Below are 288,358 nucleotides of genomic sequence, written 5' to 3'. Positions count from 1 at the left end.
ACCCTCATCACAACTCTAAGAATAATCACCGTTATATGGGGCAGCAGACTGAATAAGTATACCACCTCTTAAATTTGGTTACAACGTAAGTCCACACTCAGTTGTAATATTAATTGTTTTCCAACAATACTCTTTCAATACCCTTCAACAGAATGATTCTATCGTGGAAATATAGTGAATGTAACAGCTTGGACTTAAATTGTAATCGAATTGAAGACGTGGACACTTATTGGGCTCATAACACTACGATAAAGACTCCCCTTTTCGATATTGTGAAATTCTTTCGTTTTTTTAAAACTTGGAAAAAATAATTTTGACAAGATAATTTAGAAATTGTTATAAAGAATCTTTCATAAAAAATGTATTCAATTGCACCCATAAATAATTGTAATAATTACCGATTACACAAGGATATTACAGAAAAATGACAATTTGCTATATTCTCTATATTTTATTTGTCCTGAACTATGACTGAAAGAAGCTGTGCCTGTTAGTTTGGCAAATGCTGTGGTCTATTGGCAAAATGTATTTCTACGTCTGAAAACTGTGATTTTCCGAGAAGCGACATAGTGAGTTTACTTTACATCACAGTGGCTGCGTTATGCTTAGTCCTTAGTCTGTGGTTGACGCTTCATGGGAAATTACGGTCGCATAAATCGACAACATCTCGCGTGAAAGCAATTCATCCATAACAAATTCAGACTGAGACCATGGTATCCTACAGTACTTTATACGTTTTACCAACTGGTATTTGCACACTTAAGGGACGGTGGTCGTTCCGAAGCGCATTTGCGACATTTGTGTTGATTAACATTGAATTTCCCGCAATCCAGTGCGCTCTTCTAATGGTAATCACGAGTAGCAGTTTAATCTGGGCGCGACATGCATTGATTACCGCCGATGACTCTTTCGATACCTCTCACTCACCAAAGCAATTACATAGTTAAAGCTTAGTAACATCTCAGTTTGTACTCGTTGGTCTGCGGAGCAGTCAATGTCGCCACCTGCAAATATGTATCAGGTGGAAAGATACCTTTTTGTTTTTATAGAAAGTAGAAACCCGGGTGAAGGCACACTTTACTGTTACTTTTTACAGGCAGGTATATTCGCAAACTAATGGGTTATAACAGATATATATTGTTTGATTCTGGCTATCGACCCCTTTTATAGAACGCATTGAAAAATACAGCCTTAGACTGTTTCAGTTGACTTTGGGACGAAGGATGTCAGTACACTGAGATTTATACTGTTTTGTGTGTGTGAGTGTTTACGTTTGTTGATAACATTTCCTATTTATAACATTTGCAGAGAGACAACTACTGGTATACACATCAATTTGTTTTTGGATTCCATAAAATAGCGGCAATTTCGTTCGAGCAACTAAAACAAAACTGACTTTCAATACTGTAAAAAACTTTATATTAGCTGGAATTAATTTTCGCTGAAAAGACATTTTGGGTGTTTCGTATGGAATTTATTTTCACTGATTTTTGACGAGTTGAATGTAAAATATAGGAAAAAAGGGATATTATTTTCACTGAATCATTCCTTTAGCGAAAATAACGACAATTAATTCTAAGCGAAAATATAGTATTCTGTGGATATCATCTAATTGTTTTAATGAAACTCAATAATGCCCTGTTGCACATGAGTGTTGATTATCTCCAAATACAGTAATATATCTATACAACACCGTTGATGGCAGCATACAAATAAGAAAATCGGCAATTACGCAGACCCGGGCACACAGTGAAGAAATAGCGTCAAGAATTACTGTATTTTACATATCAAGTCCAGAACAACCGGCCACTCATATGGAGAAGAGAATTATCGTTGCTGACGCATAAAATGTGTACGACTATTGCTTCTAGTACCTTTCGCGGTACTCTTACATTAATATTAATAATAATGTTTATTCATAGGCAATAATATCAGTGGCGGATCCAGGGGGGTTCTTGCCCCCCCCCCCCCGTTGACAAAATTATTCAATTTGTTTTTGTATAAATATAAAAAAAATCATGAACTTAGTCTGGCGCATTTTTAAGTTTGGAGACCACCCCCTGATAAAAAAAAATCCTGTATCCGCCCTTGGATATTGTCGGATAACGCCAGTGGACGTTTCAGATTATGTATGCCTTGAATTATGGTCTAAAATCGCGGAATACAACAGCCGCTTCGATTTATTAAATGTCACTTGGGGGAAATTACGCATTGTGAACAGGATTCTAAGCTCAGATTTCACTGTATCGGGATTCCACGTGCGTTCCACATTCACATCGTTCGTTCTACACTGACAGCAATGACATGATTTAAACCTCAGATTTCACTGTATCGAGATTCCACGTGCGTTCCACATTCACATCGTTCGTTCTACACTGACAGAATTGACATGATTTAAACCTCAGATTTCACTGTATCGGGATTCCACGTGCGTTCCACATACACATCGTTCGTTCTACACTGACAGCAAAGACACGATTGTAACCTCAGATTTCACTGTTTCGGGATTCCACGTGCGTTCCACATTCACAACATTTGTCCGATACTGACAGCAATGGCATGATTTAATCCCAGATTTTACTGTATCAGGATTTCACGTTCACTGCATTCGTCCAACATTGACAGCAATGGCATGATTTAAACCTCGGATTTTACTGTATCGGGATTCCAAATGCGTCTCACATTCACAGCATTTGTCCAACAATTGCAGCAATGGCATGATTTAACCCTCAGATTTCACTATACCGGGATTCCACGAGCGTACCACAGTCACAGCATTGGTCCAACACTGACAGCAATAGATTCCGCGTGCGTCTCACATTTACAGCATGCATCAAAACAGTGATTTACCTCGAATTGTTGTGTTAATATCAGAGTTGATAGTGTTACATTCACTATCGCTACTATACTGCTTATATCGTGTTAAATCACAATATCTCATCACAATGTTAATCGATTTAAAATCAGAGCAGAAATCAACTAGAGATTACAGGTTCAAACTTCTCTGGAAACTTAAGGCATCACCCCCCGCCACACACAAACACACACACACACACACACACACACACACACACACACACACACACACACACACACACACACACACACACACACACACACACACACACACACACACACACACACACACACACACACACACACACACACACACACACACACACACACACACACACACACACACACACACACACACACACACACACACACACACACACACACACACACACACACACACACACACACACACACACACACACACACACACACACACACACACACACACACACACACACACACACACACACACACACACACACACACACACACACACACACACACACACACACACACACACACACACACACACACACACACACACACACACACACACACACACACACACACACACACACACACACACACACACACACACACACACACACACACACACACACACACACACACACACACACACACACACACACACACACACACACACACACACACACACACACACACACACACACACACACACACACACACACACACACACACACACACACACACACACACACACACACACACACACACACACACACACACACACACACACACACACACACACACACACACACACACACACACACACACACACACACACACACACACACACACACACACACACACACACACACACACACACACACACACACACACACACACACACACACACACACACACACACACACACACACACACACACACACACACACACACACACACACACACACACACACACACACACACACACACACACACACACACACACACACACACACACACACACACACACACACACACACACACACACACACACACACACACACACACACACACACACACACACACACACACACACACACACACACACACACACACACACACACACACACACACACACACACACACACACACACACACACACACACACACACACACACACACACACACACACACACACACACACACACACACACACACACACACACACACACACACACACACACACACACACACACACACACACACACACACACACACACACACACACACACACACACACACACACACACACACACACACACACACACACACACACACACACACACACACACACACACACACACACACACACACACACACACACACACACACACACACACACACACACACACACACACACACACACACACACACACACACACACACACACACACACACACACACACACACACACACACACACACACACACACACACACACACACACACACACACACACACACACACACACACACACACACACACACACACACACACACACACACACACACACACACACACACACACACACACACACACACACACACACACACACACACACACACACACACACACACACACACACACACACACACACACACACACACACACACACACACACTTAAACATTACATGAAAATCTATATTATTATATATGTTAAATTTTCCCTTGGAATGAAAGACGTGCAAACATATAACAAGAAATGGTGAAAAGTATTAATTACGTCATTGATGATCCGCGGCACAGTGACAATATCTTGTTCACCCTCTACCTTCAATCATTGTTGACTCCTGGTCAAAGGATATCATTACCATGATTTCACCCAGACCATATATCATTGGATATTCGAGAGATGGACAATACAGACATACCCTCATAGCATATCATTTCTAGTCTTGCATGGACAATATATATTGCCGAGACCAAACAGAGGATCATTAATGTATTGTGCGGTGTGTCACAATTTGATACACGCCTGAACACGTAAGGTGGCGTCATTTTTGCCACGTATACTTTGTAGCCAGAAAAGCTGTTATCGAAATTTTACCTATGTGATTATTTATGGTGAAACTGGAATAAAAAATAATTGACAAAAACGAAGATAAAAATTATTGGTTCACCACTCACCGTTTCCTCTTTCTCTCCATTATAGAATACGTAATATATATATCTAACATTTTCTCGACCTCGACATGATCGATAATTATGAGGCGCCAAATTATCTTTAAATTGAGAGCGAGTTCGTATATTCGTATATGTTCAGTTTACTTCATAGCGTGAAATATCTGCTGCCGAATATTGTGTCAATCGAAATAAAATAAGAATCTAGTTTTGTTTTCTTTCATTGTTTATTGAGTCTACGTATTTAAATAGTCAGTTATCATATTTTGATTTTATTATTTATATGCTGGGAGATTTCATGTGCTAAATTAAAGTCCGAAGTCACAAAATACAATTAAGTAAATGTCACATGAAGGAAGTTACGCAGTTTGAACACGATTTAAAACTAATGTTTCACGTGTGGAATATATCTCAATATATCACAGTGATTTACATAATTGATGACATTTTAATATATTCAAAATCACTGGAGAAGCATGTACAGATTGTACAGGATGTCATATGACCGAGTTTCAACCAATCACAGCAGGCGTAACTGCAGTCAGATGTGATAAATCTCAATATATCACAGTGATTTGCATCAATAGGCAGTGTTATATAGAATGTTGGTGGTCTATCCATGTACCTCCACTGCTGGTATTTGTATTCATTTAAGATATCTCATAATAATGTACGTCGATTTACAATCAGTACATTCGTGTTCTCTCTCTCTCACTCGAGTGCAACAACATTTTTTCTTTATACTTTCGGCGCAACAAAAGTATTCCGTTCATCTTCATAAATATTTGTAAATTTCACAATTAAAACTGAAATGAGAGGTTTTTTTTGGCCGATTAAATGACATTGGAATGTTTTCAAATGACGTCGTTGCGCACTGTGCTCATTGATTGACTGGCTTAATTCGACTGCCGTTGAAATTTTTAAATATTTATAAACATGAAGAAAATACATTTGTTTGCACAAAGAGTATTTTAACAAGACTGGTATTAGAGGTCAATGGACAAATGTACATCAAGACATATACAATGAATGTACCTTCATATTATATTACAACAGACATGCACTATATTATCGTTTCCAATTAAGTTATATTTTATAAAAAGTGTACAAGTATTTATAATAAATTATCGTAAGTAGTCACTATATATCGATCGCCCCCACAGAGTTTAAACCCATTGACGACTGATTACCTAAAGCGCGATTGCATCAGTGATTGTTTCCATGGATACCGAAAACAATCATCGTTAAAGTTGCACTCTGGGATCAATACGTTTTATGTGCAATAAGGGACTGTCTGAATTTTTGATAAATGTGCACCAAATGTCAAATTACATTTGCTAATTTTGCTTTCTAACATGACTGAGATTGTTATTTGTTAAATTTGATTTGGCATACTGATTTTGAAGAATCTGTAAAGTGAAAAGCCACGACACAGATATACTTTTGTTGACGACTAAAATTGATCCGTGTATTACGCGTGGTTTTATGTTGACAAACTGTTGTCAACAAGTTACTACATGCTGTACTTTTTGCAACAAGTTGTCCCGTGTATCAGGAAATGTTTCATTTGTACAAACTGTTTTGACGTGTTGATTGAAATAGAGACATTGATTCACGGAACGATCTCTATGTGCAATTGAGTGCAAAAAATGCTGATCGAAATGCTCGAATTTTGTGTAAATACATACCAGATTTGTTCACTTGGACTCGATTCCAGTTTCTTGCCACTACGCTACTGAGCCGCTTGTGTAAAATATCAAACACAATTGGGAGTAGTATAATAAACAAGAACAGCAACTATAAACACGAAGGACGGGGAATAAAAATCGAGTCTTGGGGCCCGCACCGTAAAAACAACAAACTATGACAATTGTAATCATCCAAATCTTTCATTTAAATTATTTCATGCGAGTTTGGTTAATTTTCGATATAATTTGCTTTAAAGAAGCATGAACAAAGTTTTTGTCACTCTTTTCATATTTTCAAAACCATAAAACACAGAGCCAAAGTAAGATTTGTAGAGTCTAATTAACACACATGGAGTAAAGATGTTATATAAAATATACAATCATCAAACATCCAGCTTAAAAATAAAATAGTGATTGAATAAAAATTCCCTTATCAGCTATTTGCATACGCAGGTTAAAAATGTCTGCCATGCAACCATATGTTAACTTCCCTGAAAGTAAAGAAGCTATCTTATCTCACTGTTACATGGATTACAAAATGTGACAAATAAACTGTCAAAAGGCAGCTCATGGCGATTTAAAACAATTTGTGTTTGTGAATATCACAACCAACTGTGCCGAGTGACTGAAATAATTATACCATTTAAGGTAGCAGAATAGTTTTTTGGGCACTTTTCACATTTTTTTTGAAAATCACACGAATAGCTCCCTAAGGCATGCTACATACATTGGTGTTTTTATTTTATTGAAAAAAATATCTTGTACAAGTAAACTGATTTTTTTCTTGTGTGCAAACAAATGGCCAAGTTTTTGTTTATCCAGTGTACACCAAACTAGTCCATCTCATTAATATGCATGGTTTACAAACATAACTGAACTGAGGGTAAATAGTTTTTAAGTTGGGCCACTTTCTTTATTTGCTATTTACAAACAACTGGTAAGATATCTGTTTGTAGTTTACACACAGCTGATAAGATGTGTGCACTGCTGCCTTTCTAGACAGGAAGTACAGCAAAGACAAAACAATCGCTTTTGAAACAACACATTTTGAATAAACAAAAAAGTACATGAATGTACCACTTCAATGTAATTATATGTTAACAGAATAAAAACTTACAATAAATTTGTGTAATATTTTTTCTTGGCTTTGTCATTGAAGGGTGTCTGACCACGGGGTTACTTTCTTAGTCCAGAAGTAATGCAGTTACATTGGGAGGAGTTTTCACCAAGTAGGCATACTTGCATGCTTAGGTTTTTCAAAATTCGTAAATTATGTTACATGTAATAAATCTGTTTGATAAATACTTGGTTTTTTTTATCTAATGTGCTCATGCGAACAAAATGCACGGCAACGAAATAGTAGCGTCCCCCCCCCCCGGGCCGACGTCTTGACATCGGATAGTGGGCCAGTGTTTCACGCAAGGCAAGGGTTGACGTTTTCGTACGATTTCGGTAACAAATAAAAGTATCATCTAAAATCTAGGTAGTTTTTATAGATGATAACAGTGAGCCCGGTTACAATTAAATTTTGAAGAGATTCATCTACAAGTATAAGACCCGAGGTTACTGCGACGGTAAAACTCTGTTTTGCGGGATTTGATTTTAAATAGCACAGGAAATGCTACATGCCGGCATACATCACTGGGTCACATTTTACAATTATTCTATTCACACCAATTAAAAAACAGGGCAGCTTCCTTCATTAATGTGCAAAATATACAAAGAAGGAGAGGGTTATCAGTAATTCTTTAGTTTATTAGTTTAGTTGTCATTCACTAATTATGGACGAGTTAGTAAGCACGCAAAAATTTCCAAGAAAAAGAAAGCGAGGAAGAAAGAAAAAAAAACGTCAAAAGAATGATCACTCCTGTCAAAAAAGATGTTGAAAGAGACGATGCTGGGTTCGTACAGAACGGATTTCCCCGTCGAAACCAGTGTCAGCCATGAAGTGAGCAAAGGAAGTTTTACCGTGACACTGAGAGTCCGATGAATCAGACTTCGATATAGTGGGTGATACTCCTGTTCAAAACGTTCGAGAGATATCTGTATCTCGCAGGAAAATATTGTTACCTTCCGACGTAGAAGAAGAAAGTAAGAGTGAGTGTCACGGCAGATCGTTTGAAGACGGCGAGATGTCGTTGACATGTCACTGTTGAATGGCGCCCTAGAAAAAGAGATTTGTCAATTTTGCAATTTAGGCAATATCTCAATAGTGGAGCGCAGGCGTCACGGTCTAGGCAGTCAGTTTGAATTTCTTTGCACGCAAGGCGATTGTATTCGATCGAAACTGAGCCAGCCTAGCTTCCAGTCGTCCCGAAAAAGGGAGCAGTTTTCGAAATAAATAGAAAAGTTGCCATTGGAATGCGAGCGATTGGAAAGGGACGGCGCGCTCTGGTGAAACTGTCAAGCTATTAGGGGTTACCTCAACCAGTAACGGGTACACCCTTTCGCCAGTATGTACGAGCTGCCTCTCGTGGCATGCTTGAACTAATAAGTTTACAAACACAACGGCCCAACAATAAATACACTGTATTTGCAAACACTTCAACTGCCAAGTGTAGTGTCTGTATTGTTTGTTACTCGCAAACAGAACCGCCCACTTTGCATAATCCAAGCTTTAATGAATGACGTCACCGTTCGTTATCAGCACAGACTGTCACAAAACTCCATAGCGTGAAAGAAAACGGCCAAAAAACAAAGTTTTTCACAGATATAAATGTCGGTTCATGATTTTTCTCGATAACAACTTTCAAAGCATTTCATTTACAATTAGCCCATGTAAATTTTACTGTTAAAACGGGAGTTAACGTTGATTGAAATGTGAAATCATAAAAGTGCCGATTTCTCGGTGTTCGGTTTTTGGCAATTACCGTTGACCTAATTTTAAATGGCGTTTCAGTGAATAGCGCTGCGATGTCGCCGTTTAGCTTTTCTTACTCTTGGATATGTTGGCTTCATATCCGTATTTACATATTTGCAAAATTCTATTGCGTTTTTTCACAAACCTCGCGCAAACCACCGGTATACACCAAAAAACGTGCTTGAAATTTGTGATTTTCGGAAAGAAAAAAAAAACTTAATGCAAAAATAGAAATACGGATTTAAACTTCATGACCTTTGCTTCAAAACAGTATAAAGTTTTTGATCGCATGAATGACTGTAGAGATGACAATTAAAGTTTTATTCACGTTAGTTAAATTATCAGCCCCGCTGATTTTCAGAATCACGTGACGCTAAAACAAACACAATGTTCACAATAATAGTAATAGTAATAATAAGAAAATACAAGTCAAGAGCTTTCCAAACATATATAGATTGTATGGTTTCTTGCAAAATGTATTCCGATTATAGGTGTTTACATTTTTCATGCAAAAAACTATCCTGCTACCTTAATCATTGTAATATTAAGTGTTAGCAAGAACTGTTTAGTTGAAGTACGGGTTTGTATATTGCCGCCCGATTTTACTAATATTTTACATGACTAAATTAAACAATATTTGCAGTTAATAATTCACGAACAATTTGTAAGCGAGGGTCAGGGTGTTATGTTTTTCAAACCTTAGATCTGGAACATTGGACTTCCAGTTAATATGCCCGCAGTAGGGCGTTATGTTGGTGACTAGTAGCCGTCGGGGTTGTGTGATTAATTCATTAATTACATGGACCGCTGAGTTTGTAATATAGAATAAAATATAAACCAATATATTATGAATGTAGTGCAAACCAAACAGCAAATTGTACAATATTTATTCAACACTTCGTTGTGAAATAAAACATAGCTATTATTTAATGTTTTCCACGGACTCTGTATTCATTGATGTATGGGTAGAATAAACGTGGATGGTAAAGAATAGTATATTTGATTGAACATATTAAAACATCGGATACCTTGAGTTGTGGAAACGACGGAAATGTGGCTCTTTTGGCCGTCTATCTGTCCGTCCCGTATAAATCGATGACGGGTAGACTGGCCAAGTCGGGTAATTTCAAGTTTTATTGTTGTGTGTGTGTTGTTTTTATATTTTTTTCTCTCTCTCTTACTTTTAAATCTTGGTCCGGAGCAAACTTCGCGTGAACGCCAGTAGTTTTACAGATTTGTTTTAAATGCATTATTATTATATATCATACAAAACAATAATATTTCCAAGGCTGAGCCAGCCTAGTCCTGTGTACGTATTCCGCCATTTGTGCGACATTCTTTAAAATCATGCAAGTACCAAGCCGAAATTACATTCGTTTACCAAATGAGTAAACACGTGGTGATATGTCATGTAATGTAGTGTATATTAAAAGGTTAAAAATAACATGTAAATAGCTGGAATTGTCTCGAATAGTTTTAACTATCGTCATACAACTTGCCATCAATATTCTTGGCATGTTTACATGATTGTTTTCTTATGTTTATTCAGGCATGGTTGACGGTTAAACACCAGTTTTTTTTAATAGATACACACGTAAACTGCACATATAATTTCCCCACAGAAACAATACTTGTGACATATTTAGTCGACTAGACTACGAATTCCTTCGCCAAACTTCTGGCAGGTAAAGTTTTATCACGGGTTCATGTACAACATACATATGTTTTATGATTCAATTAAAACTGGACGGTCATTTTAATGCATAAAAATCCAATATTTCTGCCATTCCTAAACCGTATCTAAGTTACGATATGATATATGGGAACATAATGGGGGTGTCAACGCATGTCATTTTTAGTGTTAAAAAAGAGGAGGAAACACACACTTAAACTGGATACATTGTGTGTTATCACTCCTATGAGTGTTAGTTCAGATAAATAATAAAAAAAAAAAACAAGAATATCTTGTATCTACCATCTTACCACCAACAATAATTGTAACTCTATGTAGTCTACTATCATACTAACCACACCAACTTCAGTTAATACATTCAAACAGTTAACGTTGCCTGAAATTGGTTTCTTTCACATAGACCATTCTTTCTTTGAAATGTTTGGTGTTTAGCTAATAAGGAACCATCACCTTCTTCTTGATGTCATTAGCTTCGAAGTTAAATTAATTCGGGACTCCACCAAGTATTATGAACATGGCGTCGAAGAAGGGGGACTCCAGTGAACTGCGGAAGACACTTACACGTGCCGTACCGTTCTCTACGGTTCTCCTTTCTCAAAAGTTTACAAACCATGCGACCAGCCAATCGCTGAAGTCGTTGGCACGATCACGCGATTACCAAGGATGTATATCACGGTTAAAGCCATGCAAAGTTGACACTACTAAATACAATAAGTAACCAATATATTCATAAAATTCCTGAAATATATGTTTATAATCTTTACCCTAAACATGCAAGTTGTTGATTCTAAACAATAGTGAACTGTATTAATATGTTTACATCACAATTTATAAATCCGATGATTCATAAATGATTGCTTAGTACAAATATTTAAACCACCACAGCTTAGAATGATTGTTGTCGTAATTGAAATTGTAACTTTGAAATGTAATAAAATGAATATAAATATAGAAAACTGCAACGATGATAAAAGTTCTGTCTCATAGATATCTTCATAGTTCCCACCAAAGTGATTCTGTAATCATTAACTGTGAAACACATTGATATCCATGGCAGTGCCATTTTTCACGAGGATTGTACGAGACGAGTTATACTATTAAATGGGTACAATTACCAAAACAGGAGCATATCATCAAAATGAAGTTGGTCCTCCTTGGATCACATCCATACTTCACAACATATTCGCCGTTTCTCTCATTAGCAATATTCTATCATATTCCATTCCTGCCCCGAGAAATTATGTTGACTGTTTTTCGAGCTACTTCTTCAATACAGTTTTCACATCCTCGTCACTGGAATAATGTTGGCCTCTCAAACCCTCTTCCATAGGGCTAAAGGAATGATAGTCTGAAGACGCTAAATGAGTATGGAAGATATAGTGATGGTATCTACCCAAATGATGCAATTGTCTTCTCTGTCCTGATGATTGGGTGTGGTTGAGCATTGTCATGCAGAAAGAGGATATTGTCGATAGACAAGTTGGGGCTTACTCGTCGAATTCATGTTCTTAGCTTCGTCGGGGTAGGAATCAATGTAGGCCTTGGCGTTCATTTTTTCTCCTGTTTGCAATAAATCGACCAGAATGACACATTGAGCATTCCAAATAAAAGTCGCAATGCTTTTTTGGGTAATATTTGCTCATTTTCAGTGGTTGAGAAGACACTCACAGTTCCCACATCTTCCAGGCGACGGACCCATCTGCAAACATTACTATAATCTATTGTATTGTCCTCAAGGACATTTTGTAATGATCGGTGAATGTTACAGGAGGTTCTCCCTCAACAACAATAAACTGCTGTTTTCACTGTTTTCAGTTATTCTTATAAAAAAACTTCACATGAAATAAATAAAATAAAATTACTTTTTGACTCACCCTCGTAGTTTTACAAAACCACACAATGACGAAACATATTATACCAATTATAAATTGGATTGATAGTTGGCGTTGCATGAGAAACAAACAATTGCATTATTGAAGCATTGTAATAAGTACATAAAATACATTCACTATATTGTAATTGTTGTTGCTCGTGGACACCTTATTATGAAACGTAATAACTTAAGGTAGGCTTTCTTAAAATCACTATTCATTGCATACAACAAAGGGTTTATACATGAATTTAAAAATATAAATCCCCCCGCCACATCGATCATATCATAGTTCATCGTTCGGGTTGAAGGAATAGCAGTAACCGCTATAATGACATACGGCATCCACATAGAAAAATACACTAAAACCAAGACACCAGTATTGATCAAACGTCGAATTTCAACTGCTGGTTTGAATGATTGTACCTGGGTGGCTGTTGTCATAACTTGGTTATTGATTTTTCTTTGTTGTTTACGAGCTTCGAATAAAATACGAACACTGGTAAATAGCATTGTCGACACAGTGATGATGACCATAATAGGACCAGCAATATTAACATAGGTAGATATATTAAAATGACGAGGATCTTCGATTACATTATAGAAGAGATCTACGATATTTGGTATAATCATCATTATAATTATTGGTATCACCCAGGAAAGTATGATTGCTGCTTTCACACGTATGGCAGTCACTCTCAAATGGTAATGCAATGGCGATGTGATATAGATGTATCGATCCAGACTTACCAGTGACATCGAAACAAACGAGCACGTATATACGGCTGACTGCGTTGAAGATAGAATCAACCAAAACAACGGACCATACATGAAACGAAATGGATATGATCCATAGTATGTTGCATTGAGGAATCCCGTAGCGAAGTCGTTGATTGAAAGGTTTAGTATGAAATAATTAGCCAAGCGTTCTCTCAAGTTGTATGAAGTAATGAAAGCTATCATTACTACCAGGTTAGTGAGCATAGCAAGGGTAGATATACAGATAAACACTATGTCTCTCACTCCCGAAGCACGACGCAAGTCTTGTGCGGAGTACGGCGTGATATTCCACTCAACAAAACTGACATTCATCTTAATCAGGAAAATGTCCAATTCGTTCAAGACAGACCGCTGTTTCACATTTACACCTTCTGTTCCAGGTATACTGCTTATATAGCCAATGTTTAAGTGCACTGACGCCGAGTATGTGATTGTAAGATATACGACTGATTAGTTTCTAAACAAATTACATGATAATGTCGAACGTGACGATATTATATGAGAAAAGATTAATTATTCAACCAGCAAAGTAGGCATCAGTAGGGCTGGCAAACCCACGAGAACACTGAGCCGTACACTCCAATGAATTCTACAGGCGGTATGTCACAATGATGTTTCTAAACTTCAGGGAATCGAGGGGCAGCAATGTGTGTCTCATGACAATTGATCGATAATTGAATTGAATTGAATTTACAGTCAATTATTTTATTCGAGAAGCTATGGCGTCGAACTGGTTGTAAGGATATGATGCAAACAGACATACTTTAATAAAATTCATAAATATACTCGAATGCACTGATTGACTTATCAGTACACCAACGTATTACAAACAGACATACATTTAATGAAATTCATAAATATACTCGAATGCACTGATGGACTTATCAGTACACCAACGTATTACAAACAGACATACTTTAATGAAATTCATAAATATACTCGAATGCACTGATGGATTTATCAGTACACCAACGTATTACAAACAGACATACATTTAATGAAATTCATAAATATACTCGAATGCACTGATGGACTTATCAGTACACCAACGTATTACAAACAGACATACTTTAATGAAATTCATAAATATACTCGAATGCACTGATGGACTTATCAGTACACCAACGTATTACAAACAGACATACTTTAATGAAATTCATAAATATACTCGAATGCACTGATGGACTTATCAGTACACCAACGTATTACAAAGCGACATACATTTAATGAAATTCATAAATATACTCGAATGCACTGATTGACTTATCAGTACACCAACGTATTACAAACAGACATACTTTAATGAAATTCATAAATATACTCGAATGCACTGATGGACTTATCAGTACACCAACGTATTACAAACAGACATACTTTAATGAAATTCATAAATATACTCGAATGCACTGATGGACTTATCAGTACACCAACGTATTACAAAGCGACATACATTTAATGAAATTCATAAATATACTCGAATGCACTGATTGACTTATCAGTACACCAACGTATTACAAACAGACATACATTTAATGAAATTCATAAATATACTCGAATGCACTGATGGAATTATCAGTACACCAACGTATTACAAACAGACATATGTTTAATGAAATTCATAAATATACTAGAATGCACTGATGGATTTATCAGTACACCAACGTATTACAAACATACATACATTTAATGAAATTCATAAATATACTCGAATGCACTGATGGACTTATCAGTACACCAACGTATTACAAAGCGACATACATTTAATGAAATTCATAAATATACTCGAATGCACTGATTGACTTATCAGTACACCAACGTATTACAAACAGACATACATTTAATGAAATTCATAAATATACTCGAATGCACTGATGGACTTATCAGTACACCAACGTATTACAAACAGACATATATTTAATGAAATTCATAAATATACTAGAATGCACTGATGGATTTATCAGTACACCAACGTATTACAAAGCGACATACATTTAATGAAATTCATAAATATACTCGAATGCACTGATTGACTTATCAGTACACCAACGTATTACAAACAGACATACATTTAATGAAATTCATAAATATACTCGAATGCACTGATGGACTTATCAGTACACCAACGTATTACAAACAGACATATATTTAATGAAATTCATAAATATACTAGAATGCACTGATGGATTTATCAGTACACCAACGTATTACAAACAGACATACATTTAATGAAATTCATAAATATACTCGAATGCACTGATGGACTTATCAGTACACCAACGTATTACAAAGCGACATACATTTAATGAAATTCATAAATATACTCGAATGCACTGATTGACTTATCAGTACACCAACGTATTACAAACAGACATACATTTAATGAAATTCATAAATATACTCGAATGCACTGATGGACTTATCAGTACACCAACGTATTACAAACAGACATACTTTAATGAAATTCATAAATATACTCGAATGCACTGATGGACTTATCAGTACACCAACGTATTACAAACAGACATACTTTAATGAAATTCATAAATATACTCGAATGCACTGATGGACTTATCAGTACACCAACGTATTACAAAGCGACATACATTTAATGAAATTCATAAATATACTCGAATGCACTGATTGACTTATCAGTACACCAACGTATTACAAACAGACATACATTTAATGAAATTCATAAATATACTCGAATGCACTGATGGACTTATCAGTACACCAACGTATTACAAACAGACATATGTTTAATGAAATTCATAAATATACTAGAATGCACTGATGGATTTATCAGTACACCAACGTATTACAAACATACATACATTTAATGAAATTCATAAATATACTCGAATGCACTGATGGACTTATCAGTACACCAACGTATTACAAAGCGACATACATTTAATGAAATTCATAAATATACTCGAATGCACTGATTGACTTATCAGTACACCAACGTATTACAAACAGACATACATTTAATGAAATTCATAAATATACTCGAATGCACTGATGGACTTATCAGTACACCAACGTATTACAAACAGACATATATTTAATGAAATTCATAAATATACTAGAATGCACTGATGGATTTATCAGTACACCAACGTATTACAAAGCGACATATATTTAATGAAATTCATAAATATACTAGAATGCACTGATGGATTTATCAGTACACCAACGTATTACAAAGCGACATACATTTAATTAAATTCATAAATATACTCGAATGCACTGATTGACTTATCAGTACACCAACGTATTACAAACAGACATACATTTAATGAAATTCATAAATATACTCGAATGCACTGATGGACTTATCAGTACACCAACGTATTACAAACAGACATATATTTAATGAAATTCATAAATATACTAGAATGCACTGATGGATTTATCAGTACACCAACGTATTACAAACAGACATACATTTAATGAAATTCATAAATATACTCGAATGCACTGATGGACTTATCAGTACACCAACGTATTACAAACAGACATACTTTAATGAAATTCATAAATATACTCGAATGCACTGATGGACTTATCAGTACACCAACGTATTACAAACATACATACTTTAATGAAATTCATAAATATACTCGAATGCACTGATGGACTTATCAGTACACCAACGTATTACAAAGCGACATACATTTAATGAAATTCATAAATATACTCGAATGCACTGATTGACTTATCAGTACACCAACGTATTACAAACAGACATACATTTAATGAAATTCATAAATATACTCGAATGCACTGATGGACTTATCAGTACACCAACGTATTACAAACAGACATATGTTTAATGAAATTCATAAATATACTAGAATGCACTGATGGATTTATCAGTACACCAACGTATTACAAACATACATACATTTAATGAAATTCATAAATATACTCGAATGCACTGATGGACTTATCAGTACACCAACGTATTACAAAGCGACATACATTTAATGAAATTCATAAATATACTCGAATGCACTGATTGACTTATCAGTACACCAACGTATTACAAACAGACATACATTTAATGAAATTCATAAATATACTCGAATGCACTGATGGACTTATCAGTACACCAACGTATTACAAACAGACATATATTTAATGAAATTCATAAATATACTAGAATGCACTGATGGATTTATCAGTACACCAACGTATTACAAAGCGACATACATTTAATGAAATTCATAAATATACTCGAATGCACTGATTGACTTATCAGTACACCAACGTATTACAAACAGACATACATTTAATGAAATTCATAAATATACTCGAATGCACTGATGGACTTATCAGTACACCAACGTATTACAAACAGACATATATTTAATGAAATTCATAAATATACTAGAATGCACTGATGGATTTATCAGTACACCAACGTATTACAAACAGACATACATTTAATGAAATTCATAAATATACTCGAATGCACTGATGGACTTATCAGTACACCAACGTATTACAAAGCGACATACATTTAATTAAATTCATAAATATACTCGAATGCACTGATTGACTTATCAGTACACCAACGTATTACAAACAGACATACATTTAATGAAATTCATAAATATACTCGAATGCACTGATGGACTTATCAGTACACCAACGTATTACAAACAGACATATATTTAATGAAATTCATAAATATACTAGAATGCACTGATGGATTTATCAGTACACCAACGTATTACAAACAGACATACATTTAATGAAATTCATAAATATACTCGAATGCACTGATTGACTTATCAGTACACCAACGTATTACAAACATTTAATGAAATTCATAAATTAGCCATGCATGCCATTATAAAATGATTTATCCAAACCACAGAGCCATACTTACCAACCTTTTTGTGTTAATCTTGTCTAATATGTTCACGCTCCACCCTTCGACCAGCGACTACACTACGGCGTCTATCTCTGGGATATATACGGCTATTTATTGTATCTGTAGGTATGCTCGTTTATCACGGATATATTATCTCTATTTTCTACAATGAAACCAACTATATATTCATCTATTTTTGCATCAATGTCACTGTTGGGCATATTGCTGGTCATTCAAAAACCCAGAAATATAATGTAGAGTTCCCGTCATAATCGCTGTTAATGATATCAGATATTTGTACTTTTACTACGAATAGTCAGTGTAGCAGCTATTACTATGGTCACATCAATATAGATCAACGGGGAAACCTTTATATTGTGGGAGCATCTATTTTATTTTCTATTCGTGTATTAACCTTCTTCTGTATGCAATGAGCAGTGATTTCAAGAAAGTCTCATACTGTTAGGAAATACTATCACATGACGATCTTCTAGTATATTGTAAGATTTCAATAATGTTAACGAATCAACACGTGTCGTGTTCTTAGTTCTAAAGAAGGCATTTGCTACCGTTGTTATTTTACTGTACAGGCTCAGTGAAATAGGCGTTATAATAGGACATAAGCATATTTTAATAATTACCCTCGGTATCTTATTAGTCACCAAATGTCAGTTTGCATTAAATATAAGTGGCCTGAAGCCGATAGTGTATCTCACTGATCTCTACTCGTTTCATTGTTATTTATTTTTCAAATTAATGCAATCTTAATGTCATTAGAAAATTATTTTTTTTTGGGATGATTACTGCTGAACAATTAAAATCAGCGTACCCAGTGACTCAAGCAGAATCCACAGTCGTCATAATAATCAAATCATTATTTTATTTCAAGGCTATTGTAATTGTGATAATTCTGTAATTATTTCTAACTTTTATATACAATATTGTATTGTTGTTTTGTTTATTTAAAACATATTTAAACACATCAATTTGAATAGTGAATCTCATTCTCAATTGGCGTTTTTACAATATATTTTGAATACATAAATTTGATATGAACAGTGTCATAATATATTCTGATATACCGACTAAAACGTTGCTTCGGTCAACGAGGTCCTAACAAGCTACTCCTGAGAACATTATTAATGCCTCTTATGACATGGTGTCACAAGTGGTATATGATTCTTAAAGACGTTTCATGGCGTTTTCATGTAGTCTTCCGATAAACTTGATTTCTCAAGTATCGGATGTCGCGCTACTGATTAGGAACTTATATGCAAATAACTTATGTCATATATACAAATATATCTACCAGCTTTGCAATAACTTTTCACAACTTTGCAATCACCTTGAACAACTTTGCAAGGTACGTTAACAGCTTAAATGCCACTACGTACCGACGGAATCAACAACTTGTTATTGAAAATTAGAAGGGATTTGAAAACTTCTCATTGATTAAAAAAGTTACTAACATTTTACGATTATTTACTATAAATGATTGACATCACAGTGAGAAACAATGCAGGAACGTTGCCTTATTTCTTTTCCATGTGCGTGATGAAAAAAAAAATACCAGCTCGTTTAACCGGGGAGTCTCCCATGATAGTACTAACCACACCCAATTGTGCTTTACTTTAAACATTTGTCGTACATCTAACCACTCAGCTGCCTATATTCTTTGGAATTATCCCGAATTGGCGGCTATTTCATGTTTTTGGATATTTTAAAATCGCTTGCACAAGTACCTTTTAGAATTGACCTATGACCTCTACATACTTGGAGTAACACTATGGAAATTTAACAGCAATATACGAGATATTTGTTCACAATTTCAAACTTTAACTATGGAACTTATTAATATGATATGACAGGTAACAACCCGGAATGAAACTACCAACTTTGCAATCGCTTTTCACAACTTTGTAAGCAGTTTGTTGTCGATTTTTCGATTGACTGTTGTGATAATCTGCTTATATATGAGGCATTCTCGCAACATTTACTTAATGTTTTCGAAATTTAACTGCGTGGTTGTCATGATAATGACATAGGTTAAACATACAAGCAACTCCGCCAACATTTGCTTTGTTTTTTCCAACTTTGCACGCTGTTTTCTAACATTTAACAGTCAGCTCATGTGAACATCTATAGGCTGTTTTCAACTGGCTTTTAATAAATTTGTCGACTTTACAACGGCGCCTTTCTATATGCATATGACTTAGATCATATATACAAATATATCTACCAACTTTGCAATAACTTTGAGCAACTTTGCAGAGTACGTTAACATCTTAAATGCCACTACGTTCCGACTAAATCAATAACTTGTTTTTGAAAATTAGAAGGGATTTGGAAACTTCCTATTGATTAAAGAAGTTACTAAAATTCCACGATTTTTTACTATAAATGATTGACATCACAATGAGAAATAATACAGAAACGTTGCCATATTTCTTTTCCATGTGCGTGATGAAACAGACAAAAATAAATTTAACAGCTCGTTTACCCAGGAAGTCTCCCATGCATGTACTAACACGCCCGATTGAGCTTTACTTTGAACTTTTGTCGTACATCTAACCACACAGCTGCCTATATTCTTTGAAATTAGCCTGAATTGGCGGATATTTCGTGTTGTTTGATAATTTAAAATCGCTTGCACAAGTACCTTTTAGAATTGACCTATGACCTCTACATACTTGAAGTAACACTATTGAAATTCAACAGCAATATACGAGACATTTGTTCACATTTTCAAACTCTTAACTATGGGACTTATTAATATAATATAATATAATATAATATAATATGACAGATAACAATCTCGAATGAAACTACCAACTTTGCATTCGCTTTTCACAACTTTGTAAGTAGTCTGCTGTCGATTTTTCGGTTGACTGTTGTGAAAATCTGCTTATATATGAGGCATTCTCGCAACATTTACTTAATGTTTTCGAAATTTAACTGCGGGGTTGACATGAAAATGACATAGGTTAAGCACACAAGCAACTCCGCCAACATTTCCCTCGTTTTTTACAACGTTGCACGGTGTTTTCTAACATTTAGCAGTCAGCTTTTGCGAACATATATAGGCCTTTTTCAATTGGCTTTTATTAAATGTGTCGACTTTACAACGGCACCTTTCTATATGCAAATAACTTAGGTCATATACAAAAACATTGTATAGGCTGTTTTGAACTGGCTTTTATTAAATTTGTCGACTTTACAACTGCACCTTTCCATATGCAAATAGCTCAGGTCATATATACAAATATATCTACCAACTTTGCAATAACTTTACAATCATTTTGATCAACTGTGCAAGGTACGTTAATAGCTTAAATCGCACTACATGCCGTCAGAACAATAATTAGAATGAGTGGTTGGTCAAAAGTTTGCTGAGTCAGGTGTATCTATTGGCTAAGCTTGTTGTGCATAGATGCAAATGAGTATAAGAACCATTAATGCTGTAGGGTGTATTGGGAGGAGGTGGACGATTTCATGTTCGTTAGGACTAGTTGTAATTGCTATCTCGTTTTTTACAGGGTACAGCCTGATATTTGTTGCTCTATTGGTTGTGGAAGGCGTGTTTATTGGTTGTTGAGTCATTTTTAGACACCCTGCAGCTTGATGTGGCGGTGTCTTCTGAAAACATGGTAGCAAAATGATTTCTGTTTATTTATTACTGTTGTAGATCCTGAGAACTAGCCACTGATTATGATGTCGGGAATAAATGGTATTCTGAACAAGCTTTATTAATAATTGCTGGCAATATTCCAATATGAATTGGGAGCAAACTTTGACACCAAATCTAGTCGTTGTATTGTTATGCTTCTAAAATAATTTTCTCAAATGTCTTGGAACAGTTTCAAATATAAGGATAGGGATTATATGATATTAAGCTGAAATGGTGTCCAAAAAATGAATTTGTCTATATTGTAAAGTTATTTTAAAGAATTCGTTGAAAATATTATAAAATAAAATAAATTAAATAGAAATATTATGTGTATTTTTGTATGTGGAAACTTGGCTTGCACACTCAAAAATATAAAGATGTGAGGTTTGCAGTTTTTTTAATGTTTTTATTTGTGAAAAAAATGGTATTTTACAGACTGCAATCGATAAAACACTCACAGTGCAAGACTAGACTAGCAAGACTAGTTCACCAACATGTCTCTTCCCTTGCTTTATATATACAATCTTGGTCCGACTCGAAATTTGCGTGAACGTCTGTAGGTTAACAGATTTGTTTTAAATGCATTATTATCACATACGATACAAAACAATAATATTTGCAAGGCTAAGCAAGACTAATCTATGGCTACGTACATGTTCCGCCATTTGTGCCACATTCTTTAAAATCATGCAAATACCAAGCCGAAATACCATTCGTCTTACCAAATAAGTAAACACGTGGTGATATATCATGTAATGTAATATAATGTAGCGTATATTAAAACATTGAAAATAACGTGTAAATAATTGTCTTGAATAGATAGAAAACCTGACATCAATACACTTGGCATGTTTACATGATTGTTTTCTTATGTTCATCATGGACAGTTGACGTTTAAACACCAGTATTTTTAAGAAGCTCGTAAACCAGACAGCGATGGATTGCTGTACTGCACTCCATCTTACTTGCGAGCTGATGCGTGAAATTCCGGCAGCAAGTCGGCGAGCTCAACGACAGGAAGGTCTTCAAAATTGGTGGTATTTTTTTCAGTTCTTGCATGTTTAACTGGGATTCGTCGACATCGATAAAACGGGCCATCGTGTTTTCCTTTGGTGAGCTACGTTTAGGTACGCGTTTATTTACGCATTGGACGTCGGTACCGGGTGTATAAGTTGGTAAAACAGGACAAACTCAAACAAACTTTAGAATGAATGGACATGATATACTGTCAGAATTGGACAGAGCTGTTTGATGTGTAGAGTGCTTTCTTATTCACAAATTTGAATCATGCTTCCACAGTAGACCTAAATATATAGTAAGTCATCTGGGATCATGAAAAGTGTCTCTATGACACATATGTGATTGCGCTAATAATATTGTGCCTGTGAGAGATTACTGCGTATGTTTAATCAATAAAATTAGTTTTCTCTGAAGCATTAAGTAGTCTTCCTACAAACACTCGACTCTGGAAAAATGTCTTGGCCACTTTATATTGGATACCTAAACTGCATAAAACACCATATAAAGCCAGATTTACAGCATGGTTCATCTAAGTGCTCAACTAAAGAACCTCACAATATATCAACATCTGTTCTTTCTACCATTTAATTACTGTCGATTTGTTGTTATTGATTTCCTGTGTCATTAGTGCCAATATGTAGCGACTATCGCCAAAATGAGAACGCTGAAACCATATGGTATACGCTATATTTTGACGTTGCAAGTGAAAAAATATGGTTCCAGGGTTGGGTCAAAGTCTCCAGCGGGCATTATCTAATACAATCTAGTGTTCAGGTCGTACAGTAAAAACATATGTTTGCGTATTCGATGAGTTTTCGATTACGTGATAACATTTTATTGTAGAATCAAAAAGACGTTCGAACGTTCCATGAATGATAAATAACCATATGATAGTTCCTTCCAAACGCATTTTGCTAACCCGTTAACGTATTATGACGTCAATATGATATCAGAAACTCTCAAATTATATATAAATGTAGTATTTCTGAGACAACCAATAAGGTTATCATCATTTTAAGATTTTTGAATCAGCCATATTGTTTTGCCAGACATTATATTACTGAGTATTTGCAATAAAGCACCTACAAGAATTTTGGAAACGCAGTTTACCGATTTTTCCTCAACATAATATAAGAATATTGCAGTGAAACCTGCACATAACATGACTATCTGTTGCTGGGGAACCGAACAGCCTGTACATTATGCATTACGCTGGCAAACAAATGTATCACTTGTTAGACTCCCTATGTTATGTATACTCCAAACATCATGTAAATAGATTAATATTGCAAAACAATGTATAGAATCCCGTGAATAAATGAATAACCGCCGAAAGTTGAACACACGAGGTCTGGCTTCAGTTGTTTTATTATTTTCTTCCAGTGAGGTTGATTATGAGCAGTGTTGTGGACAGTGTGTGCGCGTGTGTGTGTATGTGTGTGTGTTTGTGGGGGGTGCGTGTGGATGAAAGTAGTTGAATAAAGTAACTTCCTATTGCGATATGATATACATAATGCTGAAATTATGAGTTCACAATGTCAGAGAAATAAAATTATTACACAAAACAATTCACCAGAGTTTACTAGACTATTTGGTGAATACAATAACAGATTTCATGTAACTATATTAATTCACTTAAAAAAGACGATACTGTCATAGTTAAAACTAGCTGACAGCATAAATAGGGTACAGCTATAAGGTACAGCTACAGGATATGCTAATTCAGCGCGGGTTGACATGACCACGAATAGCTACTGTCACAGTGCGGGGTATAGATCTTGCTCAGTAGCTGCCAATCACATACAAGTCGACACACTTGTAGTTGCGATAATCAAATAATAATTATGGCTTCAGATGCCTCAAGCATGAAGAAAGAGATCAAGTTGATAATGGTTTACATCACAATCAAAATAGTGGGTACAATCAGAATATTGTGCATATTTGGGGTTGGATTTCAAATTCCTGATCCATACTGATCAAGCACTAAACCATAATAATTGTATAACATGTGTTTACTGTACACAACCTGTCAGATTTAATTGTTTTCCTTAACCTCAGTAATGCGATGTCACGGTTACGCGGGATTTAGAAGTTCAAACTCGAATTGTAGTAATTATTATTCACATTTAACATACTGGCATTCATAGTGGGATATTCAGGCAGTTAGTCAATCTGATCAAAAGGGTTTCATATGCCGACGTGGCCATTATTAATGCAAATATGTACATTACTGTTTTAAACAACAATTACATTTCTAAATATTTCTAAAAAAATCATCCAATTTCTTTTTTTATTCTCGGTGGTGGAATGCCAATGGTCGTGTGAGTTTCAGGCAATGACACTACCTCGTAGTGTAAGGTAGTTCTGTTTAGTGCACAAACGAGTTACCAAGTTGACTGCGATGTTGACACCGTATTCATATTTCTCTAAGTATATAAATCATTATTATATTCAATTTATTCTCATTTTATACAATATATCGTTAATTAACTCATCAAAAATTGGACTTCTTTTCAAGGTTTCAATTTTCTTTTTGAGGCTAATTTAAAGTTACTTTGGCTATTCAAATATCCCCCATAGACCAAAATATAAATTTCCTTTTTTTACAAAAACGAAATAATGTTATGTCACTAAGGAAGAGCTCACTGTTTAAATGTTATTCACCATTGTTCATTAATTTGTCGAAAATAATCGAAGTATATTTGAAGCAGTAAATTTGGTATAATGTTTAGGAAGTCAAATATGTAAAATACGACTAGCAATGTTCCCACTCAAATCACGGCAACACAAAAACTATGTAATGATCTTCTCGCTACACCAAAATACAACATTGCATTATAGTAGTGTATCAATGACAGGGATAGATATGTTTTGGTCTTCTATAATAATACGTTTTTTCAATGGATTTAATCATTTTTTATCATACAGTGCAATTTCTTTCAATATGTTACGGTACGACAAAAGTCATGAACACTATGCAGATGCAACTAATCTTCAACCTTGATACGTGAGAAAACATTACTTATTTATCGGCATAATCTAAACAAATTTCAAACGAAATATTTTAAGGTAGGCTTTCTTGAAATCACGATTCATTGCATACAGAACTGGGTTAATACACGAATTAAAAAAAATAAATGATCCAACCAATTCAAGCGTTAACCCTGCAATTTGTTTGGATGTAAACATTGAAGTAGCCTCTACAACGACATATGGCATCCACATTACTAGAAATACTAAAACCAATACGACTCTGTTAACGAAACGACGAATTTCAACTGCTGGTTTGAATGATTGTACCTTGATGGCTGTCGCCATAACTTGATTGTTGATTTTACTTTGTTGTTACGAACTTCGATTAAAATACGAACACTGGTAAATATCAGTATCAACATGATGACTATGGCTGTAATTGGTCCAGTGAAAGTGACATAAGTAGATTGCACATAAGAATGATCTTCGATTACGTCATAGAAAAAATAGATTATATTTGATATAATTATCACTATAATCATCCAGGAAAGTATGATTGCCGCTTTCACTCTCAAATGGTAATGCAATGGCGATGTGATGTATCGATCCAGACTCACCAGTGCCATCGACACAAACGAGGACACATATAGCGTTGGTTGCATCCCAGATATAATCACACTATCAAAAAATGGTCTACTGCTTAAGGAGAATTTATTGCATTTGCATTTGTAAAATCAATGATCAATAAATTGAGTATAAATTATTCGCAATCCGGTCCCTCAGATTGTACGCAGTAATGAAGGCTTTCACTACCATAAGGTTGGTGAACATAACTACTACAGAAACTTCAAAACGTCTCGTTCAGGTGGATTTGAGTTGTAGTCCCAATAAAAGTAACTGGTATTCACATTTAACACACATTCATAGTTGGATGTTCAGGCAGTTGGTCATTCCGATCAAAACAGGTTGTACTTCATCTGTCTGATAGGCTGATGTAGCCAATATAAGCTTGTCAATAAGTTGTCATATTTAGTGCACAAAAGAGTTACCAAGTTGACTGAGTTTTGACATCTCATTCATACACATTTAATATTACTCGCCACAGACTTGAGATGATTAGCTGATTGTGTTTCAGCGTAGAATGGCATGGAATATATAAATTATTGGCATGTTTGACTCCTGTGAGCGAAGCAGACAATGGCAGTCTTTACAGTTAGTGTGTCTGTATAATGTATATGTATGTGTGTGTGCGTCCGCCTGATCCAATTATATCTCAGGAACCATATGTTGGTGTTTGACGAAACTTAATGAATAGGTTATTTTGGCTAACGCGCAGATTTGATTAGGTTTAAATTCGTGCTTATTAATTACCTAATTTGCATGATAATTACCTAATTTTTAGCTTTTCTTTGGCTTTTCTACTGATATATAAAGAACTACTTATTGGATTGAGTACATATATGCTCGGGAACAAAGCGCAGACCTGATTAGTTTTGAGTAAAAATACATACATATTAATTATCGAATTTACATAATGATTAGTCAATTTTCAATTTTTGTTTTATTATCGAAAATTATCAAATCCCATAGCAAAGTCAATCATCTAAAGGTTTAGTTTGAAGCAGTCAATCACACGATTCCACAAGTTGCACTAAGTAATGAAATCGACGAATATTACAAAAACGTTAGTGAACATAGCAACAGCAGAGACACAGACAAACAGTCTTCTCTTCATTTATAATACTTATCGTTCTGAGGGATTTGCGACTTACAATAAAATTAACTAGCATTCACATTTACCAAAATTGAATTCATGGTCGACGAGATGTATATCAAATTCGCTAATCTAAATTGTATGAAGTAATGAAAGCTATCATTCTCATAAAGTTAGTAAACATAACGTCTACAGGAAAACATAGCAAAAGTATTATCTTGACTTTTCTCGTTCAGGTGGAAGCACATGTCAGTGTATCTCAATTCCCACTTTGTAAAATTGACACAGTTGGTTAATTGATAAAATGTTGATTAAACTTTCATAATATACATTATATTATACCAGTATATTGATGGTTTTAATCCATTGATTTAATTGGTTCAAACACAACATTTGCATATGCAATCCATGGTATACTGGCTGATAATGCACGGCTAAACCAAGTGGCCCTGGGACATGAATTGACTACAGGTTTAATACGGAAATACATAAAACCGGTATTATTTGATTTTTAGGGAAATATAGTGGTTGAATTTTGGAAGAATATTGAAAAAAATACTGAATTAAAAACATCTGAAAAGTTATATCACCATAATATTGTTTTTTGTTAATGGCGGGATCAAAGTTGTGAGCGTCGGTCGTTGGGTGATTGTCGTTCGTCACACAAACCTAAACCACCGTCCCTAAACAACGTGAGGTGCCTAAACGAACGCCAGAACGATTGCGAACCTCCAAAAAAAAAACATGATCTTTAAGTACTAGATAAGATTGAGGGATTGAAGGACAACAAAATGCAAAAGACTACGAGTCGCAGGCAACAATGTATGCCACCAATAAGAACCGGTGTCCCGTAGCGGCGTTCGAATTCTAGCTGAAAAAATTGCAGTGGAATTGCACCCCCGGGGGGGGGGGCTACTTCCACATTAAGTGGGTAAGGGTGTGAAGTCCACCTCTCGAAAACCATACTCACTTCTAAACACAAGTGTTTTCAGCAAAAAAAAACAGCCAGCTCACAACTTTTGCAACCAGTGAGCGCATCCGGGCAATGCATTTTATTCAGCCTTTTCCAGTAATTGGCTTTGAATATAAGGATCTGTGAAAAAGTAAATAAATGCTACACATTTCTAAACCAAACCATTGATAAATGGCTACCCACTTCTAAACAAAATGACACCCCAGTCGGGCGGCACATACCCGTATTGCACTTCTATGGAAGTAGCCCCCCCCCCCCCCCGGGAATTGCACCCGGGTAATTGCCATCTGTTTCAAAAAACACGGGACAACGCAGGATTCGACGACGATGGCGTCGCGACGGCGTGCAAAGTCTTTTTTTTTTGGCCGGAGTTGAGACAAGGCATATCATGTACGTGTCACAAAAACGATGCGAGAATCCGATCTTACACCATCAAACTTACCCGAGAACAACAAAACTTGTCAGTCGTACTATCACAAAATTGTGGTTATACTAAAGGAATCCAGATCAGATGTTGGGACTGAGGCCGCCGGGCCGGTCGCCGTACATGATACACCGCGTCCCGCCGCGTCTCAAACTTGGTCGAACCAAGTACCGCTTGAACGTCAAATAACCACAGTTACAAGTAGTATGATGAGTCACAAAACTGTTTTATTTCACAACTGTACAATGGGCAAATTACAATCCAAATTGTACAAAAAACGGAATAAAAACGTGAAAAATCTGTCAATGATCAAAACTGTATACGACCCCGTATTTCAAATCGCGTTGACGCAGTCAGTAAAAGGTCAGAAAGGTCATCATTTGTTATGCTCATTTGTGTGTTTACGCTGCTCTATTCACCGTGGATACGTTTCTTTTTCATGCGGAATAAAAATTAGTTTGTATTCAAATTGAACTGTGTTGCGCATGTAATTTTTGTATGCATTCAGCGTACAACTTCATACTATTCTTATAAATATTCACATTCAAGGGCCATAATTATGATCTTTTAGTAGATGAAAGTAAACTTTTGTTTGCTAGTTTTATTGAATTGTCAATATACTGGTATAATATAATAGCAATAACCCCCCGCCGAGGTTGGGTATACCACTTGATATTGCACAATTCACTCCATAAGGCGGGAGGTTATTGCTTAATTATACAATATGTACAATATATGTACAATATTAAATTTCTATAAATTTCTGAAAATGTCAATGAAACTTAATTTCCTTTTATCATAAAAAATCACAATTGTCGCGTCCAGCACAATACCAGCAATAAAAGCCAATATCACTTTCATTTATTGAAATGTATAATAATATTGTAAGCATGTAATATGGGCAACCAAATATTAATAAATGTAAATGGCAAATATTGCTTCCTCAAAATTATTGCTGATGTCATCGCAGGCTTTTAAGTGTCAAACCTATCAAAAAGCATAAATACAATGTGAGCGACTGTGATACATTGAAGTAATTAGATGAAAGAAAGAAATTGGCAAACATTTCCAAATTTAGAAATCCTTTGCAATCTGAGCAGTCGCTGGGTTAGTGTGGCTTGTTAGCTGGTGTATATATCTGGTAGCTTCACTTATGTGTGCAATTATTAATAGAAAGCATTTATTATGAAACGTCGGAATCACGTATATTCGGTCTTGACCCCATCTCTGTCTAGTGTGGTAATTTGAACATTGTACATGCTTTCTATCATACTAAACTGGTTACCAATTTTAACAAGTGTCTGCACTTTTTACACTGTTGCTGGTGTGAGCGTTGGGAAGCCTAAATAGGTCTCGATTGTATACAACGCCACCAGTGGCTATTCCTGGCTTCATGCGCCAAGCGTACCTTTAGCATGTATGTGCCAGTTTAATAGCAAGGGTAAACATATATGAACAATCCGAATGTAGAACCACACTGCGTCTTCCTTTTAGTTATCCTACACAATTTATATTGTGGTAAAACATGGTTTTGTTCAATATTTACTGCTCAATAGTTATGAGTTTGTGAAGGCAATTTGAATCCGATGTATTACTCTTGGCATTGAAAATGACAGTTAATGAGCAACCTCGCTCCAGTTTCTGTGATTTTCTTCACGTATCTAAACTGTATAAATATAAACTGCAAACATATTGGGAATGTGTATGTTGGTCTGGCAAAATTCAGCTTTTTATTTGCAAACTGTATCGACATAGTGAGTTTACTTTACACCACAGTTGCTGCAGTGATGCTTCAGGGCTTACCAACTGTCATATGCACACTTAAGGGCTGGCGGTTGTCGCCCCGCTCATGTGGGACATTTGTGATGATAAACATTAAATTTCCCACAATGCAATGCACTCTTCTATTGGTAATCACGAGTACGAGAGGTTGACCTGGGCGCGACATGAACCGATCACCGCCAATGTGTAAACAATTGCATAGTTAAAGCTTAGTAACGGTGATAATTACTGGGCCATTTTCTGAGATGAATTGTTCGAGTTCCGTATTTCACGCGTTACTTAGTGTGCATTCAGAATTTCGCAGACAACGTTTTATTTAGTGTCAATTGCCAAAACTGAAGGTCTGTTTTTTAAGATTGCTAAAATAAAAACATGTCGGCGAATAGAAAGAAGATACATCTCCTGATCTTGGTTGAAGGTTGGTGGTCTATCCATGCACCTCCACTGCTGGTATCAATTTTAGATATCTCATCATAATTTACATCGATTTACAACGTTCCCGTTCTCTCTCGTGTGCAATAATTATTTTTTCCTTATACTCTCGGAGCAACAAAAGTTCATTAATATTTATAAATGTCACGATTCAAACTGAAACGAGAGGTTTTGATTGGCCGATTGAATAACATTGGAACGTTTTCAAATGACGTCGTTGCGCAATGTGTCATTAATTGGTTGGTTTGATTCAACTACCGTTGAAATTTATAAATATTTATAAACAATGCTTGTTTGCACCAAGAGTATTTTAACTAGACAAGTCGATGGGCAAGTGTAAATCAAGACATATACAATGAACGTATTTTAATATTATATTACAACAGACAAGCACTATATTATCGTTTCCAATTAAGTTATATGTTATAAAAAGTGTATAAATATTGATAATAAATTATCGCTTGTGTTCCTGCGTACAATAGCAAACACCATTAAGAACAGTATAATTTACAAGAACGGCAACTATAAACACGAGGGACAAAGACTAAAAACTGTGTCTAAGGGCCCGCACCGTAAAAAGGACTAACTACGATAATTGTAATCACCAAAATCTTCCATTTAAATTATTTGTTGTTAGTTTGGATAATTTTTAAAACAATTTGCTTTAACGTTTTTGTCACGCTTTTCATATTTTCAAAATCATGTAACAGAGAGTCAAAGTAAGATTTTTAGAGCCTAATGAACACACATTGAGTAAAGATGTTATATATAAAATATATTACAGATAGACCTTTTCTCCTTTTCACCTATTTGCATAGGTTAAAAGGTATGCCATATAACCATATGTTAGCTCCTTTGAAAGCAAAGACTCTATTTTATTTCACTGTTACATGGATTACAAAATGTGAAAAATAAATTGTCAAAAGTGATTTACAACAGTGTCGTTTGTGTTCATTATTGTATTCAACGTTGTCACCAAGATATATACTCTTGCCTTGTGTGCACAATGTATACAGCAAAATGCCCAGTACCCGCGGTCATGTTTACAGCGTTATTGTATTTAGTCGTAACTAAGTTGTAAATATCACAACCAAGTGTGCCGAGTGACTGAAATAATTATATTAGTTAAGCATTGTGAGCGTTAGCAAGAACTTCTTAGTCGAAGTACGGGTTTATATAGTGCCGCCTATTTGTACTAATATTTTACATGACTAAATTAAACAGTATTCGTAGTTAATAATTCCCGACCAATTTGTGATTTCGGAACTGGAACACTGGACTGCCAGTTAATATGGCCGCAAGCAGGCGTCCTGATGGTGACTCGTAGCCGTCGGGGTTTTGTGATTAATTTACATGGACCGCTGAGTTTTTAATATAGAGTGAAATATAAACCAATATATTATGAATGACACGTCGATAATATTCAAATTGTAGAATATTCATTCAGCACTTCGTTGTAGAATAAAACATAATTATTATTCACTGATTTCTACGGACTCTGTTTTCATTGATGTCTGGGTAGAATAAACGCGGATAATAGAGAATAGTATATTTGGTTGAACAGAGTAAAACACCGGACACCTTGAGTTGTGAGTTTAGCAAGTAAGAAATAAATGAGGCTCTTCTGGTCGTCTATCTGTTCGTCCCGTATAATTGGCTGACGGGTAGACTGGCTAATTTGTGTGCGTGTGTGTGTTTTTAATTCTTTTCCTCCCTCTTACCACTACATCTTGGTCCGACGCGAAATTCGCTTGAACGTCTGTAGTTTTACAGATTTGTTTTAAATGCATTATTATCATATACGATACAAAACAATAATATTTTCAATGCTGGGCCAGCCTAGTTCTCGGGCTGTGTACGTGTTCCGCATTTTGTGCGGTATTCTTTAAAATCATGCAAGTACCAAGCCGAAATTACATTCGTCTTACCAAATGAGTAAACACGAGGTGATATGTCATGTAATGTAGCGTTTATTAAAGGATTGAAAATAACATGTAAATTGCTGGAATTGTCTTGAATAGTTTTAACTATCGTCATACAACTTGACATCAATACACTTGGCATGTTTACATGATTGTTTTATTATGTTTATTCAGGGACAGTTGACGGTTAAACACCAGTATTCTTAATAGATACACGCGTAAACTGCACATATAATTTCCCCACAGAAATAATACCTGTGACACATTCAGTAGGCGAGACTGCGTATTCCTTCGCCCAACCCCCGGCAGGTAAAATTTTTATATACAACATACATATATTTCATGTTTTTATTCAAACACGCCGAATAATGGTCATTTCAATGCATACAAATCCAACATTTCTGCCATTTCTAACATTTCACGTATCTACCATCGTACCACCAACAATAACTGTAACTCTATGTAGTCTACTATCACACTAACCACACCAACTTCAGTTAATACATTCAAACAGTTAACGTTGCGTGAAATCGATTCCTTTCACATAGACCATCCTTCCTTTGGAATGTTGGTATTTAGCAAATAAGGCCACACCGACTTAATTTTATGAATGACATCCACGCGCGCATTAGTTTTCGCCTGTTCTCAAAAAAAAAAAAAAAATCTCCGACGACGAGTCTCTACAAATCGGTTTTCTGTCCGGAACTTGCCGACTCATATTGTCGCAAAACTTTTTTTGGACTATCTAAAAACGTGTCAATTTTGTCGTAAATGATCTTCTGCACATGCGTATTGCGTTGCCGGGAATACGTGAGTATAAAAGTTCAGAGGAAAAACTGTGGGATTGTTGTAGACTGGTACGCAATTGACGTCGGCCAGGGAGATGTGAAGTTTACACAGCTCTACGAGAGATTGGTTAAAGCTAACCCCTACTGTGTAGAGAGGAGCAGGCAAGGACATTTCTGTGTCATTGCAATGTTTTGTTAGTTATTGTCATAAAGTAGTGATATGTACATTCCGCCTTGACTTGTACTGAAAATGATGTTCATGTTGTACCTTGAATGCAGTGTTTTTGACTGAAGGTACTTCATCGTGACTACATGTACTAGAGCTTGTCTGAAATGGTTATACCTGTGACAGTAATACAGTACGAGATGTGTATATCAACATGTGCCTCCTACAAATAAAGACTTCTTGTTGTTTTTTGATACATTGTGTTCTGTGGTTCAATTCGTAATAGCAGCTTCGTAGTCCTGTGGTTTTAGCAGGATTTTTTTTTACAGCATTTTTTTCGCCCTCTCGCATTAGTTTTGGGGTCTCCAGAGGATGTCATCCATAAAATTAAATCAGTGTGGCCTAAGGTATCATTTTGGAAGAGTACAAACGAGGATTGTGTCATTTTCGATATTTAATTTCTGTTACGAACACTGACTTTGTATTAGGGGAACTTGACTCACTTAGCTAATAAGGCATACACGTAGAGATACCAGATACTACACAAATACACATTCGTTCATTACATATAGTCGAGCTTTATTCTCCAAATAGTCATCTGAGGTAACCCCTCGCTTTACAGTTCTCTCGTACTTCTCACTCTCAGGATACAAACTCTCAATATTGAAAGTCAAGTCTCTAAGGCGTGGCGGAGTAAATATGTGATCATCCAATCGCTGTAGACGTTGGTACGATCACGTGATTACCAGAGATGTGTCCCACGGTTAAAGCCTTGCAAAGTCGCCACTACTAAATACAATAAGTAAACAATCTATATATCAAATTCCGGAAATATATGTTTGTAATCCCTATCCTAAACAGCAAGTTGTTGAATCTAAACAGTAGTGCACTGTGATAATATAACCCGATAATTCATATAAATGTTTAGTACAAATAATTAAACCACCACAGCTTAGAATGATTGTTGTCGTAATTGAAAGATATTTAGAACAAATATGTGTTTCATACTATTGTGAAATTTTAATGTAATAAAGTTAATATAATTATAGAACACTGCAAATATGACAAAAGTTCTGTCTCGTAGATATCTTTATAGTTCCAACCAAAGTGCTTCTGTAATCAATAACTTTGAAACACAGTAGCCATCTTTTATGAAGATTGTACGAGGGTGAGTCAACAAGTTATGTCACTAGATAGTATAATTACCAAAACAGGAACATGTATCATAGATCAAAATGAAGTTGATCTGGGGGATCACATCCATACCTCACAACATAGTCTCTGTTTCCTCTGATTAGCAATGTTCTACCATATCCCATCCGTGCCCCGTAAAATTATGTTGACTGTTTTTTGAGCCACTTCTTTTCGTAACTGAAATAATGTTGCCCTCTCAAACCCTCTTTCATAGGGCCACATGAATGGTAGTCTGAAGGTGCTAAATCTGGTGTGATATGGTAAAGTTGTCCAGCCAAATTTGGCGATTGGCTTCATTGGCCTGATGATTGGGTGTGGTTGAGCATTGTCATGCAGAAGAAGGATATTGTAGATTCGCAAGTTGGGTCATACTCGTCGAGTTCATGTTCTTAGCCTCGTCGGGGTATCAAAGTAGGCCTAAGAGTTATTGTTTTTCCTTTTAACAACAAATCTACCAGAATTACACCTTGAGGATCCAAAAAAGAGTCGCCATCCTTTTTTAGCTGCCTTTTGCTTCTTGAACATTTTCAGCGGTTGAGACGACAGTCACAGTACCCACTTTGTCATCTTCAAGACGACTGAGCCACCTAGTTGGCGTTGCATGCGGAACGAACAATTGCATTACTGAAGCATTATAATAAGTACATAAAATACATCACTATATTGCAATTGTTGTTGCTCATGGACTCCTTATTATGAAATAAAATATCTTAAGGTAGGCTTTCTTAAAATCACTATTCATTGCATACAATAAAGGGTTTATACATGAATTTAAAAATATAAATCCCCCCGCCACATCGATCATATCATAGTTCATCGTTCGTGAAATAGCTGCAGCCGCTATAATAACATACGGCAACCACATAGCCAAATACACTAAAACCAAGACACCAGTATTGATCAAACGTCGAATTTCAACTGCTGGTTTGAATGATTGTACCTGGGTGGCTGTTGTCATAACTTGGTTATTGATTTTTCTTTGTTGTTTACGAGCTTCGAATAAAATACGAACACTGGTAAATAGCATTGTCGACACAGTGATGATGACCATAATAGGACCAGCAATATTAACATAGGTAGATATATTAAAATGACGAGGATCTTCGATTACATTATAGAAGAGATCTACGATATTTGGTATAATCATCATTATAATTATTGGTATCACCCAGGAAAGTATGATTGCTGCCTTCACACGTATGGCAGTCACTCTCAAATGGTAATGCAATGGCGATGTGATATAGATGTATCGATCCAGACTTACCAGTGACATCGAAACAAACGAGCACGTATATACGGCTGACTGCGTTGAAGATAGAATCAACCAAAACAACGGACCATACATGAAACGGAATGGATATGATCCATAGTATGTTGCATTGAGGAATCCCGTAGCGAAGTCGTTGATTGAAAGGTTGAGTATGAAATAATTAGCCAGGCGTTCCCTCAAGTTGTACGAAGTAATGAATGCTATCATTACTACCAGGTTAGTGAGCATAACAAGGGTAGATATACAGATGAACACTATGTCTCTCACTCCTAAAACACGACGTAAGTCTTGTACGGAATACGCCGTGATGTTCCAATCAACAAAACTGACATTCATCTTAATCGGGAAAATGTCCAATTCGTTCAAGACAGGCCGCTGTTTCACATGTGCACATTCTGTTCCAGGTATGCTGCTTATATAGCCAATATAAATGCACTGACGCCAAGCATATGGCTGTAAGATACACGACTAATCATTTTTTAAACAAACTACATGATAACGTCTTACGTGATGATATTATATGAGAAAAGATTAATTATTCAACCGGCAAAGGAAGCATCAGTAGGGCTGGCAAACCCACGAGAACACTGAGCCGTACACTCACAATGATGTTTCTATACTTCAGGGAATTGAGGAGCAGCAGTGTGTGTCTCATTGCAATTGGTCAATAACTATATAATTTTAATAATTGAATCTATAGTCACTCACTTTTATTTGAAAAGCTATGGCGTCGAACGGGATGTAAGGGTATGATGCAATTTATCATTGTCATCTGTTAATATTGTTTGTTAGTTTGTTTGTTTGGAAATTGAATTAACCTGTGTATTATAAATATACTCGAATGCACTCATGGACTTAATACTCTAACGTATTACAAACATATAATGAAATAAATTAGTCATACGTCCAATATGAAAAGATTGATCCAAACCTCAGAACTATACTGACCTACCGTTTTTGTGTAAACTTGTCTAATACGTCCACGCCCCACCCTTTGAACAGAGACTTCACTACGGCGTCAATCACTGCGATACACCTGCAAATATATCGTTTTTTTATTGTATCTGCAATGTAGTCGACCCTGTAGGATATATTATGTGTATTTTCTACAATGTAACTAACTATGTATTCATCTATTTTTGCGTCCATGTCACTGTTGTGCATATTTAAAAGCCTAGAGATATGATGTGGAATTCTCGTCACAATTGCTCTCTGATATGATATCAGATATTTTGTATCAGCTACTGCTATGGTCACATCAATATTGATCAACAGGGAAACTTTTATATTGTTGGAGCATTTATTTTATTTTCTATTCGCGTATCAACCTTCTTCAGTATCCAATGAACAGTGATTTCAAGAAAGTCGCATACTTTAAGGAATTGACTTGACGATTTTCTAGTATATTGTAAAATTTTACTAATGTTAACAAATCAACAGGTGTCATGTTCTTAGATCTTTTGCTGTCGTTGTTATTTTACTGTACAGGCTCAGTGAAATAGGGGTTACGGATAGTACATTTGCATAGTTTAGTGATTATCTTATTAGTCACCAAATGTCAGTTAGCATCAAAGGCAATAAAAGTGGCCAGAAGCAGATAGTGTACCACAATGATATATACTATTTCCATTGTTATTTATTATTCACATTATTACAATTTTAATGTCATTAGGAAGATTGTTTTTTTTCTGTGGATGATACTGCTGGACAATTAAAATCATTATTCCCAGTATCAACAATCATCATAATAATCAAACCATTATTGTATTTCAAGGCAACTGTAATTATGGCAATTCTGTAATTATTTCTAACTTTTATATACAATTTTGCATTGTGTATTTAAAACATATTTAAAACACATCAATTTAAATGGTAAATCTTATTCCCAATTGGCGTCTTTACAATATATTTTAAATACATTAATTTGATATGAACAGTGTCATAACATATTCTGATATACTAAAACGTCACATGGGTCAACGAGGTCCTAACAAGCTATTCCGGACGCAAGACGTATAAATCGGTCTCTTGTGACATGGTATCGGAAGTAGGATATGATTCTCAAACGAACATAGCAGTTCCCCGTGCACACCAACCACCTCTTTTGGATCATCAAAAATGGCATCTCGTTTTCATGTACCGTTTCCCGATAAACTTTACCTCGCCAATAGTCGTGCTACTGATTGGGAAGTTTTTAAACAGGTATTGTTAAACTGATATCTTCAGGCATCAAAGAAACCGATAGGATCCGTACTGACTGTTTACTGCAATATTTCTCTAAGTCGGCATTTAAGGCTTTCAACTCGCTCAGTTTTAACAGAATGATAAATAACACTGATCACTAAAATGCGTGTCCAGAAATCAGGTGACAAATGTCTATACTACAGTATTGAAAATTGCTTCAAACTACATGATTCCACATTAGAGATCGCCTGGTAGTTGGTGTCTTGGATCAAGCTACTCGAAAAAAAGCTGCTGCATGAATAGTTGTCCCTCCAAAAAAACCCTTGAAATCTTTCGCTTATATGAAGTCACAACAGCTCGTTGGATAAATATACCTCAGATGTTATAACAGCCAACAAAATTGGAAAACCAGCTAAGAAAAAGTTCACAAACGTTATTCCAGTGCACATTCTCAGACCATTCAATACAAGAGCAAAAACGCAACTCTAGTGATGATGTGAGGCTATTAGGAGGATAACTTAAAGTATGACTGAAGAGGTCGATGCGACGGCGTACTGTATGACTCCATACTTTGAGGTATCCTCATAATAGCTTTATTATTACCCATATTTTCCTTCCAATGATACATCATGGGAATGCCTGAATCTAAGAAGTTTAGAACAGAATCAGCGAATTCCTTTGTGTGAAGTCCGGTCAAATCCTGGTGGCAGCCATGTTAGTTTTTATTATTGGAGGAAGCTTACGCGCATAATAATTGCTGTTGAAATTCGCACTCCATAATAGGGTAGGATGAAAATACCCCGTAAAATACTGCAAAATAACGGCACGCTGTAACCTATGGCGTTACGGTGGCAGATGTATAATAATATTTATTATTATTCTCCTAAAATCCTACATGAACGCCAACAGTGCCAAGCTTGTAATGGAGACTGTAGAAAGTGTGGAGTTTGTGGACACTTGGCAGTGCTGTGTATATTACCACAGGGTAGTAAAATGTGCAAGCAGTAATTCAGGAAGACGCCACGGATGCATTTCTTGGTTTAATCGACCATGATAGACAGTTAGGTGACTGGAAGGTTAATCTCAATATTGATGGAATAGACTTGTGGGACGAATCGACTTGTGGTATGAATCGACTTTGGGACGAATAAACTTGTTGGACGAATCGACTTGTAGGCGAATCGACTTGGGACGAATAAACGTGTGGGACGAAATGACGTGGGGCGAATAAACTTTTAAGACGAATCGACTTGGAACGAATGTCATTTGGTACATCTCAATTTTACTTCTGTTTGAGTCTGAGGAAAACCACCTGACATGTCTATTTGACCAAATGCACAAACATCCGACATTTTGCCCAAATACGTGAACACACGGACTAGAAAAACAAGCTAAAACAAATTTGGCTCCAAAAAGACTGCACGAGTCACGTGTCCGTATTTTTCTGCGTCTTCATGTCGTAAATCTCTATATAAAGGGACTCTAGATAGTAGAAATGCAGGAAAAGTACAACACATGATGGCGTCCAGTTCTGATAAGCTCATTGAAAATTAATATTTCTTCTCCCCCACTTAACTCAAAGCATCATTTATTTAAGAATGCTGCAACGCACTGAAATGTGTTTATCCGGCAATTATTTGTACTAATACCTCGGAGAATTATCCAACTGATATATTGCTGTTGGTGGCGTCCTTTTGGCGACTAGAATCAGAAATGTTCAGAATGCACTAATTATATAATGTAATGATAAGATTAGAATAATAAAATACTGTGACAATACTACCTTCGCGATGAGTGGCTTTTGCGGTATGTGGATTTTGTAGCAGGTAACTTTCGCAGGGAGTAGGACTTTGTCGCAGTAACTGGTCCTTTCATCGTTGTTAAGAATTAAAGTTTTATGTGTCTTTAACAACTGGTGCTTTTCTGGGAATACCATCCTTGGGAGCTGTTAATTTTCCAATAACGATTTGTGCAGTTGCTCTGGCAAGAATTCCTAAATAAGACTCCTGCTCTGATTATGCCACTAGACCAAGAATCTATGACCATTTATAGGATGGGCTTTTCACCATACGTTCTTTTTATACTGTTTAGTGAAAGTAATGGTTTTGCAGGAGGACAATTGGATATTATTTATTGAAATTATTAATCCCCAGAACAATTTTATTATATAGATAAGAAATTATAGTATAAAACAAATGTATAACTCATTCTCAACAATGGAATAAATTATTAATTTGAGAATTCATTATACAACCTAGACAATAGAAATCAATATTCTTTTCAATATTTACATAATGATGCATCTGTGTAACTTCATGCGGAAATCCTAATAAATGAGATTTAAAGTTCACAACTTGCGATTTAGCAATATCACAAATTGTCAACTGTCCATATTGGCTGCATGATTTTGTAAAATAAATATTGTATTCACTGACATTTATTTTGTATTTTATGTATCGCATGGGCGTCCACAGTATTTTTTCTTACCGATTTAACAACATTGTTTACTGGTCAGTTCCCAGTACTGTATTTTCCAGCATAAATATCGGAATTGTTCGGAAGCTAATATTATAATGCTAATTAATTTTCTTAATTAATGCTGTGGGATGACGCTACGTTTAGGGCCTACCTGTGATTCTGAGTCCCATTTTGACTATGCCCCGGACCGTTTCCTTGCTCACTCATCCGTGTTTGAGTGGTATATACACAATACGACCAGGAAAACGTCAGAAGAGTAAAAATGAATGATGACGTATGATGACACTACTTTAGGGCCATGCTGGGATTTTTGACTATGTCATGGACTGTATACTTCTTATCCGTGTCTGACTGATATACAACATACGCCCAGGATTCCGAGTCACGTGTTGACTATGTACGGACCGTATATTTTCATGTCAGTGTCTGACCAGAAACACGTCAAAATAGTAAAAGTCAGTTGCCTGTGTCAAGAAACCCGGTGAACCACAACAATCTGTCACCCATTGGTCCACAGCAGCAATCTCATAACAATTGAGAACGGCAAGTGCGGACAGATTACATCAAAATAAACATCAAATACAGCTATCCCGGTCAGTAATCGAAAATTCAATTTTCATGAGTGATGTAAATGATATTTCCATCTATTTGCTTCTATTTCCGCTCAAGTACAGTACAGTACAGTGACCCGAGCATTGCTAAACCTAAGACGCGCTGATAGCGAAGTTAATTTTGAGTAGAGAACTATCTATACAGGAGACGTTCCAGTAATGAACTGTTACAATTGATCGATTGGCATATCAAAGTCCTTGAATAGAACATTTTGTGTAGAATTGTGTAGAAGAGATTCGGGTGGATAAAGATAACGGAGGCGAGATAACAGTGGCTTGAGCAAGTAACGAGGTTTATTACACTAACATAAAACAGCATCTCTCAAGTACAAGGACAATTTCTCAATTTATAGGGGAATGGTGCATTCTTGAATTTAGGCGGGAAGAGGATATATTACATGTTTGTAATAGGTCAATAAGGAAGGGATTTGATTGGCTAAAATATATGCGTTGTGATAGGCTGAATCTTTCGTATGCACAATCCAAAAGTTGTATTAAGCTCGAGTGCTTATAATGATTCCCGATACATTTCCTATATTCACACAACGAACTCGAAACAAAAGAAACCGTTCGATCCAAATGATCTTCGCCCTTCAAAATAAGGTCGTAGTAAAATAAACTATTGTCGCGCAATCTTCGATGAATTTTTGGGTTATTAATTTAGCTCATTGATTCATTGATTCATTTTTCACGCAAATCACACTATCAATGGTCCCGATAGAAGGCAGAACGCTAATGACTCCCGACATTGGATGAGGTGTTTATTTTAACAAGTGTGTTATTTTCTGTATATGTGAGTTGTACATTGGTTGGGGTCAGTCCTTTATAAAGTGTGATATTTCCGTATATATGGTGATTATTTGGGGCTAGCCTTTTTAAAAAGGATTACATGTCCCGGATAGATGGCCGACATTGCATGATGTCTTTCTTTTAAACGTGAAATATTATAAATAATTCTAATCCAAATTCGCTAGTGCTTACAAACTTTTTGATAAAAAGGGAAAAGACAACTGGGTAACAGACATAAAACAAATTTTAGAAAATTGGAATATCGGAAATAAACCATAAAAACAATTTGCATATGAAAAATATCCCACCACAATCAAATATCCAAATCATAGAGCTGCTATGACGAAACTCAGAGTAAGTGCTAATACCCTTCAAATCGAAAGGGGTAGATATAATAAGCTTATTCCTGAAGAAAGACAGAAACAGAAAATTGAAAACATTGAAAAACATTTTCTTCTCAATTGTAATCTATACAAGGGGAAACGAGAAATCATGATTACAAATAGTAAATACAATAAAATCAACTTTAGGACGAATGATGAACACCTAACAGATATATTGAAAAGTAAAAATGACAAAACAATCATTGAGCTAGGAAAATTCATCGACACTTGTTTCAAATTATGACAACAACAAATTCTAAAATGCAAGATTCTGTCACTGAACGCTATAAGAAATCAGTATGACACAATGCAAACTACACGGCCAACAATAATGATGAGAATGGCTCTGTCCCATTTCCTTTTAAAACAGGCTATCCTTAATGGCATTGGCCACACTCAAATATTCACTAATGTCTACCTTTACTAATCGACAGTTCCAGTAATTCTCTGCAGTATCTCACCTCAATACCTTTTGTTGAAACCTCCGAATTCACCTACCACTATTTATCGCTACCTACTCGGCCATCTTAGCCCCACCTGTCTATTTTAAAAGAGGGCACACGTCGCAAAATCGAATATGCAAATGAAAATAAAGATAAATAATATGAATTCGTGACAAGATTCCCCTTCAAGGGAAAACTTGTAAAGTTTCTGCACAGCACATGAATTCAATCAGTCCGAACTACAGTGTCCATACATAGTCCTTAAACTGCTCTACTTAGAAAATCTGCTCCATGGTTATCTGAGCCCTTAATGCATTCAGCGGTCAATCGGTAATTCTTCAGAAACATACTCCATTGCATTACTTTGTCATTGATGAATTTAGCTTTGTCAACATACAATAACGGCTGATGGTCTGTCTGGAGAATAAACCAAGTTCCATACAAATACATCATATACTTCTTTACAGACCACACGATTGCCAAGCATTCCTTTTCGATAGTCGAATATGCTATTTCTCTTTGTGATAACTTCTTGCTAGCATAACTCACAGGGAAAACTGTCCATCATGACCTTGTAAGAACACTGCTGCAATCTCAACATCAGATACATCAGTATGTAACACATAAGTTTTGTGTGAATCATGCAACCTAATTATATGTTTACTGGTTATTACCTTAATAAGGGCTCGGTAAGCCTTCTCCCCCACACAACTTTGATGGGTTGGCCATTCTTTGTTAAGTCAGTTAATGGTACTGCAATAGCTGCATAGTTAGGTATATACTCCCTGTAAAACCCAGTTAGTCCAAGAATCTACCTGACTTCCACCTTCTTATCAGTGCTTGTACCATCGCTGGGATTTCTGCATCTCTACCTCAACATTGCTTTCAACGTATCATTAAATTTTCAACCAGCTCATTGCACATTGGATGATAAGGGGTGGTTGACAGTTGTCTAATACTCAACAACTGAGTAACTTCGCACATACACTCTGACACAAACTGAGTTCCCATGTCGTGTAAATGTACATATCAACCAGTGCTTCAGCTACATCCTCCGACTGATATGTTTCAGAGGTATTGCCTCTGGATACCTGGTAGCATAGTTTACTAATATCAAGATGTACTTATGACCTTTCTCACTAGGGGGATAAATAGGACCAACTAAATAAACAGCAATCTATCAGTGGTATCTTTTGAAGGGAAACTTTTGTAAATATACAAAATCTTTTTATGTCACCATGTATACCTGGTCAATAGAAATTGCACAGGACTCTATCACTAGTTCTTTACACCAATATGCCCTCCCATTATCGAATTGTGCGCAACCATCATGACTTGTTACCGCAATATCATAGGTACAACCATCTGCTTAACAGACCTACCCCGATTCACAAGAGGGTGTGTAAACTGACTATACCACCTCTATCTAGAAACACCTTTGGAATTAGGTACCTTCAAGGACAAATACTTATTGAGCGATGGAACGTCATGCTGCGATTTTACTAGCTGCTTCGTATTTAAATATAATGACTTATTCCCACGAGGAAATATTTTGTTACCTTTCTTGGCCATAGCACGACGAACCACTGCACAAATCTCTTGCCATTGTGGGTCTGGATCATCTGGTACACTGGCTCCTTACCAATGACTAGATCATAAATAGCATCAGGCAAACACTGTGCCTCCACCTCACCAGTGAAACACAGGGTGTCAAAATAATTCTTAGCTATAGGTACAGTACGTGCAGTATTATCTATCATGAGCATAAAACAAAACTTTCCAGTGCATTGGTCGCCACTAACAAAGTCTCTTTTTACTACCACGCCGCTACAGCCAGTGTCCCTCAATGTGGTAACCACTTTCTCTCCAATCCTTCCTTTTGAAACGGAACGACAATCCCCCAGCTTCTTCTCAGAAGCGGCGGCACGAAAATTTGCATGTGGCGAGATCTGTTCACTTACCTTACTAGGGTGGTGTGGGATATGCTCCACCTATTTCCTGCATTTTGATAGGCAAATTTTGCTGACACAAAAGGTTTCAGCTTTATTTTTTCAAGGCAGCGACTGTCCCTCTGGGCCCCGTGTCGCCGCCACTGCTTCTCAAGAAAGCCACGCTATTGCGCGCAATCACTGCTGGAAATAGTTAAGGCATAGCACAGTCTAACAATTAAATAACTTCACATTTATTGCATTCTCTGTTTGTAGACAGACACTATCAATAATGTGGACGCTATCGAAATAAAACATAGCAACGGAACAAACACGGGGTAATTATCCAGCAATGTAATATTAAGTTTAAATAATAATACTCAACGCTTTACACAGTTTAAGCACACCACACGATTTTTTGTATTCACTGGATATTTGTGATTGCCTTACTGTTTATATATCTTAATTGTCGATTGTATTCTGTATTAATTTGAAATTGAAACTACTATTAGTAAAACCAAACGTGAATATTCTGCGTTAATCATAAAATAACTAATGCAACGACTATAACACCAATAGTGTTATGCATCGATGACCATTATTTTTTCAAAGCTTTACTCATTAGAAGAACAAGTCGGCAAGTTTTAAATTATTACATGTAGCCGACAATTTTTGATCAATTATAAAATATTCACGTACATTCTCGATCATCCAGATGCTTTACCCTTAGGTAGGGAACTGATTGCTATTACGATTGAGAATAGTGTTAGCTACTTATGTACCGGTTGCTTTATTTATATTTAAATACAAAATCATTTCCCCATCAACAAATCATTTTCTATTTTCACTATATATTCACATCGACTACTCAGGAGCCAGGACCACACGCCTGTTTCAAAACGTAACTGCTTAAAATAACTCCACCCTGTCAACGGCACACAACAACTTTCAGACTAGATGCTTATTATTAAGTGTATAGAAGTTGTCGATAGTGAAGCACTGCATCCACATTACTGATGTCTTGAAAGACGGCACTCATCACAAGTTGATTGGTAAGTTTACTAGTGAATAGACAGTGATAATGTACCCATAAAAGAAAAAGAATAGTGCCAGACGGCACTTGAGAACAATGATCTTCGATTAAGTCATCCAAAAGATGAATGATATTTGGTATAATTATCACTCTCCTAGGAAAGTATTATTGCGGCCTTCACTTGTATAGCGGTCACCCTCAAATGGTAATGCAATGGCGAAGTGATACAGATGTATCGATGCCGACTCACCAGTGACATCGATACAAACGAAAACACATATATTATCGAGCAGAAAATCGATCAATAAGGTATATCACATTAACAAATGTCATAGCAAAGTCAATGATCTAAAAGTTTAGTGTGAAGCAATCAACCACACGATTCAACAAGTTGCACAAAGTAATGAAATCGGCGAACATTACAAAAAGGTTAAGGAAGATATCAACAGCAGAGAAACAGACAAACGTTTTTCTCTTCATTTCTCAAAAATTCAAAAAAAGTGACTAGCATTCATACTAAACAAAGTTGAATTCATGGTTGTTTTAGGTGGAGGCACATGTCAATGTAACTCAATTCTCACTTGGTAAAATAAACATACTAGTAGTTGATTAATTGATAAATGTTGATTAAACTTTCATATTATACATCAATACAATATGTACAATCTATATACAATATTAAATTTCAGTAAATTTCTGCAAGTGTCAACCAATTAGTATATCATATCGTGAGGCACATGTCAATGTAACTCAATTCAATCAACATAGTTGATTAATTGATAAATGTTGATTAAACTTTCATAATATACATTATGAAATATGTACAATATACATACATTATTAAGTTTCTATACATTTCTGAAAGGGTTAGGCACGTGTCAAATGTACAATATATATACTATTCTCAATATTAATTTTTTATACAATTCTGTCGTCAAACACATATCATTGTAACTCAATTCCCCTTCATAAAAACACAATTGTCGCGTCCACTACTATACTAGCATTAAAAGCCAATATCACTTTCAGTTATTAAAATGTATAATAATATTGTAAGCATGTAATATGGGCAACATATGACATAAAGCAGATAATATTTGGTAATCGTAGTACTAAGTAACTATTAAAATAGCTAGACGTTTCTCGCAATGGCTCTTTATCGATAGCATAGAAAAAAATGTTTAAACGTACAGGTAGAACATAGGAACGTAAGAACGCGCAGGAACTATAAAATAGAATCACTAAATGATTCCACAATAGAACATGTATGAACACGCGCCTCACCCAATCGACGAACTGTAGAACCAATATAAAGTTTCCCGCATTTATTACATGGAATGCAATAAACAACATTCATCGTAATACAACTGAAAGCATCATTGACCACAGCATCTCCATTGAGACCAAATATACGATTAGAGTCTGTTATAAAAGAACAAGTATTACACCTTGGTCTATAACACGGAACAGAATCATATTTCTCTGGGTTTCCCCTTTCCCCCGTATGTACCAATAACCCCCTTAAATTAGTGTCACGGCGCCAGGCGGTATAAGGTATTTGTGGAAACGTGGAACTAGTCTCTTCGCTGGCCTGTAAAATGTGAAAATGTTTGTATATTATATAATGTATATTTTTTAACCTTTTTAGCCACGGGAAACCGTAGAACCAATACAATCAGATCTAGACATTGACATAACCTTGGCCAATGCTTTCCCAGTGACATTACGAGGATAACCCCGTTTATTGAAGTAATCACACAAATTACCCGCCTGGTTACGGCAATCTGTATCAGCTCTGCAAATACGACGTACACGAAGTAACTGTGAATAAGGTATGGAGTAATTCATTCTAGTAGGATGTGATAATTCATGCTGTAAATAACAATGTGAATCAGTATATTAAGTAGAAACCCGATCACTGCAACCTTAGCAGAAATGTTGAGAAATGGTAGTGTTATTTCTGATATTTTATGTGTGTATTGTATTGCGGGATTAAAGTTGTTTACAAACTCGATGAACTGTAATAATTCATCCCGACTACTTGACATGGCACCATAGCCATCATCAATGTATCTCACATAAAAGTATGGCTAAGTGCCTTGAAAAGACGAAATAATTAATTCCTCCTGATATGATATGACATGAATAAACATGCATAGCTCGGACCAAAACAATTGCCCATAGCCACACCTCGTTTCTGTATATAATGTTTACCATTAAAAGAAAAACAATTCCCGTTCAAAACTAATTCCGCTAGGCGCACCAACACTAACGTAGGAGGGTCCTTAACTGCCCTTTAATTTTTAAAACGTTGTATAGCCAACAGTCCATCAGTGTGCGGGATAGATGTATATAGTGATTTTACATCCATATAAAATAAAAATCTGGGTTTATCTGGTGTGAAACGAAATAACTGAATAATGAATAGCAAATGTTGCTTCCCCAAAAATATTGCTATAGACATCACAGGCTGTTGAGTGTCCAACCTATCCAAAAGCATAAATACAATGTGAGCGACTGTGATATATTGAAGTAATTAGATAACAGAAAGAAATTGGCGAACATTTACAAAGACTGCTGGTTCTGAATATTTGCCAATCAATTGTATAATTTATAATTATATTTAAATTGTTAGGTCAATTATAAAAAGATCACTGTCAATGCATTCTCAGCTGGTTAGCTTGCTACAACATTTCCACAATACTAAATTCATTCGAAAATCACGTTTAGCCACAAAAGGAATATAATTGCTTCTAGAGTGATCGATAAAATCTTATCTTCGCGGGTTCAAATTGAGCCGATCACTAGCTAAAGTTTTTGCCCAGTTTAATAGCTAGGGTAAACAGATATCCACAATCCGAACGTATGTCAGCATCCTCTATTCTATTACTTTATAAGTGGTTGCTGATGCTTTAGTCATGATATATAGTAGAGTTGATGTACCCAAAAAAGTTTTAACTGATTTAGGGACACGGTTTGTATCTGACATTGTGAAGGAAGTGAGTAGAGTGTTGTCTATTAAACATTTAGTAATTACTCCATATCACCCGGTTTAGTTATGCTGGTTAATACTACTTTGAAGAGTATGTTGAAACGCATGTGTCAAGCACGACCCAAGGATTGAGATAGGTCGTGACCCAGTACGGTTTTGCTATGGAGAAGCTCCTGATGAGAGTTTAGGTGCTTTCACCCTTTGATCTTATTTATGGTAGAACCGTGAGGGGCCAATGATGATTTTAAGGGAGTTGTGGACAAAAGAGGCCACTACACCAGAGGTTAAAACTACATACCAGTATGTACTAGATTTGCGAAATTGCCTTGAAGAGACATTTAAATTGGCTCTAGCTGAGTTAGCTAAGGTAAAGATTAGATACAAAAAGTATTATGATATGAAGGCCAAGGATAGGAAGTTCCAACTTGGTGACAAAGTGTTAGTGTTACTTCCCACTGACAACAATAAGTCGTAGATGCAACGGCAGGGGCCATATGTAATTAAGGAGAGAATGGGTATGATGGATTACAGAATGGATGTGAAAGGCAAAGTGAAAATGTATCATGCTTACTTGTTGAAAGCATTATATGAAAGGGACAAAATGAATGACACGTAAGTGGTTACAGGTGTGATGAACTGTGTGTGCACTGCAGTTGTTCAATATAACACTGCTGACAGTGACACAGTACTGTGTGATAATGGTGAAATGGAGTGCCAATTCAGTGCAAGGAAACAATTGATGATTGTCTAATTGGCCATGAGTTGAATGTGGACCAGCATAGAGAGATTGATGGAGTTATGAGAGAATTTACTGATATTCTCACTGATTGTCCTGGAAAGTCTAAAATTAGTGAGCATGATATAAAATTGGTAACAGCTGAACCAGTTAGATCAAAACCATACCCTGTACGGTTCGCTATTTATTTAGTATTTTGTTGATAGGTCTTGAAGGAAGAGTTAAGAATTTAATTGATTACATTTTAATTTATTCAAAATCATTGGAGGAGCATGTACAGATTGTACAGGAGGTTTTGGCTCGTTTAAGGCAGGATTAACCGCAAGACCTTCAAAGTGTTACTTTAGTTTTACTAATTTAGGGTTTATTGGTTAACAGGTAGGTGACTGTATTTTGCAAGTATTGCCAGATAAAATAGAAGTTGTACAGCATGTATTCAGACCCGAAACAGTAAAACAAGTAAGGCCATTTTAGGCATGGTTATATATTATCACAAAGCAATGCGACGCATCTGGAGTAAGAAAGAAGTAGGAGTTGGAAGGAAAATTTCCAGTGGCATTTGCCAGTCGTAAATTGAAGTTGTAAATCTAGCCAGAGAGAAGTCTTATTCTGTAATTGAAAAAAAAAGTGTTTGGCTGTGATTTGGGCATTGCATAAATTTCACCAATATTTATATGGTAAAGAATCTATTTTGGAAACTGATCACCAGCCATTAATTTATTTAAACAAGGTACGAGAAGTAAACAGTAGGTTAATGCGGTGGGCTCTATAATTGCCAACATTTAGCTTCCACATTATAGCAATTATAGGTAAAGAAAATATAGCTGCAGACTATTTAAGCAGGGTTGAAAATGATTAAAATTACTGTTACAATATTTTTTTTTACAATTTGGAGAGATATAAATTTATTGGCAGTTGATGCTGATTATTGTACTGAAAATGTGCAATGTTCAGTCTTAATGAGGGGGCAATGCCAGCATCCTCTCTTCTATGTTTTTGTCAAATTACTTCCAACCCTTCAAATAGAAGTGTGGATGGAATCATGGGAGGAAACCTTGTGCCTTGCCGTGTAATAACTGTTGTAAAGATGATTGACAGGTCATACTTGTTTACAACTCTGGAAAGACATTTTGAATCTTCCAGGTGTGCTTGTGATTTCCATAGTATTTTTTTTTCTATGGACACTGTAGTTTGAAATATGCACAAAAATGTGCTTTTTTAATCAAAAGCGATTTTAAAAAATAGCTTCTAAACCATGCTTCTGTTTCCTGTCAAAATTGGTTTGTGGGTACATCTGTTTACTATGAAGAAAGTGCCGTCTTGAAAACTTTCTACCAGTTGTCAATTTTGCAGGGGAGCAGCTCAAATTTCACTACTTCAAGTTTATGCATAAATTAACACACAGGCTAGATGTCTGTACGATCGTTGTAACACTGTTCAACCAAAAACAACGCCCTGGCGGCGAAGATAAACACATTGTCAATCGCTTGTGAAAATTTCAAAACAAAATGTCAAAGCGTCTAGGAGCTATTTTTGTTTAAGTTCTGGGATGTGCACTAAAAAGAAGCTGAGATAATTGCTAATTTGCATAACAATTCACTCAGTAAGAAGTTTGCTAATGCTCATAATTAAAATGGCTGTAACAGTTCCAAATTTAAATGTATTATCGTTCTGTTTAAAGTTAAATATAGTGCATAATATGGAGATACCGTCATTTCTTTTTTCACCATGTTTCTTTTTTATTATTTATGTACAGCCTTGCTAAATCTTGCTAAGCATTCAAAAGAGAGAATGTTTGCACCTGTTATCTATATTTTAAAATCATTTTTTGAGTATGCTCCACTATTCACAATTCTACAAAATTGTAGTCTATAGCCAAGACTGTTTGGATAATAAAAAGCAAAACAAAATGTCACTCCCAAGTGCCCACGAACCTGCATCTCTACCTTAAAGCCAGGAGCTTCAACTTGATATGTTGGTGTATGTCTATTTCATTTCCAGTACTATTGTCTTGTCTACCCCATACTAGCAGTGAAAGAACCCCCTGTCCAGTGTGAGTTATGTGGGTGCCCCTCTTAATAGCAATAAGCAGGCATTACACTGTGACAACGTAGAACCACACTGCGTCTTCCTTTCAGTTATTCTACACAAATTTATATTGTGGCAAAACATGGTTTTGTTCAATATTTACCGCACAATAATTATTAGTGTGTGAGGGCAATTTGAATCCGATGAATTAATCTTGGTATTGAAAATGACAGTTAATGAGTTATTAATGCCTAAGCTGATGCCACATTCAAGGTTAGACTTTTAGTAAGACTGAGAATAGCAAGCAGAATGATATAATCTCTCCGTGAGTCGAAATAGCTTGCAAAACAATATGTCACCCGAACTAACTAATAAATGCATAATTGATCGTGGTGCGCCAGGTAAATTAAAACAGGACTATGACCATGAATGAAGGTTATAAACTCAGTTTTGATTATTATGACCACGGTGTACAAGTATCTACAACACAGCTACCAATTCATCAAAGCGTGTGTACCAGTATCATTTCCAGCATTTGCAGTGGTGCTTGTAATACTGGGTTTATTTTACCTTGCTTATGGTAATTATAGAAGTTCATTGCATCAGTGCATTGATTGCCAATTCTTTGTTTATTTACATGAAATTCGAACACGCGCTGTGCGACGACCACCGCGCTTTAATTAGATCGTAACACAACGATAAAGACTTTCCTTTTTCGATATTGTGAAATTCTTTCGTTTTTGGCGAGAAAAAAACTAATTTTGACAAGATAATTAAGAAATTTATATAAAAAGTGATTCTTCACAAAATGTATTCCCATGCACCCATAAATAATTGTCATAATTACTGATTACACAAGAACATTACAGAACAAAAAATAATTTGCTATATTCTCTATATTTTATTTGTCTTGAATTATGACTGAAAGAAGCTGAATGAAATTACAAACTATGCTGTGTTCAGTTCATCACATGATTGAGTAAAACAATTATTCTGTTAACATGCAAAGTCTTTAACAACTTCGCTCCGATCTTCTCCATATATCTATACTGTATATGAATATAAATTGCAAACATATGGGAAACGTGCCTGTTGGCTTAGCAAATTCAGCGGTTTATTGGCAAAATGTATGTCCATGTCTGAAAACTGTGACCTTCCGAGTAGCGACATACAGTGAGTTTACTTTACACCACAGTGGCTGCGTTATCCTTAGTCCTTATTCGGTGGTTGACGCTTCATGGAAAATTACGGCCGCATATTAAATACGACCACGTTCTCACGTGAAAATAATTTATCCATAACAAACGAAATTCAGACTGAGTATCCTACAGTAACTTATACGTTTTACCAACTGGTATTTGCACACTTAAGGGGCGGTGGTCGTTGCGCCACGCATTTGCACCATTTGTGTTGATTAACATTGGATTTCCCATAATCCAGTGCGCTTTTCTAATGGAAATCACGAGTAGCAGTTTAATCTGGGCGCGACATGCATTGATTACCGCCGATGACTCCTTCGCTACCTCTCACCTCACTCACCAAAGCAATTACATAGTTAAAGCTTAGTAACATCTCAGTTTGTACTCGTTGGTCTGCGGAGCAGTCAATGTCGCCACCTGTAAATATGTATCAAGTGGAAAGATACCCATTTGTTTTTTATTAAAAGAAGAAACCCGGGTGAGGGCGCACTTTAATGTGCCGAGCACTTTTGACAGGCAGGTATATCCCCAAACTAATGGGTTATAAAGGATATATTTTTTGATCCTCAAGTTTTAAGAAAATGTTCTAATTATGGCTATTGATCCCTTTTATAGAACGCATTGAAAAATGTAGGTTTTGACTGTTTCAGTTGTCTTTGGGACGACGGATGTCAGTACACTGAGATTTATACTGTTTTGTGCGTGTGAGTGTTTACGTTTGTTGATAACATTTCCCATCTATAACATTTGCAGAGAGACATACTACTGGTATACACATCAATTTGTTTTTGGATTCCATAAAATAGCGGCAATTTCGTTCAGGCCACTAAAAACAAAACTGAATTTCAATATATCATCTAGCTCTCTTAATGAACCTCAAGAATTTCCTGTTGCACATGAGTATTGATTATCAACAAATACGGTAATATATCTATACAATACTGTTGAGGGCGGCATACAAATAAGAAAACCGACAATCACACAGTGCAGAAATAGCATCAAGAATTGGTTTTACAATGAACGTACCAAGGTAATAATTACCGGGCCATTCCTAAGATAAATTGTACGAGCCCAGTATTTCACAAATTACTTGGGGTAGTGATTTGTCTGTTCAACGTGTGAGCATTCCAAATTTCGCAGACAGCGTTTTTTTTTCGCATAATCGCGAAAACTGAAGGTCTGGTTTTTAAAATTGCCAGAACACAAAACACGTTTCTTTTTTCGATCAAGAATTCGTTGTGTGCTCAGTGTATGTGTCTTTGCAATATTGTCCTAGAGTAGAATGAAGATTAATCTCCTGATCTCTGGGCTAGTGCATCCTGTACCAACCATGCCATAGTGTGCACCAACTGAGTAGAGACTGTATGTGAGGTAAGAAGGGAATGTTTTATGAAAATAGAGCGAGGGTAAAAATCATCGGAGGGGTAATGTGTCACTTTTACTTTGCAAAAACTCGTAGTATGCCCACTCTTTACATATCATGTCCAGAACAACCGGTCACTCATATGGCGAGGAGAAGTATCGTGGCTGACGCATAACATGTGTACGACTATTGCTTCTTGTACCTTTCGCGGTACTCTTACATTAATATTAATAATAATGTTTATTCATAGGCAATGATATCAGTGGTGGATCTAGGGGGTTCTTGGGGTCCGGGACCCCCCCCCCTCCCCGTTGAAAAAATTAGTCAATTTGTTTTTGTATAATATAAAAAAATCATTAACTTAGTCTGGCGATTTTTAAGTTTGGAAGCCCCCACCCGCACCCCCGATAAAAAAAATCCTGTATCCGCCCCTGGATATTGTCGAATAACGCCAGTGTACGTTTCAGATTATGTATCCTTTGAATTATAGTCTTAATTTGCGGAATACAACAGCCGCATCGATTTAGTAAATGTCACTTGGGGAAATTACGCATTTTGAACACGATTCAAACCTCAGATTTCACTGTACTGGGATTTCAAGTGCGTCTCACATCCACACCATTCGTCCGACACAGACAGCAATGACATGATTTAAACCTCAGATTTCACTGTATGTGATGGGCATGTCAAGTGCGTTCTACATTCGCGGTATTGGTCCAACACTGACAGCAATCACACGATTCAAACCTCAGATTTCACTATATCGGGATTCCATGTGCGTTCCACATTACCAGCATTCGTCCGACACTGACAGCAATGGCATGATTAAAACCCAGATTTCTCGTGGATTTCACTATATCAGGATTCCAAGTGCGTCTCACATTCACATCATTCGTCCGAAACTGGCAGCAAAGACATGATTTAAACCTCAGATTTCACTGTATCGGAATTCCGCGTGCGTTCCACATTACCAGCATTCGTCCGACGCTGCCAGCAATGGCATGATTTAAACCTCGGATTTCTCGTGGATTTCACTGTATCAGGATTCCAAGTGCGTCTCACATTCACATCATTCGTCCGAAACTGGCAGCAAAGACATGATTTAAACCTCAGATTTCACTGTATCGGAATTCCGCGTGCGTTCCACATTACCAGCATTCGTCCAACACTGACAGCAATGGCATGATTTAAACCTCGGATTTCACTGTATCAGGATTCCACGTGTGTCTCACATTCACAGCATTTATCATATCAGTGATTTACCTCGAATTGTTGTGTTAATATCAGAGTTGATAGTGTTACATTCACTACCGCTACTATACTGCTGACAGTGATATTGTGTTAATTCACAATATCTCATCACAATGTAACTTAATCGATTTAAAATCAGAGCAACAATCTCTGGAAATTTAAGGCATAAATAAATAAATAAATAAAATAATAATATAAATAAATAAATAAAATAATAATATAGATGGGTTTTCTTTCGTTTTTTATTTAAGTCTATGTATTTAATTAGTCAGCTATCATATATTTGATTTTATTATTTATATGCTGGGAGATTCCATGTGCTAAATTATAGTCTGAAGTCTGAAAATACAACTGCGAGATCGATTAAGTAAATGTCACATGGAGGAAGTTACGCAGTTTGAATACGATTTAAAACTAATGTTTCAATGCGTAGAATATATTTCAATATATCACAGTGATTTACATCAATAGGCAGTGTTATATGAAAGGTTGGTGGTCTATCCATGCACCTCCACTGCTGGTATTTGTGTTAATTTGAGATATCTCATCATAATTTACATCGATTTACGATCAGAACATTCGTGTTCTCTCTCGAGTGCAAAAAAAATTATTATCGTCGCGCACTGTGCTCGTCGATTGGCTGGTTTGATTCAACTACCGTGAAAATTGATAAATATTTATAAACATAAAGGTAATGATTTTATCCACCAAGAGTATTTTAAGAAGACAAATGTCAGAGGTCAATGGACAAATGGACATCAGGACATATACAATGAATGTACATTCATATTATATTACAACAGACATGCACTATATTATCGTTTCCAATTAAGTTATATGTTATAAAAAGTGTATAAATATTGACAATAAATTTTCGTAAGTAGTCACTATATATAGATCGATTCCACAAAGTGTAAACCCATTGACGTCTGATTACCTAATGCGCGATTGCATCAGTGATGGTTTCCATGGATACCGACAAAAAATCATCGTTAAAGTTGCACTCTGGGATCAATGCGTTTTATGTGCGATAAGTGACTGTCTGAATTTGCGATAAATGTGCACCAAATGTCAATTTTTCAATGAGTCGAGTCTAGGGGAACGCACCGTAAAAACGACAAACTACGATAATTGTAATCACTAAAATCTTTCATTTAAATTATTTCTTGCGAGTTTGGTTAATTTTCGATATATCAGGCTTTAAAGGAGAATTAGCAAAGTTTTTGTCACTCCTTTATTTTTTTGAACCACGCAAAACAGAGCCAAAATAAGATTTGTAGAATCTACTGAAAACACATGGTGTTGATTTCTGTTCATTATTGTTTTGAATATGTCCGATGAAGATAAGCGTACTCTTGCCTGGTGTATGTTTAGGAAACATTGTATACAGGTATTACAGCGTTATTGTATTTAGTCGTGACTAAGTAGTAAATATCACAACCAACTGTGTGCCGAATGACTGAAGTAATTATACCATTTAAGCATTGTAATGTTAAGCGTTAGCAAGAACTTCTTAGTCGAAGTACGGGTTTGTATATTGCCGCCCGATTTTACTAATATTTTACATTACTAAATTAAACAGTATTCGCAGTTAATAATTACCGAACAATTTCTGAGCGAGGATGTTATGTTCCTTGAACGATCTCAGATCTGGAACACCGGACTGCCAGTTAATATGACCGCAAGAGGGCGTTATGCTAGTGATTCGTAGCCGGTCGGGGTTCTGTGATTAATTACATGGACCGCTGAGTTTTTAATATAGAATGAAATATAAACCAATATATTATGAATGACACGTCGATAACATTAAAGGTAGTGCAAACCAAACAGCAAATTGTACAATGTTTATTCAACACTTCGTTGTAGAATAAAACATAATTATTATTTAATGTTTTATATTGATGTCGGGGTAGAATATCCGCGGGTAATAGAGAAAAGTATCTTTGGTTGAACAGAGTAAAACATCGGAGGCCTTGAATAGTTGAAAGAAGGAAATGTGACTCTTCTGGTCGTCTATCTTTCCGTCTCGTATAATTCCATGACGGGTAGACTGGCCAAGTCGTGGTAATTTCATGTTTTTTGTTTTGTTTTGTGTGTGTGTTGTTTTTATATTTGTTTTTCTCTCTCTTACTTTTAAATCTTGGTCAGACGCGAAATTCGCGTGAACGTCTGTAGTTTTACAGATTTGTTTTAAATGCATTATTATCATATACGATACAAAACAATAATATTTTCAAGGCTAAGCAAGACTAGTCTATGGGCTACGTACGTGTTCCGCCATTAGTTCCATATTCTTTAAAATCATGCAAGTACCAAGCCGAAATTACATTCGTCATACCAAACGAGTAAACACGTGGTGATATGTCATGTAATGTAGCGTATATTAAAGGATTGAAAATAACATGTAAATAGCTGGAATTGTCTTGAATAGATTTAACAATCGCCATACAACTGGACATCAATACACTTGGCATGTTTACATGATTGTTTTCTTATGTTTATTCTGGGATAGTTGACGGTTAAACACCAGTATTTTTAATAGATGCACAAGTAAACCGTATTTCCCCCACAGAAACAATACACATTCAGTCGGCGAGACTACGTATTCCTTCGCCCAGCCCCTCAGGCTGGCAGGTAAGATTTTATCACGGGTCCGATCATTAGTTCATAGAAACACCACCACTACTAGTACGAGACTCTTTTCTACCTCCAAGCACAGTCCCTCTATGAACTGTGCTCCAAGCTACGACATATGTACCGGTGATTATAGGTTCATGAATAAATATTCTAATCTTACAATAAATTTTGAGTTAGATATATATATTTGTTTTTAATATTTACTCTATGCATATTTGTTTTTTTACAAATCTGCCCCATAGTCACCCATACTATTGCAAAGTGTACAGGACACAATGAAAACACAGCACAGCAATTATGCAGCCTCTTCATCCCCGGTTTCTGCATGCACCGTTACTCTATATACTTTGGTTGTTTGTTGTTTATTTGTTTTCCTTCCTTTTTATATATTTTTTTAAATCAGTGTTTGAGTATACAAGTATATAAATTTACAGAAGAGTGAACGCGAATCTTTGCGCCACCAACGTTTAAGAAAGGACATTAAAAGCTCTGCGGGGAGATTGGAGATCGATTTCCTATTTCTGTACAAATCGGATTTGCATGTAATCCGCGCACATACTCTGCTCAAAAAGCTATAATTGCTACCAGGTCGCAGCTAGGGCACACAAAACGTAGCAAACTAAGCTCTGTAATAGATTGTCTCTGCGCATTTGAAATATTAATTGGTGACTCGACCCTGAGACCCGACTCACTCTCCCCCAGGGGCGATGGTGACAGCCTAAGACAATCAGCCGTGTCACATTTTTCGTTGAAGCTTACCTCGAAAATGGAGGAAATTGAAATAGAGGATGGATCAGTTTTAATTTATATAAATACTCGCTTTATAAATTCTTGTATGTTCTATCAGGGCCGAGACGTTTTTTGTGTTGCTGTATGTTGTTGCTATGCCGACCGATTCCATGGCGACCGTTTCCGTGCTGTCGCTAAGTTCCGCTGAGTTATGGTTTGGATTTTTCAAGGAGATCGCTTCGCTATGCGAGAAACCTAACCGAGCGGAGAAAAACATGAGACTATACTTTCATTACTAGCAAACGCGTGACATTAATGCTGTCATTAAGCCGCGTCGATAATTAAACTGGAAAATTTGCACGCAATAAATCAGAATAAAATTGAAGTTGAAAAATTGCCAGGGAAAATTGTGTCATTTTTATTATGGAAGTTTCCCCTCACTGACAACAAAAATGTAGAAACCGACTGTCAGTTAAAATTTTACGAACCGTTGCTCGCACTTCTAAGTTCCTATTTCACTGGCAGAATGAGCAAAAAAATGAAAAAAGAAAGCCTGCCGGAAATTCCAAATAAGGCTTTTCTGATATCATCATTTCAGCCATACCAATCACAAACACCCTCGGTTTCAGTTTATCCGTGTTGTGATTTACGTAATTCCTCCATGGTGGCATGTATTTATTTTGAATTCCGTGGCTACTGTGGCGATAATAACAGAGCAAAAACGTCCGTGCAATCCGGTCGGGGACTACGCATCGTCACAGAAACTAGACTCCGACTAGGTAGCAGCTCTCTCGGAGTGGAGTTGTATACAGATTGGCTTATTATGTTAATGAGGTGAGAGTATAGCGCGTAGCTAGGAAATCGACGCGGTGACGAGTGATAGTAGGAGCAGCTGGTGCGTGCGATGATTATCAAGAACCGAGCTCGCCGGTTGGAACGGGAAACATCGTATCGTCGGTAGAGCTGGTTAACCACTCCAACCCTTAGGTCGTCGGATTTTTCGCGACTCCAGGATTTTTAAATCACTGCCCATCAGTTGAAAGGGGATGGAATGAGAATTAGTGTAACATAGCCGCGATGCCGCTGAAACGCAAGAAGTCCAGTTCATCGGAATCTGCTAGAGATGCGGCCAAACAGATCCCGCTCCCAATTCAGACTTTCCTATGGCGACAAACAAGGTAACAAGCCCATCTTTCTAAAAATGGTCAAAACTGTGAATCGTTTTTTTTTCACGAGTAACAATCGTAGTACATATCTCGATGCTGTACTAGTTTATTTTTAGTGCATTTGACACAGCGACTGATTATCCGCCGTGATTGTACTGATATATGAGATGTCTAACGTGGCGAAATCACGATGAACTCCACACAGCCATAGTATACGATTCGTGCTAATCTTAGGAAACCCGCAGTACCGAGTCATTTGTTTTTTTCTTCTCTGATTCTGCATTTTTGTTTTCATTATTTTTCCGCAGTCCATTCATACGTCCTCAACTCGGGAAGCTATACGAAGCAAGCTGCGTGGTAAGTGACAAAACACGTGTTGGCAATAAAAACAACTTTGCGCTTGATATCGATGCTTTTCATCAGAGAACATGCTCATTTTTACACCGTGAGCGGCGATGCACCGGGAGATGCACACCCACTAAGGCGTGTGAAATATTCCCCCGCGGACCTAAGACCAGCGATAGCTCCCTTCTGTATCACACCCAGCCCTAAACGACACGTTTGGTAATAACACAAACGGTTTGGCTCTGACAAAAAAGTCAACGAATCAACTAAATGATACTCAGTTTGTAGATATAGTATTTATTGCATATTAACACCACAGTTTTCGGAGTGCAAATAATTACATAGTTGACCTATGCCATATTTAATTATTTTGCACTCCAGATCAAAATGTAAAGCATACATTCTTCTAATAGTGTAAATGACTTCTTTTACTACATCCAGTAATTTGTTTGCATTGTCCTAGCACTGCAGCACTAATTTTAATAAATATTTTGAATGACTGTATGTGAAATATCTGCCAATTAAACAATTTAATTATGTGTGTCAATATTCACAAGCAGGTGTGGTATTATTACTACAGCATTGCCCTGAAGAAATTAAATATAGAATTCATATACAAGCTCAATCCGATGATATCTAGCTGTTGACTTCTTTTTTTAAATCAAAAATAGTCATTTATATTTTGTGAGAGTTGCAGACCGTGTTATATTAACGAGGATACAGGGTGCTTGCTTTAAAAGATGCATACATATTAATGCTACTCAAAAAGACAGCTTTTGGGTTGTTTTTATTCTTGAAAACCTGTTGTTGATTATTTAAATTTGTTATGTAATGAGACATATAATTAAGATTTTATTATATCAAAGTTTTATAATTTAAGTGTCACATATTGCATACATTCATTATTAAAATAACAATAATTAACTTATGAAATTTATGAAATAAATGAAATTCAATTTTGATGGTCTTTGTGAAACTGATTACTGGTAAATGAAGGAAATAAATTGATTTTTTTAATATTTGTTTTCTTGAAACCTGCAATAGGAAAAACAAGAACTCCATCTATGTCATAACACTATATATATGCACATAATAATCTGTATATAAATCTGAGCGTTTTGACTCTTTCTTCATGTTTTAATAGAAAAATCTGTAAAATGGATAATTCATGGAATGGCTGCCTGTAATTGGCCGATTCATCACAATTGACGAGGCCTTGAGTTGCTAGGGTTAATTCGTTATCCTGGTTTCTGAAAACATATTGAGTGATTGATACATTGAATTTATTCCAATTATTTGAACCAAGTATATGATTTAGCTGGAGCAAGGCCGCTTCTTGATGAGGCTTGTACTGCAAAATGGTTTTGACATTCTCAAACTGTGAGAAATAAGGGAGGGAAGATTAAATGGTTATCAAGCTAAAAACATGCAAATAAATGCCAACCTCAACAATATATCAATTTTACAATTAAATTAAAACAAAGCTTAATATGAGTATATACTATATTTATTAAAGGGAAAACACGCATTACTGTTAGTTAAATATGCACAGCTTGGACAGCCCTGGGGCGTGTGTTTTCTGTTTACTCTAGCCCATAGGTCATTTAGTTAATGTTGTCTGATTTGCCATATCCTAAACAGTGCAGACATTTAGAGCATTTAATTAAAGTGCTAGTAAATAGGTTTTTGTAGAATAAGTATCATGCGTAAATGTCTGCCTGGTTTATTTGGCATGCTTTATTTGTAATGATGATGATGATGATGATGATGATGATGATGATGATGATGATGATGAGGAAGTCAGTATTTTTTGTTGGTGTGAGAATGAGCAGAAAGTCTCCTCAAGATCCCCACTCCTGTAAATTATCATTTCCTGGCTGCATCTAAACGGAATACTCTAAATACTGATGCAAATCAGTGGTTTCAAGTGGGCACTTGCTTTAAATAATAATAATAGTAAATCATTGAACAAAGCAATGACAACAACATCTATTTTGCCGCTATCCCTTTACTCCAAGCAAGATTGAACGAATCTCTACAACAAATTTCTTTAAACATAATAACATATTCAAAACATATCCTGCTGAGGTTTAACACCCAAGGGGTAAGTAAGAGAGAGTTTCTGTGTACATTTGTATATGCAAGAAGGATATGTAGGTACACACTTCTCATTTTGCATTACCTGCAAATGATCATTCATCTTGCTCTTCATTCGGGGTTGCCTGGCAACAAAGAATTTGATCTTCTTGCTTGCTCTCTCTCTCTCGCCAAGTTTTTAAAACCAGGTCTCCTTTTCATTATATATGGAAAGTGTTTGAGGAATGTTGAAATGAAAAACAATCTGTGTCATATCAAACCTATTAGTATTTCGGCTCCATCTATTTTCATTTCAAGGATTCATGATGAATTTAAATTTAATCTAAATTTAAATTAATTCTAATTATATTAATAGCTAAATGTACATGTACATTTACATGTATTTTTAATATCGGTAATCATGATTTATCAGTAACAATCATGACAAGAAAGCATACTTAACTGTTTATTAATTACAAGAAAGCATACTTAACTGTTTATTAATTACAAGAAAGCATACTTAACTGTTTATTAATTACAAGAAAGCATACTTAACTGTTCATAATTACTTCTTAAACCAACCTGAATATAAAAGAAAAAAAAAGATGTTGTTGTGTTTTATTGTAATGAAAATAAAATGTTTATTTTACTCACTGCATGATGTTGAAATCTAGATTCTAGTGATGTAATGTAAATTCTTGTCAATTAAATAATAATATATTAAATTAAATAATTGATTAAAACAGCATCAGGGTTTTCTTAATTGATCAGGTATTTAATAGACAGTGTTCATAATTTAATGATATTTTGGTATGATATAATCAGCATAAGTGTACACGTCCTGGCAGTATAGTTATGTTTTAAATGGAGAATATATAAAATATTATTACATCTCTTTTAACTGATTTTGCATTTTGTGCTATCTCATGCAGTATAAAAAAAATACCAAATAAGGCTTAAAAGAAATGTATCCGATCATTTTTTTTAAAACTCAACATGCACAGGTGGCATTTTAGCTTTATTTTTATTTTGAAATTGTCATAAAATTTATGATTTTTTCATGAAAACTGAATTTTTCTTTCATTTTTCTGCAATTCTGAAAAAAAGCTGCAACATGGCTGTTTTCAACTGAAGTACATGGTGAATAAAACATGAAACGTGAAAATTTGTTTAGTGTCATTTTATGTGTGAACATATTGGTACATTCACTGAGTACTTCTCACACAATGATTCCAGAATAATTGAAAGAATTCAATATTCATATGCATTATTATTTTTCAAATAACATAAATTGTTGTGCACAACATTCAAATTGTGGTTTTAGATCAAAAATATTATTTTTTATATGTTTTACAAATTCTTTCAAATTGGTTTACAGCGGAAGCTCTGATTCTAATTAACTGTGAAAGATGCAACAGTCTTTGACATGTGTTCATTAAACATGCTGTGACTTGCACTGAGTATAAGTGACATTTAGGCTTGGACACTGTGTTATGTATTCCAGATCATTCTAGTATAACTTATTAATAAGCCTTTATAAGTCAGCTAGTAGGCATACTTTGTATTATATCCATCCCCAGCTTTGGCTTAGTTCTTCTCCATGGGGGGAGTTTACAGAACTGAGTGGGGCAAGATAAACTTAATATATTCCGTAATATGCAATTTGCATAGCATTAATCAACTACGTTCATCACAACAGCCCCATGTTTTTGACCCAGAGGCTATGTTTATTTCCTGTTTCTTTGTGGAACAGTCTGTTTTTCCCACTTTCCAATTTAATTGTCTCAGTTGTAGCCGGAGGAGACACGTGTGCGACTGAGTCTCTCTAATGAGGGCAGTGCGAGATCTCACAGTTGTTATGGCAACCCCAAAAAGAATTTGTATTTCACTTTCCTGATTATGATGAAAAATCTCCACAATTGTGAATTGAAATTGTTGCCAAGCAACCTACTCCATTTGTTGTTTATGCCCAACAACAATGAAATGATAGTTAAAACTGTGGTTTTTTTTTAACTGTTAACATCACCCCCACCCCCCACCAAGATTATATATACTGTACATACACACTCAATACTCGCTGTTTGAATCAAAAGATACTTTTCATGCCTTATAGAATGATATCCTGCATTGTGTGAGTTTAACCCTTTTGAAAGCAAAATTTTTGTTTCCCTAAAAAGATACTTTTATTGTGGAAAAAAGCAGACTATAAATGAAACTATTTTGGATGATGCTCGAAGTTGACTTTGGTGCTGTAAGTGTTGAAGCGTTTTTTTTGGTAACCTTTATTTTGACTATTATCTCTTTTTTTTCATCCATTTATCTCCTAAGATCTAAAATGGAGATTATAATCCTCTTCAATTAATTCAGTGGAATCTATAGAGTCATTATATATAGTGTTCCATTCACCCCTGGAGCTTGGCTATGCTACTTCAGGGAAAATGTTTGCTTTACATCTCCAGTGATCACATATTTGAGTTTCTGAGTGAAGCGATTTTTGTTACATATACAACTGAATGTCTTCACCTTTGAGTGGTTTGATTCCTACAATAACATTCAACACATCTATCATGTGCTTCTCATTGAGTTGAATTCTGTCCTCTCATAGATCATTTTGATGGTTGAACTTGACATTGTCCTTCATTCATGTTGTCTTTTTACTGAGTGACACTATTGAATGCTATGTCTATTCTGCCTAAATGTTTGTGCATTATTTTGCTAATTTTAACCTTTTAATCCCTTCCTTAATTCAGAATAAAATGGACATCATTTTTCATTGGTAACATGTCTTGTTCAATTATTTTGAACATAGGGCAAAACCCTGAAATTATGTGCAGGTTTTTTGGAGAAAACTGACAAAAGTTGACTTCTAAGGCTTAGAACCAGATTAAAATTTTCTACTACTGAGCATGTTACTCAGCACATCTACCTGAATACATGTACAACCTACAAACCAATTTTTTTTTTTTCATAAACTTTTTATGGAGATTATTAACAAATCTGCACTATAAAACCCAGAAATATTATTATTGAAAAATGTTTTAAAGCAAGCCTATAGGCAAATAATTCAGTTATTTTCAAATGTTGAGAACTATTTTGAGTCCCCTCTTTTCTGCACATCATTCCTATTTATTATGTACTATTGATGAATTTGTTATGAATTATCCCGATGTATGCAAATAACAACACGTTTTATATTGATGGAATTCACCCCAACCCACTAAATATCACTTTTCTAAATGTCAAATCATATATGTCAAGGTCATGGTCATTCAAACACATTATCAGACATGAAACAAGTTTTTATGTCTCTTACTTGGGTTAAAGTTAAATCAGGACTCTGTTGACAGATAGAAACATGCTATCATGGTCTATGTTTTCGATAGTATAATATAACTCTATTTTTTATGAAAGTTGTAGCCAATTAATATTATAATTTTGAGACTAACAAGAAAACACTGACTATTTTTTTGACAGACTTAAAAGTTGCTCGTAATCAGAATGATAATTGTACAAAACGTGATTTATTAAAATGGTAATTTGTACTTCAATTCACTTTCCTGGCAATAAGTATTCTGTATCTAAAATGGATATTATTTAATCCTTTACTCTGACCTAGAGCTTTCATCTCTGTGTTGGTGTCACTATTTTCAGACACTTTTTGCTAAAATCCATTAAAAATTCCTTTTACATGTGACTGGAGGTGAATTATTCCTTAATTCCTCAACTTTTGTTTGACCCTCGCTCAGATCTTCTACTGATAGAGGTCGTTGGCTCTCTCAGTGATGTTTATTTCGATACAGCGAGTAAATCTATCGGTATTCTATGAATTTTTTACCACCCACCCTTTCTAGCAAAAGTCTTTCAAAATTATTTGATACTGTAACTGAAAAAATAAGATCTCGTTATAAAGTACTAATTTTAGTGTTTAACGGAAGTGAAAGCGAGGAAGGTTATAGAAGTCATCCTCGTTTATTAGGTTGGAATGTTACGATGTCTGTAGAGACAAGGTTAGTTTATCTGTAGTCATAAATATTTAACATTACATGGTCTAAATATGGCATTTTCTTGTCACAAACTCACAGCATATTGCAGTGGCATGTTCTGATTTTTTTTTTTTTAACTTTTTTCTCATTATTCGACTCAAAACTATTTTGGCTTCAGCTAATTTTGAGTAAATAAATGCACATGATTACGGTAGTTCTAAAATTTTGTTCTGAAACACTATGATCTTAATTAATTGGCTTTAACCTTTTCACCACCAGTTTCCTCTTTTCATCACAAATTCACAAAATAGCCCTGGTTATAGTCTGTATTTTCCTTCAGAATATTGGGACAAAAATAACTGAAAATTTACTCGAATTCTGTTAGTTGGCTCTAAAATTACAGTTAAAGATTCCTGCTACCTGTTTTTGCTGTTAAATCATCAAGACCTTGTGTACAGCGATTTCAATAAACATGCAAGCTGCTCAGTCAAAATCAATATATTATTATAAACGAGTCTATGAATTTTAATTTTAATTTTGTGGACAAAATTGTGTATTATACTCGCACCTGGTTACAATGATATTGACAGTGTTAATATTTACTTGACTTTTATAGTGACATAGTGTGAATGTGATTTCCAATAATGTCAATAATACAGTCAAGCATATGTAAATATGAATGAGTTTTTGTTGTTGATTGCATTGTATTTGTGTTCACCACTGCCATGCATTTTGCTATGATAGGTAGTATTGCTGTGTGAAAGTCAAATTAAAAAAAAAAAAAAATATTATTAAAGCAAAAAATATAGCTCTATAAAATGAATTGAAAACTGTTTTTGTAAACAAACCATGTCCCAAGCATCATTACTTCTGTCTGTGCATTACTAAATCTCCTTTATTGCTTTGTAAATGTCATTGTCACTGTCATCTTTTGTCACCTTTGACACAATATGGTTTGGTGTGATTACAAAATTTTACTAAAAATACTAGTAGAACTGTTCAAAGCAGTCAACATTTTTAACCCTAAGTCCATTACTTTGCTGTGAGTTTTGAGTTATTTGTTGTGAATCCCAAAGAAGTCTATTGCATGAACAAAGCCCTTGAGAAATTAATTCAACACCAGAATTGCTGGTGCTATTATAGTTTATGTTTACTCATTTGTATTTTTTGAATTCAGCATCTTCATTGAATAATTAATCACATGACATAATGCTTTAATTGACGTCATTTAAAACAGAACTATTCTCAAGCGCAAACATTCAGGAATTTTCACCACCTGGCAACCATCATGGTGAAAACAAAAGCCAAAAACTCTCAGACAAAAAGCACCTGAGAAAAAATGGTGGCATAAAAGCTTTTGGTGACGCATATTCTATTTCTGACAATCTTTGGACTTTTTTAAAAATAAAACAATTGAAAAAAAAAAACAGTGATATTTGGTGTGATGATACAAAAAGAAAAAAAAAATGTAGAATTGATAAAATTATAGATTATGAATACCTTGACTAACATTCTGTCTGTCTGAGTGATGCTATCTAATCTAAGCTAAACACACCCATGACGTGAAAGAATTCTCTCCAGAGTAGCAGAAACTTGGAAATCGGTTAGCACAAGTAATAAATTGTTATTGCAGTGTTTATATCTTTGTATTGTACTTAGTTTAACGATTCCACGAGACCACCTACAGGTGCTATTTCTCATATGCTGAATCACCGTCCCTCAACACTGGTGACAACTCACTCTACTACTCAAATATATTGGATGTTAGGAAACAGACTGCCATGACTTATTGCTAAAAAAACCTAAACCAAAAATATAAATAAAAGAGAAAACTGCAAAAAATATATATATATACCGTATTTGCAGTAGTTTTTATTTTTAGACATTTTATTTTAAGGTTTGGTTGAATTTGAACTGAAAGACAAGCAATTTCAGGCCTGTCGTCTGCTGGACATTCATTGCTAAAATAAGCAGTCTGAATTTACAGATTTATGTTGTCTGCTGAAGCTAGGAAGTCTGAATTTGCAAACTATGTTGTCTGCTGGACTTAGCATAGACATTTCATGCTAGAGCTAAGGAGTCTGAATTTGCAGACTTATTTTGTCTGCTAGACATTTCATACTGGAGCTAAGGGGTCTGATTTTGCAAACTGTGTTGTCTGCTGGACATTTCTTGCTGGAGCTAAGGAGTCTGAATTTGAAGACTTATGTTGTCTGCTAGACATTTCATGCTGGAACTAAGGAGTTTGAATTTGCAGACTTATTTTTTCTGATAGACATTTCCTTATTTCTTCCAAGCTTGTAATCCCATGCTAATACAGTAAAAAAGACAGAATCGGTTTGAAACACAGCCTCACTTACCATACATCTGTCTGTGAAATTAATACCAATCTTGTTTTGTATTTAGAGTTATTATATTGTATGCAGACGTAGTCTGGTTTCTTGTTAAAATGGCTAACCACTAGATCTAAGTACTGTCTATTTATACCTGTAGAATGACACATTATCTCATAGCCATTCACTGTCTATCTCATGTTATTTTGAGACTAAGTAATTTGTCTAGTTTGCTGGGAAAAATTGGCTGCAGAAGCATTGAGTAATATACCTGGCAACATTTTACTGCTGTAATCTTAACCTTTTCATCCCTACCCCCTCTTTTCATCACAAATTCGCAAAATTGTCTGCACTTTCTATCAGAAGATTGGGACAAAAATAGCAAAATTTTTTGAGTAAAAACTGAAAATTTACTCAAATTTTGTCTGTTGGCTCTAAAATTAGGGTTCATTTCGGAAATATTGAAAAATATAAGAAAAAAATTTGGGTGAGAAAGTCTGGTGATGAAAAGGTTAAATACGGAATTTTTGCTATTGTTGTTGTAACATTTTTAAGCTCTTTACAGATGAGATTATTACCATATAAAAATGGAAGTCGTTATCTAGTAAAAAAATCATGAATTTTAATTTCATAATTTTTCAAAAATTCCAAAAAGACTTAGTCAATAGAAGTTGTGTCAATTTTAATCCAAAATTATCAAAATAAATATAGAAAAATACATAAAATTTTACACCAATATTTGGCTGAGAAAAATAATGATGCTGTAATTATGGTGTGGGTAGGGGCGGTAGTGGAGGGTTGAGATTAATGTCAATTTATAAAATCATTTTCGAAGCTTATTTCTCTCTTACTTTATTTCCTCTCCCTCTACCTATATATATATATATATTGTTGCTAAGCAACAGTGATATCACATTCATGCGAAAATTCAGAAATCTGTGTTTGTTTGAGCAGAGGTTAGTAGCGCTCCATTGCCCGATAACCCAGTGAAGTGAAGTTACATGGTGGATAGGCAAACATCAAGCCATTTTGTAGGAACATATCCTTGTGAACTGAATCTTTTGATGTATATGCGCGCTGAAAATGTCCGCTTCCCAGTATATAATATTGCTGAAAAATACAGCTTTTTACTTGGTTTGTGTTTGCCTCAATCAAATCATTTTGTTGTTTTTTATAAAATTCGTGTATAGTCATTGAAAAAAAAAGAAATGTGTACTCTTCATCATTGTGTTTTTATTTCTCTTATTGTTAAACTGATGATGATTATGATTGATAACTGCTGAGCATATTTCATAATCAATCCATCATCTTTTGTAGATTGTTATCCATTCACTTTCTATTTACATTGTTTTTTTCCCCTGACCAACCGTTCATGGCTGTATTTGCATGTCACTGAACTCTCAACTCAAGGAGTTATGGAAAATATTCTATTACATAAATTTTAATAAATTCATGTATCCAATACAAGTGATGAATCTTGAGCTATCTACCATATTTACTATATTAGAAGCACACATGCACAAGCAATTGTCATTTACACATGCACTACTAATAAACCAAATACTGTATTTTACATGACAGATTGTTGAATATAAAGTCATCACCATACAAACTGTTTTTTTTACATGCAGCTGCTCTTGTTATGATATCCCAATTAGCCACAATTCTTTATTTAAAATCGAGTGTTATTAAATGAATAAAGTATAGGAAAATTACCAGTACTTAGCATGGTCTTTTTGTTCAGCCAACTAGTTTCATGCTATTATTCCATTCTTTCATCCTCCTTACCTAAAGTGCTTTACCTAAAGTGCTATTTTAAAACAATTAACAAAGTGCGAAAGCAGTATGGCATAATTATGCTTTTTTTTATTCTCAGCTGATTTATTTCATTAAAAAAATGATGGAATTGTCTGATAATAATAAGAAGCTTATTTCGTATTAATTTATTCTTTGATAAATAGGATTTTAGTTAGCGCATTTCAGATAAATTGGTTAAGATCATTATGTGTATTTGCTAAGATGAAATACAAAACAAATAAAAAAATAATATAAAAACAAAAAAAAATATATGTCACTGTGCCACATCCTTTGACCAGAAATAAATCTTTTTTACCTTGCCCGTACCATCAAAGATGGAAGGGAAAGGTATATTAAGGGAAAAGTTTTGTCCGGCGTTGTCGTTGTTGTTGTTGTTGTTGTTGTCGTTGTCCTCGTCGTCATCGTTAATAATTGTTATTGTGTGCATAATAACTTTACTAATTCTATTCCAAACTTCATCAAACTTGGTCACCTTATTCATCAGTATAAAGTCTTCCCTGAGTTTGAACAACAGATGTCCTGTATGAAAATATCATGCAAAAATTGAGAAAATCTGATAAAATATTTTGACTGTTTCTACTTGACTGATCACTGGTGATACACATAAAAGGTCACTGATCTCAGTGGAAATATGCATTGTTGTATGTGTTCAATGAAGCAAATGATTTATCTTGTAATAATATCCTTGGTAATGTATCTCAGAATCCCATACTGGGTTTCAAAACCAACTCATACACATTTGCAAACCTACCAATAAAATCTTTACAGAAAACAAGATGTCAGAAAATCAATATAAGCACTCCTATGAACTGGGTGCCAAACTTTGAAAATACATAAAAAGCAAAACATTTCATCCACAGTTTTTATAATACTGGTTTAAAAACGCACTTCAAAGATTGCAGTGTTTGAAGCTGTAGATTCTCAGGAGGCAACAGTACTGTTGACTTCACCCTCCACTGGACACCAACTAACTATTTAAGTTGATTTGCATACAAAGCAGAGCTTGCAACATGATAGCTATTCATAAAGGGTGTTTTTTTTTTACTTTTCATATAATACAGTAGTCACACAATGAGGCAGTTCATATTTGTCTCAGTAAATCATTAATTTTTGTCAGACACCTGTACAAAATACTTGGACAAAAGCCAGCTAAGATTTTCTGTTATCTTGCATGTTTTATGAATCTATTCACATCTAAATGCAGCACTTTTTTTTGCAATGAGGCATTTGTTTTTATACTAAAATATCTGAATTACTTTGAATAAAGCTGGAAATTATGTCCCTTAAAATAATTAAACAAATAAGGCACCAATGTTTTTGTAAGATATTTACATCTTTAAATGACATTTGGTAGACTGATTCCCCACTGTTGGTTCAACCCCAAAACTTGTTTGTATTCAAAATTAATTATGACAATGCATATTTATATTGAAACAAACTATGATAAAGGGAATTATATTATATAACAAAGGGCAAGGTCACCAGAGTTCAACTATGTTTTTTACCTTGCCCGTACCATCAAAGATGGAAGGGAAAGGTATATTAAGGGACAAATTTTGTCCGGCGTTGTCGTCGTCGTCGTCGTTGTCGTCGTCGTTAATAATTGTTATTGTGTGCATAATAACTTTACTAATTCTATTCCAAACTTTATCAAACTTGGTCACCTTATTCATCAGTATAAAGTCTTCCCTGAGTTTGAACAACAGATGTCCTGTATGAAAATATCATGCAAAAATTGAGAAAATCTGATAAAATATTTTGACTGTTTCTACTTGACTGATCACTGGTGATACACATCAAAGGTCACTGATCTCAGTGAAAATATGCATTGTTGTATGTGTTCAATGAAGCAAATGATTTATCTTGTAATAATATCCTTGGTATTAATGTATCTCAGAATTCCATACTGGGTTTCAAAACCAACTCATGGAGAGATTGCACAGTCTGATACACATTTGCAAACCTACCAATAAAATCTTTACAGAAAACAAGATGTCAGAAAATCAATATAAGCACTGCTATGAACTGGGTGCCAAACTTTGATCAAGATCTGAAGCTGATAGAAAATCTGTTTAGTCAAAAGTTATCAAATCAAAAACAATACATAAAAAATACATTAAAAGCAAAACATTTCATCCACATTTTAAAAAGAAAATTATTCTAAATTATATGTATTCTGTATTTGACAAACAGTTCATTCGACAAATGAAAACTCACAGGAATTTGTTTCAGCTATTAGAACAGAATGATAGTTTTTATAATACTAGTTTAAAAACGCACTTCAGAGATTGCAGTGTTTGAAGATGTAGTTTCTCAGGAGGCAACAGTACTGTTGACTTCTCCCTCCACTGGACACCAACTATTTAAGTTGATTTGCATACAAAGCAGAGCTTGCAACAAGATAGCTATTCATAAAGGGTGTTTTTTTACTTTCATATAATACAGTAGTCACACAATGAGGCAGTTCATATTTGTCTCAGTGAATCATTCATTTTTGACAGACACCTGTACAAAATACTTGAACTAAAGCCAGCTAAATTTTTCTGTTATCTTGCATGTTTTATGAATCTATTCACATCTAAATGCAGCACTTTTTTTTGCAATGAGACATTTGTTTTTATTCTAAAATATCTCAATTACTTTCATCAAAGCTGGAAATTATGTTCCTTAAAATAATTAAACAAATAAGGCACCAATGTTTTTGTAAGATATTTACATCTTTTAAGGACATTCGGTAGACTGATTCCCCACTGTTGGTTCAACCCCAAAACTCGTTTGTATTCAAAATTAATTATGACAATGCATATTTATATTGAAACAAACTATGATAAAGGGAATTATATCATATAACAAAGGGCAAGGTCACCAGAGTTCAACTATGTTTTATTTTATGGTTCGCATTTGAAAAAAAAATAGTTGAGGGAGAAGAGTATAATGGTTGTAAAATGTGAAATAATGTTGAAAATGAGAATAACAAACTTAATAAATAATAATAATATTAATATGAATTATTTATTATATTGGGGTTCTGCAGTTGAAAACTGATCAAAAACACACAACAAAGCAATTGTTGCATTAAAAAAACATGTAAGTACTGATAATAAAGAAATGTAACTGAATAGATGGGGGGGGGGATATATGAACGAGTATCTGCATATGTAATGTTTTCTGTTTCTAAATTATAAATTGATTGATTTGTGTGCATATAGCATATAAAATGTATCATGCTATTTAGACTAGTTAGACGTATGTAATAATGTCACAGAGGAAATTAACATTTTGTTCCAATGATATGTACTGAGTGTCCCCGCTGCGTCAAGAAAAAAAATTAGAATACCATTGGAAGGGAGACGACCACATGCTGACTGTTAGCTTCGCTCAATATATTCTTGTATTTTAATTGACTGCTTGAAAATGTGTCCCTTGTTCTGATTTCACTATATTGAAAAAAAAAAAATGGTTGGAGTATTTAGAAATTCAATTTACGATATAAATTGTCTGCAAATTTAGTAAAGATGGTTTCCTGGTATTAAAATTTTATATCTAGCAAATTTTTGCTCTCGTATGCCTTTGTGTATGCACAAAATTATAGGTTTAAATGAGTTCTGTAAGCTAGGATTTTCTAATTAAAATTGGAAACCTGTTTTAATATTTTGTAACAATTTGATTCTCTGGATTCCTTATGATTTATGGAGATTTATTGCCCAATTACTGCTTTCAATTTCACCTGATTCTTTGAATTTAAACTGGAAATCTGAAGAAGAAAAACATTTTATGTACTGTGCAGTACCTGAGATATGAAAGGGAATGGGTTGTGCAGTAACTGGGCTACAGAAAGGAATGGGTTGAGTGGTAACTTGGATATGAAAGGGGATGGGTTGTGCAGTAATTAGAATACAGAAGGGAATGCGTTTGCAGTACCTGAGATATGAAAGGGAATATATTGTACTGTACCTTGAATATGAAAGGGAATGGGTTGTGCAGTAACAATGATACAGAAGGGAATGGGTTGTGTAGTAACTGGGATATGACAGGGAATGGGTTGTGCTGTTCCTGGGATGTGGAATAGAATGGGTTGTGCAGTAACTAGGATATGAAAGGGAATGGGTTGTGCAGTTTCTGGGATGTGGAAGAGAATGGGTTGTGCAGTACCTGAGATATGAAAGAGAATGGCTTGTGCAGTACCTGGGATATGAAAGAGAATGGGTTGCACAGTAACTGAGATATGAAAGAGAATGGGTTGTGCAGTACCTGGGATATGAAAGGGAATGAAGTGTACAGTACCCAGAATATGAAAAGAAATGGGTTGTGCAGTACCTGAGATATGAAAGAGAATGGGTTGTGCAGTAACTGGGATATGAAAGAGAATGGGTTGTGCAGTACCTGGGATATGAAAGGGAATGCATTATGCAGTACCTAGAATGTGAAAGAGAATGGGTTGTGCAGTACCTGGGATATGAAAGAGAATGGGCTGTGCAGTACCTGGGATATGAAAGAGAATGGGTTGTGCAGTAACTGGGATATGAAAGAGAATGGGTTGTGTAGTAACTGGAATAGGAAAGGGAATGGGTTGTGCTGTTCCTGGGATGTGGAATAGAATTGGTTGTGCAGTAACTAGGATATGAAAGAGAATGGGTTGTGCAGTTTCTGGGATGTGGAAGAGAATGGGTTGTGCAGTACCTGAGATATGAAAGAGAATGGCTTGTGCAGGACCTGGGATATGAAAGAGAATGGGTTGCACAGTAACTGGGATATGAAAGAGAATGGGTTGTGCAGTACCTGGGATATGAAAGAGAATGGGTTGTGCAATACCTGGGATATGAAAGGAAATGGCTTGTGCAGTACCTGAGATATGGAAGAGAATGGGTTGTGCAGTACCTGAGATATGAAAGAGAATGGCTTGTGCAGTACCTGGGATATGAAAGAGAATGGGTTGCACGGTAACTGGGATATGAAAGAGAATGGGTTGTGCAGTACCTGGGATATGAAAGGGAATGGATTGTACAGTACCTAGAATATGAAAAGAAATGGGTTGTGCAGTAACTGGGATATGAAAGAGAATGGGTTGTGCAGTAACTGGGATATGAAAGGGAATGGGTTGTGCAGTAACTAGAATATGAAAGAGAATGGGTTGTGTAGTACCTGGGATGTGAAAGGGATTGGGTTGTGCAGTAACTGGGATATGAAAGAGAATGGGTTGTGCAGTACCTGGGATATGAAAGAGAATGGGTTGTGCAATACCTGGGATATGAAAGGAAATGGCTTGGGCAGTACCTGAGATATGGAAGAGAATGGGTTGTGCAGTACCTAAGATATGAAAGAGAATGGCTTGTGCAGTACCTGGGATATGAAAGAGAATGGGTTGCACGGTAACTGGGATATGAAAGAGAATGGGTTGTGCAGTACCTGGGATATGAAAGGGAATGGATTGTACAGTACCTAGAATATGAAAAGAAATGGGTTGTGCAGTAACTGGGATATGAAAGCGAATGGGTTGTGCAGTAACTGGGATATGAAAGAGAATGGGTTGTGTAGTACCTGGGGATGTGAAAGGGATTGGGTTGTGCAGTAACTGGGATATGAAAGAAAATGGGTTGTGCGGTACCTAGGATATGAAAGGGAATGCATTGTACAGTACCTAGAATATGAAAGGAAATGGGTTGTGTAGTAACTGGGATATGAAAGGGAATGGGTTGTGCTGTTCCTGGGATGTGGAATAGAATGGGTTGTGCAGTAACTAGGATATGAAAGGGAATGGGTTGTGCAGTAACTGAGATATGAAAGAGAATGGGCTGTGCAGTACCTGGGGTATGAAAGTGAATGGATTGTGCAGTAACTGGGATATGAAAAAGAATGGGTTGTGTAGTAACTGGGATATGAAAGGGAATGGGTTGTGCTGTTCCTGGGATGTGGAATAGAATGGGTTGTGCAGTAACTAGGATATGAAAGGGAATGGGTTGTGCAGTTTCTGGGATGTGGAAGAGAATGGGTTGTGCAGTACCTGAGATATGAAAGAGAATGGCTTGTGCAGTACCTGGGATATGAAAGAGAATGGGTTGCACAGTAACTGGGATATGAAAGAGGATGGGTTGCGCAGTAACTGGGATATGAAAGAGAATGGGTTGTGCAGTACCTGGGTTATGAAAGGAAATGGGTCATGCAGTACCTAGGATATGAAAGGGAATGGGTTGTGCAGTAACTGGGATATGAAAGGGAATGGGTTGTGCAGTTTCTGGGATGTGAAAGGGAATGGGTTGTGCAGTACCTGGGATATGAAAGAGAATGGGTTGTGCAGTAACTGGGATATGAAAGAGAATGGGTTGTGCAGTACCTGGGTTATGAAAGGAAATGGGTCGTGCAGTACCTAGGATATGAAAGGGAATGGGTTATGCAGTAACTGGGATATGAAAGGGAATGGGTTGTGCAGTTTCTGGGATGTGAAAGGGAATGGGTTGTGCAGTACCTGGGATATGAAAGAGAATGGGTTGTGCAATACCTGGGATATGAAAGGGAATGCGTTGTGCAGTAACTGGGATATGAAAGGGAATGGGTTGTGCAGTTTCTGGGATGTGAAAGGGAATGGGTTGTGCAGTACCTGGGATGTGAAAGGGAATGGGTTGTGCAGTACCTGGAATGTGGAAGAGAATGGGTTGTGTAGTACCTGGGATATCAAAGTGAATGGGTTGTGCAGTACCTGGGATATGAAAGGGAATAGGGTGTAAAGTATTTGGGATATAAAAGGGAATGGGTTGTTTGGTAACTGGGATATGAAAGGGAATGGGTTAATTGTGCAGTAACTGGGATATGAAAGGGAATGGGTTGTGCAGTAACTGGGATACAGAAGGGGTGGGTTGTGCAGTAACTGGGATGTGGAAGAGAAAAGATTTTGCAGTACCAGAGATATGGAAGGGGATGGCTCAGGCAGTACCTGAAATATTAAAGCCTAAAAAGAATGCCTTGGGCAGTATCTGGGACACAGAAGAGATTGGCTCTGACAGTACCTGGGATACGGAAGGGATCCCCGTGGGCAGAACCTGTCATACAATTAAGGTAGAGATGCAGTTTACCTGACAGGTATTTTAATTAGTTAATTAGGAAACCAAGATGACCTCCCTTGTCCACAAAACTATATATTTTCTGAAAGCTTATTGTATGAATTTAAAAATTTTGTTAGTATTTTTTTCATGGACACTGTAGTTTGAAATATGCACAAAAGTGTGCTTTTTTGGTCAAAAATGATTTAAAAAAAATTAGCTTCTAAACCATGCTTCTATTTTCTGTCAAAATTGGTTCATGGGTACATCTGTTTACTATGAAGAAAGTGCTGTCTTGAAAACTGTCTACCAGTTGTCAATTTTGCAGGGCAGCAGCTCAAATTGTATGCATAAATTAACACCCAGGCTAGTTGTCTGTACGATTGTTGTAACACTGTTCAACCAAAAACAATGCCTCGACGGCGTTTTGAAGATAAACACATTGTCAATCATTTGTGAAAATTTCAAAACAAAAGGTCAAAGCGGCTAGGAGCTATTTTTTTCAAAGTTCTGGGATGTGCACTAAAAAGAAGCTGAGATAATTGCTAATTTGCATAACAATTCACTCAGTAAGAAGTTTGCTAATGCTCATAATTAAAATGACTGTAACAGTTCCAAATTTAAATGTATTATCGTTTTGTTAAAAGTTAAATATAGTGCATAATATGGAGATCCCGTCATTTCTTTTTTTCATTATGTTTCTTTTTTATTATTTATGTACAGTCTTGCTAAATCTTGGTAAGCATTCAAAAGAGAGAATGTTTGCACCAGTTATCTATATTTTAAAATCGTCTTTTGAGTATGTTCCACTATTCACAATTCTACAAAATTTTAACAGTCTATAGCCAGGACTGTTTGTTTGGATAATAAAAAGCAAAAAAAAAAAATTCACTCCCAAGTGCACATGAACCTGCATCTCTATCTTAAAGCGTGGTAGTCGTCGCGCTCTTCAAATGAAAATCACAAGTATGAGGTTTGACCTGGGCACAACTTGCACTGATTACCGCCAGTAACTCTTTGATACCTTCAAATAACATGAAAATTACCTAATTAAAGCTTGGAAATGTCTCAGTTCATACTCGTTGATCTGCGCAACAGTCAAAGTCGCCATGTTTGTTTATATGAGACCGCGCTTTAAGTAACCTAGTCCACACAAAAATATGTTGTCATATTAAAATGAAAATTATGTGTGCAAAATGTAAGTGCTTTTCAACTCTAAGTATATAGTGCATCACTTGATCATATTGATAAATAACAACATCGCAATCATTGAGTTTGAAGGTTGTCTTCTTTCCAACAAGGCATGCTTGCAATCATTGAGTTTGAAGGTTGTCTTCTTTCCAACAAGGCATGCGTGCAATCATTGAGTTTGAAGGTTGTCTTCTTTCCAACAAGGCATGCTTGCAATACATGAAGTTTGAAGGTTATTTTCTTTCCAATAAGGAATCCTTGCAATACATGGAGTTTGAAGGTTGTCTTCTTTCCAACAAGGAATCCTTGCAATCATTGAGTGACGTGAAAAAAAAAAAAAAAAAAAAAAAGTGATGAGGATACAGATTTTAAAATTGCATTTCTTCTCATTTTAAATGGTGATGAGTTGAAAGGTTCTGTGGAATAGAAAGTCAATTACAGACATTTTCTCATACATAAGACCTTAACAGTTCCAGTCAGTTCTTTTGATGAGGTTTTCAGACTCTCCAATTCACTTTATTGGAAAATTGAAGATGGATCGAGGCCAACAGTAGTAATGGTCATCAGCACAGGGCTTGTCGCTAGAACATAAAATGCTGTAACGGTCTGTTTGCCACTAAATAGCATATGTTGCACTAGAATTTAATCACATTTAAATGGAAATTCAACTGAAATAGAATATTATGTAAACAAGAAGAAGCACAATTTGGATCTTAATCTGGTCAAGTATTAATTGCCATTTTTTTCGTCAACATTTAAATTTATTTTTTGTGAAGAAATGTCCAGATGTTATTAGTTTATTCTTAAATGTCAATTGATTTGGGGGAGTTGAATTTCAAAATGCATTAATTTAACATATTAAATTAAAAAGCAAAAAAGTTATTATAATAAAACCATGGTTACTGTTAGGTGGTCTGTTTTTTAATTCATTTATCACAAATTTGTATGTCCTTATCTTTCATTTTCTTCATTAATTTTGAATCAAGTGGACATAATTTCCCATTGTCTGTATATCATGTATTGAATAAAACTACTAAGTTTGGCTTCACATGCATCTTTGGTACACATTGTGTGTATAGATTTCATTTAGTTTAGAATGTTTTTTAATGTCCCTGTACTTATACAGTGTAGTATACTCTTGGTACAATTAAAATTTAAATGCCTCAAAAAGGAAAATGCTTTTTGTATGCCATGTTTTAGCATTAACTTTACAAATTTTTAAGTTTTGAAGGTTTATTTGAGATTAAAACATTTTTAAAACATTGATAATTTACACATTGGTGACAGCAGTGGGATAATCATATTTCAATTAGCAGCCATGTGAGTACCCTCATTTAAGGTATTTGTTGTCCTGTATCATTCTAGGGCTCAAAGTATATCACAAGAAGGTTGCTACCCACAATGCACCACCCTGTTAAATCATGAGCTCTGTAATTGGCGCCATTAAATTTGTAGGAGCTATTTGCGACTTTAGAAGAAGTGTAAAATGATCTGACTAAGCATCCATGAAATCGGCTGTCAGAGTAAATGTATAAAATCAATTGAGAATTTTTGTGATTATTTCATTCTGCTGTCAATGAAAGTTGACCAAATGAATACTATTAATAGTACTTGTTTGTTCTTACAGTATTGATACCTACATGTTTTTTGTCTAGTTTATTGTAAATACATACATCCCTTTTATACTAAATGCTAAAGTCAGATTTTAACGTCTACCTCAAAATATACCTGCAGGCTAATGGAAAATATGTCTGTTTGGTTGAGAAAACACAGACAAATTAGAAAAATTATGCACCAAATTTTTGGCGGAAAAAATATTTCAGTTATGATTTTTGCATCAAGAATAAATTAAATAAGGCCCTTCACTAGAATTGAATTGTTGTCTCTTTTGGGAAGTTGATAATAAGTAATTCTACAACCAGACAACCGGCAAGTGAAATTTTTAGCTTCAAATATTCATCTAGAATTGCTTGAATAGATATAGTCAGGTGGGAAAGTGACAGTTCTGAAGATTCTAAGAGAACAATGATGTACATTTTATTAAAGAACCCTTGAGGGCTTGATACTGAATTTCAAATGCCATGCATGGAGCATTTCGAAAAGCTACAAGCTGTTATAAATGTAAAGGCGCTAACGGAAACTACTTTCCAGTAAGGGAAGTATCAGAAAAAGAAATTTTGGGTGGTGTGATGAATTTGCAATATTACTTCTTCAGTGAAAAAGGTTGGACTGTGCCTGAATTTTGATGTATGTAGTCTGTTTCACAGGTGATTGACTTTCATTGTTGGGTGTTTGTGGCAGATTGATAGAATCCTCAATAGTATTCGACGACGACGATGGTACGTATTATCAGTCTATCCTCATCTTACATGCATCAGACGCTGTGTGTGAATCGTGTAGCGTAGTTAGCTTGAGGTAGAAGCTTTCTTGTTATTTCTTGTCAGGTCGTGAGTTATCCGTGGCATTGAAGAAACAAGCCTCCTTTTGGATTTTAATTGCTTTGCTTTACTGGACAGGAATGTCAATGTACGTAAACACAAATGAACGGAAACAGAATTTTGAATCGAAACATTTTTTTCCAGTTTGTCTACTCCTTTGGGAGTACAACTCATCACTCTTTGCAAAATAAATTGCGGTTATGATTAAATAAAAGTATAAAATGTATTCTAATCAATAATAGGATACAGGGAATAAAAGATTGTGCTATAATCTGTCTCCGTGGTGATATTGAAATATTGTCATTGGCATCTGTTTGGAGCCATTCTCCAGATATCGTCATCTGCTTACATGAATCAATTCAATTAATGTGTTTGCTTGAAAATAAAATTAAAAAAAAGTGCAATATTTGTGTGTGATTCTGAAATGTATCTGTTGCTGATACAACACACTGAATACGCCTTTGTTATCGGTATACATAATCTCTTGAAATGATTTCTGAAAAGGAGTGAGAAATTGACACTTGTCCATCAGGTTTGTCCTTGATCAGATCAAGTGCATATTTTATTGACACAACACCATTAACAAATCCAATATTTCTATTTGATAGAGAAACTCAATGAAGTTTGTTACAAATTTCAACACTCAAAAATCAATCACAAAGAGCAATTCCTGTATCTGTATTTTCAATCTACAATGATACTAGCACTTGGGTTGAAAACAGAAAAAAAAAAAGTTTTAATTTTGCTCCTAAAAAAATATAATGCACAAAATAAAATACAAGCAAATAATTGTCATTTTAAGCAGGCAAGGATAGTATAGTTCACACTGTTTTATATATTGAACAAGGAAAAGATTTTAAACCTGATAGTGCGTAAGCTATAGGCAAGTATGCTATCAAGTCACAAAATCTTCTCTAAATGCAATATATCACTGTTGGATATCATCATTGTAATATACATGTACTTTACTAACACAATACATATATATTGATACGTGTGCTGTGTTTTATCCTTGCTGAGAAGCAACCATCAAAAACGATTTGAGCTCAGAGACCTGTAGACTTTAAATACTTTTATTTCAGTGAATTTTTTTAATACTTCATAATTAATTCATTCTCACATCTAAAATTATGCGCATATGTATGTATGCAGCTGAATTATGGAGACGACTATGAGCAAATAGTCTTTAATCTATTGATAACACAAAGCTATTATGTCATGTAATGACCAAATATGGGTAAAAAATGTATGAATAATAATAAAATACCTAGGGTTAGAATGAATGAGCAATCAGAGGACTCCCAGCTACAGGTACATGAATTATTTAAGTTCAATATTTTGATGATGTAATGTTTAAAGTGCTGCCTCTCCTACTGGAGAACCACTAGACTATTTATAATTCGATTCTTGTATATTTGAATAGAGTGTGTCACACATTATCAAATAATTTACACTTAATAATGGAATTTCTGTCAGTGATTAATTTGTTTTCGCAATGAAATCAGATTTTGGGGTCAAATTCCATTAGGTGTTTCAGTTGACAATTTATAACTTTCACTTGTCAGAATAGTTTATTTCCATTTTTATAGGATACTTTACCTGCCATTTTAAAAGATGTTGGGATCACTGCCCTTGAATCATAATTCAGTTTCAAACTCCAAACCCAAATAGAAATTGAATCAAAAAAAAAAAAATGTTATCGTCTTAAAACCTTATATATATTTCTCAAATGATACTAATGGACTGTTCCAACTTAACAAGTCTATAATTGGTGATATCTTACCTGTCTTAAGCAGAGGAACAACATAAATGTAGATTAACATATTCGTGGTGGGGTTAATGCAAGGTCTATCCCTCTCTTTGGAGGTATTCATAGTTTAACGTGTGTGTCATTATATTTCGGTTTATTATCCTGAGGTGATGACGGATGAGCGCTGAAAAATTGGAAATTACTTCTTTTTTTTTTAAGTTAAGACTATAATATACTGAGTTACCGAATTACATCCAAGAGGAGTAAACCTATCACATTTATGCAAATATTTTGTACATAAAAATTACATGTAGATTCCAAAGACAGTTGTAACTTCCTATGTAATTATATACATGTACATGTATGGCTTTAAATCAGAAAAAATGTTTTTACATGACAACAAATCATATTTCAAGATGGCGGCTTTTTTTATCTTATAAATAGTCTGAGATCTTGATTACAATTTTATATAATATGATTCAAGATGGTGGATTTCCATGGCAACAGAAAAAAATAAACCAAACTTTCTACCACTAGGATTGTGCTTTCATTTGCTAAAATTATTGACAATAAATTTACTTTCACCATCATTGACAATTTTTAATACTATTGTTCCCTGGGATTCCACATTCTGCCAATCACATTATGGGTACATGAAAATAAATTCATAAGGACCCTTGCCCCACCTACAAATCTACAAAAGTTTTCATTGGATTGATAAGACCACCAATTACCCATGATTCTCTGCTTACATGTATTTCTCTCAATCATGGCTGATTTACACGTAAAGCAGATCCAATCAAAGTACCGGTAATCAAAACACTTTAAAATGATTGTTTGCAGATATATATTTTTGTATTTTTAAAATTTTCATGCATATTTTCAGGCACAGAAAAATGTCACAATGGGTCAAATGCCACACTGAATTTTTTATGGTTAAATTTCACTCTCATTAATGCAGTAAATCATCAAATTGAATTTTTAGCACAATTACTGCAATCACAGCTTGATATCCTCAGTTTTCCCAAAATGGCAGACAATTTCTGTGCTGAATCATTTAGATGGTCTTTATCTCTGCGTGTGTCAAAGATGGTGAGAGACCAATGTGAGACAAACCTAAACAAGACACTTTTCTGCATTCAGATAATTATTTATGTTGGCTTTTGCCAGTGGGCACAATATCTTTAATACCACCAGCAACCTGATCGTTTGTGATCTTTTCAATTGCTGTTATCTTCACTTCAAGTATCTCCTACTAAGCCCTCTGTTGCCTAGCAACCATACTTATCACCTAGCAACCACATGATGTCTACAGTAATCTAAGATAATTATTTAGGGAGTCAACCAAAAGTGGTAGTGTCTATTAACCCCAGATTTTTGATGCATTATATTTGACGCTATGCTTTGACGTCTATTGGACAAAAATAATACTCAACGTACAGTAGATACAAAACCACATTTGTAAATTTGTTTATTGTCCACATATTATGAATTATAATATTCATTTTGAACACATCAATTTTAGTTTAATAATTTTTTTTAAATATTAGATATTTTTGTCCTTCTGAAATAATATAATAGTATGCACTACAAATGTTCTGTGATAATGAACACAGCACGGCACGGCATCTAATACTTTCCAAGAAAGCTGTTATTTGTCTTTTATAGTAATATTTTTATTATTTATGATAATATCCATAATCTCTTAGGCATAAGCCTTCTCATCTGTGAGTTGAGAGTAATAATGTAACCAATTTAATTTTCGCAAATTATGAAAATCAGTGTGTGTGACTTCTCTGTCTAAACCACAGTGATATGTTTCATGTTCCATTTTCTCCAGCTTGCGAAATTTGCTTTGTAAATTTCAAATGATTTCAGAATTAATTTGGTAATATATTTATAATAATAGAAGAGAATATAATAATAGAAAAATTCATCTTATCACTAATGAGGAAGTACCCTATTTGTTCCATTGTAATATCTTTCAGTTAATACCGTGGTTACTTTTGTAAGCTTCCTGCTCTTACCCATGTGCTTTCACTCAAGAGCGTATTCTGAAATCAGAGTATTTAACATTGAACATTTAGTATTTAACATTAGAAGTTCAGTCTTATTATCATTACCACACAAGCCCACATCAAACTAAACTTTGCCCCTTCCGTTTTTCTCCTGTTATGATGCACAGGGCATTAGTACTTGATATAGACCTGAACAAGTCTCGCTAGGGCAATAGTCTCAATAGGGCAATAGTCTCGATAAGGCAATAGTCTCGATAAGGCAATAATCTCAATAGGGCAATAGCCTTCATAGGGCAATAGTCTTGCTAGGGCAATAGTCTCGCTAGGGCAATAGTCTCAATAGGGCAATAGTCTCGATAAGGCAATAATCTTGATAGGGCAATAGCCTTCATAGGGCAATAGTCTCGCTAGGGCAATATTCTCACATCTAGTCAAGTTTCACACAGTACAAAATGTGCATAATGTGGTTAAATGAATTCAATAATATACTTGGAACAGTATGTTTGTAAAGTAAATTGTTGTATATTGGTAGATTATGAACATCCGACACTTGTTATTGTCACTCAAGTCACAACGAAGCGTCATCTGTGCTATTAATACACTTTATACTTGACTGTCATCTGCATGTGTCAGTTAAAAAAACATTATTACTGAACGATATTTAGCCATTGAAGTGCACTTTCTATTTGTTACATTATTAAGAGTGTGTGATAATAACAATTTGCAGCAATGAACATTCCTGTGGGGTTCTACGACTTGTCAGTAACTTTCTGAAATGTTGTCTTCACCAATACCATAAAATCCTGAAATTGCAAAAAAATTGCAGCAGTGAACATTTCTCTGTTGTACTACGACACAAAATGTCATTGACATTCATGGATTATGTCTTCACAAATTCCATTAAAGCGCTGAAATTTCTACCCGTAAAAATAACTTCGGGAGTCCTACGACACAAAATGTCATTGACATTCATGGATTATGTCTTCACAAAGGCCATTAAAGCGCTGAAATTTCTACCCGTAAAAATAACTTAGGGAGTCCTACGACACAAAATGTCATTGACATTCGTGGATTATGTCTTCACAAAGGCCATTAAATCGCTGAAATTTCTACCTGTAAAAATAACTTCGGGAGTCCTACGACACAAAATGTCATTGACATTCGTGGATTATGTCTTCACAAATTCCATTAAAGCGCTGAAATTTCTACCCGTAAAAATAACTTCGGGAGTCCTACGACACAAAATGTCATTGACATTCGTGGATTATGTCTTCACAAAGGCCATTAAATTGCTGAAATTTCTACCCGTAAAAATAACTTTGGGAGTCCTACGACACAAAATGTCATTGACATTCGTGGAAGGCCATTAAATCGCTGAAATTTGTACCTGTAAAAATAACTTCGGGAGTCCTACGACACAAAATGTCATTGACATTCGTGGATTATGTCTTCACAAAGGCCATTAAATCGCTGAAATTTCTACCCGTAAAAATATCTTCGGGAGTCCTACGACACAAAATGTCATTGATATTTGTGGATTACGTCTTCACAAATTCCATTAAAGCGCTGAAATTTCTACCCGTAAAAATAACTTCGGGAGTCCTACGACACAAAATGTCATTGACATTCGTGGATTATGTTTTCACAAATTCCATTAAAGCGCTGAAATTTCTACCCGTAAAAATAACTTTGAGAGTTCTACGACACAAAATGTCATTGACATTCGTGGATTATGTCTTCACAAATTCCATTAAAGCGCTGAAATTTCTACCCGTAAAAATAACTTCGGGAGTCCTACGACACAAAATGTCATTGACATTCGTGGATTATGTCTTCACAAAGGCCATTAAATCGCTGAAATTTCTACCCGTAAAAATAACTTTGGGAGTCCTACGACACAAAATGTCATTGACATTCGTGGAAGGCCATTAAATCGCTGAAATTTGTACCTGTAAAAATAACTTCGGGAGTCCTACGACACAAAATGTCATTGACATTCGTGGATTATGTCTTCACAAAGGCCATTAAATCGCTGAAATTTCTACCCGTAAAAATATCTTCGGGAGTCCTACGACACAAAATGTCATTGATATTTGTGGATTATGTCTTCACAAATTCCATTAAAGCGCTGAAATTTCTACCCATAAAAATAACTTTGGGAGTCCTACGACACAAAATGTCATTGATATTCGTGGATTATGTTTTCACAAATTCCATTAAAGCGCTGAAATTTCTACCCGTAAAAATAACTTTGGGAGTTCTACGACACAAAATGTCATTGACATTCGTGGATTATGTCTTCACAAAGGCCAATAAATCGCTGAAATTTGTACCCATAAAAATAACTTCGGGAGTCCTACGACACAAAATATCATTGACATTCGTGGATCATGTCTTTGCAAATGCCTTTAAATCGCTGAAATTTCTACCCGTGAAAATATCTTTGAGAGTCCTACGACACAAAATGTCATTGACATTCGTGGATTTTATCTTCACAAAGGCCATTAAATCGCTGAAATTTCTACCCGTAAAAATAACTTCAGGAGTCCTATGACACAAAATGTCATTGACATTCGTGGATTATGTCTTCACAAAGCCCATTAAATCGCTGAAATTTCTACCCGTAAAAATAACTTTGGGAGTCCTACGACACAAAATGTCATTGACATTCGTGGATTATCTTCACAAAGGCCATTAAATCGCAGAAATTTCTACCCGTAAAAATAACTTCGGGAGTCCACGACACAAAATGTCACTGACATTCATGGATTATGTCTTCACAAAGGCCATTAAATTCTGAAATCTGGAAAAATTTCATTGGTCATCATTATAGTAAAACATTTTATTATGATCACCACCTCTCCACTTTTTCCTATAATTTTGATACCTATATTACTGTAACCAGACAGACATAGCGATAAATTCACATACAGTGTACGGTATGACCTTGATATCCATCAACTTGCTTTTAGTACAAGTATATGTTGTAATTCGATTACATATCAGGCAAAAAAAAATCTGCTTGTGGAGTCACTTTGGACAGACTACTAGTCCATGTTTCCCTCGTGTAATTATTTCCTGTCAGGTTTTCATTATTAACTAGAGAATCTAAATCTGATTATTTTTGTGTTGTTATTCAGGAAAAATTCTATATTAAAAAATTGAACTTGAAGTTGGAGAGTTGATTGCGAAAGATTCTTAAAAAACGATTTCACATCGTGATTAGAGAATAATGGATTGTGGCAGTAGAAAGCACTCGGGGAAAAAATATAATTAAATAAATAATAATAATATTATAATAGTAAAAGCACTGAAATATCTTAATAATATTATGCATTTTTCTTTTATTTCTACATATTCAGCCACTGAGTCTTAAATTCAATTTGTTATGATATGTATTTATGTTAAAATAATGTACCCCATAGAACAAATCGATTAGTGTATATTCCCATATTATATTGTATACTGAAACTTACAACAACATGGTATTAGTACTTGAAGAAGTATGTCCAAATATGATACTACTGTTTTATGGAAATCATGGCTGAATAATATTGTTTTTCTAAATTTGTTATATTTTTATTGTTCACAAATGAATCAATATTTGTTTTAATGCTTGACAAAGAAGGACATGTAATGACTGGCAGATGTTGGCAGTTTGATCTAAAATTATTATAGAGACTAATAAAAAAAAAATTTTTATAAAATGTTTTGGCAGGTACATTTACAGCAATATTGTCTGAGTTTTACTTATCCTAAGCCTGTCATTCATTACATATCATTCTTCAGTGTGGGAAATACAGGAACTTAGTCTAATTAGACAGTAGATTACCTGTGTATCAGGAAGTAGAAAATGTACACTGTGGCTGCAGTTGTACATGTGTGTATTTTTAAAGCTTCTTGATATATGTGGTATATTTATAGTATTTAAAAGCATTTATTAAGGCCAAAGTAATTAAATTTTATGTTTTACAATCACACAATTCGAAAAACAGTAAAAAAAAAAACTGGTCATGCATTACAAGTTAACAGCGCAGATAGATTTTTGAATAATAACACTGTTTGGGTGAAATCACTCTTATTTTATCGTTTAACTGTCATATGAGAAGGTAAGATTTATGGAACCAAAATGTCTTTCCTTTCTGAATGTTTATTACATTTTATCTAAATTCTAAACAGCTCGACGTCGTTGAGGTGCATGTGATTAGTAGTTGCAGACTACATGAAGTAAAGGTTATAATATGTTTGCTCACCCGTGATGACCAGAATCGTTTCCAGCCTAATTCCTCAATGGCATAGCTATCCCGTTCACAGTTGGGGTACAACCAGCTAGGAAATGAAAACCACATATTTACAGAAGCAAGAATAATAGTTTTGTGTATCATATTTTAGAGTTTTATAACAGTTAAAGTCTGTTAAAATCAGGTTGTGTAAATAGAAAGTTGTAATACAAGCTTTAAAACTATACTTTTCAATGGGATTCTAATAAACATGTATTTTTCCACTCAAAATTAATCAAAAATTACCAAATTCAGACTTCTAAGTCTGATTTTGGTAGTTTTTCAATAACAGATGCTGCACCTTTAAATTACTGATCACATCAATTGATGGCTGTTCTACCTAACCTCTATAGAGTTCTACGTTTGAAAAGGATACCCCTCGAGAAAGGACAAACAAATCCATATATAGTTCTGTTTTAACTTCTAAGATCGAAACATATATGTAAATTTTTAAAAAGGAAATAATTTAGATTGATCAGTGTGCAATTGATATATTACTTCCACCAAAACATTTGCTCTTGGCTCACATGCACCTGTCCAGTAGATGCAAATACAGTATCATTATTTTCGAATGAGAAACAGATAGTAGTGCAAGGCATTCATAGTTTCTCTATGTTCTAATGAGCTAGTTATCCTTGACTGGATGCATACCAGTTGCCTTATATTAGCTATTTTAACAGGATGCCATGCCATGTTCTTTGCAATTGGATCCTCATTTTGATGGTGTGTTACAAAATAGACTGAAGTTAAACTATTTCTGCTATGTGGTCAACTGCTGTGATGAGGATTGACATGAAATTAACCTATGATGAGTAACACATATATTTTTTTTATAGGAGTGAAAAGTTTTTTTTATATCTGTGTTGTGGTTGGCCTTGGTGATGGGATGGAGCTGGGTGGAGTGGGATGAGAGTTACTCGAATCAGATAATTTTGTTTCTCATTTATTACCAGAATGTACAACCATACTTATAAAACGTTAAACATGAACGGATGTATGCATAGACTTTATGGCATTTTAATAGAGTTGAACCGAGGGTCAATGTTTTTGTGTGGTATGATGCCAAAGTGATGTATTTGTTTTCATTCCGTAACAACCGACTTCGAACATATACAATTCTTCCTGATTGTGAACGAATTTCTAGCAAGTCATATTAGAAACTTTTTATTTTTTTTTTATATAACATATCCCAGCATTTTCAGAATATTGGGTAAATATGTTTGTACTTTTCCTTTCATTTTTATGCTTACCAACCATGGGACTCAAGACAGAGATGATCAGTGGTCTTCCTCTGAAGATCACAAGGTCAAAATTTAGAACACCACCCTGTGGTAAACTATATTTTTAATTTCATTTTTTAAAAAAAAAATTACAATGTAAAAAAAATAATGGCGTGACATTCACCTAAATATCAATAATTCACAGGCAAGAATTCTCATTTGTCATATTCCTACAAATGACATAATATAGCATTTCGTTGTGTAATAAATTATGCATGTAGATGTTTGATTGAGAACAAAATATTATAGTCACAAAAGATAAAGTGCGGTTGGTGAAATATTTTTATGTTCAGTTAAATTACATTTTTTTTGTCTATCAAAGAACTACAACAAAATAACTTATCAGTTGATTTTTTGTCCATCTTTCTGACATATTCAACATAATTACAAGGCAGAATTTGATAGGTGCAAAAAACCTATCAAAAAGAAAGCTGTTCCATGATTGGTCTGACTGTTAGATGTTAGGGTTGGGGAGCCAATCAGATACAACCTTGTAGGTAGCTTTGCATTCATTTCTCTGTTCATCGTTCTATTATTATTGTAACGATGCATTTGTAGAAATATTGGTTATTTCCTTCTTTTAACTCTTTTGCTGAAATTAATTCTAGAGTAGATTACAAATTACCCAGAAGATGCCTGAGCATAAATAAGCTCTTCTTTTTACTGTAAACCTCTGTCTCTCCTTTGGTCTCATAAAATATTAGCTGGCATTTTTGTAAGAAGGGCACATGTTTACACAATTAACAAGAGGATGATTGCAAACATGTGAAAGTGAAGAAAATAAACAGCCGCATGTGATGTAGTTCAGTCAAGAGAAGGCCTAATTGACATTGAGAGAATGTCAGAGAATATTCGCTCCAAATTATTATTATCATGCATATGCCAGAAAAGGAATGTCAGTCTTTTCAGTGATAATAAAGTATTCTATTTTATTTTATTTCTAGAATACTGTATATTAAATACAATTTGACGAGAGACGGGAAAGGTCAAGGAGATTTTTAAGGCAGTGAATATATCAGAATTATTTTTGTGTATCAGTAGGTAAAATTATGCAGGAATTAACATCCACACTTCTCTATTGCAAAATAAATATACCAGCTTAAATGAAATATGACACCATGTAAGAACAAATATAACATAATGTGACAATTCTTTTAGTGATCACTGAAGTTGTCTAATGTTCTCCCAGCAGTTATATACTTTATAATTATGTATCTCTTGGTTTGTAATGTATATTACACAACTTTAAGTACTGTAAAATACTTTATTTAAGCTGGAATTAATTTTCGCTGAAAAGATATTTTGGGTGTTTTGTATGGAATTTATTTTCACTGATTTTTGACAAGTTGAATGTAAAATATAGGAAAAAAGGTATATTCGCTGGATTTTATTATTACTGAATCATTCCTTCAGCGAAAATAGCGAAAATAAAGTATTTTACAGTAGTTTGCTACCATTAAAACATGAACAAAAATTATCTCAGTAAATCATTAAAAAATTGTTGTGTGATGATTCACATACATGCACATCATTCATATTTAACATTTTTACGGAAAAAGAAGGATGTGTTTCCAAGAAAGCATATGCATAATAATTTAAAAAGTGACAATTTTGGAAAATTTCCCATGGGATTCCATGTAAACTTATATATCCATGGATAACTTATATTAATATTCAAAATTCTCCAATTTTTCTTTTTTGACAGTCCTATGTAGCTCTGATAACACTACATATAATTTTTTAGCATAGGTCACCAAATAAAATGTTGAGATATGATGGGATGTTTCTGCCATAGTAACCAATTTTAAAATACTCAAAACATGCATTCGAGCTCAATTTTCAAGGTCATTTTGTGGAAAACTTCAGTGACCATACATTTTTATTTTATTTTTGAACATTACAGTACATTTCTTGCTAGATTTCAAGGATTTCTGAGTATTTTTTTTTTTAATGGTAGCAAACTACCTTGATGGGCAGATCTCATGCTGTGGCTATTCTATATCTGGTAACACTAAAGATATTCCTCTATCAATAGAGTCATGCTACACGTACTTGCTGCACAACACTTCTCTATACTGAACAAAATTCTCTTCAAATATTTTAAAACTGTCAATGATTTATTGTCTAATTAACCACGTCCTAATTGTCATTCAGCTAAATGACTTGTACTGAAAAATTGCATTGTCAAAATTAATATTTTGCTAAATTAGCTTTTGTTGCTGTTACTGTTAATTAGCGTTAATTAGTTTCAACCAATTAATTTATTTTGATACAGTTTTGACCATTATTAGGTACAGTTTCGCAACCCCAATGTGAATGTGCTCCATTACAAGTGGTGAGGTAGGGGCCAAATATATTATTTTCAGGATATATTTAATCAGCAAATGTCCTGTATCTGCAACGTATTCATATACTTAGTTACCATGTTGTTACTGACCTGGCAAAAAATAGAAAAATTAACGAATGATACTTTATTCCACCAGTAATAATATAAAACAGAACAATGAAAATAAAACATATAACTGAGGAAAAACAATAAATAAGTAATAAAGCATACAATTAATTAACAATAAATTACCTAGTGGGAATATAATTATATATAAGTGAATTATAATGAATACTAGATTTTCCTGATGGGGTTCACAGAAAATATTTTTTTTCCAAAGTGGTCTGTGATCCTGCCATATTGAATAATTTCCACACACAAGAACAAAAATGAACGCATGTTATTATAATATTATATTATTTAGACCTGTATGTTACCCTTCATTATATTTACAACATTTACAAAAAAATTATTTTGATTGTTTTCACGGTACATGGTCATAAACTGACTTGTTGGTATTTCATGTCATTTTTAGAATTTCATTTTGCAGAAAAATGTTGCTAAATCTATGCCATGTTATTTCAGAAGGGAGGTGATTTGGCATACTGTCAAAAAATATGTGTCCAAGTTTTGCTCACAGTGTATGGTTACATTTTCATCGAAGTTCAATTTCAAATGAGATAAGGCACAGGGAAAATATGCACATCAGTTATACAGCTGTTAAAACTGAAAATAAATACTCTCTGTACATACCCACATTGATGTCAGAAAAATATTGCCCAGGAACCTTATTACTTGTGTTTGAAAAAATAGAAAAATATAAGATAAAGCAAAAAAGGTGCTGCTAACAACTTTGGTTTCTGCCAAAATGCTGTGAAAATGTAAGAAAAACAGCAAAAAATTCAGGAACGTCTAATCTCAAGACTGAAATAAATCATATTTTTCTTCTTCGATAATAAAGAAACTGTATACATAGTCGAAAAAAAAAAATATAAAAAGTTATACATGTGGATGAATTATTATCAAAATCTATATTAGTTGTGTTAAGTGTTCCTATTGTCAGAATTGTTTGTGTGGTATGCGAGTCTCACAGCAACCAAAATGTCCATTTGGATATACAATCTAAATCTACTGGTAGTCTGAAACCTACAATGTTACATGGTGTATACGTGTTATATTTCCTATAAACTGGATTTCTCACTTTGCCCTTTAACCTAGTTCATATTAGTGCACCAGTACATAAATAAATGTGTTCATTAAACTTCAATCGACAGGATGAACTATTAAAGAATTCCCAACAAACATATGTTGCATATGGCCCAAAGAATTATTCATGTTTCTGTTTCACACGCCAGTCGCAGCTTTTTTTTCAGAAATTCATAAAAGAATGAAATAAAAAATTCAGCTTTCATAAAAAATCATAAATTTACTAGCAATTTCAGATAAAAATTAAAATTAAAAACCATAATATGTACAATTAGTCTGTGAAACCACACAATTTTGTAACAGGCCTAGGTGACATTTGGATCATTGACAGCGAGTCACTATGACTTTCATGAAATTTTTTTCTCATTTATACACACTAGAAATATCAGTTATGATAATTAATAATGGTGAAGATAAAATATTTTACGAAAATGAAAAATAATTATTCTATCTATGTTATGTCCAATATTATTTGATCAACATACTTGTACTATAAAAAAAAAAGATTAAAAATAATTAATAAACAAAATTTATGACTGTGGGTATTTTTTTATTATTTCATAAATCATGGCAGAAAGACTGATTTAAATTAAAGTTAGAATTTATTTGGAGGAAGAAGGGCTGCTAAATGTAATGCCATACCAGGGTATCAAGGAATGGAATGCAGTGTGAAAACATAGATAGGGGCAAATTGTAAAGCAGCCTATCTCATTAAGCAACCATTGTACAGTAAAGTGGTTTGTATTTCCTGTAATGTGTGAGTTCTAGGAGTTGATTTATATCCTGTCATCAGGAAACCGCCTAAAAATATACCTGTTATGCACAGATTGGTTATCAGTAAAATCGAACATGTTTAAAAAAAAAATGTTTACAAAAACAAAGAACAAGTTTTCCTCCCTATATACGGTTGAACTTGAAGCAATTGTCAGATTTTATTTTGTCACTACAAAGCAGAACTGTTCAATATCAGGATTCTTACATTTGAAAAAATCTAATTGTTGATTAAGTTATCAAATGTTTTTAATAGCAGCCTGTAAGCATTGTAAAATTATGTCTATTTTTTGTTCTGTATTGAATGTTCAAAAAGAAGTTCCAAATGCAACTTTTTTAATTATTATCAATATAAAAAAAAAATTTGACATTTCTATTAAATATGTTACAGTTGTCTACCTGTGTCTGTTCGATGTGGCTTCCATGCGTCATACAGTATACAGCGAGTGTAAAACACGTTTGTTTTTACTCGTAATTTGAACACATATCGTAACACTCATACAGGTATATTAAAGTATAATAATATCACCTTGTATCAATTGTAAATAGGTTTCCATATTAAACCAAGATAGTAGTCATTTTTGTTACATGTTACATTCTTTACTCAAATTAAGATTGGCAGCCGTTTTCTGACCATATGGCATATATGTTATGGGTGACAAAAAGTCTGAAAAGCAATGCCTGTTTGTAATTTCCGACTTTTAAATATATACCGGGGGTATATACAAAATTACCATTACCATTTACAATACCATTTTTATCTGAGAATGTCAAAAGCATGTATTATCACTGTCACCTACATGTCTTCGCATAAATTATTATACAGTTGTATTACAATATTTTTCTAATTTTATACTGAATAAATGTCACAAGCTATTTTTACATGATTGTCGTAACCATTCTACAGGCAGATTTTATTCCCGCAAAAAATGTTTTGTAAGATTTTATAAATTACAATATAGAGTTGCTGTGCAGATGATATTTTTATCAAGACTATTTTGTGGAAGACAAAAAAGTTGACATTGACAGTGAAAGGGTTAAGTAGCCAAAAAAACGAAAGCAATACAATATGCATTGCATTATGGATAAAATGTGCAAATCGAATGTTTGTCTCTAAAATCAAATGATTTGATTTTGAACTTGAATTTTTTTTATACATGTAGTTCAATGTCAAAATACTGATCTTTCAGAAAGGAACATAGTGTTTAGATATCTTAGCTTCATTAAAATTTTCCATTATCAAACATCCATCAAATTGTAATTCATGAATATCACATTGTAGGTGTAAAAATACAAAAAAAAAACTACTTTTGAGTTATCCGAGAAGGACGGAAAATTGACCATGATTGTATAAAAATATGTTATATTCATATTTGATTTATCTCATCTAGTATATATTTTATATTTTATTTCTGAGTAAATTGAACTGAAATTGACAAAAACAAAAACAAGGTGTGCATGTAGATTATATATTCATTTCTTCTTGGGAAAAATTTATGTCAGTCACAGCAATAATAAGTGTAGAATTTCTCTATAAGAAGCCTTGTAGCGAAGACAACCTATTAAAAACCCGTATCTCTATTAAAGCTAGGTGGCCTTCATATGAAGTGAATAGCAAGGTCACTCAGAAGCAGATGAAATTTTTTGATTAATGTACCTGCTTTCTCTTGGTCTAGAAAACTCTACGTGTCAATGTTCTATCCATGAATCAAACAAAGACCCTCACTCTAAACATGAAAAGAACTCCTTTAATGATGCGGCAATTTATCTGGCTCTCGTACAATCAAATTACATTTTTCGTTGAGTTTCTTTTTTTTTAATTCTGAATTTTGAATACATTATTTTATAAGTCTCCTGTGATCGAAATTTATTGATTATTGATTGGGAAAGGATGTTTCTTTTATAATGCGTTACTTGCAATTTGTTATCTTGTCATATGGATGAGAAGTAAAAAAAACTATCTTCATCGTTTATTACTTTACCATCATGTGAGATTTCTCTTTACCACAAGTATGTCAAAGACAAATGCCAATCTGCGCTGGGCAAAATTATTATTTGTATTATTCTTAATCGATTAATTTAAAACTCAATACACAGAATGGCGTCATGATTCTTGTATTATCTGTAGTTGATGAAATATTTTCCCTGTAGTTTCTCAATCCCATTCCTGCTATAATGTGCATATTTATTGTAGAACATACTATTGTAAACACATGATCACCATCAAATCAAGGGACGCTAATTCTGCTTTTATTTGTATAATGCAGATTTTATTGTTTTCGTATTCATAGCAATTAAAGTCAGTAATAAAGAATGTAATCTTCAATGTATTACAAAAAATAAATACACATTAATTGCATTATGGGGTTGGGGGTGGGGTTGTGAATAATATATTAAAATCACCACTATCAGGATTAGAAGTATACACATGTAATGTCTATTTGCAAGTAAATTCCTTCCAACAAGAAGTTTTATTTAACTAATTTGATTTATAACAACAATAATGAACCCCCCCCCAAAAAAACACCTTAATATTGGATTTAGGGAAGGTTTTATATATGATATGTTTGTTTTTGTCTAACACATTATCGTGCCATAGACCTTCAAATCCAATATGGCACTGTTGAGGATTTATTATTATTTAAATCATGTACTTAATAATAATAGAAATATTTGTATAGGATGTGTATTTGCTATTTTATGGAGGTATGTCTGTGATCAAAATAAGTTGTATTGTAATGGTCCAGTAGATAATAAATGCAATTTTTGGTTTATGTGTTTCTATTACAGATGCTATTCTAATAAAAGGTACTATAATGGTTGCTCAAAATAATAAATAAAAGTTGTTTTTATCAAGGACTGCCTGTAGGTACATGTATAAGCAGAACCAATCAGAAATGGAACTATATGTATATGAGTTGAAAACATTAATTCATGAAGCAGACCCACTCTTTCGTCTGACTAAAACTCAACACAGTTTTCTGCTTCACCCAAGGGATAAGCATAATTATTGTTGGTCTAAAAATCAATTGAGAATTTTTTTTTGAAGAATATTTTTGTTGGGGAAAATCCCAGCAAAAACTAATTTTCAATTGGTAGAACATTTCTGTTTACAGTAGATTTCAGTTTCGCCATGGAAAACAGTTGCCGACTGTATGATTATTAATATTAACTTTGCACGTTACAAATTTTGAACTTTTTTGGGGTTCATATTTATGATAAAAAGCAGAAGATTTAACATGTTATTAAATGTTGAATGTTTCATGCTGGTGTCCTAGCAACATCCAAAGGGTCACTGTGCAGAAATTAAATTTTACCCGTTATTTCTTGTGTCATTATGGTTCACCGAAACATCTCTATCATAATGTTTTCCTCATTATCTTATAACCATTGATGCATACGATCTGTTTTAAGTCGCCTAATTTAACCTCACATGTGCAGAGAGTCACGTAACATGAATGTGCAACTCGTACACAACGTTAATTCAGTATGCTTAAGGTTAATCTACTAACGTATCTATGTAGTGAAAAACATCAGGAAAAGCTGAAATGTGCTGACGTCAGTCTCCATTGAGAGAACACTGTCGTGAATACCAATTATTATCCAGTGACGGAAAATCCACCGGAACAAAAAAAAAAGGCTGAGTCTTTGTTGAAGAAAATTGCAATTCCCCTTTTTAAAGTCTACCCTGTAATTGTATACCACTGTATGAGGACCATAATACCAAAATAATCATGATATTTTTTTTGTTATTATTCTATTGATTTGGATTCTCTAATCCAGTTTGCTGCTCACTCTGTGTAGGTATTTGAATGGAATTAACTGAATGTTATACCATTGAGACTGTAATAAATGCATCATCATAGAATACTTTTACCACTCATTTATTGCACACCCAAGAGATGTTATTCTAGGTACGCAAATACATTTTCAGTTTACATCTCAGTGTGTGATAATCACAGAACTTCTAAAAAAAAAATCAACTTATTAAAATTATTGTCATCCTTCATGATTTTTATGATTTTAAAATTAGGACTTTGATTATTGAGCTAATTTGGTAATATTTTTAAAATTATATTTCACTTACTCGGTAATAATAATTTACTTTATTAACCCAGGAGGTTCTGATACATGCAGCAGGATTAGTACCGGTATTTTCTTTTTGCAGCTGGATTAACAGCTTACAAGGTTTTGAAAATATTACCCACAATACATCAGTGAGCAGATACTGTTAAATAATTAATTTTCATATGGTGTTAGTAATTTTCAAATTTTGAATGAATTCAGAATGTTTTAAACACTATAATTTGTTAGTGAAACAATTATTAGCCAAAATAGTGTAAATCAAGAATTCTTTCCAATATGATTATTTAGGAGTATTCCCTAGTGTGTTTTGTTATTTATCATGCGAAGTACAGAATTCAAATAGGATTTTAGGATGGACCCAACTAACTAGTAAAAAAACTGGAAATTTTAACTCAGTACAAATTTTTGACATCATGCTGAGTGAAATATTTTATTGAATGAATAACAAATAAAAATGGTGGAGTTCCTGAATTTGTTTCCATGGAAACAATCACATGATTTTGCTATTAGCATCAGGCCTTACTTTTGGCATCCATTTTCGTTTAGAATATGAGCTAAAATGCATATTGAGTTTCATAAGTCAAAAACTAGTTTGGGAGCTCAAAGATTCAAGACATTCAGTCCAAAAATGTAAAGACCACAACTAACCTGTATTTCTTAAGGAGATTACAATTTTCACTGGTATAAAATGTTGTGTTTTATGCTGACATGTAAAATCCATGAAAATATTGACCTTTGACCTTTGAAATTAAATCCCTCTACAGTAGAACAATTTTAGCCAAGTAAATAATTAATGTATTTAAAGTAGCGGATTATGCCTTGTCGTGTCAGTAAAAGAAGTGTTAAGTTATTACACATGCAAAGTACAGGATGCAAATACAATCCATAAAGTGTGTTCACTGAGTTCTCACCCTGAATTTAAATCATGTTTTACTGACAAAAACAAAAATTCATTTGCATAAGAGTAAATTTAACAAGATTTTGTATTGAAATAACCTACAAAACGCATATGGATGTAATATTTTGATATTAAATACCAGAAAATGACTATATTTAAATTTAATTTATTCTTGTTTTGAAAATCTGCATCTTTGGCTTGAAAAACTAATTTAAATTGAATTGATTCTAGAACTCAAATAATGGCAAAAAAAAAAACGCTAAACTTCAACGTTCTCGTGTTACTTCCTCTCCTGCAATCTGAAATTATATTGGTTTTTTACCAAACACGCTTTGTATTTTTAAAACGAGGTAATATTAATTCATTGTCGTCAAACTGTATCGATATCATTTCAGCTAGAAGTTACAGCAGATTTTTATCCTTACACTGCATTGTTAACATAGTCATCAATTCTCAACACCCCTTGGCAAAATTTCATGTATATGTATACGAGTGTGTGTTGTATTATTTATACACCACCACGGGCCATGTCTGCTCTGTGAATAAATTACTGTTTGTAACCTTATAGAATCACAAATGCCTAATGGAAAATGGAGATCGAATTATTTTCCGTATTTCCATTCAGTTGTATTGAAAGGGAGAGAGAAATGGTTGATGTTGAGCCTTTTTTGAATATTATAAAACTGCATTCATATATTATCTCTGGGGGAAATATTCACTTTATTTTCAATTTTTTTTAAATTAATTCTCAACCATTTTTTTTACTCAAACATTTCAGTAATATTTGGTTTTCAAATTATACCTATTCAATTCAGAAAGACGAGACAGCTTTGCACAGAAATCATGAGATGATTGAAAAAAGAGAATACAGCTGGCAATTACTGTTATGTCTGCATGGGAAGTGATTCGTGTGAAATTCAACGATGCAGCCTCGGTAGATTATTGCAATTCTACTATTCACCTAGATCATTTAGCAACAGAACTAGCCAGGGACGAACGAGTCTGTCAAAACTGACAAAATAATGAAAAGCCAGTGCTGATTGAAATTGAAGTTCTGTAATGGCTGTGTGACTCGCAAATGAAATGGCTTCTGTAATGCCTGGTCATGAGTGAAACCCCTCTTACCGAGTAATGTACTGCGGGCTAAAAAGCATATTTTTCTTAATGATGATGGATGCTAGGTAATGCGTTGTGCTAATACCCCTCGTAGTACAGTGTTGGCACTGAAGTAAAACTGATTTATTACAGAGATGGAAAGTTTAGATGGCATATCGTATCCATTTGTATGTGACTAGTCCCCATGTGTCAGCTATAAACCAAGTCTCGCTAGATTTAATAGGCAGCACTGTAACTTGAAGTGCAAGACTTCCTTTGCTCTGATTTACATGATTGGTTTCCAATGCTTAGTGTAATAATAGTCAGTCATTGATAATTTCAAATATTCAGATTTATGTTTCTTGCAATATTGATGATACATCATTCTCAGTTCAAATCGCATCAATGAAATGTCAAAAAATATAATTTTAATTGTTTTTTGGTAAAGTAGAATTCTCGCTATAAACCTGTATTGACTGTTAACAAAATCAAACACAGCGGCACATGATCTTGAGCATTTCAATTTATAAATTAAACATAAATTCACGTGTTGTGATGCGTTTCCATGGGAAATCAATTGTAATGTCACATATAAAACTGCAAAATCTATTGGTTTAAATTTGAAATTGATGTGACTTGTTACGGTAACACCGATTGATGGATCAAGCTCCTTGGTGCATCCAATCAAATCATTGAATTCAACTAAGCTTTTCCTAACACAATCATGAACAGGTTCGTAAGGATGGCCATAGAAGGTCAGCTTCAGCAAAACTGTGAATCAAATGATGATATTTTTGACTATCGTAAAATTAAAACTATGTTTTTGACATCCAATCATAACAGTATTCATTCAATGAGACTGTGAAAAAACTCTAATGCACATGCTTCCTGGAATTAACTATACATACATGTACAGGTAATTAAAAACTGTTTGAAGCCCAAACATTATTTTTATTTTACAATAAATCATGCCAATGTTTTTTTCAAGTTGCAATATTGAATAAAATTATATAAAATTGTACAAAAAGTACTCAATGTATTGTCTTTATAAAATAAAAAAAAAAAGTGTGGATTTTTCGCTCTTTGGGGAAAACTTAAAAGTCATTACTCTATTGGGGAAAAATGGAAGGGACAAATTGAATCTCTTGGGTAAACTGACAAAAGTGCATTCTGAAAAGTGTGAATTTGTTCTCTTGGGTAATAAACTGACAAATGAAATTTCACACTTTAAAAAAAGGAAAGTGTACTATGCAAAGTCTGAATCTGTATTCCACAGATGAAAAGTGAGTGAAAATATTGTTGAGCATAAATTTTTAAAATGTAAAAAATTGCATTTGTATTTGAAGACCATTGAAGGTAATTTTTGAAAAATTTGTTGACTGGTGTAACAACGAATAAATCAGAGACAAAACAGTTAGTCAAGAAGCACATTACCATTTTATTGGTCTATGGTAATGATAAGGTAATTGGTAAATCTTATTTAACCTGAAAACATGACATTCTTACTCCAGGAGTCATTAAATTCTGTGCAAGATAAGGGCTCCATTTGAGAAGCCAGTGATGTTTATAAGAGAGAAGGTCTCCCCAGAGTGCAGTAATATTGACAGTTTGTGAAATATTTTGAATAGTTTGAAGCAAGCAATTTAGCAAGCAGTAAAGCGCAAGTGATTTGTTTATTAATTACTTTTGAATCTTGTTTTCTGAAAATAACCATGGGAAGAAGGATAGAAGTTGCAAGATTAACCTGTCAAAGTAAACTTTTATCACCAGTAACAAAATAAATCCATGTGATTTGATATTCCTGTCAAACGTAGTTTGAAATGAGGGCGATATGTTAAGGGCTATCTTGTACATGCCTGAACCGACTTCTGCTTTTCAATTTTGTTGACCTTTGACTGACTGGCAGCCTCTTTAGTCTGTTTCTCAGGCATGCCCTAGAAGATTTTATTCAAACTTGTATGAACATCACATATTGCTGGGTTACATGTCAGGTTTGTCTTAAAATGGCCTTCCGGTGGCCATGCTGTTTTTATCGCCATTTGGTCTTAATTAATTCTCAGACAGGTTTGGTTCAAAGTACGCAAATGTAGGTTCAAAGATATAGTCTTTTACATATGTGTGATTGTTTGTTGTTTCATTACTTCATGAAATTAATGTAGTATGGAAAAATGCATATAAATCTGGCCACTCTAGCTTTACAACACTAACTTCATTGATATAATTAAATAGGTTGTGTCCATTCACACATAATTCTTCAAGATATCTGGTGTTTAGCTCATATCATTTTGAATGAGTACCAACAGGGACTATGCCATTTTCTGTGACTTGTTTTCAAATAATTTGATCAAGACTTCTTGTCATAGGTCATGTCCACTTGGTTTGAAGTTGGTAACATTTTGGAAGGTAAACAAAATTGTTCAATATATTGAATATGTTTTTAAATAAGTGTTATCAGTTTTTTTAATAATATTCAGCAACCACTTATCACTATACGAAAGATTTTAATGATATTGTTGTAAATTTAATTAAATAAAAAGCTACATGATGCATTTGTTCATGCATGATTTAATTAGTATACTTTTAACCAAGCTTATTGCTGTATCTATGGTAATATTGGACTTAGTTTGCCCTTTGACCTATTGTGTTATTGGAGGAATTAGGTTTAACACTTGATTTTGTAAATCAGATGAGTGGCATTATACTGCAAATTTGTTCACATATGTTCATTGTAATGTTCAATAAATTATTGTATAATAAGTCGGTTAAAAAAAAACAGTATAATATGGCTTGAAGTTCAAGTAGCTCAACAAAAATGTGCACATTTGCTGGGCATTGTGTAGTTACTGGGGTTCGGGGAAATCACAAAAGTTATATTAATTGTCAAGATTTGTCCACATTCAGTACATTGTTCACAATGGATGCATTCACTAAGGTAAATGTATGCGAAAAGTTTTGAACCTTTCCACCATTTTTGTTACATCAGCAAGTCTCCTCATAGCGTTGTTAGCTTGCCTAAAATAACGTTAAAAAACCCCTATAGTAGTTCAGTAGAAAAACTCGCACATGGACGGTTTTTTTTAGTGAACGCACACAAGCATTCAATATACAAGTGAATCCCTAATAGGATAGTTTTACTTTCCCGAGTTTGTTTTACTTGTCAAAAATAAATTGAGAAAATGCCGCAATTTGATGTTTTCATGTACATGTATACATGCTTTCAATATTATTATTGACTGAAACGAATATCTGAGACATTACATGTACGTTTACCATACATGTACATCATATGCAAAAAAATTAAATTAAAATACAGTTTTCCCCCTTGATGAAGACTGCTGCGATATTTTAATGAGCATACCCAGAACATTTTCTCCCCTGATTAAAAACAAAAATCACCATAGCTGATAGAAATCAACTGATTATGACAAATTGCTAATCACCAGCAAATGAATGTGTTTCACTCTACTTGATATTTTGTAGCAATTTGTAGCTATTTTAAGACACATTTGCTAATGGCTTGGAGAGTATCACACTTACACCTGAAATTTACCTGTTGAGGGACTGAATCAATTTAAACAAATGTAAAAAAACTTCATGAATATAATCTCATTTATTATTCAGTATTTATTACTAAATTTTGAAATTTACATTTCCTTTGCTGCATTTATTTGACCCCGTCATAAGGGTCATACAGTGTTCATATATTTGTTCAAATATTTTTTTTTTCAAATTTGCAGATACTTTTTTATACAAACTTACTGAATAATTGATATTGCTTTATAGATTTTGAGTTTTGATAATATCATTTCTGAAAACAAGAAAATTTTGAGGAGATTTTGTGCATGGTACAGAAGTTGATCCATGCTAATGCACATAATTTAATATTCATTGGATTCCAAACACTTCCCTGCGAAAATAATTAAACGCAAACACTACACTGATTTTTAAATAAATCATTACAGTTCTGAAACACATTTGGGACAATATTTCATCCCTATCACGGTTGTCTATTTATTATTAACAAGATTCATTTGTCATTTAAGTCATTCTATTATTCATAAATGATTGGTATGCTGTAATTCTTCGTCTTCTTGGAAACAGTCATAGGCTTTTGATATTACAAATATAATCATGGGAGAATGAATTCAGTATGTAATCAGTTTTATTAGCTCCGCTGGCGACTTTGTCGAGCAGAGTTTATCATATGAGTGATTGTCCATTGTCGTTGTTCATGTCAAATTTTTTTGTTAAATAATGCAAGTCTGATTGATTTGATATTATACATGTACATATAGGTACTACATATGGATTTCAGATTTGTTCATTTAGTGATATCTTCAATTCTCTAATTTTGATGAATATTTTTGTAATTTTTGGTAAAAAGTGATATTTTCGACTTCTTGTTAAAAACTGCAAGTCAGATTGATTTGATATTATACATATACATGTAGGTACTACATGTGTACCTCTCTCAGATTTGTTTTGTGAGATATCAGTCGAAATATAGAATCAGCGCAACTTGCACAACCAGTAGTACCATATTTACTTCAAAAGAAGTGCATGTAAATAAAGAATTTCATTTACTGTATACTGTAGAATACTTTATTTTCGTTTGCAATTTATTTTCGCTATTTTCGCTGAAGGGAAGATTCCGTGAAAATAAAATCCAGCGAATATACTTTTTTTCCTATATTTCACATTAAACTCATCAAAAATCAGTGAAAATAAATTTCATACAAAACGCCCAAAAAGCCTTTTCAGCGAAAATTAATTCCAGCGAAAATAAAGTATTCCACAGTACTAGACCGATTAATTTTAGCTGATAACATGATTTTATGGCATTCGTGACGACAAAATTTTACACTTTGTCTCGTGTTGTAGGACAGCCAAGAAATTTACTCTGCTATAAAATGCTGCGATTTTTGCTGGCTTGCGAAATTAACGAAAATTTGTCTCAGGCAAATTTAATTTGGTTTACAGTATAACTCATTTTGACCATAAACACACCTCTGCGATTTATGTAATTGATTGCGCTGCTAATAGAGTGAATTCGGTAATCAATTACCCATAGTTTCCAAATGATTTAATACACTCTTGTGGCCCATATACAAATCATCACCCACTCTGAGACATCCACACTACATATGTTTTCTCTGGTTATATGTTCCTGTGATCTATTTATAATCTGAAAGGAAAATATAAGGAAATAACCCTGAAACTTGACATGTTATGTATCCTGCCCGCTGTCAGGTTGTCTGCACAAAAGACTCTGCTACTTTGCTGTCCTTTGTACTGACTGACAGTGAAAGTTAAGGTTCCTTTTTTTAGCTCCGCTGTCGACTTTGTCGAGCGGAGCTTATCATATGAGTGATTGTCCGTCGTCGTCCGTCGTCCGTGTCAATGTTTTACTTTTTCGACTTCTTCTTGAAAACTACAAGCCTGAATGCTTTGATACTTGGTATATGTACCTTGGGTAGACCTCTCTTAGGTTTGTTCATTTCATGTTGATATCTTCAATTCTCTAATTTTGGTGAATATTTTTGTCATTTTTGGTAAAAAGTGATATTTTCGACTTCTTGTTAAAAACCGCAAGTGCAATTACTTTGATATTACATATATAGGTACTACATGTGGACCTCTCTCAGATTTGTTCATTTTGTAATGATATCTTTAATTCTCTAATTTTGGTGAATATTTTTGTCATTTTTGGTAAAAAGTGATATTTTCGACTTCTTGTTAAAAACCGCAAGTCCAATTGCTTTGATACTACATATATAGGTACTACATGTGGACCTCTCTCAGATTTGTTCATTTCGTGATGATATCTTCAATTCTCTAATTTTGGTGAATATTTTTGTCATTTTTGGTAAAAAGTGATATTTTCGACTTCTTGTTAAAAACCGCAAGTCCGATTGCTTTGATATTACATATATAGGTACTACACGTGGACCTTTCTCAGATTTGTTCATTTTGTGATGATATCTTCAATTCTCTAATTTTGGTGAATTTTTTTGTAATTTTTGGTAAAAAGTGATATTTTCGACTTCTTGTTAAAAACCGCAAGTCCAATTGCTTTGATATTACATATATAGATACTACATGTAGACCTTTCTCAGATTTGTTCATTTTGTGATGATATCTTCGGTTCTCTAATTTTGGTGAATATTTTTGCCATTTTTGGTAAAAAGTGATATTTTCGACTTCTTGTTGAAAACTGTAAGTCCGATTGCTTTGATATTACATATATAGGTACTACATGTGGAACTCTCTCAGATTTGTTCATTTTGTGATGATATCTTCAATTCTCTAATTAATTTATTTTGGTGAATATTTTTGTAATTTTTGGTAAAAAGTGATATTTTCGACTTCTTGTTAAAAACTGTAAGTCCGATTGCTTTGATACTATTCATATTGTTCATTTTCTAATGATGTCTTCAGTTCTTTAATTGAAATGTGCATTGCTAACAGCGGAGCTATCTCAGCCGATAGGCTGCTTGTTTATTAGCTCCGCTGTCGACTTTGTCGAGCGGAGCTTATCATATGAGTGATTGTCCGTCGTCGTTGTCCGTCGTCTGTGTCAATGTTTTACTTTTTCGACTTCTTCTTGAAAACTACAAGCCTGAATGCTTTGATACTTTGTGTATATGTACCTTGGGTAGACCTCTCTCAGATTTGTTCATTTCATGATGATATCTTCAATTCTCTAATTTTGGTGAATATTTTTGTCAATTTTGGTAAAAAGTGATATTTTTGACTTCTTGTTAAAAACCGCAAGTCCAATTGCTTTGATATTACATATATAGGTACTACATGTGGACCTCTCTCAGATTTGTTTATTTTGTAATGATATCTTTAATTCTCTAATTTTGGTGAATATTTTTGTCATTTTTGGTAAAAAGTGATATTTTCGACTTCTTGTTAAAAACCGCAAGTCCAATTGCTTTGATATTACATATATACGTACTACATGTGGACCACTTACAGGTTTGTTCATCTCATGATGATATCTTCAATTCTCTATTTTTGCTTAATTAATATTTTTGTCATTTTTGGTAAAATTGATATTTTCGACTTCTTGTTGAAAACCGCAAATCCGATTGCTTTGATACTATACATATTGTTCATTTTCTAATGATATCTTCTGTTCTTTTATTGAAATGTGCATTGCTAACAGCGGAGCTATCTCAGCCGACTGGCTGCTTGTATAACACCCCTATTGTTAAATGTTTCAGTCTACACAACATAATATACCACTCTCCTATATTGTTAAATGGTTTCATTCTACACAACACATTAAACCACCTTTATTGTTAAATGGTTTCAGTCTACACAACACAATATACCACTCTCCTATTGTCAAATGATTTCAGTCTATACAACCCAATATACTACTCTCCTATTGTTAAATGGTTTCAGTCTACACAACACAAAATACCACTCTCCTATTGTTAAATGATTTCAGTCTACACAACATAATATACTAGTCTCCTATTGCTAAATGATTTCAGTCTACACAACACAATATATTACTCTCATATTGTTAAATGGTTTCAGTCTACACAACACAATATACCACTCTCCTATTGTTAAATGATTTCAGTCTACACAACACAATATACCACTCTCCTATTGTTAAATGGTTTCAGTCTACACAACACAAAATACCACTCTCCTATTGTTAAATGATTTCAGTCTACACAACATAATATACTAGTCTCCTATTGCTAAATGATTTCAGTCTACACAACACAATATATTACTCTCATATTGTTAAATGGTTTCAGTCTACACAACACAATATACCACTCTCCTATTGTTAAATGATTTCAGTCTACACAACACAATATACCACTCTCCTATTGTTAAATGGTTTCAGTCTACACAACACAAAATACCACTCTCCTATTGTTAAATGATTTCAGTCTACACAACATAATATACTAGTCTCCTATTGCTAAATGATTTCAGTCTACACAACACAATATATTACTCTCATATTGTTAAATGGTTTCAGTCTACACAACACAATATACCACTCTCCTATTGTTAAATGATTTCAGTCTACACAACACAATATACTACTCTCCTATTGCTAAATGGTTTCAGTCTACACAACACAATATACCACTCTCCTATTGTTAAATGATTTTAGTCTACACAACACAATATACTACTCTCCTATTGTTAAATGATTTTAGTCTACACAACACAATATACTACTCTCCTATTGTTAAATGATTTCAGTCTACACAACACAATATACTACTCTCCTATTGTCAAGTGGTTTCAGTCTACACAACATAATATACCACTCTTCTATTGTCAAATGGTTTCAGTCTACACAACATAATATACTACTCTCCTATTGTTAAATGGTTTCAGTCTACACAACACAATATACCACTCTCCTATTGTCAAATGGTTTCAGTCTGTACAACATAATATACCACTTTTCTATTGTCAAATGGTTTCAGTCTACACAACACAATATACTACTCTTCTATTGTTATATGGTTTCAGTCTACACAACATAATATACTACTCTCCTATTGCTAAATGGTTCCAGTCTACACAACACAATATGCTACACTCCTACATGTATTGTCAACTGGTTTCAGTCTGCACAACATAATATACCACTCTCCTATTGTAAAATGATTTCAGTCTACACAACACAATATACTACTCTCCTATTGTTAAATGATTTCAGTTTACACAACACAATATACCACTCACCTATTGTTAAATGATTTCAGTCTACACAACACAATATACCACTCTCCTATTGTTAAATGGTTTTAGTCTACACAACACAATATACTACTCTCCTATTGTCAAATGATTTCAGTCTATGCAACACAATATACCACTTTCCTATTGTCAAATGATTTCAGTCTATACAACACAATATAACACCCCTATTGTTAACTGGTTTCAGTTTATACAACACAATATACCACTCTCCTATTGTCATATGGTTCCAGTCTATACAACACAATATACCACCCCTATTGTCAAATGGTTCTAGCCTACCCCACCCCCAATTTTTCAGAATTTGTTACCATGACTCACTGTCTCAAGGACCTCTTCACTGTTACTGTAACAATATATCACTATTTTCATGAAATTAATTAAAAATTGTACCTTTTTGTCGTATCAACCACTTTAGCATACTATTCTGTAATCCACCCTTCCAACAAATTGTATCAACCAGTAGGGGCCCCCTCCCCGATGTCAAATGGTGTGATCCACCTGAGGGGTTGGCGACAAGTTAGATACACATGTTTCATTGATTGTGACAGCAGTTCTTAGATCAATAGTCAATCATAATAGAAAGCTAAATGTAAGGATGAACATTTCCCATTACTCAAGATTATCTTACAAATAGTTATCTAATTTGAATACCGTATCCAAGGCAACCTCACAATGGATACTGTCTGGATTGAGGGTGCTTGCTAGCTCCACAGCTCCTTTACCTGGCAGAAGCTATCGTCTATTAACCAGTCACCTTTTAATAACACAAGTACTTTCAAGTGAAGTTGTTATCATTGAAATTGGGATTATATTCCTATTCCTTGGATTAGAGTAACATACATGTAGCATGTGTAGCCACAGAAAATTGCAGCAAATTGGTTTTGGGTTTTTAATTTAAAGAAAAAAGAAGAAAATGATCATAGATTTTGTAACTTGACTTTTGATACTGTCAGCGGTTTTCCTGTCAAGAAAAATTAAAGTATGAGTGACTTTGACAAGTGAATACTGGAATTGAAAAATGTAGATGTAGACATGAGACAAACTGCTATATTTTGAAACAGCCATGATGATTGGCCCTAAGGAAGAATGACTGTTGTTTTCAGCCAATAGGGCAATGGGTTTCTGAAACTATTTGTGAATAATGTTTATGCTCCTAGATTTTAAGGCATGTTGATATAAAATATAGACATTTTTTCTTTGTAAAATAGAAACAAAATTATGTAAATCACCCGGGATTAAAAAATTACACAGATGCTCGTTTTTGCCAAATAATCATAAAAATTTAAATCACTATTGGCAAGTAATTTGGACACAATTTACTGAATCAGTAGATATGATGACGATACAAAACTATAAAGCTGTTTAATATATAGCTCTTGATAAAAGCTTCTCTGTGTGTCATTTCCACCTACTGTTAAGATGATTGTATGGATAGTTTGCATTTAGAGTAATTGAGATTTCCGACATGTTCATATCACACATTGCTTTCAGACTAATTTCATGGATTGTTATTAATACCGATAATGATTGCATCAGTTTTATTCTGTATTATGTTTCCATTGGAATCGTGTGCAAAAATACAGGTACAATTAGTTTTCAGCAGATTTTTAACTTACTGACTTGCCTGATTTGCTAAAAAAAAAGGGATCAACAATACTAATGATTGCCTACTTTTTCAATATTTGTGTCGCATTCAATAAATATCACATGCTAACTATGCTTGTAGTGCATTTTTAATTGTGCTATATTTTGCTTTGTTAGATTAAAAATGGCCAACTCACAGCCATTTTGTTTTCATCTGTGTATACTTGATTTCAGTGAAATATGCGAAACAGACATAGGGATAGTTTGGAGAACAATAAGACAAGATTTTCTGAAAACCTAATATTTATCGCACAAAAGCATAATGAGGTTGTACATTTTTTTTTTTTTTTTTTTAAAATCACAAAAAACAGTAAATTGATGTAAATCATTCCTGACATTCCTTGAGATGTTTAAATTATTCATCAATATGGAATGAGTTTAAAACATAACCCTGGGAAAATACAAAACAGAACTGAAAGATGAATTTCATTTCTTATCGTCAAGTTTATTTATTACTTGTTCCTATTTTCTGTTCAATGAATAGATGGTTCGCTACAATAAGTATTGCTATCAAAACTTGCGTTTGATTGTGAAAAACATGTAACTGTAAAAATGATGTAAACTTTGAAATTCCATGGAAACCATTTTGTCAATACTCATTTCAGGGTATGACTCAACGAAATATGAAAAAGAATTACTGTCATTCAAATTTCTTCAGTTTTTCATTTGGTAACAAATTCAATCGAAAAAGTGTCTTAACTATTTTATACAGTAAATTGAACCCCCAGACACATTGGAGCCATTCTGAATCATTCCCACTCTTCTTATATGTCATTTAAGAGCGATGGTCAGACTGAAAAGACTTCTCATTTCTTCATGGAAGAGCTGGCAAAGTAACAGGAGATGTTTGGATAGGTTTGACAGGGAGTATTAAATTTATGTCTGTTAAACTGTCTGAGTAAACATGTTTGAGGTATAGCTTCTCAGTGCTGTGTACATGCACAGGGTTTGAACTTCATAGAGGCATGGAAGACAATTGCTTCTACACCCAAATTACATTGCCTTTCTGCCCTTTGAAAAAAAAAGAATTTCTCAATAATATTCCTCAGTAATACTATGCTAAGACAATTTTATAAAATTGTTTCCTAAGAATAGGTGCTCTCTCAATTCCAAATACTTACATTTAAAAATGAATATGGCCAAATGAACTTTGACATGACATAGGAGTCAGTTTAAGATAGTGTGGTTGTATGAATAATCAAAATTTCTTTTTTATGTTTCTGTTATGGTAGTGATTGATGAAGATGAATTAGATAAAAGTGGAAAATATTTTAATAATAAAGTGAACTAATTTCTTTGGGGGAGTGAGGGGGTATCAATTTAATTTTAAGATTGTGTCCTCTTACCTTGCTTTAATCCAAAGATGTCATTGTTTTTAGATCAAGCCGACCTCCTATCTAAAAATACAAAAGCTTCATTATCCGTTATATGGATTGCGTCATCCCAGAATCCTTCTTCACAGACTTAATAAAGATGCCCTTATTTTTGAGCAAGCCAAGCTGCCTGCTAAAATTAAAGTAGATGGATTCTATTATCAGTATATTCTGTCAAGGTCTCTAAAGTGAAGCTTGACTTGGTATACATATAATATTTTCATATTAGAGTAAAAATGATTTTTTATTAACCTGTTAATAACCAGACTTTCTTGTTCGAATTCTTTTCCTTATATTCTTCAATATTTTTTGAAATGAACCCAAATTTTAGAGCCAGAAGAAAAAATTTGAGTTAATTTTCTGTTTTTACTCAAAAAATATGGCTTTTTTGTCCCAATCTTCTGAAGGAAAGTGCAGACTATAATGAATTTGTGATGAAAAGAGGGAACTGATTGATAGGTAATTAATAAAAAAAAACGATCATATAAAAAAAATGAAATTTCTCTGCAGTGAAAATTAAGTGGCTTACATAATATATTTCTCTTCAAATATGGCCAGTTGTAGTATAGACCGCATCACTCAATAAAACATTCTTACCTGATGAAGGTGTCGGAAAGCTAACTTAGGTCACAGGGGTATTCAGGCATTTTTCTATACCAATGCACACTAAATGGTACATGTAGTATTTAAAGTGTGGAAATGAGATGAAAGGAATGATACCAATATATAACTTGGTTTCAGGAAGTATATCGGTGTAGTACTGGATCCGTTCTGTGCATAATAGAACCTATTCAAGTATAACATGTGTGATAAGCTTAAAACCCTTTCAGCGGTAATTGTCAACTTTTGGCACCATCTACAAAATAATTTTCCATAGTCTTCTCCTCCCCACATGAAATGTTAATAAAAATGTACAAACCTTTTGATCAAAAACTAAAAGCAATATCTGAAACTGACTGTATAGTCCAAAATGATGATGAAATTTAGTGACAATTTAACAAAATGTAAAAATATTTGCATGGAATTTTGGCAGAAAATATATCTGGCACTCAAAAGGTTAATTTGAACAATGCAGGGGGGGGGGACTTTAAAAATAAATGGATCTTTATTCATTTATCTGTATATTTTCTAATTGTGGTTCGAAGCCTATAACTGTATCCGTCCTACAAAGAAGTGAGTTATTCAACTCATATGCAATCCCATCGACAAATAGTTTCATGCTGGCTGTTGTAACTTCCTTCCTTCTAAGCTAAGTATACATAAAATGTAATTGCCTTAACCCTTGATTTAATGCTTTGTCAATCAATAGTTCTGGTTGGTTGGATTATATTTAGAAATCTCATTTCTGGTCACACTTTGCCTCCAAAGGTGGAGTCATGCATATATACCTTTAGAGGGGGGTATGTCATATCTTTTTCACCACCTACCACAAGGGTTATCAAAATAAACAAGTAGTCCCTAGTCTGTAACCACATTGTAATTTAAGGATAATTTTCAATCAAAATTGGAAATGTTTGTAGAAATTTTGCCTGGCAAATGAGATTTTATACCTGTCTAAAATGACTGGTGGTTGTTCAAAAGCCTGCCTTCCACAACATTTTGATAGTGGAAAAAAGTACACAATGTTTATTTAACCATATCAAGGATTCTAATGATGGGGATATGTAAGATAAGAGCATACAACTTCCAGAACTACCGGTCTGTACGTTGATATATCTAATTTTCAGGAATGGTGCTAAACTATTTTTTGATCATAATAAACATATTTTATTATCGGTTTATCATTTAATCAGTGTGAAAATTCACTTCTGTCAGATAGAATCATTTTTTTTCATTCACATTTCACCAATATAATCATATAATACTACATGATTACCTTATAGTTTTATGTGCAGATTGTGTTGAAGGTATTTTGAATCAGGTGGAGACACCAATACACTGCATCCTTTCCTCAAACTGAAAAAATCATGTTTTTTAATCTGACATTTTTTTAATTTGTTTCTAATACTGATAAATTAGGCAAAAAGACTTGCTTCTCATCAGCACGTACATACATTAGTTTGAAATATGCACATATTTTTTTGTTTTTGCAAAACAAAATGCATCTCACCATACTAATTATTTGAAACATCTTGGGACCAGCCTCACAGCTATGACACCATACATACATTCAACACCATATATTACTCATAACCAAGAGCATGATACTCAAAATTTTCAAAGATTTTCTTTGTGTTCATATCTGTTGGTCATAATTTGTATGTAGAAGTATACTGTATGTACATGTAGCCCTGTGCATTTACAAGCAAGATACTGTGTGTTCATGAATATACAAGGTTATATTGATTGACTGTACAATCATAGTACTTTCCTGAAATAGATTGACCTTCAGTGACCTAGGCTGTTTATCCGAATACTTTACTCGATTGTAATATTTTTAAAAAAATGCCTGTATGCTGGTGAGTTTTAAGGTCTGGAAATGTCACTTTTTCTAAAGTAAAGTGAAGTGAACAAAAATTATGATTTTTGTACATTGGGAAGTTTTTTAGAGATTGCTCGGAGAAACAGCGCCCTCTATAGGCACACCTTGCTTCAATACCTGGAAAAGTGAAATGTGTCGTCGTGGGATTTGAATTGTGATTTATGTTGCAATTAAGAAAAGAACACCATCTGCTACTGTACTTGTCAGCACCGATTCTTCAAATATAAATTAGAATCGGGTACGGTTTCCATATTGCATGGTACTATGTATAAGTGTACATGTATCTCAAAATAGAAGCCCTGAACAGCATGTTATGCAAATGAGGCCGTTTTACATAAATGATTCTTGTAAAGCAAATACCTCAATTGTTTTCCTTTTCATGATAACACTTTAATAGAAACATACTGGTACTTTTAAATGTTTTAAAAACTCTGTTATAAAGCCTGTATTTAAGTTGTAGACTGCAAATATAATGTACGTGATATATTGCAAACCCACTTATAGACCATTAAATAACAAAAACACAGCCTTTGACAACTGTGTCAGTGTTACATCATACTTTTATGTAAGCCATTAATTTCAGTGACAGGTTGAAGCTTTTAAAAACGAATTATTTATAAATACTTCCGCCATGTCAGACATGTTTGTCCTCATCAATATATACCACTAAGCAATTAAGCATTAACTTTTCATACTCAGCCATATTTCACAAACCATTTGCAGCAGAACAACCGTCAAATTTTGGCTCTCCTTGGTTTTAAATTTCATAAAGGTCACTGCGACTCCCTGCGATGTCGTTTGTTTACGCTTTTTTCCAACTGGGATACCCATAAGGTGTTTTAATTATTAACTGGAGGATATGCATGTACACATTTAATAACATTAAAATATGCTCGGCTATGAATTAATAAGTTCTTGCCAACCACTGTGCACGCATACAAAACCAAGCAATAAATCCTACCCCCCCCCCACAATGTTAAGATTGCTAATAATTGCTAGCTTAAAGGAAATTGGAATTTTGTTTTTTGATTTTGTCTGATTAGTTTTGAATTTTAATTTTTTAATAATTATTCATTACCTACTTTTTAGGAACAAGAAAACATTAAAATATAAAAATTTAATGTTAACCATTAAATGTTAAACATCATTTCTTTTTTTATGTGCGTTCAATCATTTCAGTTTATTGTTGATTGAACATATTTTCAAATATATGGTTTTGCTAAAAAAAATAAGAAATTTCTAATAATAATAATTGGGGGGGGGGGGGGCTTATCGCCTTATGCTTGTATTCTGATCATGACATGTTTGAGTTTTATGACCAGTGTATAAAAATTGGAAAGATACCTACCAGTAATATTCTTTTAAAGTTTTTTTCACATTATATTGGGAAAATATATGACTGGCAAAAAATGTCATAACTGAATTTAATTCTAAAGCTTATAGTCTGCTGCGTATACTCACAGCTGGTATTGCCGTCCAGTACCAATTGTGTAACACTTCAGTATTGTATTGTTGCGATTTGGATAGATTTATCAGTGTCATGGACGACATAACATTCAGTATGATTGCATAGTGGATAAATTTATAAAAGTGTTCAGTTTCTATCTGCTACCAAACAAAATTAGTCGTCATTGCAATAGTTTTTTAACAAAATTTATGCGAATTACATGATTGTATATAATAGTTACAAGAAATGAACTCAATTATAATTTTGCGACCTGGCTGCCGTTATTCGTAATGGACACCAAAATTTTTGTTGACATGAATATCCGATATCTCACACATATATTTTCTTCAGTAGTAGTGCATGTACATACTATACTCATACAAATTATGTTACATATGTAATGTTTAGATACAACTGCTGATCTGGAATGGATAGATTAATATAAAAACAGCATGTGAACATTTCTCAATAGCTGATAGTATCATTGTAAATGTCATCAAGTATGGCGTTGGCTAAACCACATTTAAATACTGAAAGAGTTGATTGATATATCTTGGATGGGACATAATCTGTGAATGAATGTATGAAATCTCGCACATTCTTCAGTTGATAGTGTGCATCTGCGTCCTTGCAATAAACACAAATTTGCAATCCTCTTTGAGTGCCAATTTAATATCGCTGTAAAATCTCTTTCTTGAACATTTGTATTGTTGTGTCGAATAATGTTACAGAAACATTAGTTTTAGGGTTGCAATATATATCACTAATAATATATTTTATTGCTAATTTAATGATACATGTATGCATTATCAATCATATTTGCATTGATAGTGATTATAATTAAAACAGGAGGATCGTCATCTGAGTACGTGCAGGAAATGAGTTCCAAGCGATGAGAACACTAAAACGCAAAGGCTCATGGGTAGATGCTTGTTTGTAAACAATGACACACTATGCCCATCTGACGCATGCGCAGGTGACACCTCTCTCGCTTTAACTTGTAATCCATTCAGAAATATTCCTGCAGTCTCAAAATAATCCTGTGTTTATTACCTTGAGTTTTATTCAGAAAAGCGTTGGATTTTGAATTATTAAAGGCCATAGTCATCATGCAGTACATGTTCTAATTTTATGTAAACAAACATTGTATTTTACTACCCGTGTCTCAGATTGAACAGGACGTGGTGCGATGACCTGCCCTATAATTTTGATGTATAATTAAAAACATCTATATCTAAGTAAGATAAATTTCAATATTACAATATTTTGAGATCGATCTACACGTATATGATGCATAGTCTGATCACGGCCATTGTTGTCAATGGCCATTGGTTTGATAATTGATGCAAACATTCCCCTCAATAAATCTGTATGTGAAAGGTCATGTGCTTAATAAAATAGATAAATCTGATTGGATGTGCCTGTTAAATATGTACCTAATCAGTGATGGCATAGCTCTTGGCAATGCACATAAAACAAAATTCTCAAATGTCAAATTGCAAAAGAAGGTGCACTTTGTTGCCTGAACAGAATCTGCCAATGTATACACTGTAATGGCAATGTGATGGCCAAATAAATGAACATTGGCTGGCAAAGATGAAACACACTGTTCTAATAATGATGTATAGTAGCTAGTGGTTCTTGTACTGAGTTAATGTTTATCGTTTCCTGTTCAATTATTGTTGACATTTTAGTTTTTGTATAATAGTCTAATCCAATCTTTCAGAAGTAATGTTGCAGAAAGCACAATATATAGCCATTTAATCAAGTGTAATAGCTGCCAATTGTTAGATGAATCATATTTATATTAATATTTAAAACATGATATTTTGAACTTTTTTTTCACAATACTGCCAATAATACTTACTTTTGTGAGCTATGACAAGCTATTGTAAATGATTGTCTAATTTATACATGTGTGAGGTACACACTTAATATTATATATTATAGATTACATTATTTTATTCATAGTATAAATTACGATGACTATCAATAATTATTTGATGTAATATTTTAATACCACACAAAAGCATTCAAGTTATATACATGTAATTATCTTTTTAAAAATGTAAATTACACTGTTTTGGGACACACAGATGTGTGGGTGCAACCTTTTACCTTTAAATGTCAAGCTTCATATTACTTTTATGCCATTTCTAGACTGTCAACTTATGGCACTCATACTTTGTATATTTGGTACTCCATTTGCACCTACGGCCATTTCGTAGGTGATGCGGCTGTCTATGTAATTTCATCTTGTAAGTTTAAGAACCTGAGCACTTGTAACACCATAATGTTTTTATTTTTCTATAATTTTGGTGATAATTTCAAACCTAATGAACATATTCTATCGGCAGTGATTTTGATCAATTTTGGAAATAATATGACATAAATTAAGTCGGTTTCATTTTGTGAAAGATGACTTTGGCGCTCAATGCGAAAAAAAAAGGTATTTCTGATGATTATCATACTCATTAGCATATGAAGCATTTTGAAATTGTTATAATAGGATCTTATATGTTTAAGGTTTCGTTGTGAGAAGATAAAACTGAATTAAGACATTTAGGCCCATGCATAAAGACTAATTTTAATAATAATAGCAAATAGTGATTAGACAGGCATTGATACAGATTTAGACGAAATTTCCATTACTGGGATTTTCCTGATGCAACTCAATGTAGATAAACATATTTTAACACTTGCACCATCTAGAGCTCCATTACACATTTGACTTTCATTTTTTCATTCTACTTATATTCAATTACTTCCCTTTTTCCTCAACAGTCATTTGAAAGAGTTCTTGTCGACAACAAACTCCATGGACTGTCTCCAAGTCTCAGCGATGCCATTGCTAGCATACCTCGCCATAAACTTCTCACCGCATCTTTGCCTCATCTTATGCACTGCTGTGCTGCCCTGCTTTCCAACAGAGTCAAACTGGGACACGTCGATAAACTTGGTGTTGGAGAAACAAAGATGCTCTATACGCTTCACTGGGTTTTATTAGAGGGACCACATGCATGCTTCCAAGATGAGAGAGGAGAATTAGACTTTGGTTGGTACGAACCCCCACTCGCTTCTATACAACTGTTTGTGTATTTATTTGCGCCGCTTGCTTTCAGTGTCAGAGAATCTGATTTAACATTCAGGTTGGAGAGTGGTATACGTCTATGGAAAGCTTTGTGGGAATATAAGTGTCCAGACAATGTGTTCTTCTCCTCACATGTGAAGCCAAAACATCGCATGTTACATGTCGTCCGGCCTATCAGTAACAACATTGGAAAAAAGAGCGAAACTACTGAACTGCAACAGAATCAACAGCAAGGTGATCAGCAACAAGAATCACAACATCATACAAATGATCAGCACAAGCAGGGCAGTGGGACTGTGAAACCTGCACCATCAGTGCACTCAATGCATTCTGGGAAATCTGCATCAAGTAGTAGAAGTAGCAGCCAAGTCCAGCAAGAGCTGAGTAGTGAAGTGAGTAGCGAGCCTGTTGCACCATTAGTCACATTGTCTGATGTATGTGAGCATTACAGTAGCGAGGTCTCATCAGATCCCCCATCAGTAACAGTGGAATTTATATGTGAAGTTTGTAATACAACTGTCAGCAGTCAAACAAGTGAAATAAAGTCATGTCAGTGTGGTCTTCTAAAAAGAAGTTCAATGGAGGAAGGCATTTCACCATCTGGGCAAGCTCTCCAGCCTCCAGATTCCCGGACTGATTTTAGTGAATCAAGAAGTCCATCACCTTCTGTTCCAACTACAGAACCATCACCCAAAATGATTTCCAAGAAAAGTGATGTATACTTAGCATCATACTTTGATGTGGCTGTTTTGAGATGTCTCTTTAATCAACACTGGTGTGAGGATGGCATCCACTGGGCACTTTGTTATATACAGAATAGGCTGAAGCAAATTGTACAAGAGGCTTTAAAACTAGAGCGCTTCCGTCAACGGAGTAATTCTTCACCAATTCCAAGAATAGAGGTATCTTTTTTCAAGGCTCCTGCCTCTAAGCAGATGTCAGCACCCGCTTCCACTTTCTCCAACTCTGGGTACGAAAGGGAGAAACAAACACAAAGTTGTGATGAGCAAGGTGGATCAAGCTCACCCAAGAAGATAAAAGTTGATCATCCTGATACACCAGGAACTCTGCAACGAAAAAGTAGTTTAGAGAGAAAAGGTAGTTTGGAAAGAAGAGGAAGCTTAGAAAGAAGAGGTAGTGGGAAAAGGCGTCAACCGGTGAGAAGACAGTCAAGTTTGTCTAAAGTAACTGCAGTCACCTTACCTCAGTCTATTAATGAGGAGTCTGAAGAAAGCAGTACTTCTCTTAGTGCTAGTACTGAAGAGCTTCTGAAGGAAAAACCTGAACAATGTACCAGAAGATCTAGTTCTCCTCTGTCAACTCTTGGGAGATTCATTGAAGGGGCCGGTAGTTTTACTCCTCCCAAAGTTGAACCGTTCAAGTTTACAATAGATGTAGTGAGGCTGAAGAATTTGCCGTCCTTGATGGAGGTGGATGATAGATTCCTAATTCCAAAAGACTCTTCTTTGCCAGAAGGTCGTCATTTTGAAAAGGTGGTAGACCAAACCTCTGAAGCTTCCAATATTGGTCTCACTGCCAGTGCAGCGACTTTAAACATTGTATCAGAACTTCGTCCGCCCATACCAACATCTCACAATGGTTTGTCGGTAAACACAGATCTTCCTGAAATTGAATTGACTGTGCCAGGAGTTGAATGTAGTAGAACTCCTTCTAATGAACCAGTCTCCAGAAAACGTGAATCTTCCAGCGATGAGAGTAATGGAGATGATGGACTAGAAGATGGTATGGTCACTCTAGCAGTACCCCCTCCTCCACAACCTATATCACGCAGCGCATCAGACACTATGGTGAATTACACTACCATTATAGAAGAAGACATCCCAGAGGCCCCAGGTGCTACACACTACATCTCACAGAATGGACAGATAAATCATGCAGTACTTTTGAAAGCCCTGCACTCGGTCATATCCAGAGAACCAAGCGGTAGAATCTGTGATGTGGCTCTGGGAATCATAGATCACCTGTTGGACATGAGTGTTGTTGAGAAGAAAGAACTGAAAAAGGAGAAGAAAGAGGAAAAGAAAGACAATGAGGATAATAATAGTGAACAAAAGGAAGATGAACCTCAAGTGGACAAAGCTGCTAAAGCGAAACAACGATTGGATGAGATGAAAAGTGAACCAATGACAATGCACAATCTAGTTTTAGATACTCTGATCAGAATTTTTAAAGTACTTGGGTGTCAGCATGGATGTGGAGAAGGTCTGAGAGGAATACAAGGTAAGTCTACTGTCTCTGTTAATAGCAGTTCACAAGTTGTCATTATACATCTAATCTAGATAATGATCAAAAAAGTAAAATGGGTAGTATTTTTTTTTAATTCAATCAACATCGTTTCATTTTCATGATTGAATATTCAATTAATATATCATCACATACTAATTTTGATTAAATTGACTTATATTAGCATCCAGGTCAAAAAGCAGTGTGACCCCGCAGTAATGCTACAAACTCATTAGAATATAACTATGTTTCATGCCCGTCTGTGGACTGAAAGCCACATTTGGTTGAGTGTCATCATGTGACCCAGTTTTAAATAATGGCCATACATGTATATAAAAACATTGCAAAATGCATTGCAAGATTTCAATATTAAGACAACAATTACAAATTACAGTCACAGTTGCATGATTATGTGAATGAAATTTTCTTCTTTACATTTTTTTAATAAAATTTTAACAACTGATTTACATTTTTCTTCCATCTTATCTTCATTTCATCTTCATTTAGGGCATCAGCGAGATGATTCTGGTAATAGACGAAAATATTGTTGCAAAAGTTCATCTTTGAGGAGGGATCACACTTTAGTAGTTGTTGCATTTGATGTATTTCAATATAAATTAAACTAAAAACAACAATTAATCCTTTGATTTGAAAAGATATGGACTATATGGATGTGATTGGACATCAAAAATGAACTTTGAATTATGAATAAATGTGTATTAGTATGTTTGTAACCTTTTGAACACCAAGGAATTAAATTAAAGTGCTGTCACTTTTCACAAATTAAATAAAATCTTTTCAAAAATTTTGATTACAAACTGTAAGCAATAGACCATTTTCCGTTCACTGCGAGAATCCTGCGTTATGCGTGAAATCGAATGTAAAACAAGGACAAACAAAGGTCATAGCGTCGTAGTGGCATCAAACATGGTGTGGGATTCGACAAACGCAAAAATATTTGGGGGGACATTTTCATACTTAATAATGGGCTGTACACATTTGATGATAGGCAATTTCGATGAAGTGAGGGTATTCAAATGCAATATTCCTCTGTCGAAGATCGGCCGGTCGATGTGAGCTTTGAAATAAAGAAATTCAAGTTCAAAATCAAATCATTTGATTTTTGCGGCAGACGTTCTATGCGCATCTTTCATGCAACTCGCGAGATCTCGCAGTTGAACGGAAAATCATGTATTGCAAATTATGTCCATTTGATTAAAAATTAACAAAAAATACATAAAATATTAGGCGTTCAAAAGGTTAATGTAGTGAAACCATCTTGCTTGTTCACCCCACATTTATGCCAGTTGAATTTGAAACATACACTGTACTGTGCAGCAAGTCTAGGAATAGCAAGATTTAGAACTTACAGGTTACTAGACTGTTATAAATGCTCTTAGACATAGTGGAAATGAAAATGTGATGATGCATGGCTGATTTTGTACATGCTTTTTTTTTTGTTTTATTAGTAACAGCTAGTGCATGCTTCAATAATGTTTCTAGAGTGAAACAATTGTAGGTTAAACTGTGGATTTGATTGATAGACCAGTTCAGGAGACTGACTGTGATAATAATAAGTGATTAGGGAATATCAGGAGAGTGGGTTTTGTGTAGTAGCCATATGTTTTAAGTATAAGGAAGTTATAAGATCTAGGAATTTAGGTGGTGATTCGACATGTAGACTAAAACTGCAGCATCTCAAGGGGGATTTTGCAGAATTTATTTGTTTCCGTTTACTGCACAAGATAAGTATGCTAGATAGTTCAAGGTCATATGCATGTTTATTATTTTGAATGTTGTATCTATTACATGGTATTCAATTTGAGCTTATTTACACATTTCTTAGACTTTGAAATTTAATGGTTACAGAGTAGGATAGTCAGTTGATCACTTGAGATGCCCTGTTTTTGGTGCTGATCTCATTTATGGTATAGTCTTCAATAATAACAATTATTCCTGGTTAATCTTTGTATTCTGAATGTTGAACTCATTGAACTCATCAATTTGTTTTTCTCCTGAAGAAAGGAATAAATTGTTGAAAAAAAATTGAATAAGAACAAATGGCACCTGGGCAGGATTAACTATCCTGTCGTGCAATTACTTAGGTGATTATGAAGGTACAGGAGGTCAAGAATTATATATTGAATGGTGTTAACCGGTTGAAATCTTTCTCCTTTGCCCAATGGGATTTTGATCATCAGTTTTAGATAATGATAAAAGCAATTATTTTTATCATGTTATTAGAAATCAATCTACTAATGGATGTGTTTGCACTTCACAGGGGATAGAATGCGACAGCAAGGCAATAATTGTCTGAACAAGATGTTCAAGATAGATTCGTCTCAGTTTCGCAAGTACTTACGCTATATGATAGCCACTCATCCACTGCAGAACATCATGGACTTCTTACATGCTCTGCTTGGCTTCTGTGAGGATCCATCACCGCAGCCGTATGGACAAGGTAAGGAAGAAGGGACACAAATTGAAGTTAAAATGTCAAAACATTTTTAGATAAATACACTTTTCAGGAGGATAACCATTACACACATTATTTTTTTTTATTGCAAAGCTTCTTTAAACAAGATTGTGCATGATTGGCAACTAACAATTGACCAATCAGGGAGCAGCTTTTTTGTTGACATGTTTTTTCAACCTATGATATTCTTCCTTATATATATATATATATATATATATATATATATATATATATATATATATATATATATATATATATATATATATATATATATATATATATACATGTTATGTTTCTGGTCAGCATGCATACCACTCACTCATTTTTATTTTACCACTACTGATACACAGTGTCCTCTGTTGACGAATTGATGAAACCTGTAAAAATTGTGTCCTGTCAAAAATCACCTCACCTCCCAATGTTTTTGAAAATAATTTTACTAGAAACACTTTTTTTCTCATATTTGTTTGCAAAGCCTAAACAAACTCTGTCTGTCATTTTTTTATTTCTTGATAAAACAACTTGTTATATCAAATTGAATTCATTGGTGTATCAACAAAATATGTGTGTACCACAGGTGTTGTATTACACACTGTATTTTCATAATGAATATATACATATATAAATAGCTACCTATTCTAGTTATTAAGTGGATATCTGTAGGCCATATTACCATCTGGACAAGTATTTCAATCTCAGTATCATGTTGTTTTTGCAAACACAAAACAGCTGGTGAAACACACATATATTGGCACTGCAGTTGCACATGCTAATTATTACAGTCTCGTTTTTTGTTGGTTTTTTTTTTTTTGATGAGGAAGAAATATAATATAATGAAGTGCTGGAAATAAAATTCCCTGAGTTCATGTTTGTATAAACCATAGTAGCATGTCTTTTTTTTTTATAAATAGACATTGTTGCTATTATTGGAATTCAATCATGAGAAATGTTTTCATAAAATGATATCCGTTAAAAAAAAAATGTTGTTGTTGAAGATTTATAAAAAATACAGAGAAGCTGTTTGATTTAACATACTCATGCCAATCATGGTTTTCTCTTGCAACATTGTGAAAATAACATTATAATAATAACAATTAAATAAATAAACAATAGTATATCTTTAAATCATTAAATTTCTCAAACTTTCATGAAATCATCACAATATGTAGGTGAATATAAAGTACCTGTCGTATAGTGTATAACGTTTGAAGTAGAAATAACTGCAAATTCTAATGATGTCCAAATTCATTGACATCAAAGAAATTTAAAAGCCAAAGAAAATAGAAAAAATAATTGACAAATACATTTAAAATCTACAAAACAATCCACAAGAATAAACGAAACTGCACAAGTTCTCTGGTGATGAATTGAAATGTTTTGAACCAGCCACGGAGGATGAAATAATTAAAATTATAAAAAAATCGTCGTCGGTTTCGTGCGATTTGGACTGTTTACCCACTAATATATTAAAAGATGAAAAGATCCTTTCTATCCTGCTTTCACCTATAACAGATATCATAAATGAATCACTTCGCACTGGAAGTGTTCCTGAGAAAATGAAATGTGCGCTGATTAAACCTCTGCTCAAGAAAGCATCGTTGGATTCAAACATGCTGAAAAATTATCGACCGATTTCTAATTTGTCTTTTATATCTAAAGTCCTTGAACGTGTCGTTGCATCCAGAGTGAAACAACATTTAGAGAATTATTCGTTGTATGAAGAGTTTCAATCAGCGTATCGGACCGCACATAGCACTGAAACGGCTCTTTTGCGGGTCGCTAACGATGTACTATGCAGTATTGATAATTCTAAGAATTCAGTTGCTCTCGTACTTTTGGATCTTTCAGCCGCTTTTGATACTGTGAATCACAGGATTCTCATCGATAGGTTGAGATCAAATTTTGGTTTAAATGGTCTCATCATCAAATGGTTTGAGTCGTATTTGAGTAACCGCATTCAAAAAGTGAAAATTGGAAATGTATTTTCTGATATGACGTCTATATTAGAAACCGGTGTTCCACAGGGCTCCGTCTTAGGGCCATTATTGTTCTCAATGTACATGCGTCCATTGGGCGAGTTATTGCGACGTCACGGCGTAAAATATCATTTTTACGCCGATGACACACAGATTTATTTATCGGTTTCTGAAGATGATCAAATTCGCGCCCGGGTGATACTTCAGACATGTATTCAAGACGTTAGCGATTGGATGTCTTGTAATTTCCTACTTTTGAATGTGTCGAAAACTGAATTTGTGTGCATGTCGTCTCGGAGATTCTCACAAGACTCGTGTCCTTTGTCTAGTATCGCAATTGGTGAAGAATTGGTTAGTGCTTCGTCAAGTGCTAGAAACTTAGGTGTCTTGTTTGATTCGCAGCTATCTATGGAAACACACATTTCTACTATTTGTAGATCTGGATATTCCCATCTAAGAAATATTAATCGTATTCGTAAATCATTATCCCAATCTGATACTGAAAAGTTGGTACATGCATTCATATCTTCTCGCTTAGACAGCTGTAATTCATTATTGTCTGGTCTCCCTGTAACTAAGATAAAACCTCTTATTCGTGTACAAAATGCAGCAGCCCGCCTTGTCACTCGTGCTCGAAAATATGACCACATTACAGACATTTTTATTAAACTTCATTGGTTACCAGTTGTACAAAGAATCAATTTCAAATTACTTTTACTAGTGTACAAATCTTTGTATGGTTTTGCCCCAAATTATCTATGTGAATTAATCGAATTTTATGTACCTAGTCGTAGTTTAAGATCTGAATCAAAGTTTCTTATTAAAACTCGTCAGGTGTGTAGTAAAAAGTCCAAGGTGTTATACAAAGACCGTGCTTTTGAAAATTTAGGTCCTAAACTTTTTAATGAATTACCTCTGTCTGTTCGTTCTAGTCCTTCAGTAGACATTTTTAAATCCAGACTGAAAACGCACTTATTTAAATGTGCTTTTAATATTTGACTGATTGTTTATTGTATCAGCGCCTTTGATCTTCATATGTTGGAATTGTTGCGCTTAATTAAATAAAGTTATTATTATTATTATTATTATTAAACTACCCGACACAACATAGTAAAATCAGTAAGAGAAAGATATATGGTCCTAAGGCAAACATAAAGTGATGACAGGTGTTTCAAAAAGAGTGAGCACATCCTGTTACCTACATCGTACATTCCTTTTATTAAATCAACAGCTTAATTACATTTTATTGTTACAGTAGTCATCATTGATATCATATTATTGTGGTTATACAGATGAGTGAGTTGGAATGTCGCCATAGTAACATGTAACATAGTAACATTTAATACTTCACTTGTTTCAAGTTAAATTTAAATTATTATAGTCATATTTTAAATTGCAACTATTCCCCAAGACACACAGCTCTAATGATGCATATTAATACAATGGATAATCAGGACATTTGAGTTATATATTTACAGGTGCATAAGAGACATCATTAATCATACCAAAAACAATACAATTTTAAATTAGCATTCTGTGCAAAGCCATCACTGCGTTCATTCAAAATGGAATATAATAAATAATTCACTTTGAATGCATTCCAGCTTATGTCACATTTGAACACTTTCCTTTGTTTTTATCGGATGCAAAAACAGTATATAGCATGTGACGGGAATGGAATTCACCCTAACACATTTTGTTGCCATTTTGGTTATATTTATCAAATAATCATTACAAGCAGGAAACAGATTTTGAATATTAATGTTATTACAAGAATACCAAGTATGCATTCATGACATAAATTTAGATACATGTACATGTAAAAGGATTTGTGACCTTTAGGGGTCATGCAGTCTTGAGTACCAGGATGTGTGACCTTTAGGGGTCATGCAGTCTTAAGTACCAGGATGTGTGAATTTTAGGGGGTCACTTATAAGTACCAGGATGTGTGACCTTTAGGGGTCAGTCATAAGTAACAGGATGTGTTATATTATAGTGGTCAGTCTCAAAGCCAATTTCACCTACCATTACTTTTTCTAGTTGAATGTACTGCTACTCAGAATGTGAAAAAAAACTACATTTCTATCCTTAAAAATTATATTTGCATTTCAATGTATTTGTTTTCAGTATTAATCTCCTAGCTTTTGCTAGCTTATGTTAACTTGTATTAGAGTATTTACTAGTTATTTATATGTATTTATTTATTTTTCTGCTTTCTCCTCATTTTTGCATGGTGCATTGTCTGTAAGTGTAATATTTTTTATTTTTTTTGTTTATATTATTTTATTTTTTATGTCTTGAATTTGAATATTAACTTTGGCTGAAATAGGAAACAATTTGTATGATAATTATAACAACTTGCACTATGGTATTCATTATACATGTTCTGGATAAACAGTGTCCATTTGATATCTATATATCTATATATATATATATATCAATATATCAACAATTCTTCATTTGATTTATTATTTCATGCATAATAAATAAACTAATTTGCATTATTACATATTCCCACTGTATCAATTTTTAGTTTCCATGTTAGCCCTTTGAATTCTGTTGTCAGATTTTGTCACATTTCACAAAATAGACCTTCATTATTACCAGTAGACCTACTATATATATGTAGTGGGAAACTTTGAATGGGTTTTTGATTCCCCCTGTCCGATAACATGCCTGGACCAATTTTGTACTAAGTTAATACAAATACATGTGGTGTACTTATGCATGATGATTTAATTATTTTTTCATTGACCTTTGACCAAATGGCAGCAATATTTGTCTCTTAACACCATAAATTAACATTTGAATGTGTTCCTGTCAACCATTTTTCAGGCATATCTGGGCCGACTTTATTCAAACAGACATCACTCATAGTGGGTTATACTGATACACATAATTTTGACTGATTGGCGGCCATTTTCATAAAAAATTATAAAATGTCATTTAAAATTTCTAGAATTTCAAATTTAATTGGTATGAAAAACATAGTTTTGTTTTGTGATTTAATTCAGTAAGTCCAACTGGCGGCCATGTTGGTTTTGATTTTGTATGTACTTAATCATTTCTCGGTCATACATGTACTTTAACAAATTTTGATTTTGTGTTCAATTCTAAATTTCTACCAAATACAAACAGGGACTATAGCATTGATGAAATAATAGATCAATATCTGTAGCCAATGAATATAGCTCGTTACTATGGTGATACCAACAATTGCATTTCTCATTTCTTGTGATTTTCAAAAAGACAATTTGCATAAAAATATAATGTTATAATCATACTTATATAGTATTTTGTATCAATTTGTTATTGCCTTATTTGGCAGCTGTGACTGGTGGACCGAATGAAGGTATTGCGCGAGGTGGATTTGCAACCAATTTTGGCAGCGGTGTCGGCGGCTCGGGAGTGAAAGGTATTGAAGGTACCGTAGTGGGATGCATCTTCAAAGGATTGGTATCAAGATTTATGGAGAGCAAAGATGAAATTTACAGTCCAGAAAATTTGGTAAGATAAAAATTACCGGTAGTGTTTATTAGCAGTATGAAAGCATTTATAGATAATGTTCCCAGTCAGTGAAAAGTTATCTCCTGATATTGCTTTTTTGTACAGTTGTTAATACCCAGGGTGGCCTCCCGGGTTACTCGCTATTGATTTGTATTGGTCGTACTTTACCAACAATTGATATTCGTGTATTATAGAAATAAATCAGACATTCATACTTTTCTTATTGAAAGTTACATGCAAGACTGCTGAATACTCTTTCACCAAACCAAGCTTTCAAATTATTCAGGGAGTGTGAAAATATTGTAATAAAGGACTTTAGCATTAAACAAAGAAGATTACAAACTTTGATAATACACTGGATTTTTGGAAGACAAAAGTGGCGTTCATGTCTCAACACTTTCAAAACTTGTGTGTGTAATCGTTATTTTTTTGCAATGCTACATCATCGTGAAAAAATTATTATTAACAATTATTATTGTCATCATATGCGTATCGTTTTCCATGTTAGGGTTAGATACAGATCGACGAATGAATGATTTTGGCACAAGCCTAGTGGGTCCCAATGTGGGTCTCGACTAACGTGAACGCAACTGCTGTAATTACTCTCCAAACATGAAGGATTACAAATTTCGACATGTGCCTAGATCCCTTAGATGGTCTAAGGGTCAAAGGTCAAAATGTTAAAATGTTACTTCTAACCCAATAGAAAGCTTTATTCAACCTTAATTTGAGGCCAAAATTCTTTTTCAACGAAAGGTTTTGCAATGCATGTAATATATTCTACAGATTTATGAAAATGAAAAAAAAAAAATAGTAAAACACATTTAAATTGTGCATGAACGTTATGAACACCATAATTTTTTCTATTTTTATGAATTTTTCTGTAATTCTGTAACCAAACGAACATTATTTTCCATTGCCGACAGGTCGTCTAGGTGATTTATTTTTTTTAAAATGTGGGAAATTTATGCATGTTTATTTTCGGAAAGTTGACAAAAGTTAACTTTTACATTGCAAGGGTTAAAATAGTACAGATTATTCACATAGACTCTCACAATGTATACACCAGATGTAAAAATAGTACAGATTATTCACATATTATAGACTCTCACAATGTATACACCAGATGTAAAAACAAGTAGTTTAAATTAAATGCATCAATTTATTTGGTTGAATATTTACAGAGTTTACATGGAGAGATTAGGCAATTACTACAGTACGTGAAGGAAGCGCATGGCGGCGTGTTTAGAAGAGTGGCTCTTAGCGGAATGTTAGACTCTGCAGACAAAGGTGAAAAGGAGGCCAAAGAAAAGGAAATGAAACAGAAAGCAAAGAAGCCCAGTATAATGTGAGTTTGTTTACCCAAACATCTTTTTTCTCAGGGTGATTCTATTTGCCTTGAAGGAGCAAAAGATTGTTTTAGTTAGTGTCTGCTATGTCTGATCTGTGTAGTACATAGTGAACATTTGTTTCATTTTGAAATGAACATTTCATTAGGTATTCAATTGTTAGTTTTTTCTAATGCTTTGAGATTGAAGCATTGGTTGTTGTGATAATTGATTATTTCATTGCCATTATCTACCTATTAAAGTACTAACCTGCCACTGGCAGAGCCATTTCCACCAATCAAGTAAAAGGAATCAAATTTCTATTCTCTATGCATGGAACACATGGAACTGCCTGGAACTTTATTATGTTGTTTGATTAGTAGTGAAGGTTGCATTGAATGTATTTCACTTTTGCCATCAGAATCAACACTGATACTATAAAAATAACAATATCAATGGAGGATTAATAGCAAATTTTTTATTGTAGACATGTTAGAAGTTGATTGGAACATGAAAAAACGCACTTTTTCTACATGGTTCTTAGTTCACTCACGCTTTGCGCTTGTGATTTCAAAATGTTTCAAAGTGTTTCATGTGCTAACCTGCACATGGTGCAGGTACATGTTTTTTCATATCTACCTCATGAGGGCGCTATACTGCATTATTATATTATTTTAATTTGTTCATGATCCTTTAGTTTCTAACAAAATATTTACAATACTGAAGAAATTAACTATGATTCTTATGTACGTCTCTCTATGCAGTCGTAGAAATTCAGCAAGTAGTGAAAGCGGAGATGAAGAAAAAGTGCGAAAACCAAATCGCTTTCGCCGGTCACAGTCAATGATTAATGAGGAGACTACAAGTCCCAGCTCAAGGTCCAGAAGAAGTATATTTCGCCGAAAGTTTCGAAAACCTACCGCTAGCACCAGTTCTGAGGATTCATTTGACCCTGGCGGAAAGTTACGTTCTGTAAAATCTGATCTGGGATGCGTAAGTGAAGAAGAGAAATCCGACTCTGGTGGGAAAAGGAAATTCAGCGTCTTCCAAATCGGTAATTATTAATGATTATTATTAATTGAGATAAAAAATAAGTAATGTTTCCGTCAACTTTTTTTTTAAATAGATTAGAAAACTATGTCTCTAACTACGGCTGATCAATTACCTATGCAAATTGTGTTCTAAGAGCAGCAACCAATCAAATCTATTGTTTCAAACTGCACTCACTAGTATGCTCTAAATGATTAACAAATCTCATCAGTGGTGATCTAAAAAATGATCTACATTTGATTGTTATCTGGTGATCTTAAAAAAATTATCTACATTTGATTTTAATTAGTGGTGATCTTAAAAATTATTTACATTTGATTGTACCCAGTGGTGATCTTAAAAAAATATCAACATTTTATTGTAATCTGCGGATCTTAAAAAATGGTCTACTATTGATTGCGATCAGTGGTGATTCAAAAAATTATCTACATTTGATTGTAATCAGGGGTGATCATATATAAAAAAAATTATTAATCAGATTGGTAAATACCAAAAAATAAGCGCGAGTTTAGTGTTTTTGGTTTACATTAACTTCTAAAATGTTATATGACCTTTTTGTAAATTTGGATGTTGTTGATTAATATTCATATGTCATTATCATCTATTGAAAATGACATGAATTATATACCGGTATAAACTTAAAGGGGAATTTTCCAAGCCAAGGGATTGCACAAAAGAATCATGGGACACTATTGTTTATGTTGTTTATGTTAATCTATCTTTTGTTATCCATTGTAATTTTAATCCAGAAAGTAAATTTGTTGTGAGATTAGTGCCCCTTTATGTATATTAATTTCAACCTTAGATACCATTGTTACCAACCAATCTCTATAAAATGTAGTGAATGTGACCTTACATAACTATACAGAATGTAAAACTCTATAATCAGTCAAGAATTCCTGGCTTAAAATTAACACAAAGCATGTGGGTGTCAGTAGGGCAACCTTATTTACTTTTTCTCTCTCTCTCTCTCTTTCTCTCTTTCTTAAAATTCAATATTAACAAAATCACATTACATTTTTATGAAGATGTGCCACAATTAAAAGCTGTCTGTATGGTTCAAAATAAACAGAAAAATTTTAAAAAATGGGAATAAAATTATTTGCAGGGTAATTTTTTGACTACTTCTTGAAAACTACAAGTCTGCTTTGAGACTTTTTGACAGCTCAAACTAAATTTTATGGTAGTCTGGCTACTGTAATTCAAACCTGTTTTCTCCTTCATCTATTCATGTAATTTAAACACACTACTTTATTAGCTGTCTTTATAAGTAGTTGAATGTTTTTGCTTATTCCTTGTAAATTTGCATATAAATTGCTGATTATTGTCAGATGAATAATTTAATATTTATTACTTCCCCTGTTTTATTTGTCATGCTTTTCATACATACTATAAAATACAATATCACACATGGCCTACTTCTATGGCAAATCTGAAATCATCTTTAATGAAATAAAATTGTCCTCATTTTCTTCAATATTCAATTTTGATCAATATCTGTCACTAATAAGTCCATTCAGAACAAAATTAACAATTTGAAAAAAAGTACTAACATTTTGGCGGGAAAAACTACTGTGTACAATAGGTAAAGACATGGAAATTGCATCTGCATAAATCCCCACAACAAATTGAGAACTTTTTAAGCAACCAAAATGTATAATTTATATTATGTAAATACATGAAATTATATTGAATCAGTGTTGATATGCTGATTTTTTCAGTTTCAAAAGCTGTTGTTTCTACTGGAATAGATTTTGTTCAGGTATGATTGCATTCTGAAAACACAGTTGGAATGATAATTTAAAATATTATACTGTAAAGTTTTTTTTTAATTTACCTGCAATTTTTGCCTGAAATACTTTTTGGGTGTTTTGTAAGGAATTCATTTTCACCGAGTTGAATGTAAAAATATGAAAAAAAGATTTTATTTTCACATCACTTAACTTCAGTGAAAAAAGCTGAAATAAATTGCAAAGGAAATAAATATAATATTATATGTCTGTTCTCAGATTAGTTTCTGCTGTGAACAGTATTGAAGGCCATTCCATTTCATAGATAAATATGGAGCAAATACATACCCACATATGGCGCCTGACAAGCTCATTGAATCCAATTTTTATTGATAGTATTTTTTGTCCAAAAATGCATCTGGCTTCTTTCATTACAATAATGATGACATCAGAACCTCTCATTTATAAACATTTATTTGTCTTTCATGGCTTGACGCTAATTGTTCAAGTAAAATGCACCATGGGATTCCTCGTGGAGTATGAATCTAAATATAAATAACATTTTACAATTTTCCCTCTTTTGTAATATTATCGGGGTATAATCACCCTCACACATAAAAACATTGTTTCAATTCTATGTTACCTTAAATAGAACCATAGGTCACCATGGTAATGGTTGCAATAGTCTTGTTGTTTACTATAGTGATATTTGCTATAATCTTCCTCTTTAAGTTACTATGTAGATAGATGATGTACATTAGTTAATACCATATGATATGGTTCTATAATCTTTTAGTTTAATATGGTGGTGATTGCTAGCATTCCATTGTTCCATTCCATTCTGTTTGTTACCAGTGTATCAGTTTTAGCCTTTTGAATGCATTGTCAAATATTATCATCTTTCACAAAATAATTGTTTTCCATATATTTTTAAAATTTTTGATTAAGACCTGTAGCTAATTAAAAATTATGTCCATCTGATTTAAAATTAATAAAAGTTACATCATAATTTGATTTTGCACGCTTATTATTTGGCATATTTTCTCTGAAGTAAATTAAAAACTTTTTTTATATCTGTTAGCGATTTGCTTTGTTTAAGAATAGAAAATTGAGAAAAAAAATCGTGCAACAGTAAGGTCTTAGTCAGAACATTTTATTTGTTAAGTCATATCTGTTGATCCATACCCCTGAAGACTTTTATCATTGTAGACTGCCTACACCTCTAGACTGTCTATCCCCATAGACTGATATCCCTAGAATGCCCTGAAGACTGTCTACTACTGTAGTAGCATGTGCATGACATTATTGATGGCTAGAGCTCGAATGCATTTTCTGCGTTTCTTGTAAGCTCACGCAGTTACCACATGGAGACACAAAACTTTACGAGCAGATGATGAGTCCATGCGAGAAGGCAGCGAGTTGAGTGATGACCAACACGCCTCATCAGAAAGAAGAGGTTCCAGCAGGAAGGTGGGATTTCTAAACATTCAGCAACAGTACAAAAAAATAAAAATGTGTCATTTTGGAAGAAATTTGGTTTGATTTGAACGATGAACGAATTTTAAAAATTCCTGAGCTGAATGTGTTTCTTAATTTTATATGATTAGAAGTAGGTATCTGGTAAGTACATCTACTTTTTGTGTATATAGTGACTAATTGTCGCACTGCATTTTTCACATCCAGATCACTGTAACTCACAACCAGATCATTGTAACTCACACCCAAATCACTGTAACTCACAACCAAATCACTGAAACTCACACTCAGATTACTAATGCATGCTCAAATCATTGTTCTCAGCTCTCACTGTAACTAACACTCAGTTCTCTCAGTGACTCACACTTAACTCATCAGTCACTCATTGTAACTTACTCAGATTATTCACTCACTCACACTCACTCTAACACCTTAGTTCACTTACTGAGTTGCACTCAAATCACTCACTGTAACTCATCAGATTACTCACTGTAACTCACAACATGATCACTTTAACTCACGTCCCGAACACTGTTACTTACTTACGTTCAGAGCATTAATGCATGGTCAAATCATTGTTCTCAGCTCACTCACTGTAACAACTCAGTTCACTCAATGTAACTCACTCACACTCACTGTAACTCATCAGATCACACACTGTAACTCACAATCAAATCCCTCAAATTGACTCATGCTTCGATCACTCACTTTAACTTACACTATGAGATCACAACTTATACTCTACATTGCGCAACTCACTGTAAATAACTCTAGCTCAGATAATTCACTGACTCGCACTCAGTTCTCTCTACATTGGGCAACTCACTATAAGATCACTGTAAACTCACTATAAGATCACTGTAACTCACCATAATTTACACTCACTGTAACATCCAGTCAGATCACTCACACTCAAATCACAAACACAACACTCTAACATACGTCCCTGCAGTGCAATCTACAATGTTTAATTTTGAAACCTACATTAATCCAACTCATTGTTCCACGCCAGGTGTTAATTCGACCCGGTGAGTCAACGCTGAGTGCTGGCTTCAGTCAACACAGAAAAAGTAAAAGAATGGATGAACATCCTCTTTTTCTGAAGTTCAGAAAATGGGGCCGAAAAGATATCAGTTATGAAGAGAAAAATGGTATGTATAAAACTAATATTTAAGTTGCCTTGAAAACAAACTTTATTTTCTTGAGGTTTTCTTCCAGGCCTTGTGTCACCAGATGCTAAATAAATTTAATCCTTTTGACAAATAAAAACTTCACAGTATGTTGTGTGATGTTCTTTGTATGAAATTAATGTCGTTTTGCCCTTGTTGATAAATTTATTATTTATTTTAAAGGGCAATGCTCATCATGGAATACACAATTGTATGTAAACAAACAATCTACATACTGTATTTTAAAGGTGTTGTACAGGACGAATATCAAACATGAAACAATGACCACTGTTTTTCAACTAATTTGAAAATAAACCAATATTTATTACAATATTCATAATATGTTGTATACCAGTAAAGTAAATTATGTATTATCACTATTAAACAAATGTCTTCAGATTCTAGCCGCAGAAGTTCTATCGATGATCTTCAAGATTATGCAGAGCCGATTCGTTTTCGTGAGAAGAAACTTGTGAACAAGGCTGCCATAAAATCTGGAATGTTGCGCTTTGCATTTATGTTAGATTGCTGTAATCCTGGTACAGTACCAGATCCAGAACTCCTGGCTGCAGCTTTAGACTTGGTAAGTGAGTTTAACATTCACCCCTTGTGTTGTCTTTGGAAGAAATTGCCTAGCAACCAGTTAAACCAGTTACAGGCCCTGTCAGCAACATCTATGATTTTTATTATCAATCTTTTGTCCTCCATTGTATTTGTGCATATGTAATTGTCTTCTATTATTCTTCTGAATATGCTTTTGTTTTCCATTGTTTCTGTGCATATATTTTTGAAACTTTGTACGTGGTGGTCTGGGAAAATCTGTAGAGCTGATTTTAGCTGAAACCCATACTCCCTAATCTTCTAATTTGCATAATAATTGTGATTTTCGAAATACTGCTTTATAGGAAGCACCAGTAGTATCTAGGGCGGCTCTTTTTATGGAGTGTGCTTTCTTTGTCCATCGATGCAACAAAGGGGATTGGCCTGAGTGGATGCGAGGCTCAAACTGTAAAGTGGATTTCCGTCTGCGAGCAGGCAGCCATAGCAGGCCATATTCAGGTCACAGAAGACATATCACATTGCAGCGGAATGCTGCCAGGATGTTTTATCTATGGGGAGAGGTATTGTAGACATCTTTCCTATTATGAATAATTCAAGTGGCAGTTTTGTAACTTTTTCAAATTTTTGTTTTAAAGGATACAAAATATCACTTTACGTGTATGTTGTAAATACTGTGAATATTGTTGATGTTGATGCCATGAGCATAGTTTGCATTTAGTTTTAAATATATTATTAAAACAAAGCAGAAGAAGAAATTTATAATTACGTTAATGTCATTATATTTGTACATGTACATTTGTAATAATGCTCATAGTGACTGATTTTCAGCAAGGGAAATTGCATCCATATTTTTTTATACAGGCTATTTCTGCCAGACTTGAAGAGATAGAGAGGATAGAAGCCAAAGAGGCAGTTTCCATGGTAACATTGATAAGAGATCCTGCTGTTAAGAAACAACTCAGGCAAGAAGATGATGAAGAAGATTTCCTGGATGAAGGTAAAGTACTGATGTTATGGCAACTGATAAACTGTTTTTAATGATCTCCTTGAGTTCATCGATAGATTACATCAAAGAATTAATTTGAATTGGAAACATTTTTAAGAGCTGTTTTTATTATATCAGTTACATGTTTGTTGAGTATGAAACAATGGATTAGTGTCTACAACACGTGTAACACATGTTTGTGCATATTGCAGGTTCTTTAATTTGGAATGTTTAGTGCACGGAGGACCTAACGTGTTATGTTTCTATTGTAACATCTTTATAAAGTTTCAGCACAACTATCAACAAAACAAGTTTAGTAAAAGTTTTGAGATAAAATGGGAAAAGCAAGTTTTTGACACCTGTTTATTGCCCTTGTATTGGGTTGGTGGAAAATTAGGGATTTCTGACGGCTATGCATGCAAGTAATATACAATGATATTGTTCAACTCTCTTTAACTAATTCTTCTATTTGTCTCACTAGCAACGGTCAATGAGAGTGGAAACAGTTGTCCACATGCGCTAAAAATGGTAGCAGCTCAACTGTTACTAGAAATAACTACTTTCATGAGAGAAACATATCAATTTTTGCCAAAACCTAGACGATTTGACCGTGGATTTTCAGACCGTCAAGATGGAATTTCAGGACACACTAGGCATTATAGTATATTATTGTCTGGTAGATCTGGCACTGATGCCTCAAGCCATTCTGATCAAGTGCCGAGGGCACGCCGATTTGATCTTGCATTTTCTGACAAAGTAGAAACTAGTGGACCAGTAAGACATTGCAGTATAACATCACCGTCAAGACCTTACAGCGATGTACCCAGTATGGCGTCACCTAGCCCGTCGGCTGCTCGACATAGTCTAGCTACATTATTAGTGGATATCCCTGCAGGTAGGTTTGCCGTGAACCACCATCGCTTTTGTATGAAATCGATATCTGCTTGGTGTGCAAACAAGGTCCTTGTGATCAAGAGTTTTATCACCAGACCCTTTAGGATGATAGCAATTATTCTAACTCCCTAGGCACATTACTATTCACACTATAGACTGATATCTACAACGTATATTTCACTTTGCTGATTGCTACCAGCTATATGTTATAACTGTAAATTACACAGTTTGAATAATACTGCATATATCATTCTATTAACAAATCTTTTATTTTAGGTAAACTATCTCTATGATGTTTTCCTCTAGTGTTTTTTCTTCTTTTATCCAAGGCTGTGACTACATTGTATACTACTATTTTGAACAGCACAATGTGTGTATATGTTTATGTTTATATGCAAAATGTTTGTTGTATTCTGTACTGCAATTAGAAACACTACCAATATACATTTATATACTACTAACACCGCGATCAATTACAATTCTTTGGCAAAAATATACCTGCCTTGTCTGTCCAGCACAGCAATATAATATTGATAACAATTTTGGACAAAAACAAAAAAATTTATTGTTAAATTTGTCAGTGAAAAAAAAAAAGTGTTAAATATGTTAATATCATGCTAATTGGATATATTTCTTTTGCCTTGTGTTCATTTGCATGAAATTTATGCTGGTGAGTAACAAAATCCCATGTTGCCATGGTTACCAATGATGTCACTCGTCAATTTCACCCTTTCTTTCTCACTGCAGCAGCTGCAAGACCGAAATCACCCCCTCCTGTTTCACATGCATATCCTCGCATTTCATATCATAGTTTTCTTTCATCTCAAAAGTGATCGTTAATGCACAATACACGTAGGATGCGCAAACATTGAGACCTGGCCCAAATTGTGGAAATATCTCACAGTCACTAGTTGTGCACCCTCTCCGTCCCACTCTGAGATAATAGTTAGTTTAGTTTAATTACTATAACTACAGTCTGCATGCAAGAGATCTCTTACAAATCAGATATCCAATTTTAGACAAATAATTGTGTTAAACTGTTACAATGTGTCTGTAGTTGTCTTTGTCTGTGTTGCCTGATTTTTGTATATCTTATTTTTTCAAAATCGTGAAAAAATATCTTAAGAAAAAACTCCTTCCTTTACTATAGTGTCATTGATTAAGATCCCTCCCCCTTTCGATAAACAACATCTTGCATGCATGTATCCATCACTGATGGGAGCGGGAGGTGTGAATACATTCGACAAGCATTTACACAATTTCCATTGATATCGTTTCCATGGAAATTTGTCATCTTTTATTTTTTTTTGTTTTTTCGTCACATACTGGAACAACTGCACAAAACACTACATTCTCACACTGTTCCTGATATCCCAGAAAATTTTACCAAAAATATATATATAATTAGGGCTGTGAGAATCTCTGAGAATTTTCCAGCAATCCACATCTCACCACACGCAGCTATTGTGAAAAAAGAAATCATTTGTTAGCTTTAGCTGCTTGCCTAGTTTATTTTTTACTACATCAGTGTTAAATGGTGGAGTCTGTCATTTTTGAAATTAGACGCTAAGGTAGCTTAAGCTTTGCATTGTTGCTTTGCACTGTAATAATTATAAAAGTTGCCTTTGCAGAACTTGACAACTTTATTAACACAAAATAATAATAATCTGATTAAGTCGAAATTCAAATAATGTACCCCCCAAAGTAAGACTTCCTAGGTTGTTCATAAATGACTGCTATCTAATTTACTTTTTCTGTAGCTGGTATATATGTATTGATGTCTGAACATTTTATGAGTCACCTAGGGAAACATTGCTTTGGGTGTACATAAGTAACCATTTTTTTTCACAAAATGGTTCTTTTTCTACTCAGATCTTTAAAGTGTATATTGATTTTATGCCATGTGTTCATTAAGATATATTTTAACTTGCATACAGTCTTGTTTATTCATGAAGACTTATATGTTATAGATACCAAGTTAGTTTAACACATCCAAGTAAATTTTTTCCACCAGACCACCTAGGTCTGTATAGTTTTACTCTAGACTTTCTAAGCATGCTAACATTTCAAATAAACTCCTTAGTCCGACAGAATATCTATAAAAACAGGCTGCATAAAAGTTCAAATGTATATCTGAATGTTGTGATCTGAGAATAAATTACACCTGAGTGAAAGTTTAAGTTTACTTGACAGTTCTGCAAAGGCTACACTGAATGATTTCTGTACCATTTTGGTTGATTGGCAGTTGACAGGATTTGTATCAGAACAAAATATTTATAGATTTACTGAACAAAATTACTAAAAGAGACTAGGACAAGGTGTTTGAACATACATTTCACGAATACGTTTGAACATACATTTTACGAATACTATTTTTACAGATAATATTTTATCATTATAACATACCAGTACAAATGCTGTCACGTCTGTTCAAAAATGGTTACACGCCAAGTTTGTTTGATAATAGAGGGGAGAGGATAATGTCTTCATACACCACAATCACCGCATTACATCGTTATCATACCATATAAGGGTCAATTCATTATCAACCAATGATAAGCCTGTATTGGTGGCAATAAATGGGGAGGCGGGCAGTCTTGCTTATTATTAAAAACTTTGCCTTTTAGGTTTAAATGTGGATCAATGCAAAGATCAATCACATTTTTAAAACTATAATGAATTGGATTTCTATTCTATTCTATTCTATTCTATTCTATTCTATTCTATTCTATTCTATTCTATTCTATTCTATTCTATTCTATTCTATTCTATTCTATTCTATTCTATTCTATTCTATTCTGCAATATATCCAATCCTGTCTATTCTCTTCTATCCTGTCCTCACTCTATTCTATTCTATTCTATTCTATTCTATTCTATTCTATTCTATTCTATTCTATTCTATTCTATTCTATTCTATTCTATTCTATTCTATTTAATATTATGTACTTCTGTTCTGTCTTATTCTTCTTTTCCTTAGCCTATATTTTATTCTATTTTATTCTATTCTACTTTATTCTACTTTATTCTACTGTTCTTTTCTTTTCTATTCTATTCTATTTCCCTCTACTGAAATCCTTTTCTATGGGGCCAAACCATTTCATATTTTGTATTTGGGTTGATCTTTCACTAGATCCATGGTGTAGTTGTGTGTAAATTTAGTGTTTTAATTGTGTGCATTCGTAGAAAATGACAAAATTCTGTAGTTTGTCAAACTTTGCTAACTGTTACAATTTTCTAATATTTGTAGCTTTGCTAGGGGATCGTAAAATCAGCTTTGCAGCTGTGAGTGAGGAACCAGACTCATCACATAGCAGTAATACTACCATAACCAATGAAGGAGATGACAAGAAAGGTACTAACACCCCTATTACATAGTGGAATGATCCATGCTCATAAACAACTATTATGGGATGTCACATGAATCAACCATGTGGGACTGCATATTTTTTTGTGGAATGGCCAGAATTTTTAAGACTAAAAGTATTTTTTTTACTTTATGCTTGTAATTTTATTGCTGAATGATCAGTATTTTCAGCATGCGACCCCCAATATATGGCTGAAATAAGATATTTACTGTAAACCATCTTTTTGTGTGGATTTTCTCATTCATAACCTTACTCCACCTGAGAGGTGGGTACTAAATAAAAGATGCTATAATCTATGTAATAGGTCTACGTGCCAAGCAGGTCAGACCAGGTCGCATTTTGCGCCGACATCCAGGTCAAAATCGTTCAGGTGGATCAAATCTTAAAGGCAGTTTCCGGTCCGGTAAAAGACCAGATAATTTATCAGGTAAGTGCATCTTGTATCAATTTGTTGTTCGCATTGCATAACAAGTGAGGATAATGGATAGGTTTTGAAACCATGCACACCATCAACCACAGCAAGTTGAGCCTCTAACAACTGAGCTGTTGTTGACTCCGATGGAAAGTTTCAAAAATAGACGCTTTAGAAAAGGTAATTTCAATGTCACATTGTATGCATTGAATTATTTATGAGAAATTTACAGTATGTGCAATAGACCATTTGTGTTTATGTAAATTTACCTCGATTCGGCACCGTGCATGTACAAGGCAAATCAGATATCTGTATTAGCCCTCTGGTGGCCAGATTAACAGTTTTATTGCCCCTTTCTTTTTATGAATTGGTCACAAGATTTTAGGTTGTATAAAATTTGACAGTCATTGCCAGTATATTTACTGCTGATTGGTGTCTCAATTTCTCTTATTTTCACCACAGGCAAAATTTTAATAGTTTCGTCATGTTTTCTAAATTCAGGTCTTGGACGTAGTGGAAGTTGTAAAGGCCGGAAAGTTAGCCTGGCTTCTGAGGAAGATGACCAGACAGCGGAAACCAGCAGTGTTGTTAGTGAGGTGCCGAGTCCACAAGATCCAGAAACACCGGATACTGTCAGCACACCAGATGCATTGTTGGATGTTGAATTCAGTAAAGACATGCCATGGATAAAAGTATGAGCATTTGTTAAGTCTTGGAGGATGCACTCATTTTGTAGTTGTTTAAAAAAAATGTAATGCAGGTTCATATGTGGAATATTCATTGGGATATTTTAAAACTAACACTGATAATGATATTTGAACTTCATAGGTTGTTGTTGATATCGCCAGCAAGTGTAATTTTATTTGCGATCACAAACATTATTGCCATCCTAACTGCTATGAACGACAGAAGAGAAACTGTTTCCGCTTGATGCGAGGTGTTCGACAAGTATATGGAGAAGAATTTGGCTACAAGAAAACAGAAGAGATTGAATTGAAGAAAATGGACGTCAAACTTAAAAGAAAGGTTATTTGAATTTATTTCGGTGATGTTATGATTGGAACATTATGTCATGCGTTATTGTTTGTTGCAATTGCATGCACACATTTATCAATACATTGTACTGAAATCAATATAATTTCGTTTTGATCTACATTAGGAATCGGGACAACCGTTCTCTCCAATGAAGAGTTTCCGTGAATTCCGTCGAGAGAGTGGATCGTCAACATTTGAGCGTCAAGCTAGTATGATCAAAGGATCCAATCAGATAAAAGCAGCTGAGGCAGCCAACGTCATTGATGCACTCTCAATTGAGGATTGTAAACCAAGACCACAAGATACTCCATTGCAGAAGTACATGAAAACACAGGTTAGATTTTCTAACTGGTTACCATGACAACTTAACAAGGGTGACAAGGATTTCAGTAACTTTTCAGTAATTGCAAACTTTTTGTAAATACATGTATAAGTATAATTGTGTTATGTCATTGTAGGTGATGTCATTGGTACACTGTCCATTTGCAATTGTGTCAAAGTCTGCACCAGTTTTAACAGAAGATATTTTCACAGATATTCTGCCTGTAGCTTGGGAGCTTCTATTGGACACTAGTCAACAGCTCGCTGCATCAGCTGGTAAATTATTATCATTATTATCTCAAAATTTGACATCAGTTGAAACATTTAAATATACACAGATTCAGTTTTATAAATGATTAATTGTTCTATATTGATAATGTGTATGATGTGACAGTAGTGATTGTCAGGCAATACATATATACTAGAATTCTTCCTTTCAATTAACAATTATCAGTGAGGTGGCTGAAATTGAAATATATTTGTGAGTGGTTGAATTATTAGAATGGCATTTAGTTATTGTTGAAATGATTATATAAATGTCAGTGTAAAACATAAAAAAAGACAGACGTTTGTATATTGTGAACTTGACTGTTTGCTTTGACCTTTTGAATACTAAAGTCAACTTTTCAAAACAAGTTGTTTTCACTCACAAGATAAAACTGCATAATTTTGTCCATACTTTTGGCAAAAATATTGATCAAGAGTGTATGGTAAATTACGTTCATTTGCTCCAAAATTAACAAGAAAATATAAAAAAATGTGTGAAAAATGTTGGCGGTAAGAAATGGCATTCTATGGTTAATCTTCATGAATATTCAAATGACTCTCTTCCATATATAGCTGCTGTGTTTTTAATCACCGCTGTGAAGATGCCAGCATTGGTGACAGAAATCATAAGCAGTGAAATGCACCATAGAGAACCCGGACAGCGTGTTGATGCGGTGTTACGATTTCAAGTACTATGGAAATGTCGTCATCAAGTCTGGTGTCGAATGGAAGAAGGAGCAAGTAGTATTTTCAAGGTACAAATAACTGTTGTCTTCGCTGTTAACATGTTCTTGCAGTTTCTAATAATTTAACCATTGTTACTTGTGCGATAAATAATTAATAATCTGTTTATGCCTAATTTCAACCAATAGTTTCAACAAAATGTTGACAAACTATTTATTGTTGAATTCAATATCTAACAACTGATATTAAATATTTGTCTAGCATAAAACCAGTCACCTAAGGAGTTTATTTGAATAATTATGATTTGTGATATTGATATGTTAAAAAAAGAGACTAAATGAATGTGAAGCGAATCAATTATGTTGTTTGTATTTTAAATTGTGTCGCTTAATGTAAGGAATGAACGATTTTGTTTCATAGCTTCCCCCGCCAAGTATCGATTTTACGCTTCCGTCACCAACTATTGGAATATCTGGAATGCCCGTAGTTGATCCGCCATGGATGCCAGTATTAAGTACAACAATTGAAGAAACTGTCAGTCAGTATGACGAGCGGGTAAGGCTCTTTGATTATACAATATTGCATTCAAATAAAAACATCTTGTTATAACCTCAAATCAGGCCTTTAACTGGTTAATATGGTATATAACATAAAGAAATAGTTGTATGTACTTCTGTTGCCTTGTATAGGTTTTCTTTATATTATTTCTATATAACTGAAAAGGACAAGGAAATATTTTGTTATTTGATAGAAAAAACAGTATATTTTGCCAAACCTTGTTAATCAGATATGTTCTAAATGATATGGTCATGACTCTTCTTATAATAAAAACGAATGTCATTCTTTTCTGAACATTATTCAGAGGTCATTTGCTGCAGCAGCAGTGACAAGAACCAATCAGAGGCTTGAACACCTTCAGAAAATGAAGTGTGCAGAAGAGGAGAAAAAGCGCAAGGCTCGCGAGAAGTTCAGTCTGTCGACTGTTCCAGTTATCCCGCAGGCATCATATGAACCATCCCATAATGTTTTATCTGATGAGGAAGGAGGTAGGTTAATCATGCTTGATTTTCGTGACTTTTTTCGTTATATTTTGTAAAGTACTATGCTTCGTATCAAATTATTATTTTTAGTTTCTGTTGTTGCTTTTAATTGTTTTAATATGTCTATCTGTTGTTTTATTGTTATTAATTTTGAAAATATAATTGTTGCTAGGAAAAAAAAGTCTTTATAAGATAACTAAATTTTAATACGGCTTTGCCAATTTGGTGATGAAATGATCAGAGATTAATTAGCATCAGTCCTGAAATATAGTCAACATACTTCTTATTAATATACCGTAATAGTGAGGAGTGCATCAACCAACATTAGTGACACGTTCTGCTGCTGCGGATGCAAATTTGAATTCAGTGTTGCGTGTTGTAATTTATATGTTTGCGTGACTATGATTACTTTAACTGTAGTTCATAACTAATCTGCCACTAGAGGGGGTAATTTCCAAGAACCAAGCTTAACCCTTTGAATGATTAAAAATGTGGTGCATTGACAACAGGACTTGATCAAATTAAAAATATATATATAGTGGGAATAATTTATGGGTCTTTTTTTGGGATACACTCTGAGAATATTACTGTAACACTATAAAAATAAGTGTGGATATGACAATGTCTGTCATGTAAAAAACAATAGCAATATGCAAATTACTGTTCATTGCAAGCTTGGTTTTTTATTGTGATGGAGTTAATACAATCAAGATTTGACTGTTATAGAGACATTTTCATAACTCTCTCTACAAATATAAGTTTTCATTAATGTGTCAAATATAAAATAGTTTCTGTTGTTGTTTGTCTTCAGTAGCTGCATCTTAATCTGCCTAACAGTGAGCTTGTAGAATATTTGTAATTTAGTTTTAGTTTTTATCTTGATGACTTTCTCTTGTATTCTTACTCGATTATTTTTAGCTTTAAAACACCAGACATCATGCTTCTCCGTGTTTTGTACATGTATGAGTCCCATGTGACACACACACGTGAAACATGTTTTTTTTTACACAAAATTTGAATGATTGTATCACTTTACTATTATGTATCCAATTTTTTTTTTTCATTTGTCTACTATTCTCTGAATTCTGTAATCTAAGTTGTATTAACCTTTCTGCTAGCCTCTCGTTTATTCCAGGAATATATCAACTTTCAGTTTGAATGTTTGTCATTCTTAAACTTTTTTCTTTCCTTTTTTTGCAATAATGATTCTGTTGATGGATTATTTCCATACTTTTTTAGATTATTAGGGTGGTTGTGTTTTTTTGTAGACAATTTCTCTAGTTTATGCGAGTAAATCCATTCCTCAAGGTTTGCGACTTTTTATTTCTGCACTTGCTGCAGTCTTCGCATGTGAATGTAGGTTTGAGGTAGAAACCGGAACAGCTAGGCAGGCCTGTTATAGGGGACTCCTTAAGTGCATGCCCAAAAACAGATCATATGTCTCCATCTAAGCAAACACTCTCTATTGCATTTCACTCTCTGACTTACAACGCTCTGTTTCTAATGCATGATAAATCAGTTCTATGCAAATTTATGCTAATCATGTCACTATATGCAAATATATGCTAATTATTACCACTTCTTCTAATCATTTCATTTCTCACATCATCATTACTCTGCTGTGGCTGGCTTGTATATTATTCCTCTGTAACCTGCTGTCGTACGTTCGTTCATCCATCCTTCGCTGCGCATGAACGTTACGAAAACCCAACCATGTAACTCCTTGCAATATCTTCACATCTGCTGCGGCTCAATAGACGAACCCTGCCAAACCCGACGCCATTCTACTGCCCAGCCTGCGATTGTTGCCAGTAATTTGACACGTAATAGAAATGTATCTTTGCGACGGGCATCCCTCTGGTCTGGTTCCACATTAACAAGCCCAGGTAGAGCATAACACTCTTTGAATATTTACTTTCAGAATATACTTAGTTACTTCCTTTTCATTTAACATTACAATGAAATCGCTTGATTTGCGAACACTGTATGGCAATATTAATGTTAAATTTAATGTTATTATTTCATGTTTTTATTATTTTTATACATTTATAAAATTCTCTTCTGCCTTTAAGTTTAGTCCAATATTATTCCAGTTGAATTAAGAACCAATTTCTGCTGACTTTTACTTTTGTTTTCTTTTTTTTTCCTTTTTCCTTCTTCTAGTATTAGGTGGGTGGTTAAATGGATCAGTGTAGAGTATAGTGCTACTATTTGGCACAAATTAGATATGCTTTCTATTCTTGTTTGCCTTACAAATATTTTCATTTTCTGCAGATAGTTTCATAGTTGAAAAAAAAAGAAAAAAATGGTGTGGTACTGTGGTTAAATTCTCAAGCACTTGTTTTTGTTTTGTTTTAGTTGTTGTTTTATGCTTGTTTACTTATGCTTGCAATGTTCGATAGCTCCCTCTGATTCTCCAGTTTTCCCTTTTTCTCTGCTGCCATCTGGTTTGCAATTTACAGTTCTAATTTATGCGTAATGCTAATTTTGATCTTAGGTGATGAAGAGAATACCGGTGCTGATAGAACGGAAAGACAGACACATAGTCATTCACATGCAACTCAGGTGTTTTTCCCATCATGCATCTGTGCAGCAGTTCTTCATCTCATAATGTTGATGAACGATGGAGACGTTAATGAAGAAGGCGTTGCTGGTTTGTAATCTTTCCTTGTTATTTGAAAGTGATTTATTGAAAAACATTACTACATTTTTGTATAATATCAGACAAAAAGTTTACCACCAAAGTTTTAATGCATCATTTTGAAAATTTAGACAACCAACAAATTTTAATTTCAATCAGATGAAAAACACGTTTTAGGTCTTGAATGATTGGTGAAAGAATCTGGAATAAAGTTATCTGGGCTTATTTTGTGTATTAAAGTATCAAAATTTAGCATTAATCATATATATTGTGGTCTGTAATGAAATTAATTTGAATTTTATGCCTGTACTACTGTAAAACATGTCTTTTTCGCGAGCATGTCTATTTTGCGAATTTAGCGAGAGAACTGATTCGCTAATTCAAGATGTCGCTAATGACTTTATTATCAATTCAAAATGGCCACCAAACAAAGAAATCAACAATGACAAGAGAGATTCGCTAAATCAACATTTCACTACTACCGGGTACGTTATTTTACCACAATTCGCTAAAATTGCATGGCGTTTTTTCAACATGTTTTACAGTATTTTGTGTGAAATTACAAAAATGACAATTTAATAGTGATGAGATGGCTCACTTCATATTCCTTTTCTTTCAGTCAGTGAAGTTGCTAACAAAGTCATATGGAGTTGTTTGGTGGAAGAACCTGCTTTATTTCTTCGTCACTTTCTTGAGAAGCTTACAAAAAGAAATAAACAGGTTTGATTTATTTTGTGTTTATTTTAATGGAAAACAACTTTAAAACATTTTATGATAAAACAGTACCTTGTTCACACGATCATCCTGAAGTGTTTTGTGTGTTAGTCCACTTAACCATTTGCAATCAGTTCAAAAACTTGGTTACTGTAAACTAGCAAGCTATGATAACACCGAGAAATAATGTAAGGAAACTTGCCAAAGAGGCTTCACAGAACAACTTGCTAGGACTGTATGAATAGTGTGTGACAAAGAAAAATACTTTATTATCTACAAACCAAAGATGAATTGTATTATTTTTACGGCTTATTATTACCTTGCTTGTATCATCAAAGATGAAAGGAAGTAATATATAAAGGGAAAAATGTCTGTTGTCGTCGTTTGTTGCACAGTCTAATGCACATGTGCAAACATACCGGTACCAATAAAATACATAAACTATCTAAACAGAAAACAAGATAATCGATATAAGCACTCCTATGAATAACCCTTTTGGATACCAAACTTTTGATCAAGATCTGAAGCTGATAGACAATTATATCTGCTAGTCCAAAGTTATCAAAACAAAAATAATGCACTCCCTATCTGTGTTCAAATTTACAATATGGGCTCACAATTTTTTAGCATGTGATGTTTTTTTTAGATGCGTTGCTCCCTAGTTGAATGCAGGTTGACATACAGTGTATATTTGTGAAATTCATGGAAAACATACCTTTTGCAAATATTTTTGCTATACCTGAATTAATACATTCACATAGCAGTTCAGACTTTTTAGTGGAGAGAAACATAAAAATGTAGTCTGCTCTTGATTTTTGCCTTGAATTAATTCCTCTGAGTTATTCAGCCCCCAATATGAACCATAAGTTATACCCTCTGGCATACAGATACGCTGCCTCCAATATGTGCTTGAATTATACCCCCTCAAACAGAGATATGCTAATTTTATGTCCCCAATATGTGTAGTTATTCTGCTTCCAATATGAGTTATATCCCCCTCTCTGAACAGATATTCTGCTCCCAATATGAATTATATCCCCCTCTCTGAACAGATATTCTGCTCCCAATATGAATTATATCCCCCTCTCTGAACAGATATTCTGCTCCCAATATGAATTATATCCCCCTCTCTGAACAGATATTCTGCTCCCAATATGAGTTATATCCCCCTCTCTGAACAGATATTCTGCTCCCAATATGAATTATATCCCCCTCTCTGAACAGATATTCTGCTCCCAATATGAATTATATCCCCCTCTCTGAACAGATATTCTGCTCCCAATATGAATTATATCCCCCTCTCTGAACAGATATTCTGCTCCCAATATGAATTATATCCCCCTCTCTGAACAGATATTCTGCTCCCAATATGAATTATATCCTCCTCTCTGAACAGATATTCTGCTCCCAATATGAATTATATCCCCCTCTCTGAACAGATATTCTGCTCCCAATATGAGTTATATCCCCCTCTCTGAACAGATATTCTGCTCCCAATATGAATTATATCCCCCTCTCTGAACAGATATTCTGCTCCCAATATGAATTATATCCCCCTCTCTGAACAGATATTCTGCTCCCAATATGAATTATATCCCCCTCTCTGAACAGATATTCTGCTCCCAATATGAATTATATCCTCCTCTCTGAACAGATATTCTGCTCCCAATATGAATTATATCCCTCTCTCTGAACAGATATTCTGCTCCCAATATGAGTTATATCCCCCTCTCTGAACAGATATTCTGCTCCCAATATGAATTATATCCCCCTCTCTGAACAGATATTCTGCTCCCAATATGAATTATATCCCCCTCTCTGAACAGATATTCTGCTCCCAATATGAATTATATCCCCCTCTCTGAACAGATATTCTGCTCCCAATATGAATTATATCCCCCTCTCTGAACAGATATTCTGCTCCCAATATGAATTATATCCCTCTCTCTGAACAGATATTCTGCTCCCAATATGAATTATATCCCCCTCTCTGAACAGATATTCTGCTCCCAATATGAATTATATCCCCCTCTCTGAACAGATATTCTGCTCCCAATATGAATTATATCCTCCTCTCTGAACAGATATTCTGCTCCCAATATGAATTATATCCCCCTCTCTGAACAGATATTCTGCTCCCAATATGAATTATATCCCCCTCTCTGAACAGATATTCTGCTCCCAATATGAATTATATCCCCCTCTCTGAACAGATATTCTGCTCCCAATATGAGTTATATCCCCCTCTCTGAACAGATATTCTGCTCCCAATATGAATTATATCCTCCTCTCTGAACAGATATTCTGCTCCCAATATGAATTATATCCCCCTCTCTGAACAGATATTCTGCTCCCAATATGAATTATATCCCCCTCTCTGAACAGATATTCTGCTCCCAATATGAATTATATCCCCCTCTCTGAACAGATATTCTGCTCCCAATATGAATTATATCCCCCTCTCTGAACAGATATTCTGCTCCCAATATGAATTATATCCTCCTCTCTGAACAGATATTCTGCTCCCAATATGAATTATATCCCCCTCTCTAAACAGATATTCTGCTCCCAATATGAATTATATCCCCCTCTCAGAACAGATATTCTGCTCCCAATATGAATTATATCCCCCTCTCTGAACAGATATTCTGCTCCCAATATGAATTATATCCCCCTCTCTGAACAGATATTCTACTCCCAATATGAGTTATATCCCCCTCTCTGAACAGATATTGTGCTCCCAATATGAATTATATCCTCCTCTCTGAACAGATATTCTGCTCCCAATATGAATTATATCCCCTTTCTCTGAACAGATTTTCTGCCTCCAATATGTCATGTAAATTATACCCTCTCACAGACCATGTATAATAATTCCCTTGTAAAGAGATATTCTGTCCCCAATATGTGCTATGAATGAATAAAACAGTGCATACAACTACAATTTTTCATCATGTTCAGCCAACTGGAAATTATGTTTTTAAAATAATTAAACAAATTAGACACAAATGTTTTTGTAAGATATTTACATCAATCAAAGACATTCAGTAGACTGTTGTTTCAATCCCAAAACTTGTTTGTATTCAAAATTAATTATGACAATGCATATACATATTGAAATAAACTATGATAAAGGAAATAATAATATATAACAAAGGGCAAGGTCACCAGAGTTCAACTATGTTTATTAAAGTGATAGAGGGCACTGTTTAACATTGGGGTTGTCAGTGTTCTCATTGCCAGCACAAATAGTTATGTATACAATTCTTATAATTTTCCAAAAAAATTTTTAAAGGTAAAACATGAATCTAAAAGCTACTAACTCTAACTTAATTATTTTAAATGAATTATGGTATGGAAATGTGACAGTTAAGATGAACTATCGACAAATTAATGTCTATTTTGGTAATATAAGTGAATTTTGTAGTAAATTCATGTCCATATTTGGTGGAATAAGTCCACTATACAGAATAAGTAAGTATAGATAAATTTTATTTCTTTTTTAGGAAGAACTTATTCTGCTGCTGAAGAAACTATTGACTCACATTGATTGGCTGCCTCCACAAACAGCTCATTGCATATTCAATTACTTGGTGAGTAGGTAACCAATCAAATGATGTTGTCATAACACCTGTTCTAATACAAGAACACAATTCAAAATGACATATCAATAATTAAACAGCAGAAACCTAGGGATGTTATAAACTTTTTTTAATATATATTTTTTTCTAAATTAAACGGATTGCTAGTATTCAAATTGACCAATCTAGAAAAGATATTGTGAAATCATCCATATTTCTAATCAATGTTAAAGATTTATTTCAATCCAATCAGTGCTTCATTTAGAATTGGACAACCACCTGACAAATATGTAACCCTATTATGGGTGAAGACAATATTTTGAGTTTGCAAGTGAATCACTATTTAGTATTTCAATAAAATGCTGATGATTGGTATTGCAATTTTTATAAATACTTTTATAAAATAAGATAAAGCTTTTTGCCCTTTGCCCTTTGCCCTTTGCCATTTGCTATAGAGAAGAGTGACCAAAATTGGTGTAGACAACTTTCAATACAAGTAAAATAAGATAATACATTTTTTTTTTGTATCATTATAATCAATTCTTTTTATATTTATTTGCTGGTAGTTTTTCAAAGTTTTTGTAATCTCAAAAGTCCATGATACAATATAATACATATGTAGCAAAAATCACAAAATATTAAAAATATGGAAAAAAAATGAAAAAAAAACAAAACAATACTGGTACATCAGATTTTAATCAGATTGTTTTTGATATAGACCATTTAACTTTTTTATGCAGTTAGTATGTAATTTGTACATTTATGTAAAATAGCTGAAATGACTTTTGTTATGAACAAATTCTCAATTCTTTACTGATCTGCTTCTCTTCACTGAAAAGCTTGGCCTGATGATGTATTACTGTCGGTCACCACAAGAGGGCGCTAGTGAAGCTATTGCCAACACATTGACTGTCATATGGCGAGTGATACCGTACGTTCAAGGGATATTCTTCAAAGACTTGAAACAGTCGCTGAAAAAAGAGCAATGTGATGTAAGATTATGCTTGTTTATTTTGTAAACTCTATAGGGGGAAGGGCAAGAATAAACCTTAGGTTTGCTATTTAGCGCCCTCTATTGACACATTTGTGAATTTTAGATGTTTATCTATTGTTCAGCACAACAGGTTATGTGTGGTAGTAAGACTGACAAGGATACATCTTATAAGTTGTACCATATTTGTTTTATTTGTAGCACATATGTTCACATTAAAATGACAGAGGTATGTTTGAGGTCAAAATGTGTAGACATGCACATTTAATATCGTAATAATTTGTATTATTATTTATTTCAGCCGTCCATTATGATCACTGCATTTATGCCAAGTGCCAAGGTGAGAATCAATGAATTATTTATCTTGGTACAAACTATAAGTTACAATGTGTATCAATTTTAAAAATGTATCTAATGTGCTCCTCAACATTTCATTTAAAAGGCTTGTTTTAAAATCATAAACTTCAGTAGTTCGGTCCAAACTTCACATCAAAATTGGAGAAAATTACAACAATTACAAGTCTTGTTTGTTGAATTTTTTTTAGTTTTCACATAAAAATACAGTTGAACTTTAAAGGCTGATGGCTGTCATGATATGTTCATTATGGGTCCCATGCGACTTATACAAGACATAAAAAAACACAACCCTTTAAATTTGGATGGGCATATTCAGAAATACTGGTATGGATTCACTTTCTGTAAAGTCCACTTGTGTTAGCTTTCATAAAGTAAACCTGCAAAATATTTTCCATTTTTATTCAATTTTGTTATAAAGACCTGTAGTGAACAGGAAATCATAAAAAAGTTATAGAAAAAATACATAAAAAATTTTTTAAATTTTGGCAGGTTGAAACTACATTTCATCTCATATCTAATGTACAAAAAAAACATGAAATGCCTGTAATTTAATAATAACTTTTCTTAATTTACAGAAACTAATTGTACATGGTCCCAACGAGTCTGACATCCCAACACAACTACCTGTCATGGAGGTAATAATGAAATGAGATGAGGATATCTATCACCTGTCTGACATCTGTTGTCTGCGTTGATAACTTCAGTGTTTTTAAAAGCTATTAATTTATGCTGATAATCGTTCATAAGTTTTTCCTTTTTATGTACCATTCAAAACAAAAATACTAGCTGTGATTCAGTTTATAAATACAAATATTAGTGCAACCAAGTCTAGTAATTTAAGTGAAAGCCAACAACTACAAAATGATCATTGATTATAGAAATCAAACATTTTTATTAGCGAATATTGATATATTCATCAATTGAATTTTTCTCACATTGCCATACCAAGAAAGGTTTTTAAATTGTATTTATTTATCATAACAGGACATGCAGTTTGAATCAATCTACCAAGACTGCGTTGAATTCTTCAATATTCGAGATGACGAGCAGTCTTCTCATTTCCTGGTTGATAAAAAGTCAAGTAAGTAGAATCAACACGTCGGGATGATTTCACTTTGAATGCCATATTATTTTTCTCACTTTTTGTTGCAAATTTTCATAATTTCTTTACTGATTTTGAACATTGCCTTTTGGTCTAGATCAACATTTCAGAATTAGTTTGGTGACAGAAAGTTTAACAATTTTTTTCGTGAATTTTTAAGTTGAGTGTATATTCATGGTCACAAAAGTCTAAAAGCTCCTGTCTTAAGCCCCCTCCCAGTTCAAATTAAGCATTCTATTGTACTGTAAAATGAATGTAGAACAATGAATGGTAATTAATTAATTGCCTTTAGTCTGGATTATACCTAGTTGCAAATGTGTCAAGTTTATGAATATTATACATTTATTTCACAGATCAACTGTTGGATCTAAAAACTTATGTTCGAGATGTCTACGCATATCGAAGGTCCTACTGTCCGCAGTTAGTACTGAAGAAGATAAACAGTGATGAAGGTTACGCTAAATTACAGAAACAGGTAACAAACAAACAAACACATATCCGATTTTGTAAGAGAATAAAGCTATGGGTAAAATTATATGGTGAATTACAGCCACAAAAGTACATGCTGAATTCCCATCGCATGTAACGGAATTCTTATTTTCAATAAGTTTACAGAATAGTTCATGGTTGATCATCCAATCCCATGGTGACTAGGGTTAAATGCAGACAGCCATGGTCACCATTTTGCTAAGGTACTTGTGGGCAAAGAGGGCAAAGATTGGTGTAACTATTATTAGACAGACGCATCTGAAACCGGCGTTATTAGATTGACTTCCATCCATCGTTACTTCAGACATTCCTGATCACATTCAAACCTCTCACGTACATCAGACATCTTGTCAAACATATCAACGATGACTTATTATATTCTGCTTCACGAATATTTAAAAATTGTTAAATTTTAAATTAAACTACAAAAATTTTCATCATGTTCTTTTTTGATTCACACAGGCATTTACATCAAAGTTGGCAGAAATTGGTCGAGTGTATTTAACCCTTTTTATATTGAAGAGTACTCCTCCAAATCATGTAAGTTGAAATCTTGCAATATATGTATTTATAAATGAATTTCTTGATCATTATTGTTAAATAAATATTCTTGATGACTTGCAATTATTATTGAAAGTGAAATACATCAATTTAAGGACAGCATTCAGTTGTGAAAATCATGTTTGTTTTTTTAGAACAAGATTAAATGTTTTTCTATTGCTCATGCAACTTTGGCCCAGAAAATACCCATAATTATGTATTAATACACAGTTTGGTTGATACAATGCTGTCCTCTAAACAGATTATTTATTAAAGTGCCAAATTGTGTTCAGTGGATCTCATGCAAAATATACAACTAGTTAATTCTTTATTTGTTTACATAAAATTTGAAAATATGCAAATGACAGTGATGCTTTAAATATCATTGTACTTACAAAATTGGGAAACAGGTGTCCCTATATTTTATAGTGTCACTATAGTTTAAAGATCACAAGTTGAACATTGTATTGAAATCTTTCCTGCCATGTCACAGTCTTGGAAGCTGCATGCCCTTAAATTAATCTGCCCTTGATTCAGGACATTAATTATTCATGGATAATGTTCCATTCTCCATCATATGTGTAGTAAGATAACATTTATTGCATTTTTATGACATCTACAGACGATTACCCACATGAACTTCCTACATACAGAATTCATGAGATTGCCAGCATTTCCCAGAAAGGCCCTGGATGCTGAATTTTCACTCTACTCTATGGAGGAGATGGGCAAAGTGAGTAGTAGGTTTAATAAACATGAAAATTGTATACACTCTTTTGGGAAGGTGTTCAAGTCGTCTAGAGAATGGGTTAAAATAAAGAATCTTCAATGTTACACTTCTGAAACCAGAAATTGTAGTAAATTTTGCCTGCCAACAACTCTTACATAATCACTAGAAATTTTATCATTTTGATGATTTGAAGGCGTCACACAGACTAAATAAAAATTTGTCTGTAACTCGCTGCCTAAAGATCAACTGACCAGTAAAATGTCATTCTGCGTTTTCCCATGAACTTACATGTCTATTATTTCTACAGGAGCTGTATGGTCTGGATGTTTTACATAAGTATATTTGGTCAAAGGTAAGCAAGTTATTCCTCTATAATGTACAGTTAATTTATTTAATGCATTGATTTACGGTTAAAACGTTATTGACACAACAGCCAGGGAATAAATAGTTCTAACAAATATGAGCAAGTTATTATTCTGTACTGTACAGTTATTGGAAAATTTATCTAATGCATTTATTTATGATAAAAAAGTTATTGATGCAACTAAATAAGTACCAGAAATAAAAAAAATGTGTAAATTTTAAAAACACTACAAATTCTTGATATTCTGAAGATTGAGTGGTTCTATCGAACAAACAAATAAAAATGTGGGTATTATGAATTTGCTTTCATGAAAAAGATTATGTTGCCATTGTGGCAGCCATTTTGGATTGGAAAATGAGCAAAATGCAGTAAAGGTTTATAATTCAAAAACTAGTTTTTTTTTCAGACTTTAGAAAAAGCTAATTGTAAATGTAAAATTCAACAAAATTGTTGTCCCATAAGTTGACATGAACATCATTAAATTTGGTAAATATCAAGTTTTAACCATTTGATTAAAAAATGTAATAACAAAATTATTGTATCAAGCAGAAATGTAAAAAAAGTTTTAGTTTTATGCTAGTTTTGAACAAAACAAAAAAAATGATAAAAGGATAAAAAAATATTAGGTGATATGGTAGAAAGTCTGGAAGATATGACAGAAAAATAAACATGGTGCCTAGACTGTGTTCTGTGATTGTTTCCGAAACAAGAATTGAACACATTAAAAATCTTGTTTTTCTCACCTCATTAGTTGATGACTACTGTGGTCTGTAAGAGCAGTAGTGACTTTAGCTGGGGAGCAGATATCCAGTTATTCCTCAATGTTATTAACGGTGCCTTGTTGTTACACTGCGAAGACTCACATATGTTGAGATACTCTGTGTCATGTTATATCAACATCGCTAGACATCTTAAACAGATATTTGCTACCAAGGGGTAAGTACAATTAATGTATACTCCTTTCAAACTGTCATTAATCTGTTAGTAGTGCTTGCACTAACATAAATAACAAAAGTATGACTGTCTTAAAATCATATATTAATCATCCAGCATACAATAAATGCTATTTTTGGTATATGTTGCATACTTATATTGCAGATTTGATGGCTAAGAGAGAAAATGCGGTATATGTCGCACACATGAAAATTGGTAGATCTTCACACGTAGATGAAAAAAATGTCGTAATTGTGTCCATTTAACGCGCAATTAAATTTCAGATCATAGATCTTTTTTTTTGTGTTCGGAAACAACAAGTTGTCTTTAGCAAATTGTTTGTTTGTTTTTCGTTGAAATTATGTGATGTTATTTATTGGGTATGAATCCACCACACATTTAGTTTCACACAAAAACAAGACATATTAATGTCGCATAGGTCAATCAAAAATGACTGACTGGTGGCCATATTGTTTTTAAATGTGCATGAATTATTAACTGGTGTGATTCTTTGGCACAAAGTTATAGTGTCAACTCAGTTCACTCTCAGCATATATTCACATGCAAATGTACACTGAAATCAAAATTTGCCCAATGGCCATTGAGTTACAGCACCTGGTCTGTTTTGATATACACACATGACAGACTGAGTAGTTCTCAAGTTGTTGTATGTCTATAACTTAGTATTGTGTGTTTAACTTTCAGATACACATATATAATACCCACAATGCTACAAGTGTATGCAAGTCAGCACACCAATCCTATGATCACTAGCACCATTGAGGTATGTCCAGCCACTTGTATTTATTTAAATCTACAGTCTGCATAAACCATTAGATACATGATGTAAATAAAGTGGAAGTGAAAGTACAATTCTTTTTCTGCAACATTTCCAAGTTTACATTTTCATCCTACCAAGTTAACCCTTTTGAGCACCAATTTGAAAGTAAATTTTTGTAATCATTCACAAAATAAAATCCACACAATTTTTTCCCATTTTTTCGAAAATTTTGATTAATACATGTAGAAAATAGAAAATTACATCCATTCAGTGCAAAATTATATTAAAAAATTATAGAAAAATACTTAAAAACGAGTAAAATGTCGCATCATCAAGAAAAATGTTATGTCCTTTGATTGAATACTGTGAATTATTGTTCTGTATTTATCATCTGTTCTAGTATGCTTGTCGGCAATTCTATATTCTACACCGAAAACCATTCATTCTCCAGGTAAATATAACATTTCATTCTCAGACCAATTTATTGGAGCTTTTTTATTATATATTTGAGGTTATCTTGAATAATAATCAAAATATTCTTTTCTTCATTTCACTCATTGCCAGTTGTTTGGTGGTGTAGCCTCTATTTTGCAGTACGATGCTGATTACCAACCCACTGAAGTACCCATAATTCCAGGAAAGGTAATACGATTACATAATTGATTATTTGTGATCTCTTCACTTTCTATCTAATATCCACACACCAATTATATGTAACCAAACATTTCCCTTTTTGTAGCTCAAATATGCTAAACATGAATCGTTTTCAGTGGTTATCCTATCCTGTCTGTCTTTCTGTCTGCTTCGCTCTTTTGAAGTTGACATTGATGGTTGTTTTCTTTACGCTGTACAGGTACCAGCAAGATCACTGTTTCGTCTACTTTTATCATTGGAAAAAGATAGCAGAGATACGCTGGATATACTAGATCTAGTTCAAGGAGAGAAGCCACTCAAAACTCTGGTAAGTGAATGAGTAGATCTAGTTCAAGGAGAGAAGCCACTCAAAACTCTGGTAAGTGAATGAGTAGATCTAGTTCAAGGAGAGAAGCCACTCAAAACTCTGGTAAGTGAATGAGTAGATCTAGTTCAAGGAGAGAAGCCACTCAAATCTCTGGTAAGTGAATGAGTAGATCTAGTTCAAGGAGAGAAGCCACTCAAAACTCTGGTAAGTGAATGAGTAGATCTAGTTCAAGGAGAGAAGCCACTCAAAACTCTGGTAAGTGAATGAGTAGATCTAGTTCAAGGAGAGAAGCCACTCAAAACTCTGGTAAGTGAATGAGTAGATCTAGTTCAAGGAGGGAAGCCACTCAAAACTCTGGTAAGTGAATGAGTAGATCTAGTTCAAGGAGAGAAGCCACTCAAAACTCTGGTAAGTGAATGAGTAGATCTAGTTCAAGGAGAGAAGCCACTCAAAACTCTGGTAAGTGAATGAGTTGATCTAGTTCATGGAGAGAAGCCACTCAAAACTCTAGTAATAGATCTGGTTCTGGTACAAAATTCACTGAAAACTCTGGTAAGTGAATTAGTAGAACTGGTTCTGGTACAAAATTCACTGAAAAGTCATGTAAATATATTGTTCTGAATGGAAATCAATTTAATTTTTTGTGAATTTGTGTATTATAGAAAATCGCAACATTTTGCAGTAGTAAACACAGCGATTTTGATAAAATTGTGTCCAAATGATAGCCATTAAATCATCAAATCATGTCTGTCTGTCTGTCTGCTCATCCATCACAGGTTGATCAGATTGATTTGTATAATTTTGTGAAACCATTTATAAAATACTTTTATAAAGGGATTTCTTAGAAGGCGACTGCTGGCTATTTTAGCCTTCTAGTATTCTATTTTCATGTGCGAAGCCACATGCAGTGTCTGTCTTTCTTTGTTGACACTTTGTGGCACTAATATCTTAAAAGCATTACAGTTTAGTCACTTACTTTCTTGATTGAGCCTTCTGATCCCAAAAAGAGTAAATTTTTCACTGTTTAATTACTGTAGGATTTTTGTTATGGTAATGATCCCATGGTAACATTCTCAGTGACTGATGCTATCAGGATGTGTGTTACCGTGGTAGCATATGCCCCAGAAGCACAACGTAGTGTACAGATGATGGTAAGTAAGCCTATTCAAATTATGAATATTAACTTATCTTTCTGTATTAATGTATAATTTGAAGACATTTTGGAGTTATGAACAACAGAATTTTTTGGGATAAATCAGTACTTGCAAAATTTAATTTCTAGTTCAGCCTTTTGATCACCAGACTTTCTTGCCCAAATTTTTCTGCCCTTTTTTTTCATATTCTGTAATTTAAGAGCAAACAGACAAGATTTTAGTAAATTTTCATTTTTTTCTAAAAAATTTGGCTATTTTGGTCCCCGACCTAAGAAGGAAAGTGCAGACTATATCGCTGTACACAAGGTCTTGATGATTTAACAGCAAAAACAGGTAGCAGGAATCTTTAACCTTCTCACCACCAAACTTTCTCACTCAAATTTGTCTGCACATTTTTTTATATTCTTCGATATTCTGGAAATGAAATGAAATTTTGGAGCCAACTAACAGAATTCGAGTAAATTTTCAGTTATTTTTGTCCCAATCTTCTGAAGGAAAGTGCAGACTATAAAATGGGACTATTTTGTGAATTTGTGATGAAAATAGAGAACTGGTGGTGAAAAGGTTAATACAACACATTGCATATGGTCATGCAAAAAGATTCACATTTTGTTCATATCCTTGAAATAATTCAGCTATAATTCAGCAAATTACAAATTTGTTTTCAGCATTGGGTGAAATAAATTTCCAATTGTCACAAAAGGTGTGATGGACTGTGAAATTTAATTTTGTGATGCACCATGGAAGATGACAAAGCTGAAATAAAATATTACTGCCTCCACAGTACAATAAATGCATTGTTACATTTTCTTCTAGACTGTAATGGAAGCCATTTTACCTCATTATTTACGACATATCAAAAAACAGACGCAGAAACGAGACAACCCATCAGCTGCAAAGTCGGAAGTTGCCACTATTGGTAGTCTCAACATCTCAATGCGAGCTTTGATCAACAGTGGAGAGGTGTTCTCCAGGTGGTGAGAATTGGATTATTAAGTAGATGTAGTAATAGTGTAGAAGTGCTGATGAGTTACTGTGTTTCAAAATGGTTTACACTTTAATAACTACAATCACCCATGACATATTGGTTGTTACATTACACCCACAATATATATACATGTAGCTCATATGTACAAATCCTATAAAAAAGAAATCTCCCCTGTGTGAGTATGCCATAGAATCAATATGAGGGCCAACATCACTGGTCGTTATTATTTCATAAATCGATGCCGAACAACAAACAAAGATCCTATCCTATTCTATTCTATTCTATTCTATTCTATTCTATTCTATTCTATTCTATTCTATTCTATTCTATTCTATTCTATTCTATTCTATTCTATTCACATAAAAATGTATTAATGTTTTGTTGCGGTCTGATCCAAGACGTAAAAAACAAAATGACAAAAATTATCATTTTTTTGTCATATTTCTATCATTGTATCCACTTTATTACACTAAGTACATTCATATATTTGATAAATGTATTAAATTTGGCAAATGTACTTAAATCAGGAATATGAGTGGACCAATCAGAAAGGTGGAAACTGTCAATGCAGCATCCAGCTTCAAGAGTTCTGTCAATGCAAGTTCAAGGCCAAGTTCACTTAAGAAACCATCTAAGAGGTCAACTGGTCCTAGGTCACCTAATACTGATGATGATGGATACACTGTTGACATCATGAGTGATGACCTCAGAATTAGGTCAGTATGATATGTCGAGGGTCAAAGGTCATTGTTTACTAAAGTCTATATTACAATACGATATTGGGATTCTTTATCTTTTGAACACCAATGTCAACTTCTGTCACTTTTCACAAAATAAAGCCCACATTATTTTTTTCTTTTTATATTTTTTCAAAAGTTGTGATCAAGGAAATTTGGTGTGGTCTAAAACTATAAGGAAAAAATACATAAAAATAGGCAAAGAAGTTGTACCAAAGTGTTGGCGGGAAAAATTAGAGCGCACAAGTGGTTAACCAATGGCTTGCTTGAGATCAAACCCATCATTTCCACATATCTTAGCTCTGAATTCTCACATGTACATGTAGCTTGAAGCATTTGTTACAGTGTTCTCCTGTAGGTACGGTGAAACCTGTCTGAATTAAACAGACATTTACTGGGCATTCATCATTAGTTAGGTTAATGAAGAGTGCATTAATAAACTTTCCCCACAATATATTCTGAATACTTTCGCTCAGATTTATGGATGAGAAAACACGGAAGAGATACGAGGAGGACCTGGATGATGTGGAAATGAGAACGGAATTCAGGAAACCCCGGGAAACCATGCTGAATGTATCTGCAGAGTTTTTCTGTTGGTGTACTCCAAGACTTAAAGAACTGCGTAAAATGATTGAAACCAGAGTGCAAATTCCAGACTTGTTAGATCATAAAAGTCAGCTGGTAAGAGAAACAATTGAACTTGCAATGAAAATGTTTATTTAGGTTTGAACCTAAAAAAAAAATGTAATGAACTGAATATTTCTTTAACAAATAACAAACAAACATACATGCACATTTCATCATCACAGTATAAGCTGGTACCAAATATTCTACCTACATTCATACAATTGTTTTTGTTTACAGAAATTAGCTGATATTGCACATAGTCTGCTCAAAGTTGCCCCGTATGATCCATTGACCATGGGCTGTAAAGGAATCCAAAGGTGAGACACAAATATAATTTTAACTAGAACAGTGTAAGACTTGACATTGACTCTTACTTCGCTGTCAGCTTTTATCAATGAAATAGTGCTCTGCTAATCTGCTTGCTTTCATTGGGAACATTAATCAAGGTGATATTCAATCTTCACTTCTTAGCTCCAAATTATCATTCGATTTCATAAATTACTGGAAAAAAAAATCTAGATATGAAATGGTTAATAATACAACAAACTACAAAAACAAGTGGTTCTCAATATGGCAATAGTGAGCATTTGCTTCATAATTTTCACAAAGTAGTGATTATTTATAAAGTGATGTTGTTATGCATCTCGTTCATCTGATTGGTTAGATATATGACTGAGATGCTTCCATTGGTTGATTGGACAAATGAAGCCCTGCGGCCAGCATTGAATTTGATTCTCAAAAGACTGGACAAACTATTCAACAAGATATTTAAAAAGCCTATACTTCGGGTAAGTTCTTTTTAGCTCCGCTGTCGACTTTGTCGAGCGGAGCTTATCATATGAGTGATTGTCCATCCGTCGTCCGTGTCAATGTTTTACATTTTCGACTTCTTCTTGAAAACTACAAGTCTGAATGCTTTGATACTTGGTGGATATGTACCTTGGGTAGACATCTCTCAGATTTGTTCATTTCATGATCATATCTTCAATTCTCTAATTTTGGTGAATATTTTTGTCATTTTTGGTAAAAAGTGATATTTTCAACTTCTTGTTAGAAACCGCAAGTCCAATTGCTTTGATATTACATATATAGGTACTACATGTGGACCACTCCCAAATTTGTTCATTTCATAATGATATCTTTAATTTTTTAATTTTGGTGAATATTTTTGTCATTTTTGGTAAAAAGTGATATTTTCGACTTCTTGTTAAAAACGACAAGTCCAATTGCTTTGATATTACATATATAGGTACTACATGTGGACCTCTCTCAGATTTGTTCATTTTGTAATGATATCTTTAATTTTCTAATTTTGGTGAATATTTTGTCATTTTTGGTAAAAAGTGATATTTTCAACTTCTTGTTAAAAACCACAAGTCCAATTGCTTTGATATTACATATATAGGTACTACATGTGGACCACTCTCGAATTTGTTCATTTTATAATGATATCTTTAATTTTCTAATTTTGGTGAATATTTTTGTCATTTTTGGTAAAAAGTGATATTTTCTTCTTGTTAAAAACCACAATCATTTATGGTCAAAAATGATATTTTTGAATTCTTGTTGAAAACAGCAAGTCCCATTGCATTGATACTATGCATATTGTTCATTTTCTAATGATATCTTCTGTTCTTTAATCGAAATGTGCATTGCTAACAGCGGAGCTATCTCAGCCGAGAGGCTGCTTGTTTAAAATAACCATTATTATACCGGTAATAATTATAATAGAAACAATGTAACTATAGAACGTTGAGCGACCCATAAAACAGTTCATAGATGAGAATTAAGCTTTTTTTGTTTTGATGTCATTAAGAATTTATTTTTCCATATTTTTCCAATAAAGTTGACTTTAAACATTTTTTTATGTTTAGATCAGAAAATTTTAGCCAGTAAGTTCTTACTAACTTTACACCGTTTGAATTTTTGCTCTTTCTTGTTTCTGACAGCGACATCTGGATTGGGAGTCGGCTGCTAATTTCATGAAAGGGATTTATCTTACAATGTGCAGACGGAATATCATAGCCCATTTACCTCATCTTAAGGTACAGTACTAAAATAACCGTTCCACTCTGCAGAATGTGGTTGAGGTTAGAATTACCATAATTGGATTGTGACCTGTGCAGTGCTGACACTGTCATCACGATGATGAAAGAAACTTTGTGCTCCTACCGGGTATTTTAAAAATAATATTTACAAATAATGTTTCCATGTGTATAGCAGGTCTCTATTGTAATATATATAGTTCATAGCACAAAGTTCAGCACAACAAAAAATGATTATAGAAGCAACTCCAAATTTACAGCAACATAATATCCTGTCAATAATCTAACTCACGATCAGTCTAGCTCATTTGCATACATGTACACCACTTTGAATTCAGGATGCCAAGATAAGAGATCAAATAACACCCTTAATATTACTACTGGTAACCTTAAAAACAATTAGAGAATAGATGTTACAGTTGTTTTTCCTGGCACTAAATCAATGTTCCCTGTCCTTAAAAACGAAAGGCAAAGCTATATATGGAAATGAACTGTGGTGGCGCTATAACCAACAACTATCCTACACAAGGCTTTAATAGTTTCTCTATGTTTTATACTTCTGCAATATTTATTGTTTCTGCACTTCAGAGCCTTATTAATGTTGGTATAGCCTTGGTTTTGGCTGATGGCTCACAACCAGGAGGTAGCGATGGAATGCCACTCATTCACTTATCTGCACCTACTGGAGGAGTTCAGTTCACACCACCTCCTGTATTCTGTTCATCCGTTGTGAGAATCACTGCAATGCAGATGCACTGTTTGAAGGTTTGTTATTTCATTCCTCAGTTATATTCAAAGTACTTGGTAATGCTATATAAGGTAATGCATGGTATATAGTGTGGGTAATCAGCCTACTATTTCAATGTATATAGGTAATATGGGTAATTGCCTGACACATTTCATAAATATTATATATATATATTAATAATATATTAATGTTTTTAAAAAGTTATAAACACATTGTTAATTATATCTTAAGTGAATGGCAAGTTATACATAGGTAAATAAAAACAAGGGTGATTTAACATCAGAGCAGCTCTTGACTCCTTACCTTTATGCTGCAGAGCACCACCACCACCACAGCATTCTGCCTTTACCACTTCCTATATGGCTGCCTTTAGTTGACACAATTCATAATATATATCGCTGTATATCAGTAAATAAACCAAATTGTTGGAGTCATTTGCTCTTATGGCTGCCTTTAGTTGACACAATTCATAATATATATCGCTGTATATCAGTAAATAAATCAAATTGTTGAAGTCATTTGCTGTTATGGCTGCCTTTAGTTGACACAATTCATAATATATATCGCTGTATATCAGTAAATAAACCAAATTGTTGAAGTCATTTGCTATTATGGCTGCCTTTAGTTGACACAATTCATAATATATATCGCTGTATATCAGTAAATAAACCAAATTGTTGAAGTCATTTGCTATTATGGCTGCCTTTAGTTGACACAATTCATAATATATATCGCTGTATATCAGTAAATAAACCAAATTGTTGAAGTCATTTGCTATTATGGCTGCCTTTAGTTGACACAATTCATAATATATATCGCTGTATATCAGTAAATAAACCAAATTGTTGAAGTCATTTGCTATTATGGCTGCCTTTAGTTGACACAATTCATAATATATATCGCTGTATATCAGTAAATAAATCAAATTGTTGAATTCATTTGCTATTATGGCTGCCTTTAGTTGACACAATTCATAATATATATCGCTGTATATCAGTAAATAAACCAAATTGTTGAAGTCATTTGCTATTATGGCTGCCTTTAGTTGACACAATTCATAATATATATCGCTGTATATCAGTAAATAAACCAAATTGTTGACGTCATTTGCTATTATGGCTGCCTTTAGTTGACACAATTCATAATATATATCGCTGTATATCAGTAAATAAACCAAATTGTTGGAGTCATTTGCTCTTATGGCTGCCTTTAGTTGACACAATTCATAATATATATCGCTGTATATCACTAAATAAACCAAATTGTTGGAGTCATTTGCTCTTATGGCTGCCTTTAGTTGACACAATTCATAATATATATCGCTGTATATCAGTAAATAAACCAAATTGTTGAAGTCATTTGCTATTATGGCTGCCTTTAGTTGACACAATTCATAATATATATCGCTGTATATCAGTAAATAAACCAAATTGTTGAAGTCATTTGCTATTATGGCTGCCTTTAGTTGACACAATTCATAATATATATTGCTGTATATCAGTAAATAAACCAAATTGTTGGAGTCATTTGCTCTTATGTTAGATACTCTTGACACAAAATGCTATGCCATCATCTACAGACTGCATCATATCTACCAGAGCTGCATGTGTTTGCAGTAACAGTTACTTGTACTCATTTCATATGCTAATGATCTGTATATTTCAACTGCATTTTTAATGACTTTTATTTGCTGAAAAAAGGCTTCCTAATTGCCTGTATTGAGAATGTATTGGGTGAGTTCCATGATGCACAGTTGTGGTGTTTGCAGTAGAAACATTATGGTAAATTAAACATGAAAAAAGTGTATTTAGTTATATAATATAAACTAAAGATTTCAGTTGCATGGCTACTATAATAACATTTATATAATAATTTTTCTTGTCAATTTTTATTTTATAATTTGTAAATTATTATATTTTACAATTTTTTTCAATATTTACATTTTCGTATTTTTTATCATGACTTTCATTGCTTATTGCGCTTTGTCCGAATCTTTGTTCCCTTTTTTTTTCTTTCTTCTTCATAAAAAATATCTCATCTTGACCTTTACACTCTAACCTTCTTTCTCTAACCTCTAACCTTTAACCTAGCATGTATTATTTTCCTTCCCTTTCTTGTCTTTCCATTTTTTTTACCTCTTTTCTAACCCATTGATATTTTGCCCGCTTTTTGTGGCTGTGTTTTTAACAATCCGTTTACATGTACATACGGCAGCACGATTGGATGCGCCCAAAGGCAAGTCATGTGACCTTAACATGCATACCTTTCATTACGTGCATGATAACAATTAATATAAAATGTAAAAAAAAAGATTGTTTTTTTTTTTCTTTTGAAGAACATATTTTTAATCTTTGAATGAATGTATACGATATATTAACACAATGCATTCACTTTTGCCAGCATGTTATATACTAACCATTTGACACGCTATGAATACATTTGCATAAATTTACATAATACATAACACATTCAAAGTTTATGGCGTTTTAATTTTTTTTTTTATTTCAAAGTTTTTTTTTTATGATGTCTATGCACATGTAAGTCCCAATGAGGAAAACTTTTCTGGCTCTCATTAAAATGAGCAATCCTGAAATTTGAGTTATGTTCAGAATCGTGCTGATATTTGCATACTATTGTATTTCCCTATACTCAACATACCATTAGGGGTTCTACAGGCACATTCACTCTCTGTGTAGTGCTTTTATGTGTCATATTAAACATGGTGCAAGGACTTTGGCACCTTCCTGTATTGGCCTGCTCTATATTGTTTGTCTATAATTCGCATACCAGTTTGAACGGCAGAAATACTAAGGAAATATGCAAATTGTATACAAGGATGAAATTTTGCACAAACCTTGCATATTAATCAGCTCATTTGCATATCCCTCAGAATTGAATACCAACTTTTCTTATACATTGTATTTTTCTGATTTAACCTTGGAAAGGATTGTTTGACTCATTGTGGACACTATTCTCTACAAATAAGTGACATATGTTATCTCTAGACCAGATATTAGTGAAATGGTATGACATCATGATTTGGTGAAAAAATCTTATTCTGACATTGGGAAAACAAATATATTTTTCTATTAACAATGCAAAAAATCATGAACATTAACCCTTTCACTAATGTTCTATTTCTCCATGCACATATCCATATATTTGCATAAAATTAGCATAAATTGTCTCATTAACACACACTTCACTCAATACTAACAATGTAACTTTAGATTTCATTACATCAGGTTAAATACTAAACTTTTTATTATCCTTTAAAAGACAAATGATAAATCTGTAGTACATTTGTAGCTAAGTTAAGGGGTTATAGTTGTAATTCAAATATTAGGTTATATCTAATAATATGTGATAAAGCTATACTTTGGGCATTCAAATAATACATGATTTGTTTATAAACGTTGCACTCTGATAAAGATTCTGTCCATATAAGGACTAAGATTACTGTCAATGACGATCAAAACTTACACTTTGTTGTACCTGATCCTGACAAATTGGCAGAATTGAAAAGTGCTTTATAAAATGAATGTAAACACCAGTTTGAGGGACTTTTGATGTTTTTAGGACACATATATTTTCAAACATTTTGACAATGGAAATTTCATTGAAAAATAAATGAATAAAATTGGCCAAAATGTTATTAATAATGTATAATGGACTGGACAATATCACGTTCTATGATCTGTGGACCAGGCAATATCACTTTCTATAATCTATGGACCAGGCAATATCAATTTCCATAATCTATTGACTAGGCAAAATCAATTTCTATGATCTTATGGACCAGGCAATATCAATTTCTATGATCTATGGACCAGGCAATATCACTTTGTATGATCCATGATCTGGTCAATATCACTTTCTATAATCTATTTCAGAGTGTAACTCTAGTTGGACGTTTACATACAATACAACATTGAGACATCTTTTTATTTTCTCTCTCATGAACTTTTCCTTGCTGGTATGGTATTATGGTATTAACATACTATCGATAGTTACTGAAGTGTTTTAAAGGAGCACCTTTCCTCCAATTATATTCCATTCATTGCAGTGCCATGTATAATGTCTGAAATAACAGCAAATGAAAAAAGGCTGCGTTGTGCTGACTAGGATGGTGTGATGAGTTGCTGTGCCCTCACTGAGCTACTCGTAAGGAGAGTACATCTGTGAGGTTGCAGTAACTTGCACCAATTACATAATAATGTTGATAATGTACAACTGATATTGGCACTAATTTGAACAATAATACACTATTTTATCAACCATATTTATTCTATTGTACACTAACCATCAGTAAAAATGTTTATATCTAAAAAGTCTAATTTGGCCGTCCAAACACTATCAGTGTTTATTATGACTGAGCATTAAAGTACAGGCACTTTTAATAGAATAAATATGGTAGACACAAATTTATTTATTATTTAATGTCAAATGACAAAAGTATTTCTTTGTAAAGTGGAGCGTGTAAAATGTTACCCTTAATAGATACCCAACCTGAAACTGAGCCCTCTGAAACGGTTTAATTGTTTTGATCACAATACATGTAGCTGTTAATGTGGAAACAATAACTACCAGGGTAACCCATTTTGCTTACTTGTTGTACCAGTATTACCGATATGCAGGTTAATTTACTGTATTTTATAACGATCTTTTCTGTTACTAATACATTTGTTTGCATTTACCATACTATAGAAATAACCCATCCAGATAGTTATATAATACCGGGTATGGTATAGAATGGTGAGGGGATATGATATGATACAAAAATGGAAAATATATGTACACTTTAAAGTCTCAATACCGTTTATAATTGTATGCAATGGTGTTTATCATAGTATCATACAAATACATGCAGCATGATTCATATTATCTACAAAATTATTTGAAACTATCTGTTTTTTAAACTTTGAAAATGTTGAACACTCCACTCTGCAGAGAAATATAGTCAAACTGAAGAAACCTTCACACAGACAAAATGCTAATTTTTCAACCTGCCTAGGTGGTCATTCTCTATGCAAATGTGAGAAAGCCTCCTAAGTTGGCATTAAATTTGTGTCAGCTAGGTGACCTGTCAGTATGCAGATATCAAATGTCTTTTTTAACTTTCTTGAGTAGGACATGTACACCTTGGAGCAAGTGTTTGGTGGAATGCCTGTTTTTAATAGCCAGGAAAAAACAGAGAATGTCTTATTACATTTACTGCTGCCACTTTGCATACGAGTCGGATGTGGGCGTCCAGGAGTATTTGATGTGATAAACTCATCGCTGGCAGATATTGACCTTGGAAAAGGTAAGAATATATTCTTTAGTTTAAAGCAGAGGGGTCATCACCTGCATGTGTACGTGCAGAAATTGAGCCCTAAATGACAATAAAAACACATGCAAAGGCTCATGGGTAGATGTTTATTTGTAAACAACAACATGTTATGGTCTTCTGTTGCATGCACAGGTTATGACATCCCCTGCTTTAATATTTAGATATGGTTTTCTTCATGAGTTAGCCCAGTAGCTTCATGTGAATGGGTCAGATCTTGAATATAAAACATCAGGTTCATTGCGGTTTGGATATACTGTGCATGTTCAGTGGACCAGTGTGAAGTTGTAAACTAGCTTTCAAAATGTTATGAGATATGTCGTGTATTTCAATTGCACATGTTTAAGGAGGAACACTGCCCTCTAGAGATGATGTTGAATAAATCTTTTTGGTCTAAAAATCTATAAATACTGGTACCGGGGTAGTGATTTCATTGCTTATGAATAAATATGGTTAAATACTATGGCCAAAGTTTGACAATTTTATAATATACTAATACCATATTTGTTTTTTTGTAAATGATAGAGGGGTGTTTAGCAAAATGAGTAAAGTAAAATAATCAGGGCACAGAGTAGAAATATTTTCTGTTTTTTTATTCATCTGCACTAGCTTTTTAGTCCCCGTTCGGACGAAGTCCGAAAACGGGGACTTATAATTCGGTCTCCGTCCGTCCGTTCGTCCGTGTGTCCGTGCGTCCGTCCGGAGTCATATCTCAGAGTCCCTTGGACCGATTCCGATCATACATGTTAGGATACATGTCCCCGACCATCCGTGAGTTCCTGAGTCTGTCCGTCCGACCGTCCGTGTGTCCGTCTGTCTGTGCATCAGTCTATCCAACGTCATATTTCAGAATCCTGTGGACCGATTCCGTTCATTCTTTGCATGTGCCTAGTACCTTATGTGGGACATATGCACATGCAGTGGTTTAGCGATTCGATTCAAAATGGCTAACTGACAGTCATCTTGTTTTTTGAAAATGTTGTATTTTGGACATGCTTTGTCAGTTTTCATTCAAACTTGGTACATAGATTATACATGTTAGGATACATGTCCATGATGATTTATTTCACAATTGGATCAAAGATGGCTGACTGGCAGCCATCTTGTTTTTTGAAAATGTCGTATTTTGGACATGCTTTGTCAGTTTTCATTCAAATTTCCTACATAGATCATACATGTTAGGATACATGTCCCCGACCGTCCATGAGTTCCTGAGTCTGTCCGTCCGACCGTCCGTCCGTGTGTCCGTCTGTCCCTGCGTCAGTCTATCCAACGTCATATTTCAGAATCCTGTGGACCGATTCCGTTCATTCTTTGCATGTGCCTAGTACCTTATGTGGGACATATGCACATGCAGTGGTTTAGCGATTCGATTCGATTCAAAATGGCCGACTGGCAGCCATCTTGTTTTTTGAAAATGTTGTATTTTGGACATGCTTTGTCAGTTGTCATTCAAACTTGGTACATAGATTATACATGTTAGGATACATGTCCATGATGGATCAAAGATGGTCGACTGGCAGGCATCTTGTTTTTGTTTTTTTATGCGGTATCTTGGACGTGCTCTGTCAGTTTTCATTCAAATTTGGCACATAAATGTACTTTATACATGTTAGGATGCATATCCATGACAATTTGTTTCAAAATCTGGTCAAGGATGGCCGAATGACAGCCATCTGACTTTTTGGCATTACTACTATATTTCCACAATTTATGTACCATTTTCATTCGTATTTGGCACATACATCATACATATCAGTGTGTTTCATAATCAGATCAAAGATGGCTGAATAAAGGCTGTTTTTATTTTGGCCATATTACTATGACATGAAACACGTGTTTTGATGTAAATAAACAATCTGTTGTATACGCTACTTGGAACTCAAGTTTCAAGGACACGCTCGCGACAACCCCTCCGCTTTAATATGACGAGCACAAAGAGAACTTAACGGGGACTGTGTCATTTACAATGACTTCTTATTTTTATTTTAGCTAGATTAATTTTCAATGATTTTTGGTTGAATGTATGAAAAGAGGTATATTCCCTACATTTTATTTTCATTGCATCCTCCCTTCAGCAAAAATAGCAAAAATAAATTCCAAGTTAAAATAAATTAGTTTACAGTCTCAGAAGTATGGATCTGTATGAATTCTCCTATTTTGTGTAAGATAACTATATTACATGCTTACTAAATAAATATTACTAATTAGTTATTCAACCAATCACAGACGTGACAAGATTTTATGTTGCCATGGTAACTAAGGTACATAACCTAGTAACATGTGTTGACAACACCTGGTGTTGAACCTGGAATGTACTGTTGTTTTTATTTCATTGTTTATGTCTAGTCATATATAATTAGATCACATATTGTATCTTCACTGATTCTTCACCATCTTTTCACAGATTCTCCCCGGATACGACAGCAGGATATTTCATTTGCATTGACTGCCATATTGTATGCGCTGTTACCACCCAAACCACCTCCTAGAGTTGGTGTTCATTCCTCAAAACATGCATACCCTTCCATTACTGATTTACCAAGCCATACCAGTGTTTCCTATCATGAGACATCTATCGTGTTGCAGGAATCACTTTACGAGGCTGCATTCTTAGGTATGTGGAGTCCTCGGTTGAATAGATCAGTAGATTTTTTTCAAACTTTTCTTTGATTTTTTTAATTTTATTTCAGCAAAGTAGATATACTTTGATGTGCTTGTTTAATAAGAAAAGTATGTAGGTTTCTTATTTCATGAAAGAATAAAGCTAACTATAAAACATTAATCACTACAGTATAACAAAGTAAGAGCAATTGGATATATTTGGTGAATGAATTATTGATATAGAATCCAAATAGATTCAAGTGGTCAGTGAGAGGATGCCATCACATCTCTTATTTTAACGATTATGAACTCATTATGTACATTTTTAAAGGAGGATTAAACATTAATACACCCGTTTATAAATTTACAGCTGACATTTGGACACAAATATTGAATAATTGGAGCAAATATCGTCATCTACACTGCATGCCAGGTGACTACCAGTTGCATTTTGGTGACACTGGTTTCAGTCAAAATGTGAACCACATTTGTCTACTTACTGAGCAATGTATATACCAACATGACGCTAGCACATTGGCTCAATTCCAAGTTTTGTTGATTTAACAAATTAGTTTTAACATATTGCAATTCGTAAAAACTGCATTGAAAAACATTTGATGGAATGGAAAGATTTTCCATTGGAATAAATCGCAAGTACCGGTACAATAAGTAGTGAATGAATTTATGTCATAACTGTAAAACAAGATATATACTCTGCTTCTCTCACATGGGTTTGTTTGTACTTCGTTTTTTGTTTGTTTTTATGTAAAATGTGTTTTGATTTTATTAACTGAAAAAAACACAAAAAAAACAACAATACTGAATAATGAATCAATGAGTTCAACTGTAAGTATTGCTGTCTTGTCCCCTAAGTTTTAAAACTGTCCTCAATTAAAGTTTTATAAAATATTATTATTATTACTTTCAGGTTTGAAAATAATGATTGTATGTTTTGAACGACAATTGATCAATGATTGGTACAGAATTACGAATGCTGTCAAAGATCTAGGAACAAGAATGATGGGTAATTTAATGCTACACTATCAACTTTTATACAAATTTTTTTGCTTCTGAGAAAATCTCCTCAAATTTGAAGACATGTATGTTTTTGAAAACTTTATGTTCTATCAAGGGCTCACGTATTTTACCTCAATAAAATACTGATCTGGTGCGCCTTTAATGTATGCACCCAATTAGAGTTGGGGTAGATTATAGAAATTAAAATGAAAAAACAAAAGTGTTGGATGTCAACTTGCCAAAGAGGGTGCACTTTAAAACACACTGGCTGACAGAATCTGCCAGGATTTTGTGATGAGGCGGTAGCTAAATAAACAAGTCATTGTCAATGACACGTCCCCGTTCCATTCATATTTGAGTGACATATACATTCAAAGCAGATCATGACCGAAATGCACCTGCATATGTACAACACATTGTGCTAAATCTGAACAAAATCCATCCATGCATGACTGAGATCCGGTTGTGGAATTGTGAAAATACGTGATTTTGATGCATTTTCGGCCTTAAAATGGCCATCATTCCGCTATTGTTAAGCAGATCATGAAACAAATGCACATATCTATTTGTGACATGATGTACCATGTGTGTGTGAAGTTTGAACTTGATCAATCCAGACATGTCTTGGATACGGATCCAGAACTGAATTCTTTAACAAAATGGCCGCCAGTCGGCCATTTTGAACTTGATCCGAAAAAAAAAAGACGTGCATCAAGGTCCTATTATGTTTAATGTATGTACCAAATTTGAACAAAATCCATCCATGCATGACTGAAATCCGGTTCTGGAATTGTGAAAATACGTGATTTTGATGCATTTTCGGCCTTAAAATGGCCATCATTCCGCTATTGTTAAGCAGATCATGAAACAAATGCACATATCTATTTGTGACATGATGTACCATGTGTGTGTGAAGTTTGAACTTGATCAATCCAGACATGTCTTGGATACGGATCCAGAACTGAATTCTTTAACAAAATGGCCGCCAGTCGGCCATTTCGAACTTGATCCGAAAAAGAAAAAGACGTGCATCAAGGTCCTATTATGTTTAATGTATGTACCAAATTTGAACAAAATCCATCCATGCATAACTGAGATACGGGTCCGGAATGGTGAAAATGTGCGATTTCAATGCATTTTCGGCCTTAAAGCGGCCCCCATTTGGCTATCGTTAATGAGATCATGAAACAAATGCACATACATATTTGTGACATGATGTACCTTGTGTGTGTGAAGTTTGAACTTGATCAATCCAGACATGTCTCGGATACGGATGCAGAACTGAATTCTTTAAAACAAAATGGCCGCCAGTCGGCTATTTCGAACTTGATGCGAAAAAAAAAATGACGTGCATCAAGGTCCTATTATGTTTAATGTATGTACCAAATTTGAATGAAATCCGTCCATGCATAACTGAGATCTGGGTCCGGAATGGTGAAAATGTGCGATTTCAATGCATTTTCGGCCTTAAAGCGGCCCCCATTTGGCTATCGTTAATGAGATCATGAAACAAATGCACATACATATTTGTGACATGATGTACCTTGTGTGTGTGAAGTTTGAACTTGATCAATCCAGACATGTCTCAGATACGGATCCAGAACTGAATTCTTTAAAACAAAATGGCCGCCAGTCGGCTATTTCGAACTTGATCCGAAAAAAAAAAATGACGTGCATCAAGGTCCTATTATGTTTAATGTATGTACCAAATTTGAATGAAATCCGTCCATGCATAACTGAGATCCGGGTCCGGAATGGTGAAAATGTGCGATTTCAATGCATTTTCGGCCTTAAAGTGGCCGCCATTTGGCTATCGTTAATGAGATCATGAAACAAATGCACATACATATTTGTGACATGATGTACCTTGTGTGTGTGAAGTTTGAACTCGATCAATCCAAGCATGTCTCAGATACGGATCCAGAACTGAATTCTTTAAAACAAAATGGCCGCCAGTCGGCCATTTCGAACCCGATCCAAAAAAAAAAATGACGTGCATCAAGGTCCTATTATGTTTAATGTATGTACCAAATTTGAACAAAATCCGTCCATGCATAACTGAGATCCGGGTCCGGAATGGTGAAAATGTGCGATTTTGATGCATTTTCGGCCTTAAAATGGCCGCTATTCGGCTATCGTTAATCGGATCATGAAAAAAATGCATGTGCATATGTCCCATATAATGTGTGATGTATGAGTGAAGTTTGAACTTAATCGGTCCATGCATGTTCGAGATACAGGTGATCACGGACGCACGGACGCACGGACGGACGGACGCACACAGGGCAAAACATAAGTCCCCGTTTTCGGACTGCGTCCGAACGGGGACTAATAAATAGGCCTTAGCTAGTGAGGATGCTCAAAAGACTACCAGATAGTTGTTATTGTTTTGGAGGTATGCTTCTAATTTAGGAAATATAATAATGTCTTAACATGTTTGGTTTTCAGGTGGTTCTGCTTTGTGGAGTTTTCTGGATTTTATCGTAACCTACCGACCACCATTGTATGTTATATTAGAGCCATTTATTCACAGCAAGGTAAAGTCATTTAATTGTACTGTATATAACCTTGATTAAGATTTGGTTGTTAACTCAATACAGTTTTTTACTTCCCCAAGAGAAAATGATTATTTCAGTTAACCTTTCCACCACCAGTTTCCTCTTTTCATCAAAAATTCACAAAATAGTCCCGTTTATAGTTTGCACTTTTCTTCAGAAGATTGGGATAAAAATAGCCAAATTTTTTTAGTAAAAACTGAAAATTTACTCAATTTTTGTCTGTTGGCTTCAAAATTATGGTTCATTTCCAGAAATACCCGGTATTGAGTTATTAAAAAGGGCAGACAAATTTGTGTGAGAAAGTCTGGTGGTGAAAAGGTTAATGTATAATTATTTACAAATAAGTCAAATGTTAATTATTAGTATGCCATAAATTTTTCAACAAAACCATTTTTCACATTTTTAGCATTTTCGATATTTTCTTGACTTGATCCAAATGGGCATACTTTTCCATTGCCAACAAGACTTGAAAAATCAGAAAAGAATTATTGGAATTTATTCTGTGAAAGCTGACAAAAGTCTTTGGCTATTCAAAAGGTTAAATGAATATTATTATTCGTCAAAAAAGTTCAGTACTTATTCTTATAATTCTATGTAATTCTTAAAAGAGATCCTGAATATCTGGTTACAGTTTGTTTTTCTTTTTTTTCTTCAATTTGTCATGACAGAATAACATTTCATGTATCCATTTAATCTAAAAATAGTGCATATTTTAAGCCCTTGTTGCGTGGCACAAAACAAGTGCTTAAATTGACCTATGTCTGATTGTGAATGTAGAGGTTATTTTACAGCAGTACACATGTAGATTTCAACCATAGTTGATATGAAAATCACACATAGTAGGTTGCTGTGGCATGCTGTTTCATGATTACCAGTAGAATCACTTTCTAGCTGTGATTGTTCTTCTTTGTTGTCGTGTCAAATTTTAACTTTTTCAACTTCTTCTTTTGACTTCTTGTTAAAAATCACAAGTCTGAGGATACACGTGTCCTCAATTCTTTAATTTTGATGAATATTTTTGTCATTTTTGGTAAAAAGTGATATTTTCGACTTCTTATTAAAAACCACAAGTCAGATTGCTTTGATATTACTGGTATACATAAAGGTACTACAGGTGGACCTCTCTTGGATTTTTTCATTTTGTAATGATATCGTCAATCCTTCAGCTGAATATATGTGCATTGCTAAGAGCGGAGATATCTCAGTCGAGAGGCTGCTTGTCTGTTGAATATTTTAGTACATATATATAATTAAATTAATGAAATATTTTGGTCTAACTTGCAATAACTTGTTGTTTCCAAATACAGATGTTGCGAATGATATGTGAAACAGATGCAGAGGCCGTAATTCAGTCCAGGATATCTGAGAAACTACGAGGCCACTACCGACCAACGCCAAAGTGTAAAGGAACTTTACTGACTGAACTCTGCTATGAACTTAAAGATCTCAAGGATAATATGTTCTTACCGAGAGGTTTGTTTGAATTCACCTATTATGGTATCTGTTACAATTCAAATCCACCAATCATGATATCTGTTACAATTCAAATCCACCAATCATGATATCTGTTACAACTCCAATCCATCGAACATGATATCTGTTACAATTCTAATCCACCAATCATGATATCTGTTACAATTTAAATCCACCGAACATGTGGCTGATTTGTTAACATACACATTTTTGTTGATTTCAGATCATGTACGTTTTGCCAATGAAACCACCACTGGCCGGGCTGCGCATTTTGCTGGCGATGGAGCTGAGACAACTACATCACCAAGGCACACACGAACAGGGTCTTTTGTCAGTCGATTGACTCGTAAAGCTAGCAGTAGGAAATGTATGTACTGGTATATATTTCAAATCACATTTGTTTATTGTTTATTAATACATTTTTTTGTTAGAATCCTTGAGATCAAAATTAAAATCACCAGTTATTCCAATGGCAGCCATTCTCAAACTAAATTATATTACAGTCATTCAGTAACTGTAATTTTTCACCTTTTTCACCTCCCATTTTTTACACCAAATAACCATATTGTACCCTATAATACTACCTAAAACGGCATGGACCACCATAAAATGTCAGTAGAATATGTACTTTGAACAAAATTGCTCTCTGTGTGTCCAAATACTAGGGAAAGCATCAGTTTCACTCCCTTTTTAACCAAAAATAATCATATTGTACCCAAAAATACTATATAAAACTGCAAAAACTGAAATTGTAAGCCCTCTTTAATAGGGGAAACCATTTTCTATTTTAAATATAGATCATTTTAATTGCCAAACAAAATATAGTATAAATATTATTTCTTAATCTTTTGATCATTTGTGATTGTTTTTATTTAGCCCGCTCATCAAGAAGAGGTTCAAACCATAGTCACGAAGGAGAAGCAAATCGCCACCGGCAACAATCTTCGTCACCGCCACCTTCAGAAATTCCTGCAGCAGAAGCAGCCCCAGTACCAATACCACCTGCACCATTATCTCCAAAAAATCCCAATGAAACTAGTCTACCAAACAGTAGATATGGCAGGCAAAGCATAATCCGACGAACAGATCAGCCAGTGGAAGGCGAAACGTCAGCATTCAACACAAGACGACTGACACGAAAACACAATGTGACAAAACGCATGAGTAGGAGAGTCATCACGAGAACAGAACAAATACATGATCAGCATCATGAACCAGTGCAGCCTCCGCCTCCACCAAAAAAGCCAAAGTCACCAGAACCAGTTGTAGCATTTTCACCTCTACCCCTCAGTAGACAGCCAAGTCAGAAAAGTACTGTGGAGGACATCATAGCTGGTGAGTTGTCTAAATTAAGTGGGAATCAATCCAAATTAACAATGAGCTTCACTCATTATTTATCCAACTCTGTACTTGCAGTGAGAATTACTTGCGTATTATTGGAAAATATTTTTCAGAATGGCAAAGTGTTTGTCTGTCTGTTTTACTGGTATTACACCTTGTCAGAACATAATGAATTTTAGTTCCTTTGTGATAATTAGTCTGCTGAGCTGGTCAGTTTGGGGTTGAAAGCCACTGATTTAATTTTTTACTAGTATGCCTGGACAGTGAGATTGGAGAATTTAATTTCTATCCCATAAATAATCATACTGCATGATTTTTGCAGAGTCTCCTGATGGTGACCTTGATGGGGACGGAGATGCAGCACATAGCGCTAATGCCACTTGTGGTGGCATCACCAATCAAGTACCTTCACAAACGCAAGACAGTGTAGACAAATCAGATACTGAATCTGTTGACGAACAAAGCCATCTGCTCGGTTCCGAATCCACAAAGAGCGATCGTGCCAAGATGATATCCACTGACATTGGTGAGGGTATGGACGATCTTTACGAGTCTAAGGAAACCATGCGATTGCTGGGACGATCAGAGTTGGATCCGAGAACGTTGAGAATAAGGATGTCTGATCTTCAAGATGAGCTGAAAGATACAGTGGTTTAATAACAGTATATTGAAATATTTCATTATTAGGAAAGGAGGCTAATATTAATAAATATACATTAATTTAATAACTGCAAGTTTGGAATATTTTACTGTTAAGTTAATGATACACTGGTATATTAACATCCTTTGGAATATTCCAGCATTGCGGGAAGGGACATGAGGCTAATATTGTTAAAGATACAGTCATTTAAAATAACAATATAACTATGGAATATTCCATTATTATGGAAGGGGAAAAGCTAATTGTTACAGTCAATTTACAATATGTTACAAAAAAAAAAACACACAATTTAAGTGAAAACAATTTGAAAAACAGGTATTTATACAAAGTTTGTGATTCTATTTTGCCAATGAATTTCAAATGGTTGAGCGACCAAGAACCAAAAACTAACAGTATAGAAAGAGTACAGTTTTAGAAGTTATTTATGATTCCAGACCATATCGTATTGACAAAAAAAAAACAATTTTAGTATCAGTCGGTGCATTGCCCATATTTATGGTAGATATAATTGTAGCATGTATATAGGTATTTTGTATAGTGCTGGCATAATGGCGTCCGATTCACTAAACAGAATTATTGTAGTGTACTGAACCATGTTTTACAGCATACTGCCATTTGAATGTGACGACCAGAAATTCAAAACTTCAGGATGGATGTTAGATTTTAGTTTTGTTTGACAGTGCCTCCAATCAGGGATGGTGTATATGAGTAGACTGCATTTCCTTGCATTTCCCACAATGCATTGCATTATATATAACACACTACTGTAAAATCTGTATTAGAAACCGCGGCTTCTATCAAAATGGTACAATGCAATAGAGGGGATGCGGCTTCTATTAGAGCATCTACACATACTCAATTATTCAAAAAGAATGGGTGCGACTTCTATTAGGGATGTGGCTTCTAATACAGATTTTATGGTATATTGAGTAGTTCCACAGACATTTTCCGTGTTCTCCATTTTCTCTGGAAATCGTTTCTGAAATGTTGTAGCTACCCAATAATTTTATTTTCACTGTATTACAATATTACTGTACAGTTGAAGTGAGTGATTTTTGATTCTTTAAGATGAATTTATCTTGCCCGTTATTCAAAAGGAACATGACTTTTTATTTGCCATGAAGTATTGCTATGAATTGTGGGATAGCTGAGAAAATTACAACTTCCTGTTTATCAGGTCCATGTTTGTTAATGATTTGAATGTCAGTGTTGATGTTATTTGAATTGTTAGTATACACAATTTGTATGTATTACAACCCTCCCCCTATGTCAATTGGTTTGTCCCTGATATGTAGCCGATTATAATTGTGAGAAGGTTTCAAGTGAGCTTACTATGTAGCAGTCCATTTTATTATGTAGGGTAGTAGGCTACTTTGCTTATGGTGCCATTTTGACAACATGGAGAATGTATATTTAATTTAAATCTCCAACCCCATCAATCCAATGGTATAACCCAGACTTCCCAGTCTTTGGTTCAAACCATTTTCATGAGGGGAATTACCAGTCAGGAGTTGAAGAATAGTTTTATAATGAAAAGTAGAATTCTGAATTGTAAAGAATAATTTACAAACTATTTTTGTAGTTTACAATTTGACGAATCACAGTCTGTGAAATTGGTCACGTGATAAACTCATGAATATTCATATGGGTCAAAATATGAGATATTTTTTGTATCAATGTTTACATATCCCCTGTGGTGCTAGGTATATATGGGATATTACAATATATAGTATTGATGTAAAAAAAATAAATGTTTAATTATTATATGAATTGATGTGCTTTTTGTGCCATCTTGGAATAATTTGTAAAGTTTATGTATATTTATAAATACAACAGTGTATCACAATTTTTTTTAACTTGTGTTATTGAGTTAGATTTGAGAAAAAAAAAAACTTTTTGGCATGTTTTCATCATTGTCTTTTTGTCACAAGCTTCTTGGAAAAAATATAGCTTCATGATGGGGTGTTTCTCACACAGTTATAAATGGTATGTTTAGGGTCTTCCATCAAGAGAATTATCCCGCTTACATCGCCACCCCTTTGAGCCAAAGCCAATGCCCATATTGGGGGGGATTATAAAGTCAAGAATCAGTTCTTTTCATAGAACAACTGTTCTATGTTGATGTTATTCTTTTCTGTCGTCTGCTTCACATATTTCAGTTCAGAATTAAGATAACATTAACACATTTGTTTAGCTAAGGTAACCGCTGGCAACGACTTATGGATTTGTTGGATACTGGTCAGAATCTCTGACTCAGTACAACCTTTAAAGGGTCATATGCCATAATTTCATGATGTTAGTTTTGTGTTCCTGTTGCATCTGATAAGATGTATTCTGTCCAATTTTTTGTACGATAAGTTTTGAAATTTAATAAAGAAAGTTGAATAGACATTATCTAAGTACAACTTTACAATATAAGTTCATTGTAATTCACTATTACATTACATTACATTATAAGTTCATATTATATTACATTATAAGTTCATATTATGTTCCTGTAAGTACATAATAAGTTCATTATATGTTTCTAAAGGTACAATATAAATACATTATAAGTCCTTATACGTAAAATATAAGTTGATTGTGAGACATAAGTTATTAAAAGTTCAATAGAAATACATTATAAGTTTTTTTTTAAAGTACAAATACCGGTAAATACTGGGTAAATAATAAGTTCTTATAAATTCTTTTAAGTACAATGTAACTGTTTGGTTATCTATAGCGACAATTAATTCAATGGAATATTTTTCAAAATTAATTGTTCCCGTATAATATGCAAGTTCAGTTGATAACGTTCATTCTTCCTATATACAAGTACTTGCCAAAACACTGTGCTAATTCCAGAAGCCAAAGATCAATAATGCACACGACATGAATATGCAGTACTACATTATATAGAGAAGGCTCTGTATCACATGTTTAGAACAGTGAAAGCCAAATTGTTTAGCACTGTATTTTAATCAGGACACTTAAATCAGGAATTATTTCTTTAAAGAATGGTTAGTTTTTTACGTATTTGAATCCTGGCATGGTATACATTCTTTCAATGTGTTGCAGGCATCATTGAGGGACTCTAGGTGTTTCTATTCAAAACGTTGTTTGGGTCTTCATCTATTTAAAATCTGATGTATCTGAAATAAAGTGTGTTAGAAAATTACTCCCATACACAAAAGAATTCAGTGAAAGCCAATGAAGCATTTATTTTTTAAATTATTTTTTAACCAAAATATTATTTTTATGAAGCTTGTGCAATGACATCATAGATTTGACGGATTATTACAGTCTGATTGATGGTGGTAGCCAATCAAATCCTCTCATCGTGATTTGAATGACACTAGTGTAAAATTACAACAGTTCAGTTTATAAATATATTTATAAATATAAATGTGCCTTTGACTGCATTTTCGTTTTTATGAGCTCAAATTAAACCTCCTAAATATCTAATAATGCATGCTTTTTAACGAAAGAAATACAGTACTCTAAAATGCAGGGTTCCATGGATTATCATGGCTATTCTAAGTACTGTCACTATACCCCGGCCCAGTCTTTTATGTAAATATTATTTCATTCATTCAATTTATGTGATCCAACTTTTCTACAGTTGCACACAGTGTGAAATTAAACAAATTGCCAAATGTTTTGATTGTAGTTCTACATCAAGGCTTATGTAGTGCGTCTTCCATAGACCATTTTTTTTTTTTTTCATTTACATGATGTAAGTATCAACATGCTTCAGTCAAAGGGGACCATTTAAATCGTTTTGTAGTAAGGCATTGTATGTACATTATGTATTCAATTTGTGACTTAAATAAAACTGCTTGTTGCTATTGCACTATTTACTATTTTTTGTTGGCTGTGACAATTCTTGCCATATTCCTTATTGCTATAAATAAAGTCTAAAGTTTAATTATTCTCTGTCTAGTGTTAATTTCTCTTATTATAAATTTTTGTCTGGCGTTGTTGTTTCATCGTCGTTAATAATTGTTATTGTGTGCACAATAACTTTACTAATTCTATTCCAAACTTTATAAAACTCTGTTACTTTGTTCATCAAAGTCTTCCCTGAGTATGAACAACAGATGTCCTGTATGAAAATATGCAAAAATTGAGAAAATCTGATAAAATACACATTCAAAAGTCACTGATCTCAGTGGAAATATACATTGGTGTCTGTGTTCAATGAAGCAAATCAGTTATCTTGTAATAATATCGTTGGTAATGTATCTCCCAAATATTATGGGAATACTAGACTGGGCTTCAAAACCAACTAATGGAGAGAGTTTTTGCACAGTCTGATACCCATTTGCAAACCTACAATAAAATCTTTACAGAAAACAAGATGTCAGAAAATTAATATAAGCAAACTTTGATCAAGATCTGAAGCTAATAGAAAATCTGTTTAGTAGTCCAAAGTTATCAAATCAAAAATAATACATAAAAAGCAAAATGTTGCATCCACATTTTGAAAAGAAAATTGTACACAAAAATAGGTATTCTGTATTTGACAAACAGTTCATTCGACAAATGAAAATTCACAGGAATTTGTGTTTCAGCTATTAGAACAGAATGATAGAGCTTTTATAATAATAGTTTAAAAACACACTTTAAAAACAAAGATTGCAGTGTTTGATGTAGATTCTCAACAGTACTGTTGACTTCTCTCTCCGCTGGACACCAACTAACTATTTAAGTTGATTTGCATACAAAGCAGAGCTTGCAACATGATAGCTATTCATAAAGGGCGTATTTTTTTTTTACTTTTCAATTAATACAGTAGTCACACAATGAATAAAATAAGGCAGTTCATATTTGTCTCAGTGAATTATTAAATTGTGACACCTGTACAAAATATATGGACAAAAGCCAGCTAAGATTTTCTAGTATCTTGCATGTTTTATGAATCTATTCACGTCTAAATGCAACACTTTTTTTCTGAGATGAGGTATTTGTTTTTATACTAAAATATCTGAATTACTATGAATAAAGCTGGAAATTATGTCCCTTAAAATAATTGAACAAATTAGGCACCAATGTTTTTGTATCAAGGAAATTTGGTAAACTGCTTTCCCACTGTTGTTTCAATACCAAAACTTGTTTGTATTCAAAATTAATTGTGACAATGCATATTCATATTGAAACAAACTATGATGAAGGGAATAATATTATATAACAAAGGGCAAGGTCACCAGAGTTCAACTATGTTTATACAAAGGTACTGTAAATGCATTAATTATTCACTGGGTTTTAATTTTGCTATTTTTGCTGATAAGTGAAATATGCTAAACATGTAAAATAACAATAAAACTCATTGTTGACAAAATAGTGAAATCAAAACGCAGTGAATATGCTCAAATCATCAAAATAGTGAAAATTAAATGTTAGTCAAAATGGTTTTAAAGTACTAAGTACATTACAAAAAATACTTCCAGGTAAAAATGTTACTGACTGCAAAATGCTTTTTTTTCTGACTAGCAATATGTTCACAATGAATTTTAGCTGGTGTACCATACATTATTTTTAAAAGCTTCGTATGTCGATGGTTGTGTAACAAGAGAATTCATGTACAAACTGTCAGGTTAAAGCAGGGGAGTCGTCACCTGTGTCAGATGACCATAGCGTGTCATTGTTTTCAAACAAGCGTCTACTCATGAACCTTTGCATTTTTAGCGTGTGTTGTTATCGTCTATTGGGACTCAATTACCGCGCGTGCGCAGGTGACGACCCTTCCGCTTTAAGCAAGAGTGTTGGTCAACTCACCGTATCGAACACGACACGCATTGACAAGAACCGCCCTTTAAATTTCATTAATTGCAGGAGAGATCATTATGTCTGCTCATGGAGCTTTTTTAACTTCATGGTGAGTTCAATTGGTATGAGATGCCCATTGTTGTCACGTAGGAGTGTTGAGTCTAAATCTGTTAAATCCCACCCTTTGCAAATTGGTTCAATGTAGATGAGCACTTTAAATGCCCAACACATTTATGTTTTTGGTTGCTGTTACCCTGAAATGAACATTTGTAAAAATAAATATGAATAATAAATTATAATCAAGTACAATTGAAAAGATTGTGATAGTCGATTGCCTTTTTCAGTAACCATGCCCAGCATGCCTTGCAACTCCGAGTCGCATTTTCAAGGTGGCTAGCGCCCTCTAGTGGCATACCCCTACAGTCTCATTTTCCGAATCTCAAAAGGCGTTGGCCTTTTTGTTTTCAAATTTGGTATGATTATTTTTTGGCTGAATTTAAAATAACGAATAATCATAGTTTTAGTGATTCATCAAGCTTTTCACGGAATAAATTGATCAATGTTATTTAGATTTGATATGATGGTGAACATGCAGGGTTACGGAAACATGTCGTGGTGGACTAGTGGTCATTTGCTACTTGCATACTGTAAAATACTTTATTTTAGCTGGAATTAATTTTCCCCGAAAAACTTTTTGGGTGTTTTGTATGAAATTTATTTTCACTGATATTTGAAAAGTTGAATGTAAAATATAGAAAAAAAGGTATATTTGCTGGATTTTATTTTCATTGAATTATTACTTCAGCGCAAATAGCGAAAATTAATTCCAAGCGAATATAAAGTGTTTTACAGTACATGTACATGTATTAATCATGATAGATTCTATTTGCTGATTGAATAGCATTAGAAAGTTTTCAAATGACGTCATGTTGCTCATTGATTCAACTGCCATTGAAATGTATAAAGATGAAAGAAATGCCTTAGAATATTGAGATGAATTATTTGTACAACGCTCAATGCATTGTGTCTTTGACAGACCTGATTCTGTTTATCCTCGGGGCGGAGCTACGTTACAGAACGTTCCACGATGCTAAGACCTTCCGCTCATTGACGCTGCAGTTCCGGTGACGACACAACGCCTTCCGCTGTACCATGTATTTATATGGGGTCTGCGCGAGCTGCTGTTGAACGCCGGCCGAAGAGCCGTTGAAAACAGCTAAATTCGAGAAAACAACAGTAAATCAACTTTGACGTATTCCCGAACAACCAAATTTATATATGTTGCACATGCAGGGATAATATTTTTACACTATTCAGGCGAGTCTGAACAATTATTTCAAAGTACTTTTTTTTTAGACTTTTCGGCCATTGATGGTTGCCAGGCAGTGAAAATGCCTGGATGTCCGCTCCCGAGAATATAAATTTCGTGTGCACTGTCACCCTGGTACACAGGCTTCTTTTAACATGCATTGCCCAATTTTCTACAGATTTGGTATAATGATTGGACATGTAAATGTTTGAAGATATAAAAAAATGACATTCCATATATATTTATACATGTATTATCAACATGTAAAAACGAAACAGACAAAAATATCGCATGCGCATTCTTTTCTTCTTAGAACGAATATCGTACATATACAATGTGCTGAAAAAGCAACATTTATAGTTTTAATAAATAATATTATATTTTGATATTGAATTTTTAACTGACGTTATTTGTAACTTTGTTACTATATCTTTCTATCTCCTAAATATGCAGCCCGCCAAAATAGCCTAGTTTCTCTGTTCAGAAAAATGGCGTCACCAACGGATGACAAGTTCAAATTACCATGGCTCATTTAAATATGTTTTTAATAATAATTTGGATATTGACTCAGAAAAAGAAAATTACAATAAATGTTAATGAGGGTTCGACCTCACTACATTGTTATAGAACGCCCGTAGAAAGCAAAGCTATAAAAACAGCAGATCCGATCGATAACACCATATGAGGGGGTAGTTTATGCGGAAGCCGACAAATTTCAGATTCTATCGGGGATATGAATCCGTCCATGTTTCGTGGGAATTCCAAGTGAAAATGAACATGCCGGAAAACAGTTCCCGAAAATCTCTGGTCAGTACATCCAGTTACTTTGTAAGATCTGTTTGCAGTTCTGTAGTTCTTGAATGCTGTCTGTATATGATCGTCTGCACAGTTTATTTTAACCATGGAGGTAGAAACAGCGCGGCGGTAATTAAGTATCAAAAAAAAAAATTCTCATATTTCGTTATATACATATATGGATACTTAAATTTAATGACATATGCTTGCATTACATTACCAAACTGTATTAATTATATAGTTTCTATTATTTTGAGCAAGAGTAAGGTCCTGTACCGGGACATAGTCCTTCCACCCCTATAGACGTCCTTCCACCCCATAGACGTCCATGATGTATTGACACGAATAGGCTGCCATGCAGGCCCCTGTGGTTCCGTTGGACTTTTTGCACTGTCCGTGACACAGTTACAGGCAACAGGCAAACGTGTTTAATCAGTGATACATTTTGTTTTGAAAGATTTGTGGAATTATGTAAATGTAAGTTTAGAATGCCCTTGCTTCCACGGATAACAACTAGCTATTAGTAAAATAATAATCAATATTTAACAGTGCCACCACCAACAAAGATCTATTGGGCACGCTTCAACTTCCAGACTTCTTGTACACAAACATTATTTATGGTATTCTTAGAGGACGATCGCACACCAAATAACCAAATCCTTTTAGCGTAAAATATGGTACATACCGGTAATTTTTATGTGCTGGTTTTTTTCATATACATACTAAAAAAGTTTGCTTGATCGAGCCTATTTTTCAAGTTATCACACTCTGACACCGGGATACAAAAATGGTTCAAAATCAGAATCACTAAGGGAGAGGCTTGGCTGTTAGCAATCATTGGCTGCGGAACTGCAACGATATATTGATTTTTATCGCCGACAACATTATTTTCCCCCGTACATTGAGCTAAGTTTAAATATGTACAGAACGGCAGCTATTCATCTAGGGACAGCGATACATCATGAAGAGTGACCACACAGCAGAGATTATAGGAATTTCTGGGTTATACAGCAAACACTCAATATTGAGTCTAGATTAGTGAATTATATTTTTAAAATAATTTAAGACGGTTTGTACTATAAATGGCAAAGTACACTATAATGCGTAAAAGAGCATGGTTCACATAAACAGTGGTATGAACATTGAACAAAAAATTGCTGGGCGCGTGTTCTATATGGCGAACACTGATTGGTCGGCTTGAGTCATGTCATACATACCCTGTCTATTTACCAGTATTATGAATAGCGAGGTTGCTGAACATGACATGTCACGATACTCAGTTTCAAATTCCCTGCTATGCAATTGGGTTGGAGTGACGTTAACACAGAGGTTGGAGTGGGAGTACAGCCAATATTTGGTGTGGTTGTGGTGGGGGTACAGCCAGGATTTGGTGTGGTTTGGTTGAGGGTACAGCCAGTATTTGGTGTAGTTGGGTGGGGGTACAGCCAGTATTTGGTGTAGTTGGGTTGAGGGTACAGCCAGTATTTGGTGTAGTTTGGTTGTGGTACAGCTAGTATTTGGTGTAGTTTGGTTGAGGTACAGCCAGTATTTGGTGTAGCTGGGTTGAGGTACAGTCAGTATTTGGTGTAGTTGGGTGGGGTAGGTGGAGGTACAGCCAGTATTTGGTGTGGTTGGGATGGGTGTACAGCCAGTATTTGGTGTAGTTAGGTGGGGGTACAGCCAGTATTTGGTGTGGTTGGGTGGGGTACAGCCACTATTTGGTGTAGCCGGGTTGTGGGTACAGCCAGTATTTTGTGTAGTTTGGTTGTGGTACAGCTAGTATTTTGTGTAGTTTGGTTGAGGTACAGCCAGTATTTGGTGTAGCTGGGTTGAGGTACAGTCAGTATTTGGTGTAGTTGGGTGGGGTAGGTGGAGGTACAGCCAGTATTTGGTGTGGTTGGGATGGGTGTACAGCCAGTATTTGGTGTAGTTAGGTGGGGGTACAGCCAGTATTTGGTGTGGTTGGGTGGGGTACAGCCACTATTTGGTGTAGCCGGGTTGTGGGTACAGCCAGTATTTGGTGTAGTTTGGTTGTGGTACAGCTAGTATTTGGTGTAGTTTGGTTGAGGTACAGCCAGTATTTGGTGTAGCTGGGTTGAGGTACAGTCAGTATTTGGTGTAGTTGGGTGGGGTAGGTGGAGGTACAGCCAGTATTTGGTGTGGTTTTGATGGGGGTACAGCCAGTATTTGGTGTAGTTTGGTTGAGATACAGCTAGTATTTGGTGTAGTTTGGTTGAGGTACAGCCAGTATTTGGTGTAGTTGGGTTGTGGTACAGCCAGTATTTGGTGTAGCTGGGTTGAAGTCAGTATTTGGTGTAGTTTGGTTGAGGTACAGCCAGTATTTGGTGTAGCTGGGTTGAGGGTACAGCCAGTATTTGGTGTAGTTTGGTTGAGGTGCAGCTAGTATTTGGTGTAGTTTGGTTGAGGTACAGCCAGTATTTGGTGTAGTTGGGTTGTGGTACAGCCAGTATTTGGTGTAGCTGGGTTGAAGTCAGTATTTGGTGTAGCTGGGTTGAGGTACAGCCAGTATTTGGTGTAGTTTGGTTGAGGTACAGCCAGTATTTGGTGTAGTTGGGTTGTGGTACAGCTAGTATTTGGTGTGGTTTGGTTGAAGTACAGCCAGTATTTGGTGTAGTTTGATTTAGGTACAGCCAGTATTTGGTGTTGCTGGGGTGGAAGTACAGCCAGTATTTGGTGTTGCTGGGTTGAGGGTACAGCCAGTATTTGGTGTAGTTGGGTGGGGGTACAGCCAGTATTTGGTGTGGTTGGGTGGGGGTACAGCCAGTATTTGGTGTAGCTAGGTTGAAGTCAGTATTTGGTGTAGCTGGGTTGAGGTACAGCCAGTATTTGGTGTAGTTTGGTTGAGGTACAGCCAGTATTTGGTGTAGTTGGGTTGTGGTACAGCTAGTATTTGGTGTGGTTTGGTTGAAGTACAGCCATTATTTGGTGTAGTTTGATTGAGGTACAGCCAGTATTTGGTGTTGCTGGGGTGGAAGTACAGCCAGTATTTGGTGTTGCTGGGTTGAGGGTACAGCCAGTATTTGGTGTAGTTGGGTTGAGGTACAGCCAGTACTTGGTGTGGTTTGGTTGAGGTACAGCCAGTACTTGGTGTGGTTTGGTTGAGGTACAGCCAGTATTTGGTGTACTTTAGTTAGGTGAGGATACAGCCAGTATTTGGAAAGAAAAATGGGGTTGCAGCAAACGACTCTGCTACAATGGCACACGATGCTTTTGTTTACTGGCTGTCAATCATCTTTGACCTTTAATCTGCTTGCTAAGAATAACATCACTACTACCCGGTAGTGTTTCATCATAAAGGTCAAGTCAACATTGTTTTTTTTAGACCAGACTCTCATCAATCACGGTGAAAGTTATTATTCAGCAAGTTCTGGCGGTTGGAATGTCTCACTATATGGATATCGCGGTGGGCTTGAAATGGGCCATTCCAGTTTATATCTGCACCCCCCTGTTGATGAGTTTGTGTGTTTAGTTCATACAGGGTATAATTTCCATGGGTGTATAAGTCATACAAAGTTGTATTTCCAAATCACCATTCACCATACAGTAAGTATTGTAAGTAAATGATAAAATATGCCAATCGTATTGCAAATTCCACAAATACTCTACTTCAAGAAGCATACTATGTCAATAAAATTATTAAAAGTAAATGGTTTAAAAAACTTGATCTGATATTAAAAAATATTAACCATTCTTATCTTTTAAATGAAACAAATATTATCTCATTATCAAAATTAAAAACAATTGATGAGAAATTAAAAGAAGAGTTTACAACTGAGTGGAAAAATGAAATAAATAATGACAATAGGAAAAAATCAAATTCTAAAAATAAACTAAGAACCTACAAACTTTTTAAAACCAAAATAGAACAAGAAAACTACTTAACAATTATGAAAAACAGTGAACTTCGCAAATCCTTAACAAAATTTAGACTTGGCAACCACTGTCTGAAAATTAAAACAGGCCGGCATACAGGATTGGATTTTAAAGACAGAGTCTGCAATATGTGCGACAATGACCATGTTGAAGATGAACAACATTTTGTCACAAATTGTCCTCATTACAATGAAATAAGATTAAAACTTTACATTGCAGCTAATAAACGTATACCAAATTTTGACAAATTTAGTAATGAAAATAAATTCATATCATTACTAAGTGACGAGAAAATGTCTATTCCTTTAGCGCAATATTTAAAAAACTGTTTTAATACAAGACAGCAGCACCTACATAAACTAAGCCAGTAATACATTCCTTGTATTCAAATTATTATCTTTTTCTTTTTTTTTTTATGCCTTTTTGTTCCCTTACTTTTTATGTGGTTATTTTTCTTTTACTAATATCTGATTTGTAACCCTTTTCATCCCCTCCGGGGGATGTTGTGTGTTAATAAATAAAATAAATAATGGAAATCCAAAACTATAGTTCCTACGTATGGTGTTCATGAGTTCCTTTGTGCCACCATACAGAGTAGGATTTCCAAATATAACTCTCATCATATGCTAATTTACCAAGTTCAAAATTTTATATTTGATAATGGAAATCCAAACTAGTCCTGATTCACGGTGTTGATGAGCTCATTCGTGCCACCATACAGAGCAGGATTTCCAAATATAACCCTCGTCATATGATGCCAATTTTCCAATTTTTTCAAACTCCAACTGCGGTAAAGGGGAGGGACATCGTATTAGTCACAGAATTAGCATTTTAAAACAAGCGGCCTGTCAGCTGAGATAGCTCTGCTGTTAGCAATACACATTTCAATTGAAGAACTGAAGATACATGTATCATTAGAAAATGAACAATATGTATAGTATCAAAGCAATCAGACTTGCTGTTTTCAACAAGACCTCTCTCAGATTTGTTCATTTCATGATGATATCTTCAATTCTCTAATTTTGGTGAATATTTTTGTCATTTTTGGTAAAAAGTGATATTTTCGACTTCTTGTTAAAAACCGCAAGTCCAATTGCTTTGATATTGCATATATAGGTACTACATGTGGACCTCTCTCAGATTTGTTCATTTCATGATGATACCTTCAATTCTCTAATTTTGGTGAATATTTTTGTCATTTTTTGTAAAAAGTGATATTTCCAACTTCTTGTTAAAAACCGCTAGTCCAATTGCTTTGATATTGCATATATAGGTACTACATGTGGACCTCTCTCAGATTTGTTCATTTTGTAATGATATCTTCTATTCTCTAATATGGGTGAATATTTTTGTCATTTTTGGTAAAAAGTAATATTTTCAACTTCTTGTTAAAAACCACAAGTCCAATTCCTTTGATATTACATATATAGGTACTACATGTGGACCTCTCTCAGATTTGTTCATTTTGTAATGATATCTTCTATTCTCTAATATGGGTGAATATTTTTGTCATTTTTGGTAAAAAGTAATATTTTCAACTTCTTGTTAAAAACCACAAGTCCAATTCCTTTGATATTACATATATAGGTACTACATGTGGACCTCTCTCAGATTTGTTCATTTTGTAATGATATCTTTAATTCTCTAATTTTGGTGAATATTTTTGTCATTTTTGGTAAAAAGTGATATTTTTTTCTTGTTAAAAACCACAATCATTTATGGTGAAAAATGATATTTTTGAATTCTTGTTGAAAACAGCAAGTCCCATTGCATTGATACTATCCATATTGTTCATTTTCTAATGATATCTTCTGTTCTTTAATTGAAATTTCAGTAATAAATATTTCATACTGGCCAAATTGTGTTACCATATGCAATCAGAATTCCAAGTTTTTTTAGTCATACAGTGTTGGAAATCCAACCTCATCAACCGGTATGTGGCGAGATAAATTAGGCCACATTTAATTTAGTAGCCATAACTGCCTGGATTTCTAGGAAAAAATTTTCCATACACGTCTGGATTTCCAGATTCTGTTTCTCCATATACAGTTGGAATTCCGGGGTATTTTCCCCATCATACAGTGCTGGAAATCCGACCTCATCAACAGGGGGGTGCAGATATAAACTGGAATGGCCCAATAGAACAAATTTTTTTTTTTCCAATGACAAGAATAATTTTCATGACAGAAATGCAAGGTAGCTGTTATGAAAGATGGTAAAAAAGTTGGAAGTCTTCGGCGTGACATTGGAAAATTGCTGGCCCCAGTTATGGATTCGCAAGCTGCTACCAACTATTTTATGAAACCAAAACAATGTGATTTCAAATACGCTCCTGGGTATGAGTTGCTACAATATTGCAAAATTGGTTTCATTGTTGATGACGCTAAAGCCGAACAAGTGTGTCTCTGTAAGATTTGCTTGTACCGGAAGTCAACTGTTAATACAACAAACAAAAAATAGGTTTTAAGACCCCCCTGGGCGTATGACCTCAATTTGTTTGTTTTTCAAATCGGATTAAAAATGGCCATTTTGTTTCAATAAATACAGTTCTAGAGCCATATCTCTGATATTCATTGACTGTTTTTTTGTTTTTTTTTAAATTTTATATATTCATTATACATCATGTCATAAATACATGTATACAGATGTATTGGCCAATTTGTTTTAATCAATGCTTTTCAAGAGCAATTTTTCCCAATATGGACAAGTACTCGTTTGACGATCAGATACTAGATGACTGAATGTCAAACACCATAATCAAACAGCAGCTTCATGATCCATATCTCTGACATGTTTATGTTCTAACTATATTACTATAAACAAAATTATATATCTTAAATTGGATAACTAACTGGAACTGTGCCATGCATGGTTTGTTTTCTTTAAATATTACCACATAAAGATGACCAAATCTTACCAAAATATTGTTTTAGACACAATTGTATGGGCAAAGTGACCCTACACAAAGCTAATGAAATGTGTTGTGAAAACAAGTAGTTGACATTTTGTTGAAATCTGTCTCACGATGGGAACCGTAGAAAATTGTGATGTATAACTAACACTTTTATTGGAAATAACTCATCAAATCTTCAGTGAAAGGCTTAGCTCCCCAAGATGGCAACGTATTTGACATTTTGCCCAGGACCCCTAATAAAGTTTTCATCTTGTATTGTAATCCCTGAGGTTGGCTTGACAAAACTGGATTTCAAAAGATGGCGCCCTCTGGAGACCCGGGTGCAACCCTGCGGCCATCTTTTTCTGCTTGCATGTGATTTATTATACAATGTCGATATATAACATTATATGATTCAATGTCCACATTTCAGCGATGGCTTTTACAGATTGACACTAAAGACGCAGGAAATGATTTATTAAAAATAAAAATGAGAGAAAAAAGATTGATTGTAAGCCTTGAACAACAATATCCTTTCATAAGAGCGATATACTAATGTAAAAGTGACAGCCATCAATTTCTGCATGGCTAAACAGGATGAATTATTGGTGATAATAATCTTTGTCAATCACGATAAATGTTTTCATTGTGTACATTGAAAACATAGAATGGCTTAAAGCAGGGGGGGGGGTTGTCAGCTTCGCATGTGGCATTGCGTTTTTAGCGTGCATTGTTGTCATCCCTGGAACTCAATTCCCGAGCATGCGCATGTGACAAATTCACCGATTTAACCGGTGAATTATTTCTGGCTTACAATTACAGTTTCAAATGGTGATGGTCAACTGTCAAGGAATGTTGTCATAATCCAATCCAATCCAAATGCATCGTGTCAATACACCTAAGGTATGAATGAAATACATCACATACAAGTGTTGAAATTTATAAACAATGTATTTTTAATGTTGCATGAGTCTTATATTGAACACAATATACATCAAAACAACCATTGGTTTGACAATATATTTTACTCCCCAATTTTGCCTTATTATTAACAATTATCTAACTAATTTTCATTGCATGAGTTCAATTATTTTTTTTTTTCCCATTTGTAAACTGATTATATAAATAGACAATGATGTATCGGTTCCTCAAAAGCATGTGTGTGGTTAGTTGTGCTGGCACACAGAAGCCATGTGTGTGTTAATCTGCGTGTTTGTTCTGAGGGCATGCAGATACATTTTGTACCATGCAGGACAAGTGTGCATGTAATACTGACTCTTTTATTACTATAAATAAAATCCATTAACCTTGCAGTAAAACTGGTTTTCAGTGTGGATTCTTTGGAGATGTTCATGTAATGAATTAAGCGGGAAGCTAGGTCCAGGTTCAAAGTTGTCAGGGTCAGTATTCAATCTGTCATTCAGTATACTTAAGGTAGAGATGCAGTTTACCTGACAGGTATTTTATGTAGTTAATTAGGAAACCAAGATGACCTCCCTTGTCCACAAAACTATATATTTTCATAAAGCTTATTGTATGAATTTTAAAATTTTGTTAGTATTTTTTTCATGGACACTGTAGTTTGAAATATGCACAAAAATGTGCTTTTTTGGTCAAAAATGATTTAAAAAAAATTAGCTTCTAAACCATGCTTCTGTTTCCTGTCAAAATTTGGTTTTATGTGTACATCTGTTTACTATGAAGAAAGTGCTGTCTTGAAAACTGTCTACCAGTTGTCAATTTTGCAGGACAGCAGCTCAAATTTCACTACTTCAAGTTTATGCATAAATTAACACCCAGGCTAGTTGTCTGTACGATTGTTGTAATACTGTTCAAATTTCAAAACAAAAGGTCAAAGCGTCTAGGAGCTATTTTTAGCCCCCACCGGATCTGCGATCCGGGTGGGGAGAAATTAAATTGGGTCGTGTCTGTGCAATGTGTGTGCACATTTTCATGTTACCAGCTTTTTCTCACACATGTGTGATCCAATTCAGTTCAGAGTTGGTACAGAGACAGAAATTGATGGTGCTATGGTGCACATCAAGTTATTTTTTTGATTCTTCAAAGTTTCACTGTGTTTTTCCTTGATTTTTAACATTTTTCCTTCAAAATCCGACTTTTCCCGAAATTACCCGAGTTTAATCCGAGTTTTGATGACGCTTACGCAGTTCTCCTCTCGGTGGAAATCAGTCAATTTTGTGAGGATATTGTATCCCGGAATTGTATCTTTATTTGCGCAACGCTTCTATGGACAAAATTGTGTCTCGTCAATTTCAAAGGTAAGAAACTGTGCTTGTTATGGTATTTATACACTTTGTATTATCGTTTGTGTCTCGGGTTTGGTGATCGTGAGAAACTATTGCTAACCTGTCGAGAGTTTCGCCAGAAAAACTGCCTTTTTATTATGGTTGTAGGAACTGATTATGTATTGTGTAAATTGAAAGTTTACCTCGTGACTTAAGAGTTTTGCAGTGCTCTCACCGGGATTCAAACGTCGTGGTGGTGTCGGCGCAATGCTGCTCTGAGATGCTTGCCAGACTCTGCCTCGCTCAAAATCATTATCGCCATGCTTGATTTCCGCAACATTTACATTTGTTTATGATTTCCACAGCTATTGTTCTATGAGATGTGCCCTCGCTGTTCATAAACAGCCATAAACAAGTTTAGTTGGGTCGGCATGTACTCATTGAAAGTGTTGGTTTATTTACGTAATCCACTGATCACGCAATAGGCGAAGTTAAAAATATGTCGCTACTCAGGAGAGCTTGCCCACAACGCTAAATGTCCCAATATAAACGTACCGGTACGTTTATTTTTTCCACAGAAAAATTCCACCCGGCACATTTTTATTTGGGACGGTACGTTTATTTATTTTTCTAAATCCGATTAAAAAAATCATGCCTTTTTCCCCATGAGAAACGAAGTCAAAAGATCGCACTAAAACATCGGTAAATCTGGTCTTTCGTGTTGCTTTCACCATGAGGTCGCTGAACTGTCATATTTAATGCTTTATGGTAATTTGAGCACATGGGCACCATCCAGCATTTTGATTGGTTGATTAGCGACATGACCTATCTGGTCAATAAACACGCGTCGTGGGCATGGATAACATGGCGGATATTGTCTCATCGAGTGTTAACATGTAACCGAAAACATTTGCTTAAGATAAAACGAGGTTGAATTTTACTTGCATTTCATAACAATTCAACGAATTTATTTTTTGTACGTTAATATAATCACTACTGAGTACTAATCAACAATTACAACACTTCGAAAACAAGTAAGCTACCGTACCGTGATCATTTTCTACCAACAAAAAAATAATGCATAATAAATATAGTGAATATTTTTTGTTGTCATGTGAACAGTTTTTTTGATTGACTGTAATTTTCCAACATTTCATGACGTCTAATTGGGACCAAACGACTACAAATAGACCCAGGAAAGTATATATTTTTGGAATCGCCAGACTTCAAGCTTTTCAAAGGTGTGTTTGTCATGCCCGTATCTGCATTCTACGGTGCGTTACTTAATCAAAAGTGAAAAATTACTTTTTTTGTAAAAAAAATAATTACGCATTTATGCTGGTGATAATAAGTTTTGTTTTCACTTTTCCTAGTTGTTCAATAGTCTGGTAAATTGAATGTGTCTGATCAGTTTTATTCAAGCAACGCGTTTTGAAAAATAGTGTCCTGAATTTTAATTTCTGTTTTAGTTGCATTGACCCCAACTCAAACCACAACACATTGGTAAATAATCGATGAAATAGTTTGTCTGGACACATTCAAGTTCCTCTCACTATCACCTTAAATCTGTGAAAATTTTGTGTTAATCCGACGACAATAAGTATACGTTATTTTTTGTTAAAGACCTTGTATTTTGAAAAACATAAACTCCTAGAAAACGTCCATGAAGTAGCAGCAAAGATTTTCAAGCTTGTTTATCGGCACAATCAATTTGTTTTTCCATCAAGGTCTGTTTTAACATGTGTAGGGGCATCCAAATGTGTAAGGCTATTGGAAACCAAAAAAATAAAGGAATGGGATAGCTATAATTGGATAAAATCGGCAGATGAAAACACCAAAATCAATGATTTTTTTTCAGTGGCTGTGTGACCTTGTGTTTGACAGATTCATATGCAAATGACTAATCTGTAAAATAAACAGGGGCGGAGACAAACTACTCAAATGTTTGGAAACATCATTGTGTGTCAGATAGCTACTGATAACACATCCTTACATTGATTTGTCTTGAGTTTATCTTTGGAACTTATAGGCACACAGATTAAACCTGTGTTGTTGATTTTGGAAAACACTACTGAGGCTGCCTTGCTTCCATTCAGAAAATCAACATTTTAACCAGCTTACATGACATTCTATGGTATGTTGACTTTATCAGATGAAAGTTTATAGTGCATTTCATCAATTAATAAATAAATGTGAAAATCATAATTTTCAACACAAATAATAGTCTCGCTACCTTAAACGATTATACGGCATCTTGTCGCCAGCCACGAATGTCACACTAGACGAACTTGATCGATACTGCCGACCATTCCATGCATTTTTTATCGACGCACGACGACACGCAAATCGAGAAAAGTATTGTCCTTGCAACAATTTCGCGCAATACGTCACCACTATACAGTGACTGATTTAATTTTTATTCAACATTAAAACAAACTACAGTGAGTTGTTCTATGGTCGTATAAAAATAAAATAAACTACATTAAGATACAGTAAAGTTAACCAACTAAACAGAATGCTAAATAAAGCTACATGTAAATAATATTACAAACACATATAGAATCACAATAAACTTGTACGATCACATTAGAGTCATAACTATGGAAAGAATATTTTTATATTTGGTGGAGCTGCTCATATATCATCTGCATACATTTTTGTATGTATTGTGCAGTTTCCCAGCCAGTCAGACTCGAGTAGTGATTGGTTTGCTACTTCATTACATCTTGCAGCCTTTCAAACAGTATATTGCTAGACATGCATCAATTGTTGTCCATGTATATTCCTAATTGCTCAGTGAAAACTTGCAATTTCTTTCTGGCTGGTATAAATATATTAAGTAATATGTTTTCGTACTGAAAAGACAGTACACAAATATCTTTTTTAATTAAATTTAACAGCTAATGGGAGCATATATGCTACAACCTCTGCTTACTTTTGACTAAATGTTTTTTTGTTTTTTTCAGGTGCAGAGCCAGAATTTTTTTCTCGGAAAGCAAAGCCACTGAAACTGCATATATTACAAAAGCATACTATTCGCTGCATGTCTGACAATTGTATAAAGTTTTGCAGGTCGTCTTTTTTTTTTTTGAGAAGTGCTGTCAACCAAAGCATAAATATGTGTTTCTCTGTACATAAAAGTTCAATTTCACACGATTTGTTATTATTAATGTATGATAATAAAAACTTGATAATATTTTTCTGGATTCTTGCACTTTATTTGTATCATTGTCATATGAGAAGTACTCTTGTTCTTATTTAGAGATATTGAAACTAATTCAGGGCCACAAACTACATGTAGATCTGTACATGAAGTACATGGGAAGTAAAGTTGTTGACACAGGTAATGTACACCAAGGATTGTCATTCATGACCTGTTTGATTGGATAAAGTTTTACGACTTGGAGGCCATTTTTTCCCTCAAAAATCTAAAAAAAACAAGCTTTTTCTAGCTGTTAACAGCTTTTTCTCATATGTGTGTCATCCAGTTTTGTTCAAAGTTGGTACAGGGACAGGTAATAATTGTTTACAAGTGCACATCGCATTATATGTTTAACAAGTTATAAATTGTCTCAGAAAAGCCAAATGAATATATTTTTACCCCACCCCCTAAAATTGTAACACATCAATTCTGAACATTTAATAACAGAATTTTAATACAGCTCGTAATGAATTAATTCACTCTGACACAAACTAAGTTCAATATAAGTTTTTAAATTTTTTTCTGAGCGGGGGCTATGACATGACATGTCATGTCTTGTTTTTTAAAGTTCTGGGATGTGCACTAAAAAGAAGCTGAGATAGTTGCTAATTTGCATAACCATTCACTCAGTAAGAAGTTTGCTAATGCTCATAATTAAAATGGCTGAAACAGTTCCAAATTTAAATGTATTATCGTTTTGATAAAATGTAAATATAGTGCATATCATGGAGATCCCATCATTTCTTTTTTTCACCATATTTCTTTTTGATTATTTATGTACAGCCTTGCTAAATCTTGCTAAGCATTCAAACGAGAGAATGTTTGCACCTGTTATCTACATTTTAAAATCGTTTTTTGAGTATGTTCCACTATTCACAATTCTACAAAATTTTAACAGTCTATAGCCCAGACTGTTTGGATAATAAAAAGCAAAAAAAAAAATTCACTGGCTTAATATTACCCCAATGGATCATTGGCTGTGAAAGATTTGTATTTTTTTTCCGATTTGTGGAAATCTGAAAAACACATTTTACAATTTGTCTCTTTATTATCACTTGTGCGCCAGCTGACTGTGGCTACATATCTTCTCCAATAGATAGCGTCTTCCCACAACAATAATTATATTGCCACTTTCTTAAAAATCCATGTTGAAAAGTAAATGCATTGTATGCAAGGCGAGGAACAAGTGTTATGTTTTGTAAAAGCACTGCACCTAATAATAATCCACCCTAGACGTAATATTTTATTTCATCTCAATAGTATTGGTTGTCAAAACTTAAAATAAATTAATCACAACGTCAGTGGCATCAATGTTGCTTTCTCACCCGACACAAGCCACAACGTGAACCTGTACCATGGACTGTAACACAAACCCAATAAAAAAATAATCCAAAATAACATACTAATACCTAATTAATTCTGGTTTCATCGATGTGTAAACAAAATTATCATTTTTAAGTTGAAAGTTGAATAATAATAGTCCAGCGGGTCTGAATTTTAGCGTTCAATTGCCAAAATCCTGAACCTACCGGGTATATGATGTTACTAACTGGGAAAAAAATAAATTTCACAAAACCGACTTTTTTTCGATTCTAAATATCTTGTACATTATCTTCGGTAATTACTCAAAAAATAAAATCCAACGGCTTTAATGGAAGCATAATCTGTGACGAGGTATCATCGCTTAATTAAACATTTTCATGACCGAGTGTACAAAAAGACATTAGGAAAAATAAGTGAAACAAATCCAACCATTAGAGTTTTCATTATTTCACTGCTAAAATCTTGATATATTTTTTTTATGATCAACAAATTACCCCATTTGTAAAGACACTACACACCAGATTAAAAGTAAGACAATTTATTAAAACTAGTCAGCTATAAAGAAATAAAATACATGCGTTAACATAACTACTAATGGAAAGATTACAAAATACACACTAAAAAATTGGGCAAGGGGTCACCCTTCAAAACTCCCACTAGTGAGCATTGGGCAAAGGTGTTCATAAATTGCCATGCCATACAAAGGAAAAGCCAGAAAGTGGGCGTTCGTTCTTGTAATGGGGGACAGGATGAAGTCCTTTGCCCAATAGTGGGGTGAATAATGATCAGAAGGTCAGGTAAGATGGAGGAGATAAGATGGGGATGGTTGGTGGGTTAGCCGACAAGAACATTCAAGCAAACGAGTTGCATCAAAGAATGAATTACCCGATTCATGAATGGGCTAAAACAAAGGAGAGACGCTATGCAAGATAGCACTGATTGGCTAATATAATTACATTGATTGGCTAAAAAAAGAGCCCTGTGAATGGTCAAAATTAATGCAAACTGATTGGTTAACTCAGAAAGGTGTGAATCCTAGAATTGCATCAAGCTCAGGAGCTATGTCTTTACAAACCAGGTCTGTGCCAACACAAACCAAAAATTATTTTTATCAAGATGCATTATCCATCAAAATTCTTGAAAAGTGTTCAACAATCCATCTTGCTTTTTTATTTAAACTATTGAGTCAACTTTTGCCATTATTCACAAAATAAATCACACATAATTTTTTTTGCAAAATGTTTATTATTACCTGTAGCAAATAGAAAATTGGTCCAAAATGATTAAAAAAAATACATAAAAATAAACAAATGTTGGACTATTATTTTGGTGGGAAAAAGGTACTAGAAAGTGTCATTTCTGTCAATAAAATGTAATCACCAGACATATTTTTTGCATGTAACTGAAAAATTTATTGTGCATCATAAAAATGCTGGTGTATGAATTGTTTTGTCATTACAGAAGATGGCAGAGATAAAGTATGAGTCGTTACCACAGGGAAAAAGACCAATTTTATCATGGAATGCTGTGGTGTACTCAGCAACTTCTTTGGGTTCCACAATGATGAACTCTGTTTTCCAGTTCTACTATGTCAAGTTGTTCTTGAACCAGTACAAGATTACAGAGGATTGGTTCAACATAGTTCAGACAATCTATATGATTTGGAATGCAGTTAATGACCCCTTGTTTGGTTACTTTCAAGACAATTCCAAAATGGCAATGTTTCAAGAGAGACGCTTGTCAATATTATATGGAGCGCCACTTTTTGCACTTTGTTTCCTGTTGCCATGGTTTCCATGGGCTGGGTATGAAGAGTCACCAAATTGGGTGGTTGGATTGCATCTTCTTACAAGTCTCTGCTTTTACGATGCACTCTATACGTTTGTTCTTTTGGCCCAGTGTGCAATCTTTTCCGAAATGTCCAAACAACATGATGCAAGACTTCAGCTAATTAGATATGCCCAGTGTGCTTCTTTGATTGGTTCCAGCACAGTGCTTTGGGCAGAGTTGTTTTCGGACAGTTTACATAATTTCCATATGTTTCAGTGTTACTGTATCTGTGTAGCTTGTCTGAGCTGGATGTTTATGCGTTACACTGGAATCCACGCAACTACTAACTATAAAATCCAGGGTGAAAGCAATTCCCCAAATGCGAGAATCCAAGACACAGAAAATAGTATATGGAAATTGTCAAAGCAAATAATATCTGAAAAAAACTTTTTGATGTTTGTTACAATGAATTTTTGTCAAGTTTTCCATCTTGCTTTTGGAAGTAATTTTCTTGCCATGTTTGGTGATGCCCTGATCCCGTCAGAAGATCTGACGCCATTGTTACGACAGTTTCTATATGGATCATCATTCATTGTTCCCCAGGTAAGAATAACTGTGCAGATTCTTTATTTACTTTGCATGTATCATCAAAGATGAAAGGGAAAGATATATTAAGAAAAAAATGTCTGTCGTTATTGTCATTGTCGTCGTTGTTGTTGTCGTCATCAATGTTAATAATTGTTAATGTGTGCACAATAACTTCACTAATTCTATTCCAAACTTTATAAAACTTGGTCATCTAATTCATCAGTATAAAATCTTCCCTTAGTGTGAACGACAGATGTCCTGTGTGAAAATATGCAAAAAATTGAGAAAGTCATAGTCAAAATCTGATAAAAAATATTTTTGACTGTTTCTACTTGACTGATTACTATACACATTCAAAGGTCACTGTTCCCAGTGGGAGTATGCATTGCTGGATGTGTTCAATGAAGTAAATCATTTATTATGGTTATCATTGGTAATGTATCTCCCAAATCCCTTGGGAATACTAGACTGGGTTTCAATGCAAACATAGAATACATAAAGTATCTTAACAGAAAACAAGATGTCAGATAATCGATATAAACACTCCTTTGTATAACCCTTTGGATGCCAAACTTTGGATCAAGATCTGAAGCCAATAGAAAATTATGTCTGTTTAGTCCAAAGTTATCAACAAAATAAAATAATGCCCTATCTGTGTTCAAATTTACAATATGGGCTCACAATTTTTGAGCATGTGATGTTTTTGTTTTTTTTATCTGATGCACCTCAGTTGAATGCAGGTTGACATACATTAATGTATTTTTCTATACATGTATACCTGAATTAATACATTTTTTTCTTGAAAAAGTATACCAAAATGTCATTCACACTTGGTCCAGACCTCACAGACCATGAATAATAATTTCCTTGTAAAGAGATATTTTGACCCCAATATGTGCCATGAATTATACCCCTTACATATATTCTGTCCCCAATATGTGCTATGAATGAATAAAACAGTGCATACAACTACAATTTTTCATCATGTTCAGCCAACTAGAAATTATGTCCTTAAAATAATTAAACAAATTAGGCACCAATATTTTTGTAAGATATTTACATCAATCAAGGTCTTTTGGTAGATAGCTTTCCTACTGCTGTTTCAATCCTAAAACTTGTTTGTATTCAAATTTAATTATGAAAATGCATATCCATATTGAAAACAAACTATGATAAATGAAATATTATATAACAAAGGGCAAGGTCACCAGAGTTAAACTATGTTTTTCTGAGTGAAAGTGAGAAATAAAATAAAATAAAATAAATTTGTTTAATTTGAAACAGTGACAGTGACAGTGACAGTGACTTTGTTGATCGAAGCTTATCATATGTCCATCGTTGACTGACTTTTTAAACTTCTTCTTGAAAACTACAAGTCTGATTGCTTTGATACTTGGCGTATATGTACCTTGGGTAGGCTTCTCTTAGATTTGTTCATTTCGTGATTATTTCTTTAATATTTTTGTCATTTTTGGTAAAAAGTGATATTTTTGACTTCTTGTTGAAAACCGCATGTCCGATTGATTTGGTTATTATACGTAGAGGTACATGCACTATATGTGGAATTCTCTTAGATTTGTTGATTTTGTGATGATATCTTCAAATCCCTTATTTTGATGAATATTTTGTCATTTTTAGCAAAAAGTGATAAGTTTGTTTACTTTGATATTATACATATTTATACATTGAGTGGACTTGATCTCAGATTTGTTTATTTTGTGATGATATCTTCAATTCCCTAATTGAAATGTACATTGCTATCAGCGGAGCTCTCAGCTGAGAGGTTGCTTGTTATATCTTATAGCATTAACTCATGTTATATACAATATTGAGGGTGCAACGACTGAATAAAAATTGTGAACTCCAACCCAACTGGCCAATAGAAACCACGATTCTGCTATTTATGTTCAAAGATTGTGAACTCCAACCCAACTGGCCAAAATGATCCATGATTCTCAGATTTATGTTCAAAAATTGTGAACTTCAACCAAACTGGCCTTTATGAATCATAATTCGCAGACTTATGTCCAAAAATTGTGAACTCCAACCCAACTGGCCAATAGAAACCATGATTCTGGTATTTATGTTCAAAAATTGTTAACTCCAACCCAACTGGCCAAAATTAACCATGATTCTCAGAAATGAAATTGAATATATTGTGGATTTTTTATCTGTCCTGTATCCCAAGTTGATACTGCAGTATAACACATATCATCCCGAGTCTCATAGTATATGGGATAGCAAATCCTCTGTCAAAATCCAGAGACAAATTGTCATGAATTTAGTAAAATATCATTCTAATACCAAATGTCACAGTGACTTTGTGGAATTTATACCCCATGAACATTAAAAAGTGAATACATCACACAAATGTCCAATGGTGAACATTTTACGAATCACAGTACCTTGTATAAATTAGTTGGGCTTTGGAGCTGAGAGAGCACTTATTGGAAATCGCCTTAGCATATAGAGGAAGTCTGTATTAGAAAGGCACCTCGGCAATCTTTTTGGGCTTTCAGGCAATTGTGTTCTCTGCCTCTGTGAACTTCAAGCCCTGAAATTGTTGTTTTGTCTTACAGCTACTAGTAATATTACTTGGCAGTAAACTTGTGGAACGGTTTGGTTCGTATAAAGTCATATTGATGTCTTTTTATATAAAAGTGATTTCTGGTATCCTAATGTTCAGTCTTGGGAGATCCCATACATGGCTGCTTGCAGTATTTTTTCTCATGGATGTGTAAGTACTTGAATTTAACTATTGTGGATTGCAACTCAATGTATATTATTTGTGGTAAGGAACAACTAAGCTTAGGGAGTGCACTGAAAATGATTAATCATTGAACACAAAGGAGATTTACAAATCCAAGAACACGAAACACAAAAAGAATTCACATATTAAACAATGCAATTAAGTCACAAATACTTGCATCTATACATAACATTGTCAAATCAGTAAGAGAATAAAATTTTGTATCCTTTTATTTCCTGTGTACAGGAGCCTGCCAAATGCCACGTTCAGCTTTTTCAACTTATCGCTGACTGATATCATCGACGATGACGTGGTACGATTTCAACGAAGGTAGGTTTATCAAATTTTCTGGAATAGAAGAATGTTTCCTTTGCTCTCAGTATTAAATGAAAGACGTATTGTACTCTTTGTGACAAAAAAATAATCTTGGGTAATCTTGTTACACTGTTCAAGAGAGTCTCAACAACTAGCTCAAAGTACTGTTTCCAGAGTGTTTTTGGCTTTTGGGTCCATCAGTAATGGTTACCGGTACCAGACAATGAAAATACCTGGATATTTGCTCCCAGCTTTTATCTTTGATTGTCAAAGTCAATATTTATTACCTTTTCCAAAATAAAGCCACTCAAAAACAAAACAATCATGACTTTTTGTCAATGAGATATTATACATGTTCATTTGGTTCAAATTTAGCCAATAAATGATAGAAAAATACGTAAAATAAAAAATAAAAATGTTGCAGCAAATGTCAAAGCAGTAAAATGATAGTCATACTTATTGCTGTGAACATGTAACAGTATCATGTCTGTCTGACAGTGGTGGGAATATTGTGTATTAATTAGTAGGATAGAGTACAACATGACTGACATTGTATAGTAGCTTAATGTCTTGCAATCCATCTTCCTTGTCCAGCCTAACTTTCTCGTTTGACATTTTATGTCACTGCGCAGCTTTCAATATCATTTCTCAGATCAGATTTTTAGTCCCCGTTTGGACGCAGTCTGAAAACAGGGACTTATGGATTGACCTCTGTGTGTCTGCACGTGTGTATATCTTAGACATGCCTGCACCAATTACATTCAAACTTCACACATACATCATACATAATATTATACATATGCACACAATTTCTTTCACGATCTTATTCTATATGGCCGCCATTTTTGTACTGGAAATCAAGCATTTCTTGGCTGTTTACAGATGGATTTTGTTCAAACTTGGTATATACATTAGACATTATGGGACCTTGATGCAAATCATTTTGTTTTCAGATAAGATTAACAATGGCCGACTGGCGGCCATTTTGTTTTAATGAATGTGGTTCTAGTGTCATATCTCTGACTTGCTTTGACTGATTATGTTCAAATTTTATATATTCATTATACATTATGTCATAGATATGTACACAGATATATTAGTTTGATGATTATATTCAAGATGGCCGAATGGTGGCCATTTTTGTGCTAAAAAATCATCAAATATCAAACATTTCTGGCATTTCTGGATGGATTTCTTTCAAACTTGGTACATACATTAGACATTACAGGTTTCCTGATGCATGTCATTTTATTTTTCAGATTGGATTCAAACAGACTGACTGGCGGTCATTTTATTTAAATGAATGGGCTTCTAGAGCCATATCTCTGACTTGCTTTGACTGATTATGTTCAAATTTTTAATATTCATTATACATAATGTCATAGATATACATGTATATTGGTTTGACGATTCTATTCAAAGTGGCCAAATGGTGGGCATTTTTGTCTTAAAAAAATCATCAATTATTAAGCATTTCTGGATGGATTTCTTTCAAACTTGGTACATATATTAGATATTACAGGTTCCTGATGCACGTCTTTTTATTTTTCAGATCGGATTCAAAATGGCTGACTGGTGGTCATTTTGTTTTAATGAATGGGCTTCTAGAGCCATATCTCGGACATGCTTTGACTGATTATGTTCAAATTTTATATATTCATTATACATCATGTTATAGATGTATACATGTATTCAAAATGGCTGATTTTGTTTTAATTAATGCTGTTCCAGAGCAATATCTCTCAATATGGTCAAGTACTTGTTTGACAATCAGATATAAATGTCAATCATTTTAATGTTAAACAATCATCATAATCATATTCCTGACATGGTTATATTTCAGCTATATTACTATAAACAAAACTATATATCTTAAATTCGATAACTAACAAGGTCTGTGCCATGCATGGCTTGTTCTTTATATTTGTTATTAAAAAAAACAAAAATAGCAATTCATTTTAAGTTTGAATAAAGATTCATATTGCACACATGCTCTAGTACTGTGGATGACTTTAGTTTCAGTGGATTTTATTTTTCCTGATTTACATCTTCAGTGAAAATAAATTAGTCAACAGAGTTAGGATTTTAGGATTTTTAAGACCAAGATGGTCGCAAGGTCAGTCAGATACTTGATAACATCCCAAAACAAAATTTCAGATCACTATTCCTGTAATACTGTTGTTTCTTCCTTATAACTTTAGATCACCACTGTCTTCTATGATGTTTGGTACCAATGCGTTGTTTACAAAACCAGCCCAATCTGTCGCTCCTATGTTGGTAGTCAGTATACTCAATCGTCATGGATACCAGTCAGCTATATCTCATGGACACATAGAAGACAATCCTGAATTGCTTGATGCAATATTTCTATTGGTCTGTGCAGTGCCCACTGTACTAGGAGTGTGTCAGTTGTTGGCATGGTTACAGTATACACTACGAAGCAGCCATCTTGTAACACCAAAATATATTGAAACTTAAACAGGAAATGTTTTGTACACTCTATTTTGTGTGTTACAGGTGGTTTTATTTCAGTACCTTAATTATTATAACATTTACCGTTTTCTAGGTTTATTGAATGTCATTCCAATAATGACCCTGATAAACTACAACGCACAAAGTATGAATATCTTTTATTATAATTTCAAACAGATTGCATGTGAAATATTTTATGGACTGAAATGTTGAGTGAGGTGAGACCATCAATACAGGAACGGATATTTTCACTCTCCCTGTTTTAAAGCCTTCAGTCTGGAATCCAGTTTTTGAAGCAATATCTTTAGTGCAGAATTTCTTGTTGATTTCTGGTTTGGCAATATTAAATAATAACTATTTTCAACATTCAAAACAAATTTTAAATTCTTTTGGTCTTTTTTGTGCGATTATTTATAAAATATGCTTCAATGTACGTGTAATAGTAAAATAAAATAAACGTTGGAAAAGTAGAACTCGGCTGACCTCAAAGCACCTTGGGCCGTGAATATGTTTTACACCTAGCTAGCGGCATCGTAGGCTAATTGGCTGACAATACAGCTGTGTTGCCTCTAAATAAGATAATAATCTACTGGTATCTAGAAAACAATATTTCCTACAACACATCTGTATTTTTATTGCTGACTTGGTGTATGAAACATTTTCGCATGTTATGTTATTGTCATCCATGATGTGTAATTTTTATTTTTTTGGCTAAATTATTCAGCATTATGTGTGGTAAAGATGCTTCCCATCACCAGTGAAATCATCAAATTATTTGTGATTTGTCAGAGTGCATCTCTATTGTCTGTGAATAGTGAAAAATAAATACAGATCCAAACTCTGATTTATTTGTGAACAGCGTGTCAGATAATTGAATCTTCTAAACTCGTCTATATATTAGATAGGAATTTAATGTTCAACAAAAACACGTGTCCTGCTGAAAGCCTTCAAGGATGGCCGCAATGAATGGAAAAGAAATGTATGTGTTAAAAACATATTGTAGACTGATATGAATTGCTATGTAAATAGTAAAATGATCTCAGGAAAATATATTGAAACAATTATGAATTGCCTGGTTAATTTTGTGTGATCTGTGAAAAGCCACTTTTATTCTCTGTGACCTGTCATCATGACACCCCCTCCTGCTACTATAAATTATTATTATATTAAAACCATTTCTCAACAGCTGTTATTAAAGATAATACCTACCTACTTATATTAGAAATTGCCATATTTGTAAATGCGATATAATGATTGTTTTATTTAGAAAATAAATGTGACATATATAATTGTCTGAATTTATGTAGATTGTGAGGAGTGTAAAATTAAACGTTTTAATGATTGCTAACCACGTCAGACTGCAGATGATCATTTTGACTTTCCATTTGATATAAGTGTTCAAATCTCTTTTGTTAATGCTTTGAAGAGTGTTCAAAAACATGTTGATTCACAACGATTGCTTCTGTTTCAAATTATTGCGAGCCACATTAACAGATTTTTTCTGTAAGACTTAAAATATTCACACTCCTGTGTGGGTTCTGGTTTCTGTGTGACCAAACTATTTTGTCATTTCCTTTGAAATTTTCAGGAACAATTGTTCCGGTCTTGTACACTCAAAGTGCGTCGTATGGATTTATTGTTTCTAGAAGAAAAAAAGTAACCTCATTGACAATCGGCAATAGCGTTATGGGTCTATTTAAAAGTGTGAAACTTTTAGAAGGCATTGTGAAAAAACTTTTGTCAAACTGCCATTCGATAAACCTAAGCGTTAGGAAGCTAAATAGTTTTAAACACAATTTAGCCAAAAACGAACATTTTCAACCCATTTTTGATACTGCTAGCAACCACAAAAAATGCACCATACTGTTAAAAAGCTGGCAAAATAAGCTTTCATATGGTATATAACATGACAATATTAACGTATTTGCCAGTAGCATAATTTATTGTTTAAAACTCTTATGAATATACTGCAGCGTCACCTTAACGTGACTTTAATGCACATGACTCGCACTGTACAAATGAGTGTTACGAGAGATTGTTACTTACAAGTTCATATAAGGTACACAAATGACACCTTTAAATAAATTATTTAAACAATTATGCACAAAGTACATTAAAGAAACGTAATTTAATCAATACAGTTCAAAATAATGGTAAGTAATTGCTGAATAAACATGTATTAAAAAAGGTGCAGTTTAATTGACCATTTTCCGTTCACTGCGAGAATCACGCATTATGCGTGAAATCGAATGTAAAAACAGGACAAACAAAGGTCATAGTGTCATAGTGGCGTCAAACATCGTGTGGGATTCGACAAACTCGAAAATATTTTGGGGGGCATTTCCTGCTGTACACATTTGATGATAGGCAATTTCGATTAATTAAGGGTATTCGGAAGCAATATTCCTCTGTCGAAGATGGGTCGGTCGATGTGAGCTACGAAATTAAGAAATTCAAGTTCAAAATCAAATCGTTCGATTTTTGTGGTAGACGTTCAACGCGCGTCTTTCATGCATCTCGCATTCTAGTTTTTCACTTTGCACCACTATACTACTACTTTTCACTACTATTCACTCTAGTTTCAAACTAGAGTGCATATTAGTAAAAAAGTGGTTCAAAGAGTGAAATTGGAGTGCAAAGTGTGAAACGAGAGTGCAACATAGTGGAAAAGTGGTGCAAAGTATATGTAATGGTATAATGGTGCAAAATGTGAAACTAGAGTGCATAGTAGTGGAAAACTAGTGCAAAGTTTCACACTTTGCACTATTCCACTATTTTAAACTATAGTTTCACACATAACACCACTATTTTACACTCTTGTTTTACATGTTGCACCACTATTCCGCTACTCTACACTTCAGTATCACATTTTGCACAACTATTCCGCTACTTTACACTTCAGTATCACATTTTGCACAACTATTCCGCTACTTTACACTTCAGTATCACATTTTGCGCAACTATTCCACGACTTTGCACTCTAGTTTCACACTTTACACAAATTTTCTATTATTTTGCACTCTAGCTTCACACTTTGCACCACAGTTCTACTACTTTACACTCTATTTTCACACTTTGTACCACTTTTCCACAATCTGGCACTGTAGTTTCACACTTTTCACAACTATTCCACTACTTTGCCCTATAGTTTTCCACTTTGCATCACTTTTCCACGACTTTGCTCTCCAGTTTCACATCTTTCACCACTTTTCCAGTAGTTTACCCTCTGGTGTCTCATTTTGCACCACCGTTCCACAGCTTTACACTTTAGTTTCTCACTTTGCACCACTATTCCACTACTATGCACTCTAGTTTCACATTTTGCGCCACTTCTTTGCACTCTAGTTTTGCACTTAACACCACTATTTTACACTCTAGTTTTACACTTTGCGCCACTTTTCCACTACTTTGAACTTTATTTTCACAACTTTCACCACTTTTTCATTAGTTTACACTCTGGTGTCACACTTTTCACCACTATTCCACTACATTGCACTTTAGTTTCACTCTTTCCACCACTATTCTACTACATTGCACTTTAGTTTCACACTTTCCACCACTTTTCCAATATTATGCAGACTCGTTTCACACTTTGCACTACTATTCCACTACTATGTACTCTAGTTTCACACTTTGCATCACGTTTCCACGATTTTGCACTCCAGTTTCACACTTTACCATTTTTCTGCTAGTGTACAATCTGGTGTCACTTTTTGCACCACGATTCTACAGCTTTACACACTAGTGTCACACTTTGCACTACTTGTCCACTACCTTGAACTTTATTTTCACAACGTTCACCACTTTTTCAGTAGTTTACACTCTGGTGTCACACTTTTCACCACTATTCTACAGCTTAACACTCTAGTTTCACTCTTTCTACCATTTTTTAATACTATACACTCTAGTTTCAAACTTTTCACCACTTTCCCCATAGTTTGCATTCTAGTGTCACACTTTTCACCACTATTTAACAATTTTGCTCTCTAGTTTCACACTTTTCACAACTTTTCCTCTACTTTGCACTATAGTTTCACACATTGCACCACTATTCCACTATATCGCACTTTAGTTTCACTCTTTGAACCACTATTCAACTACATTGCACTATAGTTTCACAATTTTCACCACTTTCCCACTACTTTGCACTCTAGTTTTACACTTTGCACCACTTTTTCACTTGCTTCACCATAGTTTCACACTTTGCACCACTATTTAACTACTTTGCACTCTAGTTTCACATATTCTATCATTTTTCCACTTCTTTGCACTCTAGTTTCATACTTTGCACCACTATTCCAAAGCTTTACACTCGAGTGTCACACTTTGCACCCCATTTCCAAGACTTCGCACTATGCAACACTTTTCCCATTAGTTTATACTCTGGTTTCACACTGCACCACCATTCAACAGCTTTACACTCTCCACCACTTATTTTGCATTCTAGTTTCACACTTTACATCACTTTTCCACTAGTTTTCACTTTAGTTTCAAACTTTACATCACTTTTCCACTACTTTACACCCTAGTTTCACACTTTGCACCACTTTTCCACTACTTTGGACTCTAGTTTCACACTTTGCACCACTTTTCCACTAGTTTTCACTTTAGTTTCAAACTTTACATCACTTTTCCACTACTTTACACCCTAGTTTCACACTTTGCACCACTTTTCCACTACTTTGGACTCTAGTTTCACACTTTGCACCACTTTTCCACTACTTTCCTCTCTACTTTCACACTTTGCACCACTTTTTCACTTGCTTGCACAATAGTTTCACACTTTGCACCACTTTTCCACTCCAGTTTCACACTTTGCACCACTATTCCTCAGCTTTACACACTAGTTTCACACTTTGCACCACAATTCCCCAACTTTACGCTCTCGTGCCACACTTTGCACAACTATTTAACTACTTTGCTCTCTGGTTTCACACTTTCCTCTACTTTGCACTATAGTTTCACATTTTGCATCACTTTTCTACGACTTTGCATCCAGTTTCACACTTTGCACCATTTTTCTACTAGTGTACACTCTGGTGTCACACTTTCCACCACTTTTCCATTAGTTTGCATTCTAGTTTCACACTTTGCACAACTTTTCCACTAGTTTGCATTCTAGTTTCACACTTTGCAACACTTTTCCACTAGTTTGCATTCTAGTTTCACACTTTGCACCACTTTTTCTACTAGTTTAGACTGGTGTCACACTTTGCATCACTATTCAACAGCTTTACACTTTAGTGTCACACTTTGCACCACTATTCCACTACATTGCACTTTAGTTTCACTCTTTGCACCACTATTCCACTACATTGCACTTTAGTTTCACTCTTTGCACCACTATTCCACTATATCGCACTTTAGTTTCACACTTTGCACCACTATTCCACTATATCGCACTTTAGTTTCACTCTTTGAACCACTATTCAACTACATTGCACTATAGTTTCACACTTTGCACCACTATTCCACTACATTTCACTTTAGTTTCACACTTTGCACTACTATTCCACTATATTTAGTCCCCGTTCGGACGCAGTTCGAAAAAGGGGACTTATGTTTTGCCCTGTGTGCCTCCGTCCGTGATCACCTGTATCTCGAACATGCATGGACCGATTAAGTTCAAACTTCACTCATACATCACACATTATATGGGACATATGCACATGCATTTTTTTCATGATTCGATTAACGATAGCCGAATAGCGGCCATTTTAAGGCCGAAAATGCATCAAAATCACACATTTTCACCATTCCGGACCCGGATCTCAGTTATGCATGGACGGATTTTGTTCAAATTTGGTACATACATTAAACATAATAGGACCTTGATGCATGTCATTTTTTTTGGGATCGGGTTCGAAATGGCCGACTGGCGGCCATTTTGTTTTAAAGAATTCAGTTCTGGATCCGTATCTGAGACATGCTTGGATTGATCAAGTTCAAACTTCACACACACAAGGTACATCATGTCACAAATATGTATGTGCATTTGTTTCATGATCTCAATAACGATAGCTAAATGGCAGCCGCTTTAAGGCGGAAAATGCATTGAAATCGCACATTTTCACCATTCCGGACTCGGATCTCAGTTATGCATGGACGGATTTCATTCAAATTTGGTACATACATTAAACATAATAGGACCTTGATGCACGTCATTTTTTTTTTTGGATCAAGTTCGAAATAGCCGACTGGCGGCCATTTTGTTTTAAAGAATTCAGTTCTGGATCCGTATCCAAGACATGTCTGGATTGATCAAGTTCAAACCCCACACACACAAGGTACATCATGTCACAAATATGTATGTGCATTTGTTTCATGATCTCATTAACGATAGCCAAATGGGGGCCGCTTTAAGGCCGAAAATGCATTGAAATCGCACATTTTCACCATTCCGGACCCGTATCTCAGTTATGCATGGATGGATTTTGTTCAAATTTGGTACATACATTAAACATAATAGGACCTTGATGCACGTCTTTTTTTTTTCGGATCAAGTTCGAAATGGCCGACTGGCGGCCATTTTGTTAAAGAATTCAGTTCTGGATCCGTATCCAAGACATGTCTGGATTGATCAAGTTCAAACTTCACACACACATGGTACATCATGTCACAAATAGATATGTGCATTTGTTTCATGATCTGCTTAACAATAGCGGAATGATGGCCATTTTAAGGCCGAAAATGCATCAAAATCACGTATTTTCACAATTCCAGAACCGGATCTCAGTCATGCATGGATGGATTTTGTTCAGATTTAGCACAATGTGTTGTACATATGCAGGTGCATTTCGGTCATGATCTGCTTTGAATGTATACATGTATGTCACTCAAATATGAACGGAACGGGGACGTGTCATTGACAATGACTTGTTCACTTTAGTTTCACACTTTCCACCACTTTTCAATATTATGCAGACTAGTCTCACACGTTGCACCACTATTCCACTACATTGCACTTTAGTTTCACACTTTGCACCACTATTCCACTATATCGCACGTTAGTTTCACACTTTGCACCACTATTCCACTATATCGCACTTTAGTTTCACTCTTTGCACTACTATTCCACTACATTGCACTTTAGTTTCACTCTTTGCACCGATATTTAACTACTTTACACACACACTCATACTTTGCACCACAATTCCATGGCTTTGCACTCTAGTGTCACACTTCGTACCACTACTTCACACTCCAGCTTCACACTTTGCACCAAGTTTCCACTCTTTGCACTCTAGTTTCATACTTTGCACCACTCTTCCTCTAGTTTGCATTCGTGTGTCACACTTTGCACCACCAGTTTGCATTCTAGTTTCACACTTTGCACCACTAGTTTGCATTCTAGTTTCACACTTTGCACCACTTTTCCACTATTTGCACTCTAGTTTCAAACTCTGCATCGTAATGGTTGACCAGTTGCCAGGAAAGCCAGGAGGCATGACGTAACAACTGCTCAAACATTTTGAGCTCATCACCCTGAGCATGATCCTGGCCCCCACAATCATATGCACCCAGCTCCACAGCTACATCCATGTTCACAGCTGATATTATTAGTCCTCGTTCGGACGAAGTCCGAAAACGGGGACTTATAATTCGGTTTGCGTCTGTGCGTCCATCCGGAGTCATATTTCAGAATCCTGTGGACCAATTCCGTTCATTGTTTGCATGCGCCTAGTACTTTATGTGGGATATATGCACATGCAGTGGTTTAGCGATTCGATTCAAAATGGCCGACAGGCAGCCATCTTGTTTTTTGAAAATGTTGCATTTTGGACATGCTTTGTCAGTTTTCATTCAAATTTAGTACATAGATCATACATGTTAGGATACATGTCCCGACCGTCCGTCTGTGTGTCAGTCTATCCAGAGTCATATTTCAGAATCCTGTGGACCGATTCCTTTCATTATTTGCATGTGCCTTGTACCTTATGTGGGACATATGCACATGCAGTGGTTTAGCGATTCGATTAAAAATGGCCGACTGGCAGCCGTCTTGTTTTTTTGAAAATCTTGTATTTTGGACATGCTTCGTTAGTTGTCATTTAAACTTGGTACATAGATTATACATGTTAGAATACATGTCCATGACAATTTATTTCGCAATTGGATCAAAGATGGTCGACTGGCAGGTATTTTGTTTTTTCATGCAGTATCTTGAACGTGCTCTGTCAGTTTTCATTCAAATTTGGCACATACACGTACTTTATACATGTTAGGATGCATCTCCATATCAATTTGTTTCAAAATCTGGTCAAGGATAGCCGATTGACAGCCATCTGACTTTTTGGCCTTACTACTATATTTCCACAATTTATGTACCATTTTCATTCGTATTTAGCACTTACATCATACATATCAGTGTGTTTCATAATCAGATCAAAGATGGCCGAATAACGGCTGTTTTTATTTTTGGCCATATTACTACTACACGGAACACGTGTTTTGATGTAAATAGACAATCTGTTGTATACGCCACTTGGAACTTAAGTTTCAAGGACACGCTCACGACAACCCCTCCGCTTTAATACATGTATGATGAGCACAAAGAGAACTTTAAAAAATTTAACGGGGACTGTGTCATTTTCCATGACTTGTATCTGACTGCCTTTTGCTTTACCATATCAAAGACGCCTAGTTTCAAAATATTGCAATTTGGTTGACTGCTGCTTCAGTTTGAAACCCTCAAAAATGACAAACTGCTTCAGTAGCAGTGTTCCGAATCAATTCGGCCCCATCCATACAATTACAAGATGTGAGGTTAGTTCAGTGGCCATCTTTCCTCCATAAATGCAACTCTTAATAACTGAATCATGATTAGCTTGCAGGAAAATAGCAAAGTGTGCGACAATATTCTAGTAATATCGGCCAACGGAAGGTACTGCAAAAGTGATGCTTGTCAAAAATGTGTATTGTCTTATCAAGAGTGGTAGAGGAATATGCAACAGTGTCAGCTATATAAGAATAACTTACACGCAATGTGGCTGCCATATCCCGCATGCAATTCAGCTATCAAAAATTATTGATACCTTTACATAACGCAAACTTAATTGTCTCTATAAAGCGATAATCAGGATGGCAAAACAAGTCAAATGATTTGAAACACTTACCCGACGTCTCTCTCTCTTCTGAAATCCGCCTCGGTGATCATGGGCTGGTTCGGAATCTATTTCTTTCAAAATTGTTGGTATTGCGCCAGGTTTAAGTTGTCGGCGCTTCTCTTTAAAACCTAGTTGTTTTTTCACGGCCGAAGACAGTTTTTCGAAAAAAGAATCTGAGGTGAAGTGGACACTACATATGACGCTGTAAGGAGAAGGTCCACCCCAACCTTTTCTCCTTGTTTTCACGGCTTTCGTTTACTGACGTCGCACCTTCGGATCGTTTGGAAAAGTGTGAATACTTACACTATGACTATACGTATTACTGCAACCGCCCACAACACAACGTTTAACCATCACAAACGTTTGTTCTGAAAACAACTTCTAAAAACTCTCTATCTCAAAAAAAAAAAAAATTGACAAAGAAAAAGGAATGCCGACCGAAAAATGTATATCGTTTAAAAGTATGTTGAATCACGCAGTGTTATATAAGTACAGCTCAGGAGTATGGCTTTCTCTCATATTTTGGCATTTGGTGGCGCACTTTCGGCGAGAGTCGGAAATCCGGAAACAGTCGACCGTTTCAGGATAGGTGGGCGTGGCTACAGCACGAGATATATCTTAAATTTACTTGGATAGGAGTAACCATTTTGACAAAAAAAATCAATAACTGCCCACTTCAGTAGGACACGGATCTAAAATAGTTAACGTGAGAGTGGGCATTGCACAGGCACTTTAATGAGACACGTGTACAATCATCTAGATTCCCGATTTGTGTATCTGACATATTATGTGACATCGTGCTGCCTCCAGATATCAAACAATCTCCTTTGCTGGGGAAAGGCAACAATGGTACTGAACACAGTTCGGTGTTAATTCTTCCTACATACAGATCGACATTCATATAGGAATGATGTAATATTTGTTCAGGACCTGCGATGAAATTCACTTGCCACAGGGTATGACGATTTGTATATTTTGAAGGCCCTATTAATTGTTGTTCACCCAGTTTGTGCCCTGCAAATGACTCGGCAGGGAATGATGATATCATCACGCTTAGGTCGGGTGGTTGAGAAAATTGAATTGCCTTCTTATATTTGTTTATCGCAAGAAAATTGTAACAGAAATTGTGTGACTTGTTAACTTGTAAGTTACTGCAACTTCCAATCCATTGCCACCTCAGTGATAACCTGTGACTAATGCAATGAGGGAAGCCAGGCTATCTATGCATTTCTCCATACCTTGCGTCATTCTTTCTGTGGTCTGCAACTCCATGCCATACTGCATAGGCCAAGGGGACGTACATGATACCTTCTCAGACTGTGCTGGCATGGTCCTTGCATTGATGTCCTGTAAGTAACTGGCAATGATACCTGCCGGATAATGTCAGTTATGAATATATTTTGAAAACAGTGAGTGTACTTGGGCACAGGTCATAAGAAAAATTATCCTTTTTGGCTTAATTCTTCGCATAAAGAATAGAACTGGAGATAGGAGATGCTGGGCCCTCTAGATGACATTGATTGTCATATTGACATGTCATAAGTCCTACCGAATTGGTCAGCGTGACTGTGGTTTCCACTCACCCATCAGAGGCAGGTGGATACATAGGAACCCAGTGTACCTCTATTACCCGATTATAATAATGAAACCAAACAACTGATAATCAAGCCCCATTACAGGAACATACTTTAATAGAGAAGACCAGGCAAACAACAAGATCGATGTTCCCAGATTTACAGTTTGCTTTTGTTTTGCAATCACGTTTTATTTCACCAGTAGCATGTAATATGACATCATAGGGTCAGTTGATCGATAAACAAAAATATAAATTGCATTCTTCTTGATTTGTAGAACTTTTTTTTTATCTGGAAGCATTATGTTGCTCATCAATACGCCCAGGAAACACAATTGTTGCATGAATCTGAAAAGCATTTTACAGGTTTCTTCAATAAGCTTCTTAAAAGATAAATCAGGAGCTAAAATGACTTCCATATCTCTGTCACTCTATCTAGAGAGCAATTATACCAATTTCAGTACAGAACTTGCAGAAAAAAGTAAGTAAGGAGGGGATTCACTGAGAATTTAAGGTTATGTAACCTAATGTGGTGTTGCAATTGAAGTCAGTCGACTGACAGCCAATAGAATAACAATGTGTATTTGATACATATTTTGCATACGCCTCCACTGAGTGTTACTTTTCCGCAATTTCGGTACTGAAATCGGGTGAAACTATCGGATTATACAGTAATGAATTTGTTAGTTCTAAAAACCTGTGTTTTTTTCATGTGGTACAATTCTTTACCCATCTGCCAGCCGCAGTTATTTTGGCCTGGTTTCGGTCTCCAAAACTACTTGACCTCTGTAGCCTGGCTACAGCCAACCTTGCAACTCGTTTCAACCGGTAATGATTGCTGACTAAGCCAAAAATCATATCAGAACCACTGTGGCTATCATCTCAGATTGTACTAGTAACTCAGATAACTGGGCCCAAGTCAAAAACTAAAATTGTACATTATTTCTGGAGATGAACTCCAAGAAAAGAGAAATATTTGATACTCTCTTCACTGCATCTACGGTATGTAATCATCAAGTTTTGGTTCTTATGGTATGCATTCTGAATGTGACCAAATTTTGAAATAGCTTTAGAAGTTGGCATTACTGCATCTATTGATTGATCTCTCGATTTACAATCTACCTTGTGTTCAAACATTTTTAACAGTGTTTCATAGATTAGATATTTCAGTACCACAGTCCGGTCAATATCACGTGTCCAACTGCAGAAAGTTATGTAAACTGTAATCCTGTAGATCCTGTAAATCCTGTTGATAGCCCGATGGATTAGAATATACCAGTGTGTTATAAATGATAATATACTATGTTTGCTGTTTAAAAATGTTTTTATTCTACGATAAAGTACACTACATTTCTAGCTTAAGACAAAACATCAAAATACTATCCCAATTTGTCTTTTTAATTAATGAACAAAGTGGTATAATAAGTTGTAATTCCTTGTATTGAAGAAGCGTTAACTTGCGCAGTAAATCAAAAGGTTATGAAGTTAAGTTCACTAATTTACTAATCTGAACTGCTTTAACAATGATTAACAATACTGATTAACAATACTGATTAACAATACCAATAAAACATTGTTTTAATCTACGCTGTCGTCCTTATAGCATCATGGCACCCTCTGTCAGCTTTAAAATGGCTTGCACTCTAGACTAACACAAAATTCAGCATATCGATAAATTTATGATTTAAATGTTTTGATGATTTTTTGATTAACTTGAAAATAACGTAAAAACTCAAACTTTGCAGACACGTACTAAAAGTATAAAAACAAACTATTATTGACATTTCAATATATTAATATAATGGTAATGGAAGTACAATATATATATATTCATTTCCTTATTTTGTGGATTTATGATTGGATAAAATCTTTTATTTTCGAAACAAAAATCGAAATGAAGTGACAGCGGAAACTGTAGTAGTTCCCAGCATGCTTTGCAAATTATAAAATCTACCCAGATTATACATTCTACTGACACATCAACTTTTTTATATTCCACAATATTACATGCTCATAATTATATATCCGATCCCATCTGACACATTTACTTGCATGTGATATGCTTGTAAAAAAAAGGCTAATTCTGCGCCTGCATTCAGGTTGCTGAGAAGTTTATTTTCTGATTTCAAAACCAAATGCAATGGAATGTGTTCCTCTAATAATATTATATTTAAATCACGTGTATTGGCGTTTCTTTCAGGAAGCGTAAGTATGTTATTCACTTCCAGGTGATGAGAAATAGAACCTTAGTTTGAATATGATTGTATGAAAACAACTGACATAATCAAATATTAAAGTACATATGTATGTATCAACAACAAGCGTGGAAAGTAATCAGACGATTACTAGTATACTGTGAAGCTGATAATCCTCAGTAATACAACATTTTCTCATCAATGTTTAAGATGATTGTAGCGTAGATTGATATATCATATAATCGTTGTTCCGCCTATAAAAAATAAGGTTTACAATTTAGTGAAATGTGAGATGTAATTGCGGATAAAAGATGCAATATGGGTCAGAAAATCCATTTTTGGTTATTGCTGATGAACACATTGGTTTATTATTTATTGTAGATCCCTAAATTGACTTTTTGAAATGGATGGTATGTCTGTATCTGAAATTTTCTTTTCTAATATGATTCCAAGCTTAGGTTTGTGATTGGAATTTTAGCAAAAATCAAATAGATTTTCAACATATTTAATAATGTTGTTGTTTACTAATTGATTTAAAAAAAAACATTTGACTGCAGTATGAGAAACAAAAATACGCATGTGTACCGACTGTTATAGTGTACGCGCCAATCACCACATGTTATTATTCTGAGCTATGAATTGTGTTGTCAGTTCACGATAAATATGAATCCAATATGTTCATCTACCTGAAGAATCAGACAACATCGTTGAAAACGACCATCTTCAGTTCACTGTGGGGTCCCATACTATGCGCGAAATCGTACAGGACAAACAAAAACAGGACAACAATGTTATAACGTTGTAGTAAAGGCATCGCGAGGGAATCCACAAGCAGAAAAGTGTCTCTAAGGGTATTTACATGCCTAGTACTGTACTATACACATTTGAAGATGCCCAATTTTGATGAAGTAATTGTATCTCAACGCTCTGATCACCCTCTGACAGATAGACTCATCATTCCATTATCGCGTCTTTCACGCAATAAATGATACCTCGCAGTCATCGGAAATCACATTCCATCCGTCAAGCAAATTTGTGCAAACTGGCACATAGTAATGTTACGACATTCCAGTTCCAGTATTATGCCGTTTCACCGTAAACATATATTAATTACGTACAGCAAATGTGGACTATTCTAAACTTTATAATTTCATGGTGATCAAAAAATGTCACAGGTTTCAAAAGATTGATATACAAAACGTGGAGAAAGATATAAAAGGAAATGTTTTAGTGATTAAAGTAAGTGGTAACATTAATATTATTTAATTAAACATTAATCGTGCGAATATACAGTATGGTATTGGTACATGAACTAACCTATTGTCAATCATATTTCAGCTTAATCTATAGTTTTGTGTAGTCTATCGCCATTCTTGTTGAGACACAATGCACGGTTGGTTGGAAAGAATGAATAATTATGCTCGTCAAGCTGAAAATTGGATACAGTAATAGGTTCTCGTTAATATTGTTCTGATTCTATTGATTATTATATTGATCTTATACCAGACAATATGTCCATCATAAAATGAACAATGTTACAAGAAATAAACACATATATACAATGCACAAAAATAGCATACCCAGGGACAATTTGGAACCTAGGACTCGTACAACAACAAATAACAGAACACAATTTACAACACCCATTATGTATGGCATGTGTCACAAAACGATTGAAACTATTGTTTTATCAGTGCATTCTCGTTATTAATACAGAATAATACTTTACCATATTCGACACATAGAGTTCAATTGCTGTGTAGTCATTGGATCTGGTATCATTTAAATGAATGAAGAAGAAGAGATACGACCACAGATTGTGTTCAAACTGAACGTGTTTTCGGAAACCATTGCCAAGGCTGTCAAATTCGTGATTTCCACGTCCACAGATAAAACACAGTGTTCTCATGTCGTTTTCTGTGCGGTTCTGAAAATACAGATTTAGATTAGTATTGAAATAAGTATTGGCAAATATACAGATAAAATAGACGATTGTATGTATAATATCTCAGTCAAGAGCGAAATAGTATCATTTTAATATAATTCTGATAAAATTATAAAATTAATTCAATCTTGCCTTATTGTCTCTGAGTTCTGAGAATGTATCGATTATTATACCAAAGATTATGTTGAATCCAATTAACACGATCAGTATGTAGAATGACACGTCATAAATAGTGCGCGTGGCTAAGGTTTCAAAAGTCTCCTCATCAGGGGGGACACCTAATTGCTATTAAATTTGGAAAATAAAACCATACATACATGTTATTGACATTTTGTTATTGACACATTGTAGAGTAGCAAATTCGGAAAAGTTATATTTTGTGTTACATTTGGTCACATAGCCAACGATTTAAATAGTTATATAGTCTCACTACTCGAACAGGGAATTAATAATAGCATACATTGCTATCGCTTGAATTATTTGGAGTTTGTCTTAAAAAAATGAGATTCACCATTTTAACACCCATCGAACGATATGAAAGTAATCTTCACATCAAATGTACATCTACGTATCAATAATGAGTGCATGTACTAATATATACCTCGCCTCTAATCATGTCGTGCATTTTCTCGTGATCAATTTCACGATTCTTTTACACGTAGAATACACGTATTACTGTTCCAGTGTGTACTGTGATCAGTCAATTGAAGAAACTTTTATGATAGGATTCATACGGCATGTATACTTACCTCTGGCAATATTCCCAGAAAACCATATCGGATAGTTGTGATGAAACATTCAAACATGGTTGCACAGAAAAATCCATCTGTACTATAAATATGACTACGAAGGAGGGCAAATGAAATCACAGAGTAGATGTATATGACGATGATACCAAACAAGAAGACGTACAGTAGTGCCTTGCCTGAAGATGAAAACGTATACATAATATTACATTTCTAAACATTCAAACATTCAATTTAAATTCAATTGTCTAATGAGGTTAAACAACAATTTGATACTTGCCATTTAGCGTTACGGCTAATAATACTCTACTCAATAGCTGGTTCATAATCACAACGTGTAGTAAATGGAAACAGAAGAAGTATCCATAAAACATAGTTCCCATTATGGAGAAAATGAAGAACATCTGAAAATATATCACAAACATTATTCACAATCAGTTCATAGTTGTGAATGTCATTAAATATTTGTGTGTGCATACGTATGTATCTGCGTTATGTGTGTATATACATGTATTTTCAGTGTGCGTGCGTGTGCATTACGTATGTCACCAGAACACAGATGTATACCAATTTACGGGGACATACACAATTGGTTTTCTCATTGTACATATAATTTATAGCAAGATTTAATTCAAGTTATACACATATTTTGGGTAGCTTAGGGTTAGCAAAGAGCTAAGGTATGGTACAGTTTATAATAAATTTAATTTAACTGTATCATACCTATTCCCTTTACTAGCTCCAAACAATTTAATTGAGTCACGTTTTTATCCAATCAAATTTGACCTCAAAGTTGGGGTAACTTTTCACCAGTAACTGATTTTAACTCTTTTGTAATTTTTTTGGCTGGGCTAATTTTGTCATACCATCACTCTAGCTGGGTGTTAAAATCGGAACAAATTCCTGGCCCAGCGCCAACATTGTTACACTGTATCAACGTACGCAATGCAACGTTGAATGAACTGTGAATGTTGCGTGCAATCAAAGAATCTAGAAAAAATCTCGGTAATAAGAAAAGATACCAAAAATGAACAAACGGTAATTTTGTTTCACACTGAAGCTAAATAGAATGTCCGAGATTTTGAGTCCTAGAATTGTAGGAGGAGATACATTGTGCGCGAAACAAAAAACTCAGTAGGCCAGGATTTTTTTCAAATTTGTCTGCCATTCAATCGCAAAATCACGCAAATTTACGCACACCACAGATGATTATTGTAGCTGTAACTTACAATATAGTACAGTGTGGTCGAACTGAAGAAATTGGTCTCTAAATAAGAAGCTCTTACATTACTTTCTTTGTTTCCATATAGACGCCTGTGTGAAAAGAGATATTGTTTTATGATTAAATTACAAGTATAAAATAACGATTACTTTATTTATGAAAAATATCATTCAAGTTAGTAGAGCAATTTCTTTTTATAAACTGCCTTATTTTTCGATCATTCTTTTTCCGATAACTGACCACACTATATTTTTGGTTAAATACAGTATAGTATATAAGTTCCGGAACGTTAGTTTGGGCATAATGTGTGGTCATGCGAACAAGTGATTATAAGCTAACCATTATAAATAAATACAGGTATGGTAGCAAATTATCAGGCTCTTTTTACATGAGTAAAGTGGGAGTGTCTCTAGTAAACAAGTGAACGCCCATAGCAGCCAGACATTTTGGCAGATCATACCGAATACAAAAAGACATTTTTGAAACAGCAATATATAGCAACCAATTGGCATATTCACAATAATATCACGGAACCAGGTGCAAGCCGATCACTGTTGCTTGCAGCAATACTTATGTCCACGGAAAGATGAGAAACACAACTAGCCACATGTTCTTTTTTGTCATTGTGTTATGTGTCATTTATCCACAAAATTAATGAATTGATGAAGTTGATGGTTATATTTAGCTACAAATAAACATCCTAGAATGACATTCATTCATTCTAATAATATCAAGATTACACACAAACCTTATTGCGCTCGGTAATCGTGGTCGATTTGACAGAAAGAAGCTTATAAGTAGACACGCAGAAAACACATTATGTAAGACAAACAGTACAAGTAGAACGTTCTTCCAATGTAATGCAGTGAGTTGAGGCTTAACTCTGAAATAAACAAGACATGAAATGTCACAGTCCCCGTTATTTGATTATAAAGTTGTACAAGGAACATCTGCAAACAGGTGAATAAATATGTACTCTTTGTGGTTACAACTCATCATAAAGTGATTTCCGATGATCTAGTTTTGTACTGACAACTAAAAACTTCCACTGACCCATGTTCAGAATCTCAGAGTACACAAGTGCAACAAAACTATTTGTCATACATGTATACTTGCTCAAGAAACTGCATTCATAAATCTGAGTGAACCTTGATGTACATGACTTCTTTGTTAATCAGGTCTTAGTATATTACCAGGACCTGGGTTTGTTTCAACATCACCACTGGGCATCAGAATCATTCTCATGTTGTCAAATACAATTTGTTATTAACACAATAAAGTTTATTATTTAAAATGTATTCATTCTACATAGAACAACATCTGTTAATTTAAACAATTGTAAAAGCTATGTTTTCAGAGCAAGTAAAGGTTGGTCTGCTCATGACCTTCAATGGAGAAGTAACAAAAATTGTTTGAAGTCTTTTTAGTGCAGTGATATTATTGCATTTCAATTATTATTAATGGGTATAAAATACTGTAAACCATTTAATTTTGACTTCTAGATATATTCAGGATTTTATGAAATTTGTGTACAACATTTCAATAAAGTCCCTGACACTCCATGTTGTAGGAACCCAGAAAAAATTCAGTTCACAGCACCACTGTAAAAAAAAGTTTAAAATGAGTATAGTCAAAGATATACACATGTGGGTTCATAAGACATATGTATCAATCTGAGTTGGTTCTAGAGATTAGTATCACAAGATTTTACTCTCCGTGATTCAATATCAGTCCTATGTATAACACTGTGTTGATCAGGCGAACTAATTGACAATGTCCCTACATGTATCGCTATGAAATCACAGTAGTTTTGTATTCTTCTTGCATTTCGACCATGGAAAAATACTTGTTTTTGAAAGTGGCCGAATTATTAGAAGAAAAACAAACTATTTTTTTAGGATGAATTCTAGTAACTGAAATGCAGGATTAACAAAGAACAAGACAATACGCAAGATTGATAAACCTTCAGCGAGCACTCCTGAAATTTCAGATCATTGGTACCATGTTTTTGAATACATTCAATGACCTGATACATAAAATCACATTTGTTATTGCTCAATCACTTGACCCTGTATGGCACAAGATTGCAAGCTTCTATCATAAAATTGGGTTATTTATTTGATGCAACAAAACATGCATTCACAGCATACGGAAATTTGTTTGAGATATTACTGGATTTTTGTATTCAGTTTTCCATTTCAACCATCATCATCACTTAGTAAGCTGTGATCGCGCATTTGGATACTGACTGTGCATAAATGCGCAGTGTAGTAGTGTCATCAGAAGACCGATTGTTTGAGAATATTCTGCACCATTACGCCATTTCAAATATTATATTAATTCACAGACAACAAAATAAAGATTTTCAATAACATACAGGTTTTCCCACAGTTGATGATTGTATGGCAATTACAAGGCTTCGCCAGTTTTACTTTGGAAGAAGTTGAAAACAGGTAACAGGAAGGGGCTACATGACTACATCTTTTTTTTTTGAATTTTAATCAAGCATGATTTTTTTAATTTTTTTTTACAAATGTCTATTTCAGGGCAACAGAAACAAAAACAATAAATGTGTAGGTAGGCATTTTAATAATTGCACAATTCATATTGGATGAAAACGTCATTACCGATATAAATCATAATCATAATTAAAAATAAGATCAGTTTTCATAATGAAATGCATAATAACATGTACTTATAAGTTTGAATAAGGTTCAACAGCCTTTTCATTTAGTGCCAGTTTATACTCCTCTTGTTTAGGTGTCACACTCAGAGAAGAGTGAAAGGCCTTTGGTTCATAGGCATCGCGAAATGTTGGAATTGAATCCCCCCAAAAAATGCACATACTGTAACATGCATTATTCTTTTTATAATCTTGTTGATAACGAAAAGTAAAGTATGTTCTAAATAAAGGTTTCGAATAAATACAAACACGAATACATTGCTTAGTGGTTAGTACTGGTAGCGAATGATCACTGTAGCACAATCTGGTCATTCTGTGTTTCGCAAGTGAATAACTTACTTGTTTTAGAAGTATTGCAATTGTTGATTATTATTCAGTAATGATTATAATAACGCACAAAAATTTAATTCGTTGAATTTTTATAAATTGGAAGTAATATTCAACTTAGTTTCATCGTAAACGAATGATTTCGGTCGAATGTAAATGCTCGAAGCGATAAGATATCCGCCATGCTCTCATTTACACGTGGCTCATTTAAATATGTTAATGACGATTCAGTGACCTCGCGGGGAACGCAACGCAGTAGTAGATTTACCGATGTTCTGTCATGAATTTGTTTTTGCGTATCTGTTGACCGACTTAATTAGCTGATTACGAGCGAATTGCTGTATTATGTCTGTCATCGTTTAGGCCGATTTGAAGTTTTGGACGGAACTTGGCTCAGTGATTTGGAACTTATTACGAGATAACCGTCGCTATTTAGACTACTCATTCTGACAGTTGGTATTTGTAATTATTAATGTAGTGAACGATTAATCAAAAGATATGACATATTCAGTACTTAGTGTGATTGGCTTTATGATTGAAGGTTACGCCCTAGAGTCTTTTTACTGCTTTGTAATTGGTTAGAGTTTTGAAAATGAATAAAGTTGTTTTAGTTGGTTTTGGGGAGTACAGCAGACAGACGCAGTCGAGAGTCCAGTCCTGGAGAGCCTTGGGGCGAGTGTTGACGCAGTCTAAAAGAGTCTTGGGTCAGCCTTGCAATAGCCTTGGAGACTTTTCCCCAGAGCGCTGTGTCTTATAGAGTGCTCCACAGACAGACGTGAGTTGAACCATATTTCGTTGTGTGTGTCTTATTTGACTGTAAAGTATAAGTGACTTTCCCGATCCCACACCTCAAGGGGACAAGATATAGAGACGAGACGAGATTCCCCCCTGACAAGTGTGGAGACCCCCGTGGAGAAGAATTCCCCCCTGATAGTTCTAGCAAGATCTTTATGCTTTGATTTTGACAGAGAAAACGGCATGATTTTTTTTTAATCAAAAAATTAGTTGTTTTCAAAATATAAACTGAGCCTTCAAAGAATAATTTAACATTGTTCGCAGAAATAACAGCTCATTGTCGAAACGAAGCTTACCCATTCGGGCTATTCACAATAGGTGTCAATGACTATGGTAAAATATAAATTAGACTCTTTTAGGCACCAGGAGTGAATGAAATATCTAAAATATTAAAAAAAAAAAGTAAAAAAAAAACCACGAAAAAACGCCGGGCGATTTCATGGTCCGTTGCAGACTACTCGACTAACCGTCCATACACGTGTTGTCACTGCACATCGGCCATGTTGAATCGCACGAGATCGGCAAAATCTTCATTACAACTAACATTTTAATGCTCACAACATAAAAATACGAATATAATCATAGGCAACCTACTATTATATAATGAATAAGTTGATCGACACAGGGACATCCCCCCCCCGAGTTGTGATATTTCGGAAATCGCGACACAAGCAAAAGACCGGATAATGATTTACTTGAAACTATGTCCCCATGAATTAATCGTCCGTGTACAATAATTTGACAGGGTATACAATTTACAAACTAGTTTCGTAGATTGGAGACAATTGTTTGCTTTTTTGGCTTTTCACAAAAATATAAAGCTGGCAATCATCATAATATTCACGTCCGTACGTAGGTCACGGAATGTACACCAATCGTACCCCAAAATACATTCAATTTTGCTGAAACTGGAGAACTTACCTTTGCAAACACGTCTCTTATGCCGCCTTCTTGAAGTTCTTGAAATCAAATAAGGTTACTAGTTCTTCTAGTAACTAGTGAATGAGACCACTGAGCCGAACACATGTATAAACAGTACTATAATAAATTGCACGCAATGGAGATATCACGTGCTGACGCGTTACTCACAGATCTAATCTACTGTAAAATATTTTATTTCAGCTGGAATTATCATTCGCTGAAAAGACTTTTTCTGGCTGTTTTTTGTATTGAATTTATTTTCATTGATTTTTGACAAGTTTGACTGTAAAATATAGGAAAAAGGGAATATTCGCTGGATTTTATTTTAACAAACATTCCTTCAGCGAAAATAGCAAAAAAATGTTGCAAGCAAAAATAAAGTATTTCACAGTAATTAATTTATTCTGAGCATGCGCAGACCTTCTGTCAATGTTGCCGGGAGAGGTAATTTTTGATAAAAATCGTGAAAAAGACCCACTTGGGATTTTCAGATCTGGAAAAAAAAAATATGTGCATACTCGGAAGACACTTGTTCATCAATCTGCCAAGTTTCACTGATACCTGCTGTAGAATTTCTGAGAAAATGTTGGAGACGGAAAACGGACAAAACCTGAATTATAAAGTCCCCTTTTCAGGCTGCGCCTGAACGGGGACTAAAAAACAATTGGTATATCAAAGTGAACAAACGAAAGCATTTAGAACTCAAACAACAATGAATAAATTGACTAATTATATTGATTAGTTATAGAGAAGAAATATATCCAAGTTTGGTGAACCAGTAATAGAACAAAACTTAACCTAATCGAATCTCAACTCACTAGATCTAACCCAAACAACCCGACCCAAACCTGATCTAACCTAACGCAAACCTAAACAAATATACATTAATTTATAGTAATGTTTAAGTTGAATATTTTTCAGGCAAAATATGTTAAGTACACTTACACGTCATGGTCATCTGGAGCCACCCACGTTGCAAGTATGATAACATTAATAGCAAAAGATAATATTAATAAAGCCCAGTTCCAGTAAGGCCTGTAAATTAAACATTTGATGCGAGGACGCATTTTAGATTAATATGTATTATAATATGTGGACACAGTCATAATACTAATATACACACTAATATACAACACTACGCAAGAAGAATGTAACATTAGACATTTGCGTGTGCAGTTTCCATGGGCACGCTACTAACATCCAGAATGTTTTGAACCAAAACAAGACACAGCATCCGGTGTTCTTTCGTATTACATACAAATCATATTGATCATGATATGACAGTAATAATACGAGCCCAGTGCCACACTCTAATGTGATATGTTGTAAAATATGTTGATGGGAACATTTTTCAAGTAAATGGTCGTCTGCATCATGTGCTATACACAGACATTCTACAACTTCAACAACAACATTAACTTGTGTTAGAGATGTTGAAATGAGATGCTGTTCTCAATAAATTTAATTTTACTCACGTTAAAGTAATAAAAAACTTCGTTGGTTTATATGATAACATTTTGGTTTCGTATTTGATGTCACTCTTGATATCGTCTGACCACATGACTAAATCGTTTATTTTGTCACCTTGTGACTCTCGTTTAATGTTCCATTTCAATTTCTCCTTGACTTCCTCTCTAAGGGCATGCTAAATATTGACATACAAGAACACATAAAATGTTTATAAATACATTATCAAATACAAGAAACATAAAATATGATACGACTTACCATTTTAATTGCATGATGCCACTGGGATCAAAATAGAAAAAAAAAGAGATAAAAACAAAAAAGTCGGTCACCTGCTGTGAAAATGGTTCAGTCATCTCAGAAAACAGAAGTGATGGCAATTTTGCGTCTGAAATGTCTGCTACTCGACCATATTTTATCGAATTGAAAAACAACATTAATATACATTCGTTACACGTTAGTATTTCTATCAAGATTGAAAAAATGGTTGATGCATACCTTGGCAATGGATTTTTCAAAATATACAAATAGGGCTAACCTGTTCAAAGCATACTGAATTAGGGTATATGTTTTTCTTCACTCTTTATGCCCCAAAATGTAACTCCTTATTTATCTGTGTCACCACTTCTGATTGTAGTTGTTCATGTACATTCTCACACGCATACATGTCTCGCAGTTTGTACTATACTTACAGTATTTTTAACTCGAAAATGAAGTTTCTGTACTTCACCATTTTTAAGTAATTCAACTGACTTCGAGTTATCTGCGTAGAAGGTCCATTCATTGCAGTTGTCCTCTTCACTTTTTATGTCGTTTCCACTTGTACTCTTACGTTTAAAATAATTTTCTCTAACTGTTGAGAAACCTAAAATTAATAACAATCGTATAAGTGTTGGACAGAGATCCATGAAATTCAGAAATACCGAAGTTTCATTGGCTGCACACAGCTGTTACACCCGACACTGAAAAAAGTGAGTATATGACCAATTGCTCACTATTGGAGTCATATAATAACTGTAACTTGTGTAATTTGAATTGAGTAATAATTAGTGACGTGTTTGTGATTTTTCCATATTCAAAGAAAATTTGTATTTCTTGTATATATCATATGAGCTACTGTATTTATGCTTACTGCATGATTCAAAAACACCATTACATCGCACTTATTTTATTTTATTTGTAATCGCAAGAAGTAAAACTAAATTAATATATGTTATTTAATGCAAACAATAAATCCTTACTGTTTCTTATGATAGGAACACCAATATCCTGCAGTCGCATTAAAATATGATAGTACGCAAAGCCAATATCTGTATCAAGTTCATTGTGTGGTTCCTAAAATTTGAATTAAAAAAACTGTTTATTTGATTTGTTTATATATGTTTATGAATAATTGGATTAAAACATTATTCATAGTAGTACTTAATTAATCAGATCTATAGAATCATTGTAAGTATTGGTATTTCTCGAGTATTATTTGTTCTAAAATATATTATTGAATCACCGAGACTTACTTTACAATAATAATGTAGCATCATGAGATATATTTGCTCTTTATCTATTGTTCCTTTGACTTCGTCTTCCAATTTTGAACCTCCAGGAACATTTTCTTCTATTATCGACATTATGAGATAAGCCATGACTAATCTCAGCTGATCGAACTGTTTATAGAACAACAATGCCTACATTGTTAACAAAACTTATGTGCTAGCCCACGTTGTATCAATTGGGTTTTAGAGATTAAACTATTAACTTGCATCTATATATACTAGATAAAAAGAATAACAATGATGCCAAACTTGCAGCCCTGCCCTACTCTGATTAACATTACTTCGCTTGTATAATTGGTGATATATCATGTCTAACCAAACATTTTGAGTTGTAAACGTTTGTTATATACAGATTCATACTAGGTCATCAATATGCATGAAATGAGTTTTAAATTTAAATGTAATTGTACTTACACTTTTTTGTTTTTCGTTATTCTTTTCCATAGTATCCTGTAATATGTAGTTCACGTATTCTATAACGTTGTTATTAAATAACACCATGGCATTTTCATGGTTACCCTATACAATACAGAAACATAAATATAACTACAAAATTATAACAAAAAAATATAGCACGTAATTCAAATATATTGACGTAACTCACCGATACAAACTCATTTAGTGTTATAACTACTTCTATAGCAAGTTCAACGTTGTTGTCGTTAATATTGGAATACATTATTTGAAGAAATTTAGCTGTTTCTGCCACTATATTAACAATTCTACTATTGTTGTGTTGGTCTCGTAGGTAATTCTGAATAAAATAAATAAAATCATAATGAGAGAGAAATAAATGCTCAACTGATGAATAATTAATATGCCCTTGAACAAAAGAACAAATATAAACATAATAATGAATAGTATGATACACTGGTTGTGTACAAAAACATTTCCAAAATTAAACAGTGAATATGTGGGATACTCATCGAAATAGTTTGTTGTCAGCGCAGTAATAATTATACAAATCATTAAACTAATTTAGGTGACAGCCTGGCATTATTAGTTGCTAGGCATAAATTCAACAAAAAATGTGATTGGTTAAATATATGAAAGGCAGCGTCTACAAGTTTTGTCCTAACACAGAAAACGGGATATCTCCTACAGTATACATCACTTTCATCAAGGTAATAACAAACATTAAACAACTCTACCTGTAAGTCTGTGTGTTGTCCATCACACATTCCTCCTAATATTCTTAACAGAACATTAATATGTTCATCTTTTTTTAACTGTAGTTCCCCGTGTTTAGACATTTTACGCGTATTCTGCTCTTCTTCATCTTTGTTGGTACCAATCATTTGTATACATTCACTGTCATTCACTTTGTTTTGGCAACAAGGATATTTAAAATATTCTGATCGAAACATCCCATTAGAAGTTCTTGATTGCTGGAATTTGTAATGGAAAGAATACACTTAGGGTGTACTAATACCAGTGAAACGAATGTAGGATTTATGTAATGTCCAATCGAAATTCTAATTCATAATCAAGCAAACTCCAAGCACAACAGGCATGTTAACTTTCTTCATGTAATTACGATATGTTTACTATATCTAGCAAATGTCTACGCAACTCACTTGTGTAGACAGTTGATCAGTGTTTGATTGGTTATGAATTGGTACATTATCATTTTCTTTGGTATTATTCTAATAAAAAAAATCACCATTTTTTTTTAAACAGCATAAATATCAAACCAATATATGTAGACGAGGTCATAGTATAATTTTGATTAGTGATAGTGAAAATACATTTAATGAACACAGATAACTAAAACACAATTTGTACAGGGAAACAACAAGTGGCAGACAAAATGATATGTTATGGATATTGTAATGTTTCACCTTTGAAACAAGTGGGGATGGTTCTTTATTTTCTTCCTCAATTTTGCCTCTATGTTGAGCTAGAAGTGCACGCCTGAAAAAAGATATAACATTTGAAATATAACAAATATGTATAGCTCATTCCCGGTGTCTGATATGTGTGTCCCGAATGGAGACACTTGTTATAATTTAAAACAGGTTACATACTATATTGTAATTAAGTCTGTATACGGTTCGTGTCTAATGACCAAGTGAATTTCTAATATTTTATAGAATCTAACATTTTTCCTCGTAATTTCAATTGATTGGCAGTAAACAATCTCGATTTAAAGTGTAAATGCTCCCTTTTAATAATAGAATTTTGAAGTGAACAAAGAAAATCAATATATGCACATCAAACAGGATCCAACGCGTTATGTCGCCGTTGATGAGACTTATGATATTCCGGTGCTATACGTTGCAAATCTTCAGTTCTCTAATTTTGGCAAATACGTGTGAAACTTAAGGTGAAAAATGATATTTTCAACTTTTTCGTGAAAACTAGCAGCCCGATTGCCTTGATAGGTTATATGTAACTACTTCGGATAAACCTCTATCAAATTTCATGTTGTGAAGACATCTTTGATTCTCCATGGATATCACAAATGATATATTCGCATCCTTCTTAAAACTACGAGTCCGATCACTTTGATACTTGAGATGTAAATATTTATTGTTAACAATTGCCATTTCTCGTATGAGAGTGCATTACTGGATGTTCTTGGAGGACAGCGGAGCTATTTTGACCGCTTGTTTCTAAAATATAATACGTATATAATATGACAAATGAAAGATAATACAATTTTACTAAAGGCATTGCTTGGAACCGTCTTAGCATACTTACTTTTCTTTAAGTTCTAGCGCGGATGTATTTATGCGATTTTTGACCACCATGAAAAAGTGTTCTTCTTTGGAATCCAGGAAATATTTCATCAGACTGGACTGTAAAGATATTAATAAGTACGATATTACTTAGTTTATTTAGTCTGCAAAGTCAAATATAAATTAAACGTTGCCCTCTTGCATATATTCATCCTAATAGATTTCAAGCGTAATGCTGTGAATGACTAGTAATAAATCGTAAAATATGTTAACTTCATGGATGAGGTTTTGTATCAATGTATATTATATAAATAATGTGACAATTATCCGCAAATTCCAATCACGTGTTTAGATTGCACCAGAGTATATACAACCAAACCCTCAAACAGGAATACATTATTATCTCAGAGCATCAATATGCAAAGCTGATAAATAGTTCACGAAATATCAGTAATAAAGCTGAACATTAATTAATATGCAAATTAGGGAAATTAATATGCATATATGTCTGCCAGTCTGTGGGTACACAGTTCAAATAAAAAGGTCAATCAGTCATTACGACTTAACAACCAAGAAAGAGCCGCTTTTGTTTGACATTCTATTTTCAATAAAATACCTTGAAGATATTTCATGAGTGAGATTTTCTAAACGAGTGAAACCATTTTGATGCCCTTCGAGACTTCAATGACAATAAAAACGACAGATATAATCTCTTATTACCGCGTAAAGCGTGATAATAAAAACAACTTACCTGTACTGACTGGTTCCCATTAAACAGCATAGCAGATATAAATACTAACAGCTCACTTGCTAATTTCACACTTGTTCTTCCCGCTAATGGCAGAATTTTCAACATTGCACCATGTTCATCTAATTCGTTTTGAATGGATTCAATACTTTCAAGTTGACTGTTAATCAAAAAAACAACAAAACAAATTTATATTGTAAAAGATATTGTGGCAAAAAATATGCAAAACTGATACTGACACACAAAGCTTAGAAAACGTGATGCATTAATTGTGACATTAAAAGTGACTGAGTTGCCATTCTCTAAGCCGTGGCCTGGTACAAATTACAATTCCAATCAAGGAAAGCTTAGTGAAAACGGTATTTAAAACTTTAAGTATAAATAAGGAATACTGTATTTACTAAACTGGTAGCACATCTGCAATACGCATAAATATGGCATACTGTGAGTGGTACTAAGTGGCTATGGCATAACAACTATAAAAAGTAATGAAATCATGGACCATATACGATAGCCTGATGATTCGGTCATATATTTTGTCTGACAACACGATTACACTACACTATTTTCATGGCCCCGTCTTCAACAGTACGTATATAACTGGTTGAATGCCGCTATCTGCAGCAGTGCTTGAGATATTACAGTTATGCATGTTTATGTGACCACGTGAACTCACAAAGAAGATATTTAATATGCATTGCAGTAATCAGATCTGTGTATTATCCATTGAAATGTGATGAGTGGTATCTGTGAAATACTCATAAATTGGGTAAATTGTGCAAATTAGGTAATTGGTAATCAAAAAATTTAACCCTAAACTAAACATGTATATGGCTAATTCCAGAGAAAGTATGTGTCCCTTTCATAGAAATGTGATGAGTGTTTAAGATATTGTTAAAGGGCTAAGAATTACAGATTACAGTAATATGCAGATTAGATGGTTAATATGCACAGATTACAGTCATAAACTAATAAGGTCTGCACGTTATTACACATTATCTATATACCGGTTTCATTAAATGGTATTTGTGAAACAAGTGGAAATGCTTAAAATTGGCTAAATATTATGTAAATTAGGTCATTAATATGCACGGGTTCCAACCCAAAACTAATTAACCCTGAGCATCTATTTACCAAGTTTCTCTCTTTGGTACACAGTTACGCCCACACACACGCACATGCGTAACTGTGTGCACACGTACGACACTCACACAGAACAGAGTTATGGCAATGGTACATCTACAAAAGAGGTATTTAAATTAACAGTTTTTGACAGCTATTAAGCAATATTTCCTCACACCATAGTGTTACACTAGTTCGGTTTATGTGCCAGGTTGTACAAGTTTCCACGACACAGTAATCAATTTTGTCAAGCGTGTATACTTGTCATTTGCAGTGGCGAATCAGAAATTTCCATACTCAGTTATTTGTCACAGTTTAGTATCCCATCTAGCCTACACTACTGAATATATACCAATACGTTGGTGTGTATGTGTGTATCATTACCCTTGGTGTATTTTAGAATCACTTTTCCAGTTTTCTGGTAAACGGCGTTCTTCGTTGTGTATCATTGCTCTCAGTAACTGCAAAAAATGGAATATATCGCGTTTATATTGCAACGTTGATTAATAATACCAAACATGTATATTATTGCAAAATATATTGAGATATCAAATATATTTATAATATACCTGTAAACACCTGATATCCAAGGCTTCTTGTTCCTCTTTTTCACTTTCTCCAACTTTTGGGTTTTGACAGGAGATTCTTATGAAGAGTAAAGATATGGGCAGGTTTAGTGGAATCTATTCAGACTTGGACAACGTTTGAACATGTCGTCTCCAGCAGTTTTTTAAGGACTGTTTCATTTACAATAAATGTAGACACATCCAAAAAATACATTCCCGTATAAACCACAAATAAACCTGCTAAAAATTTAAAATTATTACACAACATTGTGTATTTTGTTCATACAATGTTTGTCTGAAATCAGTCACCAGTTTGTTAAATCTCATCAAAGCAGAATTATGACTTTGAACCTACTTTTAAATAAATCAGTCAAAGCTAGTTTTAGAAATGGTTAAGGACACCTGGAATCAACACCAGGGAAGACATTAGTGGGCGGTTTGCAATCAAACCACATACAAGACTATCATGCATCAGAAAACAATGCTGTGTGATGATCACATTTGCACAGCGGATATATTCATTTCACTTATAATACTCCAAAATATCAAAATATGTTATTGTCTGATAACTGAGTAGCACGGTGAACGGTATTAAATTAAACCAATGTCTTAAATTAATGACTACCATCTTCCGAGGAGAATATACCAGGACATTTCGACTAGTTTCATTACATACACACACGAACGATATCGAATGTGCATACAAGTAAATAGAGTGATATACTCCGACTCTGGGGGTCGTTATACCTATTATATCATGTTTTGTATTCTGGGATAGAGATATAACTTAAAAGGACACATAGAAATGACACCAACGAAGCCACCAGTCAACGACGTTGAATCAAACCAAACTGACATGCACCTGTAACCGGGTGGTGTTCAAATTTGCCTGAGATGACATGTCTGTGTTCTAGTTTTACAAAGAAGACAATAGCCAATTGTGTCTTGCCTCGTACTAAATTCAAACTAAATCTGTAAAGAAATTACTCTTACAAAAGTTGTTCGACCAGTTTGAATGCTAGGCCATAGGTCTGCTCATCATTCTTTTCCTTCGTACCCTTCTTTTTTGGATCTTTGAAGCACCTAATATGTTCTTGGAATTCGTTTCCAAGAGGAAGTTTTTCAATGCCTCCAAGGTCGTATTCTACAATACACACAACAAAAATACAACTATTTATTTATTTATAGATCAGACTGGCACATTATAACTATTTTGTCAAACATCAGTTCCGAATATAAAAATATATATACGTGATATCAACACTTGGTATGAACATTTAACATAATACAAGATGAACAATGCAATAGATATTATTGTCGGAGTACAAGCCGGCACTATGAATATAGCATATAGTAGTGGATTAATTGAAGTGTTATTGTGATTAATTAATTTATTTAATTACTGTTTACCGGGTATATTTATTTATTCTTCACTCACCTCGTTTGGCACTCCCTATCTTTGACTTTGGCAGATCGTCACTCAACTGCGCTCGTACTGTATTTTCACCAGTATAACAGAACATATAATTGTTGGCAAAACGATTCAATCCAATATTGCGCGTTTCTTCATTCTCGTGCTCTTCGATATAATTCTAAAGTGGAATTACATTATTAGACACGTTTTTAGATGTACCAATAAGTGTTTCGTGGTCAAATAACCCAAATATTAACCATTTCCAGGATTGGGACACGTTTGAAGGGTTTTCTCTGTATGTGAGCGATCACCACGAGCATTGACTTGATGCTGATTGGTGGGCGTATTCTAAGATTGTTAATTGTAAAAAAAATCAAGTAAACACTAGTAGTAGCTTTATATAACCGAATAAAGGGCTTTGTAAATACAATGTCAAATCAGAATAAATATTACCGCTTTTGTTTTAACAATTTTAATGCAAATGCCGTTTCTTGCTTCTTTAGATCATCGTAAATCAACTGTCATACTGACTTAAGTTAATTAGAATGGCCTGGTTATCACTCAGACATTTATAATTTGAAATATAATAAGCCCCTGGTAACATAAACCGTATAATGCTCTTTTTGTGTTTCAATAGTGACATACGATATTTATGTCCATGTTTTCCTCTCTTTGATTTTATCTATTTTTCTACAATGCTATGTATACCAAATGATATACAATCAAATATGAATTACCTTTTGTGCTTCACTTTTATTATCCGTGGCTCTCGCTTTTTGTTTAGCTTTAAATTCTTCGACGTCCTACAATATATGTGAACAAGTGAATACACATCAGATCAGTAAGCCACTGGGTCAATTAAAAAAAAACACAAAAAAAACAGCCACTACTCACAAACACGGTAACTTAACTATTTCAATTTTACTATAAACATTCATTTCATTTGCAATCAAAATTGTAAATGCCAAGTTAGCATAAAGAAAACGTGTTTTTAGAGTATTATTATTCACTAATTATTCATCAATATTCGTAAAACTGTTCGATCTTTAGGCAGTTATGAGTTATATTTTCCGTTAGCTGTCGTGTCGTTCTTGCCAATGCCCTCACTCTAATGTTGATAACGTCATGCTATTTTGACGCACAAATGATAAAGAATCATTCAGAGAAAATAGTAAAGTTTGATACACAAACCTTGCGATTCAATGAGTTATTTATCAAACTATTACATGCAGAATTTAGTTTCTTTATCTGTGTTGCATTTGTTGATAGTGTATCAATAATTTTCACAAATTCCTGTAAAAACAAAAGTATTCACATAAGCAAAATACATTACAGTGTTGTTAATACGTTGTATCACATCGGAAACTGTATACTGATGTCGGAACTCACCATAACAGATTTGACCAGTTTGTCTACAACACCATGTTCCTTTAGGTAGCACACTTTGTTGGTGTCGTCGTTATAAAACTGCCCGAAAAATACCTGAAGAAAAAACAAATGTCACATGAGTTATCCAATTAATTCATCAAATGCTACAACTTTGTTGTTTAGTATATAGTGTGTATAATAGGTACATGTGTGATCGAAATTTGTCACATATACAAACATATACACATTATTCGTGAAATTCGAACTGGCAAATGTTCGTCTCCACTGTAAGCGCCGTTAAGCTCTCCGTTACGCCACAATACACAGTCTTGGAAAAAAGACAACTTAAAACAGCGTGTAGTGAATAAAACCTTCCTATGACTCGATGAATATGCGCAATTCGACCCCCCCCCCCCCAATAACATGAAGAATGAAATGCTTCGCTCGGATAAAGCCTAGTATAATCATGGCCAAAACGACTTCCCCAGTTACGATAACAATGGAGGAAAAGATCTTTCCATAAGTTTGGCTGTATTAAGGAAATAGAAAGCACATACGTACATATGAATATATAACACCAGATTAAAATTTGAAAACCGACACAAATAGGATGAAGCATCGAATGTTTACAACAACTGTGTTTTTAATATTACTATATAAAATCGATTGATTTCAAAGTTCGTTTCAAATATATGTAATAATTATGATCAGCCATGATGTAATAAATATTCATGAATGTTTTTGTTTGCATGTTTATTCGCAGGTAGGTCGCGATATCATTCCTAGGCTTCGCCGCGAAATTATATTACGACTGCACCGACGGAGTGATAATTCGATTCAGGATATCAGAACGGGGGGAGTCGATATCCTATCCATGCAAGATATCGATCTTCTTCAAAATATCGCCCAATACGTGGTCATTCTCGAAAATGTCGCCCACTTTTCCTATTTTTTAAATCACTGCAAGGTATGTATAATATATCATGAAGATTACTAAGCATGTTTACTGTTAGTTCTGATTCATATTTTGTGGCATTCTGTGGAAAGTAAATATTGCTATAAGTGCAGCATAACCTAACCTGAAATATTCACCAAGAGAAATCTCACCTGAATCATTGGAAATATTCCGTCAATTAAGTAGTGTAACAAAGCATGGTTCCTGCCATCTTCTGTTGTATCTACCTTGGCTGGCAATTTCTTTAATTGCCGTTTAACTTTGGTTTCATTTTCTTTCATGTATTTAGTGAGCTCATCTATTTCGTCGATTGTGGTTTCTAGTAACTTCCAGAAATCTCTGAAATACAAAATCTTGGAATGATATGCTGTAGCGTATAGTAGACGTAGTAGACGTATAGTAGACAATGGATATAAACACCCAAACACAAACTTATTTAAATCAAAAATGGCAAATTTTCAATGTTGCAAATTGAGCTAAGAGTGGAACAATCAAAGCTCATGCAATTTGGATAAACCACTGGGATTTTATTTATTTTATTAGACCTTGTTTAATGAAAATAGATAATCGTCAATGAAGTATTTTTACTCCCACATTGCCCTCCATTATTGGTAAATACACATGTTGGTTAAATAATAATATTGATAATAAATTATCATGTTTTCAGATATAAAGTTTTGAATCTATACTGAACGCATAATACATTATTCATCAAATACATCTGCATATTTATTTCAGCAGACATTAATAAAAAAAACTACTTTACTGTTAAAATAAAACTATTTAGAAAACTGACAATGTCAGATTTAATGAAAGTATTATTGAAAAGCGACATACATCTAGAAACTGCTGATAATTTCTTAATTCAAAAGTCCTCTACGTAAGATGCCTGGTAGGACATAAAACGAAGAGCATGAAAGAGGTGGCAAATTTTGCACAAACGAACACGTTAGCATGGCAAGTTATTGGTAATAATACTTACTCATTGTGAAGAAAACATTCTGCATCGCTACTACTGGCTGTGTTCATGTATACCCATACCATAAACCGTGCAAATGCTCTCTTAATCTTATAATTGTTTTGCTTTGTCAATATAGATAATAAGTCATCCAGAGAAAAAAACTTTTGACAAATCGATTCAATGTATGTATTCTCACCCTGAAATAGTAAATATAATATCTATTGTCCTCTTCATTTGAGGATGTACGTGATTTTTTAGCGAGTCACATGCATGTCATGAAGTACAATAAGATTCACGGCAAACGTTAACGAACCAATCAATATATATACTAAATATACAATAACATGTAAATGTAACAACCTCTGCACATGTAGCTAATAGATCCACCAATGATATCATGTACAAATCAGGATTATTTTCTTTAGTATCTAGCAATTTATTTCTATAAAATAAAAAAAGGATTTCATTGTTAATTAAATATTCACTGATATTAACATTCATTTACATATACCGAAAGTATACTTATATCATCCAAACCTGCTTGTTTCATCTTTTATGATAGGTACATTTTCTGACTGCATAAATACTTTCATTACACATATCTGGTTACGTTTTATTGTTAGATCATGCTCTTCAACCTGCAGTAAAACACATTAAAGCATCATTAGACTCTAACATTATCACATTATATTTATATAGCTCTAAATTAACAGCGTCAATGACAATAATTCCATTAATTATCTTCAAGTTGTGGCTCATGTAAATTAACAAAGTTATATTGGCAATATGTAAAGAATTTTCAAAGAAACGCATGAAGAACTTGATATTACCAAATTAACATGATTGAATCAATACACAGAACAGACAATTTGACATTGAGAGGATTGACCAAAAATAAACCGTCACTTAATACAATCGCAAAGAAACGTATTCATGTGAATGAAGTTTTGCAAAAATATACAGGACTGAATGGAACGATACTTGCTCACAACATAGTTTATACATTTTTAATATGCGAATTTATTGCTAAACATTCTTGTTGTTTAACTTTATTTTGCTAATAATTATACAATGCACCACTGTTATGTGTGATGAAAAATACATACAAAAATACAAAGTCATGAAACAAATATAGTAAATAAACAATTGCATACTGTTATAATAGCGTTTAACGACTCAAGGAACTCTGGAATTTTATGTTGAGATGCAAGATCCATTATTTTCTGCACTTTGTCATCTTTGATTTTAAAACATGCTTCTTTATTTGTAAATATCTAAGATGGAAACAAATAAAATCAATCAATATCAAACAAAAAAGCAGACACAAACAATCTGAATTCAAAGTCAATAGCTATAAATATGTGTATGCACATGTACATACAATTTAAATATAATGTAAAGCAAGTAAATGACACCAAACAATTGGCAGGGTAAACCCTATGTCAAATACAATGTATTGGATAATTCAAAATACTGTTAGTAAACTTAAATAAAAAGAGGATATTGCATTGCATATCCTAGCGATACACGTTTCATTAAATGCGAACCAAACCACCAATCATTCAATTATGTCTAGAAATATCTCCTTCTCACACAAATAACTTCACAGGTGATAGCGGAAGAAGTGTTCAATTAGTTTACCTCCTTAATAGCCTTAGCCATTTCTTCTCCAGCACAATTTAAATTAAGCAAAATGTCTAATCTCTCGAACAATCTCATTTGCACGTCTGTGTTACCCCTGTAAATATAAACGCACATACACGAAACTTAGTATCTTCCAGAGATATATTGTAATATTGTGCTCAATATTTGTACTGAATATGCTTACAATATTTGAAAACAATTACCTTGCTAAAACTCGAAGCAAAATAAAACATTTCTTGAATATTTGTTGTAAAGACTCTTTGTATCCATTTGCCTAATCGGAAGAAGTAAACAAAAACAATTTATATGTTGGAATAATTTGTTTTAATGTTGAATCATATTATTTATATAGGGAGTTGGAATAAATCTATAACGTAGCCACCATATTTAACTGTTGACCCATCGGTTACACAGCAGGAAGGGATCTTGTGATAAGAGTTTGCAAGGAATGGAAAAATGCAAATACTTTTTTCTTTTATCAAAATTTCAACTTTATTCCAACTCCCTGTGGCACTTCGTGTCGAGTTCTTCTCTGTGTATTTCAATTTGCGTATTTTGCTTTTAAAATTATGAATTTGAATTAATACTGTGAGAAACAGATCAGGGAAATTTACTGGGCTGGAAAGGTAATTAACATATAAGCTAGCGGTGACGTTTTTTGACTAAAACAAGCAGCTCCATTCGTTATCTGAACCAAACTGTGTGTGAGTTTACCACCATGAAAGTGACTTGAAAAATATTTGACGTCGGAACCTGGTGACAGTCGTCTGTCAAGGCCAAATTTCATAAGTAGCCTAGCAGATCAACGCCCAGGAAAGACAGACTGGCTTTTCCTCTGATGTAGTGCATATGTACCCATTGTGGGTCCGTCACTACCAATGGCCATGTTATTGCCTCTATCAGACATTTTAGCAGCGTGTACGTGCACTTGTCTGTCTGATCCACCAGTATCTCTAGAAGCTTAGTTCGGATTAAAATGAAACTTGGTATATTTTGGTTGAAATCCAGGTATATTAATGGTCTATATTAATTATATATTAATTAAGTATGTCATCAAGTCATTGAAATGATTGGTCCGCCGAGGGTATAGGAATCAGGAACAAAGGCAAAGTAGATGGCCATCACTGATCATGCTTCAAACTAGAGACACGAGTATAGATTGTTGTCAGTTTGAATGAGAGTAAACAGTTTGTAGGTCAAAACCTGATCGACGATAGTCGGCTATGATTAGACATGGTCACATCGGAAGTAGGGTAATATGCTCATTAGCTCATTAGTTTAGATTGACACTGAGGATTGTCAAGATATGGTGATGTTGGATATCCAAATTCGAGCCCTCCTGTGACCAATATTTGCATGCATCACAACTTCGTCGTCATAAGCCCATATCCTGATATTACACAGTTGTACAGGCTGAGAATAGACGACCATGTGGTCTGGTGCACTTGATTTTTAAAAGACGGACAGATGTCTCTACAATCAACGTTGTTAACTGGATCAAAGTGTGCTACAGTCAATTCACACTAAATCCGTGGAATCTCGTACATCTGGCTACTTCTAATTTATGGCTAAATTGTACTCAGGCACAGAGTAAGGTGTGAAAGGTTGTGCGTGTGTGGGGGTGGTTGAAGTAGTAGAGACTTACAGACTTTAGTTTATCATTAGTCTCTTGAGAAAATATTTCGAATATGTCGGATAGTATACCACAATTATACAAGATAATTTGATTCATAGGATGGCGCTCTTCTGGTTCATCTTCCAATGAGCAAAATCTGTGAAGATACACAAAGGTTTCATCAGCTGAAGTTGATATAACAGGAGATTGGTTTAACATAAAATTAGGACAAAAAAATATGTTGCCCTCAAGTCGGAAAATTGAAAAATTGGGTCGGTCGGTTGGATTTCTTTTAAACTCGTGAAAACAAAGGGTATCGTAAATAGCCGAGGTATATGGGAATCAATCAAACGCATCCTAGATATTAAATACAAAAATCAAAGTGTTTCTTTCAGTCTCTTATCTGGGGATCAAACAACGGTCAGGGATCGTTAATTTTTAGAGGAAACACTTTTTTACTGCTTAAAATGGTGAGTTTTTTGGGCCTATTAAAATAAAAAATAACCACCAGCCGATATTTCATATTTTCCGGTTGGTCGCTGAAGGCAACAAAACATTTTTTTGCCTTATGCAATACAGTGCATAAAAATGAATACAGACAAAGCATTCTCAAAACGTGCACATAAGTGCGTTGTTGAATCAAGATGAAAATTGATGATGTGTCGGTAAATTGGGATGAAATGTGTATATTTGGTACTTCGTTTTACACAACTGTTGGCAATGTTCATATATTAATTCATATTAATTAGTATTGTTACGTGTTCTCCAAACACTACAAAAATCAAGTTATTGTAGAAAATCGTCTTAAGTCACGTTGATAGTTTTGACCAAGTTTGGTCATCACACCCCTCCATGCTAGGACTGCGGTGAAAATAAATACCTAAATAAGTTATTAGTAACATTGCAGCCAGAAATGATGGGCAGTGCCATATACCGTGATGCAGTGACATGTTCTGACATGTTTTAGAACGTTCCACACTGTGCAGAACGCGGTCACGATTTACTGACTTCGTAACTAATCGCTGCCGGTTATATTCACTAAATTTGACATGATAATTATATTGCCAGAATTAATGATACGTACGGTCTGTTGTTATTTATATTTACCTGTTGATTGGGCTAACAATTAAAATAGTTACATGAATAAATGTATTTATTCATTTATTCAAATTGATTAGTAGATGCTAAGATGGGAGTAAATGTGCACTTGAAATTTTCAACTGTTAGTCTGAAACATACTAATGCTATATAACGATGATATGATAGGACACTATTTGTTCAATTATCTTGTTATTATAATTTTGTACAGTGACAAGGCATATATGGCAGAGGATATCCTGGAAATAATATGATGTCAAATTTTGTTTGACATAATCTGATCTCATATTTACAAAAGTTGTCTTGCACCAATTGTATTACATTGCAAAACAACTATTGTGCATTAATTAAGTTAGATGATCTACGATTAATGAATGGAAAAAAACAAACTATGAAAAATCACAAACTAGAATAATTTATTGTTCGAGTCTATGAAAGCTGTGGATAATATTCTACCAAAATGAAAAAAAGTTATGTAAGCAACAATTTAGGGATTTGTAGTGGGAATGACAATAAACCTACCCAGTAAATGTGTCTAGTATATCTTCCAACTCTTTGAATTGATTGGTGTTCATTTTTGTAGCAGATAATCTTCTCAATACAGGCATCTTGTTTTCACATTCCCTAAAAACACTGACCGATGTGCCCTTCAGCAACACCTAATCGTGAACACGCATACAGAGAACAATCCGTTCAGGACAATTAATATTATATTATTCATATAACTATAATTGAAAATGATGAATGCTGTACACGTACCTGTGTCTCGATAGCGCGACTGAAAAGCCTTGAATATGATGAATACTGTATGTATAACAGGTGCATGGACATTTGTAGCATCTTGTCATATTTGTAGTTTGACAATGTCTGCAAAAGACACTCATAATTAGTTACACGTTAACCAACCAATGAAACATAACTTACTTGTAAGTATACTTACCATTAGAGTCTTGGATAGGACATCTTCCTTAAAATATGAAGTGTCTTTAAATATTTCTCGCAATTTCTCGACTGCCGTGCTGCAATATAAATAATTAGAAAATAAATAAATAAATAAATAAATAAATAAATAAATAAATAAATAAATAAATAAATAAATAAATAAATTTGTGTACCATATATATATATATATATATTATAAATTTATATAAATATAGTCTGATTTCAGGGCCGAGTGTGGCCCAAACTAATTACTTATTACTTAATTATTTAATTTTATGTGTATTATCTTTCTTCAATAAAATAAAATAAAACAGTGGCCCGTCATTGATATTTTTGCAGATTGAATTAGTTTGTACTTTTATGTAGTCTTTTTTCCGATTTGTTGTATATGTTTTCCTGGAACGAGAGGTAAATTTGATGAGTTAACTACCACACAATGTTGATTAATTATGATTTTATTTATGCTCACACATGAAATTACCAGTTTAGATCTGGACATTGTTTTAGGGGTGTGCACTAACCCGAAAGGACAATGACTCACTACAATCATGATTTCTATTATATTGATTGCACTAGTGGTAGAGTTTTAAAACTTTATCAGTGTAAAGTCAAGAATTTCTACATGAAAAATATTCACAACTCGTTTGATGAATACACCTTAACTAGACAAAATGTATGTTAACCTTTTGGCTTTTGAAATTATTTCGTTTTTATCACTGTCTTCTCTGTACTTTTTTTTAAAGTCTTCGTTCAACAGTGGCTGCAATTCATGGCTATTCTCCTAGTAAATAAAGAAAGTGTGCATATATCGTAATTTAATACGTGTTCTGTGTTGGTCAAATACCAATATTTTATTTAAACGAGCATATAGATTAACACGAAACATAAAACTGCGTAAAATGGTACTACAACATAGAGGGCACACATCATGTCATGATATACTAGTAAACCTCTATTTCCCCTGTGAGGTGTCTGGTTAACTGTAAGTTTCTCAGTTTTTCGACTATGGTGGGGTTTTCTATCGCGGATTGGTTAAGGGCATCTGTAAAACCTATGGTAATAGCGCTTGATGTGGCCGTTGTTGTTGCAGAAGCTAATGTCTTTGTCATTTGTTGAATTGATGTGTCGCACACGTAACTACTGATGCTACCTTCATTACGATGTCGACTAACACACATGATATGACGATTATTAAATCCTTCTGAGAATAGTGATTGAGAATAGTGACGGTACACTCGCCTACCCACTTTTCCGCAAGGACATCGAAATTGGCCGAAAATTTTTGTTGAAATTCTATTCCGTCCCGCCTTCCACAACTCAGTCTTGATAACAATATAAACTATCAATAACTTATATTACCTTTATTCGAACCAAATGGAGTGAAATCATGCGTAAATGTAAAACTTGGAGCACATTTAAGACACCCATGCATGCGCAGTTCCCATACATCTTCCCAAGACTTTATACAAATGCAATACACCATGCAGTATCCGGGTTCTGTTCAACCATATTTTGGAGAACGCGTATATTTCTAGGAAGTAGTTTCAGTTTACAAAAAACGCGCGATGTTTTTTTAGTGAATAGAAAATATACCAACGACCAGATGGACTTACTATTATTTGGTGAAGATAAAGTCGAAAGTGTCGTGAAATAGAATTTAGAAGTTGTAGACGATTTTATAAAATCACAAAAAAGCAAGCACATTTCAGACAATTGAGCGAAACGTTGCTTGGGTATAGAGGTAGATTGGAACCGACATTCCCTCCACAGACCGTGTTATACGAGCCAATTCATGAAGCAACGCACCGATTGGATTACGAGGCATTATCGGATTAAGATTATTATAAGTAAATGTTGACTGTTTATGTTTAAAGTTACTCAGATGAACGTCTCATCCATATTTAAATGAATACTAAAGTACGAAACTAAATTCCAGTAGTCTTGCTTCTAAGTAATGACAGTCGAACAAAAACGGAGAAACCCTAAAGTCATTATTTCATTACAGAATTGGGTTGGACAAATGAAAGAAATACATGACATTTTATTTTTGAAAACAATTTCCCGATTTCTAGGAAAACTTAGAATCGATGCGAAGATGAGAGGTTTAATAGGAACGACAAACAAAGAACAATTGTGAGAGACATAGTCCCGATTTCCATAGAAGAACGTTGTAAAAAACGTCTATGGCAAACTTTAGATATATATTTTTTTCTTGTTGGTTCATGTTTGTGTATTATTTTCAGTTCTTCTGATTTCAAACGTAATCGACCGTTTATAATTGGGTAGCAGACGACATATTGAAGTTACTCTATGTTGTAATATACAACATCATAGTTACACACTAGTAAATGCGTGGTTATTATATCAGGGTACGGTATAAGTGGATGATGTTTTCAAAATATATTTAAATATTACCTAATATAACTACTTACCTGATACACATTTATATATAGTGAGATAAATTCCCTTAGTCTTTCATTTGAACGAAAATTCAAGATCAAGCTAAACACTTTCATTGCCCTGTAAAAAAAATACACTTTTACGATAAGTCACACCTTCCAGTGACAAAAAGTTTATTTCTGTGACGACAAAATAGCGCAAATGAATGTAAACAATGTAAAAATGTACAAGTTATTTAGAAGGTAGCAATTTAAAAAAAAAAAAACTGTTGTTGCCAGGCTATTACAGAACAACAATATATGGATCGTTTATTGCTTTTTTTCTTCTGTGTTTTTTTATATATATTATTTATTTTGTTGACTGTTAACGCCTTAAAAATTTAACAGCTTCCATTGACAACCTCCTTCGTGTGACGCCAAACAAGCACAACTGTAAATAAAGCCCTCTTCCGATAGGAAAGTTGATCAGTTGTTCAAGCATTTACAAAAAAATGGAGAAATAATTATTACAAATTAAAAAAAAAATACTTAATAAAAATAATTGAAATATAAAAATGTTTAGACTTAATCAAATTTGGCGATATAGTCTCGAACCGCATATCATCATACCATGAATACATGAATACATATATAGACACTTACATATGTTTAACATCTACTAAGGACTTTGTTTTAAAGCTTTTTTCAAATACTTCACTGTCGTCGTTTGTGTTCACCACTATCTTAAGAGACTCGACAAAATCTTTAATATCGTCTTTATCTGTGTAATATCCAAACTTCACCAGTGTATATACAAGTCTAAGCACCTGTAAAGTGATATAATAGCACAATGTATTGAAATATTATATAATAACATACCTGTTCAATATTTAACGTAAATTTTGCTAGTTTTCCTCGGAACTCTAACATACTAAAAAAAGAACGCCTAAATTGCTTTTGTAAGTTTTCAAATGTATGCCTATAATTTAATATACTGTAAAATACATTATTTTCGCGTATTGGGAATTGAAGGCCATACAGCACTATTTCTTTTGATTTCATTGTTTTTGCCGCATTGTAAATGGTAATAGAAAACATTTTCCCACTACGTTTTGGGGGGAGGGGCGACAGAATTTCAAAAGTGATATCACATAGTGCGTTGTATGGACATGGTCGTCAATCTGCAGTACTAAACACTTTATGAATGAGGCATTTCCAGAGGACAGGCTTTATTTTATTTCATGGGCCGTCTGTAGCCGATAAAAACTTGTTTTGATTTACAGCAGTATTCCTCGTGATGCCTCTTTATTTGGAATTTGTTTTTTGTTGCCAATATACAATTGGATTTCCAGACCATTGTCCCTGAAGCACTTTGAAACTCCTTGAATACTTCTAACTTATTGTTATGTTTCTATTGCTAACAAAGGCGAATTACCATTCGGTCATTGCATTTTACTGTCGGTCTTTTGATGCGACATTTGCAATATTTGTCATTCTCACAACATGGGTTATACAGTTGGCCACCAAATGTTACACTCAAGGAAATCCTTGGGTATTTGTGTGTTTTTTTCATGTGAAACTTTCACAAAATATTGGTGGCTTGTCAATTTACAAAATAATCTATATGAGTTTTGTTATCTTGTGAAAATGTTCCAAACAGTTATAAACACATCGTCAGCCAAATAATTGCGCATACTGGAGTAGTTCGCAGGGAAACACATAACACATAAACACCATGCATTTTTTTCTCGAGTGATAACACATGTCAATCTTTTAAATAGTATTGGAGCTATTAAGTCTTCACGATCGCACATTCCCATCACACGCCGTTAGACTATTGTTCAGAATCAACTACTTGCACGTTTAGGGTGGAGATTATAAACATATATTTCAGGAATTTGATAAATAGATTGTTTACTTATTGTATTGTGTAGTGGCAACTTTGCAAGGCGAGGCCGTAAAACACATTCCTGGTAATCACGTGATCGTGCCAACGACTGCAGCGATTGGCTGATCGCATGTTTACTCCGCCACGCCTCAGTGATTTGACTTTGTAACCTTTTATAAGGGAAGAGAGAAGGAGAAGCGGAAGAGAAAAGTGCAGCGAGGGGTTTCCCCAGCTGACTGCTTGTGTGAATGAAGCCGGACTATCTGTAATGAACTAATGTGTATACATTTGGGTCGAATCAATCTGGTATCTCTACGTGTAAATGTGAAAAAACAAACATAATTGTGTCACACTAGTGCCCATTCACCTTTATATATAGCTAGATTTGAACTTGTATAAATCTGCACTTACCTGCAATTGCAACACTCTATGGTCGGATTTCTCTTTCAAAATGGCATTAATCAGAACAGCCAGATCTTTGAACTGGATTCGATGTGATTCAGCCTGGTAAGTTAGTGAGGAACATTTTGATACAGGCAATATGTTATTTTACGTATTATTGTAAATGTGCTTAAAGATTAATCATATTACATTGTCCATTTGTTATAGCTTCAAAACTACATAATTAGTTTTCCAGTATATTTAAGATAACATCAAATATTATTTGCCAAATTTACCACACTGGAACAGCTTTTCTTTAACTCATCCCATACAAATAATAATTTCGGTCTGTCGAATACAGGAACATTTTGACCAACATCAATGAAGAGATCTGTAGAGAAATATTAAGACAGTTGATACTAGCGACAACTGCAAAACACAATCACAATATTCTATAACACAACACATCCAGGTCAATGTGTGGTGACGTGGTTTATGCTGCTTAGAAGGTTAACCACCAGTCAGTTTCTTTGCAATTTCGGAAAATCTGTCATTTTTGTAAATGGTATAATAAGTATTATTATTATACATCTGTCACCGTAACGCCATAAGTTACAGCTTACTGTAATTTTGCAGGATCCTCAATATGGAAATGCGAATTCCAAATATAGAATGATTATGCGCGTAATCATTCTCTAATAATAATCAAAGTTAAACTGTAAATAGCTCCCGTGTGATCAGAGCAAGTATTATGAAGCTATAGGCTTTGTATAATAAGTGAATGTAATTGCATGTAGGTCGATCCATACTTTTACCAAATATTAATAAAATTGATGTCCGAGAAACTATGACATATATGGAAACACTAGATTTTGATATGGGCATTTTGAAAAACATGTGAGATTACTATACTTATATAGGGCACTGTGAAAGTTAACTTTAAAAGATCACTTTAAAAAGAACAAAAATATTAAACATGTGAGGGCGCTATTACTGTAAAAAAAAGCAGCATGTGAAGATATACTGGTACTCTTGTAATTTTTTTATGAAAAAATATAAAAATTTATTCATTTCAAGTTAATTTTTCCAGAGATTTGGGCTACATCTAGTATTTTGTGATATTGTGACACCACATGGTTGGTTTTGCAAATATGAATGCATTTCTTATATTTTGGCAGAAAACCGGCGATCCCAGGTCTGACCAGCACCTGTGATTCCACCAGGTTCACTCATATTTTAACAAACCAGCACATTTGCGAATCATGATTGGCAGGAACTTGTACGCGATTCTGCCTTCGATTTTGTCTATTGATGAATATGATGCACAAAGTGAAATTGAACTTGCGTTTATGAAAATCAGAAAGGGTCCTGCAAACTGAAAAAATGGCTGTAACTGCGCATACATACTCGCCATACTGATAAAACCGCATACATTTGATGTGTTTAGTCGCTGTATCTGCTCAAATAACATCCATGATGACACATTTAATCATTATATACTAAAACTCGCAAATTTCAGACCTTCCAATAAAATATTACAAGTATTTTTGCGACAGAATACGTTATCGCAATATGCAAATTAGGCTACTCACCCAAGTTAAATATTTGTTTAGAAATTTCCAAGACCACTAAGTTATAAATTAATTAATGCAATAATTAGCTAATTAAAATGCATGGAATTGCACCACAATTAAATTAGCACATCTACTCATCATATATTATAGTCGTGTGCCAAATTTCATTTGAATTGAAATTGTAGATCTTAAGTTATCAGAGGAACAAATTTTAGTCACAAAGTCACAGCGTCACAGACACCGATAACACATAAGCTCCGCATCACGGGAGCTAAAAACAAACATGGCTGCCACCAGGGTTTGACCGTCTCCATGCAAAGTCGTTCTCTTGGGTACAAACAATAAATGAAACCATGTGACTAATTATATTTCTCTTTGGTCTTATATGTTATATAGATATGATATTTCAGTTTTCAGAACGCCACTCTGACTGCAGATGAACATACTGAACTTACTCTTTATTAGCTCACAATACTTGGCTCGAAGTGTTGCTGGTAACTTGTCATTCTTTAAAGAAAGATAGGCTTTCTGAAAAGTAAACTTGTCGGTAATCTTTTCAATCACATTTTCATTGCGACCCTGAAAACAAAGATTAATAATAATACATTAATATTTTTTTATGTGAAAGTACACTATAATATAATGTATCATTTCCATTTCACGTCTGCTAAGCATATTCAGTATTCTCATATATTCCAGGAACATACTCATAACTCACTTCAGTGGAACTTTCCCCTTTCAAAGGGGATATTCAATAATTAATCATGTTTGAAAGTTTGTTTGAAACCAGTTAAACATCTCGGGTATAACATCATGGAATGTATCGCATGTAGCCCAGAAGTGATTCAAGTGTGAGAGTTTTTTATCCAGGTATTTACATTAAAATATAATGCATTTTACTCGTATACGACCAGGGTTTCTGGGTTTCAGGTTTTTTTGAAGTGTAATTGAAATTTTTAGAGATTAATCGAGTTTCTGATTATAATTATTTTAAGTTTATTTCATGTGTTTAACGGGATCTATGAGTTTGAGTATCAAAATACAGTATTTGCTGCATTTTTGCAACTGAATATCACATACATTGCTTAAACTTTAAAATTAATATATCTGCATAGACTACGCAGATCTCCACGAAGAACTGTAAAACACGATGCCACGTCACTCACCTGGGACAGTTTACCAAATAAATCCAGCTGATGTTCGAGGAATATGTGATGTTCTTTTGAATCACCACTTAAAGGGATCCACGTTTTACCATTATCAGTAGATATATACATATCATCATCTGTTTTGCCTATTGCTGATCCAACTTCAGTAAAATACAAACATGACTGGTCATGAAAACAAATAAATAAAGAATTTTTATTTGCATTGATAGTTTAACAAACGCAAGTAAAAAACTGACTAACTGTATATATCGTGTACAGTTCCTGAAGTAGAATCCAAACTTCTTGCAATCACAAAATCAATCAAATTATAACTGACTTGTCACGTGATACCTACATTAGTACCTGGTTTCCTTTCCTTGGACCAGGCTCCAGCGATGACGTCTTTGAAGAGAAGAAAACGTGTGGACATGATTCAGTTTGATGAATCAGATTATGGTATTGTGAACAATATAAAAATAAAAATTATTCCAATGATTTAACTTACTTTGGTTCCCGGGAATGGCTACACCATTACAAACACACAGCACGCCCAGTAGATCCAAATAATTATAGTTCTACATACACATATTAGAGAGATAATATGACAGATTCATGTAAAAAAGCAACTACATATATGAAATTCACTCATCAATACATGTCGATTTTATGCAAGACAATCACATATATTGAAGAATGGAGATGAATGCAGATCATACAAGCTGCACCCACCGATATATCCCCTTTCAAAAAATGACATTGTCTATCCCCATTGGCTGCTTTGAGGTACTATCACTTGTTGTGATATACCATTGTCTATATATAGAAATGTTGGAGTTTGTTTACAAACGCTCGTAACTGGATTTCATGTCCCATTATGTCTGAATAAAATCACAATATGACAACTTGAACTCCCACAAAATTCCAACAAACCGATTCTACAGTCACCTTTCTCTGTACAGTATTTTAATAGAAACTACATACAAGTTACGAGTAGCTCCCTTTAACTAATGTGTGACCTGGTTTTTAAATACTAATATTTCCAACTTCAAATTTGTATACATATACTAATCGATCTTTATTGCTTTTGATTTATTTTCAAATTATTATCTCACCTTGCTTTCCTCAAGTAAATCTATGTATTGCGTAATATGTTGCTTCGTTATTCTGTCAACAATCTTCCGATTATCACGAAACAACTCCATCAGCATACGTGTAACAACATGTCCAACATTTTGTTCTGTAAAAACATTACCTACACTTGTCTAGAAATAAATAAAACTTATGTTAATTCAATATGTGGAGGTATCAAATACAGTTTATATCAGGCAGTAATTCAATCGTTGTGAAATTGTTATTTTGCATATCCTACACGATGTTTCTTGAAAGACTAAATATACTATAGATTGTGGCATCAGCTGATAATGGACAGTGGACACAATCTTGTTTTTGTTTGTTTATAACCAGAAGTGTTGATGCGATAACCGTGGTTACTGGTTATTTTTTTTAATTGAATATGCCATCTGTTGATAGTGTTAACTAACCTGTTTCAATTGACCTTGAAAGTAATCAATAAATCTTGCAAGGTATAGTTCATTCTTTCTACTGTCACCACAGACATATGTATATAAGACTTCGTAACACATTATAATAATATCAGCCATTCTACAAAAATAAACAATCGAGGTCAACCAGTCAGTTATCATCATAATTACAATACAATTAATATTCTTCAGCACGTGCCGTATTCATCATATAGAATAATTCAACATTTATAATACTTTATTTATTTATTAAGAGAAATTTAACAAATATCCCAAAAGATGTACATAGGACAAAAGCCGGTCGAGATGCCAAATTGGTCAGTACAATATCGATTACGATGATACAGATAAGATGAAAGTCATTTTATTTTTAAAGCGGGGGAGGGAGTTGTTACCTATGTATGCCCCAGGTTGCCATAGCGTGTCATTGTTTACAAACAAGCGTCCACCTATGAGCCTTTGCGTTCTTAGCATGTGTTGTTATCATCGCATGTGACTCAATTCCCGCGCGTGCGCAGGTGACGACCCTTCAGCTTTAAATCAGCTTTTTTTAAATAATTCAAAATAAGAAAAATTACCCCCCTCCCATTCATTCGCGAATCATGCATTTATTTACTAACCAGTCATCAATTTCAGATATAGCATAATATTGGGAAACATTTGATTGTAAACAAAATCTTGCTCACCTTTTATGTTTCTCGTTCTCCTTCTTGTAAGATAATTTAGTTACGTCCACAAGTAAATCAACGACTTTCAGGTTTCTCAGTAATTTCTGTCTATCTTTTATATATTCACCATTCACATTCATAAAACGATTCAATTCTTGTAAGGCATCTGTGATCTTCTTGGCCTGTTTTTTATTAGGTATTTTATTCTAAGGAGGAAAATTCTAAAATAACTTGCTGAACATGTTTGGGTTATGTTTGCGAAGTGTATACATGGTCACTGATCCTCAATTACGTCACTATGTATACATGGTCACTGACCTTCAATTACGTCACTATGTATACATGGTCGCTGACCCTCAATTACGTCACTATGTATACATGGTCACTGATCCTCAATTACGTCACTATGTATACATGGTCACTGACCCACAGTTACGTCACTATGTATACATGGTCACTAATCCTCAATTACGTCACTATGTATACATGGTCATTGACCCTCAATTACGTCACTATGTATACATGGTCACTGACCCTCAATTACGTCACTTTGTATACATGGTCATTGACCCTCAATTACGTCACTATGTATACATGATCACGGACCCTCAATTACGTCACTGTGTATACTTGGTCACTGATCCTCAATTACGTCACTATGTATACATGGTCATTGACCCTCAATTACGTCACTATGTATATATTGTCACTGGTCCTGAATTTTTGAAGCTATAAAACAAGTGCACTTACATCCTTAACAATTTTCTGTAAAACAGGCACCATACCAGCAACGAAATTGAAGATTTCAATCAAATCAGTATCCACCTGGAACACAAGTTTATTTCATGTATAAAAGGAAATATATACATTCAGATTCTGACGCTTGGTTTGTTCGCCCAGTTATGGTCTTGTCCATTTCTTGTTCACAAGCATTAATTTCAATCGTCTATATTTTCATTCATAATTCTGAAGTTTATATTAAATTCTGGCAAATAATATAACTATATATCCATGGTGAAATGTACAAGCATATATGATATTAAGAATAAAATGAACACACTTTTCCAGGAATATCTTGTTGTGCCAAATTTTGTCTCCAAAACGTGGACCATATTAAGGACAAACCTCAACTAGCAGTGTAGAATTATTTCATTGTTAGGGAAACATATTGACCATAAAGGTAACATCAAAATCAAACTATTGTCCTAAAATTGTCAAATACAAGTCCAGGTCAAATATTAAGAGTCCAGAATAGTGAATCATAGCCTCTTCAGAAGGACAAAACTTTATTTATACATCTAAATATCATAATAATCATCAAATAACAATGATCTATCTGAATAAATTATGTCGTGATATTTCAAGGTATAGTCAAGAGCACATCATCAAAATGATTTAAATAATTGCCTTTTCAAATATACATAAATATTTTTTTTTACGATTTTCAAAGTGTGATTAAACGTCAGGTGGATTTCAAACATATTCCAAATCTAATTGACAATTCACTGTTCGAGTCACGTGTTTACCAAAATTGACAATTTAGGGGCAATCTAATGTAACTTAAAATTTGATAATCAAAACGTAAATGTATAATAATATACAGTGTCCAACAAAGTTATCAAATTTGAAGTTATGTGTTGACGTGTGCTTTCTTTTGGGCCCCTGTGACGTTGCTCGCAGCTGTAATATTTCAAACAGTAAAATTGTCATACCTTTTGAATAGTGAATGCATCATCAAATTGTAACTTGTTTTCCCTTGCAGTGATTTTCCTTAGTGTAGCCTTACTCCACTGTAAATTACTCATTGAATCCGAGTCACCCTTTTCCACTTTATTATATTGACGAATACCTAATACAAACAAAATTAAACATGATATAAACCATTGCATCCAGGGAACAAGTAAAATGAATGCTTCAATAAAAAACTACAAATACTATATCGATAGATGCGTCGACTACTTGATAATGAAACCTAAGCTATTTTTTTCAAAGACAATTGTTGAATGAGTATATGACAGATTTATATTATAAAAAGTGCCATGTTCTCGACTCATGCTATGCTTACATATATGATCAGTAAGAAGAAATCATTTATCAATAAATGCATTATGACTGTGAATAACACAACCAGTTATAGTTTCTGTAGAACAAGAAATATCATGTCTCACCACAATCTCCATGTAACCATTTTTTGGTAGAAACATGTTCAATGCTTGCATAACTTTCAAACTGTATCCCTTTTACTTCTTTTATTTCTTCCGTATCATGAACAACGGGGTGAAATTTAAATATAGTATCTGGTCCAGATGCGTCGTCGGTCACTGTAACCTATACAATGAATACAAAATTGTACCATGCAACTTATAATAGTCTAGATACCACATTTATATAATTTTGCTGCAATAATAAATGATAAAATAGAGAGTTGTCATGCCAGTTACGAATCAATCATCACCGTGGCCATAGTTTATAGTGTTAGATTCATTGAAAGAAGGATTGTTTTTGTCTCGGAAAACTTATTACTGGACCTAGCTAGAAAACAGGAAAATAATAAAACGACTCACTGTCTTATTATCTATGTCTAAGTCAGTTGAATGTTATGGGCATTTGTTCAGTTATATCATTACTCTTGTATCTAGAAAGAAATCACGATTTTCAATTGGAATGTAACTGTATGGGGCTATGCAGAGATAGACTAATTCACCCTGTGTGACTGATAAACAATTTCTGTGCATGTACTACAAGCATTGCTTCTAAAAATATTTGTATCAACATAAGTCAAAATAGCCTGTCATCTAGAAACAAGCATAACACTATCTTGTTTTATATATCTTTGAAAATAACATTGGTGCTAATTACATGACTACAAGCATTCTTCGAGGCAAGAAAATCACTTTCTTGATGCGCCATTGAGCATTGTAAAACTGACGAGAAATCACATATCAATAATAATAAATTATCAAATTCACCTGAATTGGATGTATACAGCCTTGTGATTGGTATAAATAAAAATCTAAAAACTGCAGAAGTAGTGTATGTATCAATAGAGCAGGGAGACGAAGGTTTGAAATAAAAAGATAAATTTTATGGAAAAAATAAAAAAAAACTCAACCCATTGACATATCGAACCAAAGAATATGTCCGCGTAGACACTACTAATGTGTTTGGGACAAACTTATGCAAATGAAACCAACTTCCCTATCCTCAGTAGAGACATGAACAAGACATCCCAACATTATATGTACATAACATTAAAACAGAAAAAATATCGTATTTATATTGTGTAATATCATATTAATTGACAATCACACTAACATGAGACTTTACCTCAACTCCACTTCCTTTAACCACTAGACTTAAATACTTGTGTGTAGTTAAATGTCTAAGACGACACGGTTGCTTCCATCTCATTACTTCACCTAATTTTGAGATATATACAAAATAAAAAAATCATAATCCAGTTCATTACAATGTTTATCATTAATAAGAATAATTATTATACATCTAGCACCAAAAACAATATAATTTGCCGTTCTATGAAAAAGTCGTATCAGCACACGTTCCAAAGCATTTCTGCACTTATTCAAGTAACTAAGTCACAAACATCGATGTGTTCCAAGTCATTGAGCTGGCGCAAGTGCGATATTTATTATATGGGGGCCGCCATCTTGAATACGGCATGAAACTACATAAATAGACAAGTTTCTGCAGATTTACAAATCAGGGGTTGGGGTAATATTGAGACAGCCGCTAACAAAAGTCGACCAAATACGTCGTTTTGTGTGGAAAATCCCTTGCATACGAACACCTAATCACACGAAGAACATAGAACACTTCCCCGCATTGTATGTACTCAGGCAGTACGGGTCGCATATACTCACGCTACGCAGCATATTTTGCAGTATTCTTGTGATAACGTTATATATGAAAATACGTCACCTGTCATTATTCCTTCAGCGGCTTCTATCTGCCAGTATGTTATTGCTGACGTGGAAGGAGATAACGTTCTGGGTCGTCTGGGATCAGTTACCCTCACTCTCAAGAGAACTATAAAATAATCATAATGCTGAGCAAACAAATCTTGTAAACAAACACAGTGTTTCTGTGAAACAAAGTAATCTAAAACATAATTGCAAAGTTATTTCAGATTAGGCCAAATTTATTACATTTATTAATAAAATGGATATATGTAAAATTGTCTCATTTTGATGAATGAATGAATGAATGAATGAATGAATGAATGAATGAATGAATTAATTAATTAATAAATAAATGAATTAATGAAGTTATCGTATTATACACATGGGTTCCTATGCCTGAACAAAATATAAAAATGACTGCAATTCAATTAAAGCCATTTCAAGTTGATCACTTTAATAAAGAAATGAATGGAACCAGTATTATGTAAAACTAAAATGACACTAAAATCATAAAAATAGGTTATTGTTAGTGAAGTCATGTAAATGCCAGTCAGCCGAGGGCCGAAAATGAATGGGCGACCTCAAAGGGGGATCAAGTGGGCGGAAAATTTGAACTCCATTCAATTGTTTGTTTAATTCACACGTTAAATACTGCATGTTCAAGCCTACTACTCTCGAAAACAAGTTAAACATTTAGCCAACTGTTGTAATTAGTTCAGACACAGTTGTTGTGGTATAAACATATACATATCACACATAATAAAGTTGGCAGATTTCCATGAACAAATATCCATCAGCACAACTCAAGGCAGTCTCATTTATGTGACCTACTATTTGAACTATCTGTAGTCACAATTACGAATGACTGCACGACTAATCACTATCATCATTTTAGCTAGTTCCTTTCAACCATTTACATTATTTTGATGTCTGTCATTAAATCGCTTCGTCGTTATAAAATTTCTTCTTATAACAAAAGTAAAGAATATGTAATCGTCACAATGCACATTAGTTGTATCAGAAATTACGTTAATAACAATAAAATTAATATAGTAACAAAACGTGCTCTCTTACCATCTTCATCTACTTCGCCGGCTGTTAGATAAGCTTCCAACTCTTTGTGGAACAATCTGAACACAGTGCCTCCCTTTATATTACAAAATAGCATACACTTTTAAATGTCAAAAAAAGTTAAAATACCTGCAGCAGTATGCTTAAGAAAAAAGAAATCAACTATTTGGGGTTAGTGCAATTGTAGTCTACGACGTAAGATTTCGGAACGTGAATAAAATCATAATAGCTGTGTTATTTGAACGATCTTTACATATTAAGTATCGCTGACTATAAAATACGATGGAGTACACTAAATTGTAATATAATATACATACCTTGACAATATTTTCATGGTGAACATTTGGTTTATAGTATCTTTGTATGGAGAATCCAGACATTCTTACAGACAAGTTCAACTCGAACCTGAAATATGCATATTGATAATACAAAATCTCATTCCGAGACATACTGGTATACTAGACATAGTGGATAGTTAACAAACGCATGCATTATCACATAACAATAATCACTTACGAATCAGAATTAATAAAATCTTGACCCAATCTCGCATTACTGACATGTAGATGGTGACCAGCTGTTTTGACGCTCACTAGAATTATTTGATCATCCACTTGTACCTAAGTGAAAAATAATTGTAATGTTAATGATTTTATTACATACCAATTAACCAAATGATCGTGTCATATAATGATTTAAACATAATTTAAAATTGTTTGACCGCAATTTATATTCATAGTTCGTCAATAAAAACTGTTTACACAATGGTTTTGTTGAGCTGCTACATAAACTAGACCTTCATCCCGAGGATATAATTAAGACGCTAGAGTGTTTAAATATTGTTTCATATACTCACTGTGTCTCCTTCTGATTTCACTTTATATCTTGGCATGATTCGAAACTGTGCCTTCTTAGCATGATGATCAAGTAACTCCAACTTCAATAAATAAATATGATTAATTCCTTGTATTTACATCACGCTGGCGTGATACTACTGGGGCTACATAGTACACGTGGCAATTGATACAGTTATATAGCAACAGTTACATGCATATCGATATACATTAAATTCAGTACTTACACGCATATTACTGTGCTCTGTATTGGATGTATGTGTAGTACTGACATGGATGTATTTCTTGGTAAATACGTGCTTGAGCTGAAATGAGAGATATGTGGCATTATCGTGTTGCAATGGATATCAAGTACAATTGCCATGAATTGGATTACATATATTACCAGTAATACTAGTGCAATCTGTATTAATAAAGAACGTGTATAACATAGAATCATTGGTTCTACCTGTATAATCTGGCCATATTTGACAGGTGTGTGTAGCTGTCTTGCCTGTTCTTTTTCGTTTTCACTCATTTCTTTTTCTGACAATCTCTATATAAGTATATTCATAAAAACAAGACAATGATATGACGATTAGTGCTTAGGTGTGGCAGGGATCTCACAGCCAGGTGTACCCAGACCTCGCAGCCAAGGTCTCACTCAGTGTATTACAGTAGAAAAGGAACCTTATTACAGTACAAATTTGCTTATCTAAATGTAAAATAATTGTAATCTTTTGAGACTACAACTGCAAAATTGATTTCGGAACGTTGTTAAAATATAACAGAAATAATATTGAATTAGTTAATAAGTGTTATTGTTTATTTTTAGACATTTAAATGTATAAACAACATGTATATACCAAAATTCAATGAATTCAAAGTTGCCGAGCCTGACATGGTCGGCTAGAGTTATTGCATCCTCGCCGATATCAGGCTAAATGTTGCCAGTATTCAAACATGCTGAAAAATGTAATTCGTTTGAAAATTTCCTTGTTCTGAAATTACAGCAACACAAAGACTTGACTGGTAATTAGTAAGTGTGACTTGTTTGGAGGGTTGAGTGGTAGTTTTGAAGTCCGATATGCCTACGGTACAATATAGCCACATTGGTGATCGCAAAACAAAATATCAACATTTATTTTAAATTAAAGAATTAAACTGGAAATTTCGACACAGATTTTCGTACCTTGAGTTCCGGCAAATTTTCAACCTGTTCACCTTTTTTCCTGGTTGACAAAAAAATATTATTTTGTTAAGCAATAGTGAAATATAGAGTTATGACTGACCCATAACAATACTAATTTGCGGGAATATAAGACTCTGTATAACCTACTGTCGCAGTTGTTTAAAAGATCGCCTAACATGAACATGAATTTACGGTTTCACCACCATTTGATTAGGAAATAAGTTCGTTTAAGGAGCTATCAGTATATTGCTTCAAGGTACATTTACTAATTGTGAATTCAACTCAATTCGTGGTGTTAACAATCATGCGTGAAAGCTTGCAGGGTATTTTTAATTAGAAAATTAGAAATTGCAACTTGCATTTGAGTTAATATCTTAAACAATCAAACACTAGAATAAACATTAATGATCATTCAATAGATACAGTACAGTCACTATGATATTGAGATATTTGCATATTTCATGATTCAATCTAAATAAGATTACTGGGAGTGCTGTTACATAGTGTGGTGATATCGAAACTGTTTACCCTAATTTATGTCACTTAACAGGCATATAGAAAATAATGGCAATTGTCCATATCGTTTCGCAAACCAACATTTGACAGTAAATTATCTAGTTTTATGTCCATCACATTAAATGTATGCGCGTGTCTTCATTTGAACACCCGATGCAGACGGTTTGAAAATGCATTCTGTATTATTCGTTCAATCAATCAACTATACACACTTTAGGAGGTATCCGAGGAACTTGCTGGCCTGATCCCTGTACTTCTTCTGAGCTTGGTATCTGTGTTGTACACATACTTGGAAAGTTGCAACTGTAAGTATATACACACAAATACCGAATGTTTACAATGCAGCTGTTAAATAGCACAAGAAAGAAGTTCGATAGTTCTCATTGAATAAACTTTGCATTATATGAATAAACCTAATGTTGCATTATATAAAAGGGAAATTGACACAGGTCAACCTTTTTCAAAATGCTAGTAACACATATTAATTATTGTCTTTTTGTATGGACAATTCATTGTGTTGCCAATGTATTACCCTAGCATGTGCATAGGAACCACACGCAGTTGTGTTATTATTATACATGTTCCCAGACTTTATGAAAAATACCTGAAAAGTTATAGTCACGGCACGTACAATTTTAGAATAAGTGTGCGCATATGTTATGACCTATTTTAAATTATGTAGTGACTGGTTAACCCGGCGTTCCAATCTATTCATATGCGACTAATTGCCGACGCCAGCGAATTATTTTTTAACCGGACATTCAGGTCAGGTCATTGACACGTCCTATTAACTTATTACAAACAAATAAGTCTTACCTTGTGGGTTTAGAAATGTTCGTTTATTTCCTTTGTGCTCCTTGTTGTCTTTTTCCGGGTACACATGAAGTATATTATGTGCATGGCTATAATAATAAACACAAATTAAAACTGTAAACATAATCATACCACAGCTGAGAACTATCGATAATAAACTATCGATTTCAGTGTGAATACTATATTTGCTTAATTTCCATCGTTTCCTTCTTTCAATATAGCTGTTGTTTTGCTCCGCTGCATGTGCCCTATCCTGTACATTTGTCTAATATGCCCACCAGTTAAAAAAACACAGTTAAAACTGCAGAGCGGTTTTGTCAGGACTAAGGCTGAACATACCTTTTAAATATGTTATTTTTTTCTCAGAGAATGCTTTGGTCCTACATGATGTATGCAAAATAGCAAGTTAATCGGTAAATCGGCATTCAGGAGAAAATCAAAAATCACATAAATTCTTTTTCTTCAGAACCACAAAACACATTAATCTGAAATTTGAATGTTGTTTGCATCTATGTATAATGATATTCATTTATTATTTTGAGATTGCCATGTTGCATCAACTCTTTCTGACAGTAAACACATAAATCGGACCAGTCACGTGGTTTTGTGGCCATCTTTGATTTTCCCCCAAAAGGCAAAAATGTATGGCATTTGTTTCTTGGGAGTGGTTCAACCGACCAACTGGATATTTGGCATGTAGCATATATGTGTCACACCCATAAGTTGCCTAAAACTAGATAAGCTCAAATCACAGGTGGACAGATAGGGAAAATTTATATGAAGGGCAACTAACTGGTATCTCTGCAATAACAACCAGGGATCTCTTACTCCGGTCGAGACAATTCGACAGTCCAGTGGTAAATCGAGGTAACAACGTACATCGAATATTATAATCAAGGAGACATTCACACCATTAATTAACGACGCAGACAGGACAAGTAAACAACAACTTCTATTCAATATTCATAAAGGTGAACCAAGGTCAACAGTGGGCAAATATAATTATTTGTACATAACACAATAATTGGCACCTCGCTCACTGGAGTATAAACTAACAATAGTATGATAATAAACACTACAAATGCATGAATCGGCAGTGATACGCACAATAATAATTACTTCCGGTTGACAGAATTAACAGCAATGTTCATCACAATAATTACTAAAGTTGTATAACTCAATAGTGAAATACACAATGTCCAACAATATACATGTAGCGTAAACACAACAATAACTATAGTAGTATGAACAAATCTCGTTTGATAAATACAACAACAGTTAACTGGTACAACAACTCAATAAAATTCTGCATGAACTTTAGTACAACGTACAGCCTAATAAAACTATACATGTCATGAATGTACCAACAGTAAAAGCCCTAACCCTAGTTAACTGATTACATGTAATCTCTAATTAATATTCACTTCAGACGAGCATCACACAGATACATACAATCTTTGCTGTCTTGTAGGGCACAACACACGAAATTGCTAACTTTAACAATAAGCCAAACGAAAAACGTCCCTCCAAGCGCAAAGGTTCAAACATACAAAAATCATACAGTCGCGCGTGTACATGTGAGTAACGGAACTGATCACTGTTCGAAATCGTATGACAGTTTGCACAAAGTTAACTTTTGTTAGTCAATAACGAGTATCAAACCTGATCTTCAAGTTCCTTACGGTAGCGGCGAGTCCCTCAATGGTGTACTGGCGTCGATCACGTCAAAGCAACGGCGAAACCCTCACAACTGTAGCGACGGAGCGTAGGTCCCTTTGACTTTCAAGTAGCCTCACGAGCTTACAGTAGTTTCACAAACTTGACAAAACCAGTTCACTTCACTCGCCCACAACTGCTTCTACCAGTCGTTCGACTCAAAATACTCAGGCCCCATGGGTACCTGTCACTCAGCAAGGATTTCAACTCACAGTCCCATCGGCGATGGCCTTTTCTGGTCGCGCTGATCGGCTCAGGCCGCGTTTCAACCAGTCAACTCGGGACGGCGTGGTTCCACTTTAACGAGCAGCCATTGTTCCCCTGTCTTCACTACGCTGACGTCATCCGTTCCACGAAGTGATCACGTGATACTCGCATGTCAAATGCATTCACTCAGGAGCCAAAATAAGTTTCATAACTCTATTACGGCTATCCCTGTTAGTATAGTGTATGCAAAAAGCACATCCACACAAATCACTGCATGTCATGTCCGTCTGACAATCTATAAAATGTTCTAATTACACAATAAAATCAACAACTCAATGGTGTCAAATTTACCAGGCGACACCCTCCCTTCCCAAAACATGTCATCCCCTCTCCTCCACTCCCATAGCTAACCATAAAACAGCTAATGGGAGAGAGAGCAAGGGAGGACATGTAACTAACTAACCCTCACCAGGACCGTCTTCTCATGATATATGTACCACTGTACTCTTCGTCGTGGCTTTAAGTAATAGCTGAACTTCATCTTAATACAGGTCTGTTACATCATGGCCCAATAAGAGTGCATCTGCTCTTCCCTGGCAATCTGGGAGTCCAACCTGCAAGTAACCACCCTGGCAAACAAAAGTGTACCAGGTATACTCCCTCGGGAGCGAGGCACAAATACATGCAGTTGTACAGTTACACAATCACACATGTCCACAGATATGACCAAGGGTTCACCAAGGGCGATCCCAATAAGTGTCTTCAGAGTGTCTCCACATACCAATGACTCTGCAAATAAATACAATGTTCAACGTCACACTAGCCTGCTCCCTAGGTACATGTACATTGCACCAGTCGTCACCTCTTCACTATATTGTGGTCCATCTCCCAACTTGTTGAGCCATATGGGAAGGATAATACCAACTCGAAACCTCACAATACGCTGAACTACAACGTGGGCGGAGATAATACCACATATGCAAAGTCCCACTCTCCTCTCAGGTGGGTGTTGTCATTCGGAGTTGCTCAACCAAATCCTCATCCTCAACAACCTCACTATACGACAATCTGGCGACATACATATACCCGTAGCAGGTAGGCATGTTCCAAACGTATCCCGATTATGATTAGTAACACCTCATCGGTTGTCTATCACTAACCGTTGGTAATAGTATTCCTCTCCAATCAGATACTGCTGAATTACTATCCAATGCAAGTAGATCTGTCAGGGAATGTTGCAAATTCTGTACATGTCGAATTCCATATCTCCCGCAGCTCTTAGCATCATCTGGCTTACTCAACTTATCTTCTCTCGTGGTCCGCAGACTAGTGAATGGGAGATGATTAGACGCTTGTTTGTTCGCTACCCTGGCTAAAGCTATCTTCTGTGAACACCCGATTAATTCCCACGGGCACACACCAGTCTTCTCCCGCGTTAAAGGATAGAGTCGCGCCCCAAGCGGTTCACCATCAACCATTCGATCGTTCAGTATGAATGTTGGTGCGGCTGCATTCAACCTAAAATCCACGGTGTGATTCAGGTCACTAAAGCCATAATACTGCGTTCTTCGTCTATTTCTCATAGGGTATCTCCTTCCTGTCGTTACATCGTCTGTCGGTGCCTCAGTTGCCGTTTCACATGGCATCACTCTTTCTTCCAACATTACATCAGCAGAACCCTCCATGTTCTCACTATTAGTATGTGCCAATTCAGCGTCTTGGCTGGATCCAGATGCTTGGCTCGCATCCCCAGTCACGCGGTCTTGGTCATGTACTGAACTTCCCACACTCTCAAGGACGACAGTACCCTCATCCAACGTGCCACTTCCAATACATGGCGTATCAGCAGTTATAGTGCCGTTGTCACTCACTGTATTGTCAAGGCTGACAGTTACGTTCGCTGGTGATGCCTCTATTTCAGTCACAACTGAACTATCAACAGGTGGCATAACTCTCTCATCTTGTGGTCGGTCAGGCTCTTCACTGCTACTACTAGACATTGCCTCTGGCACAGGCAAACCACCTTCGCTATCTCTCGCTCGTGTTCTCTCTAATAATATCAGATCATCAGAAGAATTCTCTATTTCGGTGTCGCTAGACTCTCTGACCACTCTATTGGTGCACCGAGTGCGAGTCCGTCTAGGTACGTTTGGTGTACGCATTGGACGATTCGGTGGAACTGCTGGCAGGGCATAGCATGGCATCAACAAATTACGATGAATCGTCCGACCCTTCCCTCCACTCTCTGGCTTCAGTACGTAAACAGGGATGTCAGGATTCACTCTCTTGACTACCAAGTAAGGCTCATGTTCCCACTTGTCTGCAAGTTTCTGTTTACCTCGGATAGATACATTGCGTATCAAAACACGGTCGCCAGGTTCCAAGTCGGCTTCTTTTGCCTTTTTATCATACAAATATTTGTTCTTCCTCGCTCTGTTAGTCATCTTGCTCCCCGCTATCTTATACGCTGCCTGTAAATCTCTGCGTACTCTCTCTACACATGTTTCATAGGTCTCTTTGTCCTTGTCACTAGGTTCCAAACCTAGATAGATATCAATGGGCAACTTCAGATGCTGTAACCTGCCAGTAATGATAACACTGTCCTCGGGACGAATAGTAACAGGTTTCTTCATCAAGGCACGAGCAGATCCCATATGACCGTTAACACCAGCAAAGCAATGTCTAGACCTCAACTTATCATATGTCCTTTTCCCAGGTGTAGACATCTTACCAACTTCATTGTGATTCTTCTTTCTACTGTCCGCAGCAGCTCGCATACATGGCTCCAACACATTTGTACCCAATGTTATTGGTACTCGATTTCCATACTCTGTATCTGGAACTACCACTACCAGGGCATCCATGGTCTGTTCTACACCATATATCGACGGTGGCAGTCCTAACTGTACTTCCAATAGTCCCAATACTGGCACAGCTTGGTCACTAGCACCCAGTATTCGCAAATCAGCAGCAGACATGTCCAAGGGAAAACCAGAGAAATGAGCATCATAAAACCACTTACTCAATGTAGTTACTTGTGAACCTGTATCCATTAGACAACGTGCACTATGATTGCTCACTGTTATTACTTCCTCATATGCCGGTCCTACGACTCTGCGACGAATATCCGTTTGCATCAGTTGCAGGTTGGGGATGGAGTCATCTACACTCAGGGGTGTCCTACTATTTCTCTTTCTTGGGCAGTTACGTTTCCGCTGCCGAACTCTTCTTTGTTCATATCTCGCAGGCTGGTCACGCGTCTTGCAATCAGACTCACCAGAAGTGGATGTTGTCTGTTTAGCATTATTCTCCTTTTTCTGAGGGCAATTCCTGGAGTAATGTCCCTCCTCTTTACAATAGAAACATCTCTGTGCCTGCTGTTTCTTGTCTGGACAGTCTCTGGCCATGTGGTCTGGATCACCACACACATAGCAATGTCTAGGCACTTTAGGGTTACCTTTATACTGTCTCTTGGAACCGGGGTCATCGTTTTCCCGTGTAAAGCCTGTTGTCTGTGTGCCATACTCAAGCGTTGATTTGACTTTCATCTCCAACCTATCCAAGCGTTCAATAACAGACGATAGCGTTGGTTTCAACTGTTCAGCAAATTCTCTAGCTACTCCGCTTACAACATCTGTTTCGGAAAACCGCGTCTCACCAGAGTTGTCTTGTACCTGCATGGTATCATCAGTAACCATCAGTCGAGTCATTGCGGGTTTCAACCGTGACAGGGGTTGGCATGGTTGGCGTCTCTCATTAACTTCTTCCTGAGCTTCTCTCGCCAGCCCTACCATCTCATCAAAATCATACACTCTGTTTACACGATGTCTGATAGCATCCCTGACTGCTTCATCTCGCAAACCTCTCCAAAATGTATTTCTCAGGCATTGGTCCATGGCCGATTTAAGTATACCACCCTTCCGCTCTACTTTGTTTAACTCTTCCTCTAGTCTGTTAGCAAAGTCAGCAATGGTTTCTTTTTCTTTCTGTAGCCCCTTACTATAAAAGTTTGCCAGAAGTGTCTCAGTGGATTGAACATCACCATAGCGCTTGCGTAGCTTTCTCAGTAACTGGTCAAACGTAACATCAGGTCCCATCCCGTCTATGAGCCGAACCGCACCTCCTTTCAATGAGGCTCTAATTGTTCGCAGCATTGATATGGGGGACTCTTTATTACCATGTAAGTACGTCTTCACCTTCCCTTCCCACGTCAGGAAGTGAACATCAGATGTTCGACCAACATCTCCAGAAAATGTACTCAACTTGTGTCTGTCTCCCAGATATACTGCTGTGTAGCTACCATCTCTATCAGTGCGGGTATCAACCACAGCGTCATTGGTACCACACCTTCTACCATAGGGGCCCAATGACATTTTCTCATTCTCTAATTCATGATCCAAGTGGTCGATATCGTTCCCAAACAAATCTGAACGTTTAGTCTTCCTAGTACCTACCATAGTTCTAAATGACTCAAGTCGCTCTCGTCTAGTGGGTGTATTCTCTTGGCTACGCCCCCCTTGTATAGAACTATTGTTGTCACGCTCATAATCAACATCCCAGTTTTCACCAGCGAGTCTAGACTGTTCTCTATGTCTCCATTCACACTGTTCAGCTTCCCGCTGTTCATACCTTTTCTCTATCTCTTTCTGAAATTTCTCATGTCTCTCATCCTGCTCTGCATGCATGGCCGCCATCCAAGCCTCTCTTTTCTGTTGTTCATCTAACAACCATTGACTCTTGGCTCTGTTTAAACGTTCGTCCTCTTCCAGTGTCCATTTTATTTTCTTGGTCAATTCTGCGCAACATTTCTCTTTCTTCACGTATTTGTGCAAAGCTTAACGGCCTATCACCAGTGCCCGCCGTCCCGTCTGGCGACATATCTATGGAGTGTCTCTCATCACCATCGCTCACATCACCCCATGCTACCTTGTCCTCCATTATAGTAGCAATACTACTCAGCACTACAAAATGTCTGCTCCTGAAAAAATACTCAAAATGATCTCATTAAATAACAACCGTTTACCACTTAGACTGGATACTGGATACAATCAAAATCCAGTCAACCCACGTTGGGCGCCATTTATCTGTCACACCCATAAGTTGCCTAAAACTAGATAAGCTCAAATCACAGGTGGACAGATAGGGAAAATTTATATGAAGGACAACTAACTGGCATCTCTGCAATAACAACCACGGATCTCTTACTCTGGTCGAGACAATTCGACAGTCCAGTGGTAAATCGAGGTAACGACGTACATCGAATATTATAATCAAGGAGACATTCACACCATTAATTAACGACGCAGACCGGACAAGTAAACAACAACTTCTATTCAATATTCATAAAGGTGAACCAAGGTCAACAGTGGGCACATATAATTATTTGTACATAACACAATAATTGGCACCTCGCTCACTGGAGTATAAACTAACAATAGCATGATAATAAACACTACAAATGCATGAATCGGCAGTGATACGCACAATAATAATTACTTCCGGTTGACAGAATTAACAGCAATGTTCATCACAATAATTACTAAAGTTGTATAACTCAATAGTGAAATACACAATGTCCAACAATATACATGTAGCGTAAACACAACAATAACTATAGTAGTATGAACAAATCTCGTTCGATAAATACAACAACAGTTAACTGGTACAACAACTCAATAAAATTCTGCATGAACTTTAGTACAACGTACAGCCTAATAAAACTATACATGTCATGAATGTACCAACAGTAAAAGCCCTAACCCTAGTTAACTGATTACATGTAATCTCTAATTAATATTCACTTCAGACGAGCATCACACAGATACATACAATCTTTGCTGTCTTGTAGGGCACAACACACGAAATTGCTAACTTTAACAATAAGCCAAACGAAAAACGTCCCTCCAAGCGCAAAGGTTCAAACATACAAAAATCATACAGTCGCGCGTGTACATGTGAGTAACGGAACTGATCACTGTTCGAAATTGTATGACAGTTTGCACAAAGTTAACTTTTGTTAGTCAATAACGAGTATCAAACCTGATCTTCAAGTTCCTTACGGTAGCGGCGAGTCCCTCAATGGTGTACTGGCGTCGATCACGTCAAAGCAACGGTGAAACCCTCACAACTGTAGCGACGGAGCGTAGGTCCCTTTGACTTTCAAGTAGCCTCAAACTTGACAAAACCAGTTCACTTCACTCGCCCACAACTGCTTCTACCAGTCGTTCGACTCAAAATACTCAGGCCCCACGGGTACCTGTCACTCAGCAAGGATTTCAACTCACAGTCCCATCGGCGATGGCCTTTTCTGGTCGCGCTGATCGGCTCAGGCCGCGTTTCAACCAGTCAACTCGGGACGGCGTGGTTCCACTTTAACGAGCAGCCATTGTTCCCCTGTCTTCACTACGCTGACGTCATCCGTTCCACGAAGTGATCACGTGATACTCGCATGTCAAATGCATTCACTCAGGAGCCAAAATAAGTTTCATAACTCTATTACGGCTATCCCTGTTAGTATAGTGTATGCAAAAAGCACATCCACACAAATCACTGCATGTCATGTCCGTCTGACAATCTATAAAATGTTCTAATTACACAATAAAATCAACAACTCAATGGTGTCAAATTTACCAGGCGACATATGGTCATAGCTTCTCACAAGAAAAATAAAACAATTTTGATCAGTCGAATGGTTTTAATTTTAAAGATTATAAATGATTATATAGATGAAAGAATCGGGTATGTTATGCAGAGTGTAAGGTCATGTGTTAAGAGTGTGGGGAAGCTCTGAAACTTAAATAATTGGCTCAAAATAGCTGGATACGTAGTTTAATATATAAACCGCCGCTAGCTAAATATCGGCAATGTACGTGAAAAATAACTTCAAAAATTGGGCTCAAAATAGTTCAGTAGCTAAATATCGGTACTTGTGCATACCAAATAACTTGGTTAGCTATTTAGATAATCTAAATTATAAGCTATTACGCTATTTATAACCTATTATAGCATGGTATGTATAGTTTAGATAGTTATATTAGCTAGCTAAATATAAGTAATTGTACAAGAAGTAAATGCAATCATGATTTACAAAGCAAACGCGTGCCGATTTGTCCAAGAGACATAAATTCACCAATCAGTTTGCGCTTATTTGTGTGTTTTTTTCCATTTCTTAATTATCATTCCAAGTTTAATGGAAACATATACTGACGTGGATGGATTCAAATATAGGTCAAAATAGATTCTTTTTTTACTTTTTTGATACACGAATATGTGCTCGAATTCGAAAGTATACATGTTTATGGTAATATCAAAAAACGTGTTGATGAATTGACATGATTGAAATGTGATTGGACCAAATACAGTATGACCACGCCTATAGCATCATATATTTTCTGATCAAGGGATTTGGGGTTCAGACCGTCGCTAGACAGGTTAGTTTCACCCTATTGATACATGTATTTAACATACGACTGGCGCCTGAATAAGCCTATTCTCTAAAAAGGGCGCGAAATGCATAATGAGTAAAATACGCTATTTTAAAAGATAATCAAGTCCGCGTCGCCAGGGAATCGTCGCGTGTTTATTCCTGTCAGACTGTTTCGAAACGCGCCCGTAAGTGGAGATTTTTCGTAATCCTTTTCGTAATGGAGGAAGAAAGATATACCCATACCCATACCTCGGCTTTGTTTATCTCTCGCTCCTGCGTTGCTAAGTTAAATTTCGTGCATGCGTGGTAGTAATTGAAAAAGATTCATAGACCGATATATAGCGGACTGACATGATTGGAACAAGTAAGGAACAAGTAAGGACACATAGTTCAGATTTGACGAAAGTATGAACTTAGACAACAGTCGCAACATAAAACTACTTGTTAAACTACTTTTTGTTAGAAAACATTATTCAATATTTGTGCGGTGGTCCTTACTCAATTTGGGGGAGGGCCAAAATGTGATAAGTTGATGATTGTGTAAGTTGTGATTGAAGCCTCAGGTCAAAGTAGGTCAAGTGTGTTATCATTGCAAGGGCGTGAATTGCCAGCCAGTCCTAAATTATATTATAGTGTTTTGTATGAACATGGTCGAAGACAAGGCTGCTTTGTTAGAATTGGCTTGAGGAATTTACGACACACTGATATTGATTCAGACATCCTGGTCGAAGTACACACTGATATTGAAACAAACATCCTGGTCGAAGTTTCTTCACCGCCGCCATGTCATGAGAGCTGAGCCGCTATTGACAAATAAAACTTCTTTCGATCAAGAGACGATATCGATCGCCCAGCAAATGGTGATTTTTTCGTCCTGCAGCATTCTTCTGAACAATTAAATGTTTCTCCATTTATCTACAGAGGGCAGGCACGCAAGACGAATGAGATTGCTACAAACGACGTGACACGAAGTGCAAAGGCGTGAGTGCAGTAGCTTCAGATGACACTGCAGTACGCTAAATACAAGAGGTTGAAATGCCATACCGCGGCGTAAAACTGCGTGCAATGGCATGTCATAACGCCTCATGCATGGCTCATAGTAGAATTGCATAGCGTGGCGTAAAATTGCAAACTGCATTATTAAATGAAATCTCAAAGTTATCATTCGTTATTCACGATTTTTATCGACCGAACACAAATGTTGTATTAGCGTGACATGTCCTCTCTGATATTACTTGAGATGTAAATACAAAACCCATTATTTTAAAAAATCAAAATTTACCACTATCTGAGATTAAATAATGTTAAAATTCTACTACTAAAATCAATGTAAAATACCATAAAATGTAATTCAGTTTTAAAATAGTGTCTTTTTTTCATCCTTATTGTATTTATTTCTGGTTAATAATTGCCTGTTAAATTCCGATGTGACCGAAGTCATGGCACCCTGACGAGGTTAACACGGCAGAATGTTTAAATCACTAATGAAGATAAAGGAGATGTCTGTGCCCGATTTTAACAGCTTCGGCACAGAGCGAGTCCATTGTCTCTCACACCTGTACGCGTGCAGTTTTTGAAATCACGCATTTATTGTTAGCATTCGCAGATTATTATTTTTGTTTCACTTTAGCAAGTCAAGACCCACACAAATCAAACATTATAAATATCGTTTCCATGCAGGTCAGTGTCTGTATTCACAGTCTATCTCACTGTGTTGCAACCAAGACAAAACGACACCTCTGCTGTCCACGTCGAATTTCGTCTAAATACAATTTTACACGCCTCGTATGAAGCCCATACATTGTATTAAACAAAGCACGTGTAACGAATAGCGAAACACTCCATGGTAATTGAATCTTTCTTCTCTCCTTAAAAAAAGTACTAGCTCTACTTGTCAGACATCCATTTACCATCTTGGCATAATTAAGATTTTATCGTTAATGCTATGTCATAGTTGCCAGTGAACCAGTTTCAAGAAACAAACATGTCTTATTGGACACCTGTTTTGTATAAGATGACTGATCATCATTTAAAATTTAAACTGATCTTAAACGTGCAATAAACCAATTCATTTCCTGGTATCTGTCATTTACTTATCTTTCTTTTTGTAAAATAGACCACAGTCCCCCTACGTACCAGCCAGGGAACTACTATAGTAAGAGGTGTGAATTGCTTTGAACTCGCGTACAATGCTCGCTACACATATCTCAAAGTGCGCACTCATTCCTCGCTACCCTTGCTTGCGAACAAAATTTGCCCTTCTGATCTATTATCGTCAGTAAAATCCTTAAATCAATGTTTTTGATAATTCGAAGTAACTTCAATTTGATGGAATAACTCAGGTTGAATTCCGATTTTCTTATTTCGAAATATCCGTCATGATAAATGATTTCCAAAAGTGTGCATCGTTTACCCACTGTTTGAAAGAAACTCGGTTACTAAGGACCTACCTTGAGATGTCAGTGAAAACATATCCTCGTTCATTTTCTGAATATAGTGGTATAATGTCGCCAATACGCAGAGAGTCAACCATTGCTGTCTTCTCATTGCATCATTAGCGAAATAGTCAATCTATCCCACACTGACGTATATATATCCTTTTGAGATTCATTAATGATTAACTACCTTTTGGAATAAACATACATACATGTATCAATCATATCAGTGTTTTCTACTTAATATAGGGATTTAGACAATTATATTATCCATTGCTATTCGTTTTGCAAATTGGTCTCGAGTTCAAACTAAGTTGCTAGGTGCCGACTTGGCACGCTATGGATCAGATCGGTTGTTTGATAGAAAAACAATCGCAATATTGATGTCATTCAATTTTCTGTCTGTGTTTGTGTGCAGTGTATCTTTTATCACACTTTTCCAATAGTAATTCAATTAATGAAGGAAAGTGATTGCATATTCTTTCAGGAGATTGTTTTAACCTAAACCCCCTGAACTACTGGCTTTCAGCCGAGCATTACGTAAAATATTGAGATTGGTTCCCGAGAAGTCGGATTAATTGTATTTCAAAAGATGGTCGTATTTATAAAGTATTTTAATTAAATTAATTTCAAAAATGTGACATAGAACATTGAAATAACTATGAAAAACATCGCCTGAGGATGTGGTTTCGGTTCGATTCGATTCGAATCATATTACGGTTATTGCTTCTATCTAAATGCATTGATGACAATCCTTTTGCCAGATTAGAGGTTGACAACTTTATCGGCATGTGCTGGTAGCCCGCATGGACATTGTCTACTGAATGTTCACTTTAATATACAAGTAAAACACCCGTCATAAACATGTATGCAATTGTAAAGACATTGTGTCTGGTGTTCAACTCGTTTACTTACAGCAAGTGCGAACTTACAAATAAGGTCAGCAAGGAGTGTTAGCGTTGCTATTATATCCTGTACACACTCCGATAACGGTAATACAAATATTCCAAATTTTGCTGGAAGCCGTAAAAATCATTTCAGGTGATTACTCCCCATATAGGTAGAATAAAGTTTTAGCAGTCTTTAATTATGTTATCGAGTCTCTGGATTGGAAGGTTTCTTTGCTGAAAAGAGTAAAATTCGGCCAGGTAAATGCCCTTTGCCGGGGGGGGGGGGAACAATTGCATTTTATTGGTGACAATCAGTTATCAAGATATCATCTAATAGATGTTGTTGCGTGTTTTCTGTAAAGTGGAATCGCTTGACAACGGTAACTGTAAATAGTTTCGCGTATGATAAGAGCTTTTAAACTGCATACAATGATCTGGAACGTCTCCAATTTTCTTTCAGTGGCAATTTTATTAGTTTTGGCTGCAAATTCATCTTGAAAGAAGCATTACAGTAAGATGTGTTGACAGTAAACATAACAAATAGTATTCGTTGGAAAGCGACAAAGACAAATATCAGTACGTACAGGGTTCACCAAAAGAATACGTTATTGAAAATGAAAGAATATGCAAACTTTATATTTGTGAATGAAGTTTTAGCGAAAACTAATTGGTTTAGAGATGGTGGACTGATACATTCAGGCGAGTAGTCCGCCAAGTCAACTTTTCTAATATTTCTAATGGCAATGTTGATTAATCGGGTTCATCTGTCGGACATTCAACATGAGTAATGATAATGTTCACTGTTTCATTTTAAAGCGGAGGGTCGTCACCTGCGCACGCGCGGGGATTGAGTCCTAAGCGATAACAACACACGCAAAACGCAAAGGCTATGGCCATCTGACGCATGCGCAGGTGACGACACCCCGCTTTAATATTTAGAGAAATCACTCTTTCATTTTTGTAAATTGATCAGCTGTTTGTATAAATTAGCACCGATTTCAAGTTTAAATTTAATAATATACACATATATCCACATTTGAGTTTTATGTTATTTTCTCAAACGAATGCAAACGTTTATAATTTACGTACTGAATTTTTCATAAAAATATAATATCAAACATGGGCAATAACTGCAGGGCTGAAGTTATGAATAAACAAAGGTGGTTGATTTACGACCTGAGCACCGAATCGTAAATTGTAAAAGCGTAGTACTATGTGAAATACTGTTATGAGATATGAAGTTTGAAGTTAAGTAGTTGCAATACATTGAGGGGTGTTTTGTGACTCCGGTTATGTGATATAGTTGATAGTAGATTGCGATAATGTTGTTACAGTAATGGACCACGTTTTCTGAATTTTCTCACAGCGAACAGGTAGAGCTGACAACGCCACGGAAAATTCACTATTCACAGCAAAAAATTCATTTGTATTACATACAATTCTAGCCCAGGATATTTAAAATTTTGAACAGGAATCTAAATTTTCGTCATCAAATGATAATACATTATTGGGGTATACCACATGTGAATAAGACTCGATCTTGCTGCTGATTCTTACATACTTTCACATTATCTCCAATAACCTTGCGCAAATACAATATCAATTGCTGTTGTGCTTGTCATTGAAATCACAACAGGCCAACATTCGTGTCCGTCCACTTTTCTGCTGTTATTATTTTCGTGGTCAATGTTATGCTGACGTAACCTCCGAGGCAAACTATACTTATGGAGGGTCTACTCACTAAAACTGCGACTGGGAAGGGCCGACGGACTTAAACGGGAGTGATGACTATGAACCACTGATACGAACAAGTAACCTGTAGAATGCTGTGTGGGTCATATTTTTATATTGATTTTTGTTGCATATGCAGCAAATAGTTACCAAACAATGAGAAATCTATAGGATTGAATATTAGACCTCTCAGGTGGCTTCACATGCATAGTTCAAGACTGCCTAACCGGTGCTTACACCAGGTTTTAGTTACAGCACCTAAACGGCCTGTGGTTACAGCTTCATGTTCCGAGTAATCGCAAGAAATTGACATGACAATAGAAATTCATGAAAGACTGGCACTCCCATGCAATTAACAGCAAGTGAAATTCCTGGGATTGAAACATATATGTTGAAGTCACTGAATCAGATGTAGGCAATGAAAAACTTCAAGTTGACATAAGACGAGGTAGTTTATTTAATCAGTGCTCAACTAGATTATAATTAATTTGTTTATTTCAATTTCTCCTGAAGTCAAATAGAATACACTGGTGAAACACGGTAGTAACCGTGGGTGAAAGGATGTTTTGGGGTGTAGTTTACATTGTGTATGGAGTGGTAGGGTCGGGTGTAGTTTGTTCATTTCCAACTCTTATGAAGTCACGTAGAATTTCACTTAATTTATTTTTGCTGACATGTTTTCAAGCATTACATGTGAATCCAATTTTCAGTGTGCTGTGTCTCAATAGAGTATGAGGGAAATGGAATTTTCACTGAAATTTATTTCAGGGGAAAAATGTTTTTAGTGATAATGAAGTATTATGACAGAACCCCATACCCTCGCCGTGGCTTTCCATGCGTATGGAAGTTATTTTCACGAGTGATGCGGTGTATCCTGCTGCCGTACTTTCACGAGCGAAGCCACGGGGAGGGCGTGGGGTTCTGTTATTATTACATATCTCCATATTTTATTATTTGATGTTAAAGAAAGAACGTGCAACAAACCGGGATAGAAATTTAGGTCGGGGAACCCAATTGCCCATTAATATGCTCCAAGACAGTACTGCGACCTAGCAACGCGTGTCAGTGTAGAACGCGTGTCACTGTACGTGTGAAAATAAAATAATCAGACGTCTGATTTGAGTCATTGTCCGAATAAATAACTCGTGGATTTTTAAGCGCGGTGGTCGTCGCGCAGCGCGTGTTCGAATTTCTTGTAAATAAACAATGTATTTTACACGCGTTGTATACGTCGCTATGAGTCCCATATCGAACAGGACGCGACACAATGACTGTCGCCCTTTAGTTGGGACCACGATAGAACCAGGACTTAAACTGGGCTACTACGATACACGGTTTATGTTGAAGTTAAAAGTTCCTCCACAGATGCCGTGCAACTGCGGTACTTCACTGACGGAATGACTTTCGTTGACATCGGTCGTCGCTGACTCGTGAGCTGCACATTACAACTTCGTTTGTGATGTTGCTTGCTGGTCGTGGATAGACTTTGCTGCAGTTTAGCAGCTCTTATTGGCCGCTTAAGCTATTTTGATATTACGTTGCGGCCATAGAGCTGCAGATCGCGTCCATTGAGAACCGCACAGTTCGCCGCCCCGGGATCCCGGGGCGCACGCTATTTTTGATGTTATCGAACGATTTCAATGAAATTTAAAACGAATAAAAGTTATCCTTGCAAACACAAACATCTTAGGTATCTACTGACCGAAAATGAAGGACTATTTCTTCTTGAAAAGTATATATTTCTGTGTATAATTAGACCGAACGTAATTTAATCGATTGAACGATGGATTTCAAGATGACCTCTGTCATGCGACCTGATCACATGACAATGACGAAACATGCGCAGTTGACATTTTAACTGAAAATTGAGAATGGCAGGTTCTTGCATTCATTGTGGAGATGAGTTCCAGAAGAAAGTTAAAGGGTATCGCAGGCAATCCATTGCATCTAGACTTAAAACCTCAGAAACTGTTGACAATGCATTAGTGAATGTTCTAAAGCTGAAACCCATTACCCCGTTGGCTTGTTGTCTCTTTCCGCATAATATTGAGGAGCATTGGTGGTAAAATATACATCATACTTTTGCCATACCCTGTTGGTAATATGGCCGATGTGTGTATATTATTTAAAATACAAGTAGTACCTTCTATTTGTTGAGCTTTTAGGTCAAATTTAAAAATATCTTTCAGATTCTGGTCAAAAGATTCCATGCTGTCTGCTGTCTGCTCCTGTCACTTGTAACACTCTTTGGCAAGTTACAAGATTATTTTTAGATTTTTCACAATATATAAATAAAACTGCTTGAAAAAAATATTTTTAATAATACATGTACTTTATTTGATTTTTTCAAAAAAAGATGAGTCACTTAATGGTGAAATGAAATTAAAATTATAAAAAGCCGTCTGCCGTTGTTTCGTCACATGAAGCGCTGTCCCAGACAGGCGCCGATGGCCGTCTGCTGTAGTCACGTGATTACACTCGTCACTAAAAGAGCCAAGTCACGTGATAGAGGTCGGCTTCAAAATGGCGGCGTTCAATCGGAGGTTTCACTTCGGCACAGTTTTAACGTGAAATAGTCTCATTTACACGGGCAAATTTGCTTAAAGCTTGCTGTAATCAGTAACAGATATATTTGTGAGAACATATTTGTCTATTTTTTCCTGCAAGTCGAGGTAATTTTATTACAATCACAATTTTAATGATACATAACTGGCATATTTAAAAATCTGTGCATTTCTTTAGGGAAGGGAACTGCAGCTCTCTGGTCGCCCCGCAACGTATACCACGACCAAGAGAGCTGCATAAACTGCAGCAAGGATAGACTGAGTCTTGGTTACCGGTAAATGTTGCTCATTTGGCGTTGGTAATCTTTATTTGGAACTGAGTAACGCCGCAACGTCGCTAGCAGAAATCTCCTGGTATCTCGAAGTTGATAGTTGCGGCTCCATAGTAGTAATCGCTGATTTTACTGCGGGTCCAGGCTGCGGGTGAATCTTCCGAGAGCCCTTTAAGATTTATAAAACTCAGTTTCCAGGTGGTCAACATACATTAAGTTCTCCCAATCCTAGTTTTCTATGTGATGTACATGTAACATGCCAAAAATGCTGGTGAATGATTTGAACCTGACAAAAATAGCAGACGGAAATGTGTTTACAAAATAAAAATAGTTCGGTAGCCAATGGAAATACCATGTTCATTTGCATATCGACCGTGAAAATATCGAAAACATTATCGCGTGGGTGACATGCAAATTAGTTTTAATCAAAATAAGTGACTGCCTAAAATTACCATTACTGTTGTTCAAATTTAATTTCACTCGGCAAGTATATTTATGTACCCTAAGGGAAAAATATCGTACTTCTAAATATTGTTTATTTCGGCTATATTTCGAAAAACAGTACTCCTGAAGGGACTACTTTATTTGCGCTCAGACCTCATTTGCATTGCATTTGCATATTAATGCGAGATGTAGACACACTATATTATAGTAAAAATATCTATATATCCACAGTCCCTCCTATAATAGGGTGTGTCTACATCGCGCATTAAAATCTGCATATAACATTAGCGAGTAACAAAGATTGTGATGAAGGAAAGAGTGGTATAAACAAATATCAGTGATTACTTGAAATAGATACCAGGAAGGGGGGGGGGGGTAAAAGAAAAGTTATATAGCATTTTATTATTCAATAATTTATTAAAATACATCAGTTTGCCCAACTCCCTGTGATACAACGCCTCAGACATAGCTCATTGTACTCGGCTTGAGTGTGGGCACAAAGTTACTATTTGAATTTTTGATATCTTTTTTCATTAATGAGAAAGTTGACCCCAAAGTTAGAGTAACTGTTCACCAGGAATGGCTTTTTAACTCTTCTGTGATTTTTTTTTGGCTTGGCTGATTTTGTTCATACTTGACAAGCAGGTCGTACCATCACTAATTGAAAAAACAATCCTGACCCATCGCTACCATGCCAACAGCCAAAATCTGTTTTTTGAATACTCTCGCCTCAAATGTATTACCTCCTACCAGTCTTGTAACAGCAGTGGCCAAATGATCATGCCTTTTATTCTGGCTACGTTGCGCACTGGTAAGAGATCACCAGCGCCGACATTGTTACACTGTATCAACGTAATCCCAACGCAACTTTGAATAAACTGTAAATGCTGCCTCCAATCTAGAAAATACTATCGCAAAACGGTTGGAAATAATACATTTAACGGCTGAATACGTCCTAGCAATAAAATAAAGTGACTTTTACACCCCTTTCACCCCTTGATTACACGAAGAACTGCAG

At 34.6% G+C, this 288,358-nt stretch overlaps 5 protein-coding genes and 3 long non-coding RNA genes across 8 annotated transcripts; 3 read left to right on the top strand and 5 right to left on the bottom strand.

Annotated features, from left to right (window-relative positions):
- Positions 1-13,274: 13,274 nt before the first annotated feature.
- Positions 13,275-14,228, bottom strand: LOC146750362 (histamine H2 receptor-like). Its single transcript, XM_085496465.1, has one exon. It carries the CDS (start codon positions 14,226-14,228, stop codon positions 13,275-13,277), a length of 954 nt encoding a protein of 317 aa, XP_085352591.1.
- A 22,307-nt stretch (positions 14,229-36,535) lies between these two features.
- Positions 36,536-37,462, bottom strand: LOC102805468 (histamine H2 receptor-like). The gene has a single exon (XM_006817637.2). The coding sequence runs from the start codon at positions 37,460-37,462 to the stop codon at positions 36,536-36,538; it is 927 nt and encodes a 308-aa protein (XP_006817700.1).
- Positions 37,463-60,785: 23,323 nt separating this feature from the next.
- LOC100374775 (protein unc-80 homolog) lies at positions 60,786-186,693 on the top strand. Its single transcript, XM_085498737.1, has 57 exons — positions 60,786-61,088; positions 61,385-61,433; positions 120,489-123,036; positions 123,547-123,567; positions 125,321-125,500; positions 130,820-130,998; positions 132,183-132,346; positions 133,091-133,380; positions 136,455-136,576; positions 137,595-137,733; positions 138,150-138,334; positions 138,657-138,872; positions 139,174-139,309; positions 139,779-140,192; positions 143,441-143,545; positions 143,863-143,985; positions 144,472-144,662; positions 144,799-144,996; positions 145,130-145,339; positions 145,464-145,602; positions 146,167-146,348; positions 146,698-146,832; positions 147,140-147,323; positions 149,075-149,203; positions 149,815-149,970; positions 150,578-150,678; positions 154,179-154,265; positions 155,093-155,245; positions 155,546-155,584; positions 156,177-156,236; positions 156,586-156,682; positions 157,057-157,178; positions 157,655-157,732; positions 158,355-158,465; positions 158,770-158,814; positions 159,578-159,762; positions 160,465-160,543; positions 160,941-160,991; positions 161,105-161,182; positions 161,394-161,501; positions 162,539-162,652; positions 163,472-163,629; positions 164,171-164,359; positions 164,857-165,061; positions 165,245-165,324; positions 165,672-165,795; positions 166,957-167,052; positions 167,641-167,817; positions 170,015-170,035; positions 172,931-173,105; positions 175,537-175,746; positions 176,662-176,757; positions 179,199-179,287; positions 180,616-180,781; positions 181,005-181,148; positions 181,658-182,116; positions 182,445-186,693. Exons 1-57 carry the CDS (start codon positions 60,988-60,990, stop codon positions 182,777-182,779), a joined length of 10,728 nt encoding a protein of 3,575 aa, XP_085354863.1. The 5' UTR covers positions 60,786-60,987; the 3' UTR covers positions 182,780-186,693.
- On the bottom strand, positions 124,802-125,477 carry LOC146750361 (uncharacterized). The gene is made up of 2 exons (XR_014929387.1): positions 125,402-125,477; positions 124,802-125,054 (listed from the first exon to the last, which is right to left on the bottom strand). It is a non-coding gene; the product is annotated as an uncharacterized LOC146750361 (long non-coding RNA).
- Positions 186,694-190,521: 3,828 nt separating the features above from the next.
- On the top strand, positions 190,522-213,389 carry LOC100376329 (solute carrier family 68 member 1-like). The gene is made up of 6 exons (XM_085498731.1): positions 190,522-190,647; positions 198,245-198,325; positions 205,655-206,566; positions 209,131-209,288; positions 209,547-209,630; positions 211,817-213,389. The coding sequence occupies exons 2-6, from the start codon at positions 198,302-198,304 to the stop codon at positions 212,091-212,093; spliced, it is 1,455 nt and encodes a 484-aa protein (XP_085354857.1). The 5' UTR covers positions 190,522-190,647; positions 198,245-198,301; the 3' UTR covers positions 212,094-213,389.
- Positions 199,606-202,864, top strand: LOC146750360 (uncharacterized). The gene is made up of 2 exons (XR_014929688.1): positions 199,606-199,701; positions 202,635-202,864. It is a non-coding gene; the product is annotated as an uncharacterized LOC146750360 (long non-coding RNA).
- A 12,912-nt stretch (positions 213,390-226,301) lies between the features above and the next one.
- On the bottom strand, positions 226,302-281,560 carry LOC100369931 (uncharacterized). The gene is made up of 56 exons (XM_085496463.1): positions 281,455-281,560; positions 269,659-269,744; positions 269,055-269,145; positions 268,327-268,366; positions 267,604-267,690; positions 267,383-267,460; positions 267,158-267,238; positions 266,818-266,921; positions 266,619-266,706; positions 266,305-266,377; positions 265,250-265,357; positions 264,638-264,729; positions 263,479-263,638; positions 263,023-263,159; positions 262,061-262,135; positions 261,329-261,516; positions 260,643-260,763; positions 260,214-260,363; positions 259,465-259,503; positions 259,120-259,284; positions 258,409-258,532; positions 256,676-256,770; positions 256,410-256,502; positions 254,774-254,937; positions 251,731-251,809; positions 251,550-251,657; positions 251,313-251,449; positions 249,723-249,849; positions 248,281-248,351; positions 248,075-248,171; positions 247,021-247,071; positions 244,539-244,631; positions 244,341-244,442; positions 243,887-243,952; positions 243,174-243,327; positions 242,729-242,879; positions 241,739-241,814; positions 241,554-241,630; positions 240,051-240,207; positions 239,322-239,419; positions 238,460-238,532; positions 237,770-238,006; positions 237,223-237,372; positions 237,033-237,137; positions 236,583-236,729; positions 236,331-236,403; positions 235,761-235,915; positions 235,077-235,246; positions 234,547-234,636; positions 229,624-229,758; positions 228,883-228,967; positions 227,934-228,057; positions 227,657-227,832; positions 227,040-227,192; positions 226,692-226,889; positions 226,302-226,391 (listed from the first exon to the last, which is right to left on the bottom strand). Exons 1-56 carry the CDS (start codon positions 281,535-281,537, stop codon positions 226,302-226,304), a joined length of 6,327 nt encoding a protein of 2,108 aa, XP_085352589.1. The 5' UTR covers positions 281,538-281,560.
- Positions 230,360-233,698, bottom strand: LOC144357553 (uncharacterized). The gene is made up of 2 exons (XR_013421670.1): positions 233,602-233,698; positions 230,360-230,476 (listed from the first exon to the last, which is right to left on the bottom strand). It is a non-coding gene; the product is annotated as an uncharacterized LOC144357553 (long non-coding RNA).
- Positions 281,561-288,358: the final 6,798 nt, after the last annotated feature.

Source organism: Saccoglossus kowalevskii, chromosome 1 (assembly GCF_978046115.1).
Source record: "Saccoglossus kowalevskii chromosome 1, keSacKowa6.1, whole genome shotgun sequence".
In the NCBI taxonomy this organism is placed as follows: domain Eukaryota; kingdom Metazoa; phylum Hemichordata; class Enteropneusta; family Harrimaniidae; genus Saccoglossus; species Saccoglossus kowalevskii.
The sequence above is the reverse complement of the archived record's forward strand: the minus strand, read 5'-3'. Positions and strand labels throughout refer to the sequence as shown.

Coding starts and splice junctions, on each gene's coding strand:
- LOC100376329 (XM_085498731.1), top strand. CDS start 198,302: ATGCATCGTGTCAATACACCTAAG. Junction 206,567..209,130: donor CATCATTCATTGTTCCCCAG/GTAAGAATAACT, acceptor TTTGTCTTACAG/CTACTAGTAATATTACTTGG. Junction 209,289..209,546: donor GTATTTTTTCTCATGGATGT/GTAAGTACTTGA, acceptor TCCTGTGTACAG/GAGCCTGCCAAATGCCACGT.
- LOC146750362 (XM_085496465.1), bottom strand. CDS start 14,228: ATGAATGTCAGTTTTGTTGAGTGGAATATCACGCCGTACTCCGCACAA.
- LOC100369931 (XM_085496463.1), bottom strand. CDS start 281,537: ATGGTTGACTCTCTGCGTATTGGCGACATTATACCACTATATTCAGAA. Junction 269,745..281,454: donor GTTTTCACTGACATCTCAAG/GTAGGTCCTTAG, acceptor TTATTATTATAG/CCATGCACATAATATACTTC. Junction 261,517..262,060: donor TACAGAAAATTGTTAAGGAT/GTAAGTGCACTT, acceptor TTTCCTCCTTAG/AATAAAATACCTAATAAAAA.
- LOC100374775 (XM_085498737.1), top strand. CDS start 60,988: ATGCCGCTGAAACGCAAGAAGTCCAGTTCATCGGAATCTGCTAGAGAT. Junction 138,873..139,173: donor TGTTTTATCTATGGGGAGAG/GTATTGTAGACA, acceptor TTTTTTATACAG/GCTATTTCTGCCAGACTTGA. Junction 158,466..158,769: donor CTATGGAGGAGATGGGCAAA/GTGAGTAGTAGG, acceptor TTATTTCTACAG/GAGCTGTATGGTCTGGATGT.
- LOC102805468 (XM_006817637.2), bottom strand. CDS start 37,462: ATGAATGTCAGTTTTGTTGATTGGAACATCACGGCGTATTCCGTACAA.